This window comes from Hippocampus zosterae, chromosome 16 (genome assembly GCF_025434085.1).
Source record: "Hippocampus zosterae strain Florida chromosome 16, ASM2543408v3, whole genome shotgun sequence".
NCBI classification, from domain to species: domain Eukaryota; kingdom Metazoa; phylum Chordata; class Actinopteri; order Syngnathiformes; family Syngnathidae; genus Hippocampus; species Hippocampus zosterae.
Genome location: NC_067466.1, coordinates 4,709,288 through 4,997,645, shown reverse-complemented (window position 1 = coordinate 4,997,645; position 288,358 = coordinate 4,709,288). Strand labels below are relative to the sequence as shown.

Below are 288,358 nucleotides of genomic sequence, written 5' to 3'. Positions count from 1 at the left end.
GCGCTTACCATCTGGTCCGTATTCGTGAGGGGGACGAATGGAAAACAGCATTCAAGACCCCATTAGGGCACTTCGAATATCTGGTCATGCCATTTGGGCTAACGAACGCGTCCGCGGTATTCCAGTGTCTCATTAATGACGTATTAAGAGATTTTCTGAACCTGTTTTGTTTTGTTTATTTAGATGACATCTTAATTTTTTCTCGGACTCTAGCAGAACATCAACACCATGTCAGGCTGGTTTTGCAGCGTCTACTAGAAAACCGGTTATTCGTAAAAGCAGAAAAGTGCGAGTTTCACGTTGAGTCCATCTCTTTTCTGGGTTTTATTATCGAGAAGGGTCAGCTGAGAGCTGACGAAGCCAAAGTTAAGGCCGTAGTAGACTGGCCCACTCCGACCAATAGAAAGCAGTTGCAACGTTTCCTAGGTTTCGCTAATTTTTACCGTCGCTTCATTCGCAACTACAGCCAGAAAGCCCTGCCTCTGACCCGGTTAACCTCTGTCAAGATCCCCTTTAGGTGGGACACTGATGCTGACCACGCGTTCGCCGAATTAAAGAAAGCCTTCACGAACCCTCCAGTATTACAGCATCCTAACCCCTCCTATCCATTCGTCGTTGAGGTGGACGCGTCGGAGTCCAGCGTGGGGGCCGTCTTATCGCAGCGATCCCCAGTCAACCAAAGACTTCACCCCTGCGCCTTTTTCTCTCGTCGCCTCAGCCCAGCAGAAGCCAACTACGACGTGGGGAACCGTGAACTGCTAGCCGTCGTATTGGCATTGCAAGAATGGCGACATTGGCTCGAAGGCACTGAAGAGCCATTCATGGTGTACACTGATCACAAGAACCTTGCCTACATCCGGTCAGCCAAGAGGCTAAACTCCCGCCAAGCTCGGTGGGCGCTTCTCCTCACTCGCTTCAACTTCACGCTCACCTACTGCCCGGGCTCTAAGAACATTAGACCGGATGCACTCTCCCGCATCCATGACCCTGCGGAGAAGGACAACGAACCCCAAAGCATTGTTCCGGACCATTGTATCGTGGGGGCACTGAGGTGGGCCGTCGAACGTAAGGTCAAGGAGGCCCAGAACGGAGTTCAAGTCCCGGCTGGTTGTCCGACCGGGAGACTGTTTGTGCCCCCACCTCTGCGCGCAGAGGTGTTACAGTGGGGGCACACTTCTAAGGTGGCATGCCATCCAGGGGTGAACCGGACCTTGGACCTCGTGTCGCAGCGGTTTTGGTGGCCGGAGCTACGCAAGGATACCCAGGACTATATCAAGGCCTGTTCCACCTGCGCATGCAGTAAGGCGTCCCACCAACTGCCGGCTGGTTTGCTGCAACCGCTGCCTACCCCTTCTCGACCATGGTCCCACATTTCCCTGGATTTTGTCACCGGCCTGCCTCCTTCCCGGGGAAAATCCGTCATACTCACCATAGTTGACCGCTTCTCTAAATCTGCCCATTTTGTTGCGTTGTCCAAACTGCCCTCTGCTCAGGAAACCGCCGACCTCCTAGTGAGACACGTCTTCCGTCTTCATGGAATTCCGGTGGACATTGTGTCAGACCGGGGCCCTCAATTCATCTCCAGGGTATGGAAACGTTTCTGCCAGGCCATGGGGGCCACGGCGAGTCTGTCTTCCGGATACCACCCACAGTCCAATGGTCAAACGGAGCGCATGAACCAAGATTTGGAGGCAGCTCTGCGCTGCGTTTGCCTCGATCGCCCCTCCTCGTGGTCGGTCCACCTGCCTTGGGTGGAATACGCCCACAACACCCTCGTCTCATCAGCGACCGGTCGGTCTCCTTTCATGGCAGCATATGGTTATCAACCTCCTCTGTTTCCTTCTCAGGAGGGTCAGGTGGAACTCCCTTCCATACAGCTGCATCTACGACGGGCCCATCGCGTATGGAAGGAGACCAGAGCAGCACTCTCACGCACGGCTCAGCGGAACCGGCAGATCGCTGACCGTCGCCGACGCCCAGCACCCAGCTATCAGGTGGGACAGAAGGTGTGGCTGGCAACTAAGGATCTACGACTCGCAGGTACATCTCGCAAGTTGGGGCCCACGCTTCACTGGACCGTTCGAGGTGGACTCGGTCCTCAGCCCCGTCTCCGTCAAGCTCCGACTGCCGCCCACCATGAAGGTCCACCCCGTGTTCCATGTTTCCCTGTTGAAGCCGGTGGCCACCAGTCCCCTGGCTCCTCCGCCCACGTCGCCGCCTCCTCCACAAATCGTTGACGGTGAACCAGTGTACACCGTGCGTGAAATCTTGGACTCTCGGCGCAGGGGTAGGGGTTTTCAGTATTTGGTTGACTGGGAAGGCTACGGCCCAGAGGATCGGCAGTGGGTCCCCGGCTCCTGGATCTTAGACCCGTCCCTGCTTCGGGCATTCCATGTAGCGCACCCGTCGAAGCCGGGTGGTCCGCCAGGAGGCGTCCGTTGAAGGGGGGGTACTGTCACATTTCGGTTTTTCGGTCTGGCCAGCAGGTGGCAGGAGCGGTCTCTCTAGCTCACCTGCTGGCAATCATTAATCAATAGAGACACTATTTAAGGACTCCTACGTTCGACACCTGTTGTGGGAGTATTGTTTATGGCATTGCTTACCTCGTTGCTCATTGACTAGTGGCTTTTGACCTCGTCGTGTTTTCACGTGTAGTCTCGGTACCAAGTTTGTGTGTAAGTACCATTTTGTTTTGATGATCTGGCTTTTCTCGCGTGTACAAAGTGTTACATAGTTTTTCGTTCGTAGTTTGTGGCTTTACTTTCCTTTTCTTGCTCTTTTGTGCAAGCTCCTTTTGTTAGTCGTTTTTGATTTACCTCCTGGTCCTCATTGTGGACCAGCGCTTTATGTTCTCGCTTATTTACGATTCGATTTGGACATTAAATTGTCTTTACATCGGAGACCTTGTTTTTGTCTACGTTTTTTGGATCCCCCTCCCTAACTCGGTTTACCCGAGTTCGTAACAATATTATATTATATTATATTATATTATATTATATTATATTATATTATATTATATTATATTATATTATATTATATTATATTATATTATATTATATTATATTATATTATATTATATTATATTATATTATATTATATTATATATATTACAGAGATGTGTGCACAGCTGCTACCATTTCCTTGGTCTTCATCTTATTTATCTGCGTTGACATTACAGGTACTGTTCTGTGGTTGCGGAAAACAAAATAAGAAACAATATACATTTGTGATGTTAATCCTTGATGGATTTTAATGAAATATTTTCCCCAAACTTTGTCAACATTGACTTCCAGATGGTCTTAAGGGTCACTTAAGAAATTTCAATGTATTCCAAATATGTGACTGCTGCATTCCCTTTGGTCGGTATAGTTGCCATATTTTTACATTCGTTTTCGTAAAATAGAATGGTGTAAGCATGGGCGAGCTCTACTTTGAGTGTAGTTGAGTGAACAGATACACTGTGAGACATCTACACTGAACATGTACCTCATGCAGTTCGGTTATTTCCAAGGAACAATGTTGTTACGTCCCCCAGAGCATAGACAGATACAACACAGCTAAATTATGCACCGAATGCATCAAGCTTTCCACTTTATGTCGTTGATGGAGAGAAATAGAACTTTGCAATACACACAGACGCACATGCGCACACATGCACACACGCACACATGCACACATGCACACACGCACACACGCACACACACACACACACACACACACACTCTTGTTGTTTTTATTGTGTTCCTTGTGTCTTTTGAATTATTGAAGTGACTTGAGATGTATTGAATTCTCAGATTTACTTCCAGCACTATCATCCAAAAGCAGTTTGCCTCAGGCCTAAATTGGATTTGAAAATCTTTCTTTGCTTACCTGCTTCATTTGTAGCAATGTAGAATAACACACTATCTATCTATCTATCTATTGAAATCCATCCAAAGACGTGTGTGCGTGCATGCGTACGTCCGTGTGTGTGTGTTTGCATGTGTGTGCGTGTGTGTGTACATCCATCCATCCGTTTTCAACACCATTGATCTTGAACAGGGTCATGGAGTTCAGAAGATGGGATGTCGGGCCTATTCCAGCTGACGGAGTGCGAAAGGCGGACTACACCCTGAACCATTAGAATATTCGACATTCAATCCGAGGTATGTTGGTTGCGAGAGCATGAGCCTCGTGCACGGACCCCAATGGATGACCTCTGTTTGACCAGCCCTGTTTGACCTGGCAACACATAGATACTGAAATCTGATTGGACAAAAAAAGTAAAATACACACTGCTGGAGGGTGGGCAACCAACAGAGAAACTTTGAAATGAATATATACTTGAATATCTGAAAACAGTTTCATCTAAGTCGTACATGTAGGCCTTCTGGAAGACCACAATTTCATAGGAGAGCCACGTCATTTCACTGCTCCTCATTGTTCAAATTGTCCTCAAAAGTCCAGGAAGAAAATCTGCATCAAGTGCACACTATCATATATTGACTTCTTGAAAGACTGATAAAAGTAAGTTCCATGCCCCTTTCGTCTCCTTCCTGGAGGCACAGCTATCTTGGCATTAGGCAGAATGCAAATGGACTAAGCCAGTCGGTAGTCACCTCCTGGTCGGTTCCAGACTCCCGCAAGCAGCTGCAGCTACTCATGGTATTCATGAACCTCTACCGTGAAACATCCGCAGACTTTGTTGCATCCAGGCCAACAAAGAGGCCTTTCAGATCATCAAGTCCTGGTTTACCTCTGCTCCCATTTTTCTGGTCTTGTACCCAATCCTGGTCCAGGTTCACTTCTGCTCCCATCGTCCCTGTACCCGATCAGAGTCCTGGTTCACTTCTGCTCCCATCATCCCTGTACCCAATCCTACCTGGCAGTTTTTCATGGAGGTTCTATCACAACGTGCTGGGGCCAACCAGAAACTGCACCCTTGTGACTTCTTCTCTCAGCAACTGCAACCTGCTAAGAAAAAACTGCAACACACAGCTGCTCGTTCACAAATTGGTGCTGCAAGAGTGACTGGCTCGGGAGAACCAAGCAAGCATTTTTGGTGTAGACATATCACAAGGACCTTGAGTACATCAAGACAGCAAAGAGACTGAACACCCATCAAGACTTTTTATTCCCTATTTTACACTCAATTCAATTATTCCCTCTCCTCATGCTCTTGGACCCACCTGCATCCTGTAAAATCATCCTGACACCTTGTCCCTCCAATTCCAAAACACAGAGCAATATACGACCAGATAATCCCATTCTCCATGCCTCCTATGTGGTTGCAACGTTAACCTGGAAGTTTGAGGAGAGTGTAAGGTCAGCCACCAAGGGCTTGCCTGGCCCCGGTGCCTGCCCTCATGAAGGCGTTTTGTTTGTGACTCCTACTCTACAGCCAGATGTGCTCCAGCGGGTCCACATCTCTAAGCTTACCTGCCAACCGGGACTCCAGAGAATCTGTAATGTTCTCCTTCTCTGTTGCCTCAACCAATAGGAGGACACATGACTATTTGTTAATATATACTCATCTGCAAGCAACACAAATTGTGACACTGGGCCCATGCTGTCTTAATTTTGTTACGAGTCTTCTATTATCTGATAGCAACAAAGCTGTCCTCACGTTTCTCGACTGTTTTAGTTAGATGGCTCACTTTGTGCCCTCGGTTAAGCTCCCCTGGCCAAGACGACCCCACCGCTAGATCTTTAGCACCTCTTCTGCCCATTCATGCAGTTTCAGACGAGGTTACCCACTTCAGATTTTTCACATCAGGGACTTCTGCAGCCTTGTTGGAGTCACCCTCAATCCATCTTCTGGGTTACATCCCAATTCCAATGACCAAACTCAGTAAAAGTAAAATAAATACTTTTACTGTGTTACTCAGTAAATAAAACAGAAAATGGACAAACTGCTACTTCTTGCTAATGAGAGGTTGGTATCTTCTGGGGTATTCACTTAGGTTGTTGCCGGTGTCGGTTTTAATGGAGGGGGCAGGGCTCTCACAATGTTGCATTTCTGTTGTTTTCCTTGACTCCACCTCAGTTAGTACACAAGTAGTTTCTTTTTTCTTGAAGACATTCCAAGGACTTAGAGACGGACCATGGCGAATGCTTTTGGAATAGCTCTGATGTTTTTCCATCTTCATTCAGATTCACAATCGCTTGTTTTTCCACCCATAAACTTCTCTCTACTCCTCATGTTGGCAAACTCCAAATCTGAAAGCCAGAGAAAACATTCAGCACTATAAATTATTTGAATGAGTATTACAACACACTTACGCAACTAAACACACCTGTCAGCCACAACACAAGACGAACAATGCTTTTGCTCATATGAAAAATTGTTGAATTTCTTTATCAGCTCCAGATGTAAATTCCCGGAGAGAAAAGCTGAATTCATGATCTTGTTTTCTTATCCTGCTTTTCAGTCTCTCGCAAAAGCGATGGATTTTAACTAACTCTTCCAAGACTTTTGCAGGGGAGTGAACGCATGACCTTGAGGGGCACCCGCCACTGTAAACAATGTGAACTGTGGCACAGTGGTGTCCTCATTACAGCAAAACCAAGGCATGTGTGCCACCATGTGCACATGAGCAAAGCCTTCTGCTGCATTCTCTCCCCAGGCAAGCCATTTGTCATTCCTCACATACTGACATACATCGCTGCTTACCACATGTAACTGTTCCCACAGTAATCAACCACATTGCCTTATGGTGACTGCAACCACAACATGGATGTGAAGTTTACCAAATACCAGCAGGACCAACAGGCATTTTTGCAGGGTGAAGAAATGCCTCGTCAATTCCTCGGCTGAAGCAATTTGAATGTTCGATCATGAGGACATTCATAAAACAACAGAGCTGCACACACAGACTTTTATGACTAAGAACCAGGTATTAAAATTGATTCTCTAGACAGGCACATCAACTCAAGGTTAAAAAAAAAGTGTAATTAATGGGATTAATTTGCGCGGCACTGACAACATTTGAGCTCCGGTTTCCTTCCACATTCCAAAAATATGCATGGCAGGCTGATTGAACACTCTAAATTGTCCTTAGGTGTGAGTGTGAGTGCGAACGGTTGTTCGTTTCTGTGTGCCCTGCGATTGGCTGGCAACCGATTCAGGGTGTCCCCCGCCTACTGCCCGATGACAGCTGGGATAGGCTCCAGCACCCCCCGCGACCCTAGTGAGGATCAAGCGGTTCGGAAGATGAATGAATGAATGAATGACAACATTTGAATCAGAAAATCTATTTTAATTCAGCTGAACCGAGTTGAATGAAAGAAAATGTAGTGTTCTCATGTATCGAGATATGTATTAAATTGTCTTATATGAAAGATGCACACAATATATAAATTGGTATAATCAATTTATCAACTTGTGGCCGATGTGCTAGCCCCCCTCCCCCATCCAAAAAAAAAAGAAAAAACATTAAGTCAAACTGCCATGCACATAAAGTGAGCAAACATACTGTAGGTTGAGCATGCTAACTAACTTAATAACATGGTAAGCTGCCCACTGTCGTAACCGCTGGTTAAGTTTTGCTTGCCTTTTCCAAAAACTGAATTTTCCTGTCTTCCCCCACTACATTATCAAGATTTTCTGATGCAGTGCGTTCATTTACAACATTTCCAGGAGAGGTTTGGACGAATGATTGATCATTGTAAGCATGGAGTAAAATTTGTAGTTTAATAAATTTACCTGGACTCAATTTACATCAGTAGATAATGTGCGTGGCCATAGAAAGTAATAATTTAAGCTGTGACTGCTGACTGCAAAACCACGAGTCGACCTACATCCGGAACACGATGCATATCCCTGCAGCCAGGACCACCAAGATGCTTATTAGCCTTACGGGATGACAGAGCTGTCCAAGCAAAACAAACAGTTCCTACAGAAAGAGGCCATTTATGAGGACATTTCAAATAGAATAATGAATTTAGTCACGGCTTTGGTGCACTGCTAAAAATACATGAAAGTATGCCATGTTGACACTGATTATATTACTGATTAGCTCCCGCATCTGTCTCCCCCACTGATTTTACAAATCAGTCTTTTAATTCTGTGTTGCATGGGACAACGTCACCCCAAATAAATGTTTATTCATTCATTCATTCATTCATTCATCTTCCGAGCCGCTTGATCCTCACTAGGGTCGCGGGGGGTGCTGGAGCCTATCCCAGCTGTCTTCGGGCAGTAGGCGGGGGACACCCTGAATCGGTTGCCAGCCAATCACAGGGCTTATGTGAATGCAAAATGATGCATTGACACACGAAGGTGCATATATGGCTGTTGAATTAGGAATGAATGCAAAGTTGACATACTCACCACTTGTGCAGCATCCAAAGTTCAGAGCAGGTGCAGAATTTTAATCTATTAATTTCAAGGCTCCATATCATACTGTTTTAAGCTATCCACAGTTAACAAGAATTATATATGATTATATATTACCTGTGGCACAATGGCGATTCAATTTCTTATGAAATATGAATTTTGGTTGCTGCTTTTCTAACCCGGAAATAAGATGCCCGGCTCACAAAAACCCCGCCTCTTCCTGTGTAGCTGCCACACCGCTTTGATGACATTGTCCTAAAGCCGACTCCTGCGCACGCCACCCAAGAAAAAGTAAACAGTAATAATGATGGAAGAACATTGTTTGAGCCTTCAGTCCTAATTGCCCCAAAGGGATAAATAAAGTTTTCTGAATCTGAATATGAATTATCTCCTCCATCCAGAGTCAAGTGACAATCTTTATCCAGCGTTCATGTTCTGTTTAGCATTGATGTTCTATTCATCCATGCACATGGTATTGCGCGTGAAAATTTTTTTACGCAACAAAATACGTCTGACATACAGTGCTTGACAACTGGGCAAATGTGCATTGAAGTAAATTTTACGTCATCATTTAGCTAGCGCTTAGCTAAATTATACAACTTTCTACTGTTCTGGAATAAATCTGAAACAGCTCCTGACAACCGTAGAAAATGAATTAAACAAATTTAAAAAACTAGTTCGACAGAAATAAATTGTCACTTAACTTGAAAAATTATAGGTTAATTGTTTTTGGCACAAGACCAATCAAACACCAAGCTAAAATTATGGTAAACTCAATTGAGATAGAAGGAGCGTATGAAACTAAGTTTCTCGGATTAGTCATATACTCAAAACTATGTTGGAAGCCACTTATCGATAAAGTAAAAAGAAAACTAGCCAAAACCATAGGGATCCTCTACAAAACCAAGGATGTGCTAAATAAGAGATCTTTGTACACATTATACTCTTATTATTATTACCTTATATGACCTACTGTGTGGAAATATGGGGAAATGCCTGTAAAACAAACACACTCCACACACTATTCTAAAACTACAAAAAAAAAGCAATCCGAATTATAAATGGATCTAAATATACGGAACTCACTAATTCACTATTTATCAAATTAAACACGATGAAATTTTATGACCTGGTTGACTTTAAAATCGCTCAATTACTGTACAAAGCACACAATAACCTGCTGTGCCAAAACATTCTGACGTTTTTCGAAATTCGAGAAAGCTGCTATTATTTAAGAAGTACAGTACCAACTTATTCAAAAAACGAGAACAAACATCAAGCAAAGAAGTGTATCTGTCAGAGGTGTTAATCTGTGGAATAATTCCGAAACGGACCTGAACTTGCTAAATTCAAAAACAAATTCAAAAAAATAGTACAAACAACCTACATCAATCAGAGTTAAGGTGAAAAATTCTAAACATTAATTAAATATAATAATAAATCTGAATTAAGTTGATAATTAGAGAAAGGTACTGCAATATCCATTGTGGATACAAGAGAAAATTGACACAAGAGTGCCAGGGTGCGTATGTATAAAATCCTGATACAAACCAAAACTTGAAATAATATCACGATTAAGGGTAAAAGCGGGAGCCTTTATGGAGACTTCTTCTTTCTTTCTTTCTTTTCTGATTGATATTAAAATGATCTATTTATATATAAACACATAACACGTAGTAGGACTAGATAAGTTCTTTACTTCTTCGTACTCCCTTGAATTTATAATTGTGTTGAATGATGACTGATTTCTCTTTCCTCTTACTATTTTATTTACCTTACTTTCTGTCAATTTATTACTATATATGTTTTTATGTTCAACAAACAAACAACGCTTAACCCTTTCAGGGACAGCAGTTACTGCAGTGGACAACTTATCATGTTATCAGGTGTGTTGCTGCTGGGAGAGCTGGAAAACGGGCACAACGGCGGCCCTTGAGGACCGACTTTGGACACCCCTGCCATTCGGCATCTAACTGGCAAGTGTGTGTTGTGTGTTTTTGTCTGATTTTCATCCGACCACACTGAGAGCACTTTGATGTTAAGTTTGAATGCATGTAACTCCAAAGTCTTTGAAATAACATGAGGTGTGCCGCAGGCATCAATCTTTGGCCCAGTAAATTTGCATATGCTCCCTCTTGGTGTCATCAGGATGCATAGCATGAACTTCCAAGATTACGCAGATTATATCCTGATGCATATAACCTGTACAGTATATAACTTGTACATCTATGGCTTTTTTTATGACAACCTTCTGTTGCATGCTCTTTGAAACTCATTTTGCACTGAAAATTGTGGCTGGCAGAAAACATTCTACAGCTAAACAAAGACAAAAGGTGCAGTCATCGGTAATAGGTTCAAATAAATTACAAGCACAATCTTTAAATCTTAATCACATCGAAGTTATTTAAGACTCTCAGACAATTTTTATTCCACATAATAAATAAAATTCACAATGGGATGTTATGATCCATTAGCATTGCTTTTAAAAAAATGCAAACTCCACCCAGGGAAGGCCCAGGCTAACTAGTCACCCTACGATAAAACATTCAGAATTAAATTTGCAATTCGAGGGACCAGCATATCTGTACAACAGATAAACCATCCTATCATTGACGGAGTTATGCGAGTAACAAAAACAAACCCAATCCCACATTGGAGCTTGCGGGAAGCAGAATGGATGGAAAACATTCAGGATTGCACAATATTTTTGTAGCAAAGGTCAGAATATCCGACCATTTGGCATGATCACAAAGATAAAAGCAACCAGCTGCCCTTTCAATCATTTTGATGTGTCCATGTGTTAAAGAATGATCCTGTTCAGCCCTTCCCTTTTGTTAATGGCACTTTTAATCATGCGATTATTTTGACATTCATTTGGCTATGTTGACACTACGGGTTAATTCTGATTTTTTCTCATGCAACGTAAACCATAAAAGTATTTTTTTGTTTGTTTTTTTTCCCAAATATGACCCATACGGAAGAGGATTAGAGTTCTGACTTTAAAGTCTGAATTCTGCGAATGAAGTCAGTAATCTCATTTTAAAGTCAGAATTTTGAGAATAAATATATAGTAAATAAAAAATATATATTATATAATGTATAAAATAAATAAATATATAAATAAATAGTAAATAAAATTCACTAAAAGTGAGAATCTTGACAGTCTTGTTTTTTTCTGACTTTATTCTCAGAATTCTGACTTTAATGTCAGAATTATCATACTGAAGTCAGAGAATCTTGCCAACATTGTTTTTTTTTCGTCATTGGCCCCAAATGAACAAACACAACACATTGTTTAGTTACCTTCTGCTCCTCCAAAAGTGAAACAATGTCCTCCGACACTTCTCAGCCACACTAAAAAATTGCTAGGTGACGACATTATGTCCTCTGCTAAAACCATGTCAGATTCTGACTTTAATGTCAGAATATACACTCCACCACTGTGAGGCCGACGTGTTCACCTGGGGGTCGGCAACACGCGGCTCCAGAGCCGAATGCGGCTCTTTAGCGACATCTAGTTGCTCCCTGGAGCTTTGTAAAAAATGTTTGAAAATGCAAAAAGATTTTGATAGTAGGCGCCTATGGCTCAAATAGATATAGATACATGTTGCAGCTCTGAAAAAGGACATCTGTGGTGTTGGTTTTTCAAAACGTACACTTTATTTATGCTTTTAACAGTCTCGACAAACACAGACACTTCTACGTCCAACTCCGTGCCTTCTCTCTTCTCGTTCAACTTGAGAGGTGTTCAAAGACAGCCTCCGAAAAACAGAAATTGACGATCACTTCACTGACACTAAGAAAAATGAAAATAATGTACCAAAACAAAAAATCAAGCTAGGAAATCACAAAAATAGATTCTATGGGGGCGTTTGTAAACACACAACAAAGGAATGAATAACAAACAATTCTGAGACAGAGCGGCCCGGTAGTCCAGTGCTTAGCACGTCGGCTTCACAGTGCAGAGGTACCGGGTTCGATTCCAGCTCTGGCCTCCCTGTGTGGAGTTTGCATGTTCTCCCCGGGCCAGCGTGGGTTTTCTCCGGGTGCTCCGGTTTCCTCCCACATCATAACACATATATTTGATAACATGATAAGCTGTCCACCGGAGTAACCGCTGTCCCTGAAAGGGTTAAATGTTAAATATCTAAAATGTAAGGCATGTTTCAGTATGTTTTAATAATCTCCATGCATCACTGAGTTAAACAACATAATTATATTTAGGTTGGATTGATTTGAAATCAGTGTGCTCCACTCCTTTCTTCTTAATAAGGCCCTGGCTGGGGAATCCCTTGCTTTTCCAAATCTGTTGGCGTCATTGTTAATGCTCGCTGGTTCTGTTCTGCCATATCACTACTGTCCCTGTTTTCTTCGACTGTAAGATACCAAGATCTTAATAAATGAAAATCTCAACCGGTGTTGGCTTTACATCTCCCTATTTGTCTTTTTTTTTTTACATCAAGTGTTACATGTAAAAAGTTGTTATGTGTATACATATATAGCTAATAAATGATGATGATGATGATGACAACTGAGGTCTTTGAAAAAAGCGTGGGTTTTCTCCGGGTGCTCCGGTTTCCTCCCACATTCCAAAAACATGCGTGGCAGGCTGATTGAACACTCTAAATCGTCCCAAGGTGTGAGTGTGAGTGCGAATGGTTGTTCGTTTCTGTGTGCCCTGCGATTGGCTGGCAACCGATTCAGGGTGTCCCCCGCCTACTGCCCGAAGACAGCTGGGATAGGCTCCAGCACCCCCGCGACGCTAGTGAGGATCAAGCGGCTCGGAAGATGAATGAATGAATGAATGAATTCTGAGACAGTCCAGTCTCCTGCATACTTACAGCATGTGTTTCCTTCGTTGTAAGTTTTATAGAAAGCTTTTATTTTTTTGCGGCTCCAGACATATTTGTTTTTTGTTTTGTTTTTTTGTCCTATATGGCTCTTTCAACATTTTGGGTTGCTGACCCCTGTGTGAGCCACTGGTGCACTGGGCCACCCCCAGAAGATGAAAATTCAACAACCTCAAATTTGGTTGTAAATGTGTATGGGAGTGGTTATAATTAAAAATGCTGACTGCTGTGGTTCCTCTACTTCCTTTGTGCCCTTCTCTCCTACTTTTTAAAAATGTCATCCAAATGCAAGATGAACCACAACAACAACAACAACAACAATATGAGCCCCAAATCTAGGCCTAAACATTACTTAGCACACATTAGTACACTTTTACCAGAGTATATGACCATGTAAAAAGTGGTGATTTTCAGACATTGCAAGGCCTTAAATAATGTGGTGCCCTCATTTAATTTATTTATTAACAGGGCAGCACGGTAGGCTAGAGGTAAAAATGTGTGCCTCATCGTGGAGAGGTTTGAATCTCTACATTTCAGACCTTCCTGTGTGGACTAAACATGTTCTCTCTATACTGTAATTGCACAGCCTCAAAATATGGAAGTGACATGAACTCTGAATTGTCCATGGGTGTGAATGTGGGTGTGATTAGTTGTTTGTCTGTATGTTACCCAGGACTGACAGGCAGAGGATTGAGAGAAGGAAAGAAACATGAGTATGTAGGCAGGTTATTTACAGTATATCCCTCATGTCTCACATCTTAGAAAAGTAAACCGAACGCTTCTGCCACATGAAATTTGCCACACCAAAAGCCTTTTTTCTTGGCTCAGCCCCTCGCTTCAAACTAATAAACAAATAAATAAATAAATAAATAAATAAGATGCTAAAACCCATGTGTTAGAATTTCTATGATTTTTGTAGATTTTTGCGTATTGTCATATTTTAATCAAAGGCTAAGCATAAAAATTGTGTGATATATCTTTTACATATATAGATTGATATACTGTATATGAATTGGAAATTTCTCCATTGCGAGACTAATAAAGGTTTTCTTTTCTTATCTTATATATATGTTTTGGTCATAGCACAGTACCGCTTTTATTGTCCATATAGGGGAAAAAATACAAAGAAAAAAATAAGAACTATGTGTTTGTATAGCGCTGATGCCACTGAACATGTTGAATGGTTGAAAGTAAAATAAATATTCAAGAATAATACTTTTACAATTTTTGTAAAATTGTATGTTGCATTATATAAACCTCTTTACATCGACTGCAGCATATGGGTTAATCCTTTCATGCACCCTGTAACCTGATAACATGATAAGATGTCCATTGTAGTAACCGCTACAGTAGTAGTAGTAGTAGTGCCCTTTCTTTCTTTATTTATTATTTTATCTGTGTTTTACTATTGGTCTTGGCTGTACAGTGTCCTTGAGTGTTGTGAAAGGCGCTTACAAATGTGATGTATTATTATTATTATTATAATTTCCCTCATCAAGGCAATATTTGGATTAATCAAAAATCTAATCTTAATAACTTTGACTCAAGGCTATTATGTGGAGGATGAAGGAATCGAAAGGCAAAGGAAATAAATGCAAAATAAGGAACACGCTCAGATAAAAAAAAATAGGTCACACAGTATGTCACAAGCAATCATTTCTCAAGCTCAGAAAATTTGTCATGGAAGGATCACAAACGATGTTACTGTATTTATGTACGATTATACTATATATTCAACCATCACATCCTCAAGGCACAACACTGATGTTGAAGGGGGAAAACATTTATGGATGTGGAGTACACTGGAAAAAAAAACATGCCGGGATTAAGAGCATTTTCAAACAGGGTCAAAATCGTGTTAGAATAAGATTGCAATATTAAATAGTCTATTTAGTGTCCTTGTAAACATAAATTAGCAATTTGTAGTGACAAGAACGGGCGGCCCGGTGGGCCAGTGTTTAGCGCGTCGACCTCACAGTGCAGAGGCCCGCACTTGAGCCGGGTTCAATTCCAGCTCTGGCCTCCCTGTGTGGAGTTTGTATGTTCTCCCCGGCCCTGCGTGGGTTTTCTCCGGGTACTCCAATTTCCTCCCACATTCAAAAAACATTCATGGCAGGCTGATTGAACACTCTAAATTGTCCCTGGGTGTGAGTGTGAGCATGGATGGGTGTTTGTCTATGTGTGCCCTGCGATTGGGTGACAACCGGTTCGGGGTCTCCCCCGCCTACTGCCTGAAGACAGCTGGGATAGGCTCCAGCACCCCTCGCAACTCTTTTGAGGATAAGCGGTTCGGAAAATGGATGGATGGATGGATGGATAGCGACAAGAACAAATTAACTGACAACACATTGAGCATTATTTAAACACAACGCTTTTGGATGGTAAATTGCTCATGGCAACACAGTAGAATATGTATCACATTAAAAAAAAACAATGGAAAAGCAAACACTGCTGGTGTAACATGAGATTAACCCTTTCAGGGACAGCGATTACTACAGTGGACATCTTATCATGTGATCAGGTTACAGGGTGAATGAGAAATTGTTAAGCATGGGTATATGTGCATGAAATATTAATCGACCCACGTTTAATCCACTTTTATACTTATAAACTAGTGATAGTGGGAAGGTTGAGAATTCGAAAGGGCTGCGAAGCTCTCGAAATTAAAAGCATTGAAAGCATTCTCGTTCGACACTTGTTTACTGCCTTGATTTTTTCCATTCGGTTGAATGTTGTGTGTCAAGCAAACGTCATTCATTCATTCATTCATTCATCTTCCTCACCGCTTGATCCTCACTCGGGTCGCGGGGGGTGCTGGAGCCTATCCCAGCTGTCTCCGGGCAGTAGGCGGGGGACACCCTGAATCGGTTGCCAACCAATCGCAGGGCACACAGAGACGAACAACCATCCACGCTCACACTCACACCTAGGGACAATTCAGAGTGTTCAATCAGCCTGCCACGCATATTTTTGGAATGTGGGAGGAAACCGGAGTACCCGGAGAAAACCCACGCAGTCCCGGGGAGAACATGCAAACTCCACACAGGGAGGCCGGAGCTGGAATCGAACCCGGTACCTCTGCACTGTGAAGCCGACGTGCTAACCACTGGACTACCATATTGAGATATAAATAGAGGAGAATCTTGGTCACATTGTGTCTTGTGAAATATAAGGGACAGGTTTCGAGCAACACACACAAATCCTAAATCAGTGGTTCTTAACCTTGTTAGAGGTACCGGGCCCAACCAGTTCATGTGCACATTCACTAACATATCATTCTCAGAACATGTCATTTGTGAAAAATAAAACTCAGATTTTAAATTTTTTTTACAAATCCAAAACATAAAAAACACATTTATTAACAACGGAAAAAACCTCAATAAAATTTCAATACTTAAGTATACATTTATTAACTGCACAAAATGAACCAGCCAGTGATGGCCAAGCGGGTGTGTCATAAATAGGTGACATGTATGCCTTAACCTCCATGACAGAGGCTCTATCGAACCCCTGAGACTGATTCACCGAACATCTAGGGTTCGATCGAACCCAGGTTAAGAACCACTGCCCTAAATTGGCTGTATCTCCATCGCCTAACCTGGGAATTTATTTTTCATCTGTGGAAAAGCCTTTGTGCATTTTGATTGGCTAGAATTTTCGACCTCGCCCTATTGCTCAACTGCGATTCATATTTTGAATCACCGCTATCTTGTGGTTGAAACACTTGTGCAGTGGAGTTCCGCCGCATTTGCCCCAAACATAACTGGTTTTTGTCAGTTTCTGAAGTGACAGAGTAATCCCATATTATCAATGGGGGACTATTTATATCCATATAAAATATTCCCTAAATGCATGATTTGATTACACGGTGAACAAATATAAACACCGGTTCCACGGGCAAGGCGGCTTTTCCTATTTTAGTTTACAAATCAAAACAAACCAACAAATGAAGACAAGCGGCTGGTGAAAAATGTGCACCCTGACTCGGTGGTAGCATCAAGGTTGTGTTGTGTGATAAAAGGTGAGAATAATAAATCAGGCCACAGCTTTGTTTACATGTATAGTACGGGAGATCTGTTGTATGGTTCAGTCCACACAAAGGGGCAGGGTCTCTCTCTCTCTCTCTCTCACACACACACACGCACAAACACACATACACACACACACACACACACACACACACACACACACACACACACACACACACACACACACACACACACACACACACACACACACACACAAGTAAACTGACAAAGAGCTGTAGTCTCCTCTGAAAAGGGATGCCAGATGGCACTGCAGGAGGTGGTCAACAAGGCTGAAGAGGTTGAAGCCCCCTTGGTGTGCTTACGTCATCCATGCACCCTCTCAGACAAGTCAAGTCATTGCCACGGACAATCAAGTATCCTACAGTGACAAAATGCATTTTGGGGCAAAAGGTTGGTTTCGTGTGATTGACAGAAATGCACATTCACATTGAACCATATTGCTCAGAGTGGGTTGGAATAGACTTACTTTTGACAATGACAAACCATTGTATTCCTTTTGTTAAATGTTTACAGATTTTCCCAATCAATGTATCAATTTTGATGTTACTCTTGTTTTGTTTTCGTGTGATTGGACTCTTGTTATTTCGTTTCTATTCTCGGCGTTACTATTACCTTGCCTTGTGCAAGCGCTTTTGTTTCTGCCTCCTTCTACCTGTCTCCTTGTGACCAGCGATCTCTGTCAATCAACATTTGTTCCGGATTTTGTTTGTGCCTACGTTTGTGGTATCCAATAACCATTCAGTTCATCCACGAACGTGTCAGCTTGTCAACATGAGAGTCGGGTATGAGCTGTAGCCTATGCCAGCAGGACTGGTCGTCAGTCAACTGCAGAGCACAGGACAAACACAGACATAGACGAACTCCATCTATCCATTACTTTTCTACCGCTTATCCGGGGTCAGGTCGCGGGGTCAACAGCTTTAGCAGGAAAGCCCAGACCACACTATAGTAACCCAGCCACTTGTTTCAGCTCTTTGTGGGGGATCCCGAGGCGTTCCCAGGCCAACCGGGAGACATAGTCCGTCCAGCGTGTCCTGGGTCATCCTCGGGGCCTCCTGCCAATGGGACATGCCTGGAACACCTCACCCGGGAGGCATCCAGGAGGCATCCTAATTAAATGCCCGAGCCACCTCATCTGGCTCCTCTTGACGTAAGGGGGAGAAGCGGCTCGACTCTGAGCCCCTCCTGGATGACCAAGCTTCTCACCTTATCTCTGGAGGGAGTGACGGAAACCCTGTGGAGAAAACTCATTTCAGCCGTTTGTATCCAGGATCTTTTTCTTTTGGTGACGACCCATTTCTTTCTTTTAGTCCTCTGACATTTGTTCTCAGTGAAAATGGAAGCCTGCGAGTCTCTCTTCCTGTGGCGCATCACACTAAGAACTGAGTACCATTCTGTATTCAAGGCTGTAAATCTCGTGCTGTATCACGCTTGCTCATTGTCGAGCTATTTCAAGCTCATTTATGCTAAAAGAAGCAGCTGAACCCACAACCCCAGGGATGTGGAAAAATCGAACTCAAATCGCGTGTGTGTGTTTGAGCAGTCTCGGGCCGGGCAGAAAAGATTAACTTCAGAAAGAAGTGTGCGTAATGAAAGGGGCTGACAGAGAATGAATCTTGAAACCTCTGAGAAAATGTCCTACTTAACATAATTCCTTTATTTCCGAAGGAACGTGAACAATTAATCCAGTTGAGCTAATACATTAGTTCCTTTAAGTTGTTCATATCTTTTCTAGTTTATCACCAGTTTCATTTGAAATACACGGGAGAAAAGTCTTCCTCTTTTGTTTCCAATGCTCCAGTTTTTGATGTCCTGATACACATTTAGACGTTAGTTCAGCTTCTCACAGTTACTCTGCCAAATGAATGTATCTTAATGGAGCAAAGTTTTGTATGAATGTATAAAATTTGATATGAGTGACTGATCAGACTTTCAGCGGGGAAGGGATGGCTGATTCTCTCGGGGCCGTGGCAAGAAAATGAATAATGTGAGTCTGTGGTTCTCGTGCCCCCGAAGCACATCCATATGATGTTGGAAGCCGTTTTGGATGGAAGTGTAGCTGCAGCAATGTCACTCTGGATCTCTGAACTTGACACTCAAGGTCAGTGATCCTGACAGATAAAGACTTTGAAGTGGGAGCTCCTGTAAATTTGACTAAGGATGAAGATGAAACCACTGTAGCATGACAGATCTCATGAATTAAACAACGCTCTTATTAACTAAAGTGAACCACAGAAGTTACCTCTCTGTACTTGCGTGTGATCTGCTCGGTGCCTTCCCTTTTTATTGTATTTCTTTTTTTTTTTGTCCAACGTAAATGACTGTTTGACCACACATGCGGGTAGAAAACCTCTCCTAGTGGGACGGCATGGAAAACAGTGCGAGTGGGGGGAGGTGGTAGTCCCGCCAACAGAGTACAGCAGAAACAAAAATGCCGGCCAGATGCATCTCAATTCCAATTAGGTAATGGGAGCTGACAGCAGGCATGAGCGAGCCACACATAGACCCAGAGCCAGAGAGAGGGGGCTCAGTGGATCTTTACACACGGCATTTTGCAGGCTCGCTGACCCAACGTCTCATGGCAGGTGGTTCTACCTCAAAAATTAAGTGTTGAATTATAATTTCAGTCTGGTGGCACGTGAGGTGAGGAATGACGGTCCTAACAAGGTTTATAAAAGAAAAAAATACTTCAACAATTTTTTTCCCCCCACTGGGCCAATGCACATTAGTGTCAATGCGCCCAACTTAGCATGAATTATAGTTTTCAGCCGCAGTCCCAAGACAAGTTTCTAAAATAGCACAGTAAGACACATGAAACTTTAAAACCACGATGACAGAAATAAGAACCAAATAAGTATCCATCCAGCCATCCATTTTCCAAACCGCTTAATCCTCACTCGGGTCGCGGGGTGTGCTGGAGCCTATCCCAGCCATCTTCGGGCAGGAGGCAGGGGACACCCTGAACCGGTTGCCTGCCAATCGCAGGGAACACAGAGACGAACAACCATGCACACTCACACTCACACTCACACCTAGGGACAATTTTTAGCGTGTTCAATCAGCCTGCCATGCATGTTTTTGGAACGTGGGAGGAAACCGGAGTACCCGGAGAAAACCCACGCAGGCCCGGGGAGAACATGCAAACTCCACATAGGGAGGCCGGAGCTGGAATTGAACCCGGTACCTCTGCACTGTGAAGTCGACGTGCTACCCATGGGCTACCGGGCCGCCCTACCAAATAAGTAAGACATCTAAATTCAAAATACTGTTAAAAGTATAATATTTTGTTGTTCTACTTCTTCCTTTCATAACTTTGCTGCTGTGAATTGGGAATTTTTCCATTGTGAGACAAATAAAGGTTTTCTTATCTTATTATACATACAATACAATAACAAAATAGAACAATTAAATTAAGAATACAGTTAATATACAATATGCAAACAAAACAAGATCAAAATTAAGTGATTCTGCACATACAATAACCCCCCACTCGCCTCTCTCGGTCTGACTTCACACACACGAGCACACGCACATAGCCATGCTAATCTTTTCATTATTAAAGGCATTTAGGCTGGATGAATTTTGCACATCTGTCCTCTCTGCAACTTGCCCGATCTGTTCACTCCAATTTGATCTTCTTCTCTTTCGCAGAATCCACTCCTCAGATGTTGGTTCATAAACTGTTTAACGAGCATGCGAAGTTCCCGCCGTTCAGTTCCTTTTTTTTTTTTTTGCACACACACTTTCAGCTCTTGATCGTACCTTCAAAAAAATGTGTTTTCTCAAACCTCAGTGCCTACTGAGGGTCCAGGATGTGTATTCCAACAGCAGTTATTGCCATTTCACTTTTAAATTAGTTTCACATGACAATGGAATCTTGATTTAACAGACCTGAAAGTCTGTTCCAGACCCTAGATTCAACAGACAAGAAATTGAGTCCAATCCAATCAAAATGCTCCTGATAGAGTAGATGCTTAAGTCTGTTAGCTCCAGAATTAGTCACAATTAGCCACAAAGCCAGAAAACAGCTCCGTGGTGCCATCAAAAGACAGACTGGTCAGATATGTCCGGTTTGCATAGATAAACAGATTTACAGTAGACTAGAGCACGCTATAACAGATGTGGCGGGTACGTTGGCAATGTTCCTTTCTGAGGTCATCAAAAAGGATGACATTAGCTTAGTGTTAACATAAGCATGCAGCTCAAAAGGACAAAGTCACTACCAGCATTCTCTCCCCCAAACACCAATAAGGGAAGTTTGGATAAAAGTTTCAAATCTTTCAAAAAGTGTACAAGACTGTATTCATTTACACAATTTTTGTATTATATTCAGTGTCTTTAGGCCAATTTGATGTAAATAACAATCAACTCAATCCAACAAACCCTTCACCCTCATAGTTGTCACGATTCGGTTTAGGGACCAACAGGTGGCACTGTAGGGCTTCGCTGTCAGTTTTACACCTGTTGGTCATAGGTAATCAGGCCTATAAAAGGACCCCTGCCCGAACACTCGGTGTCGGGTCATTGTTGCTTTTGCTACTGTCATGTTTGTTTGAGTCATTTTGGTTGCTATGTTTTATCTTCAGTCATGATTTTTGTTTACTACTTTGGACTTTGTTTGCTTAGGATTTAGTTTTCTGTGTTTTATCAATACACATCTTCAAATACACCCTGCTCCTCTCTCCTGCCTGCTTTTTGTGGTCCACCACCACCATGCAACGTGACAATAGTCTGTTAAAATGAAGTTCCATGGTAAAAAATTTCTTTTGACTTTTCCACTATAAACATAATGCATAATAATAAACAAATAAATAAATAGCGGGAAAAAGGAGTACAGTTTAACAGAAAATGTTATACCTACATCGATATTGTAAATTTCCCCAGTGTGGGACAAAGGATATTTTATCCACCTCTTGATGAGAGTGGCTTTTGATTCACTTAATTAGTGATGGGTCCATGAGGCCTCATGAGGCGTGTCGACACACTGACACACTGTGTTGATACTGTGCTGATACTGTGTCACTGACCACTGCCACCTGCTGGACCTTCAAGATCCCTGCAGCCAACCCACTTAACAGACTGAACTGACTGACATTAAGTGACTTAATGTCCTTATTAAGGAAAATTACTAGGGATGGTAGGGACTCCAACAAACAATTTTTGCATCGTAGTCAATATTCATCCATTTTCGAATGTTCTTCATGAGGATTAAGGTCAAGAGGTAGGGGTGCATTCTAGACTGGTCATCAGTCAATCACAGAGCACATATGAATAAACGATCATTCAGTTGTGGTGTCTTCAATTAATCTTGCGTTCTGGATTTGTACCATATAGAAATGGGTTTTTCCTTGACCCATATACCAACCCTTCAACGTTTTGTGTGAATAGACATTCAACGAAAAACACAGTCACAAAGCACACTGACAATGGATTGATGAATCCTTGTTTCACTCTTCACCCCCCTCCTATACTAACATGCATTTTTAATCTTTGTCAGAATTTTAGGATTATCATGATAATGTCCATGTTACTCACGCATGCATTCTCTAATCAAACGGCGCCAACTCCACCTGTCCTTGATTCCCGTTGCCCTAAGACTGCCTGAATCTGTGTGCAGCTGTCACGAATCTCAACATTCTTGGCATGCATGGTACACAGAACAGCCAAGCCAACAAATTGCCTGGTTGGTTAAGTCTGAGTGAGCACTTCATAGCGACGGCATGCTCCCTTGCCACCTCCAGTGAGGCACGTAGCCAGAATTCGGTCCTCTCCAGCTGCCTGTGGGCCTTCACTTCTATGTTGTGAATGTGCAAACATCTGTGCAAAAACATGAGTCAGCTTCGGATATAAACAGCAAAATGACAAAAATGGACTGGCTCTGTGCCGGCCTTCCAGATGCTTTGCCACAGCTTTACTAGTGTCGATGTCTTCCAACAGTGTGCGCCACTGTTTCCTCTCTGCATGCCTCTGTTTACCCCTGATGAGGCGAGAATCTCACTGAACTAATGCTAAGTGCCGTAGATGAAGACTTGACTGCATTTCGTTTGATCTCATGTTTTGGCGTTTGTTAAAATGTATTTGGATCACCTAATTAACCAAGGTGGCATACGGGATCATAAATCATTTACCGGTATTTGAGAAAAATAATCTAATGTTTTTCAACCAAGTCTAGGATTATTTTCACTAACTGAAGACAGAAATGAAGATAGCAAGATCCACAAAGAAACAGCAACTGGCTGGGGGTGAAGGCCCCAGGAGGAAACTCGGCATTTGTTGACACCCATCGTCTCCAGACTTCAAGCACTTGGTCAGTGCATGGGAATATAATCTAAAAATAAGATATTGTGGTTACATTTACAATTGTGTCAAATGTCCAAACATTTGTGGGGCACTGAAGATTTACAGAGACTGATTTGTAAGATCAAGGAGGTCACCAAGAAAACCTGAATGGCATCAAAATGGTCATACAATACAATACAATACAATCATGACAAATCTTTTCTGGAGTACATAAAAGTGTGGCAGAGCTGGCTGTGAAAGTCCGTTAGACTCCAGGAGCAGTCGGAAAAGGTGTACATTGGAGTTGGCATGTTCGACCCAATGGCGGTAATTTCACAGATGCACGCAAGACAGCATATCTAAAAAAGGGAGGTTTGTGCCGTAGTGGGTGTGAACACCAATTCAATTTGGAGTCATTCAAACCAACTCCTCTCATTCCATTTAAACATCCCACCGTGGAGACATCTCTGTGTGGAGAAGGACGCAGGGATCCATGTGTGACCAGAGCAATGCTACCTCCTCGCTGTTGTGGCACTCGACAATGTAAGCAGGTACCCTAATTAAATAAATAAAATTACATGAGATGGTGATAACCAGTGGGAACTTGTCTGCAGACCTCATCTATCTATCACCTCCCCACTATAAAAATGACAATAATGATAACAATAATAATCATAATAATGTGTTTAATTAATCAGTTTGTACAATGATTCAAAGGCTTTCATGCCTACCGTTGTCATATTCATGAAAGAAATACCACAGCATCTATGCACATGTCTGTGAGGTTCAGAATCATAATACCTGTGCCCTGATCAAATTCACTAACATCGCATAAGACTACAGGACCCCTTTGTGTGGACAGATGTGCCCCCGCCCCCCCCCCCCCAAAAAAAAACACCAACAAAAAAACTGACATCAGGAGGGGAGCAAATACTTTTTCACAGCACTGTATATGTATGATCTGTTGTGAACCAGTCCTAGTTCTTTTGTGATACAACTCATATAGCCTGTTGGCCCTTGTTACCATGACAACCAGCTTGATCACAGAAACCATTTCAGAGATAGGCAAAAAATAAAGACGTACTTGGTTGTTTAATTTCACACACGATTGGTGAGCAGGCACTCCAGAGACTGAACTATTTCTATGCAAATGGCTCGTGGACATACGTTGTGTGCATATGTTTACAAGTAATTAATATTCAAGGTTCGACTGATTTTTGCTCACTCAGATGAAACATCAAAAAATAAAGGGACACGTATGAAGGACATAACAAATCCAGCCACAGTATTGTATAGTTGACAATCTGTGTCTAGCAGAACATGATTATCGCGACAGCAAAAGCACTACATCAATCATCGCCCCTATGACAGTGGAATTTATTTGAGGAAGTTAGGACCATGTGAAGCACTTCCTCAGAGCTGACATTATTTAAGTACCGTGCACATCATCTGTTGGCTGCTAAGTTTGCATTCCATTTATTTCGCCCAAAACAAACTACGTCGCACCTCAGTGAGCATGCTGGTGGCGAATGTTTTTTATGGTTGATTGTGAGCAGATTTGCTTCAGAATAACATGACTCTGTCACAGCCCTTGGTATGAGGAAAGAATGCCAACCTGTCAGAACAGTGAAACATCTCAATTAGATTGTAACAGATGCATGAGTATGCACATGGAGGCCTCATTGATGAAATATCTCAGGCATTTGAGTTTTGGGGTTCCAGTCCACTATTATAGCTAGTAGCTGCGATGCATAATTTCGGGTTCACCGGTAGAGCAGCCCTACTCCCAAACCACTTCACTTCCGAATTCTCCACCCACAGTTACTGGGGCGTACTCACCTACGGTTCGTACACGCAAATTTGTGACATTTATAGCTTTATACACCAGCGCAGTGGGCAATTGATCACCATATTCGCATGACAGTGCAGAGGTCCAGGGTTCAATTCCAGACTCCCAGCGTGGAGGTAGAGCAGCCCCACTCCCAAACCACTTCACTTCAGAATTCTCCACCCACAGTTACTGGGGCATACTCACCTACGGTTCGTACTCACATATTCGTGACATTTATAGCTTTATACACCAGCGTAGTGGACAATTGATCACTATATTCGCATGACAGTGCAGAGGTCCAGGGTTCAATTCCAGACTCACTGTGTGGAGTTTGCATGTTCTTCCCCATGAGTGCATGTGTTTTTGTTTTTTGTTTGTTTATTTATTGAACATATAAACACACAATACAACAACAAATTGACAAAAGTGAAGGCAAGCAAAAATTGTAAAAAAGGAAAAGAAAAAAACAGTCATCATCACAATTCTACAGTATGTTCAAAGGAGGAGGATGAAGTAAGAAACTTATGTAGTCCTACCCCTTGTTATGTAGCAACATATGAGTTGATCCTTTTTCAATACAAAAATAAAGGAAAAATCAACATATCATCAAATGCTTTTATCCTTATGTGAACTGTACTTATCTATCAATACAGCTCTCGGTTTGTAAATACATACTCACTCTTATATATTTTTTATATACATTTACTCATATTAATAAAAAATACTACATTTTATTAATACATTTAATAAGTTGATCAATGTAATTCTGATGTACTGTATTACTATATGTTATAGATACAGTATATCAAATTTATCATCTTAACTCTGATTTGTGTAGTTTTTTTGTACTAATCTTTTGAATTTGTTTTTGAACTCGACAAGCGATTTACTCATTTTCAGGTCCGTTTCGAAATTATTCCACATATTGACAGCAATTACTGATACACTCCTTTGCTTGATGTTTGTTCTTGTTTTGGATTTTTTTTGTATTGGTTAGGACCCCTTAAATTATAACAACTCTCTAATTTCAAACAGCTTCTGCATGTTTTGGCAAAGTGTCACGTTGTGCCCGAAGCGATAAAATGATCGCTTCGTGCACAACAAGATAATGAGGTGGATCCCCGAAATAGCAGACAAAGCAAAGGTGGTCCGAGAACAAATGGGTTTTAATACAAAACACAAAATACCCGTCCGGGAGCAACAAACAGAAAACGCTGGTCAAAATCAGGACCAGGAATAAAAGGAAGCAACAGAAAACGCTTGCGAGAAAACGGCAAGGATTATAGTTGGCAACAATAGGAATTAATAAGAGTAGATTTAACGACGCGCAATCACAGCCACAAGGCTACACAGCAATGAATAGATTAAGGCAGTAATCGAGTGAATTGGCTCGGGGTGGAATACTCCGGCAGTAAGTTAACTGCCCGAGCACAAAGATAAACCCTGTGTAATCAGTCCTTAATGGGTGACAGGTGTGTCGGCGGTAGGCAGGAAAAGTCTGCCCCCCTGCTGGCAAACACGGGACGTGACAGTACCCCCCCCTCAACGGACGCCTCCCGGCGGCCTACCCGGCTTGGTCGGATGAGCTGCGTGGAAGTCGCGCAGAAGGGACGGATCAAGGATCCAGGAGCGGGGCACCCATTGACGATCCTCAGGCCCGTAGCCCTCCCAGTCGACCAGATACTGGAATCCCTTACCCCTGCGCCGAGAGTCCAGGATGGCACGAACCGTGTACACCGGGTCACCGTCGACGACCTGCGGAGGGGGGGGCGGAGTGGTAGGCGGAGCCAAGGGACTGGAAACCACTGGTTTGAGCAGGGAAACATGGAACACGGGGTGAACCTTCATGGCGGGCGGCAGCCGGAGCCTGACCGTGACGGGGCTGACGATGGACTCGACCACGAACGGTCCAGTGAATCGGGGCCCCAGTTTCGCGGACGTGCCGGCCAGGCGGAGATCCCTCGTAGCCAACCACACCTCCTGCCCCACCACGTAAGTAGGTGCCGGGCGCCGACGACGGTCCGCGATTTGCTGGTTCCGGGTCGCCGTGCGGGCCAATGCAGCTCGGGCCTCTTTCCATACGCGGTGGGCTCGCTTGAGGTGATGCTGCACAGACGGGACCTCCACCTGTCCTTCCTGGGACGGGAACAGCGGCGGTTGATACCCGTAGGCCGACATGAAGGGGGACCTACCAGTGGCTGAAGAGACGAGGGTGTTGTGTGCGTACTCCACCCACGGTAGGTGGTCGACCCAGGAGGAGGGACTGCGCAGGCATACACAGCGGAGGGCCGCTCCCAGATCCTGGTTGGCACGCTCGGCTTGTCCGTTGGACTGGGGGTGGTATCCCGAGGTCAGACTGACCGTGGCCCCGAGGGATCGGCAGAACCGCTTCCATACGCGGGACACAAACTGGGGCCCCCGATCCGAGACGATGTCCTTCGGGATCCCATGGAGACGGAAGACGTGTTGGACTAGGAGGTCGGCGGTCTCCAGCGCAGACGGCAACTTAGACAGCGGAACAAAATGAACCGCCTTAGAGAACCGGTCCACGATGGTGAGGACGACCGACCGCCCACGGGATGGAGGGAGGCCCGTGACGAAATCCAGGGCGATGTGTGACCAAGGTCGAGGAGGGATGGGCAATGGCTGGAGCAGTCCTGCCGGAGGCCTATGTGAGACCTTGCCGCAGGCGCAGGCGGAGCAGGCATTGATATAGTCCACCACATCCCTCCGAAGCTCCGGCCACCAGAACCGCTGGGTGACGAGATGCACAGTCCGGTTCACCCCAGGATGGCAGGCCACCTTGGACCCGTGCCCCCACTGCAACACCTCCGAGCGCAGAGGTGGGGGTACAAACAACTTCCCTGCGGGGCATCCAGCCGGGACCTGGACACCATCCAGGGCTTCCTGGACCTTCTGTTCGATCTCCCATCTCAACGCCCCCACGATGCACCGGGTTGGGAGGATGGTCTCTGGTGACCGGTCCCTCTCCACGGGGTCGTGGAGACGGGAAAGGGCATCGGGCTTGGTGTTCTTTGAGCCAGGAGAGTATGTGAGGATGAAGTTAAAACGGGTTAAGAATAGTGCCCACCGGGCCTGACGGGGGTTGAGTCTTTTAGCGGAGCGGAGATATTCCAGGTTCTTGTGGTCGGTGTAGACCGTGAACGGTTCCTTAGCCCCCTCGAGCCAGTGGCGCCATTCCTGTAGGGCGACAATTACAGCTAGCAGTTCACGATTGCCCACGTCGTAGTTGGACTCTGCTGTACTGAGTCGACGAGAGAAAAAGGCGCAGGGGTGCAATTTCTGGTCGACCGGGGAACGCTGGGACAGAACGGCCCCGACCCCCGAATCCGAGGCGTCCACCTCTACGACGAACGGGAAGTCCGGGTTAGGATGTTGCAGTACCGGGGGATTTGTGAATGCGGCCTTTAGGCTGGAAAATGCCGACCCCGCAGCCGAATCCCATTTGAATGGGACTTTTGTGGACGTCAGACGGGTCAACGGGAGTACCTTTTGGCTGTAGTTGCGAATAAAACGACGGTAGAAGTTAGCGAACCCCAAGAAGCGTTGCAACTCCTTCCGGTTAGTCGGTGTTGGCCAGTTCGTCACCGCCTCCGTCTTGGTGGGGTCTGCTCTCAGCTTGCCCTGCTCAATTATAAACCCCAGAAAGGAGATGACAGGTACATGGAATTCACACTTCTCTGCCTTGACGAAGAGCTTGTTCTCTAATAAACGCTGCAATACCAGCCTGACGTGTCGCTTGTGTTCTTGAATTGATTGGGAAAAAATTAAAATATCGTCGAGATAGACGAAACAGAAAATGTTCAGCATGTCTCTCAACACGTCGTTGATGAGATTCTGAAAAACGGCGGGGGCATTTGTCAGCCCGAAGGGCATAACCAGATATTCAAAATGGCCGAGCGGGGTCTTAAAAGCAGTCTTCCACTCGTCACCTTTCCGGATGCGAACCAGGTGGTAGGCACTGCGTAAATCTAATTTTGAAAAGACTGTGGCTGACTGTAAAGGGGCGAAGGCGGAGTCTAGCAATGGTAGCGGATACTTATTTTTTACTGTGATGTCGTTCAGACCCCGATAATCCACACACGGTCGCAGGGATTTGTCCTTCTTTCCAACAAAGAAAAACCCCGCACCTAACGGCGATCGCGATGGTCTAATTAGACCTGCAGCGAGCGAGCTGTTGATGTATTCCGTCAGTGCCTCGCGCTCGGGTTTAGACACCTGATACAGCCGGGAGGTTGGCAACGGAGCGCCCGCCCGCAGGTCTATGGCGCAATCGTAGGGTCGGTGCGGGGGCAAAGAGCGTGCGCGATCCTTGCTGAACACTTGACGCAAGTCATGATAGCAGTCTGGCACTCCGTCAAGGCAGATAGTTTCGGGGATGTCGTCACCGGCGCGTTCGTGCTGCCCAACGGCTGATCCTAAACAACGTTCATAACAGTTCCGGCTCCAACTCTCTATTGCCGGACGCTCCCAGGAAATTACGGGGTTGTGAGTCCTGAGCCAGGGCAAGCCGAGAATAACCGGAGCGTTACGGCACTGCAATAAATCGAACCGTAGATGCTCAACATGGTTACCGGATAATTTTAGTTTTAGTGGTTCTGTTCTTTGCGTCACGACCCCCAGGAGGCGTCCATCGAGATCACAAACCCGCTTTTTATCGGCCAACTTCTCGACATAACAGCCCAGGTCGGCGGCGAAGTCGGTATCCATAAAACAACCATCAGCCCCCGAGTCTATCAGAGCCCTAACCCGCCGCGACCGGGGCCCCTCAAATATCTCCCCCTCGAGTTCCAGTCTCCCGGTGTGTCCCGGCCGGGAGTCAGTTCGCCGAGGCGTGGGGGACTCTGCGCGGGGTCGGGACTCACAGTTTTTGGAGGGCGAGGATGGGGAATGTTCCGGTCGGCTGGGAGCAGCATGAGGTCCTCGTTGACAGCCGTCAGACCGAGCCCGATCGTTGAATCGGCGCCGTCTCTGCTCCGGTCCAACGTTTTCGCCACCCAGCTGCATCGGCTCCTCCCCGCAGTACGTGGCACACCGGGACGGAGAACGATCACCTCCCCGCTCCCGGTTTCTCTCTCTCAGGCGGTTGTCCAATCGCAGGGAGAGCTCGATTAACTCCTCCAGGTTGGAGCTGTGGTCGCGAGTCGCCAGCTCATCCTTGAGTTCGGTGTTTAATCCACGGCGAAACAGTCCGCACAGCGCCCGGTCGCCGTAGCCACTCTGGGCGGCCAGAATCTGGAACTCGATGGAGTAGTCCGCCACCGATCGCCTCCCCTGGTGGAGTTCAAGTAGCCGGCCCTCAGCCTCTCTGCCCCGCACGGGATGGTGGAACACCCGGCGAAACGCCGCCACGAAGCCGTGGAATGAAGACCGGAGGCTCGGCTTCGCGTCGCTTGTCGCCATCGCCCATGACGCCGCCGGACCTGTCAACAGGCTCATAATATATGCCACCTTCGCGGCGTCAGTAGCATAGAGGTAAGGTTGCTGGTCGAAAACGAGCGAGCACTGGTGGAGGAAGTACCCACACTGCCCGTGCTCACCCCCGTAACGTGGGGGGTGTGGAAGCGAAGGCTCCCTCATCATTGTGGGAAATGATGCGGGTGCCTCAGGGGTGGCAGGACGAATCACGGAGGGAGGTGCTCTCCGTTCCTCCACCCGTACAAGACGGGGTTCGAAATCATCGAACCTGTGAGCCAGCATGGAAACCGCGCTGCTGATTTCCGAAATGGCTTGGCCCTGCTGACTTAACTGTTGCTCTCGGCAGGACAGAACGGAAAAAATCTTTTCTAAGTCTGCGGGATCCATGGTGGCCGGAGTATTCTGTCACGTTGTGCCCGAAGCGATAAAATGATCGCTTCGTGCACAACAAGATAATGAGGTGGATCCCCGAAATAGCAGACAAAGCAAAGGTGGTCCGAGAACAAATGGGTTTTAATACAAAACACAAAATACCCGTCCGGGAGCAACAAACAGAAAACGCTGGTCAAAATCAGGACCAGGAATAAAAGGAAGCAACAGAAAACGCTTGCGAGAAAACGGCAAGGATTATAGTTGGCAACAATAGGAATTAATAAGAGTAGATTTAACGACGCGCAATCACAGCCACAAGGCTACACAGCAATGAATAGATTAAGGCAGTAATCGAGTGAATTGGCTCGGGGTGGAATACTCCGGCAGTAAGTTAACTGCCCGAGCACAAAGATAAACCCTGTGTAATCAGTCCTTAATGGGTGACAGGTGTGTCGGCGGTAGGCAGGAAAAGTCTGCCCCCCTGCTGGCAAACACGGGACGTGACACAAAGGAGGTTATTATGAACTTTGTACATTAATTGGGCGATTTTAAAGTCAACCAGGTCATGTCTATGTGTGGCTTCCAGGATAGTTTAGTATCTATTGCTAATTCAAGAAACTTATTTTCATAAACTCGTTCTATTTCAATTGAGTTTACCTTTATTTTAACTTGGTGTTTGATTGGTTTCGTGCCAAAAACAACTAACTTAGATTTTTTCAAATTTAGTGATAATTTATTCCTGTCGAACCAGTTTTGAAATTTGTTTAATTTGTTTTCCACAGTTTTCAGGAGCTGTTTCATATTTTCTCCAGAGCAGTATAAAGTTGTATCATCAGCGAATAGGACACATTTTAATTGTTTTGAGACACCACAGATATAATTTATATATAAGATTAATAGTTTTGGTCCAAGCACAGACCTCCATGGGTAATCTTCAGTAGGTAAGATTTTTTTATTGTTGAACTGCACATACTGATATCTGTTTTCTAAATAACTTTCAATCCATTTATATGCTATGCCTCTAATACCATATCGCTCTGATTTATTCAATAATATACTATGATCTATTGCATCGAGAAAAATCCCAACAGTAATTTTTTTTCTGGGTTTTCTCTGGATATTCCACTTTCCTCCTAAAAATATGCACGTTAGGTTAACAAAACACTCTAGATTGTCCCTAGATATTGATTTTGACTGCAAATGGTGAGTTTGTGTACCATGTGACTGGCTGGGAACCAGTTCAGGGTGTCCCCCGCCAACTGCCCGAAGAATGGAACAGGCTTCATCACATCCACGACACTTGTGAGGACAAGCGGCTCGGATAATGGATGGGTGGATGGATAGCTTTAGAATACAGCCGCAGAAGTTGGCAGACATGGTCCATTAATATGATTTCGTGTTTACCTTCATGTTGTCAAAAGGGTTTGATATAATTCAGTGTCACTGTCCCGTTGGATTATATTTATCTGGAGGATTTTTATTGCACTTGTAAATATTACACAACAACACCGTCAGTGTGTTATGAATATTGAAAAAGCTCTACAAAGGATCCAAAGATGGTTAACTTTTCAAATGCACTGAATTCCATTTTATTGATTGTTTTAAACTCAGTGTGAAAATTTAATCCTCACCCCCACACCCATGCCCCCTCAAATATTTTTCTTTGAATCACCTCTTTACTCCTTTCTGTTTGTGTTCTGGGCCACAGGATCGCTTTTCTTTAGAATCAGAGGCTTTGTGTGGAAACAAAAAGCAGATGTATACTCTTTTAAAGAGCACGAACCTGAACGCGAAATGAAGTTGCAATGACAACTAGTTCATTAATTTGGCCTAATATGATGATGTGTGGAAGAAAATAAGGTGGTGAGAGTGAGTGCCTGGGTGTATTCAGATAAGTGAGGAATGCGAACAAACTAGGCCAGCTTCTGTTGTGGATCAGGATTGAGGAATTCTACAGCTCAATGCGTAGCTACACAAAATTAGCGCTGATGACTAATAACAGTTATCTATCCATTCAGCCATCCAATCCTGCCGTTCTCAAATTTACATGATACACAGCGTACTTCATTGTACTTTGATTGTGAAGCCATACTGTTTTTTTCATTGCGTTTCATTTGTACAAAGGTAATATATGCACCATTCTCATCGGTCCTTGTGTTTACATTGTGTATTTCTGATCCCTGGATTATTTGCCACGTGGTGGTACAACGCTCCAGTTTTACATTTCACCACAATACTGACATACAGACTATAGATGAAGTCATGGTGGGATGGGGTGCAGTTTTATACTGCATGAGTGTCTGATGGTGTTCAGCTAAATTTGTGTTGCTATTTCTTCCGTTCACTCCATTTTATTTCTTAACACACAACTTCGAATTGAATTGAATTTTGAATTTGACTTTTATTTCATTTTCATTGCCTGAAAGTAGACTTACCACTATTTTTGTTTCAATTAACAAACAGACACACACACAGACACACACACACACACACACACACACAAATATTTTCACTCACAGATTTAATAACTTTTACGTTGTCATCACTATTTTATTGTTTGGTCTTTTGGGTCAAAATGTTTGCATTGTTTTGCGCATGTCATTGTTAGGTGACACAATTTTATCATTTCACCCCTCAAATTTGTTTAGCTACCCCAAATATGTTTTCCCCATTAAAAAAAATAGAGTTAATTTAGTCATCATTAATTCATAATATTTTTTGTGCAATGTCACAAAACATTTAAACAAAAACAGGGATGCAGAATAAATATATTATTATAATATATATATATGATGCTTCAGCATCAGTGATCCTTGAGATGCTTGGCTATAAGAGCAACCATGGAAGCCATGAGATACGTTACCCACCATGGAAAAGATGGTTGGATGCTAAGGTCAAGGCGGCTCGGAAAGATGTGAGCCAATTGACGGAGGCCCAGAGAGGTGTGATGAAAAGGCCGATACCAGAAAGGTACATCCAGATGACCATGCCTGAAGCACTCGAAACTGACAAACAAAGGCTCCAAGCCTTGTCCAGCCACCTAAAGCGGTACACGAAAGAGAATGAGGCCAGATGAATAAACAGTCTGTTCGCAACACAACCTGCGAAAGTGTACGCTCAGTGGCAGGGTCCTAACAACAGAGCTGACCCACCAAGACTGTAAACTGAAAGGTACTGGAAAGGCATATGGGAGAAGGAGGTTGCACATAACAGTAGTGCACAATGGCTGGTGACCCTGAGAGAGGAGCACAGCAACCTCCCTGAACACAACCCAGTTACCATAACAGTGGCAGACATACAGGAAAGAGTCTCAGATATGAAGAACTGGACAGCACCAGGCATGGTCCACACCTACTGGCTAAAGAAACTCACAGCACTCCATGAGCGCCTAGCAGCACAAATGCACCAACTGCTGAGGGATGGGACTCTCCCAGGATGGCTAACCGAAGGGCGAACGATCCTGATCATGAAGGATCCCTCAAAGGGTGCAGTCCCATCCAACTATCGGCCAATAATCTGTCTCTCCACAACATGGAAGCTCATGTCAGGCATCATTGCGGCTAAGATAAGTGGACACATGGATCAATACATGAGCGAAGCACAGAAGGGCATTGGTAGAGATACCAGAGGAGCCAAACATCAGCTCCTGGTTGACAGAACAGTCGCACAAGACTGCAGGTACCGGCGTACCAACCTGTGCACAGGCTGGATTGATTACAAGAAAGCCTATGACTCGATGCCACATACATGGATCAATGAATGCCTGGAGTTGTATAAGGTGAACAGGACCCTAAGAGCCTTCGTTGCAAACTCGATGACGATGTGGAAAACCACACTTGAAGCCAATGGGAAGCCACTTGTCCATCAAATGTGGCATATACCAAGGCGATGCACTCTCCCCACTGCTGTTCTGCATAGGACTGAACCCCCTAAGCCAAGTAATCACCAAGACAGGCTATGGATTCCGCCTCAGAAATGGAGCTACGATCAGACACCTCCTCTACATGGATGACATAAAGCTGTATGCTAAGAGCGAAAGGGACATCGACTCCCTGATCCATACAACCAGGATCTACAGCAACGATATCGGGATGTCATTCGGGCTTGAGAAATGTAGTCGGATGGTGACTAAGAGAGGAAAGGTAGTCCGCACTGAAGGGCTCTCACTCCCTGAAGGAACAATAGCAGACATTGAGGACAGTTACAAGTACCTCGGTATACCACAAGTCAATGGCAACCTCGAACTGGCAACAAGGAAAGTGGCTACGGCCAAATACCACCAGCGAGTGAGGCAAGTCCTAAGAAGCCAGCTCAATGGCAAGAATAAGACCCGGGCAATAAACAGCTATGCCCTGCCAGTGATCAGATACCCTGCAGGAATAATAAGGTGGCCAAAGGAAGAGATTCAGACCAAGGACGTTAAGACCCGAAAGCTCCTAACCATGCATGGAGGGTTCCATCCCAAATCCAGCACCCTGAGAGTGTACGCAAGCCGAAAGGAAGGAGGCCGGGGACTAGTGAGCGTGAGAGCCACTGTCCAGGATGAAACATCCAAGCTCTAGCATAGTCTACCGAAACATCTGTGCGGAGTATGGACTGGAAACCCCAAGGTCAACATGAGAAACACCTCCGAAGGTGGTGGAGAATAACAGTGCGAAGATCCTGTGGGACTTCCAGATCCAGACTGATAAGATGGTAATGGCGAACCAACCAGATAGATAGATAAAGGGCAGAGGAAAGCCGTTGTAGTGGATGTAGCGGTCCCAAGTGATGGAAACATCAGAAAGAAGGAACATGAGAAACTCGAGAAATACCAAGGGCTCAGAGAGGAGATGGAGAGAGCCTGGAAGGTAAAGGTGACAGTCGTGCCTGTGGTGGTCGGAGCACTCGGCGCGGTGGCCCCCAAACGAGATGAGTGGTTGCAACAGATCCCTGGAACAACATCGGACATCTCAGCCCAGAAATGTGCAGTGCTGGGAACAGCAAGGATACTGCGCAGAAGCCTCAAGCTTCCCTTTCGTCAGCCCCGAATGTGTTCAGTCTACAGCAAAAATAAAGAAATATGCCTGCCTGTTCCAATACGTTTCGTGGGAAGTGTATATTTTCATAACAATCCTACCAGCAAGGCCATGACCTCTCTATTAATGTACTGTTTTCAGCTCCTTGCTGCCTAAATGCCAGAGAGCAAAACTGTGCTGCAACTCTTTTTTCTTTTTGCTTATGAGTGTATTCAATGGAGGACGCAATCAGATGAACCTGTGGAGGTGATTTTAGGATTTAATTTCTCTGTCTGGTCAATCAGAGCTCACAGGTTACACCTGTTTCTTGCCCACAACCAAAACCACTAGCTGTCAAATAAAACAAGGGCACCGGGGGCTGGTAAATTGGCTCTGACAGCATGAAGAATAATGGGGAAAAAAAAAAGCTAAGCCTGACTTCACTGGCCAGTTTTATATATATATCCCCGGAGACATCCTCTTGTTCTTTTTTATCCTCCTAAGTGTTATTGCCTTATCCGAGAAACCTTGATTCATTTTAAAGCTACATACTTCGGCAGGTAAATCATGTGCATCATTATCACATGGTCAGTTGCTTTGCTCATCTAAGAAGGGAAATAATGCAATGCATCATTGATTTATACAATACAATACAATACAATGCTGATTTATATAGCACTTTCACAACAGCACAAGCAGCTGTAACAAAACAACAAACAAACAAAACAAAAACAAAACAGTTAACATAAAGTAAAATAATAAACACAACACATAACATAAAACACGGACAGTCGTGCAGTCCTAACCACTTTTCCATCACACGCTTTGTTAGACTTAAATAAAGACAAACTTGGAGGGTTTTATTGATTTCTTTAAGACATCACATATTCTTTGTCTAGTTTCTGGAAGACATTTTTTCCATTGCGTGAAAAAATCTGCAGCATTTATTTAAATAAGAATTCACTCATAATTCTGTTCAAAAACTATTAGCCTGTTTATACTGGTACTGGTAGCACCCTCTTGTGGTCAGTCGATGATAAGATATAAACGATATACGTTTAAAGATATAAACTCAAGATATAAACGAACACATGTCAAATCCACGCGTAGTTACGCAATAGGTTTGCTGCCCCGTGGATTAAAATATCACTTCGGGGCACACTACTTCAAGAGTGAAAATTGGAAATACTATTTTTTTATGACCCCTGTCAGTCATGTGGTCATGTGTGTCAATCCCCCACCGCCCCTCTCTCAATATGACCAGCACGAACTTCATGACCCCGCGGGGTTCAAAGGGGTTGCGCATGGAACAGCTTATTCAAAGACGTACTCGTGCCACACTGAAAATACATGAAAAATAACAAGAATAAAATTGTCATAGAACAATTAAATATTGAGGGGAAAAAACTGACATTTTTCATTTGGATTTTGAGAAATGTATTTTTTGAGAGTCAAGTTTTAAGAACCTTTGAATTTGGTGAAATACACATCTTGAATCGTGTCATTTAAAAAAAGTTTTTCTTTTTAAAAATCCTACTTTCATACCTACGGATACCTTGCTATCATAATTTTATAAATTAAGGCAAGATGATGTCCCATTGACAGAAGGCACATCCTACTCGCCCTTTTATGTTCATTACTGTCAATTATGCACTACAGTAGTCGTGTAATATGATAATAGTGGTCAAATGACTGCAGGTAATGGACTTTGGAAGAATGAACCGCACACTGTAAATATCTGTAAATGTTGCCTATTTGCTTGGTTGACAATTTTATGTGTTCACACTTTTTATGGTGTGAATTGGACCAAAACAAGTAATACCGTTATGACTCTTTTTCAGGACTGGGGGCTTGTTGTGGAACGAATTATAATCCATTGACATTTCAATTCAATTCAATGGGGGAAATAATTGCTCGACCAGAATTTGAGAACAAATGAAACTTGTCAGTCAAGGTACTGTATCACTGTAACTAGTAATTGAAGACGGACTCGTGGGAAATCCTTCCCTTCTGAAAGTAGTTTACTACTACTTTCTCCGCGCTTCATTTTTGAAAAAAGTAGGGAAAAAAAGTGAGCAACATTGTTTTAGAAAATTTAGCTCACCGACAGCAACAATATTGTGCATATTGGCCTTTTTTTACTTAATGGTAACGCTGTAAAGTTAGCAAATTAGGCTTGCAAAACAATATTATGGAATGTCAAGATGTAGTGAAAATCGTTGTTCTCTCTTTTAATCCCATGAGAAACATCGCCCTCTCGAAGCAGCCAATGAATGACAGACAGAACGCTCACACCGAATTGGGACAGCCAAATTCTGTCAAGTCGCCTCATGTGTGGACAAAAATAAAGCAACAGCGACCTCAGGTGACAGCTCAGCACCAAAACTGACAAACGTCTGGCGAAAGCGTGATATCACAATTTAATCATTTGAATGTTCGTTGGAGGTGAATTATAAATTGCCATCTCACTTCCTTCTTGCAGAGCAGAAATATTCAATTCCCCATCCAAACATTTCTGAGACTTATTTATCCTCTTCAACGAAATCAAACATTTTGCAGAAGATCACAAACAGTAACACACTTCTGTCGTGGATTTATTTCCTAAATAAGTAAATAAATGAATGAGTCGCCATTTACAGTCACATTTTATGGACACTTTAGTCTTCAGTTAAACTAACAAGCATATTTTTGAAATGTGGGAGTTAATCCGAGTGAGTACCTAAAGAAAACACACACATGCCCGACAGCCAGGCAAATATGCTCGTGTCCATATTTCATGGGCTGCCCAGAATGCTTCTTATCTATGATGGGGCTAGAATCTAATTTCCGTTGGTAAATTTGCAAGTCTTGTCTAATTGACTTGTCATTCGAAATGTGCAAACACAATATTAATCTGCGTGTGTATGCCGCAAAGAAAACAAAGCCTCAACTACACATCGCATAATTTAATATGGATTGTTTAAACCAATTATTTGCAACAGTGAATTCATCACGACACTGCCAATAGAAATGGAATGAAATGCCGAGCGCTGGAGCAAGCTAATATAATATGAATAATCACAAGCCAGACGGCCTGCTTTAGATCTCGAAAAACAATTTGATACATTTTGATGCCAGAAACCCTGTATATATTGAAAAAGTGATTATTCACAACACAAAATGCATTTTTAACATAACACCGAGCAAGCTAAAATGTTATAAATGCAGTTGGCCTGGAGGTGGGGGCTCGTTGGCAAGCGCCTGGTGGCCGGGCCTACACCCATGGGGCCCGGCCGGGCACAGCCCGAAGAGGCAACGTGGGTCCCCCTTCCCATGGGCTCACCACCCATGAGAGGGGCCAAAGGGGTCGGGTGCAATGTGAGCTGGCCGGCAGCCAAAGGCGGGGACCCTGGCGGTCCGATCCTCAGCTGCAGAAGCTAGCTCTTGGGACATGTAATGTCACCTCTCTGGCAGGGAAGGAGCCCGAGCTGGTGTGGGAGGCAGAGAATTTCCGACTGGATATAGTTGGACTTGCCTCCACACACAGCCTGGGTTCTGGTACCAGTTCTCTCGAGAGGGGTTGGACTCTCTTCCTCTCTGGAGTTCCTCACGGTGAGAGACGCAGAGCAGGTGTGGGCATACTCATTGCCCGCCGGCTCAGTGCCTGTACATTGGGGTTCACACCGGTAGACGAGAGGGTTGCCTCCCTCCGCCTTCGGGTGGGTGGACGGGCCGTGACTGTTGTTTGTGCATACGCACCCAACAACAGTTCAGCGTACCCACCCTTTTTGGAGTCCTTGGAGGGTGTGCTGGAGAGTACTCCTGCTGGGGATTCCCTTGTTCTGCTGGGGGACTTCAACGCTCACGTGGGCAATGACAGTGAGACCTGGAGGGGCGTGATTGGGAGGAACTGCCCCCCCCGATCAGAACTCGAGTGGTGTTTTGTTATTGGACTTCTGTGCTCGCCACGGATTGTCCATAACGAACACCTTGTTCAAACATAAGGGTGTCCATATGTGCACTTGGCACCAGGACACCCTAGGCCGCAGTTCGATGATAGACTTTGTAGTTGTATCATCGGATTTGCGGCCGCATGTTCTGGACACTCGGGTGAAGAGAGGGGCGGAGCTGTCAACTGATCACCACCTGGTGGTGAGTAGGCTCCGTCCTGGCAGACCCAAACGTATCGTGAGGGTTTGTTGGGAGCGTCTGGCGGAATCCCCTGTCAGAAGGAGTTTCAACTCCCACCTCCGACAGAGCTTTTCCCATGTTCCGGGGGAGGCGGGGGACATTGAGCCAGAGTGGACCATGTTCCGTGCCTCTATTGTTGAGGCGGCCAATCTGAGTTGTGGCCGTAAGGTGGTTGGTGCCTGTCGTGGCGGCAATCCCCGTACTCGCTGGTGGACACCAGCAGTAAGGGATGCCGTCAAACTGAAGAAGGAGTCCTATCGAGCATTTATGGCCTGTGGGACCCCAGAGGCAGCTGACGGGTATCGACTGGCCAAGCGGAACGCAGCTTCGGTGGTCGCCGAGGCAAAAACCCGAGCGTGGGAAGAGTTCGGTTAGGCCATGGTAGCCGACTTCCGGACGGCTTCGAGGAAATTCTGGTCCAACATCCGACGTCTCAGGAGGGGGAAGCAGTGCACCATTAACACTGTGTACAGTAGGGATGTGAATCTCAGCACTGAGGACGATTCCATACACATCTCGATGCACTACCAGCGATGCGATACTTAAACGATACATGGAATTTTCTGGTGACACGATGCGATACGTTTCACCGTCTTCACGATGTGATACGACGCGATACACATTTAGTTCAAATCAATGCGATCCGATACGATAGTGCAATAGATAGAGTGCAATTTTTTGTGATATTGTGCAATTAAACGTGATGCAAATATGCAAAGAAAAAAAGTTAAAAAAAAAGATGGAATTCAGTATGGTATTGCAAAAAGCAGACCACTTTATTCCTTATAAACAGTAGAACGTGTAAAACAACTTATTTAAGCCCTTTCACAATTGGGTTTTGTGCAAAGAAAATGTAAACAATTTGGCACCTGAGACTCATAGCTGTTGCTGTAGTGTAAACACAAACAGACTACTCACTGAGTTTCTTATATGAAATATCCCTCTCCATAGGACAGAAAAAAATACAATTGAAACAATGTGGCAGTCACAGCCTCAAAGCTGCTGTGTGTATTGTAGCGTACACAGACCACTCTCACTGAGTGTCAAAATGAAATGTCCAAAAGAGTCATCCATATATAGTTTTTCCTTGCGCGGTCACAGTGAGCTGCAAGGGGACCCCCAATATAAGAGGCATTTTTTTCTGATCCTGACCTGGTTTGCCAAGAGTTTCTCCGGTGTCCAACGAGGAACTGGGCGGGGAGGGGGCGGGAAACTTGTCGGTGATGTGGTGCCATCGTTTTAAGTGGTCTGCATATTTGTGGTGCTGCCGTTGTATGGCTTCGTAGTGCGACATTCTTTGCAAATTATGGAGCTTTTATCAATTTTTCCGTGTTTCTTTTTGAAGCCGTAGTATTTCCAAAAAATAAGATCTGAATGTTGCGGAAGCATTAAATACAGTAGTTTCCTCGCTGCTGCTTGCGCGAACTTCCATAGTGTTTCGCTAGTTGTGTACTGGACTGTATATGACGCACGGCTACCGTCCGTATTCAACACAAAACGCAAAACAATGATGGTGCATTCATTGCGCCTAGGAAAGGGCAGATAGGTGACGTTTAACATGAATAAAACGGCACTTGAATCGGATTTTACCGATGCCCACCAATGCATCGTGATGAATCTCGATTTCACCCGTGAATCGCGTCGTACCCAGTGAATGAGCCGATGCACTCGCATAGCGCACATGCGCATCGATGTATCGATTTATATCGATTATTTTCCACACCCTTAGTGTACAGTGGGGATGGAGCGCTGCTGACTTCGACTCGGGACGTTGTGAACTGGTGGGCAGAGTACTTCGAAGACCTCCTCAACTCCACCAACACGTCTTCCTTGGTGGAAGCAGAGCCTGGGGATTCTGAGGTGGGCTCTCCTATCTCTGTGGCTGAAGTCACCGATGTGGTTAAAAAGTTCCTCGGTGGCAAGGCCCCAGGGGTGGATGAGATCCGCCCGGAGTTCCTCAAGGCTCTGGATGTTGTGGGGCTGTCCTGGTTGACATGCCTCTGCAACATCGCGTGGACAACAGGGAGAGTGCCTCTGGATTGGCAGACCGGGGTGGTAGTCCCTCTTTTTAAAAAGGGGGACCGGAGGGTGTGTTCCAACTACAGAGGGATCACACTCCTCAGCCTTCCTGGTAAGGTCTATTCAGGGGTGCTGGAGAGGAGGGTCCGTCAGGAAGTCGAGCCTCAGATTGAGGAGGAGCAGTGTGGTTTTCGTCCCGGCTGTGGAACAGTGGACCAGCTCTACACCCTTAGCAGCGTCCTCGAGGGTATGTGGGAATTCACCCAACCAGTCTACATGTGTTTTGTGGACTTGGAGAAGGCGTTTGACCTTGTCCCTCGGGGAGTTCTGTGGGGGGGGGAGGGGGGTACTTCGAGGGTATGGGGTACCGAACCCCCTGATACGGGCTGTTCGGTCACTATACCACCGATGTCAGAGTTTGGTTTGCATTGCTGGCAGTAAGTCGGAATCGTTTCCAGTGGGGGTAGGACTCCACCAAGGCTGCCCTTTGTCGCCGATTCTGTTCATAACCTTTATGGACAGAATTTCTAGGTGCAGCCGAAGCGTTGAGGGGGTCCGTTTTGGGGGCCTCAGTATTACATCCCTGCTTTTTGCAGATGATGTGGTGCTGTTGGCTCCTTCAAACAGGGCTCTCCAACTCTCACTGGAGCGTTTCGCAGCCGAGTGTGAAGCGGTTGGGATGAAGATCAGCACCTCTAAATCTGAAACCATGGTCCTCAGTCGGAAAAGGGTGGAGTGCCCCCTCCGAGTCGGGGAGGAGATCTTGCCCCAAGTGGAGAAGTTCAAGTATTTTGGGGTCTTGTTCACGAGTGGGGGCAGGAGGGAGCGGGAGATCGACAGGCGGATCGGTGCAGCGTCTGCTGTGATGCGGACGTTGTATCGGTCTGTCGTGGTGAAGAAGGAGCTGAGCCAAAGGGCGAAGCTCTCAATTTACCGGTCGATCTACGTTCCAACCCTCATCTATGGTCACGAGCTATGGGTCGTGACCGAAAGAACGAGATCCCGGATACAAGCGGCCGAACTGAATTTTCTCCGCAGGGTGTCCGGGCTCTCCCTTAGAGATAAGTTGAGAAGCTCGGTCATCCGGGAGGGGCTCAGAGTCGAGCCGCTTCTCCTCCTCATTGAGAGGAGCCAGATGAGGTGGCTTGGGCATCTGATTTGGATGCCTCCTGAGCGCCTCCGTGGTGAGGTGTTCCGGTCATGTCCCACCGGGAGGAGACCCCGAGGAAGACCCAGGACACGCTGGAGAGACTATGTCACCCAGCTGGCCTGGGAACGACTCGGGATCCCCCGGGGAGAGCTAGAAGAAGTAGCTAGGGAGAGGGAAGTCTGGGCTTCCCTGCTAAAGCTGTTGCCCCCGCGACCCGGCCCCGGATAAGCGGTAGATAATGGATGGATAATCACAAGCCAGACGGCCTGCTTTAGATCTAGAAAAACAATTTGATACATTTTGATGCCAGAAACCCTGTATATATTGAAAATGTGATTATTCACAACACAAAATGCATTTTTAACATAACACCGAGCAAGCTAAAATGTTATAAATATGCAGTTGCTCTCCCACAGTCAATCGTGTGTGTGTGTGTGTGTGTGTGTGTGTGTGTGTGTGTTAAATTGGATTGAATTCTTGTAGTTGTAGGTAGCAAATTATCTTTTGATGTGTTCCTATAACCGATTTGTGAAGATATCTCCACTGTTAGTGGACTGGATATACAGCAGTGGCGGATGCTGGTCTGTCAAGGAGGGGAAGCTCAATTTCGGCCTACATCAAAAAAAATGTGTAAGTTTATTTATACGTGAATTCTACTCTTCGTTCCTTTTCAAGAAAATGATCCGTGACCCTGTGGTGACATAAGTCAGTCTGCGAAAACAAGCAACTACAATAAAACCCACCAGAAATAAAAGATTAATTATTAGATTGTCACTAAAATGATTAGAAGTCTCCAGTTCAACTCAGAACAGAATGAGAATTGAAAAATGCCCCCACGTACGCCGACACCAAAAGATCGGGGATTGGCTCATTTTGCTGTCAGTCAAAAGAGATTCAGACTCAGACAGATCATCCGATCATCATGCAGAAAAGCTCAGCGTCCGATGGGCGGGACAAAACCAGCATTTATCCAATGACTCATCTTGTTTCAATGCATTGGGACATTGAACTCTCTGGACGTCCAGCGTCCGCATTGGAGACACTCAGCGTCCACACAGTTTCAAGCATAGTGAAGCTGCGGGAATGAATGACAACAGAGTTGTGTCGTAACCAGTAGCTCATTCGGAACAAAAGTTGAGCGCGTTGTAGTGCATATTTAGTCAATGACATGTACACACAATTGTATGTACACACATATATTTGATCACTTTTTTTGACATTTTAGGGGAAGCTGAGCTTCCCTTGCAGTCTTAGAGCAATCACCTCTGATGTACAGCAATTATGCGACGGGTTACCACAAGCTCAATGTTATGCTATGCATGAATTGTATCAGGCAGAAAAAAAGTGTCAAGTTTTTATCTGAGTTTAGGCACTTTCCTCTGTACACAATCTGCTCCTTTCTTTCTGGCTGCTCTTGTTCAGTGATTCTGCAATTGGGCCTCGAGAACTGCATATTTGATTTTGATCAAATTTTGATTTTATCATAAATTTTATGCTCAAGGGCCTCATGCATTGTTAATCTTTGACTAGATTTAAGTGAGTCGCCTCCACGTTACTTCTCGCCTAACATGAACCAAGCAGTGTTGTACAAAGGAAGTACGGACACAAAAGAATTATTTGTAATGAATCCTAGAAAATAAAAGAATCCAATACAGTAGTAATAAGAAAATGTTAATTACATGAGAAGTAATAGTGTCAAAATTAAGACATGAAAAATGTCTGATTTTAATAAAAGAAAGTGGGGAAATTAGCACAAATCGCATGAACATGAAGAGCGTTGAGTATCTTTGGTGTAACAATGTCAATTGCTTTCACATATTGACGACATCATATGACCACTTTAATGTGATGTGAAAATCCTCTTTTCGATGAGCTTTATTGAAATTGTTCAATCATTAAACTATTTATTTTGTGATTAATATGAAAAAGTTATGTAGCCTAGTGGCGGTTGGATAGTACATCCGCCTCACAGGATGCGTAGTGGATCACCCACTGAAAGAAAAAAAGAAGGACAGGTTGTCCTGTGTGACTCATTCTTTTCTTTTCCCCGCATGGGTCATGCAACATGAGCAACTGACCAGGGGTTGTTGACGACAGCAGTGACAGGCCACTTGTTTGCTTTTAGGTGCCCGTCGGTGGCTGCAGAGCTCGTGATGTCAGAGGGCTCAGCGTACAGTATTAACTCCCCTGGTGTGAAGTAGGCTGGACCAGAAAGGTCAGTAACGTTAGTCATGATTATTCATAGTTGGAGCCTACACACTGAAGATGAGTTAAGTTTCATGCTGGTTGTGAGTCAGTGCTGTTTGATGGGAACTTTGGAATATAATTTATATGTTAGGTCGTGCAAGTATAAAAGTAGCCCAGAATTCAAATTCATTATGCTTTTTCAGTAGGCTTTCTTTAATTTCTGCTAACTATTGTTTGACGACAAGCACTCAAGCAAATGAACAATCCAAGAAATTAACATTTCAAGATTTAAAATAGACTGTTAATTGAGGTGCTTGAGTTGACGAATTGATCCACGTGAGGCTGTTTTTATGCAATATTACTGGGAAAAAAAACGATTGTATTTTATCCGGTTTGGGAGAAATTTCGACATTCTCATCTTCATTATTTTATTTGCTATTTCATTTATATTTTATGTCTTTTAAGTGTCATCAAATATTAACTACATCAAAAATAAAACATTTTATTTTAGTTCCATTCTAAATTGTGTCACACATCGTGCCTGTTTTTATTTTTTATTTTTTTAACGAGCTGTGTCATTTCTGTTTACGAATGAACGTTTTACACAATCAAAACTGGAGGCATTCAGTCACGATGCCATGTTTCATTTGATGTTTTTTAAAGCACAAATATATTGCAATGATGGATACTTTTGAAGCCTATAAAGATGAGAAGATACATATTCTTCACAGGCTGCAGAGAAGATGGGTTGAATAAAGAGGGGGAAAATGAGAAAATTCAGCATTCAGATGGCAGCGGTGGATTTGAAAAAGTTATGAGCCGGTTCTGAGTTCATAAAAGCAGCCAGTCCTCACTCAACAGAATATTCTACAGTCTATTAAAAAAAAAAAGAATTCCTGGACTTTTGATGCTTTGAACAAAAAATATTGTTGTAGTATTTAAGTTATTGTCCACATCTTCGGACTTGTCTCGGGGGGAGCAAAATTTGAACCAATAAGTAGACATGACATGGAAGTTGAAGTCTTCATGTACGAAAATACAAACAACAGAGATGTAGTCTGCTGGATGTAGAAAACACAAAGAGAGCCTTGACTGGGAGAAAGCTCAATGTTCAGATGTCACAGAGTCATCCGAGTTCATATACGGGTAATGGAAGACATCAGGCCTATATGACATAATAAAGCTCACATTATAAGGGTCCACAGCAACTGCATTGCAATTGATACATCAAGGAACAACCAATTACACAAGACTGAGCAAATTCATTGTTTTAATGGGATAAAAATGTGTTTGTAAAATTACAGCTCTGAGTTATTAAAGGTAGTTAAGCATTTTGAAAACATGGTCTTGGGTGCCATTACAGAGACCAAAGTATTTGTAGACAATTATTCCAAAGTAATTCCTTCATGTGGTCGCTGATAGTGTCGGAGTATACTTGCCTGACTTGTGAGTGGGCAGTGTGGGACCGGTTCCTACTCAAGTGACAGCAGGAATGTGCATGTGGATAGCTGTTTGTTTCTGTGTGTGCCCTGCGACTGACTGGCGACCAGTTCAGGGTGTAGTCCACCTTTCGCCCAACCCTAATCAGGGCAAGCGGTGTTGAAAATGGATGGATGGATTGAATTCCTTCATGTGTTCCCTCTAACATATGAAGTACGGCAGTCAGCACCCAAAATGAGTTCAAAACCAAAATATTCCTTTTTGACAGAATCCTATATGTAGGGTTTGCTTGAACTATTAAATCTTAATTTTGGAATACCGCTATTAGCTTGACCAGGGATATTGAAATTGACCTCAAAGAACTCTTCTCCTCATCTTTGAGGTCAAGATGGTGCCCGAGTAGGCATCCATCGGCAAGTGCTCTCATGAGCCTTGCTTTTTTTGTTGTTTTTCGGGTTTTTTTTTTCTCACTTTGTGTTTGTTGTTACGTCATGTGGACCTGATGTGGGCTTTTTTCAGCATCTTTTGGCCATGACATTCATCAAGAAGGAAACTCTGCTTGGTGGTTGCGCCTTCTCGGCAGCATGGGTATACCAGCACTGTTTTTGCCTGGGAGGAATGTCGGCGCCATTTGACTGTCGTCTCTGGACAGTCCCGGGGCGCTTGTGTCTTGCGCCTGTTATGGGCAGCATTTTTCACAGCCCCACTTTGTTCAGCGCAGAGATCGGTGCTGTTGAACGGTCTGCGGCCAGATGGACGTAAGGCTTGAGGAGCCGACGATGAGAAGAGACGAGCGTTAGCGTGGAGCGCCGATGGGAGAACTGAATTCCAAGCCGAACTGGGAGCCGCGGCTTGGAATTGAAGTGGATTTACATGGGACAGGAGATGTGAGCCAACTCTTTTTTGTCAATGATCGCTACAGCTTCGTGTTTGCTTTCAAAACTTAGCTTGTAGTAGACGTGTGCACATTCCAGCATGACGTCTTTGATCCACTGGTGAAAGGGCACTTTGATCCTCTATTCTTTCATCTATAACTGCTTCAGACAGCCAAGTGTATGCAGAAAAGTGGTGAAGATTGCACGACAGTCTGTGTCCTATGTGTTGTGTTATTTTTGTTATTTTGACTTCAAAATGGCGCCGCCCGAGTGGCTGCCTTTCCAGCAGCTCCTATATTTTGTTGTTGTACTTCTTCCTTTCATAACTTTGCTGCTGTGAATCGGGAATTTCTCCATTGCGAGACTAATAAAGGTGTTCTTATCTTATCTTATTTGTTTATATTGAGGACTGTAACTGAATGAACCAATCTTCTGACCACTTTAGAATCTTTGAATTGAGCACATTTTCCGTCAGACTTGGGTGCCCATTGCAGTCTCTACTCGCTAGTGTTATCTAGGGCAGTATATTCTTCAACTGCGGTATGAGTACCACGATCTAAAATTAAATACCAATAAGGTTTAAAAAAGTAAAACATAAAATGCAATAAAACCTTCTATACCAAGGCTTATAACTGTAACGTTATGCAATAATCTGGATAGTGGCGGATAACACAAATGTAAACAATGATAAGATTTTGGCATTGAAAGGTTTAACAAAAAGACAAAGTATAACTAAAAGCGCTGGTTAAAATAACCAGGAAAAACCATAAATGCTTGTAAAAGTCAAGGACAAGATATAAACGGAAATTCCTTGCCATGACAAAACAAAAAAATAGCAAAACAATGACAGATACAAAACTGAGACTAGGTTTACGTCACAAAAATACTTACTATCAAAATGCAGAAATGATGCGAGAAACTACATGGCGTGAACAAGATAGAACATCCAGAGAATTTGAGACTTGAAGACAAAGTCATGAGCAAGGTGAAATAATCCGACTCCAACATGACAACTAGACAGTGCTTCAATACACAGTTGATTGTGAGGAATGACAGATGCGCCGCTGGAGGGAAAGCCCTCCTATGCCACCTACGGGAGACAAACAGAAACAGGATCATGAGAACTATACAACCTCTTTTCAAGTCCACTATATATTTATTTAATTGCATAACAGTTGTATTTTCATTATCGGAATGTTACTTCAAAACTGTTCCTGTATGATAAATGAAGGTTTTATGACCGTACCGTAAAATAACTACATTTTCGTATGCAACTACAACCCAATATCTTTTGAAATATGGCCATACAAGAGGAAAACCTGTCTCCTACAATTGAGGGTTCCACTGTATTCAGTTTCCGATTATGTGTGCATCAGTCTTGTGCCTTCATCACTACCAGTGTTGCAATGTTGACCTGGATATGTTCGTGATTCATTTAGGTTCCCATGTTGTGGTGGTCTAAGTGGTGGAGGCATTTCCTGGGCTGAATGCCAGCTGGACTCTAGCTCTCCTGGGGTCCATGGAAAATTTTGAATTAGGAACAAGCAGAATATGTGTTTGGGGGTGAGAGATGTGTGTGGGGGTGGGGGGGGGGGGGTGGCAGACAATCAAAATCGACCTATTTCATTACAGTGCATAATGTGTTCAGTCCTGCTTTTGGACAACGAATGTGAGTATTGAAAGCAATTAAATGTGGATTGAATTATCTGAGACATATTGTCTACCATCAGTCAAATTGAACCATGGATTAAATGCAGGTCAAAGCATTTCATCAATGTTTGTGGTTTTAACCATGACAAGAAAGAAAAATTCCCTGACCTTGGACTGCCATTCGCTGTTGACTAAAAATGACATCACGGTGCCCAAGGGCTCCTCTGACGTATGTCATATGACCAAAACCAAAACACAGATGAGGTGTGAAGGCTGTTATCTTAAATCATATTCCACAGTGATAATTTTACAGTTTACCGGCAGCGAGTCCCAGGGACTCGCTGATCAGAAAAGTATGAGTCCCATTATGCATTGAGAGAGTCCCAAATTACGAATTCTGAAAGGGTCTACTTATTCAATTGCATATTATAATAACACAAACAACAACATACACTGTACATACAGTGATAAACAAATGCTGCAAAAATTATTCAGGAGCAGGCCTGAGGATTTCGGAAATTCATGGTAACCGTTATTCGGTTCCGTCGGATTACCCAATGGGAAACCACGGTAACTAATGTTGGGTTCCGTAAACGTTCATCATGGGAACACATTTTTCTATTTTGACTGATATTCATAATCTAGAAATCTGAAACTCAAAAGTATAATGTTTCAAGGTAAATGTTTGAAAACTATGCATGAACAATGAACATTACATCAGCAGCTGTGTACTCCAGGTTTATTCCAAAAAAATAAATGGATCAAAAACCGGTGTACTCATGTGGCATCATCAGAGTATTTTTTCCAATCTCACACTGCAAAGATTAATTTACTGGTAATCATTAATACAGGTAAGTATCGATGTGGCTTGACATCCTCTTCCCAAGACGATGCATGTGTAATCTACTATCAATTTGACGAAAGAATTGAACATCATTAGTTCGACCAACAGTTAACAGTAGCATTACTACACCTTGTGACGAATGTTTTATTCATAAAGTTACCATGCTACAACCAGTAAATTATAGAATAACCAATACTGTTTCATAATATTTTTCATAGCAATTGGCCTATAGATATAACGACCAACTTGCCTCGTAATCGTGCCTCTCGTCGTATCTCGCTCTCGTGTTCTGTGCATACATCACAGGAGGTTTTTCATATGAAAAATCAGACTGGCATTCCCATCTCTTAAATATCGTAATTAGTAGACCTTTGTGAGTTTTTTTTTGCCGCCATCTCCAACTTTTGGAAAACTTTCAAAACTTTCAAACCCTTTTGAAAGTGCTTTTCATTACACTCAAAGACACTTTACAAGAGCTTAAAACACAGGATAAAAATGTGCACTTAAAACAAGCATACATAATTTACAAAAGCACATTTAGATGAACAAAAAGCAAAATGGATACTTAGGAATGCACAAAGTATACACTCAGTTTCAGATCTTGGTTTTGACACATCTTCTGGCGTATTGACATTCTTGTATTAAAACTTTATATTAGAAGTGAAACCGACATGACAGCCAGAGAGCTATCTGTTGTCATGTTCCTGTTCTTGTTTTAACCAGCAGGTGGCAGACTGGAGCCCATCCTGCTGTGTACACACCTGCAGCCAATTTTGTCATGAGGGAGCCATGTGTTTAAGGACCAACAAACTTTCAGCTGGTTGTCGAAGTATTGATGACCTGGCTACTGCTGTTGCTCAAGTGATCATTTTTCTAGACCTCTCGCTCTTATCACATCTGTTCTGGTTTTTGGAAGTATAGTCTTAGTTTCGTTATTTGTTGCTTTGTGTGAATTAGATTCTTGGCATTTCGTTTGGTAGTCTCGGGTTTATTTCTTCGTTGCCTTTTGCAAGCGCTCTACGTTAAAGTATTGTTTTTCTTTGCCTGGTCATTTTTGACCAGCGATTTCTGTTTCTACCGGTACTTTGTCAGTGCATTTTTGTGTGAGTAAATATTTTTGTTACGGAGTTTTGTCTGGCATCTGCCATTCTGGGTTCCAAAAACATTTTCTGTTCATTTTGAACGGTAACATATATGGATAGAAAAAAACTCAGCTAGGATGTAAAATCAATCAAAACCGACATAATCATTGCCCATGGATAACCTTTTGGAATGCCAAGCAAAGAAATAATCCAATGTTGTACAAATTAAGAACTGTTTAACAGGTAGAATAAGAAAAACGGCACCACTTGGTGACAGAAACATTATTGTGGGTCCTGTAAAGAAGGCGCAACATCAGCAACTGCCTCTACATTATCACAGACTCATGTTTGACTTAATGAAGAAAAGTACAGAAGCTACACTGGAGCCTTTCAACCACTCAGTAGAAGTAGAAAAGAAAGGCATGGCTGGAATTTGTCCTATCAGTTCAGAGTTTTCTCCTTACTTCAACTACAAATTGTTTACCGGTACCTCTGTGTCATGGCAGACTGATATCGAAGGAATTCAACACACCAAATTAAATTAATAGATACCAATCCAGCTTTCTTTTCTTTGCTAGATCAATGCACATGTGGATGTACAGTAATATTTAGCGAAACATAACATACCACTGGTTTTCCATGATACATGTCACAGAGATATTAACAGCATCAATGGCATTTCAAGAATATGGAGTTTCATTGTGGTGGGTGGTAAACAGAAAGGATATTGACAAGCGGTTACTAAAACGGCATTGATCTCCCTGTCCCAGACTGAGTGCTCCCAGGCACATCATGGACTTCATTTTGATGCCAGACAGCTTTCTGAATAAAACACATCAGTAGATATGTGTGGTTAATCTCCATATAAAATGTAAAAAAAACCCCTAAACAATTCATAACCTTCATTTGTTACCCGCAACCACAAAATCCGTCCAATCTCTCCGACCAGGTTCTGACTGTACCAGTGGTTCTTAACCTGGCTTCGATCGAACCCCAGGGGTACGGTGAGTCAGTCTCAGGGGTTCGACTGAGCCTCGGCCATGGAGGGTAAGACGCAATCAACATGTTAGTTATGACACACGTTATGACAATTAGTTATGACACGCCCGCTTGGCCATCACTGGCTGCAGATGATCATATGATATTGTTTGTCCAATCAGTGCTGTGGGAAATTTAGTTCGCTTAGTCGTCAATGTGTGACTGTCATGATAGTACATCATACAATTTTTAAAAAAAGTATATTTGTCTCTTGAAATTTTATTTATTTTATTCTGTTTTTAATGAATGTGTTTTTTTAATATCTTGAATTTGTCCAAAAATATAAACATTTATTTTTTACTCGTATGAAGGGTTCGGTGAATGTGCATATTAACTGGTTGGGTTCAGTACCTCTAAAAAGGTTAAGAACCACTAGACTATTTTGTCCAAACACTGGAATTTGAAATTCTTTGGCAGATCTTGGAATGTTATTATTCAACTTAACTCTTTCAGGGACAGTTGTTACTCCAATGGAAGTTTTTCCTGTCATCAGGTTGCAGGGTGCATGAAAGGGTTAAAGTTAAAGGGGAAAGTCTATAATGCACAATGTCAGAAGAACTCAATGTCTGAAAAGCGTAATTAATTGTGACCAACATGTGTGCTTATCTCTAGTCATATCCACTTTGACCACTAAAAATATTCGAACAATCGTCCCAATAATTTGGATCATTAAGACATCAAATTATTCTCAACCAATTGGCACTCACGATAGAGAAAATGCTTAAAGACACTTAATGCTTGGAATTTGCCACCAATTATGACCAAAATTCATGTGCACATCTCTACTTATGCCCACTATAACCTCTGCAAGTATTACAATGATTACTCCAATATTTGTGATTTTATGGGCATTGCATGTTTTCACTTGATACCAGTCTTCATCAAAACTTGTGCCAATTTCAACTGCTGCAAATATTAGAATGATCGACCCAATATTTTGGATTTTATAGACATTAATGTGTCCCTCTCCATCGGTGCTCACAGCAGCTTAATGTCACTTCATAAGGAAAACACTTAATGTCCATCTTCTTCTTTTCCTTTCAGCTTTTCCCTTCAGGGGTTGCCACAGCGAATCAGTTTCCTCCATCCAACCCTGTTTTGTGCATTCTCTTCTCCCACATCAGCTACCTTCATGTCCTCTTTCACTACATCCTTAAACCTCTTCTTTGGTCTTCCACTCGGCCTCCTGCTTGGCAGTTCGAGACTCAGCATCCTTCTCACAATATATTCACTCTCTCTCCCCTGGACATGTCCAAACCATCTCAGTATGGTCTCTCTGACTTTCTCTCCAAATCCTCTAACATGAGTTGTCCCTCTGATGTACTCATTCCTGATCTGATCCAACCTGGTCACTCCCGAAGAGAACCTCAACATCTTCATCTCTGCTACCTCCAGCTCTGCCTCCTGTCTTTTCTTCAGTGGCACTGTCTCCAGTCCAAACCGCATGGCTGGTCTCACCACAGTTTTATACCCCTTTCCTTTCATCTTAGCTGAAACTCTTCTATCGCACATCACACTTGACACTTTTCTCCAGCCATTCCAGCCTGCCTGTACACGCTTTCTCATCTCTTTTCCACACTCTCCATTGCTCTGGACAGTTGACCTCAAGTACTTAAAATCATCCACCTTCTTTATCTCTTCTCCCTTTAACCTCACTCTTGTACTTGGGTCTCTCTCATTCACACACACGTTCTCAGTCTTGCTGCAAATGACCTTCATTCCTCTCTATTCCAGGGCAAACCTCCACCTCTCTAGTTCCTCCTCCACCTGTTCCCTGCTCTCACGACAGATGACAATGTCATCTGTATGTCAATGTCAAAACACTTAATGTCCATAAAATACAAAATATTGAGGCGATCAATCTCATAATTTCAGAGGTTGAAGTGGGTATAGGTATAGATGTCCACATCACTTTTGATGTGGATTCATTGCAGTATGAACAGATAGCCATCCTGAAAGAAGATTTGTTGAAAAGATACAAATGCCAAACAAATCAGTCGAATAAATTGAATGTCATGTTTCAAAGACTCATAGGGGAAACAAAATAGTCCACTCTATTTATGCCTCTGTTTTTATCATTAGGGGAATTTTTATCATTCAGTTGATAGCCTTGAATAAATGAAATAAAGAGAATGGAGAGACATCTGAGTAAACAAAACAATTTTCTGCCACCTACTGACATATGTGACATTAGTTCCATGAAAGTAGGATCATGAGATGCCTGCCTTGACAACACATTTATTATCCTAATTAATTCAGGATGGCAAAACTGCTGCTCAATGTGAGCACTCTTTCTACGTCTATCTGAAAGGCTTGTTTACTGATGTGTGATTAGTTGCCAGGCAATGAAAATTAGCAGGATGAGGAAGCTTTGCTGATGCTTGAAGGTAGGAAAAGCTGTCATGCACAAGTTCACTGAACTGGTGTTTCAAATGCAATGCACATTAAGTAGCCCGATCCCAACAGGAAGGTACACAATTGTGTCGACATACATATACAGTATACAGACATGTGGTAAACTACAATGCATATTTTATGAATGTCACCTTTCGTGCACCCTGGAACCTGATAACATGATAAGCTGTCCACCGGAGTAACCGCTGTCCCTGAAAGGGTTAAATGTTAAAATCTCTAAAATATAAGGCATGTTTCAGTATGTTTTAATAATCTCCATGTATCACTGAGTTGAACAACATAATTATATTTAGGTTGGATTGATGTGAAATCAGTGTGCTCCACTCCTTTCTTCTTAAAAAGGCCATGGCTGGGGAATATCTTGCTTGGTGTCATTGTTAATGCTCTCTGGTTCTGTTCTGCCATATCACTACTGTCCCTGTTTTCTTCGACTGTAAGATACCAAGATCTTAATAAATGAAAATCTCAACCGGTGTTGGCTTTACATCTCCCTATTTGTCTATTTTTTTACATCATGTGTTACAACTGAGGTCTTTGAAAAAAGCGTGGGTTTTCTCAGGGTGCTACGGTTTCCTCCCACATTCCAAAAACATGCGTGGCATGCTGATTGAACACTCTAAATCGTCCCTAGGTGTGAGTGTGATTGCGAATGGTTGTTCGTTTCTGTGTGCCCTGCGATTGGCTGGCAACCGATTCAGGGTGTCCCCCGCCTACTGCCCGAAGACAGCTAGGATGGGCTCCGGCAACCCCTGCGACCCTAGTGAGGATCAAGCGGCTCGGAAGATGAATGAATGAATATTATTATCCACTTCCTGTGCATCCAAAGAGTAGAGCCCCTTCAGAATACCTCCACAGCAGCAGCAGGTTATGATGCATAAACATAATGTCTGATTTGAAGGGCAACGGAGTCAGTTGAATTTCAAACTGTCCATATTTAGACATATCTGGGTTACATAGCTGACGCAAAGTTTTTGAAGTGCATCAAACAGCATGAATCACAACGAATTAACATGCAAAGTCAGTGTCAGTGTCTGAGCAAAAGGGAATATTTGATGCCGAGTGAACATTTAACTAAGTAAAAACGTCAACAAATTGATTTCACCGAGCAGTGATTAACAGGCAGAGGTTTCCTCTCATATTATTGCGCAGGATGATGCTGCAGCTCTGCAAAGGCTTCGCGAGCCAACCCACCATGAAACGGCTTCCTTGGATGTTGCATTAATGTTCTCATGGAAATCCGAATCTCAACTGCAATCTGAAAGGGAAATTGTTCGTTCATGTGTAGTCTTTCTGGCGTTTTGCCAAATAGATAAAAATAACCTTTATTTTTATTTATTTATGGGAATACGTCGGTTAGCTTTGTTTTATGATGGCTACTTTGCCCATAATGTACAAGATACAAAATGTAAAATTGTGTTTTATTTGGTGATTAATAAAACGGCATACAGTACCTTAACACTCATAATGGAGGCAGTATAATCGTATTTCCAATAGGTTCACACAGTTATTGTTAGTCATTCGAACTTTAAAATGCCAAAAGATAATTTGTTTAGTTTTTGTCGTTGTTGACGTAATTTCTTCATATTGGAATACAGAAACTCCGAGTCAATATAAGACAATTAAACGCATCAAACCGGCACAGAAACTGACACTGTATCTAACCAATAAATGATTGGATTACTCCCAAATCCACCAATGGGGATATCGTAAAGGCGGGCTCGCGATGACCTAACGGTTGTTGCTCGGTCTCCAAGAGTCGTTTGCTGTAGTCCCATTGGCGCAGGTGATCCGTCTCGGGATGAGAGAGGAGAGTGGCGGCGAGGGGAAGAGAGGGGAACGCTCTGATGGGGAAGTGTCCAGGGCTAGGTTTGAATAAAAAAGAGGAGAGCAGCCACATTCAACATCCACTGGAACGCTCGGCGATGAGAGCTTCACCGAAAGGGTCACTTTGAGATATGATGAGGTTTATTTCCGGTCGGGAATAGTACTATGATTTGGTATGTGGCCACTTTGATAGCAAGTGTATTCAGCACCCGAGGAACGGCCGCTCAAGGTGAGTCGAAGCACATTCGATTTTAAGTACCGGCCACTTCTGCCCAAAGTTTAACCCTTGAATTGCTTTTAGGTTAGGACATGGATTTATTTGAAAATTTCCGCAATAATCTTTGTGTTCAAAATGACGTACTTTACAAAGCAAAGTTGGTTCATTGCTACCTGTGTTGAGTAGACCCATCCACACTAGAGATTTATTGTAACAGACGCTCTTCAAGCTGTGTGCTGCAAAAATGCTTTTTGCTGACTGCAATACACAAGTGAGCTGCGCTAATGGCTGAATGATGGGGTTGGTGGGGTTGAGGTGGAGTATTTCGCATATTGGGGGCTTTGAGAATTAGCTCTGCAAAGTGGAAGGTGAGCCAGCGGTTCCACCTCGGCTTCCCAGACTGTCAGCGTTCGGGGTAATGCGCTGGAATATGATTGCCTGGTGGGTTGCCCCAAGTCTTACCACTTTTGCCCGGCAGAGAGAGCACTAGCTGTGTGAGTGTGGATGTACGAATGTGGGCTTGACGTAATAGACCCCCCCCCCCCGCCCACCTCCCGACCACACTGCCGCTTCTTCTCAAGTTGGGGGTCACGAGAACTTATGTTGTCAAGCTTAATGTTAAAGATAAATAACAAACATGCTGATTCTGTTAGCGGTGTAATGGGATAGTTGAAACACCTTTCAATCAAGCAGTTAACCCTGACCTCTGACCTTGCGTTTCCACTGTGATTGATAAAAAAAACAATCTGCTTAAGATGAGCTGTGATGAAATGAAATGAAAGTCACACAAGTGTGGGTTGTCATTGTCATTCAGAAGCACCAGTCAGAAATATTTATCCAGCACATTTATGGGATGCCAATCAATTTAAAAATCTGGCCAGGGCAGACACCAGATGTCTCTTTTCAAAGTGCGATCCAGCCAGTCTACACCAGACACAACATTGTTTATTGTGCCACTGCACAATAGACTACCCCCTTGGGGATCAACATCGTAGTAAAATGTAGTGTGAATGAAATCGTAATTTATTTTAAGTTACATTTATTAGTGGCAGCAATACCAAGATGCTATGAGTCTTAACTGATTGCCATCCATTTTTAGGCACGTATACATTTTCTTTGGTTGAAAATGCTGTACTTTTTAGTTACATTCTTTACCTCATGTTGTTTTTTAAAGCCACTATAAAAGGCATTAGCCACAATATAGCCGTTATAAAAGTAAAAAAAAATCACGAGGGTTCATCGTGTGCTTAGGAACCTACTTTCAGAAATGATGTTGCCAACTAGTCTAAATCTTTTTATCCAAGGTTTGGCTCTCACAAAGTAAAAAGATGCAATCAAATAAGTAATACATACATTAAAAAGATGCAATCAAATAAGTAATACATACATTAAAGAGAGAATACATTCTCTCTCTCTCTCTGTCTCTCTCTCTCTCTCTCTCTCTCTGTCTCTCTCTCTCTCTCTCTCTCTCTCTCAGTATAGTGTATTGGTGATATACTGTAGCTGTTATCATGTCTAACACACAGTCCGGAAGCTCTAGTTTCAAGTCTTGACTCAGCCTTCATGTATGTATTTTGTACATTTTCTTTGCGCTTCTGTGGGTTTTATTAGAATACTCTGGTTTCCACCAACATCCATTCATCCCACCATTTTCTAATCCGCTTATCCTCACAAGGGTCGCAGGGCGTGCTGGAGCCTATCCGAGCTGTCTTCGGGCAGGAGGCGGTGTGCTTCACCAACAATTGGAAACAAAAAAAACTTGTTTGGTAAATTGAAGAATTAAAATTGCTTATGGTGTGAATGTGACAGTAAATGCTTGTTGGACTATATGCAATCTGCCTTTGGCTGGCAACCAGTCCTGGGGGTTGGATTGACTCCTGCTCACTGGTGACCCTTTGAGGACAATTGGTATATAGAAATCGTACATACACATGCACACACACTTTATTGCATGCATTGTGCATAGCAATAGCATACAGTAGTATCTTTGCAGCTACTTTCTTTCCTCTCTTTCCCACAATATTTGATGTTCTCCAGAGTGGCAAGTGGATTAAATGAATACATAAATAAATTAATTAATAAATGTTTAAATGCAATAAATACATTTATGCACTTACTAGGTGGCACGCGTGAAAAGTCTCAAGTGACATGTGAAAAGACTACCGTTGATGGAAGTGGATGACAAATTTATGGATGACATACAAAGCAGGGTCCTCGGTTTTCAGTGGTACTCTCGAAGTTACTTTATTTTTGGCATTATCATTCTCCCACAAGTACAAATCAAAGTTTTGGGGGGGAAATATATTTTAGAAAAACCAAGGCCAAGATTGGTAGAATTCAGACTTGCACCCAAAATAACAGTTCCTAATCGTGAGTTCAGAAATAACCTCAGAACGTGCACTGCTTCACTCTGACCGTTTGGGAACTCTGACTCTTGTTCAGTTATTCAAAGTACCACAACAAATGAGTGCCGGAGCCCAGTGCATTATTCAGATGGAAACAGTTCAAGCGCGAGCCGCAGATTGGTTTTTAACATAGGCTGAGTTCTGCAATTGATGGGAGAGGAGTGCACACACACACACACACACATACACACTATCAGAGTGGTGTTAGGGCGTCTGAGTGACACGAGGTATGTGGTTAGTGTTGGGCATCATTGGCATTTGGACGATTCCAGTTCTTCGATTAGATTCTGGGTTCCTAACAATTCTCGATTCAGATTCCTAATGAATAAGTACATAAATAAGGGAGCTAACCAGATTCATTTTTGGACAAATGATAGGAAGTTACAGTTTCCGTTGTTTAGTTTCATGAACTTTTTACTGTTTGTGAATTTATTATGATTTACTCAGTCTTTAACCAGTCTATCATTTTTGCACAAGAGCTTTATTTTTCAGAACCTCAGGATAATACAATCCAGTCATTATGTAAAGCATGAAACTGAAAACCGAATGATGGAATAACCTACTGTAGTCTTTCTTTTGAAAGGGGGAAAAAAGACAAACACAAAGCTACATTTGATGGGCCAACAATGAAACTGAATTGAATCTAAGCAGCGTATTTATTAACTTTTCTTTTGATAGCGGTGCGATTGGTTGTCAACCGGTTCAGGGTGTCCCTCACCTCCTGCCTGAAGACAGCTGGTATAGGCTCCAACACCCCTCACGGCCCTTGTGAATGAATGAATGAATGAATGAATGAATGAATGTGTACAGTAAAAGCTAACTACAGTCATAGTTGGGCATGTGCATTTATGTATTGACGCGGGAGATCTGCAGGATATGCCCCGGTGCAGGCGCACGGTGGAGAGCAGCGGTCAGTGGGGATGAGCTGCTCTGCACTCGCGTAGGAGATGTGGCGGCGGAGGGGGTTGCGAGCACACATTCTTTATCGGTCCACTCGAATCCCATTTGTCAATGGCCAACCCCATCTACGGCCTTTACAAAATGTTGGGGGCATGTTGAGTAGTACACAATAGGTATTTGTGAATATTTGGTCCTTAATGTTTTTTTTTTTTTTTTTGCTTTTCACTGCTTTTATTTTTATATATTAAGTAGTCTGTAAACTGTCATGTTGCGTGATGGTAGAGGACCCAAAAAGCAGGCAGGCCGGAGAAACAAGGTTGAGTGAACAAAATTTATTCACAAAAAACACTTGCATGGTTACACTGGTAAAACTAAATCAAAAACACAAAGTCCTGAAGACCACAAGAAACCAAAGTAACTAACAAACAAAAAAAACTATGATCGAACAAAAATCCATGACAGTAACACAACGATCTGACCTGAAAGTTTGGCGTGGCAGTGTTTTTGAAAGAAAAAAAACTAATGACATGATGACCAACAGGCGTGCCGCTGTAGGAGAAGCCCTCTAATGCCACCCATTGGTCACAAACAGAACAATGATGACAGATCATTTTTTTTTCATTTTTGTCTGACGTGTTGGATTGAGCAAAAAAAAAAAAGAAAAAAATAAATAACCACTCAACAGACCTGAGTCACTAACATGTCTTACAGTACATTGTGAACCAGTCAGAAAAGATCGAAGTGGGAGACGGGAGCGCTAACACTAGTGGAGTCCAAGGAATGATAATGCCATGAATACGGCAATTTAAGGCAGAGTTGTCAAAAATTGATAAAAGCAGCGTGTTCGACAGGATTTTGCACAGATGATGGGACAACGACAGCTGTTTACTAGCTTCATGGATGTATAATGGAAGCGACTGACAATGACCACTCAAATGCTGACTAAGTCAAAGAAGATGTTGGCAGGTACAACACCTGATATTTATCAGATTTGTTTCCATCCTTGATTCCCATCTGAGGACATTTTAAGTTTTTTATCCCTTGGCATTGCCATGATACAGACCGTCATCCTGTGTTGTTTTACTGGCACATTTTTTTTCCTGCTTTTTTTTCTTCCTTTTTTCCAAATACTTTTTTAAAATCTCCCACAACTTGGTAACTATACTTGGTTGGTGATTTCAGCTCCGTACTACACCCAGCTTTGGATAGACCAGATAGAAGTTTATAATCAGTGCCTGATGTGTAAACACTTGGGTCGATGTCGATTGCATAATGAATAAATAGGGCCTATTCAAGCAATGATTTGATCGTCATCGATAAAAGACTGTTTCCTATGCTGGAGTCCTGCAATCATAGTGTTGTAGTTATATGGATTATTATTTTTATTTAGGTCAATGCCAATTCCGATATTAAAATTACGAAAACCGATCAAATTGTCCGATTTAATATAAAAAAATATAACAAACTATTAGTTTGTCTTTCCAACAGATCTGCAAAAATCTTAATTATTTGAATTACATTTTTATCTTGTGTTGTCTTGGAAATACTATATTTTAAGACATTTTACTGAAGTATGGTTAAGTATACTTTGCTTGTTCTGAAAAATATACAAACAGATAATATATATAATACACTGTACTTCCATCGATCCATTTTCTGATCCACCTATCCACATAAGGGTCGCGGGGCGTGCTAGAGCCTATCCCAGCTGTCTTTGGGCAGTAGGCGCGGGACACCCTGAACAGGTTGCCAGCAAATTGCAGGGCATACTGTACATAAGACGAACAACCATCCGCGCTCACAATCACACCTCGGGACAATTGGCAGTGTTCCATTAACCTTCCGTGCATGTTTTTGAAATGTGGGAGGTCCCGGAATACCTGGCGAAAACCCACGCACGAAGGCCGGAACTGGAATCGAAACCTGCACCGTGAGACTGACACGCTAACCAGTCGACCACTGGGCCACCCTGATATTAAAGATAAATAATTAAATAAAAAAATAATTGATGAGGTATTGTGCATGGTTTTTTTTCTCTTTTTGTTGTTTTTTTTTTGTTGTGTGTAGATGTGATTGTATGGTGTGATTATTTTTCCTCCCACATGCTCACTGCTTTACTTCACATTGTTAGGAGTGCAGAGTGCAGATGATGGAGGGAAATCAGGTCATATGGTGTGCGTCAGAATCTCTGATGAGATAAGGACTTCAGGAGTGTTTGATGACTTGAAAAATGTTATCGATCTCCAATGCAGTCTTCGATGTTCAATATCAAATTTATTCTGCAATTTGTGGAACGTGGGTGAGCTTGAAAGACTATACGGCAAATGTTATATAATGTCTTCCCCAAAGAGGATAGAGTTGAACATCGTTTGCCAAAAAAAGACTTAAGAAGTCATTTATAAGCGGCTTCCCTCATCTCTTCCATGGGTGAGGAAACTGAAAGAAACAATAATCTCGATATGCACCCAGGTTTGTTTTACAGAGATAGAGCCTCAGGTATTCTGACTGGTTTTGCAGTTTGTCACGGGCCTGATCGTGTTAATGGTGCCCTCTGGTTGAGTCATCATCAGTGAGTGTGCTCACAGGCATGAGGACACCAGCCAGGCAGGGCTGCAGCATCCCTCTAGCTGATGTCTGATGTCTCAAGCTGGCAGCTGGCAAATCTGAACCCTTTTGCCAGTGATAACCCTGGACTGGAGCCATATTGCCCCACGCCTTTCTAACAGATCTGACTCAGCTCCTCGTCATCCTCCCCTTTACTTCTTGTAGACTGAGGTAAACTCACTCACCATCAGGTTAAAACTGGCCAAATATGAGAGGGAAGAAATTTCGCGGACGGGTTGCCTGGTAATTGGCTGGCAACCAGTTCAGGGTGTACCCCGACCTATTGCTCCAGCACTCCCGGGACCCATGTGAGGATAAGCAGACAAATAGACAAATAGAAACATGTTGAAATACAAATTGAAATAAGAATTTAATTAAATAAAAACAGAAATCCATCCATCCATCCATCCATCCATCTTCTACCGCTTATCCGGGGCCCGGGTCGCGGGGGCAGCAGCTTTAGCAGGGAAGCCCAGACTTCCCTCTCCCTAGCTACTTCTTCCAGCTCTCCCCGGGGGATCCCGAGGCATTCCAAGGCCAGCTGGGTGACATAGTCTCTCCAGCGTGTCCTGGGTCGTCCTCGGGGTCTCCTCCCAGTGGGACATGCCCGGAACACCTCACCAGGGAGGCGTTCAGGAGGCATCCGAATCAGATGCCTAGGCCACCTCATCTGGCTTCTCTCGATGTGCAGGAGAAGCGGCTCGACCCTGAGCCCCTCCCGGATGATCGAGCTTCTCACCTTATCTCTAAGGGAGAGCCCGGACACCCTGCGGAGAAAGTTCATTTGGGGCGTTTGAATCCGGTATCTCGTTCTTTCGGTCACGACCCATTGCTCGTGACCATAGATGATGGTTGGAACGTAGATCGACCCGTAAATTGAGAGCTTCGCCCTTTGGCTCAGCTCCTTTACCACGACAGGCGGATACAAAGTCCGCATCACAGGAGACACTGCACCGATATATATGCCTGTCGATCTCTCACTCCCTCCTGCCCTCACTCGTGAACAAGACCCCAAGATACTTAAACTCCTTGGGGCAAGATCTCCTCCCCGACCCGGAGGAGGCAGTCCACCCTTTTCCGACTGAGGACCATTTTTTTCAGATTTGGAGGTGCTGATTTTCATCCCAACCGCTTCACACTCGGCTGCGAAACGCTCCAGTGAGAGTTGGAGAGCCCTGCTTGAAGGAGTCAACAGTACCACATCATCTGCAAAAAGCAGAGATGCAATACGGAGGCCACCAAAACGGACCCCCTCAACGCTTCGGCTGCGCCTCGAAATTCTGTCCATAAAGGTTATGAACAGAATCGGCGACAAAGGGCAGCCTTGGCGGAGTCCTACCCCCGCTGGAAACGATTCCGACTTACTGCCGGCAATGCGAACCAAACTCTGACATCGGTGGTATAGTGACCAAACAGCCCGTATCAGGGGGTTCGGTACCCCATACCCTCGAAGCACCCCCCCACAGAACTCCCCGAGGGACAAGGTCAAACGCCTTCTCCAAGTCCACAAAACACATGTAGACTGGTTGGGTGAATTCCCACATACTCTCGAGGACCCTGCTAAGGGTGTAGAGCTGGTCCACTGTTCCATGGCAGGGACGAAAACCACACTGCTCCTCCTTAATCTGAGGCTGGAATTCCTGATGGACCCTCCTCTCCAGCACCCCTGAGTAGACCCTACCAGGGAGACTGAGGAGTGTGATCTGTAGATGGAACACACCCTCCGGTCCCCATTTTTAAAAAGAAGGACCACCACTCCGGTCTGCCAATCCAGAGGCACTCTTCCCGCTCACCACGCGATGTTGCAGAGGCGGATCTCATCCACCCCTGGGGCCCTGCCATGGAGTAGCTTTTTAACCACATCGGTGACTTCGACCACAGAGATAGGAGAGCCCACCTCAGAGTCCCCAGACTCTGCTTCCTCCAAGGAAGGCATGCTGTTGGAGTTGAGGAGGTCTTTGAAGTACTCCCACCACCGGCTCACAACGTCCCGAGTCGAGGTCAACAGCACCCCATCCCCACTGTACACAGTGTTAGTGGTGCACTGTTTCGCCCTCCTGAGACGTCAGATGGTGGACCAGAATTTCCTCGAAGTCGTCCGGAAGTCGGCTTCCATGGCCTCACCGAACTCCTCCCACGCCAGAGTTTTTGCCTCGGCGACGACCGAAGCTGCATTCCGCTTGGCCATTCGATATCCGTCAGCTGCCCCTGGGGTCCCACAGGCCATAAAGGCCCGATAAGACTCCTTCTTCAGATTGAAGGCATCCCTTACTGCTGGTGTCCACCAGCGAGTACGGGGGTTGCCGCCACGACAGGCACCAACCACCTTACGGCCACAACTCATATTGGCCGCCTCAACAATAGAGGCACGGAACATGGTCCACTCGAACTCAATGTCCCCCGCCTCTCCCGGAACATGGGAAAAGCTCTGTCGGAGGTGGGAGTTGAAACTCCTTCTGACAGGGGATTCCGCCAGACGCTCCCAACAAGCCCTCACAATACGTTTGGGTCTGCCAGGACGGACCGGCATCTTCCCCCACCATCGGAGCCTACTCACCACCAGGTGGAGATCAGTTGACAGCTCCGCCCCTCTCTTCACCCCAGTGTCCAAAACATGCTGCCGCAAATCCGATGATACAACCACAAAGTCAATCATCGGACCGCGGCCGAGGGTGTCCTGGTGCCAAGTGCACATATGGACACCCTTACGTTTGAACAAGGTGTTTGTTATGGACAATCCGTGACGAGCACAGAAGTCCAATAACAAAACAACACTCGAGTTCAGATCGGGGGGGCCGTTCCTCCCAATCACGCCCCTCCAGGTTTCACTGTTGTTGCCCACGTGAGCGTTGAAGTCCGCCAGCAGAACAAGGGAATCCCCAGCAGGAGTACTCTACCAGCACACCCTCCAAGGACTCCGAAAAGGGTGGGTACGCTGAACTGTTGTTGGGTGCGTATGCACAAACAACAGTCACGGCCCGTCCCCTCACCCGAAGACGGAGGGAGGCAATCCTCTCGTTTACCGGTGTGAACCCCAATGTACAGGCAATGAGTATGCCCACACCTGCTCTGCGCCTCTCACCGTGGGCAACTCCAGAGTGGAAGAGAGTCCAATCCCTCTCGAGAGAACTGGTACCAGAACCCAGGCTGTATATGGAGGTAAGTCCGACTATATCCATTCGGAACTTTTCTACCTCGCACACCAGCTCGGGCTCCTTCCCTGCAAGAGAGGTGACAATCAATGTCCCAAGAGCTAGCTTTTGCAGCCGAGGATCGGACCGCCAGGGTCCCCGCCTTTGGCTGCCGCCCAGCTCACACTGTGGCACCTCCCATGGGTGGTGAGCCCATGAGAAGAAAAACTGAAATATCAATTGAAATATGTAAGAAATAAATACTATTAAAATGACACAAATGTTATTTTACAAGAGCAAATGAGAAAATGTGGTGAAAAATGTGACAAGAACCCCATCTATATAGCCACATCCACTATCATCTGCGCCAAACACAGTCGAGCTTGTGAGGTGGGACTCAAATGCTGCGGTCGTGTTAGCTAACAACGTGAGATTGACACATGCTCATGAGCCTGGAATGTATCTTGTTGTCGCTCGGATTTAGGCTCGTTTGTGTTTTATCCAGTTATTTTCTGATCAATCTGTTTCACGCCATGCAGACTGAAGACAAGCAACTGAAACATGCTGAGGAAGAAATCTGAGCACATTACTATACGTCATTGTCGTCTCTCAACAAGTGTTTTGAGCATATGTTTGACAATAAAGGTACATTTCTGGTGAAGTCGGTGAAATTGGCCATTAATGTATGGACATTCTGAGGTGTCATTTTACTTTGCTACACATTGCTATATGCTGATAGAATCATAAAAATCGATTGGTTTTTGTCATAGAAAGTATTATTTCACTGACATTATATAATATTCAAAATATCCAAACATTTAAATGTACACAACCAAAACTGTTACCGCTACGGAACACAGATAGTTGCTCAATCCTTCGAGATGAATGTATTTTTTTTCCTTTTCTTTGTCATACCACACTGTGCTGTAAAAAAGTTTGTAATTGACCCCACCCACACCCCCAAAAAATATCTACAACGGTATGGTGATCAATGGACAGCGATGACATACATATAGTCGCTGTCCTGTGAGAAACATGTACTTTATTTTTTATTTCTTTACTTTAATAGGGTGCCCGTGTTTCCATTCATTAAACATTTTTAAAAAATGAAAAAAATGACAGAGACAATATGCTGGAATCTTGGTATTCTTTTTTTTGCGCAATATAAATAAGTCTTTCACAAAAGTCACCAAATAATGTCGTTTCTAACTCCAAGGTTTTGTGAGAGTTGGGTTTATTCTTCCTGCAAATTCTGTTCAAACAGGACCTAATGTATTGCGTTATTACTTTTTTAACGGTTATTCATCTTTGGATCATTGCCCGGATCATCAAAATGTATTTCTATGACAACTGTCTATTCCCTTGGAGGGGGGTCTTAGATTGTAAATTAACTACAGTATATCCTAATTGGAATGGTGAGGGGGTGGCAGAGGACAATTTGCCCTGGTTTACATCTCGATGCTCCTATCCCCCCGCTTTCATCATCAACAGTGAAGTCATAGCACCAAGGGCCCTGTTGGTGTGCAATCTAAGATGATGTCACCAGCAGCCAATCAACACATTGTAAAGCTTGAAATAGCCTGTGTGTATCCTCCACCACTGGGAATAGATCGCACACAGTTATTATCTGGTTCTACTGGCGAGCATGAGAGCCGCCCTATTCGCTAACTAAATATTTACTGTGTACTAAGAAGAAATGAAGTGTTTTTTTTTCTTGATTGAAAATGATTGGTTTTACATTTAAAAATGAACGACTTGGCCTTAATCTAGGTCTCTTTCTCCCTCTCCCTCTCTCTCTCTCTCTCTCTCTCGCTTTCTGTCTTAATTTTTCAAGATTACTTTTCACTTCCAAATGCGTTGTTCTCATACACTGATCTCAAACTCAAAGCCTGGGGGCCAGATCTGGCCCACCACATCATTTTATGTGGCCCGCCAAAGCAAATTATGTGCATCCACTTCATGTTTCTTGCTAAAATACTAAAATTGCAAACGGTCTTCATTTTTGCAAATGTTTAGATACTGCAAGGATTTTTGTTCCCAACTCCCCCTTGTAATAATATTTGGAACCCCCCCCCCCCCAGTTTTTATTGGCCTCTGAATTCAAAACTGTCTCTGAATTCAAAACACAACAAATTCACCAATTTGTTGTGTAGCCTACACATAATATGAGATGATTCTACATGAATTTGGGTTTGTAGTTGTAACGGCCCTCCATAGGAAACCATAACTGTGATATGGCCCGTAACAAAAATTACTTTGATACCCATTTGTCGCCTTTTTTGGAGTTCTTGGTGTGCTCGATCGTGCTTCCTCTGGAGACTCCCTCGTTCCGCTGGGGACTTGCCCTGAAAGGGTGTGATTGGGAGTTGGCCAAAAATGTTACTCATGTAAGAGAAGAATAATAGAACTTAAGTAAAAGTAAAAAGTAGTCCTCCAAATAATGGATATGAGTATTCAGGGTCATACTCAAGTATCCGTTGAGTAACTTCTGATGAGTATTTTTTTTCTTCAGAGCAAAAATTGTCCATCAATGTAACTGTAACTATAACAAAAATAAATATATTTTTCCGAGAGGCGCGAATACTGATTCGTCATATTGACGGTTAAAATGTTAGCACATCAGGCTAATGCCCTCAAAGCCAAGCTACCCCCAATTAGTGTGAGCCTTCACTGGACACCCCATCTCAATTTGATTTATTGAAGCAGTTCTATTCAACCAGAAAAACATATCCTTCAGTACTAAGCACATTCTTTTCTCATTACCTCGTCTCATCATATTTCCTACTTTGGTCGCATACATTCTTCCAAGATAAAAAATAAAATAAAAATAAAGGCCAGACAAGATGAAAAGATTCTGTCGTGATAGATCACATTCAAGTGTTGTAATCCTTCTGCCCTCAGGCGTTCAGCTTGGCTCTTTATCACTACCAGGCATATCCTGACTGAGGGAATTTAAAGTGTCTCATATGTTTTTTTTTAGCAGGTATAATCCCTCAAAGACCACAACTTTCAATATCCCAATTAGTACTGTATATCCCTGGTGGGCGGCCCGGTAGTCCAGTGGTTAGCACGTCGGCTTCACAGTGCAGAGGTACCGGGTTCGATTCCAGCTCCGGCCTCCCTGTGTAGAGTTTTCATGTTCTCCCCGGGCCTGTGTGGGTTTTCTCCGGGTGCTCCGGTTTCCTCCCACATTCCAAAAATATGCATGGCAGGCTGATTGAACACTCTAAATCCCTCTTCCTCCACGACCGGACCGCCGACCTCCTCTGTCCGGGCGACAGAGATTATATATATATATATATATATCAGAAGAAGATATAAAAGATGTGAAAGGGGGAATTGTACAAATGAAAATAATATTTTTGTTTTCATTTTTAGTATTCATTTTGGTAAAATGAATATTTTATTTGGCTTTTGTTAAAATAAGGGAAAAAAAGACAACTACTGTTTAACAAAGTTAAAGTAAAAAATGTCTTATTTCCCTAAAAGGGCTATTTCTATTATTAAGCAGGCACAACTTAACAAAATAAAAGAGTTCCTCTGCCTCAACAGAATACCTCTCATTATTTGCTGTGTACTGGCAAAATGAATAATTGTTATTTTCATGCACCCCATTATTGGTTGGTTGTGAGGAGTGTTGATTTGTATAAGCTTGGCTTGACCTTACTAAATGGGCATATAGCCCTGCTCCCCATGACCACTGTGCATGGGACCGGACCTTGGTCTTATAAAAAAAAAAAAAGTGGACCGACAGCATTTCTAGTTGAGGACCATTGCTCTAAATTGTCCCTAGGTGTGAGTGTGAGCGTGTATGGTTGTTCGTCTATGTGTGCCCTGCGATTGGCTGGCAACCGATTCAGGGTGTCCCCCGCCTACTGCCCGGAGATGGCTGGGATGGGCTCCAGCACCCCCCGCGACCCTAGTGAGGATCAAGCGGTACGGAAGATGAATGAATGAGTATATCCCTGTCCACTCGTGCCTACCGATGCTGCTTCGTTGATAAACTTGTGGAACAATTTGTCAGATTTTTGGATTGATTTAGGGCGGTGAATAGCTTTTTCAAAAGCAAGCAAGCAACTAATAGAACTTCAAACTAGGGACGTAAAAAAAACCAACAACAATTGGAATTGGAAAATGGAAAAGGATTTTGACTGAACCAAACTAAATCGAATCATTTCATTTTAGAATGTACCATTCGTTGAATTGTATTGCGCCCCATATATCGAGATACATTTCGAATTGTCTTTTATGAAAAATGCACACCAAATATCCATCGGGAAAAATATTGGTATGATGTTTCTGATGATTTGTTGTTCCTTTTTATTGTGATTTGTACTCACAATAAAGCCCTGAGTTTTGATTTTGACTTTTGTGATCTGCACAGTAAATGTTCTCAAAATTACCGAAAGAGCCCATCTATTTATTTATTTTTTTTTAAGCAATTTCTCTCAGAAGCAATATTTACATGCATCTTATTTCATTGATATCTACATTTGTGCAAGGGTGGATCAAGATACATATCGAATTGTCTTTAATTGGAGAGCTGTACACGGTCCATCCATTATCCTTACATCCATCAAACACAAACTGAAATTACTATAGGTAGAGCCAGACATGCTGTATGGTTACTTGAGGGAATTGGTAAATACCATATCTGCAATAAAGATTAATTTGGCTTGGTTTAAATGACATTGGCATGAAAGTGTTAAATGAAAAGTACAACGTTTATATGACCTTTTTGTTAGCCAGCGGTAGAGAGTGAACTGTCCTTGCTGTTGCCGCAGGTGCCCACGGAGTGCGAGAGGAGCCCCAGTTTGTGACGGCACGTGCAGGAGAGAACATCATCCTGGGTTGCGATGTGTCCCACCCTTTGAACGGCCAACCCTATGTAGTGGAGTGGTTCAAGTATGGAATGCCAATCCCTTTCTTCATCAACTTTCGGTTTTATCCTCCTCATGTGGACCCAGAGTATGCTGGTAAGATGTGTTCATTTAATGATTTTGAGTTTGAAGAAATTCAGGACATTTTCCACTGTTAATTATAAATACATACAAGACTAAAATACTCTAGTCCAGTGTTTTTCAAACTTTTTTGAGCCAAGGCACACTTCTTTCATTGAAAAAAATCTTGGAGCACACCACTAGCTGAAAATGTGACCCAACCGCTTATTTTAACAATTAACAATTAGTGTTATATTGTTACTATAACCGTTTTTAACATTGAAGAATGACATTATAACAGCTTGAATTGGAATCAAATGAACACAAAGAAAACAGTATTTTATAACAGTTTCACGGTCGTCCTGCGTTCATGCGTCACAAATTTGTTTGTCTCTCGTCGAAACACAAGGCAATTGGCTAGCTGTTGCTGTTCCCTAGCGGTATGGGAGGGTACTTTCTGGGCGAAAGACCGCACAGGCATACAAATTGGATATTTTCCCGTGGCACACCTGGCAATGTCTCGCGGCACACGGGTTGAAAAACACTACTCTAGTCTGTCTGTCTAATCTCCATAAGGCTTTGCCTTAAAGAACAATCTGAAAACAGCTTCCCTTATGAAACTAAGCAATTGTTTCAAATAGAATCTGTCTGTCTATCTGGCTAGCTGTTTGTTTGTCTGTCCGCCAGTTGTCACTGTGCTGTGAAAAACATGTATATCAATTTTTGTCATTTTCACATTTTTTTTTTACGTTAACGACATGTCCGAGCCACGTGATCGGTCTCCTCTTGATGAAGAGGTTTTTGAATTCTGTCCAATGAGTTTATGTAGAGAATCATAACAGAACAGATTGGTGTATCACACAAAACAACTGTTTGCTGTAGTTTACATGCTGAAATGGCCTTGTTTTCAACAACCCCCAAACATATTTTGTTTGCTGCGCACTGTCTCACAATGTAAGCTTGAACCGATTCCAAGTGATTGACAAACAGCTGGCTCTTGAGTAAACTAGCTCTACTTTGTTCACCTCCATATAGTCAGTGTTAACAGTGGCAAACCAGCGATCAGCGTCAACAAACACTTCAGAATAAAATCGTACTTTCCACACTATAAGGCGGTTCGGAGTATAAGGCGTATCTTCATCTTACCTCTCTGAGCTCATCCGCCCTTACACACCTGCCCGGTGCCTCAGGTCTGCGGACCAGACATTATTAGTACCAAGAATTAAACTGAGGCTCAGAGGGGATCGAGCCTTTTCTGTTGCTGGTCCCTCTGTCTGGAATGATCTCCCACTGAACATTCGGCAAGCCAACTCGCGGTCCATCTTTAAAACGCGCCTCTGTCACGCTACACACAAAGCGGGAAAGGAACCGCTTTGCACGTAACAGAAAAAACGAGAATAAGTGAATCCCTGAAATAGCAGACACTGACAAGGATTCTGTCTCAAAATAATATTTATTATGAACAAAAAACTCAGTATAATAGAAAACAGAAAATGCTGGTAAATAACGAGAACCAGGAAATAATGAAAATGCGACAACAAAAGGCGCTTGCAAAAAACGGCAAGGAAAATGACAAATACTAGATAAAGCACGCACTTTGAAAATTCCCAATGAGACGACGAAAATTTAACAATCAGCAATAGTATTCGAGTAACGTTAAATACATGGGCAACAGCAGTGGCAAGGCATGCAGTACTCTGGCAATAAGTCGACAGCAGGAGCTCCTAGATATAGCAGGTGCAATCACAGACAAATAGGCAGCAGGTGTGCAGGCAGCAGAATGAACGCCTGACACCTGCTGCCAAATACGGAACATGACAGCCTCAAAACTCACTTGCATTCTTTGGCATTTGACTCAGCATGACTCAGATTTGTTTGTCTTTGTTACCGTTTTGTTGCTTTACTGTTGTATATGTTAGTTGCTCCATGTACAGCAATTTGTATGCAGCGATGGCTGTTTGAAAGTGATTTATAAATACAGTTGAGTTGAGTTGCATGGCCTATTTTAAAACAGTTTTCATATATAGGGCGTAACGCATTATACGGCGCATGGAATAGAAACCTCAATAGTAGCTGAGGTTGCGCTATGCATGCACTAGATGAAGTTACGTGAAAGGGAATACAATACAATACATCTTTATTTATATAGCACTTTCACAGCCGCTACAGCTGTAACAAAGTGCTTTACAGAACATTTAAAATAATACATCCAAGAAATCAGAATATTGATCATATATACACCCTCTCGGATTATAAGACACACTGTCGGCTTTTGAGGAAATGGAATGTTTTTAGGTGCGCCTTCTAGTGCCGAAAATACGGTAATCTAAGAAAGGGCAAATTTATAGGTAGTACAAGCGTGAGTAGATGAACAATTACTTGCACTGTCTCAAATTGTATGGACAAAATATGAATACTTAGGGGAAGTCTGGAACCCTCAGCTTTAATGAATGTCGATTATTGTCTTGACCCACACGAATGCTGACATTTAATGATGATGTCACGGCAGTTGCTCCCCTCGGGCGTTTCAGTTTTCTCCTCCCCAGGCCTTTCCACCTCATCCGTTATTCTTGCTTGGCAAGAGAAAAAGCCTTCACACTTCTTTCGGCCAGTCCACCTCCATTTTCCTTGAGACTTGAATACTGAAAGCCTAGTTGGTTCGCTTGCTTGCAAGGCCAAAGCCTGCTCATCCAAGTTCGGCAGGCTCCTAAATGTTGTTGTGACTAATGGCTAATTGAACATTCCGTGTACATTTTTGACATTTGACAATGGTTGTGCATAATTGCCGGTTGGTCGGATCTTTGGAAGTCCTTTAAAGTCATCTGGAGCTTACTTTTCCTTAGCAGTCGTAGCAAATGTACATTAATAAAAATGAAAATGTTTGGATTTAAACAAAAACATGGAATTGGCTTGTGTATACTATATGTGCTTTGAAAGAAATGTTTTCCGAGTACAGATATCAAATCTCTTCCTTTAGCCAATAACAGTCATACAAAACACAAGCTGTCCCAAAAGGTTGTCTCCAAGTACCGTATTGGCCCGAATATAAGACGGCCCTGATTATAAGACGACCCCCTCTTTTTCAAGACTCAAGTTTGAAAAAAGACTTTTTGAACACCAAATTAATTTTTATACAGAAGATAATTACATAATTTATTATAATTTATTTTCGTGATAAGCAATGAAGATGAACAAAAAGTTGAACCAAGCAACAACACTTTTGTGGGCCGAAGGCTCACCTTACCAGCCTTCCGCAGGAACTAGCTGATGAGCCGCCCGGAGGGCGGCGAACCAGCTAGTGTAAACTAAAGCGCAATCACATTCGTAAATGAATAGCTTCTGATTTTTTAAATGTACTGTAAATTACATCAGAACTTCTCCTCAGCTGCCGGTTAACCTGGCCGATCTTCGACCCACTTTTCTCCAGATTATCGCTATGTTTGTCCATTTTCTCTTCGATTATTTTCTTCTCTTTTCTTTCTTACCGCTATTTTTTAGTTTTCTTCTTTGTGGTACTGCTATTTTTATTTTTATTCTTCGTGACAGGGGTTCACTTTGGCCTGGGGAGTCAAGTACAGCATTCGCTTCAATGATATCTGGTGCCATCTAGCATCGTGAATGGGTATAAGGTCAAGACCCTGAATATAAGACAACCCACACTTTTTCAGTCTTATTTCACCGTCTTACAGTATTTTCGGGCCAATACGGGATATAAGTTAGGGGTTTGTTTGCCAAACTGCTCTGCAGTGTACTGCCGCTCCAGGTTTGTAATTGTACAGTACATTTATACATTTTATTTCATGGGAACACGAGTGCCACCAATTTGGTGGAATGGACCATGTAAAATTAAACAGAATGAGGGATGCCTCTGCATGAGTTAATTTGATGATTCCACACAGCCATGTCGTTGGTGGGTACGTTCACGACTTCTTTCATCAATAAATGACATGATTAATTTATTACCTCGTCATATGCAATCAATGGAGAACAAGCTTTCTTTTCACCAAATTATTTACACTCATTCAACTTGTATTTGAAGTAGAGTCATTTGGGATTTCTCACAATTGATAATGTGTCCGTTGCTCTCAACTCTTCAATGTTGGCGCTCAGTGTGCAGGCTTGATATTCAGGCGAGGCAGAATTTGGTGATTTTAGAAGTATTTTTGGGTTTACTCTGTGTGTCCTGAACATTTGTGTCTGCCTGTTGCTCCAAATACAGTTTGCATTCTGCTGCGGTGTACAAGAGAGCACAGACATGCCAAAGTTTTACTAAGTCTTACTGTCACTCTGACGCCCCGCACCCCCGCCCCACACACAAAAAACAAACAAAACAAAACATAATCTAAAATTGTGTCGTCGCAACTTCAGGTAAAAGCAGAACGGCGGAGAACGGACTCTGATAGTGCCTGTAAATTGGCTTTCCCCAGCCTCACCTGCTTTGACCCGTCTGTCAGGAAGATGTGTATCCACTGGCAGATGGCAGGAGAGCCGCTGAGCTGGAGAAGCTTAGAGAAGGGGAGTTCGGGAGGATGGTGTTCAACGCAGAGTTCGAGCCCACTCCAGCAAACATCAGCTAATCCAAAACATTAATCAAACCGCAAATCATGCAAGAAACCAATGCAGAGTGATTTTGAAGCTGTTATCCAAAACAAACTGTACATTAACACCCACTGCATCACACCTGTATATACATTTTGAAGTGAATTTCATTGCAAATTTAACATCAACATACTTTCATAAAATGTATAATAGCTGTCTATCTGCAAACATGATTGTACCATGCAATACACCTGATTTATTTTGTGTTTTTCCGAGCGGATTTAGAAAGCGATGCAAAATTAGTCGGAAATATTCACTAAGTCGAAAAGATAGAGGCGAGTAAGGGGATTATTGAGGGCTAGCTTCGCTTTGATAATGCTGATGTTTTTGAGCTGGCATACATTCCCAGAAATCCTTTGTTGAACCCTTATTGCCAAAAGACCATCTGCTGTGATCTACTTACCAGCTAGCATTGAGCAAAATGCCCTTTCCGCTAACCCTGTGATCGTCCAGCCAGAATTTGATATCTGCTGGATAGGAATATCTTGCAACACGAAGTGCCGTCAGTTGCCACATTTTGGCTACTTGCCACTCATGACGGGGAAGTTAAGTCCTGCCCTTGCCACAATGCATCTTCAAAACAGTGCTGTGCTCGTGAAGAGAACATCGCAACCCCACCGAGGCTGACAGGTGTCACTTTGTATTTATGTCTCATGTCAGTTTTGCACTTTGATGTTGTGTTCCCATTGCGGTGTTGTTGAGAAATAGGTGATACACACTGATGTTGCACATCCACCCGCAGTGCACACACTTGAATCCTTGCCTATTTATATCTGAGCTATTTGAAGGTTGAGTCGCTTCTTAATATTCACTTGCCATCTTTTATCCTTCGACTTTTTAGATGTACATTACTCACCTTTACCTTCCACATGACATTAGACACCCGTCCTGCTGATCTCATCAGTTTTTTTTCCCTCCTTTTCTAGGCCGGGCCAGTCTATACGGCAAGTCCTCCCTGCGGATAGAAAATGTTCGTTCAGATGACCAAGGCTGGTATGAGTGCAAGGTGCTGATGCTGGAGCAGCAGTATGATACTTTCTACAATGGCAGTTGGGTGCATCTAACTGTCAATGGTGAGAGCAATCGGTGCTATCGATTGAAAAAATGGTGAACTCAATTATTGATCTAATTAAATAGTGGAATGAAAAAAAAATGAATACATACGTTTTAATAATGAATTTTAGACTGACAAAGACAAATTAACGCAACTATATAAAAAGACTACTTAAATGCTCTGTGCTTGCGTTAAAGAATCGAGTGGGCTCCATGTTTTGGCAAAAACCTCGACAACCAAACTGGATAGATTTTCAGTGATGGTAATTTGCAACGGTCAAATAGAAGGCAGCTGGACCTCTCTTCTCATTTCCATTTTCTTTAAATCCCAAATTTAATTTAACCCAAATTTTACTTTCTGATGGGAGTGGCACCTCATGCTATGAGTGCTTTATTCCAAAATGTATGTTTTGGAAGTGGCTTGGTTCGTGAAGTTGTTTTAATTAGCCATCTACTTTCCATGAAACCAATGAAGTTAATGACCCAACTGTTGGCGATGGGCTGAGGACGGTTAAAATCTACACCTGTTTTCGCCATCCATACATTTGCCACTTAAGCAGAGAAGCTCAGACTTTTCTCTCCCCCACCCACTTCTTCTAGCTCTCAGTAGTTCTTAACCTTGTTAAAGGTACCGAACCAAACCCTGTTCTTATGCACATTCACCGAACCCTTCATTAGTGGGGGGGAAAAAAAAGAATGCTTTTTTAATAAATTCAAGACATTAAAAAATGCATTTAGTAAAATGAGAAAACAATCAAACACCATTAGGATAATTATAAAGTTTTTTTTTTTTTTATTGTGCACAAAAGGAACCAGCCAGTGATGGCCAAGCAGGCGTGTCATAACGAATTGACATGTTCAGGTGGGCGTGTTTTAACCTTCATGGCAGAGGCTCTGTCGAACCCCCGAGACCGATTCACCGAACCCCTAGGGTTCGATCGAACCCAGGTTAAGAACCACTGTTCTTGCTCTTCTGTGGTGATAATTAGGTGTTCCTAGGACCAGCCAAGAGATATGCAGTCTCTTCAGTATGTCTTGGGATCATGTTGCTGGTGTTGGCCATTGTATCTTGTACACAATTTTTGTTATATAGGTGCCGCATGCTCAAAGTTTTTCGCATGGAGACAGCGTAACATGGAGTTGACCAAACCCATGCAGAACACACACAAAAACATAATTTAGTATAAATCGATTGTCCAAGTTACTTTCAGGGCTCTGCACTAACTTTTGCACTGGTAGCATTGGTGCGGTTAACTTTTTTTAGGTGATCGGTCCCTCTTCCAGGATGTCCAGTCTGAAATAGATGTCGCGTGTGCAACATTAAATACATAATCTGGTGCTATACAATGTTAGAAATGCAAGAGTCCATTTAATAAGATAAAACGTTGAAGGACGATGCCTTTGCAGAGGTGGGTCCTTCTCTTTGGTTGGTCAATGAAGAAATCCTCATAGCAGCTCATTCAAGGAGGCGGTCCCCCTCAGATCTTATCCCGATCCGTTGTTGCAGAATCCGTGCAGCGACATCCAATTCTGTCATCGTCATCTAGTCCCCTCTCCAAGCCGACAGGAGGGTGCAGCTGAAGAAGCGGCAGTCAAACAGGCCAATATGTAGCTAATTAACGGATGAGCTTGCCCCTAGGCATAGCAACTCGGAGCTTCTCATTGAGTAAATAAAGATTAACATGTTTTATTTTAGCCTGTCTTTGGTTTCTTTAAAGAAAGATATGGCCCAATTGATCCTCTTAAATTTTGCCCGCTTGACAAATTAGCATTGGCGCTACCATTTTGAAAACCATTAATTTAAATCAGAGGATGCAGCCTCCTGGTTCTTGTTGAGTGAAGGCACGTTTGGCACTGCCAAAAGTGGATAATTGCGCTTGTAGGGCAACTTTAAAAAAAACGTCTCTTCTCAAACTCACCCTAAAAGGTAGAAAAAAAATATTTTTTGAAGGCATTAAAAACATTTAGTAGTTTTATTTTACGTGTGGCGGATCAGACAGCCGTGGTGGCTCACACAATCTCACAGACACTTCCCCACAATGACCTACGTGCACTCCGACATACAACGGCAGCTGAAGTAACGTAAAACACTCGATTTTAACCATGCGCGGCGAAAAAGAGTGACATTTACATTACATACTTGCCTTCATGTCTCATGAGATGGAAACCTCACTGAAAGCAAACACAGCAGCATTAGCTTTGCCCTCCAATCCCTTCTACCCTCTCTCTAACAAGCAGAGTAATGGCCAGTCAAGTCACAGCCTTTACAATGAGAACATTTTGTTTTTTTCACATTACTATTATATTGCAAATGCAATGAATTATTCAGACCTCGTAATGACATGTGATTACTTGAGCAACGGAAGTTTCTCTGTGCATTCAAGACATGCAGTATGTTTCCATCCACATGAATGTCAAAAATGGCGGGGGCTACACTAACATTAAACGGAGATGTCAAGTAGCGTGCTGCAAAATATCATGCAAATTGGCTCCCGGGCCGCGAGTTTGAGACCACCAATTAACATCATACTGTATGTTTTCCATAGCTCTTAACCAAGCCTCATATCCACCCTTTGAAAAATGTAACCGGAGTATACACGGGCAGGTTGAAGGTGCAACCCTTTTTAGTTTAAAATATCTTACTTTAGCTTTGCTGTTACCTTTGCAACCTTATGGTGTTTTTTTTCTTTTTTGTCCCATTATAAATCCATTTGTCTTACCAGGCTTCCCCTAGCAAGTGCTAAGCTACATGGGGAGTCTCTCTAGGTCGGTGTCCAAGTTTGCAAACTTCCTTCATTTGTTGCTATGATGGCCTGTGAGGCCAATAGCGCAATGAGGACAAAGTCATTGATACACTGCCTAGTTGGGCTTTATTTATTTAATGCTAATTAGCTGGCTAAATATTGACATACATGCATAAACATTTCTGGATGCCCTGCTTGAAGCCAGCACATTTTCCCAAGACGCACGTGTCCTGATTTGATTCCGAAAATTCTAATTCTGTTTATTTTCAATAACCTATTCCCCATCTCATTTTAAGGCACCACTGCAGGATTTGTGCAGGAGTCCCCAACTGCCAGTCCACGGACAGGTTCCGCAGGGCAGTTGTTACCAGCTGCACAGAAACAACTTGCCTTAATTCCATTTTATTCATTTCGGAATACGAGAGATGTTTTATTTTGAAAAACTGCCGTATTCTCCGTTACATCCGTCTCTGTCACGCTTGACACACGTCAAGCCGCGCTTCTCCGTCACGTGACCGATTACATTAAAAACAAAACGCCAGAGCTCGCAAAAGGAGTAAAAAAACTGCTGGAGATTGCAAATGATGGCGGCCTTAAAAGTACGTTCGAGACAACTGGATTAAAGTTATGGCTGAATACTCTGATATCGCCACAATAGCACTGTTGCCATTTCCGACATCCTACCTGTATGAGGCAGGGTTTTTCTGCAGCAACGGTGACTAAAACTAAATTACGAAGTAGACTGGACATAAACCACACACTTGAGGTGTCATTGTCTCCTATTACACCGAGATGGGACCGTCTGGTTGCAGAAAATCAAGCTCGGGGCTGTGGTGAGTCGTCATTTTCATGCACTTTGAATTTGCGTTATCGTATTTTGAAGGCATTAAACATTACCATAGTGATCAGAGTGTTGCGGCCAGATTAGACGCTCCTTGTGTTTATTATATTTTGAAAATACCACAGTGTTCATGCAGCTCATACCATGTGTTATTTTGTTGTATTATTTTCGCCACACCTTAAATGCTGGTACCTGAAAATATTGTCTGACATAAACCGGTCCGTGGGGCAAAAAAGGTTGGGGACCCCTGTTCTAGGGGGTTAATGAGTGAGTTCCAGAGGGTGGTGGCAGAGGTGGTCAGGGCTCTGTCACCCCAGGTTTGATGCTGGATTTGGTGAAGTGGAGAGACGAACTTGGCGTCTGGGGAGCGGAGGCTGCAGGGGGGTGCGTGGTGGTGTATGAGGTCAGTTTACGTAGGAGGGGGATGATTATAGCATGCTATGTAAGTGAGAAAATGGACTTTGAACTGGATGCATTGGAGATTGGGTAGTCAGTAAAGTTCCCGATTGTTGCAGGATTCATGTCCGACAGTCAGTTGTGTCTCCCTAGAAGCATAGAAAACAGTACCATGGCTTGGTTTATATTTTCAGAAAAAAAAAATAATCCCGGTTTGCAATTGACATCCGACCTACCGGATTAGACATGTAAGCAGATCCGATTCAATACTAAGGTATTTAGAATTAGGACATTAAAATATATATTTGAAATATTTATATTATGTTTGGATAAAATCGGTATTGAATCTGTAACAGTGATATTGTCATTTGTGTATCATAGTGGGGATTGTCCTGGGTGGCCGGGCAGTCCTCCAACACAAACTTGTTATGTTACGTGTGTTTTGTCAAGAGGACATACCAACTGATGCCCTTCCGTCCTCAGAATTTAGTTGAGCTCACAGTTCGGTAATGTAAAAATACAGCACACCCCACATCATGTACACTTTGACAAACATAATAAATGTATATCGTATTTTCCATACTATAAGATTTTTGGAGAATCAGGCACACCTTCAATGAATGGCCTATTTTAAAACTGTTTTCATTTATAGGCCACTCCGTATTATAAGGTGCATATAACAGAAGCTACAATAGTGGCTGAGGTTATGTTATGCATCCACTAGCTAAAGCTACGCTAAAGGAAATACAATACCATACAGCTTTATTTATATAGTTTTCACAACCGCTCATCTGTGACAAAGTGTTTTATAGAACATTTAAGATACTATGTCCAAGGAATCAGAATATTGATCCATGTATTAGGCACATCATATTATAAGGCGCACTTGTCGGCTTTTGAGAAAATCGAATGCTTTTAGGTGTACCTTATAGTTCGGAAAATATGGAATATAAAGATTGACCATTGTAAAAGAATGGGTGATTTTGAAACTTGCGTTGGTCAGCAAGGAAATTATTTGGTCATTTTCAAATGCTTCCTGAAAGCAAACACAAAACTTTCAAAGCAACAGCAAAAAAAAAAAAAAAAAAAAAAAAAAGCCCAAGTTTGCAAATCAATTCTTGGTGGCTACCAAAAGTTTATTTTGTTTGTTGCTGAAACCTCAACCTGTACTCTGTATGAAATGTCAGACCAATTGCACCATTTGTGAATGTGTATTTTCCGAGAGTTAATGTGTGCCCATTTTAGTCTACACAACTGCTGAGCTTGTCTGCATGGAGGATATGGATGAATGTTCGCAATTACTTTTGCATTATATTTTAAGAAAATAAAAATAGGGATCAGACTATGCAGGTCTGTGACCAAACACGCATCCCCCTTCCAGTTAGTTACTCTGTTGTGAATAGGTGTTTTAATCAGGACCTAACAAAAAACATTGCACTATGCATTTAAGGAAAAAGGTTTATTCAATAATATCCCTGAACAATTTGAAGTATTGTGAATGTAATGACATGGCGTTCCAACCTGGCATGCGACCTTCTAATTTCATCAGCAGCATTGCACATAGAGAGCCTTCAAGCATCAACTTCAACAAATGCAGGCTACTGAATTGTTAAACACCCAAGGCAAAAACTTGTCGCTGTCCAGAGAAAAGTGTTTGTGTGTGAAACTCCTCTAGAACGAAACCTACATGGGCGAAAATACCCCCTTATGTGAAAAAATATTCATGCATTAACACAATTCCCATTCTCCTGCCCCCCATACGAGGAAAACCCCCTGTTGCGTTATACAAAGTCATTTTCTCTGCTCCAGCCTCACGAAGACATTCACTACAACGAAGTCTTATCCAACAGCGACCGAGACTGCTTCGTTCAAAAAAAGGCAACAGCAACCACCACACTGGTTTACATAGTGAACAATGTTTATTTCGGTCACAGCTGTGAGTTTCCTGGACTCAACATACTCATAGCTGCTCTGCCAATGGCTTACCGAGCATCATCCTGGCCTCCGATTGGCCAAGAGGGACCTCACTGTCTATGTCTGTAGACACTGAAGCTAGATCCGGAGCATCCGATTAGCTGCTCAGAGTAAATTGCTTATGGCTCAACAGACATTCAAATAAACAAATGTTTCCTCGAATGCTTTACTTGTTATCATGCTAAAAACACCCACGGGATGCTGCGTAGTCCTCGATGGCCACAGTTAGCTCTCAAGGGCTAAAAACCTTACGCTAACTGGAGCGCTTCTTTCTCATTAGCGCTCCAGTTAGCATAAGGTTTTTAGCCTTCGAGAGCTAATTTTGGCCATCGAGGACTACGAAGCGTCCCGTGGCTCAACGGACATTCAAAAAAACCAAACGTTTCCTCGAATGCTTTACTCGTTATCATGCTAAAAACAGCCATGGGGCGCTTCGTGGTCCTCGATGGCCATAGTTAGCTCTCGAAGGCTAAAATCCTTACGCTAACTGGAGCGCTAATGAGAGAGAAGTGCTCCAGTTACCGTAAGGTTCTTAGCCTTCGAGAGCTAACTATGGCTATCGAGGACTATGTAGCGTCCCGTGGCTGGCTTAAAAGTTCATTGCATGCCAGGAAGTACCGTATTTTCACGACTATAAGGCGCCATTAAAAGTCTTAAATTTTCTCCAAAATGGACAGAGTTACGCCACAATTTGCGAATGGATTGTGGCTGCTTGGACGAACGTGTCTGCTTGCACTGTTGTTCGAGTTTTTGGCAAAGCCGGCATCATTTCTGTGGAGCCACATTACAATGAGATTGATGGATTGGAGAGTTTTTAATGGATTATCGGTACTTGCACAATTGTTCAATTCTGATACAGAGGATGAGGACTTTGATGGATTTTTGGGTGATGATTGATCGAAAAACGTGAGTACATTGTACTATGGCTAAATAAAATACAACGGAACTCGGTTTTGCTTCCGTTGCCTTTTTAAAAACGTGTTTTTAGCTTGTATCTGTATGTCTTGGCATGTTACCGTATGCTTCAAGCTAACGTGTTTTTAGCATGCGCGCATGGATGCCGTATGTTTAAACTGGTGTATGTTTTACCACTTTAAAATAACACAATAATAACACAATAATACAGTGTGTTTTGTCTATTTGTCTTTGGAACACTATTGGAATCTTACTGCTTTTGGAATGTGAATCAGCTTAATTCACATAACCTTCAGGGTATCGTCTTTGGTTCTTAATATCATGGTTGTCTTGCAAAAATTGAATGAAAAGCGCAAGATAAAGCAAAAGCAATGCATTATTAATTGTTTGATGATTGCTAAATTGAAGCCGGAAGCACTGTAAAATACTAGTTCCACACTTTAATCCCAGGTCCAATGTTCTGGTTCGATAGCTGGCTCCAGCCTTCCTGTTTGTTTGCATCTTCTCCCTATGCTTTCCTGAGTTTTCTCCGGGTACCCCAGCTTCCAGGCACATTCCAAAACCATGTGCTTGTTAGGTTAATTGTACTCTCGACAAGTCATTGGCCAATATTTGATTCTGACAGTATGATCACTGATAAATATACAGGGTATTCCAAAAGTATTGGGCACCATTTAACATTGAATATCTCGGAAACTATTAAGGATATAAAAATGCAACTGGTAAATTCAGAAAGCGTGTAATCTCATTTTTTATATGTAATGTTCAAAGATGTTCAATGTGAGCACCATTGGTCACACATCAAGCCGATGGTCAAATTCTTGCCAAACGCGTCCCAGCATTGCATTATCCATGGTTGCAACCGCTTCTGTTATTCGTGCCTTCAGCTCATCCACGTCTCTTGGAATGGGGGGCACATAGACCATTCCTTTCACAAATTCCCACAAAAAGAAATTGCATGGTGTGACTGGCTTTTCTGATCGATTTATGGGGGCTCCGCTGCAAAGCAATTCAAACTTGTTCAATCACATCTTCGAAAATTGAGGGACGTCCTGTTCTTTTAGCTGGGTATAAGCACCCATCCGTTATGAATTTACCATGCCTTCTCACTATGGACTTCCTCTCTGGTGGTTCCTATCCGAATTTTCTGTGAAATGCACGTTGAACAACAGTCCATGATTCAGTTTTTGCAAATTCAAGCACACAAAACGCCTTTTCTGGTTGAGTGAACTCCAAAACCACAACAGTTTGTGGTTGAGCACAGTCTGAGTCTGAGTGTTGGACATCCGCACTATGCCATCCTTAGACCGGCAGCCTCTACACTTCCAATAAAGCCATTCCCAACGGTTGAATTTTGCTATAGATCAGGAAACTGCTAACACCAAACAGCAGCATACCTGTTATTGGAAGGCCGATAATGTAGATGTCATCCACATCCTCAACGGACAGTGTAGACAGGCAGACCATTCTCCGCTTCTTCCAAGGATCTATGGTGTACCCAGCAGCAAAAGTCCCCGAGGGGCAAGTAGGCTCCCCACAGCCTGCTCTTCTCGTCGAGAAAATTTTGTCGATGGCATCGAGAGACCAGCCAACCAATTCAATGTTTGTTTTTCGGATAAAAATACGACAGGAGGCTAGGAAAGTTAGACAAAAGATAGCACATGGACTGAGTGGCGAGCAGGGAAGGGTGGGGGGTGTGGGTGGGGGAGGGGGACAGGAGCAGAAAGCAAAAGCGTCCGCCTTCGTCGAGAGCCAAGCAAGAAGTCCTCACCAGCACCGATGAACATCCAGGGTATGGACATAGAGAGAGTAAACTCCTAGTAAACTCCTCTAAACAGCAAACCAGTCCAGTTTGTTGTTTAGAAGTACCTAGGTGTTCTTCTAAACAACAAACTGGACTGGTCGACTAACATGGACACCCTGATTAGGAAAGGACAGAGCCGACTATTCCTACTCAGGAAACTGAGGTCTTTTGGGGTTCAGGGGCCACTCCTTAAGACTTTCTATAACTCGGTGGTGGCCTCGGCCATCCATTATGGCATTGTCTGCTGGTCAGGCAGCATCTCGGCCCGGGACAGAAAGGGACTGGAGTGACTGGTCAGCAAGGCCAGTTCTGTCCTGGGTTGCTCCCTCGACACTCTGGAGGAGGTGGGCAACAGGAGGATGCTAACTAAGCTAAAAGCTATGATGGACAGTCCCTCCCACCCCCTCCAGCCCGTCCTGACAGCACTAGGTAGCTCCTTTAGCCAGAGACTGTTACACCCGCGCTGCAAAAAGGAGAGATACCGCCGCTCGTTCCTACCGACTGCTGTCAGGCTGCTGAATAAAAAAACTTAAATGATGTGAAAAACAATTGTAAATAGCACTGCGACCATATCCATATTTGTATTTATCTTGCACTTAATTGAACGGTGAATGTTTGTTTTTTTTCTTCTTTCTTCTTTCTACCCACAATCTTGCTGCTGTCGACTGTAAATTTCCCCAGTGTGGGACAAATAAAGTATATCTCTCTTCCTCCCTCCCTCCTCCTTCTCTTCTCTGTTTGATATGTATGTGTAACTTTATGTTCACTGTTTTGTTAAGCGCTTTGTAACAGCTGCTGCTGTTGTGAAAGCGCGATATAAATCAGGATGTGTTGTATTGTATTGTAACTGCTCAACCCTCCCCTTTCTGCTCAGCCGAGAAGGAGAAAATAAAGAGTGGCTGGTCTTTCATCATGAACTTCAAAGGCGTCTTGATCTTACGGTCTTCAACTCTCCAAGCAGCCAACTGCAGCATGATGTGCACTCCTTAAAAGACCCCTCCAAAAAACAAACAAACAAACAGCTCATTACTGGTTAGAGACAGTTTAGCAGTTATTCAAAATAGGACTTTTTAAAACAGTGGTAAACCGACAGACCAGTAACAAGGCCCATTCCTACTCTAGTCTCCAGATTTTCCATAGATGTAAATGCCAATTTTTTTTTCTGTATGTGCCCTACCCTGCCTCTATTTCAAAATAAGGCTCGTCCATGACCTTAATGCTTAAACGTCTAAAAAAATGATGACTGGAAAAATTGAGGTCTTGTTTGCTGTACTTGGATCTTCTGCAATCATTTAAAATGTTCCCGTTAATGTTGGCATCAGAATGATAAGTTCCGCTGTTTTATGTCATGTGCACAAAAATCCAAATTCTTTATGTGGCCCTCAATTTACATAACATACTTAGACACGGAGAATGGTGCATTCATACATATTCGGGATTTTGTAAACATTAAAAAAATATTTGTACCTTCTCTTCATCCCAACTCCCAAGCCCCTCCCTCTTTCACAGATACGCCACCTCTATATGTCGAGGCCAAGGAGGGTGGAAGCATCATTTTGACCTGCATTGCCTTTGGCAACCCCAAACCCTCGGTCAGCTGGTTGCGGGACGGCAACCTTCTGGTCACCAGTGCCAAGTATAAGGTATCGATATTGAATGTACTCACTTGAGATATTTCATGAAATGGGACATGAATTGCGTGTGTAAGTAATGCAGAAACTCATTGCACTGTGCATACTGTATTGCTCAAAACCACGCTATCTGAGACCAAGTCTAGCCTGGATCGAGGTTTTTGGGTGTCAAGACCAAATCTAGATGAAGACCAAGACAACCAAAGACAGAGAAAATCCTAATACCATTTAATAGATAAAGGGCAGAGGAAAGCCGTTGTAGTGGATGTAGCGGTCCCAAATGACGGAAACATCAGAAAGAAGGAACACGAGAAACTCGAGAAATACCAAGGGCTCAGAGAGGAGCTGGAGAGAGCCTGGAAGATAGAGGTGACAGTCGTACCTGTGGTGGTCGGAGCACTCGGGGCAGTGACCCCCAAACTAGATGAGTGGTTGCAACAGATCCCGGGAACAACATCGGACATCTCAGTCCAGAAATATGCAGTGCTGGGAACAGCAAGGATACTGCGCAGAACCCTCAAGCTTCCTGGCCTCTGGTAGAGGACCCGAGCTGAATGAGGGACGGACACCACCCGAGGGCGGGTGAGACGAGGATTTTTAAAAAAATATATATATTAGAAAGAGAACATATTATTTGCTGCTATTCCAATTATAACAAGTCCACAGGCTGACACAATAATGATTCAAAATATAAATGCTATCCTATTTACAAAGATACACAATTCTAAATTAACTTGTTTGAACATCAGACAATGTGGCTGATGACTCTGTAAAGTTACCAGCCATTGAGAATTTCCACAAGCATATTTTATTATTATTTTAAAGCTTTTATTTCATCTCCCTCACACTACCCGGGTTTGTTGCAGTCTTTTCTATTATCCACTAAGCTTTCCTGCAGACATTACATTTTTTAATAATAAATTAACCAGACATCAGTGGATCAGAATTTAATGGATCTGGACTGAATGACATCTTGGTGGATGCTAAATTATGTATTCATTGATCCATGCATGCATGCATTAATTCATTCACCCATTCATCCTGCCTCTCCCAGATGATACTGGCGAAGTGGCGGGCTCGGCAGGTAATTGAAGGGCACTCAGCTATTGTTCAAAACTGAATAACTATTGAATAAATTGAATAAATATCCTGCGATTGGCTGGCAACCAGTTCGGGACCTATCTTCTCTTCTTCTCCACCGCTTGCCCACCATTACGAATAAAGGATATCTTATCTTATTAGCTGGGATAGACTCAAGCAGACCCACTCGTGAGGATTAGCAGTACAGAGGATGGATGGTCACTTGAATAAATATGAAAATTGTAGAACATTTTCATCTGTAGAATCAGCAATAGGACACAATTCAGTGACTTTAAAAAAACACCATAAAACCTCAGCTCAAATTGCAGGTTTTTATGATAGAAGAAAAATGTGTCCAAAATAATATTATACATATTTAAATATTACTATATATTTTTAAAACTTTTTTGCACGATTAATGTCACCTATAACCTGTACAACTCAACCTAAAAAAAAAAAACATACAGTCAAAACTCGGTTTTCGAATGTCTCGGTTCTCGACCAATTCGGTTTTCGACCAAAAATTTCAATTTTTTTATGCCTCGGATGACGAACAAATTTCGGTTCTCGAACAAACTGAGCGCACATGAATGCACCACTTGACTCCTCTTGCCTTCCTTACACGAGGAAATGACGCTTCCTCGGGTAGACGGGGAAGTGACGCTTCCTCGTGTCGCTTTCCATTGTGTTCAATAAACATTTTTTTTAAAAGAGCGTGGTTTCGGGTTTCGAACAATTTCGGTTTTCGAACAGCCTTCTGGAACGGATTATGGATGAAAACCGAGGTTTGACTGTACCTGTATAATATGTGATAAAAAGGGGAAATACAAATAAGTTAGATAATGATGGTATCACAAGTGTGCACACTTTATAACTGGCGGTGTGGCCGTCTTCAGACTGAACCAAACACTCAAACACATTCAACCTTCGTCTAATGTTAGCTTTCTGTTTTGTGTGATGTTTGTGGGTCGGTAAAATTTACCACAAAAGAAATGTATAAATAAATAAAACTGAGGGGTATAAAAATACATTTCAGTGCTTTTGGATCATGTGGTTTTTCCCCAGCCTCCCCTGCTCCCATTTTGGGCATTGAGAATGAGTTTTATTTATTTATTTAAAGAATGGACTCAGCAAGGACGGGAATGGGTTTTCGTCCTTCCCCATAATCGTCTCTAACCGTACCGACACACGCCCATTTCATCGACAACTAACAGAAACACGGCCAGCCTGTCTTGCGTGTATAATCCGCCAATGCACTACTTTTGACCAAATGTGAAATATCACGACGGGTCGCTTGTCTCGTGCGCTCACTGTGTTTGTATGCGGGAGGGAGTGACTTCACTTCCGCGTGATATTGCATTGGGAACGGGAGGCATGGGTAGTCTTAGCTATTAAATGCATTCCAAAGTTCCGCTGCTATGGAGAGGGTTTTGTTTTCAACAGCTCGCAACATCCTCCAACTAAAGAGGACCGCCCTGGCCAGTGCCAGCTTTGTCAAGCTGGTCTTCCAAAAGGTTGTACCCCACCTATAAGTGGCAATAAGGAGAAGCAGTAGGGGGCCGAACATAGCTAATGAGCTTTAAATAATGTTTAGGAATTATGACACTTTGCCGTTATCCTCTGTCCCACGGTGTCATGCACGGACGCTTTTTTCCCCTTGGGCAGGGTGACGGACTGGTGACTTGCCAGTACGGTCGCTCTTTAAAAGGATAAGGACGAACAGGGACGAGGGATGATGGAAGGGTGCCCAGGTTGCAGATGAAGGACGGAGGACGGACCGGTAAAATAGGGTCAAGTGCCCATCTCCGTCTGTCACAAACCGACATGAAATAACTTCATTGAAGGAGGCAAAAGGAAAAAGGCTTGACATTTACACCTACATGCCAAAGGGACAAAAATGACACTCTCAATCAGGGAACTAAATAGGACACTCTTAACTGCTACGAATGGTCTTAACAGCGACCCATTGTATGTTCAGGTATTTGATGGAAGTTTGACAGTGCTGTCCATCACCCGAGAGGATCGTGGTGCCTATACATGTCGAGCCTTTAGCCCCCAGGGAGAGGCCATTCACACAACACGGCTACTCGTTCAAGGTGGGTCGCTCCTTTCTTTTCATCAAGTCAAGTACTTTATTGTCAAATGTCCTGTATGTGCAACATATGCTCATGCTCATGTTATGCATTCATTTATTCCAGTGGTTCTCAATTATTTTCTGTCATGCCCCCCCCCAGGAAGAGGAAAACATCTCGCCCCCCCCCCCCATGCGCATGAGTATAAATAGTATCATTTGTCTATAAAATTGTCAAAGCACACCTTTGCACAACGCTGTGTCCTTATTAACGAATAACAGAATAAAAAAAAGAAATATGGACCAACTTACAACACAGAATAGCTTTAGTAACTGGAACAGAAAATATTTAAAGTGCATCTGAAATTCAAAAATTACATTGAATTCTTAATTTAACTATAAATATGTTTTGACTTACCATGTCAAACCATATGACACTGAAAAATAAAATTACATAAAATCAATAACTAATAATGTATTCAAACTAATCACCAACATTATCTCAACGAGCACAATATTGAAAAAAAAACTTTAACCAGCAAAATAAAAATATATAAAATGATTTGTGCTTTAAAAAAAAATCAAAGATGATGAGCACGTTTTGCAATGTACAGCTTTTCGAAGAGAGGTTTGAAGCTAGACACAGCAACTCTCGGCACCTACTCAATGTGTAGCCGGGACCTGTATGTCAGTTTACTGAAGTAGCAGTCACAAAGCGGCATGATTGTTTGCAATATTCGGCACGTTTTCGCTGAAAACAAAAAAAAAAACTCTAGCAGCTTATCAGCGTAATTGGGGTGTAATGTCTTTAAGTGGCCCTTTAATTCATTTAGCTTCATGCTCTGCGCAACTAACATTTTTAGACACAGTAAACCAGGCATGTCCAAAGTCCGGCCCGCGGGCCAAATCCGGCCCGCGGTCGAATTTCATCCGGCCCTCGGCCCCTGTCATAAAATCAGTGCCGTCTGGCCCGCAGGTTGGGCGCAATGGAACACGTGTTGCATTGACTGAGGTCTCGTAGACTGGTGAGTGATGTTTCATAGAGTACTGCTTCCCTCTAGTGGCTAAATGAGTAATAGCATTCACTAAATGAGTAATAGCATTTAGACACTAGAGGGCATCACTCACGAGTTAACAAGACATCACTCCGTGTTTATATTGACTGATATGTCATATTTCAAATGATCCTTGCAGTTGTGGATATGTGTATTGCTGGTTCATTTCCCTGTTGTTCGAGTCAAAGGTTTTGTGACTATTGAAAAGTCATGGTGATACATTTTATGTTTCAAATCAATCAATTTGCACTCAGGAGACTTCTGTTTAAGAAAAAGTCAAGTGAATAAGCAGTTGCATGTGATATACCCGTTTCAAATGAACCAAAAGAAATTCTTAAGATTGTTGAAATTAAAATAAAAATGGAAATGTGAAACAGACTGTCTTACTAAAATTTGTTGAACAATATTGTTGTTCAATGTAAAGAATGTCAGCCAAGGTCGGCCCCCCGACATTTTACCACATAAAATCTGGCCCCCTTGGCAAAAAGTTTGGACACCCCTGCAGTAAACTCACCGATCTTTCCTCGTCTGCAATTGTTGTCACAGTGAAGTCAAGTGCTACATACGCCTCGTCTTATTTCCTCCCTTAGAATGCTCCCTGCGCAAACTCTGCCACTGAGAGCGCCACTGTCCCCTAATGTAGTTGAGGTGCAACTGCACGTTATTTTAGGACAGTAAAAAAATAAAAAAGCATGTTCCCGAGGTCAAACGCGGCCCTCTTGACAGAGCCTCGTGCCCCCCAGGGGGGTGTGCCCCACTATTTGAGAAACACTGATTTATTCCAAGGGGAAGAGGCTGCTTGTTTTTTTAGCAAGGATCCTTCACTCTCCGTAAAAAAAACCCAAAATGAGTGAGGTGGCAGCATTTTGTAATCGAACATTCGCTGCTTGTTGTATACACAGGGCTTCAGTAGCTGCAGTGACTTTATTATCCTAGAGCAGTGTTTCTCAAATTGTGCCCCCCCCCCTGTTTTCCAAGGTTCGACCTTGGGGAACATGCTTTTTTATTTAGATTTTTTTACACAAATTATTTTATATGCTTTTGTTTTGCAGGTTCAAGTTTTTTTTTTAAATATTGTGCTCTGAGATAATGTTGGTGGTTAGTTTGAATGCTTTATCAGTTATTGATGATATGTAATTTTATTTTTTAATATCATATGGTTTGACATGGTCAGTCAAAAACTATTTGTAGTTAAATTAAGGATTGAATTTAATTTTTGAATTTCAGATGCACTTTAAATCTTTTGTTACAGTTACTAAAGCTATTCTTTGTTGTAAATTGGTCCATATTTCTTTCCTTTTTATTCTCTGATACATTAATAAGTATACAATGTTATGTAAAGGTGTACTTATAACAATTTTATAGACAAATGATACTATTTATAGTCATGCGGGGGGGGGGGGGGGGGTTCTTCTTCCTAGGGGGGCATGACAGAAAATAATTGAGAACCACTGCCCTAGAGGCATGTATGCCCAGAGACCATTAACGAAGTATGAGTCTTTAGACCAAGGGTTGACCCAAGATCAGGGGTCACCAACCTTTTTGAAGCTGGGAGCGACTCTTTTGAGTACTGAGTCATGCAAAACACTCCAAGTTTGATTCACACTTTTGAAATAACAAATTTGCTCAACATCAACATCAAAAAGTCAACATCAAATTTTACCAAATCTTTACCAAAAGAGGTGGTGTGCAAATATCCCACCTCATTTAAGTTTTATATTAGAGCACCTAATGCACAGACTTGCCTAAACCAAAACTGAACGCTGCAAAGTATAGGGCTGTTCACATAGCAAGATTGGGTCCGGTGCTGCGCCGGGGCTGCCCCAGTAGAGCGTTCACACGTACAAATTAGCTCCGGCGTAGCCCCGGAAAAGAGCTTATACCGGACCAAATTTGACCCACAATCAGTGTCATGATTTCATCCCTGTAAACGTTGCTTTTGACTTAAGACAAAAATCAAGGCAGCAATTGAAGATTCTGACCCTATTTACAATTATGTAATGTATCTCGAACCAATATTCGTGACCCTGAAGATATGTTTTCTTTTCGGGCTAGGAAGGCAAAGCCTAAGAAAAGCCTCTATGTTCAGATGACCAGCTGTGTAGTTTATAGCAGTGATGGATTAATAGAGGTCCTCCTGGAAAGCCACTGAGCTGCAGATCAACTAAGAGTGTACAGTGCCAGCAAATCTGCAGCTCTCAGCTGGTTCCAAATAGGGCAGGTTGGCACACAGGCACACACACACATGCATGCACTGCTTGTCTGGCTAAGGGGTGGCAGATGGAAATACTCTGCCTGTTAAAAGATCAGAATGTGGACCACAGATCAAAACTAACATATGGGACTAGCAATCTGTGTGCGTGTGCGTGTGTGTGTGTGTGGAGGGGGGTATTGTTGCAGTAATATTAATGAATGAATTCAATGATCCAATGTTTGCAAGTTGCTTTGACCAAGTCAAGTTTCACAATATCTTTAAAGTCACAACATCAAGTTGCTTTTTTCTACCCAAGACACTTAAAAATGTTGTGCAAAGAGGATCATCCATCTGGCATAGCAAGGATCACTTGATAAATTGTCATAATCCTTTTTTTTTAATGTAGAATAATTGTGAAGGCACTGAAGGGAAACCGTGCATGTGTTGGTGTTAATCTCTTTGTGTCCAAAAAGAAGGAACAAAAATGTCTATACTGCTGTTGTATTGCTTTATATTACCACACATTAACATTAAAACTATGGACATAGTTTTAATGTCAAAGCAAGGTTGTTAAAAATGGAAATAAAGTGTGTGTACCGTATTTTCCGGATAATAAATTGCTCCGGAGTATAACTCGCACCAGCCATAAAACGCATAATAAAGAAGAAATAAACATATATATGAGTCGCACTGGAATATAAATCGCAAATTTGAGGGGAAATATATTTGATAAAATCCAACACCAAGAATAGACATGTCATCTTGAAAGGCAATTTAAAATAAAAATTAAAATAGAGAACAATAGGCTGAATAAGTGTACAATATGATAACGTTATATGACACATAAACAATGAACTGAGAATGTGCCTTGGATGTTCACGTAACATATTAAGAGTTATTCCGATAACTATAGCATAAATAACATACTAATAAGTTTACCAAACCACCAATGTCGTTCCAAATCACTAAATCAAATGAAATCTTCATCCTCTGTGTCACTTTTAATAAACTTAGCCAACTCCATATGTAAAAGATGTGGTGCTTCCTCTTCTACGTCACTTATGTCAGACTCATCAACACAGGCTTAGAGCACCTTCTTGCGGTTTAAGGTGAAAGTAACGTGAAATGATACATTAATGAGCTAATAATTTGTCACATAAGTCGTTCCAAAGTATAAATCGCAACCCCGGCCAAACGATGAAAAATAACCTGTGATTTATAGTCCGGAAAATACGATACTAGGTTATGGGTTTGGGCAATTCAGTTTGAGTGATACAGTCCTGCTTATTCCTTCTCCTGTTTCTTGTGTGTGTTCTCCACTAGGCCCTCCATTCATTGTCTCACCGCCAGACAACATTACAGTCAACATCTCGCAGGACGCCTTCTTCACCTGCCAGGCGGAGGCCTACCCTCGGAACTTAACCTACTCCTGGTTCTGGGAGGAAGAAAATGTCTTTTTCAACAAGTAAAGTTCTGATGGGATTTATTCTTGTTCATCGCATCACACTCAAGTGTGTGCCTTCTGTTTAGCCTCCTTGTCATTCGTCTCCGTATTCTTTCTTTTACAGTTTGAAAGACTGCATTGGAGGCATTATTATAGTGCTTGTGTCAATTCCTGTCATATCAAATCTGCAGAATTATGTTCTTTTTTGGAGCATTCATTTTCAACGAAAGACTTCTTCGAAACGCTCAGTTGTAATCATAGAAGCCCTCCTTCCAACTCGCGCAGTTCGAGCATAGTGCAAAGATGAAAACAAACAAAAAAAATGTTTATGCACTGCTCTCATGGCTGAACATTGATTTGCTGAGCGCTTTAATACTTTTTATTTCGGTTTCTATCACATAATATGGACTGCATGATATTCAGGAGTGACGAGCATAAAGTGACTTTTTTTCTTTTGAATGCGGTCGTTGGAAACAAGATAAGTGCAAGAATATAAATTAAACGCACGGCAGAGAGCAAAGTGTTAGTGGAAAGTCTAAAATTTCAAATTCCATTAGAATTAATACTCTTTGATTTCTGTGCTCCGCATAAAAGTAGCTCCCAAATATTTTGTCTGGTTTTGGTTGGCTTAGGAAAGGAGACATTTCAACATGAAGATGCCTCGACACAACTTGGATTGTTTTGGCAAATATTTCTGGACCATAGTTTGTTTTTGTGTCTGTTAACTAATTCTTTGTTGAAATGAATGTCGGGCAGCTCCACCTTGCGATGGGTAGACACAGCGAAAGTCCAATTGTGCCAATATTCTCTGCTCATTAAAATTTCACAGCCAAAAGGCTGAGGCATAACGCAGTTGTGGAACGTGTAAAGTAAACTGATCTGCTGTAAAAAGATTGCTTGGTAATTCGGACACAAGTCCACTTAGATTACTCAACATGAAACATCACGCCAAATAATCTGAGATTCGATGAAAAGTAATAAAACAGAAGAGCTTCTCACCAAATAGTCAGGCTAGTCACATTATGAATCTTATTGTAAAATGAGAGGTTAATAAACTCATGTGATTTTATTTTCCCCTGACTTTTCAGTGACCTAAAACGGAGAGTCAGTGTTCTGATTGACGGTTCCCTGATCATTGTCCAAGTCAAGCCAGAGGATGCTGGGAAATACACCTGTGCTCCTAGCAACAGCCTTGGCCTACCACCGACTGCCTCTGCTTACCTGACTGTGCAATGTGAGTGAGTTACTCAGCAAAGGCAGTCCCCATCTTATCCTTTTCTACTTTTGTGTGCCCTCCATTTTCTTATGAACTCATGGCATGAATATCCATTCATCCATTTTCTTTACCACTTGTCATTAGAATCACAGGTGAATTGTATTATTCTACCCCAGCTGATTAAAGGGGAAAGAGGGGTACACACTGACCTGGGATATTCATAGCAGACAAAATAAAGACATTATTCACATTCACCCGCCCCCCCCCCCCCCCATAAAATTCTGCAAAGACAGAGTGAACATGGAGAGAAAACATTCAAAATAGTAATACAGCGTGCTGCACAGCATAAAGATATTGCATGCAAATTAGGTGCTTGAAAGATGTACTGTATTTTACGCATAATAAGGTGCACCTAAAAGCATTAAATTTCCTCAAAAGGCGACCGTGCGCCCAATAATTTGATGCGCCTAATATAAAGAGACTGTAATTCTCTTTATATTCCCCACTGAGTTGTTTCCTGTTAGTGTTAGTCTGCCATCTAGTGGGGATTATTAGCAGGAACCAATTGGAACCGAAAAGAGTTCTGCCCTACACTAATTGACATGTGCTTTTGACAACACACATTCAAGCAGACAACTACTTTCTGAGTTCTGCACAGCCATGATGAAACCAAGATAATCCCAAAAGCATAGTTAACTACTGACAAAACGAAGGAATGAGACAAGCAAGACCTCTAAGGATATTTGGCCGCTTATGGATGTGAGTCCACGAGGTTTGTGTGCCTTTCTGATGAATCAATTGTCGTTACACCTTTTGTCTTTCATTTATTGTTTGTAATGCCATTTGTATTTATATGGTTGATGTCGGTTTTTGTGACCATGGCTTTGTTACAACTGCAGCGGTTGTGAAGGCTCTAGTAGATAAAGCTGTATTGTATTGTATTCCTTTAAACGTAACACCATCTAGTGGATGCATAGCGCAACCACAGCCCCTACCGTAGCCTCTATTCTCTGCCCCTTATAATGCAACAAAAACAGTTCTAAAAATAGGCCCTTCATTGAAGGTGCGTTTTATCATCCGAAGCGCCTTATAGTGCAGAAAATATGGTACAGAAAGTAACTGTGTGCTCACGACAACTTTATTCATCATCCAACAAACTCAACACAGCAGTATGTCGTTACGGTCATAACTAGTTGGAAGATGCCAAACAGCCATGACTTGTTGAAGCCTAGCTCGTGGTGAGCAATATGTCTCATCATTTGTTTTCATTTGGTCGTTGAAAAATGTTCTCATGGCGAGTGTCACTCCAGTTTGGGGACGGCTGCTTATTTTATCAATAAATTATGCGTGGATGTTTGTGTGTGGATAATGTGCATAGTTCGAACTTCAATGCCAAGATAATATTAACAAAGTCTTGTGATTGATATATTCTTTAAAACATTAATGTATTAATTTGTAATTGTACTAATCATTTAGTGATAGAGGTATAAAACAAATGCAAGAACAAAGATATCTATATATCCATCCTTGTGCACAGTCCCACTCTAATGTTCCTGACGGAAAATGTGAAAATTAAGAAGAATTGTTCAGGAAGTGAATTTCTATGGTTTGGCAGGGCTGGTACATCAGTGTTTGTTTGCCACAATAAAGACTAGTAACCATGGCAACAGCTCTAAAGATTCCACAGATGGTGTTTAGTTAAACATCGCTATTGTACAGTATTTAAAAGATGAAACATCTTGCCACCAGGGCTTTTGAAATCATGCAAATGAATTGCTAAACAAGCCATTTTTTAAGAGTGAGGCATTTCTGTTGCATAAAATAGAATCGCCCAATTCAAGGAAACTCCAGAGCTACCTTATCATTTGTGCGAAATATGTAGACCAGACCACCTAAAATTATGCCTATCCGTGTTCTCCCCACTTAACACAATGCATGACTCGTCACTCATCGCAAGTAACTACTAGAACACATTTACACGGTTTTGACAGTTGGACGTGGAGCAGAATGGCAATGCTATACTGACACTGGCAGTCGTCAAGGCAACAGATGTTTTGCATTCCCTCACTGGCCCGCCTCTTCAGATTATTCTACATCAACGTGTGCTGTGTGTGACAAACAGAAGCAGGCAACACCAGTCTTGGGGAAAGAGGGAGGGAGGGTGAGGAACGGGATTACATCATTGCTGTTAAAGCAGGTGTGTTTCTCGGTTCAACTGCAGAGGGCTCTCTCTCTCTCTCTCTCTCTCTCTCTCTCTCTCTCTCTCTCTCTCTCTCTCTCTCTCTCTCTCTCTCTCTCTCTCTCTCTCTCTCTCTCTCTCTCTCTCTCTCTCTCTCTCTCTCTCTCTCTTTCTCACACACAGACACACTCTCTTTCCCTCGTGATAGTATTATTGTCCATCATTAATGCCCATTTCATCTGCTCTGCGGCTTACACTATAATGTGAATTCCACATTTGCTCTCAATTATTATTTTGATTTAAAAAAAATAGTCATACTCTGTTAAAATCTTGCTCCCACAATTCTCGATCGTGTCTATGGCAGCCTCTCTCCCGAGGTACTTTCCAGCGAATAACTGCATCTTGCAGTGGGAACCAGCGGGTCATGAGCAATAGCGCTGTCTACAAGCAATGGCTGTGTCTGTGAGCTATTTTTAGAAACTTGGCTGATATTCTTGCCTCTGGTCGTGGTAGCAACTCTCCTCTGGGCTTTTTATGGCAAAGTGCTGCCAAGCTGGTGGTTTGGACTTTGGAGGTTGCAAATTTTAATTCGTCAATATCACAATCATTTCTTGATTCACTCAGTTCCACCCTAAAACAACCCCCCGCTCCCCTGCCCCCCTGCCCCCCATCTCCACTCTTTTGCAATATCAGATGTCATTATCACAGTCACAGCACCTCCAACACTCCTACCTCCTCTGCTGGTTTCTCTCTACCTTACGTCATCTGTAACATCTCTCTCTCTCTCTCTCTCTCTCCCTCTCTCTCTCTCTCTCATTCTCTCTCTCTCTCGCTTTCGTTCTCATGCTCTGCCTTGCTGGTCCTTTACTCTGTCATGCCAATAATTTTCACTCAAACTCCTTCTCTGACTTCCACCGCCTTCATTTTATTATTTTGATGATACCTAATTTAGGTTGCATTATTAGCTTTCTTACTAATTGTGTATCGTTTTCTTTATCTTCATAATTTTACGACCATCTTCTTATTCCGTTTTAGACCCTCTTTACTTTCAATAAAAACTATTAGGGCCATATATACCACGTCCTGTACGAAAACATTCAAACTATATGAGTGCATGGATGGCATCCTCTTTAATGGTTTACAACTAACAATGCTGCCGATGTAATGTGTGGAGTGGCCGACAACGCAATAGAACTACCATCGCAATGACAATGTAGGACACCAACCTACTATGACTTGTGCTTTGAGTGCTAGCGGTAATACATGGACCAAATATGTATTCCCATTGTTGGCAATTTACAGCGCGGCACAGCATCACATTGCAACCAATACCGCTAGCCTAAAACCTGCAATCTACCGTATTTTTCGGATTATACGTCACTCCCGATTATAAATCGCATCAGCCAAAAAATGCATAATTAAGGACAAAACATATAAGTCATATAAGTCGCACTGAAATATAAGTCACATTTTAACGGGAAATTTATTTGATAAAATCCAGCACCAAAAACATACATGTCATCTTGAAAGGCAATTTAAAATAAAAATAAAATAGAGAGCAACAGGCTGAATAAGTGTACGGTATACTAACGTTACATGACAGACAAGCCTGGTAATGTCAGTTACGACATAACATATTTAGAGTTATTCAGATAACTCTAGCACAGGGGTGCCCAAACCTTTTGGAAAGAAGATCTACTTTTCAATCAACTAACCTCCCGGGATCTGCTCTTACCGGCGCGCGCATGCGCACGCGCACACACACACACACGCACGCACACACACACACACACACACACACACACACACACACGCACACACACACACACACACACACACACACACACACACACACACACACACACACACACACGCGCGCGCGCACGCCATGATGAGAAACAGCCTGAAACGGAGGCATGCAACGCACTTTTGCAGCCTATCGTAGCTCACACGTACCGTTTTAAAGTTCTTTTTCTATTCTTTGCTCGTGCCCTCGGTGAATTGTACACGAAGCAAACTCTGAATGAGAATCATGACGATAAAAGATAGAGCGCAACAGCTCTGATCACAAGCTGCAATTGCAAACGGCTGAGGGATAACAACTTCCGGTGACGCAATCACGCGCCACCGTAAATTTAAGATTTTCCTGCTTTATTTAATTTTTAAATTTTTTTGTGTGAAAATAAGACTGATAAGATGATAAGTGTGCAGTGTATATTAACACAAAAAATATATTACTAACATGTACAAAGACACACAAATGGTTGTTTGTTTTTTTTCTTCTCGACACTCCTCGGATCTACTTGGGACCTGTCTCAGATCTACCGGTAGATCAGGATCTACCTAATGGGCACCGCTGCTCTAGCGTAAAGAACATGCTAACAAGTTTACCAAACTATCAGTTTCACTCCAAATCACTAAATTCAATGAGATCTTCATCCTCTCTGTCACTTTTAAACAACTCCCCCAACTCGGGAGGGAGACGATGCGCCGCTTCCTCTTCAACGTCACTTACGTCAGACTCTTCGTTGATTTATCAGCACAGGCCGAGAGCTCCCGCTTGTGATTTAAAGTGAAAATAACATGTGAAATGACATAATCACGTGTTAAGAATTTCACACATAAGTCGCTCCAGAGTATAAATCGCACCCCGGGCCAAACTATGAAAAAAAACTGTGACTTATAATCCGGAAAATACGGTATATAGTTTACCGTTCTTCAAATCCAGATGGGTTTCATCTCCACTCCATGTCCGACCATTCGGGCACAACATTTTCCTCATTCTGAGCATCAGGCTCTTACATGTGTAAGAGCGTACGTACATCAGCGTCCATCGACCCAAAAACCTACTCTCCCTCCAACTTTTCAAATGCCATGATCCCGTCAGAAAAGTTAGAAAAAATGCTTTTCGAATCGATTTCTCACTTGCTTTGTACACATTCCATAGTGAGCCATGCTATTCTTGTCTTGAAGTGACGTCACATTTGCAGGTTTGTCACTCATCATGTCCCTTTGGGAAAACGGTTACTTTGTCAAATTTATGCAAGAGAAATATCTTTTCATTCTTTATTTAATGTATTTTGCTTAATTACTCGTGACATTAAAATATTTATAATAAAAATACTTTATCTGGGATTGTTTAGAATTACTTCACACTTGACTTTAAAGCATCGCTTCATTCAATCTATCCACAGCAATCACCTTACCCTTATTACAAAGACACCGCCGCTGTCCTTTCTTGTGATGTCTTTTTGAGTAGATCCTGCTCGTGTTGTAAACATGCCATCTGTACTCTATGTGGCCATTGGTCTGCCGGGGTTCATCCGATGTCCTGTAGATGCCAACCCGCCTGTAACATTAGTTAAGTGGAAGAAAGATGGTCTCCCCCTCCGGATAGAGAAGGTAGGAAGAAGCACTAATGCATCTTATTCATTTTACACTCCAGAGTGTAAATATATCATCTCACACACACACACACACACACGCACACACACACACACACACACACACACACACACACACACACACACACACACGCATATACTGTATATATAAATGATGGATGTACATTCATTAATAATTGGGATTAAAAATTGGGAATTGCTTCCCTCTTCAGTATCCTGGTTGGAGCCAAATGGACGATGGGAGCATCCGCGTGGCAGAGGTGACAGAGGACTCTCTCGGCACCTATACCTGCATGCCTTACAATGCCCTTGGTTCCATGGGATGGTCCCCTCCTGCTCCCCTGGTGCTAAAGGTACATGTGCTGTTTCTTCTTATTTTTAAAATTTTAAAGCCGGTCAAATTATTCTTATGTAGCATTGTCATTCTGAAATTTGATTATTTGATTGACGGAATGACGTTCGTCATTCAGACCAGAAATATTTGTCAAAGGTTACATATTCTAAGAGTAGAATCTCATGGGTATGCAAACAAAATTGCAAATCTGTTCCGCTCACCTAATCTGACTTTGAACCTGTGCAGGACCCTCCCAAATTCTCAGTGGTCCCTGGAGGGAAGTACAGACAGGAGGCTGGGAGAGAACTGGTTATCCCATGCGAGGCAGAAGGAGACCCCTTTCCCAATATAACATGGAGGAAGGTATGTATTGTCTGAATTCACACTTTTGTCATCATATTCGGTGATCATATACTGGCTGACTTTCAGTTTTAACGTTAAATTGATTCTTTTTGTAATTTTTTCTTTTTTTTCTTTTTTTTCTTTCTTTTTTGCTTAATTGTCACAATGTAATTGTATGGAACCGGTTGACATACTGAGCAATGTTTTTGTTTTGTTTTTTTAATCTTTGCTTGAGAAATATTAAATTATGAACAATTTCGTTACAAGTACAGAAATACAGCTAGCTGGCAAAGAATATTAAGTAAGGAAACAACCAGCATTCATTAAATTCATGACTCTTTATTCTTTCTGAAGAATTTTGTCACTCGAATGATATCCGCATTTACAAAACATTTTGGACACTGTGTTTTTTTCATGAAAGTCTGTCTTGAATATTACTTTGGTCATATTATTGCAAGTGTGTACAAAAGAGGCTGAGAATTAAAAAAAAAAAGGATTCTACAGTATTTAATCGTCCTTATTTGTCCAATGTTTTGTGATCTGCAGGTCGGAAAGCCCAATAAGAGCAAGCACAATGTTCTGCCACGAGGCAGCTTACAGTTCAAGTCACTTACAAAGGAGGACCATGGGGAATGGGAGTGTGTTGCCACCAACGTTGCTACAAGCATCACTGCCAGCACGCATGTCCAAGTCTTAGGTAATGCATATACAGTGCATTGCACACATTTAAACAGAAAACAGCAGTCACTGCAGGGCAACAATACAACTTCTACATACATTTTGTTTTTAGATTATGCATCTGTTTGACAAACCAGGCTACAAAATAAACAGACCAATACAAACCATATACAATCGATCCTCTTGAGCCTGATTTTAGTTACAGGTTCCCTTGGAGGACCGTTATGACTGAAATCATTTAAAGAAGACAAGAATAACGGTTAACTCACCTATTGTTTAAGGGACTGTAATGAGGGGCTTGGTAAGAAGAAAATGTTTACAGTATCACTCTTATATATTACAAATGAGAATTTTAAATTTTGGTCGAGATTTTAGCAAGACTCATAAAAGTTTACATCTTTGATTTGCTTTCACAGGCCACATGAAATGATGTGGCAGGCCAGATCTGGCCCGAGGGCCTTGAGTTTAACACTATGGCCTACACCTTTATAACATAAACTTCATTATAACAACCAGATTTTTCCCACAAAATAGTTTAAATGAACCATGGGAAGCGAACTGCCGCTGCGACCTTCCTTGTAAACAAAGTGTACAGTGCAGGATTCCCCCCCGTTACTTAGCAACGCGACTGATCGACTCATACATTGTTGTACTTCTGGCGGCACGGTGCGGTCCTGGGCACATAGTCTGAAAACATGTTTGGTAAACAGAAACCAATCTCGCTGTATCATTGTCTCTGAAGGCTGAAATTCTCACTTTCGAAAGAGAGTCTCCCATACGTAGTCTCTCAGCTACGTTTTGGAAAAGTCAACAATTGCGACAATTATCCGTAATGGCAACAAAATCATGGCAGATTTTTGTGGCCAATGGATTGACAGATGACCGGAAACGGGGTGAGGCACATGCTGAACTGGACAAGGCAATTTTCAATTGCTGACAGAATGTTTTCAAAGATGAAGTAGCTACCATTGTTTGTTGCATGTCTTATTAAATCATTTTTTCTTCATACTGTATACACGGATGTTTATACATGTTCATGTTTTTACACTTATAAATGTTCATACTGTATATTATACATCATCGTTGGCGGCCGTTTTGTTGAAAATGGTTACCGCGATTTCTCTGATGCCTTTAATAACCTTTGCGTAACCTCGTCTAACACAGAGGAACTCACCTCTTGGTTCGACTCGTCATGCCGTGCCATCCTGGATTTGGTGGCTCCTTCAAAAACTATGCTCCCAAAGCCTAAACCCGAGCCATGGTTTAAGGACATTACCCGCGCAGCTAGGCAGGGGTGTCGCAAAGCTGAACGCAAGTGGAAAAAAGACAAATTTCATGTCTCTTATTAAATTTGGAAAGACTGCTGGCGTAACTACCAGAGGCCAAAAGAGGCCAAAAGAGAATATCTGTCGGACCTTATTCTAGCTAACCGTCACAACCCATGCGCACTATTCAAAACGATAGATTCTGTACTCAAACCCCCTCTGCCTACTTGCTCGGATTCTCCACCCGAGATGTGCAACAGATTCCTTCAGTTTTTCATTGATAAGGTCTCTACAGCTAGGACTCCGGTCTCAAATACCGCATCTGACTCCTTTGTCCATGTTCCATGTTCAGCTGTACTAAATTCTTTTGAAACTGTGTCCTTGGCGCTTTTGGAGGATGTAGTTCGCCAGACGAAGCCATCTGGCTCCCCTTGCGACTCTCTTCCCCCACACTTCTTTCAGGAGGTTCTCCCGAGTGTTGGTGCATCGGTCTTGGATATCATCAACAGCAGCCTTTCTTCTGGTGTAGTTCCCCAACAGTTTAAACATGCTGTGGTCCAACCTTTGATCAAGAAACCTGGTCTTGATCCAGATGTGCTGTCAAGGTTCAGGCCCATTTCCAAACTGCCTTTCATTTCCAAAATTCTGGAAAAAGTGGTGCACATGCAGTTGAAACTTTTCTTGGATGAACATAACATCTTGGAGGTCTTCCAGTCAGGTTTCAAGACGATGCATAGCCCGGAGTCAGCCCTGTTACGCGTTTCTAATGACATCCGTCTGGCAAATGACTCTGGGGACCATGTGTGTCTGGTTTTATTGGACTTAACTGCAGCATTTGATACAGTGGATCACAGTATTCTGCTGACTCGTTTGCAGCACTTGGTGGGCGTTGGCGGCAGTGCTCTTGAGTGGTTTAGGTCCTATCTAGCTGACAGGACCTTTTGTGTCAGCCTTGGCTGCTCTGAGTCACGCGCTGCTCCCCTGTCATGTGGTGTTCCACAGAGCTCAATTCTGGGGCCTCTGCTGTTCTCGCTGTATCTGCTCCCATTGGGTTCCATTTTAAGGAAACATGGTATTCCCTTCCACTGCTATGCATATGACTGCCAGATCTATGTCCCAATGAGCAAGAAAGATGCCTTCTCATTAAGGCCACTCCTATCCTGTCTGAAAGAAATCAAAACCTGGATGGCACAAAATGTATTGAAATTCAACAAAAAGAAGACAGAGGTGATATTGTTTGGTCCCAGTGGCCCTTGTACATTCCATCCTGTAGACTTGGGCCCCCTGTCTCCTTATCTGAAATCAACGGTCTCAAACTTGGGCCTTAAACTGGACAGTGATTTCAAAGACGATCGGCAAATTGGTGCCGTTGTTAAATCCAGCTTCTTTCACCTTAGACTGCTGGCCAAAATAAAACCTCTCTGAATAACTGAGTGAGCACCCGCAGTCGTACTACTGAAACTGTCAGGAAAGTGGGAATGGTGGAGTGTCCTGTTTGTAGATTCAACTGGTGTTGAAATGAAGGAATGTGTGTTGAAATGTAATGTCCGCAGTGCCCACGACCGTCACCAGGTGATAGCAGTGCGCACTTGTTCACGTGTGCAGCTTCGAGGCAACATTGGTTGGAGCTATTTGATATTTCGATGAAATGGTTGTGAGGATGATCAGTGAGGTCACTCAACAAATATTTGGCTACATAAAGGCTGCAGGAGACACTCAGTGACTGTGGACGGTGCGGCTGTGTCCCACGGGCCATATTTTGCAAAGGTGTTTAAGTCTCTGAAATTCATCCATAAAGTTGGTGGGTTGGGAAAAATACACATGACAAGAACATTTGGTGCTCCAAAACGGTTAGCTGCGTTCTTCATTATTGAACGGTTTTCCACAAAATGGATGCTTTTACTCTTCTATCGAAGGCATGGTAAAAAAGTTGTGTGTTTCCGGTAACATGAAATTTCAGCACAGGGGTCGGAAGGTCCGACAAAGTTTTTTTTTTTTAATCTTTTTTTTTTTCCATCAAAAATGTAAACAAAATAACCATGAAACATAAAACAAGAAGACATTGAACACGCCGCTCCGCGGCCGGCGCCGCGGCCGGCGCCGCGGCCGGCGCCGCCGCCACCTATTTAGTTTTCTCCCCACTCCGGACTCAGGGGGCCAACGTCCTTCTCCACCGTCGGTGTTTACTCGGCTGATTTCTTTCGATACATCAATGGATGCTACTTTCTTAACATTACGGTGCGAGCATGCAACTGTAACACAGAAATCGCGGTTTAAACTGTCGTCGCAGATCGCGGCCGCCGCCATGTATCAATGTTGTTGACAGACGACAGGGCAAACAACGCACGCGCTCAACTTGAATATCGCGAGAGTTTGCACCGACGTAAACCCTGTACAAAAAAATGTAGAGGGTTGTTTGAAAAAAAATGCCGGCCGTAATTTTTTTTTTCGACGTAGAAATTCTCGTTCGGTCGGGTGTCGGGTTACTTAAAGAGACTTTATTGTGACAAATATGATTTGTTTGAGTGGCTTATTATGTTGTATGTTGTGAACCTAACAGAGACAGTTACGATGACTCACATGCAGTTTTATCAAAAAGTCCCACTGCTTGTCCTGCCTGCAGGCACAAGCCCCCATGCACCCACCAGCGTCCACGTGGTGGCATCCTCCACCTGGGCCAATGTGTCATGGGAGGTGGGCTACGATGGAGGCTTCCAGCAGACATTCTCAGTCTGGTACGGCCATGTGTGAGTCATCCCAACCTGCTTCGCTTCATGCTTTTCCTTCTCGTCATATTTATTTCTGAAACTATTTTCTTCTGCGGTATATTCAGAACAGTTTTTTTTTTCAAATAAAATATTAAGATGGTATTTCTCAAATTTGTACCCCGAGATTAGGAATGACCTCCTTGACCTCTGCTGCTGCTGTTGCTGCTTTGCTCTGCTTAACTGTAGTTCATATTCTCCTTGTGTTTCGATAACCTTACAATGTTAACCATTTCTCTCACTGTATAAGCTCTGTCGTAATAAATGAATAATGATCTGCGCAAATTCATTATAGACAAAATATTACCTTTGTACTGCTGAAAATGGCAAAATATCTTTAGTATGCCTTTTAAGTATGTCTTTATGACCTTAAAAATACAGTCCATATTTTTTCATTGTATTTATAAGAAAGATTTGTAATGATTGTTTTGACAAGATTGTTGCATGTGCATCTTTTGCTAATCATATCAGCTCTTGATTGTATGGCCTGGGCAAACGATAAAAATGCAAAGCTAACTGCAGCATGGGCTTCCCATCAAGTGAAAGTGCAATTGATTATGTCATCAGTTTGTACTGTGAGTGACTGGTATAAAGGGAAATCAGGTCATTTTGGATAAAGGTTGACTGAATGTTCTTTTTACATATATTGCAAAATGTTGAAGAATGTTGGCTAGGATATTGTACACATACATAAATAAATGATAGAAATAATAACAAAATTGCATGGGCATTGAATTATATCCTACAAAGTCAGATGAAATATAGATGTAACTGTCCCAGTCTCTGCCTGTCCAGCTCACTTCTCACCCTGACTCATGTGCAGGCTAAAAAGGGAGCGTTTGGGTCCACACGACTGGCTCTCTGTACCCGTGCCAGGAGGCCAAGAGTGGATGGTGGTGCCTGGCTTGGAGCCCGAGACAACATACCAGTGCAGCGTCCTAGCCCAAAACAAGCTTGGCACAGGACCCTTCAGCGAGGTTGTCACTGTGAACACATTAGGTGAGCATATTTGGTGCCTCTTGCCGAAGACAATGGGATGATCGTATAAAAGTTTGTGTACTACTTTCACTCTGACATCTCTGCTTTGCATGCCTGCATTTGTGTGATCTGGTTCTCTGTGTGGTGTGCAATCATAGATTGTGAAGAGAATGTACTTGTCTCCTTCCTTTGTTTGGTCAGTAGTTAACTATGCTTTTGGTATTACCTTGGCTTCATCATGGCTGCGCAGAGCTCAGGAAGTAGTTGTCAATTAGTGTCGGGCAGAACACTTTTAGTTTCCAATTTTGAATTGAATTGAATTGAATACAACTTTATTGTCAAATAGGTGTATGTGTGACATACATCACAGTTGATATTTCTTCCCTCTCAACATAAAACAAGAGGAGCCGCTGCGGGTGTCCGCGCCGCCATCAAAAGAAAAGTTAACAAAAAAATGACAAAATAATACAAGACAACACATGAGACACAGACAATTGCTTCCTGCTCATAATCACCACGAGAAGGCATGGGGACATGAACAGGGAAACAACTCAATGGGGAATATAAAGACACTGTGTAACACCATACATAAGGTGCATCAGATTACAGGACTCACTGTCGGGAACTTTTGGGAAAGTTTAGTCCTTTTAGGTGCCCCTTATAGTGCGGAAAATACAGTAAATACCTTGGAGAAAATGACTTTACAATAGTCAAGGGTTGCGTTCATGCAATGGTTTTCAAAGTATGACTGAAGTTAGATGATGGGAATGGTTTCAGAGGAGATACATGTCAAATAAAAGTTTTATTGCCCTGAGTCACTTTCATCATTAATTTAGCTGTCAGATCTCAAGAAGAACTGGCTCGTGTTTCACTGTTGCTGCTACAAATTCTTACATAACATTCATTTCATGTGTTAACCATGGAATTTTAAATGTCTTATTTCAGTATTTCCTATAAGTACCCCTGAACCATTGGTGCTGCTTACCCCACCACGGTGCCTCACAGCCAATCGCACGCAGCAGGGAGTCCTTCTTACCTGGATCCCGCCCGCCAATCACACAGCACCGATCCAGCATTATGTAATGGAGTTTCGTTTAGGGGAACGTTGGGAGGTTCTGGATGACGGCATCCCCTCAGGCGAGACAGAGATGCTCGCTCGTGACCTCATCCAGGTAAACACAGAAGACTGAGTTTCCTTGGTTCACCGTGCATGTAACACTCTTCCAAACCGAAAGGTTTGTTGTTAATGTGCTCCCACACCTACATTATTTGACGGGGTAACAGTTTGCAAATAAAACAGAGGAATAGTTGTGTCATGGAAGGATTTTGACTACCCCCTCGTGCTGAAAGAATCCACAACAGACGCTCTTTTTAAGCAGTGTGTTTCCTGCAGTGAGTTGCGCCCACACTGCAGGCAAAATAAATCAATATAAATAATGAAAATCATTTTCAGAAGTCTCCTTCAAATATACTGTGCGTGTGAGGTAAATAAAATCAACATATTTTAATGACTAAAGTTCTGACGCTGACGTTCTTGACGTCACATTGATTTCTGTTCAACTGCTTGCAGAACTGATTCTGCTATAATACACGTTTGAGCTTCTGTCTGATGCTGCCTCTTTTATCTCTGCTTGCATCAAACTGAAAACACCCACTCAGATTTCTTCTCCACGCTTGCACAACACACACATGCTTGAACCTTTTTTACGACTAGTTGCTTATTTCACTCAGATGATCTCAACTTTTTTAGATACAGTGGTAGCTCTACTTACGAACGTCTTTTCATACGAAATTATAGAGGTTATGAAACGCCTCAACAGGAAAGTATTGCCTCTAGTTATGAAAGAAATTTCAAGATACGAAAGGTAAAAATACAGTATGGTCTACTACTCGCAGCTCAGAGTTTCTCTAACGCAACATACTTATAGCTACTCTGCCATTGACTATTACCGAGCATTATCTGCCGCTGTTGTGAAAGCGCTATATAAATCAGGATGTATTGTATTGTATTGTATTATCCTGGCATCCCATTGGCTAAGAGGGACCTCTACTGTGTGTGTCCACGTGTATAGATATACAAATAGATATTGTCTATGCAGCGTCCTCGTCAATCGGCCTCGGGCCAAGAGGAGTTTCGATAGTTTTACGTAAATGTGAATCCGCAGAAAAAGTGTTCACCAGTCAGGCGATCACTCACTGTGCTGATGTTTGCCTTGGACATTCTCAAAGGATTGTTAAAAGGGCGGCGGCCCGGTAGTCCAGTGGTTGGCACGTCGGCTTCACAGTGCAGAGGTATCGGGTTCGATTCCAGCTCCGGCCTCCCTGTGTGGAGTTTGCATGTTCTCCCCGGGCCTGCGTTGGTTTTCTCCGGCTGCTCCGGTTTCCTCCCACATTCCAAAAATATGCATGGCAGGCTGATTGAACACTCTGAATTGTCCCTAGGTGTGAGTGTGAGCGTGGATGGTTGTTCGTCTCTGTGTGCCCTGTGATTGGCTGGCAACCGATTCAGGGTGTCCCCCGCCTACTGCCCGAAGACAGCTGGGATAGGCTCCAGCACCCCCCGCGACCCTAGTGAGGATCAAGCGGTACGGAAGATGAATGAATGAATGTTAAAAGGATGACAAAAGCAAACATCCTTTGATCAGTTCTTTACAAAACGCCAGGCAAAAACCACCTCTGAGAGAGAACATGGACAAAAGAGGCCAAAAAACGATGAGGACACTGTTAAAAGTTAAATGACGATCATTTTTATTCTTTGTTTTTTGCATTATGCACAACTCTTTATTGTACAATAATCCAATTGTAACATGTATTTGTTACATATTTTGATGCTTTTTTATTCTTTCGAAAACATTTATGTCTGAATTTTGGGGAGCTTGCAATGGATTCGGACATTTACATGGAAAATGCGTCTACTTACAAAATTTTCGAGTTAAGAAATTTCGAATTAATTTCGTAGGGAGAGGTACCACTGTATGGTTATGTTATTAAAGTAAAGTGTGATGTTTGCAGGCTGTTTTTTTTTCATTGCTTTTGAATTGGCAATGTGAAAGCATTGGGACTGACCAGGATAATTACCAGTAATTCAATTACATTAACATTAAATTTAATTTTATTCTTGGCCATTTTTTATATATATTATATTCAACAGTTCAAGTGTAGAACAATATCAAATACCACTACTTAACTACCAAAAATGGACAATAAATTCTTATTTTTTTCACATATCCATACTATTAGGCAGCCCCCATGTCTGGGTGTTGTTTTTACAAATTATTGACCAATCTAAAGTGTTGAAAATGGCTTGCTGTCTTTGATGATGCAATGTTTTTGGGGTCTCCTGAAAAGTGATGATTTTGGAGGTTAAAGCAAAATATTTGCTTTGGTTTGTTTAATCACACTGGTAGAACGTTAATGATGGTTGTTCCTTGACATTCTTGTTCTTCTTCTCTTAAGGAGGCCTGGTATGAGTTCCGTGTCATGGCCGTCATGGATGACACGATCAGTGAGCCGAGCAACATAGTCGGAGTGTCCAGTACAGGTAAGGGGAATGCTGTGGAATGCTGATTTAGATACTTAGAAACAAAACAGTCCTGACTGAGATGAAATGCAATATTAGCTCAACTTTCTTGAAAACTTCGACAATACATGCTGTGAATTTATTTGATTGGACCGAATTTGGAAAGGCAGAAACCTGTCTATGTGAGAGCCTGTGGTCAAGAAGAGCATTTCAAGGGACAACCTGACCATGAAGTCAGAGGAATTGTATGAAAATCTCTGCTGCTTTGATGGTCCGTATGAGCACATTTGTATCTGTAAATAGGATCTCTCACAATAAGGTGCTTCGGATTATAAGGTGCACCTTCAATGAATGGCCTGTTTTAAAACTGTTTTCAGAGATAGAGTGCACCACATTGGTGCACATATGGCGCATAGATAGAAGTTACAATAGTGGCTGTGGTTGCGTTATGCATCTACTGATGGAGCGACGCTAAAGGAATACAATACAATACAGTTTCATTTATATAGAGCTTTCAAAGCCACTGCAGCTGTAACAAAGCGCTTTACAGAACATTTCAAATACTATGTCCAAGAATTCAGAATATTGATCCATATATCAATCGCATCGGATTATAAAGCGCACTGTTGGCTTTTGAGAAAATGTCATGCTTCTAGGTGTGCCATATAGTGCGGAAAATACAGTACATTGACTTACATTGTCAGCTGGTCATCTACACCCTTGAAGCATCTCAAATAGTCCTTGTTCAAAAATCATTACATTGTTCCAAATTAATGTGAAGCATCCTTGGATTATGTGAGCAAACATAGCAAGCTGCCAGAGTCAGCTTTTCACATAAATACCCGTGTCATGCTTTGAAAACACAAATGAGTAATTTAATAATTTACTTTATTTGGTGATTATAAAACTTTTATTGACTCGAATGCCACTGAGGAATTGAAGGGGGGGGGTGAGACAGAAGTGGCAAAAATACTTAATATAGATTGTTCCGCTTTTTTTCCAGTCAAAATGGACCTTTTTTATATTGTTCCAAATCCGCTGAGAAAATTTTAAGGGGCGGGGGGTGTCTGGTGTTATTTCTGGGCTGCAGGACTTACTTGTCTTCGGCAGACTCAGGACTCGTAATGTTTACAAATAAAGTTTGCAAGCATCCATTTTCCTCGCAAAACGTTAGTTTGTTGTTACTTCGTATATGGGCTAAAAGCAATGTCTTATTTGTTGTGATTGGTTGCTATATCGGCAAATGCAGAATCACAACCAATCCGTGTTCGCCTTCCTAAACCCCTTTTCCGCGAATTCTGAATGGTTTTGCACGAGGGAAATAGTGTATTGAAATTACTCATGTATGTAGTCTATATTAAACAAATGCCGAATGTTATCGAGACTCGTGACGAAGCTAACGTGCGTCAGATAGATGCAGATCTGAAAAACAAGTTTCGATGGGACTGGGTGGATAGAAAGCTGATGGTGTCCCCAGTAGGAACCAGTAAAGAGGAACCATTGTCTGTCCTTGAGTCGGATTTTGTGAAAAACCTCGATGTTGCTGGTAAAGCTCTGTGTACAGTGTGTGACGATGTCATTCTATACGGAAAATGCAATCATAACCCATATATAGTGAACAGTTTGGGACTTCACTATCACTGTTTGAGGTAAGAATTAGAATTTTTTTCATCACTAGCCACTCTCATCCCTGTTAATATTGTAAGATTTAAATGAAATTGCAGAAATGAAGGATACAATCACAGTGAAGAAAACAACAAAACTGACGATCAAAAAATGCTGAATCACTTCCTTGCACAAAAAAACGACAAAAGTGAAGACCTCACTGTTGATGTTTCGAATGATACCCTGCAGCATTGTCATGTTGCCGTCCAGTCAATGAAGACTGACAGAGGGTGCAATGTTGCCCGCCTGATAGCTTTCATCAACTGGCGCATAGAAATACCAAACAGCGTTTCAGAAAATGGATGGATGGACAGATAGATGGACAGATTTCGTAATCAGGCTGTAACATGACAAAATGTAGATTAATAGAATAATAAAAAATGAATACTTTCCAAATGCACTATTTATGTTGACATGCAGTATAACATGTCAGGTGTATGTACTACATACTGACAAATGTTACACCGCCTCACTTTGCACACTCAGCGCATCATTCTTCACCATGATATCATCCCACAACCTCAGTAAGTAGCCCCCCCGACTGCTTCCATCCTGCTAGAAGCTTATTCGTGGGCCCATAACTGTTCGTCACTGTCAGCCTCTTCATACTGCACTTAGTACAGTGTAGTGCTCCTTCATCCAAGCCATGGCGCAACCGAGCAGCCCCACCCACTGTGAAAACCATGTGTTGTCTGGTTGGAGCAGCTTGTGTCTCCATGCCAACGATACTCAGCTTGGGACTGGGTCACTCAGTTCACTACTTCCCGTGCACTTTTGTTTTAGGAGCAGATAGCATATTGTTGACAGTGAAATTTGGCAATTCAAACAAGAATGGACTGAAATTTTGAAATTAATTTACCCCCTTTCTGCTTCATATGCCAGGAGACAACGAGTATAACTGTGATAAAGATTGCCAATTTGAAACATCATTATGAGATGAAGCATAGGAATTTTGAAGAGGGATAGAGTTTGTGTGAGCAAAAGAAACAATTCTCAGATGCTGAAATAAAAGAGTGATTATTTCATTTGATTTTAGCGTGTGTTAGTGTTGCAATTCCTGAGCTTTTTTTTTTGGTGACATTAAAAACGAAAAATGCTCTTAACCCCCTTGTGATATATTTGCATTCATGAGAGTGATCATGTTTTGCTATTTGTTTTACTGAATGTGAAAATTAATTTAGCTCATATCTTTTGGTTGTTTTGACTGTTACAGTATTATCGAATGTCGCTTGGCCAACCCCAATAAATGGACTTTTGAAAAACTAAACATTTTTTGTGGCCCTTTCAGATTTGAAATTGAGTATCTCTGCTTTAGAACATGGTTGTATGCTTATTGTCAGAATTCAAAGACACATTCTGCAACCATTTATAGTTGCAGTATGCCAGCTTTCATCTAAATTTAAACCTCTCAAAAACTTGATGTATGAAGCAAGTACATAATAGTTACTCAAAGCAGCAAACAGTCAGGAGAGTTTCTGACTGGCTGAAGTTCTCTGCTGCCCCCAACCATTATATTATACAGTTCTTTGCTGGGTAGCTACACAGAAGGCCATTTTCTGACTTAGTTGACTTCGGCCGAGGAGCTGGATCAATCATAGTACTGATCCATAGTGAGAGACAACCGTTCATGCTCACATTCACACGTTCAAACATTTTAAGGTCCTGTTCTTCGGGACTCATAGTGCCCAACGGGACCCCACACGAACACAAGGACGGATAACTACCAGCACTTGCGTAACTAACCACCATCATCATAGACTTGTTTTTTCTTATGCATTTTCTTTCTTATCTTATTGCTTATCTTTTTCTTTCTATTCATGCCATGACAATTCATATTCTTACTTCGCAGACTTCTTTCCTCCTCCAGAGCTGGTTGAGGAATCAGGGTTGGCGCGACCAGTTGTGGCTGGCATCGTAGCCACCATCTGCTTCTTGGCTGCAGCCATCCTTTTCAGTACAATGGCAGCCTGCTTTGTCAATAAGCAGCGGCGGCGGAAGCTAAAAAAGAAAAAAGGTAAGGGAGAAGGTCACCGGTATTTTTGTACCTAATACTGTGGATCTGTTCGACAGGGTCCACCATCCTTTTTAAAATTGGGGTACAGAAAATTGGGAATGACTATTAGTTGCATACACATCACTGGAAGAACAAATTCACTCAAATTACATTAAAAAATGGTCATTCCTAATTTGTATTCCTTGATGGGAAGAGATTGATCATGTTACTGATTTCTCACAATAATTACCTAGGAATACAACACAAATACATCCTGATTGATATCATGTATTTTATTTTTTGCTAATTTTTAGCCTGAACTTTACAGTATTTCTACAGTCTAAATAAATGTAAATATTCTGAGATGATTGATTTAAGCGTCTGTGAGCGGCTATGATGGTAGCGAATGTTGATTTTTCTTCTGGTTTGTCCAAGGTCACGAACATTCGAAAAGATGTTTGCCATGCATTTGCAAAATGTTTTAAAGGTTGCAAAAAGGTTTTCTCATCGCCAAGAAATTTTGAATACGTTCACTTCAAACCTTTGCCGCTTGGTGTGATACAGATTTTAGATTAATTTTTACATCTTAAAGACAGACCAGCATCAAAATTAGTGTGCTTTATTCCATGATTTCTTCTTCAGTGATTAATTCGTTAAAAGTCATGACATTTGAACCAGTGAAATTTGCCAAATTTGTTTTCTTTCAGATCCGCCTCTTTCCATTACCCACTTAAGAAAAAGTATGGCCACGCCGTAAGTACACAGAACTCTATTGAAAAAATAATTGTTGACTACCCTAATCTTACCATAATTTTAAAACGTGTTTTTACTGTACAAACACGGAATGGGGTTTTGGAGGTTTTTGTTTCAACTATCAGGCCCATCAGAGTAGAAAGCATAGCAAACCATTGATCAGTGGTAGCAGAGGTTCTTAAGACAAATCACAGTCATCCTACATCTCATTTCACCACCCATAAAACCTAAATCTGGATATTTAAAGTGAATTGCAATCAGATCATACAGGGATGATTAAAAAAAAACAAAGATCACTCTCTTTACTTCCAAATGGGAATCAATGTGAAATAAAGTGGCATTAAGTAACTAGGACAATACATCTAATCGTCTTCCACTAGGATTTGAATAGTGAGGTCAAATCCTTTATTTTTACTGGAGACTGAAAACTGGAGGCGGCCCGGTGATCGACTTGTTAGCGCGTTGACCTCATAGTGCAGAGGCCATGGGTTCGATCCCAGCTCTGGCCTCCCTGCGTGGAGTTTGCATGTACTCCCCGTGCCTGCGTGGGTTTTCTTGGGTTTCCTTGAACACTCCAAATTGTCCTGAGGTGTGAACATGGATGGTTGTTCGTCTCTGTGTGCCCTGCGATTTGCTGGTAACCGGTTCATAGTGTCCCCCGCCTACTGCCTGAAGACAGCTGGGATCGGCTCCAGCACCCCCCGCGACCCTTGTGAGGATAAAACCAGCACCCCCCGCGACACTTGTAAGGATAAAGGGATTGGAAAATGGATGGACTGAAAACTCTGGATTGGACACAGAACTTGGAAAACAGCATTCAGGGCTCGACTAGGGCATGAAATCAGCCCCGCTTGAAGTTTTTGGCTTGGACGTGCCCTTTAGCAGAGTACATTCATTCATTCATTCATCTTCCTAACCGCTTGATCCTCACTAGGGTCGCGGGGGGTGCTGGAGCCTATCCCAGCTGTCTCCGGGCAGTAGGCGGGGGACACCCTGAATCAGTTGCCAGCCAATCGCAGGGCACACAGAGACGAACAACCATTCGCACTCACACTCACACCTAGGGACAATTTAGAGTGTTCAATCAGCCTGCCATGCATATTTTTGGAATGTGGGAGGAAACCGGAGCACCCGGAGAAAACCCACGCAGGCCCGGGGAGAACATGCAAACTCCACACAGGGAGGCCGTAGCTGGAATCGAACCCGGTACCTCTGCACTGTGAAGCCGACGTGCTAACCACTGGACTACCGGGCCGCCCTAGCAGAGTACAATGAATCAGTAATTTATTTGTCCCCCATATGAAGTTAGTTTACTCTTATTGCAAACCCAAAAGGTTTGTAATAGGGAGAGATTATTTCAATTCATGATGTGGGAAATTCAACATTTACCATCATTAAAAAAAGACATTACAAAATATAATAAATGTGAGTATTTTGACCAACCTGGAAAAACTGCAATAAACACGACAATATGGAACTATCCCACCAATGCTTGGAATGCTTCCATCTCCGTTCTTTGAGTTCTAGCTATTCAGTTTCATTCAGTACCTTAAGGTTACATTTTTTGAGATAATAAACATACCACCTCCCAAGATAACCAAAAAGAATGGGCTGAACTGGCTTCAGTCATGCTTTAACTGAATTAAATGATGGCAGCATACTTAAAATGCATGGACAAGCTGAGGCACTCCAATATAGAGGAGATTATTGTGCAAGCGTTTCGCCTCAGTCTTCATCAGGACTTTTGAGGCATCACAAGAGTGCAGCACATTTAAATTAAAAAGCAGTCATGTCACAGAATCATGTGATCGATGCCACCCTGAGGGAAAAAAATGCATGCATTGCACATTACACTACATACACAAAGAGATAACTGGAGAAAAGATCCAATGAACAAGTCAAGTCAGTTTTATTGTCAAATACGTGCAACATACAGCACAGATTACTTTCCTCTCTCAACCACAGTGCAAACATATAGTTCATTGAAACATACACAGCTAAAAATAATGTCAGTAACCTAAACTGCATAAAATACATAAAGACATAAATATACAAATGTGAACAAATAAACATTAAATAGCAACAACAGAAAACTAAGGGCACAAAAAAATACACAGCTTCGTCAAACAGTGTGGAATGTCATCAGTGATAAATTTGTTGAAGAACAATGGCTATCAGCTGCCATAGTGGAGGTAGATTTTATGAAATAATATATTGAGATGTCAGTTATGGACAGACCAAGTAAAATATGAACTATCTGCTGTGTATAATGTTATTTGGGGGAAAACAGCAGCATATAAACACAAAATATGGCACATAACTTTTTTAGTGCCATGGTTATTGAAGTTATTCCATAGCAAACATTTACAACTTATCCGCAGGGAGACCTTTTGGATTGGCCATTGAAAGGTCATGACCCACCTGGGTCTTAGTGAGGAGATTGACGTCTTCCTTTATCACTATGAATGGGTTCTGCAGCGTAATTCCAGATTTACCAGAGTCCACTCTGCATTTCGTGTCTTGTTTTTCATGCCTCCTTCATGGTGGAAAAAAGTTTTGGTTTTACCTGAGAGCAGTGACTTCACAGACTGTATTTTGAGTTTATATGCTGCCATAACTTTTTGTACATTTTTATTAGTGGAAAATTTTCGGTCAATCATTATTTTAGATGTGTGTCAAAATTATAACCAATACAACCTTTTGGTAAACCCGGGAAGGGAAAATAGCAGCAGGTATTGAAAGAAACCTTTTGATAGCTTTAAAGAAAGCAATGAACTCGCGGAACATGACCAAAAGGAGAGAAGAGGCAACCCATCTGTCAGCAAGAAGAATAGCTAGGTCAGGAAGACTGCAATTTACAGAAATGGGCGTAAAATTTCTGGGATTAAAAAAAAGAAAAATTATGAACTGTTGGACTGCAAATGAACTCAAAGGTCTCCAGAAACATTTGGATGGAGATGGGGGGGGAAATGCCACTAAAATGATGATTTAAAAAAAAACAACAACAACAACAACGGCGTACATGAGGGACAAGAAATGGAATGTTTTAGACTGGCCAAGATAAGTGACTTGAACTTTAGCTGGCTTACTGAAGTAAGTCATCCTCAAATAGAAAAAATAATTGAAAGGTCAGACAATGAAAAAGCACATTTAAAGAAATTAATGCAAACTTTTTGTTACTAACATAGACAGGTCACTGGCAGCGGCCATAATATTGTATATATTGCTCAGGATAACTCAATATTAAGTTTCCTGCTAGCTAAGCATCTGATGCAGATGTAAACACCTGGGAATAAAACCTGCAGAGTTGATATGTCTAATAGTCGTCTTTTGAGAAACCAAATGTTTTCAGTTTACAGTCGAAAGATAGAAATTGACATCACTGTTCCAGTACTTTTGGAGGGGTAGTATTGTTGTCGTTTTTTTGTTTTGTTTTTTGTCACATATTAAACATCCACGGTAATTTATACGTGATGGTCCAACAATTACTTTCGCTTTTATCCTCAAGTTCCAGTTCCCCTAATATTAAAGGACCTTTGTTACTCTCCATTCTCTGTGATTTGACATTTCTGCATCCCATTAAGCATTTCCTAACTCCTGTATATACCAGTACCAGGTTGCTGTATTTTCCAAGCATTCCTTTTCACCCTTATTCCGACTTACTCTCTGATCTCCCCCAATTTTACAGGAGTCCAATTAGCCTCATTCCCAGTACTGAGCATTATTGGGAGGGGCTGGATGCAAGTTGGTACAAACCCAAATTTTCCCGTGCAGAGTGAGTGCCAAACAGTCCAGTCTCCCATAAAAATTGCACACTCTGTTCACCTTGGCACCTTTGTTTGATTCCCAGTTCAAATATTTGACCCAGCTGCATGTTCTGAGTCGAATACACCCACAAGGCAACAACAATACTGTTTGTGGTTTTTCCTGAGTTCAACATAGAAAATATTTATTCTTGATGAAAATATCCCGCACTGCAACTATTATTTGTCTGTTTATCTAGAGTCAAGTGGAAAAAAATGACAAAATTGTTTTGTCTCAAGAAATCATCCCAAATCATCTTGTTATTATAATATCTTAAAGTCATACTCATGGAATTGGGGAAACAAATGACAAAGTGCAGCCATGGTAGAGTCCAGCTCTCACTGGAAATGAATTTAACTTATTGCCAGTAATCCGGACCAAACACTGACATAAGTCATACATAGCCTGAACCGCCTCAGGAGACTGATATTGATACTCATACACTGGTTAGGTGAACTCCCACGGACTGCTGACTCTGCTGAGGGCGTAAACGGTTCCACTGTTCTACGGCCAGAACTAAAACCTCACTGCTCCGCTTGAATCTGAGATTCAACTTCCTGATGGACCCTATTCTCCAGAACCCCTGATTAGACGTTACCAGGGAAGATGAGAAGTGAGAGCGCCCTCTAGTTTTAATCCACCCTCCAGTTCCTCTTCTTAAAAAGGTGGACCACCAATCCGGTGGTCCAATATTGAGGCACCTGTCCCCAAAGTCCACAAGATGTTGAAGAGGTGTGTCAATCAGGACAACCCCACAACATCCAGAGCCTTGAGGCTGATCTCCTCCCCCTCTGGGGCTTTGCCATCGAGGAGCTTTTTAACCACATCGGTGACTTTAACCACAGAGATAGGAGAACCCATCTCAGAGTCCCCAGAATCTGCTTCCTCTAAGGAAGGCATGTCGGTGGAATTAAGGGAGTCTTCAAAGTATTCTCCCCACAAACTCACAATGTCCCGAGTTGATGTCTTGACTATACTCAATATTAATGGTGCACTCCTTCACCCTCCAGAATTTCCTTGAAGCCCTCCAGAAGTCGTTTTCCTTGGCCTCACCAAATTCCTCCTATTCCTTTTACCTCAGTGACCGTCAAAGCCGTTTTCTAATTGGTCAGCCGATTGCTGTCAGCTGCCTCCATAGTCCGGGAGGCCAAAGTGGCCCAATAGGCCCACTTCTTATGCTTGACAGCTGGTATTTCATGCTTCCGTCTAAAGTGAAACCAGCGCAAGAAACACAGAGACTTAATGTCGGAGAAGTAGATGAAAACAGTGGAGCTGAACCAAAAAAAAAACGTTTGCTCGTGGAAATTGTCCGGTAACTTCCTCACGTTGGCTGGTGATCAAAAAGTTAATTTAACACCCAAGATATTGTCACCTTCGAATATTTTTAGAAACAATTATTCCATCATATATTCCCTTGATTTATCAAATAATCTGAAATGGTTTATTTCATATTAAAGTGTGTTATGAAATAATTTTTATCCTATTACTGTCTGTCAATCAATTGTTGTTATTTGGTGATTGAAAAAACAACCATTAAACAACTAAGCAATGGACTGATGTACCCATCAAACTTTTCGAAGCTGATTCAGTTCCTGATTTAGTCATTGTTGTCCAAAGTAAAAGCAGATATTTGCAAATGACATTTCTGCTTAGAGGTAAAACTTTTCATCAGGCTCATCATGGTGGAGGGGAATACCCAGGGATGCGATTGAATGCTGCAACTCCCTGTCTTGATCCAGATGAAAGATGTAGTTGGACTTGCTGCCGTATATTCCATTAAATAGAAGTTGAAAAAGATTTGCAAATCATTTTATTCTCTTTTTCTTTACGTTTTACGCAACATCTCAACTTCATTGGAATTGGGGCTTATACTGCGAAGTATTTAAGCTTTCTTTACTTAAATGACAGTGCTATGACAAACGCATATCTTTAGTTTTAGGTTGTAAAAGCAATATGTAGCAGGATAAATCATGTTACTATCAAGGTAGCATTTTCATCAAATCCATATTGACATTTAACAGTGAAATATGCAGAGCGACATTTTCATGAACAACTTCATTAACAACCCGATTTCGCCTTGTTTGCATCAATCAGACATGATTCAGAGGAGTTTTTTTCAATTTGGCAAATCTGCTCAAAAATTGATTTTCTCAGGCTGCCGACACTTCGGTTCATTACAAGAAACAACTTCCTTGAGCGTATGGTGAGCTGTTACGCTTCATACGAACAGTTGTGGTATGGTAGCGAGATTCTCGTTACAAACACAGCATTGTAAAATATGATAATTATAATACTTTATTTAGTTGCATACTTTTACAACAGAACATCTATGTGCACACAAGAATGGTTATGTAAGAAAGGCAATCATTATAAAGTGGAGATATGACATTAAACACAGTCACGATATATCAAAACATAATTTCTTTCAGATAGTTAACATTTTTCCATGATTGGAAACATGCATTATTTATTTATTTATTTTAACATTTTGGACAGTAACAGAGTCTTGGTCTCCGATAATGAATTTGAGAAAAGGGTATTTCCTTGTATTAATGCTAACAGACAAATTTGTTGTTGTCATTTTATGCATTAATTGTATATCCGTGAGCGATTGTACCCTTCAGGAATCCGTCACAGAAAAAAAAATAAAAAAGATAGTACCGTAACTCTCTGACAAGAAGTAAATGAGCAAATATCTGATAAACTTCCCATATAAACTATGTTCCTCTTAAACTTGGTTTTACCAGTGGGCCGATTGTGTATTTTTGGGGAGCTGGTTCTAAATTTTCCAGCCGAATTGGACAGATGACTGCACTACATTTTTACATGTATTATATTCTTCTTCAGGCAATCTTCAGGAAAGGCGAGTCCAGAAAGCATTCGCTCAAAGACATCCCTATCAGAATCATCTGAGGATAGTCATGAACAACATGGGAAGAAACCACCCTCAAGTCCAGGAAAGAAGGAGGAGTTGTCTCTGTATAAGAAGACCAAAAGAGCAATAACAAGCAAGAGATACACCATCTCTAAGCAAGAGACTGAAGCAACAACACCTATTGAACTCATCAGTCGCGGCCCAGATGGGCGCTTTGTCATCGATCCCACTGATGCGGAGTTTTCTGTCAAGCCCCGACGAATTGAGGGTTTTCCTTTCGTGGAAGAATCGGATCTCTATCCTGAATTTCGGCAGTCGGATGAAGAGAATGACGATCTTAGGCCTCTTCCACCGGTTATGGCCCCCCTACGGCCTCATCAGATTTCACCCATCTCCAGTCATGAATCCTTCCTCCAGCCTCCAGCATACAGCCCCCGTTTCCAGAAGCCCTTTGAAGGTATGACTATCATGGAGAGCAGTCGACTCCAGGCCACGGGGCAGATTCGAGGCTCTCTCCATCACAGGGCTTTCTATGGCTACTTGGGCTCGCATAGGGATCATGATCCCCCTCCTCCTTTTTACAGGACCGATACTAGTCCGCTGAGCTCTGTCATGTCCTCCCCTCCATACGTGACTGAAAGTCACTTTGGTTATCCCATGATTCCAGAAGAAATGGGGGAGGGTGATTTCACACAATATGCTGTCTCTGGCTTCCCTTATCCTCTGACACTAGGGTCTTCCTCTCATTCACCAGAATTTTGGCGGGGAATGGATTTTACATTTTCAACCGTGGAGGGGCCCCAATTCATTTTTCCATCTCACCACTCTTTGCATCTCCGCCATGATTCTCCCTATCCACCCCCACCACCTGTTCTTCCCCTTAGTGCTTTCCAGACCTCCTCTCTCCCAATGCCCACCTATCCATCTGTATTGCCACTCGAAGCACCACAGTGCTACTCAAGCAAGTCTCCCAGCAAAGCCAGGCCTTATGGCTCTCCAGCCAGGCATTTAGCTATGCAAGAGGCTCAAATAGGGCAGCTAAGACGTACAAGCCACGGTATGGGTGTTCCAGTTATGCCTTACACTGATCCATTGGCCCATATCAGACCTAGTACCCTCAGTAGCCTGGATACCCGATGGTTTGAATCGACCCCCCATTTCAGTCCAAGACAAGCTCGTAGGATGGATTCTGGTGTGCATCAGGTGGTTCTCCAGCCCTCTCGACTTTCCCCTCTCACCCAAAGTCCCTTTAGTTCTCATGAGGGATCCCCTGAGATTGTTGTACGTCCCTGGCCACGTCCAAACCTTATTCAAACTCCCGTACCCCCAGAGATGTCTGAGATTAACCTCCTACCTCCATCCACAGTCACCTTCTCAAGGAGATCTTCCCCTTCTTCCTCACCTTCACTAGGCCAGGGTAGCAGAAGGTCCAGTCCTAGCTATCGTTCCCACATGGCCTTTGCTTCATCTGCAACCAGCTATCCAGCTTCCCAGTCCCCATCGCCACCCATGGAAAGCAGGAACATATTTGGGCACGTGCCATCGCACAGGCGGACCGAGGAGGAGATCCTTCCATCCGAGCCTTCTCCATCCCAGTTGTCAGCTTCAGGGTAGGTGCATCAGCCATGTAGGTAGGGATTGAGTCATCCGCCCAACCCATAAGCTTTTAGTGTGACTTCACTTAAATATTTTGCTTCCTAATGTAGCGTGCAACAGTTGAAATTTGAATTTGAAAACAACAAAACATCCTCTTAGAATAATACCTACCTATTCTACACATTATGTACATAATAAGCTGTACATACAATGTATGTATATTATATATGTTGCTCACCAACTCTAAAACTTCTTTCGATGAATGCTGCCTTGGTATTCTATCAAAATATTTTGTCACAGCAGTATTAAGGAGCAGTCAAACATGCTCAATGCATTGAAACTTTAAGTGAACGTAATTTAAAACAATCAACTATACTCTGTATTGCTCCACAGTTTACATCTGACCTTAATGAACTTCAATCTATCATTGATGACAAGCGATATTTTTTTATGTCCAGTGGAGTGACTTTTATTTTATTTTTTTTCCACACTCCCATTAAATTCTGTTGATCGGCAGACATCAGCTCAGATCATACATTATCTTGCTTCCACCGAACAGGAGGAATTCCCTAATATTCATCAAATTGAATCCCTAGATAAATATCCATTGTTATGTCTAGATCCAAGCGTTTGAGGATGCCTGTGTCATGCAGAGGGATGCTTTACGAAGAGTTCATCTTGGCAGGCCCTGCGGCCCATCCTCGGCCTGAGTAACCTGTTTTCACTACCAATACTCCCCCTCCGCCTTTTCAGATGCTTTCCCAATCTAACTTTCCCTTCTGTTTCTGTAACCCTTTTCTCAATGATTCCTTTAATTGCCTCACGACAACCTCATTCCCAAGGGCAGGTTGTTGGGCCAAGTGTGTCACAGGGCCTGTCCGCTTCTCATGTTCCGCAATGTTTTCATCATTATGAATTAGGGACAGTATGGTAAGTTGATTTTAATAGCTCCTGGAGTCTTACGTGCTTTGTTTTTGATTGATCTCAGCTATCTGGGCAGCGTTGTTGTGACCAAGTCCTCTACACTGCAATAGGTAAGGGTTGGATCCATGTCTGAAAGGGGAGGGGTTAGCAGGTGGGGCTTTTTTGATCACCTCGTCCTTTAAAGGGGAATACAAGAGATGAGTCTTTGCTCAATTTTTGCTTCCCTCAGTCAACTGTAGCTCATTTCAGTGATTTTTTTTCTTATGTTTTCGCAAATTAAGCATTGGTATTCGTACTAGGTCCCACAGTCGGAAGACATTGAATATCAAGACAAATGTATCACCAACATATTTATATGGCCCGTTGGTTTAATAAGAATAAGAAAACCTTTATTTGTCTCTTCGCAATCTACAGCAGCAAAATTGGAGGAAGAAGTAGAAAAAGAAAACATAAAACATTTGCATGCACAAAATAAATGTTTAAAAAATGAACTGTACACAGTACAGAATGCAATATAAAATATAAAATAAATGATATAAGCATATATGCAACTGCATATATGCTGCATAAGGTGGCTGTGCTATTTACAATGGTGGGTGAGTTCAGGTTTTCACGTATTAATTCAGCACCCTGACAGCAACGAGCGGCGCTACCTCTCCCTCTTGCAGTGTGGGTGTAACAGTCTCTGGCTCAAGGAGCTGCCCAGTGCTGTCAGGGAGCCGGAAGGGCCTCGGAGGGTCTGTCTATCATAGCTGTTAGCTTAGCTAGAATCCTCCTGTTGCCTACTGCCTCCAGTGTCCAGGGAGCAGCCCAGGACATAACTGGCCCTCCTGACCAGTCGGCCCAGTCTCTCTCTGTCCCTGGCTGAGATGCTGCCTGACCAGCAGACTATGCCAGAATGGATGGCTGAAGCCACCACGAGTCATAGAAGGTCTTAAGGAGTGACCCCTGAACCCCAAAATACCTCAGTTTCCTGAGTAGGAAGAGCTGGCTCTGTACCTTCCTGATCAGGGTGTCCGTGTTGGGGGATCAGTCTAGTTTATTGTTGAGAAGAACACCCAAGTACTTGTAGGAAGGTCACCCTCTCGATGTCCGTACGCTGGATGTTCATCGGTGCAGGTGAGGACTGTTTACTGCAGAAATCCTCAACCAACTCCTAAGTTTTCCCGGGGTTGATCTGGAGGTGATTCTGCAGGCATCATTCCACGAAGTCCTCTGTCAGTCCCCTGTACTTCCGATCATATTTTTCTGTACTGAGGCAGACAATTGTGGAGTCAGAGAACTTATGAAGGTGGCAGGTTGCAGTGATGTACAGTAGCTGAACTCAGAGGTGGAGAGAGTGAACAGGAATGTAGCCAGGACAGTCCTCTGCGGCGCCCCAGTACTGCAGAAATGCCTGTCCGACTCAAAGCTCTGTGCCCTCACGTACTGTGGCCGGTTTGTGAGCTAATGTCTAATCCATGATATGAGATGGTGGTCCACTTAGGCGTGCTGCAGTTTGTCCCCAGTGGGTTGGGCTGTATGGCGTTGAAGGCACTGGACAATTGATATCATTAACTGGAAGTGTAAAAATACTTTCAGTAGTGTCAAACTATTAAAATGACACAGCCGATGAACAGAATAAAGAACGACTTGATTGTCCCTTGACTGACATTGCCTTCGCATCCTGGGAAAAACATTTAGGCATCAGGATACCATGACTGACTGAGACTCATCCATCCATCTTCTACTGCTTATGCAGAGGTGCAACATCTTTAGCAGTGAAGCCCAGAGGTGTCCTGGGTCGTCCCCGGGGCCTCCTGCCGATGGGACAGGCCCGGAACACCTCACCAGGGAGGCATTCAGGAGGCATCCCAATCAGATGGCCAAGCCGCCTTATCTGGCTCCTCTCGACATGAAGTCAAGTCAAGTCAACAGTATTTATAGAGCACTTTCAAACAGCCATAGCTGCATACAAAGTGCTGTACATGGAGCGATTTAACGTACACAATAAACAGTAAGACGAATCGGTAATAAAGGCGGTAGAAAGCACCAAGCAGTAAAATCAAGAACAAATCTAAGTCATGCTGAGTCGAACGCCAAGGAATACAAGTGAGTTTTGAGGAGGGCTTTAAAGATGGGCAGCGAGGAGGCTTGCCGAATGTTCAGTGGGAGGTCATTCCAGAGAGAGGGACCAGCAACAGATAAGGCTCAATCCCCTCTGAGCCTCAGTTTAGTTCTTGGTACTTCTAACAAAGACTGGTCCACAGACCTGAGGCGCCGGGCAGGTGTGTAGGGGCGGATGAGCTCAGAGAGGTAAGGTGGCGCGAGATTATTCAGAGATTTGAAAACAAAGAGGAGGATTTTTAAAATAACTCTAAAATGAATGGGGAGCCAGTGAAGGGATGCCAAAGTAGGAGTTATATGCTCCCTCTTACGAGTACCAGTCAAGAGGCGAGCAGCGGCATTCTGGACCAGCTGAAGGCGCTTAATGGAGGACTGGCTGACTCCAAAGTACAGGGCATTGCAGTAATCCAGCCGGGATGTGACAAAAGCATGAATTACTGTCTCAAAGTGTTCATGTGAGAGGAGAGGTTTTATTTTGGCCAGCTGTCTCAGGTGAAAGAAGCTGGATTTAACAACGAAGGAATGAAGGAGAAGCAGTACGACTTTGAGCCCCTCCCGGATGACCGAGCTTCTCACCTTATCTCCAAGGGAGAGCCCGGACACCCTGCGGAGAAAACCCATCTCGGCCGCTTGTATCCGGGACCTCGTTCTTTCGGTCACGACTCATAGCTTGTGACCATAGGTGAGGGTTGGAACGTAGATCGACCAGTAAATTGAGCTTTTGGCTCATCTCCTTCTTTACCACGACAGACCGATACAAAGTCTGCATCACAGCAGACACTGCACTGATCTGCCTGTCGATCTCCCGCTCCTTTCTGCCCTCGCTCGTGTCACGTTGGGCCCGAGGCGATGAGAAATCGCCTCATGCACAACAGAAAAAACGAGGTGGATCCCAGGAAAAGCAGACACGAAAAGATCTTTGTAAGAAACAAAAGGGTTTTAATAATGAACAAAAAGCGCCCGAACAGGGAAAACGGTAACAGAAAACGCTGGTCAAATAAGGACCAGGAAAATAAGGAAGACAACCGAAAACGCTCGCGAAACAATAAAGGGCGAGGAAGTACCGAAATCGGAAAACTGTAGAATTAACAATTTGGTCACAACGCGAAATAAACGATGGTAATGGCCGTAAGGCAATAGGGCAGCGAGAATTATCAAACGACGAGATTGCGAGAGAGAGCAATGGCACGGTAAGGAATTCTCCGGCAGTGAGAGGACTGCCGGAGTCTCTTAATATAGAAGGGTAATCAGTCCGAGATTGCGAACAGGTGTGCCGAACAGGCGGAGGGAAAAACCCGCCACCTGCTGGCGAGCACGCGACGTGACAGTACCCCCCCCTCAATGGACGCCTCCCGGCGGACTACCCGGTTTGGACGGATGAGCAGTGTGGAAGTCGCGCAGAAGGGACGGGTCAAGGATCCAGGAGCGAGGCACCCATTGCCGCTCCTCCGGCCCGTAGCCCTCCCAATCGACCAGGTACTGGAAGCCCTTGCCCCTGCGCTGAGAGTCCAGGATGGCACGAACCGTGTACACTGGGTCCCCGTCGACCACCCGCGGGGGCGGCGGCGGAGCGGGAGGGGGCGCCAAGGCGCTGGAAGACACAGGCTTGAGCAGGGAGACGTGGAACACGGGGTGGACCTTCATGGAGGCCGGTAGCCGGAGCCTGACCGCGACGGGGCTGATGACGGTCTCGACCTCGAATGGGCCAGTGAATCGGGGCCCCAGTTTGGCAGACGAGCCGGCCAGGCGAAGATCCCTCGTTGCCAGCCACACCTTCTCTCCCACCACATATGAGGGCGCCGGGCGCTGACGACGATCTGCGATCTGCCGGTTCCGGGATGCAGTGCGGGACAACGCAGCCCGGGCCTCCTTCCACATGTGATGGGCCCGCTTAAGGTGGTGCTGCACGGAAGGGACCTCCACCTGCCCCTCCTGGGACGGAAACAACGGTGGCTGGTACCCGTAGGCCGTCATGAACGGCGATCTGCCTGTAGCGGAGGAGACGAGAGCGTTGTGGGCATATTCCACCCAGGGCAAGTGGTCGACCCAGGATGCTGGACGGTGGAGACAAACACAGCGGAGGGCCGCCCCCAGATCCTGGTTGGCGCGCTCAGCCTGTCCATTGGACTGGGGGTGGTATCCCGAGGTCAGGCTGGCCGCAGCTCCGAGGGACCGGCAGAACCGCTTCCAGACGCGAGACACAAACTGGGGCCCCCGATCCGACACAATGTCCGCCGGAATGCCGTGGAGACGGAAGACGTGCCTGATGAGGAGGTTGGCGGTCTCCAGCGCCGACGGCAACCTGGACAAAGGCACAAAGTGAGCGGCCTTGGAGAAACGGTCCACGATCGTGAGCACGACCGTCCGACCCCGGGAAGGCGGTAGGCCCGTGACGAAGTCCAGAGCGATGTGGGACCACGGGCGAGGAGGAATGGGCAGCGGCTGGAGCAGTCCCGCCGGAGGTTGATGGGACGACTTGCCGCAGGCGCAGGAGGTGCAGGCCTTGACGAACTCCGTCACGTCGCGGCGGAGCTCCGGCCACCAGAAACGCTGGGCGACGAGTTGCACAGTCCGGTTCACCCCCGGATGACACGCCACCTTGGATCCGTGTCCCCACTGCAGGACCGCTGAACGAAGGGCAGGAGGCACGAACAGCCTCCCCGCTGGGCACCCCGCCGGCACCTGCACCCCCACCAGGGCGGACTGGATCCGCTGCTCAACCTCCCACTGGACGGCCCCCACGATGCACTGGGTCGGGAGGATGGTCTCCGGGGAACGGTCCCTCCCCGCAGGCTCGTGGAGCCGGGAAAGGGCGTCAGGCTTAGTGTTCTTAGACCCGGGGGAGTAGGTGAGGACGAAGTCGAACCTGGTGAGGAAGAGGGCCCACCGGGGCTGACGGGCGTTTAGTCTCTTTGCGGAGCGGAGATAGGCAAGGTTTTTATGATCCGTGTAAACAGTAAGAGGCTCCTTTGCCCCCTCGAGCCAGTGCCGCCACTCCTGTAAGGCGGTCACCACAGCCAACAGTTCCCGGTTGCCCACGTCGTAGTTGGACTCGGCGGCACTGAGTCGACGGGAGAAGAAGGCGCAGGGGTGCAGCTTCTGGTCGACTGGGGAGCGTTGGGACAGCACCGCACCCACCCCTGAATCCGAGGCGTCCACCTCTACGATGAAAGGGTGGTCAGGGTCAGGATGTTGCAGTACGGGGGGACTAGTAAACGCCGCCTTAAGATTAGCAAACGCCGCATCCGCGGCAGGGTCCCACTTAAAAGGGATCTTGACCGAAGTAAGGCGGGTTAGGGGAAGCGCCATCTGGCTGTAACCGCGGATAAAACGTCTATAGAAGTTGGCGAACCCCAAGAAGCGCTGCAGTTCCTTGCGGTTGGACGGGACCGGCCAGTTAGTGACCGCACGCGTCTTAATGGGGTCCGCTCGTAGCCTGCCCTGTTCTATAATGAACCCCAGGAAGGAGATGACGGGAACATGGAACTCACACTTTTCTGCCTTGACGAAGAGCCGGTTCTCTAGTAAACGTAGCACCAGCCGAACATGTTGCCGGTGCTCATGTAATGAACGGGAAAAAATCAAAATGTCGTCAAGATAAACGAAACAGAAAAGGTTAATCATGTCCCGTAACACATCGTTAATAAGATTCTGGAATACGGCAGGGGCGTTTGTGAGTCCAAAAGGCATAACTAAATATTCGAAATGGCCCAGGGGGGTCTTAAACGCGGTTTTCCATTCGTCGCCCTCTCGGATGCGAACCAAATGGTAGGCGCTGCGCAAGTCAAGCTTTGAAAAGACCGTGGCAGATTGCAGTGGGGCGAAGGCGGAGTCTATCAAGGATAAGGGGTATTTGTTTTTGATAGTGATCCCGTTCAATCCCCGATAGTCCACGCAGGGTCGTAGGGTCTTATCCTTTTTCCCCACGAAGAAAAAACCCGCCCTAACGGTGAGCGTGATGGTCTGATGATGGTCCTCGCTAAATACCTTCCTAAGATCCCGATAGCACTCCGGCACTCCGTCAAGGCAGATCTCCTCGGGGGGCGTGACGCGTTCGTGCCTCCCGACGGCTGACTGTAGGCAGTGCTGGTAGCAATATTGGCTCCAGCTATCGATAGCGGGGCGCGCCCACGAAATCACAGGGTTATGCGTCTGAAGCCAGGGTAATCCGAGGATGATCGGGGCGTTGCGGGACCGCATAACATAAAAACGGCGATTCTCAATATGATTACCGGATAGCAGAAGCTTTAGCGGCTCCGTTCGATGCGTTACTACCGCCAGGAGACGCCCATCCAGATCACGCACCCGCTTCGCAACAACCAACTCCTCTAAGAAGCAACCCAGTTCGGACGCGAGATTAGTGTCCATCAAACAGTCATCTGCTCCTGAATCTACCAGGGCCCGAACCCGTCTTGACCGGGACCCGCCGAATACCTCCCCCTCGAGCTCAAGTCTGTTGGGGTGTCCTGGTCGCTTGTCGACTCGCCTAGACTCGGGGGGGTGACGCGCGAGGTCGTGACTCACAGTAATCGGGAGGAGCGTGGAAAGACGATCCCGGATAGCTGGTTGCGGCGCGGGAGGGTGGTTGGGCGCCGTCTGTCGTAGCATGGTCGCGGCGACGGCGCCTTCCTTCCTCCGCACCACCGTCCTTGCCGCCCAGCTGCATCGGTTCCTCCGTGGATGCTGTCTCCCGGCCCCGGGAGTGCTCACCGAACCCACGATATTCCTCACGGTGCAGGAAACGTCGAGGCGGATACCGATCACCTCCACGCTCCCGGCCTCGCTCCCTCAGGCGATTGTCCATTAGGAGGGAGAGGTCGATCAGCTCCTCCAAGTCGGTGCTGTGGTCGCGAGTCGCCAGCTCGTCCTTGAGCTGTGAGTTTAGGCCCCGGCGAAACAGTCCACACAGGGCCCGATCGTCGTATCCACTCTGTGCGGCCAGGATCCGGAACTCAATGGAGTAGTCAGCAACCGACCGCCTTCCCTGCTGCAGGGCGAGCAGCCGACCCTCCGCCTCTCTGCCCCGCACGGGATGGTGGAACACCCGGCGGAAGGCTGCCACGAAGTCAGGAAATGAGGTGCGGAGATTCGGCTTAGCGTCACTGGTCGCAATCGCCCACGACGCCGCCGGACCTGTTAAGAGACTCATGACATAAGCCACCTTGGCGGCGTCAGTAGCGTAGGCGGACGGCTGTTGGTCAAATATGAGAGAGCAATGGTGTAGGAAGTGTCCACACTGCCCGTGCTCACCCCCGTAACGAGGGGGATGTGGAAGCGAGGGCTCCCTCGACATAGTGGGGTACGAGGAGGGCGCCTCCGGGGTGGTAGGACGAAGCCCGGAAGGTGGTCTTCGTTCCTCCACCCGAATTAAGCGAGGTTCGAAATCATCGAACCGATGAGCCAGCATGGAGACCGGGCCGCGGTGTTCCGTAAGGGCTTGGCTGTGCTGACTCATTTGTTGCTCTTGTCGAGAAAGAGCGGACAAGATCTTTTTGACGTCTGCGGGATCCATGCTGGCCGGAGAATTCTGTCACGTTGGGCCCGAGGCGATGAGAAATCGCCTCGTGCACAACAGAAAAAACGAGGTGGATCCCAGGAAAAGCAGACACGAAAAGATCTTTGTAAGAAACAAAAGGGTTTTAATAATGAACAAAAAGCGCCCGAACAGGGAAAACGGTAACAGAAAACGCTGGTCAAATAAGGACCAGGAAAATAAGGAAGACAACCGAAAACGCTCGCGTAACAATGAAGGGCGAGGAAGTACCGAAATCGGAAAACTGTAGAATTAACAATTTGGTCACAACGCGAAATAAACGATGGTAATGGCCGTAAGGCAATAGGGCAGCGAGAATTATCAAACGACGAGATTGCGAGAGAGAGAGCAATGGCACGGTAAGGAATTCTCCGGCAGTGAGAGGACTGCCGGAGTCTCTTAATATAGAAGGGTAATCAGTCCGAGATTGCGAACAGGTGTGCCGAACAGGCGGAGGGAAAAACCCGCCACCTGCTGGCGAGCACGCGACGTGACAGCTCGTGAATAAGACTCAGAGATACTTGAACTCCTCCACTTGGGGCAAGATCTCCTCCCCGACCCGGAGAGGGCACTCCACCCTTTTCCAACTGAGGACCATTGTTTCAGATTTGGAGGTGCCAATTTTCATCCCAACCGCTTCATCACCAGCTTCATCCCGAACACCTTCTCCAAGTCCACAAAGGACATGTAGACTTGCTGGGCGAGGTCCCACGTACCCTCAAAGACCCTGCTAAGGGTGTGGAGCTGGTCCAATGTTCTGGACCAAAACCACACTGCTCCTCCTGAATCTGAGGCTTAACTTCCTGATGGACCCTCCTCTCCAGCACACCTCAATAGGCCTTACGGGGGAGGCTGAGGAGTGTCATCCCTCTGTAGTCGGAACACACCCTCCAGTCCCTCTTTTTAAAAGAGGGACCACCACCCTGGTCTGCCAATCCAGATGCACTTTCCTCGACCACACAATGTTGCAGAGGCGTGTCAACCAGGACAGACCCACAACATCCAGAGCCTTGAGGAACTCTGGACTGATCTCATCCACCCCTGGGGCTTTGCCATCAAGGAGTTTTTTTTACCACAGAGATAGGAGAGCCCACCTCAGAGTCCCCAGAATCTGCTTCCTCTAAGGAAGGCATGTTGGTGGAGTTGAGGAGGTCTTCAAAGTACTCTGCCCACGACTTACAACGTCCCGAGTTGAGGTCAGCAGCGCTCCATCCCCACTGGACACAGTGTGAATGGTGCACTGCTTCCTCCTCCTGAGACGTTGGATGGTGGACCAAAATTTCCACGAAGCCATCCGGAAATCGGCTTCCATGGCCTCACTGAACTCTTCCCACACCCGAGTTTTTGCCTCGGCGACCGCTGACGCTGCATCAGGCTGGCCGCCTCAACAATAGAGGCACGGAACATGGTGCACTCAAATTCATTGCCCTCCCATAGATGGTGAGCCCATGGGAAAGGGGACCTACGTTGCCTTTTCAGGCTAAGCCCGGTGGGGCCCTGTGGATGTAGCCCCACCTCCAGGCCTGGCTCTAGAGGAGGGGCTGCGGTGTCCCGCGTCTGAGCAAGGGAAACTCAAGTCCATATATTATATTCATCATAAGGGATCTTTTGAGCTGTGCTTCGTCTGATCCCTTACCTAGGACCTGTTTGCCATGGGTGACCCTGCCAGGGGCATTAAGCCGCAGACAACTTAGCCCTTAGGATCATTGGGACACACAAACCGCTCCACCACGGTAAGGTGACGGCTCACGGAGGGGTGACTGAGACTGCTTCTGCTTAGATCATGTCAGGTCCGAAACAAACCGAATAATGTTTAGGATCACAGAAACATAGACACCATACAAAACTCTGTGACATAACTATTTATTTACAAGAACAAAGGTGTGCCGACAAAGTCTACACAGAAATCACTGGTCACAACAAGAACCAGGAAAAACAATACATTAATAAAAGGTGCTTGCAAAAGGCAATAAAATAGTCAGAAGAAAATAGACCGAGAATACCAAATGAAATGACAAGAGTCCTATTCACACGAACAAACAAAAGCAAGGTAAAATGACTACACAAAGTTTAAACTTACAAAAACCTGGAACTAAGGGATTAACTACTATGATGAGAGCAAGAGATCTAGAAAACAATCACTTGAGCAAGAGCAGCAACAGGGTCAAAACAATCTGACAAACTGCAGGCAGGTTGTCAGTCCTTAAATAAATGGCTAATAATAATAAGCAGCACGTGGGCACACTGAAGGAATGGCTCTAGTCTTCCATTTGCTGGAAACACACAAAAACATGATCATGAAAAATCACTTTACTTAATAAACAAAAACAGTAATAATGCAGTGTTATTTCTAAATATCAAGCACTGTACAGTGGCCTATCACTTTTTACAGGTGATACGTTCCAAGTCCGCAATTGGTGAATTTCTCCAAAGTAGAAGTTGATTTTTCTTTAAGACATGTCTATTAAGACTTCCCCACCCACACATACACAGTTCCCACGCTTCTAAACACGTGTTATACTGAATAAATGTAACTTTTTGAAATACAAATTGTAGAACAGGGGTGTCAAACTCAACAAACTGATGCATTACGCTCAGTCAAGTAAACTATAATAGCTTGTTCAAGTGTGTGTGAACAGCGGAACAAAATTATTGCAAAATCTGAAGATAATTTATTTCACGTAATGATTTGACATTTTGGAACATATTTTAGCAAGGTTCATGAAAGTGGGCACCCATGATTTACTTTGGCGGGCCAGATCTCGCCCCTGGGCCTTGAGTTTGACACCTATGTTGTCGAATAAATACCCAGCTGCTGATTATAGGCAACGAGCTGTGTAATGTTCATGCTGTTGGTTTTTGCAAAACCAATTTCCCTTCCAAAAAAAATAAAAAATTTAATTGGTCCAATATAAAGGGAAGACAAATAGCTGCTAAACCCACAAAATAGCAAGGTAAAACATACACGACATACATGAACTTATGGACACAAATCCACAATAGAGAGAATCCACAATAACTGAACTACAAAATAGCGAGGAAACACGGTAACTCCTTTGCCACATTTTCAAAATAAAATTAGCTTCCATAGTGGTTATTGCAAGGTCACCAATTACCAATTGCCAATTACCGGTACTCATATGTGCTTTTTTTGTTTGTATGATTCCAAAGAAAATATTTTTAATCCAGTAAATGTGTTGTAACATTCAGCTGTGTTACCACTGGAAGCCACAATTCACAGATTTCTGATCTTCAACAAGCATCCATTTAAGATTGACAGTTTTGGGAACTCTAGCTCTCATAATTGAAAAGCATCTTCTATCCATCCGTTTTCTTCCACTTCGCCGGGGTCGGATGGCAGGGTCAGGAGCTTTACCGGGAATCCAAGACTTCCCTTTCCCCAGCCACTTCGTCCATCTCTTCCTGGAGAATCCTAAGGCGTTCCCAGTAGGGAAATATAGTCTCTCCGTCGTGTCCTGGGTGGTCCCCGGGGCCTCCTCCAAGTGGGACGCGCCTGGCACATCTCAACAGGGAGGCGCCCAGGAGGGATTTCAATGAAAAAGCAAACTGATCAACAAGTACATTACAAATATAACGCTTTTCACATTTTGTATTTTTGATAATCCCATTTGCGTACATTCCCTTAAAACTTGTAAAGCATCTGTATGGAGAATCAAAGCTTTTGAATGTATTCCCCTTTAAAGTTCTGTTCCATGTGCAAACTGCCATGCATGCCATTGCTAAATCCTCCTCCGTTTCCAAAAAAAAAAAAAACCCCAACAACAAACAATTCTATTGATTAATTCTTGTTACATTTCTTGTCCTAGTGCTTCGCTTTTCTTTGGCTTATTTTTCATGATGTGACTGTTCCCGCGTAGTCATTTCCCCTCCAGCCATCTCTCCCCCTGTCAGCATGGTGAAGCCCATTGTAGACAGTTTCCATGTCTATGAATACATATCGAAAATGCTTTGTTGCTCAGCTGTGGTTTTCCTTCCTGTTCTAATGATCCTCGGTTTCTCTCTGCAGCCACTGTGGAAAGATGCCCATCTCCCCCACTCCTCCCTGTAAATGCTAATTGTTTTCTGTGCTTCAAGACGTAGAAATAGGCTGCCGATGTGTGATTGGCAGAAATCTTTGGGCTACCAAGTCATAAGTGCCTTCACAAAGAGAGAGCGAGCGATACATTTTGATACAAGCAACAGCCGTTGACAAGCCACAACAAAGGAACATTTGCATCTATATTTTTTTTTTCAGAGGAGGAAATATTCACCTAAAAGGCATAGACATTCAGTTTGTGATTGTAGTGCTCATCAAATGTCAGATTCATTTAAATGTTACATTTATCACTTAGTGTACATGCCCTAAAATGAAAAATATCACTTTTATATGAAGATTTCATTGGATCAAATCATCAAAATATGTATTTATCGAATGAGTCCCATTTTTATTCCTAACAATGTTTAAGGCTGTTAAAAATTTCTCAAATAATGTAGCGCATGGAATAAAAAAAAAAGATTCAGAAGACAGCACCTTGAAGTGTCCCATGTTGATCCTTGAACATTGTGTTCCACCTCTTGCATGGATCAAGCAGGACTGACTTAGAGTTAGTATTCAATTTTATTTCCTTTAAAATATTTGGCATGGAGTTACCCCTTTTCCCTCTTTGTTCTCTTTATTTAGAAAACGTCGAGGTGCACCGAGTGTTCGTTCGGGGTCTGAGAGGATTGATGCTCTGAGATATCAACGTATTAGAAAGGCTAAGAAGATGACAATGAATAACAATAATTCCAAGACTAGGAGGAAAGCAGGTATGTTGGCATATTTTGAACATGATTTATTACCCTTCAAAATGAAGAGCATACAGTGGGCCCTCAAGGGATAAAATGTGAAGCTGAAATGTGAATTTACAAAAAACTGGAGAACTGGCAAATTAAAAACAAAGAGCGAGGGAAACACGGCATAAAGAAAACAAAACAAAAAACGCTTGCAAAAGCCAAGGTAAAAATTACACCCAAAAATACTAGAAATGAAAGACTAAAGGGCTGTTCACACGGCAAGATTTGGTCCGGTGCGACGCCGGGGCTACCCCAGTAGAGCGTTCACACGTGCAAATTAGCTCCGGCGTAGCCCCGGAAAAAGGCTTACACCGGACCAAATTTGATCCACCTCAGGGAGGTGGTTTAAAAATTTGCTCCGGAGCAAATGCTCGTTTGCGAAGCAGCACCGATGTAAATTTTCACGTGTGAACACAACTGGGTTAAATTTGCTCCAGAGCAAATGCTTGTGAAGAGTACGTATGTCGAGAATGCGTTGCTTTCGTGCTCTGTGGGACTTCGGTAATGTGTTTGTTTAATAACGACACAAGACTTGGCTGGTAACATCTTTCCTTTTGTAGGAGACTGGACTGTCTCAGAGTTGTTTGTTGCTTTGTTGTTTGTTCACAACCCCCCCACCCCCTATATAATTTATTTTGTGATTTCCTCTCTTAATTTTCTGTTTGGCGCATTAGTGTTTGCTTTTCTGAGTGTCATTGAAGTCATCGTTGATTTACATTTTCGGGGGCGGTCACTCTCGAGCAGAAGGCACGGAGACCGAGAAGGAGAAGGACGTGCCGGTCCAGTAGTCGCTTGAGTTGTGTATATACAGTACGTTTTAAAAAGAACCAACACGACAGCTCGTTTGTTTTCTGTCGTTTTGCTCCGCTGCAGAAACTGCCGTGTGAACGCAAGTGGGGATGCGCCGACGCTGTGCCGATGCTGCCACGCTCAGCGGCTTTGGACGTGTGAACCCTCCACACAATTTGCTGCGGTGCAAAATATATCGCAACAAAATACATCGGTGCAGCGCCGCAGCAAATATGTGCCGTGTGAACAGCCCTTAAGAGAATTCACTCACGCAAAAACAAAACTGAGATGAAATAATCACAAAGCTGAAAATACAAAGCGAGATCAATATGGACAAGAGCGAACTATGAGCATGGACAAGAGGTCTAGAAAAACAACACTTGAGGCATAACAAGCGAACGAGGTTAATAATCTGACGCAGCACAGCTATAGTCAGATTCTTTTTATATCCCAGTGATTGTAACGAGAGACAGGTGTGCCGCTGGCGGGATCACCCTCCACTCTAGCCAGAACTGAAACAAAAAATAAAACACAGGCCAAAGCATGACAGAATGCAGGTATGAAACTGACCTGCCGGCAGTCCAGGACTATCTCTCAGTCTTTCTGGCAAAAATAGTTCAACTGAGAATGTGGAGTCTTCTGAACATCGCCTTTAATATAGCGATCATAAACCCTTTCATGCGCCCTGTAACCTGACAACATGATAAACTGTCCAATGTAGTAAGCGCTGTCCCTGAAAGGGTTAAAGACCAAAGATACACTTGTGCATGTAAAAGAAGCAGTACTGTGGTGACTTCAGCTGCAGGAAAATGCTGTCATGCAAATTTGAACATTTTCTTCCCTACTATGAGGCTTTTGTTCAAGATAACGAAACCCTTGTTGGAGCCTGCCATTTTATTCCCTTAAATGTTGGCAATGAGCTTGATCACAAACCTGTATTGATCTTCCAAGGTTAATAAAGCAAACCCAATTTTGGGAGGTTATATAAAACATATCAATTGCTGTCTTCCTGCAAACCTACCCTTAATATCGTTTATTGACCATGTCATTTACAATTGACATCATCATGGCGTGCACAACTATCGAAATGGACAAACGATAAACTCCCTGTTAACTTGCTACAAATTTACAAAATAAGAGAGACGAGAAGAGAGCCTACCGATAAGACACTCCACTTGACGAGGCATGTGCATTTCCACTGATAAAAATCATATCAAAAGCAAAAGTCACGCAATCTTAAATGAATCATGTATTGTTATGGTGTGGTGTATATTACTCTAAGTCAGTGGTGCCTCTACTTACGAACGTCTCTTTATACGAAATTTTCAAGTGACGAAACACCTATCATATCTATTACCTAGCATCTTCCTGACATCCCATTGGCTAAAATGTATGAGTCTATGTGTGTAGAAGATCTGTGTCTATGCAGCGTCCTCGTCACTCCCTTCCTAGGCCATGAGGCGTTCCGATAGATTTACGTAAATGTGAATCACCAAGAAAAAGTGTTCACCAGTCAGGCGATCGCTCACTATGCTGATATTTGCCTTGGACATTTTCGAAGAATTGTTAAAAGCCGACAAAAGCAAATGTCCTTGGATCAGTTCTTTCCAAAACGGCAGGCAAAAACCCCTTCTGAGAGAGAGAACATGAACTAACGAGGGCAAAAAAACTAGGACGGAGTCAAAAGTTAAATTACCATCATTTTTATTCTTTGTTTTTTACATTCTGCTCAACTCTCATTTATTGTAATAATGTAATTGTAACATGTATGTTTTAGAAAACCTGTTTGAGGGGGGGGGGGCAGATTAGGGCATTTACATGGAAAATGCGTCTCTACTTACAACATTTTCTAGTTAAGAAATTTCTTCCAGAACCAATTAATTTCATAGAGGTACGCCTGTATTATGAATGCCTCATATATAGGACTACACTGCATGTATTCATTGTATTGTAGGGGTACATTAAGCGTGAATATCTATGTGGGTATACGTGGGTGTATATGACCTGGACATACACCAACCGTACAGCTTCATGTGAGTATAAGATGACAAAAAACAAACACCGTAACAGCGAACACAACCGAACTGTATGAGCTTGGAAAACAGTTTCTTGCATCACACGTTGTGGGTGTAAACCATTGAATATGTTTCCTCTTCCAGGTGTGTCCACCTCTCAGACCCGGCAGGCCCACATCACTCAGGTACTTCAGCCCGAAGAAGCACTCTATCTCCACAGGAAAAAGAAACGGCTCCTACTCCATGATCCCTACACTCGCTTCTCTGCTCTGCTGTACCGCCGGCCCCTTCGAGAAGACCAGAAGGCTATTTTGGCTTGTATGGACAACGTGGAACTAGACCATGCCACCTTCCTCTGAAAAAAATCCACACAAATGAAGGTCAAAATAGATTTTATGTTGACACGTTTTAAAACAATAATTGCGTGGATCATCTGCTGGGATGGGGAGAACTGCATTTTAGTATTTCGATGTGGTGCACCCTGTTCAACCAATGGGCAATTCAACCATTTATGATGGGTTTTCTACATTTTCTAATGACGATGAATGAAGATCAAACCCTTCAATATTCATTTCAATCTCGACGACAATCCATCCAAAATCCGTATTTCTAAATGTTGGCCTCTGGAATGAATGCGCTAATCGCCATGTTTCTTTGGATGGTCCCATTTAGTATTCTCGTCAATGTGTTTACGTTTTCAGCAAATCAAATCAGAATGATACCTGCCGTAGTTTGACAACGATTTTCTCCAGTGCAAAAAGTTATTTGAAATCCAAGATTTCCTTTATGTCGTGTTAGCTAATTGAAATGCATGTCAGGCTTGCATTTATTTCAGTTTTTACACCCTCGTCTCCATTTCTTCTACTGCAGGAAGTACAGAGGGCTCAAAATCCTACTCAGAATAAATTAGCTATCCAAAACCAATATAGCTGAGGAAAAAAGTAACTATACAGGATTTTGTGCCATAGTACTGGATTTGCCAACGTAGAAAATACAACTGACATGAATGTATGTTTGGTTGCCTGCCTCATGCATCCGTCAATTTACTTTCATCTGGGAGTTGGAGCCTATACGAGCTGATCTGATCTTTGGGCAAAAGGCAGACTAGGGCTAGGACTGGTCACCAGTCAATCACAGGACACGTATAAAGACTGACAACCGTTGACACTCACATTTACATCACCACTTAGGGGGAACGGACCCCATGCTGCCTGCGCTGAAGTCGGGCAAGTGAACCACGACCTGCTGCTTGATTCACTTCACTTCAAATCCGAACGTCATTTCTACTGAGCCGTTTTGCTTCACAGTATGAATGTAATGTTCCATTTTGTTCGATTTTGTAAGCATGCTGTAAGTGAAAGAATAATCACCTATGAAGGAATAGGATTGGCAATTAGAGGCAGCTACATTTTTCAGCGACACTTTTTTGTCCGTTTTTCTTGACCTATTCATTTCATTTTGGAACTTGTTGAGATATTAAAATCTGCTCTTTGACAGTCCAGGGAGTGAACACTATTGGAATAAAACAAAGAACAGGAGTTGTCATAACGTCACGGGCTTAGATTACTCTGTTTCACGTTACTGAGTTACAGTTGGAATGACTTGAGGATTGCTGAAGCACTGTCAAAGCTAAGGTACCGTATTTTCTGCACTATAAGGATCTTCGGATTATAAATCGCACCTTTAATGAATGGCCATTTGAGTTCATCTGCAAGTCAAGGCTGGTGAGCGAATAATTTCATCATTATTTAATGATTTGGATAAAGTGAGAGGTGGATGGATAGACAGACAGACAATTAGGGCTGCACAATAAATCATCATCGCGATAATGGCATGTGTAATATGCGTATTGCAAAGACGTGCAATAAGTTTCATCTGGAATTGTATGCGTTCGTCTGAAGTTGACCAGTCGGATGCAACCTTAAATGGACATCACCATCAGGTGAACTGTATCTAGAATCATTACAAACACTAGATTATATACGATACAATACAATACATGCTGATTTATATAGCGCTTTCACAACAGCGGCAGCTGTAACAAAGCGCTTTACAAAACAGTTAACATAAAGTAAAATAATAAACACAACACATAACATAAAACACGGACAGTCATGCAGTTCTAACCACTTTTCCATCACACGCTTTGTTGTTTGAAGCAGTTCGAGATGAAAGAGGAGAGAATCAAAGTGTCCTTTAACCAGTGGAACAGATTTTGATTGAAGATTTCATCAGCTGCAAGACCAACAGTCTTTTGAAATACGCTACAATTACGATAATTACATTTTGTTTTTGTTTTCTAGCTTTTTCCATAGCCAATATCGTAAAAGCTTTTGAAAAGACTCCACTTCATCTATAATTTTCCCTTTATTCACAAAACAACTGACATGCTAAGGGTAAAAATGCATTACTGAGATATACACTACTCACAAAGAGTGAAGGAAACCAAATGATGACTGCCACCCAACTCCAGTCATGTTTAAAGGAGGTGAGAGGCACCCAAGTGTCACGCCAGACCTTTGGAAAACGTTTACATCAGCATAGTCTCCATGTGAGATGCCCTGCAAGGGTACCCGACTACATCACCGGGCACCATGTTAGAGACGACAACAAGAGCGCTATGCCTCAGCCACTGTTGTCACCAGACGATTTTTGGGTGGTGGCGGTGTTACAGTGTGGGCTTGTGTGTCCAGTCGGTACAGAACTGCCCTACACTTGGTGACAAGCCCAAACTACCTGAATAACATGAATCCAGTGATTGAACAACACGGGCCTAATTTCGTCTTGAAGGACGACGATCCCTCAGTCGCAAAGGGCTGTTAACAAGTAATGTACGGAATGGCCTGTACTGCTCCTGAATCCTATTGAAAACCTTTGGCATCAGCTGACTCATCGTTCAGAGGCTCGAAACTCTGCACTGAAGAACCTTAAAAACCTGAGGTTTGCCGTTTAAGAAGAGTAGGATGCCATGACTCGGCAGACAATAAGTCCACTTGTGAACAGCATGAGATGTTGTCAAGCTGTCAGTGATGCTCAAGGGCACACATTGACATTTTTTTTTGTGTACCCACCATTCTTGTTAACTTTTGTCCTACTTTCATAATATGATAGCATTGTAGCGTGAACTTTTTACATCTTGCATAGATTTCACCTGGAGGCCAAATATCCCTAACTCTTTGCGAGGAGTGTCTATTTGTAAATCGATCCTTTCACATTTCAAAAGTGAAGTGCCTTTTTTTGAAGATTACCAGTCATATTTTCATTTGTCAAAAAAATGAGAATATGGACCCTCAATTGATCATGCCTCAAAATGATAACCTCATTTCAAATGTACATTTATGGTACCATTTAGATTTGACGTCATTGTTGCTGAGCAATCCTTGAGCAGTACCGTACTCGTTATGCTATTGCCAGTTCCGTAACTGGCTACATTTCTGCCTGCATATTCAAAGAAAAAAAAAAAACAATCACTCATCAACAAATCACGACAGAACGTGTAGTATGTCTAAAAGGCATGAGATGTCCTTTGCTGGTATTGTTACTTGATTTTGAATCACATCGAGAGAGACAGAAAGAAGTTTGCAATAACGGAAGCCGACTCTCTAAGCACTTCCTGGTCGAACAAGTTAAATATGTGGCTGGGCTGTCTCTCTGACTTTCCCCCAAATGTTTTCTGATGTCTTTCAAGGCATGAAGGAGATTTGAGCGAACGTTGCATCACCAGCCTGACAGATGATTAACTCGGATATTGCTTTACAAATCGGCGGTCAGTGAACAGTAAGAAAATAATAGACACACTTAGACATGCATACCGACCTGCAGAAATTCTAAATATTTTTCACATACATTTTCATTGAGAATATATATCAAATCTGTTAATAACGGAGATTAGACTAAAGTTCCCTTCCAAAATAGTTGAGTTAAAAGTCAATTTAGTGCTCTCTCTCCTGCTGTCTGAGTAAAACTAGAGAGTCGTTGAATCGCTGTGAACTTTTTTGAATACCATCATAAGAGCCACTCTGCGTAGAAATCACATATTTTTCAGGCTTTCTGGTCCCCAAAAAGTAAAAAAAAATGTTTTGGAAAGGCGGCATAATCAACGGCGTTGTTTGAAAGTTGTGGTTTTTCTATGTCTGTCTGTTCGACTTCTTTCCGCTTCCATTTCAGTCACGCGACTTGAAAATAAATCTTGGTACTGTATCACTTGGGAATTTATCTGAGGCGGTGTGAAGAGACTGCCTTGAGTGTCATCTGACTCGGGCTTTTCACCTGTATCGAGTCTCGACAAACTTTTTTAAGGTCACTTTTATGTCGCACATGCTTGACAGGCTTTGGCCATGTGCTCAAGTAGACAACCTGGTGCTAACCGACACTGCACAAGGAAAAAAACTCTCTCTTACATACTCATATATGTCATGTTGTAAACTGCATTTTCTCTTTAATCAAAGTACACTACCTAGAAATAGAATGCAATGTCATTGCCGGTTAGTCCATACCTTTTATCAACCTTCTTCGAGCAGAAGCGGGGGTGGGGGTGGGGGTCAATGATGGCTACTCCATGAACAGCAAATACTATCACAATGTGTTCCAGACTTTGGCTCGGAACAGCAGAGATCCGAATCTTACCCTGGCTGACAAAACGCGGACTCACAAGGGGGGAAAGTATTGATCAGATTAAGTATCACTTTTTGTTTCAATGTACAGAGCCCGGAAAAAAAAAATCCCTACTTTCCTTCACAGTTTGTATATAATGTCTTGAATAAGCATAGCTTGTCTAATTTATTAATTTATTTGGTAGAACAGATTAATAATGCACATTTGAAGACTCGAGTGGGGATCGGAGTAGTGTAGGTTCAAGTGACATGTTTACCATAATGTAACAGACCAACATCAAAATGTGAGTAAAAGATATCCTCCAAGAATAGAAATTAGGTGATTTGTAATAGATCCAGGAAATATAAACAATCTCTATATAAATATAATATACCAATGTACATGTGGGGCCCCCCGAATGGCCCGTCTCTAATATATCTCATTTGAGGACAGTTAACGTTTTAAAAGAATGTACAAGTCTCTATTTATTTTTATATTCATCTGTGCTTATATTGTAGCAGTGCAGTAGGTATAAGAAACAAAATATTTCACAGAATGGTGCATTCTAATGGATTTCACTGTACTGTATACAAACACAGCAACCTATTTTTATAGCAACGTTTGCTTGCCATTGAATAGCAAATATCAATTTGACTGTGGGCCATTATGTTTAGTTCATCATTTGGAGATATGAATATATTGTATTCGCATTTGAAGCTTATAAGAATGACGGCGCTCTTACCTTTACTACGGTCCTCCATAGCTTCGTTGGGTTCAAACCGGAAATGGTTTGACATGCATGTATTCACCATATGAAACATATTTGATTCGCGATGGCTGCTTTATCAACTGACTTTCGGACTTACAAATGTGTTTTGTTTTTCTGCTGAAGCACGAGGATGTGTTTGGTCATGTCATGTTTTCTTAACTCAATTTGGTTTGAGCATTTTAGCAGCTTCTTAAGGTACTCAGCACACTTGATGTCATTCAAGCCAGTGCTGCACATTGCCAAAAGACAAACACATCATATACCTGGACATTCTGAAAACTGGTGCTATTTCCAAACAGCTGTGGTGCTTTTTTTTTTCAAGTTCATTGTATTTCTTTGCCTCAGACCAAATGTAGCTACACACTATTTGCGTGTTACAGAGTTGGCCGTGTGCAGTCTCTGCTGTTGTTTCTGGGACATGACAAGAGTTACAAAATGTCAGATGTTCGAGCAAGGCCATTTTTGTTTTGAATGCATCCTCATGACCATTTGCCTTTGGAATTTCTTTGTGATATTGTTCATTTTCTTGTCAACACGGTGCTTTGATTGCATATGAGTAATTCAGAAATTCGGATATGCTCCCCGTAACCTTGATGACAGCTATTTGATCAGGTCAATAAAAACGAATCGGTCATCGGAATCGCTGCATCTTCAAAACTCACCACTAGGTGGAGACAGCTCTCTATGAAAAGTAAAGCATTGTTCACTAAATTACCCGGAATAAACCTGATATTTAAGTACCATTACACAGGTGTCTTTCAATGAATGATTATCGTTGAAAATAGAAATAGAAATGTACTTGTAGATCAAAAAAGTCAAACTCAAAACTGTTTCTTACACAGAGTCATTAAAACAGAAAAATACTTTTCCCCACGATATTCAAATTTATTGAAATGCACCTGTTCTTACTGTACGTACCTGCTTAATGCTATTAAAATATGCTGAATTAAACAGCAGTATTTGCGCTGCAGTGACAGGAAAAGAAGAAAATGTATTTTAAAATTCTGGAAATAAAGAGATTTTAGGAGATTTTAGAATTCGAAAATCAGTCAGTCTGAGATCTATAATATGGTTTTTGTTTCTCTTGAAAAGTTGTTTTTCTTTTCAGTGCATCCCGAATACTGCTTTCAGAATTTGTCGTTGTAGTTCATTATGGAGCTAATATAGCTGCATATGCTGTACACTCATGTTGTTTGAGGCAGTGCATATATATATATATATATATATATATATATATATATATATATATAAATTTTTCAAACTGAAAACCGATTTCTGTAAACGCTATTCGAATGCTCAATTGTGGAGCCCCTATCCAAAAGTTTAAAAATAATTTTCATGAAGCCGATTTATTTACTCCAGAAACCAAATGCAATATCGTGGGAGAAGGACAAACTGAACTCATCACCATAGTTTGGGCTTCCATTTTGAGTTTTGTCACTGTCAAATATTTTGAGCGCGCTCACGTTAACTCAAACAACTCAGTACCTCAAAATGTCTCTTTGTGCAAATGTTTTCATCCAGGAATGTTGCCTCCAGTCTGTTCACTGGCTAGGAGAAATAGTTTCATGTTCTTTTATTTTTTTGTCCAGACACACAATGGATATTATTTATAATCCCTGTTCACCCCAACACTGAAAAACTGAAGGATCGCACACAAATAAACTGTCAGTTGTTTTATTTGTATTTTCAAATGTCTTGGTATGCTTGTACTGTAGTTGTACATTCATAATGGTGTATATTACATCAGTTTTTATTTATTAAAAATGTTTCAATTTTCCAAGACGTCTGTTATTGTACAAATCCAAAACGCAACCTGATACTGTATATCAAAGTGTGAATCTCGAGTATTATTTATTTTGACATTTTTTCGAGTTAGTCAGGAGGGGGGATATGACGTTTGTCCCAAATCAATAGAAACAGGAAGAAAAATGATTTACTCTTATATCTTTTGGCGTCAAATGAAACAATTTGATCTTTGCAAGTGGAAGAGTTTGGACAGATAGACAGGCACAACAAAATCGAATATCAAGGCAATCACAAATATTTACAACAAGGAAAAACAAACGCCTATCTTTAGCAAAAACGCCAGAAATCTCTCATGATGTCATCGGCTCTTATCTTGGTCATATTTATGAGGAGCACGTATGACATGATGCATCACATTTGATGTTTACGGGCATGCAGACTTACGTCACGCCACACAAATGATATACATTTCTTTATCACAATTCATTTTGTCTTCCGCTTCCAAATTCATTGCGCATAAATATTCTGACTGCATCGTAGGCTATTTTCTCAGGCCAGCTAAATTGCTTTTTTTTCGTCCCCAAAGAATCCGGTCATTACTTGGCCAATTAGTAATACGACAGTCTACCTCTACAAATATATATCCCATCCCCAACGTAACCACGCTACAACGTGGAGGATTTCGCCGAACGGCGCACTCAACGGAGTTACGTCAGTCATTTGAAACTGGTGTGACGTCAGTGTCACTGACTTCCTGGTCACCAGCGAACCCCACTTTTTCTCGCGAGATTAACCGTTGTCTGGCAACCAACATAAACTGCAGCCAACAACAGCCTTCCAAAATACGCTGTTATTTTCGGCAGTTCAGTCATAAAGACCGGTAGGTCTTCGAGAGTTTAAATAGTTTAATTGACAATTACCACACGAGCAGCATTTTCAAATATACTATTCTTATTTGTAAAATTGAATAAGGGACAAAAAACAGTTTTAATTTAAAACATTTCAGACATTAAAACTTTTAATATCTGTTTACGTTAAGGAAAATACTAACAAGCCATATCTTAATGTTATTTGATTTAAATGTTGGTTTGTCATTTACAGGAGGGAAAAGGTCCAACAAGAGAAGACATGGCTGAGTCATTGGAGGAGTTCCAGATGGTCCTCAGTGAGCTCACTGAGGACCAAGAGGAGCCAAACATGGGCAAGATTCGTGAAGAATATGAAAAACTCCTGAATGCGCTGACTAAGTCCTACAACAACGAGAAAAGGCTCATGACCAAATGCAAGGAACTTAGTGCAGAGATGGCATCAGCCTCAACCAAATTTGAAGCTGCACGCAAGATGTCTCAAGATGATGAGGCAACAATGACTTCACTCAAGACGGTATAGATTACGCAGTTTTGATAACACAAGTATAACATAAATATACAACTGAAATTATGTGTGTGAAATCAGCTAACCCAAAGCACTTATGCAGGAATTAGATAAAGCTTGGAAAATGGTTGATGCTGCCTACAATAAAGAGCAAGCCAATATGGAGACGATCAAAAATTTACAAGAGGAGGTTGCCACCCTAACACAGCTAGCAGAACAACAAAGTATGGCCTCTGCTAACCAAGATCAGAGGTGGGTCCGGCCAATCACCTGCAAAACCGCTTGGATATGCTACTGTGTGTTTATTACATAATTTAGTAAGTACGCTGAGTCCCAAATGTGTTTTCAGTGAGTTGTTGAAAATGATTGAAGACTTAACGAACGAGCGTGATCAGCTTCTGACAACAGTGGAGAGTCTCAGAGAACAGCTGAGCATTGCCAGCGCAAGTAAGCAGAAAGCAGAGACACAAAGGGAGGAGGCCTTGAACAATATTTCTCAGGTACATGGGGGTAAAGATATCATGCCGTCTACGAAACCTTTGAGCTTGATATCTGTATTCTGGAAATGAAGTTTCAAGTTTCTCTGCCAAATTGTTGCTCTCTCTCACTCGCTCTATCCCACCACGCAGCTCCAACATGAGATTCAGTTACAACAGAATGAGATTTCCCGTGAGCAGAGGTTAAAAGAGAAACTGGAAAAAGAGGTGAATGAAATGGCCACTGACTTGGAGACAAAGGTTCGAGAGATCCAAACGGTGAAGAAGGATCTCCAAACCTCCAAAGATGAGCAGCTGAGATTAGCGCAACAACTGAAATCACTGAAGGTATTTATGACCCGCCTTTTCTCTGACACATGTCGCTCAGACACCTCCCTGTTGGGGTGTCCCGGGCATCTCCCAGCGGCAGGAGGCCCCTGGGATGAACCGGGTCATGCCGGAGAGATGATGTCTCCCAATTTGATTTCAGTGGCAGCGTAACTGAATGCTGTTTTCTTTTCCAACAGATTGGCTTTGAGAAACTCACCAAGGATCTGGAGCTGTTGCAAAATAAAACCAACAAGCTGCAGCGAGACCGAGATCAACTCGTATCGCTCAGGGAGCACCACTTTTGGGAGAATCAGAAGAATTTAAATGAGATTAAGGTACAGAGTGCGAATCAAATACATAAATCACACACATAACTGTAGCTGATGCCTATGAGTAAGTCAACTAGCATACAACAACCCACCAAACAAAATAAAGTTTATGATTCGATTCAAATAGCCTCCTCGCTGCCCATCTTCAAAGTCCTCTACAAAACTCACTTGTATTCTTTGGCATTCGACTCAGCATGACTTAGAGATGTTCTTGGTTTTACTGTTTGGTGCTTTCTACCGCCTTTATTACCGATTTGTCTTACTGTTTATTGTGCATGTTAAATTGCTCCATGTACAGCACTTTGTATGAACGATGGCTGTTTGAAAGTGCTCTATAAATACTGTTGACTTGACTTGACTTGAAATATAAACCTGATTCCGAACAAGAGAACTTGAAGCGTCACAAATGTCTCACAAACTACCCAAAATAACATATGTCATGTTTTTGTCACTACAATAGTTGTCCATAAAATGTGCTCCCCTGCCATTTTTGTCAGCTGAAAGAAGATGCAATAAATCAGATGCGTCATGAGATTTCCAAAGAAAGAAAGATGAAAGAAGCTATCCAAAAAAAGTTCCGTTTAGTGGAAGAACAGAAAGCCGACGTGGAAGTGCAGAGAGGGATTCTAAAAGCTAGGATCACCGGTCTCGAGAAAGGTATGCAAGCTTCTCTTGTGCATCCAAACACACAGACAGACTTTTAGACTGATGGAAACTTTGTGACGATGGTGTTCGGTGTTGGCCTCATGCTTAAGTGTCCATTACGCTATGCCAATGACCTGAACTGAAACATGAAACGTAATCTCCCAACCAATCTGAAACCAATCCTGGCTCTGGTCTATGTGACCAAATGAACAAACTATGGATGAAAAACAAATCTCCACTTCTCCTACTTGTCCATCGACAGAGTTTGAAGGTGCAAAAAAGCAAGTCGAAGCTGACAAGAAAGTAATCTCTGACCTAACCAGGGAACGAGACCTCTTGACAAAGGTTATTCTCGCTTCACACTCTTTACGTTTACAGTTAATGATGCCCCCTTTTTTTTGGACACGTTTACAGTTAATCATGCCTCTTTTTTTCTCTCTTTTTTTTTACATGTTTCGGTGATCGCAATCAAAAGACAGTGGCCAAAGCCACAGAGTCAGTGGAGGTACAGCAATGTCTTGTGATGGAGCTTGAGAATGACAAAAGGGTACTCCAACAAGAGATTACTGGCATTTGTGTGGAGGGACAGAAGCTGCGCAAATTCATCCAGGATCTGGAAAAGGACCGTGACCGCTACATCAACGACAACAACAACCTTTTGCAAAAGGTCGGTCATGTATGACAACGGTTGACTGTAAGAGGTTCCGTGTTATCAGTGGCCGTGAACAAGGATAAGTGGTGGAAAATGAATGAATTGACTTGAAAATAGGCACGGTTACTTCAGTTACTACCTAATTTTCCAGATTATAAATCGCTACGGGGTGTAAATTGCACCAGCCATAAAATGCACAATAAAGAAGAAAAAAAGAAAAATAAAGTCACACTGCAGTAAAAGTTGCATTTTGGGGGGAGGAAATTTATTTGATGAAATCCGACACCAAGAATGGACATGTAATCTTGAAAGACAATTTAAAATGAAAATTGAGAACAACAGACTGTGTAAATGTAAGTTATGCTAACATTATATGTTGCATAAAAACATGAATTGAGAATGTGCCTGCTATGTTCACGTAAAATATCCTGATAATATTCAGATAACTATCGCATCAAGAATGTGCTCACAAGTTTACCAAACCATCAGTGTCACTGCAAATCACGAAATCCAATGAAATCTTCATCCTCCGTGTCACTTTTAAACAACTCTGGAGATAGCTTCCACTTCTACGTCGCTTAAGGCACAGTCATCGTAGATTTATCAACACAGGCCTTGAGCGCCCTCTTGCTGTTTAATGTGAAAATAACATTTCAAATGAGACATTCATTCATCTTTCGAACCGCTCGATTCTCACCAGGATCGAGCGGAGGTAGGTAGGTAGGTAGGTAGGTAAAAAAATAGAAGTTAGTGTGACTCCCTCGCCACACAGATGCACTGTGCTGCACACTGTCATTCTTTTTTCTCTGCCATGCACAGCAGTGCTGTTTGCACCTTCTGATTAAAGCAGTATTATATGAGTGCGTACAAATGTCTTGAATTCATTGCACAGGGTCTAACAACCCAAAGCACATGATTAAAAATAAAAATATTTAAATGCAAAGTTGAGACAATAACATGGAGCGAAACTGTGAGGCCCCAGCAGTTCCATATTTCTCCCTGCATTTTGCAATCACCTATTTTCAAGGGAAACCCACAAATTTGAAATCATATCTGTGACTGAAGATGACCCAAGTGACCAGTTGAGAGGGGTTGAAAGCTCATAATGTATTGTTACAGTACATGCAGGGTCAGTAATTCCTTGGTATGGATCACACACTGTTTTCAATGGCACTTTTCTATTTTAATGTTGTGTTAAGTTTGAAATGACTTGATGTTTGTTTTGTTTTGGGGTTTTTTTGCTTAAAAAGATGCAACAAAAAATTAATGAACTTGAAACAAGTGAGATGGCAGTCCATAACTGGAGAAAGCGAGTCACGGAGGAAGAGTGCAAGCTGGAAAGGAAAGAGGAGCTATTGGATTCTGTGATATCTGAAAGGAACCACTACAGCAAAAACCTTGTTGATGCTCAGGTATCAATGAGACATCTTTTTGCTTCAATGCCAAGTACTTCCTTTGTCGTTTTTCCTGCTGTTGTTTAATCTAAAAGATGGTTCTACCCCACCCAGGATGGCATTGCAAAGTTGAAGATCAAGATGAGGGCGATGAACAACCAGAATACTCAGTTGAAGGATGAAATAGAAGCAAAGGAGTTGGTCATTCACAAAGAACAGCAGCACCACAAACGCTTAGTGCGAGATAATGACAATCTCAAGGTACCACAGCTCGACCTGTTCTTCATTGTTTATAAATTGGGGCTCTGTGTGTGTATATCATGTTTGTTCATGCTGTGCTCCCATTGTATGGAATTCCAGGGACAACTGAAGTTGGTAACTCAGCAACTGGAGGAAGAAATTCGACGTGTTGAGCAGCAGAAAACAGAACAAGAAAGACTTCAGAAAATTATTACTGACAGAGAAACTGAACTCATGCAGCTGAAAAAACAACTGGATCAAGTAAGGAATAGATAATGTGTATGCCATAAATTGTCCGTGTACTCGCTCCACACCCCCGCACCCCCCCCAACCCCCTTCACTGCAGCAAATAACCAGAGCAACTTCAATGTGAAACTGTCGATAGGTCAAATTACTAGACTGACGTGAGCTGCCATTTTGCTTTTATGATTCAGGCACCTCATTGGCCGAGTGACACAAAACACGGAAATGTAGCGGCTTCCAAGTGACATGCTGAACAAAATTACATTTTAAGAAGAACAGTTCATTATTTTCATCTGAAACAAGACCACGATGATCTTGAGGCACTTTTAATCCATCAATATTGTGGCATCCCTCATAATCATGTTTTTTATTTTGGGTTTGTTTTGTTTTGTTTTTAACCATAAATGGCATCTGCCAGTCCAGATAGATTCGGCATCACCCGCTGATCTAAATGAACACACAATCCACCTGGAATTTCCAATTTTCTTTTTTAATTTCATGGTGGAATATATCTTCCTTCTAAGAACCATATTAAGTATCCTTCACAAAAAAATATGTTTTTAAAAGCAAAAAATATTTGGTTTTTGTTTTGTTTTTCAAGGGTGCAGCCAGAGCATCTTGAAAATGACAGAGTAAGCTGCTCCCCTGAAGAAAAATATTTTCTTTGAACAAAAAATAATAATAATTTCAGTATACAAGAGTACCCAGTAAACACAATTGGAATGTAATTCAATCACAAAAGCCTGAAACTTCACTTCCATTAACCCATACGTAAAATCTCGAAAAGGAGCATTTTAACCCACAGACCATGAAAATTTCCAGAAAGGAATTCAACAAGGTTGAAAGATCAGGTTATTATTTGATTTTTGTCAGAAAAGACTCCTGAATTATAATAATATACATATAATAATATACCACAATCAATTTAAAATGCACAAAGACAACTCAACTTCCACTTCACTTTTTTGGTGAAATTTCAAGGTGACCAGGGAACGAGACAACTTGGGAAAGCAGCTGCTACGGCGCAACGAAGAACGAGTTCTGTTGTATGAGAAGGTCAAGATCCAGCAATCCATCATATGTAAGAGGGACTTTCACCACAACCAGAAGATGGAAGACATCCGCCTCCTCAAATTGGAAATCAAGAGAATCAGGCGTGAAAAGAATATCTTGGACAAGGCTGTACCCAACGCAGATGATCTGAAGTAAGAAAGTCAAAAATAATCGTAAGAATACATGAAAGAACAACACTGAACGTCTTAGCGACTCTGGTAGTCTTACAAACCCAATTCCAAGAAGTTGGGGCATTGTGTTCAACATGAATAAAAATGGAATGCAATGATTTGAAAAATCATAACCAACCTACAGGTATATTTGATTTGAACAGACAGCAAAGACACAATATTTAACTCTTTCATGCACCCTGTAGCCTGATATCATGACAAGCCTCCACTGTAGTAACCACTGTCCCTCAAAGGGTTTAAGTTCAAACTACTGATTATCAATTTGAACATTGAACATTTTTTGTTTGCTTGCAATGTAACTACAGCTCTCTATAGGGGTGTTCACACGGCAACTTTTACTCCGGTGCAACACCCGGGCTGCCCCTTGTAGAGCCTTCACACATACAAAGTTACACCGGTGTAGCCCCTGAAAACAGCTCAAACCGGAGCAAATTTTACCCTGCTCAAGGAGATGGTTTAAAAATTTGCTCCGGAGCAAATGCTCGTTTGCAGGGGCGGGGTGGGAAGTCGCCTCGCTACGCATGTGAAGAGTTGATTACACACGGCTGAAATGTGTTGCTTTCGTGCTCTGTTGTACTTCTGTCATCTTTCCTTTTGGAGGAGACTGGACTGTTGTTGTCGGAGTTGTTTGTGTAGTTTGTTCCTGTGTTGTGTGTTCACCCCCCCCCCCCCCCCCCCCCAAATAGAATTTACTTTGTGATTTCCTCTCTTGATTTTCTGTTTGGCACATGTTTGCTTTTCTGAGTGTCACTGAAGTCATCGTTGATTTATGTTTTCGGGGCCGGTCATTGAACGCCTCTCGAGCAGAAGGCACGGAGACCGAGAAGGATAAGAACGTGCCTATAGTTGCTTGAGTTCAACAAATTATTAAAGTGCGTATGTTTTAAAAAGAACCAACACGACAGCTCTTTGTTTTATTTCCGTATTGCATTGCACGGCTGCAGAAGCTGCCGTGTGACTGCAAGTGGGGCTGCACGGGAGTTAACATGCTTCTCTTTGGTCAGCAGCTTTTTGCGTGTGAACGCTCCACAAAATTTACACCGGTGTAAGATATATCGCAACAAAATACAGTACGTCAGTGCAGCACCGATGCAAATGTGTGCCGTGTAAACACCCCTTATGAAATAATAACTTCATATTAGAAAACCAGGTCTCGAAATAAATGCATATGCATTGTGCCGTATGTGATTAAAAATGTATAGTTTGTGCTTCATTAAAACAAATTGAATAGCAACCCCCCCCGATAATTGAATCACTGGGACAATCCAAAACAGCTTTGCTGGGCTGGATGCACTCATGTCATATCACACGTCCCAACTTAACACACCTAACGCAAAGAGCGTTAGGTGGCTAGCTTGTGCAGCTAAAAACGTTGCGGTCGCTCTCAGTTTAACTCAGGAATCAAGAAGGATGATGACGAAAGACAGAGAAGTAATGGTAGTTGCTAAACTAAGTTAAGAAAAATAGAGTGGGGCCAGGGCATTTTTAAAAAACATTTTGGCATTTAGCCACATTTGCGTCAAGGTACTAACACCAATCCCCATGCACGTGACGAATAAAGGTTATCTGTTTCATGTGTTGTAGACGAGAGCTGTTTGCCCTGCAAAGGGAACTGGCTCGAGAAAGGACGAGGAACGGTGTTCTTGAGGAACAGCTAAACCCCATAAATATTCACAGATGGAGGCGACTGGAGGTCAGTGTACTGTAGCTAACTTGTGCATCGTATGGTCGTCCTGGACAGGGAGATTTCCCCATCTGCGTCCCCATCTCAAGGTTTCTCATCTTTCCACAGATGGGTTTCAAATGTTTTTTTTCTTGCCCTTCCAGGGGTTTAGGATCAGGGGATGTTATGAATATTTTTCAACTGTAGGAATGTGAAGCTCTTTGTCAACTTTTTGTGATATTGGAGTACAGTGATCCCTCGCTCTAACGCGGTTCACTTTCCGCGGCTTCGCTGTTTCACTGATTCTTTTAGTGCAGTTTTTTAAATACTTTTAAACAGTGAATTGCATTCTGCATCCTGATTGGCTAAGGCACTGACCGACGTAAACAGTCTCCGCACCTCGTCTCTGTACAGCTTGCCAAATTTACCTTTGCAAATTTTTGGTCTTTGGTTTCATTATATCAGTGGCGGATGCTGGTCTGTCAAGGAGGGGAAGCTCTATTTCGGCCTACATCATAAAATGTGTCCGTTTATTTATACGTGAATTCTACTCTCCGTTCCTTTTCATAAAAAAATGAAAAGGTTGCCTTCACCCTAAGATCGGTGATTGGCTCATTTCGCTGTCAATCAAAAAGAGATTCAGTCTCAGACAGAAAACAGTCAGTGCTGTATGAGAAACATAGAGCACATTTGAAATTTCGTCCCACTCACATATTTTTGCTTTTTTTTTTAAAAAATAAATCCTACTTCACGGATTTCACTTATCACTGATTCTTTTTGGAACGCAAACCCGCACAATAAATGAGGGATTACTGTATATACATAAATTTGACTTGGCATAGACTGAAAATATTACATTGGTCATCACTGGGTTCCAAATTGTTTAGAATTTCAGGGGTGCCACTGTATTGTCTTCATGACGGTGTTGATTTTACCTCGAGTAGAAAATATCACCACATGTGAACATTATCACTTGATCCTAAAACTTCAACAAACCATTAACACATTTGAAATGGTTGTCAATGACAGGGCAGCGACCCCTGCAAGTATGAACTGATCCAGAAGGTTCACACTTTACAGAGAAGACTCATCAACAAGACCGAAGACTTTGAAGAACAAGAATTCTTGTTACAGGTGACATTTTTGTTTAGTTTCATTGAAGTGCTTGAATTGTTTCATCTTGTGTGGCCAGCATGGACCCTAAAATAATTTATCCTTGTTTTTATTCTTCTTATTACATGTATGAGTATTTTTGGCAATTCAAATAAAAACGTTTTTTCTTTCCTCTTAAATATAGGAAAAAGAGAAGCTGTATGTCGAGCTGCAGCAAATTTTGGCTCGACAGCCTGGTGCTGAGGCACTTGAGCAGCTTCAGCATTGCCAATGGACATTGAGGGAAAGGACCAAAAAGCTAATGGTATCCAAGTGTAATAATACTTGCCTTTCCTCACCTGCAGCTGTATCATAGACCGCAATTTTTGATTTCAGATAAAATATGGTCACGGTTTTGACAAATGTGTTTTGACTGCACAGGCACTGACTGCAGAGGTGAGAGTACTGGACTCAAAGATGAATGAGTACAAAAGCGAGAATCAAAAGTTGATCACTGAGCTGGCAGACCTCAAGAAGAAGTATTTCACTCAGAAAAAGCTACAAAGGTAGGCTTCGTAAATTGGCTTGAGTTAAATTTGAATGGCAAGGAGAATAACTGGAATTTAAAAAGGGGCATAAACAGTCCAGTGGTTCCTTGGCTTATGATCCAGACATTCAACATTTCGAGGATACAAACAACGCGCAATGAACGACTTTGCAAAGCGGCTTCGGAATCTGTCGTCAGGCAGTGCAAGACAGCATGCTGAGTCACGGCTGTAATCGCGTTTTTTGAATTGATATCAGTTTTATATCAATTCATTTTCTGAGGCGCTTATCCTCACACAGGTTGCGGGGCGTGCTAGAGCCGATGCTAATATTATATTCATTGCCGAAATGTTTACTCTGTACTTACTATGAATATGACGTTAAGTGAAGGTTAGAGGTGGAGTATAGCACGTTACGACAAATTAAATTCATGTTGCCGCTGTGGAACTGGACCCCCATCATAAACCGAGGACCCCCATTTCCAAAACTGGCATTGATATAAATAAACATTTGAAGTACTGTATTTATAATGACATTAATATTTGTGTGTAATCCCCAATTGATTAGCAGTGAGGACCAGATATCAGTAGGGATTTGACAAATGATACATTCTCCCTGAAAGACGAAATATATTTGGTTCATGGTCCAATGCCAGTTTTATTTATTGTCATTTAAAAAAATATCTAATGCCATTAATTTATTATTTTTTTAAATAATATATGATGTCTGTTTATCAGGTTTGCAAGATCATTTGGGTTGAAAAATCACAGACCAATTTTCATTTGGTCAAAATTACCTGACAGATTGACAGTGTCACGTCGCGTGCCCGCCAGCAGGTGGCGGGATTTTCCTCCGCCTGTTCTGCACACCTGTTCGTAATTTCGGGCTGATTACCCTCCTTTATTAAGAGACTCCGGCAGTCCTCTCACTGCCGGAGAATTCCTTACCGTGCCATTGCTCTCTCTCGCTATTTCATCGTTCGAATTTACTCGCTGCCTTTTTGCCTTACGGCCACTACTATTGTTATTCGCGTTTCATCCAAATTGTTATTGCTCTAGATTACTGATCTCAATACTTCCTCGCTCTTTGTTTTTTCGCGAGCGTTTTCGGTTGTTTTTCTTTATTTCCTGGTCCTTATTTGACCAGCGTTTTCTGTTACCGTTTTCCCTGTCGGGCTCTTTCTGTTCGTATTAAAACCCTTTGTTTTTCATACAAGATCTTTTCGTGTCTGCTTTTTCCTGGGATCCACCTCGTTATTTTTGTTGTGCACGAGGCGAATTTTCATCGCCTCGGGCGCAACGTGACAGAATTCTCCGGCCACCATGGATCCCGCAGACATCGAAAAGATATTTTCCGCTCTTTCCCGACAAGAGCAACAAATGAGTCAGCACGGCCAAGCCATTACGGAACTCCGCGGCGCGGTCTCCATGCTGGCTCATCGGTTCGATGAATTCGAACCTCGCTTAGTTCGGGTGGAGGAACGGAGACCACCACCTCCCGGGGTTCGTCCTACCACCCTGGAAGCGCCCTCCTCATATCCCTCTATGTCGAGGGAGCCCTCGCTTCCACACCCCCCTCGTTACGGGGGTGAGCACGGGCAGTGTGGACACTTCCTACACCAGTGCTCTCTCGTATTTGACCAACAGCCGTCTGCCTACGCTAATGACAACGCCAAGGTGGCTTATGTCATGAGTCTGTTAACAGGTCCCGCGGCGTCGTGGGCGATTGCGACCAGTGACGCTAAGCCGAATCTCCGTTCATCACTCCCTGACTTCGTGGCAGCCTTTCGTCGGGTGTTCCACCATCCCGTGCGGGGCAGAGAGGCGGAGGGTCGGCTACTCGCCCTTCACCAGGGAAGGCGGTCGGTCGCGGACTACTCCATTGAGTTCCGGATCCTGGCCGCACAGAGTGGATACGGCGATCGAGCCCTGTGTGGACTGTTTCGCCGTGGCCTAAACTCGCTACTCAAGGACGAGCTGGCGACCCGCGACCACAGCACCGATTTGGAGGAGCTGATCGACCTCTCCCTCCTCATGGACAATCGCCTGAGGGAGCGAGGCCGGGAGCGTGGAAGTGATCGGTATCCGTCTCGACGCACCACGTCCCGTGAGGAACATCGTGGGTTCGGTGAGCACTCCCGGGGCCGGGAGACAGCAACCACGGAGGAACCGATGCAGCTGGGCGGCAAGGACGTTGGTGCGGAGGAAGGAAGGCGCCGTCTCCGTGACCGTGCTACAACAGACAGCGCCCAACCACCTCCTCACGCCGCAACCAGCTATCCGGGGTCGTCTTTCCATGCCCACCCCGAGTACTGTGAGTTACGACCTCGCTCGTCACCCCCCGAGCCTAGGCGAGTCGACAAGCGACCGGGACACCCCAACAGACTTGAGCTCGAGGGGGAGGTATTCGGTGGGTCCCGGTCAAGGCGGGTTCGGGCCCTGGTAGATTCAGGAGCGGATGACTGTTTGATGGACACCAGTCTCGCGTCCGAGCTGGGTTGCTTTTTAGAGGAATTGATTGAAGAGAAGCGGGTGCGTGATCTTGATGGGCTTCTCCTGGCGGTAGTAACGCATCGAACGGAGCCGCTAAAGCTTCTACTATCCGGCAATCATATTGAGCATCGCCGTTTTTACGTAATGCTGTCCCGCAACGCTCCGATCATCCTCGGATTACCCTGGCTTCAGACGCATAACCCCGTGATTTCGTGGGCGCGCCCAGCAATCGATAGCTGGAGCCAATACTGTTATCAGCACTGCTTACAATCAGCCGTCGGGAAGCACGAACGCGTCGCGCCCCCCGAGGAGATCTGCCTTGACGGAGTGCCGGAGTACTATCGGGATCTTAGGGAAGTATTTAGCGAGGATCGCGCGCGCTCCTTGCCCCCACACCGCCCCCACGATTGCGCTATAGACCTGCAGGCGGGCGCCCCGTTGCTGACCTCGCTGCAGGTCTCATCAGACCATCACGCTCACCGTTAGGGGCGGGTTTTTTCTTCGTGGGGAAGAAGGATAAGACCCTGCGACCCTGCGTAGACTATCGGGGATTGAACGAGATCACGATCAAGAATAAATACCCCTTACCCTTGATAGACTCCGCCTTCGCCCCACTGCAATCTGCCACGGTCTTCTCGAAACTAGACTTGTGCAGCGCTTACCATTTGGTTCGCATCCGGGAGGGTGACGAATGGAAAACCGCGTTTAAGACCCCCCTGGGCCATTTTGAATATTTAGTTATGCCTTTTGGACTCACAAACGCCCCTGCCGTATTCCAGAATCTTATTAACGATGTGTTACGGGACATGATTAACCTTTTCTGTTTCGTTTATCTTGACGACATTTTGATTTTTTCCCGTTCATTACATGAGCACCGGCAACATGTTAGGCTGGTGCTACAACGTTTACTGGAGAACCGGCTCTTCGTCAAGGCAGAAAAGTGTGAGTTACATGTCCCCGTCATCTCCTTCCTTAGGTTCATTATAGAACAGGGCAGGCTACGAGCGGACCCCATTAAGACGCGTGCGGTCACTAACTGGCCGGTTCCTACCAGCCGCAAGGAACTGCAGCGCTTCTTGGGGTTCGCCAACTTCTACAGACGTTTTATCCGCGGATACAGTCAGATGGCGCTTCCCTTAACCCGCCTTACTTCTGTTAAGATCCCATTTAAGTGGGATCCTACCGCGGATGTGGCGTTTGCTAACCTGAAGGCGGCGTTTACTAGTCCCCCTGTACTTCAACATCCAGATCCTGACTATCCTTTCATCGTAAAGGTGGACGCCTCGGATTCAGGGGTGGGTGCGGTGCTGTCCCAACGCTCTCCAGTCGACCAGAAGCTGCATCCCTGCGCCTTCTTCTCCCGTCGACTCAGTGCCGCCGAGTCCAACTACGACGTGGGCAACCGGGAACTGTTGGCAGTTGTGACCGCCTTGCAGGAGTGGCGGCACTGGCTCGAGGGGGCAAAGGAGCCTTTTACCGTTTACACTGATCATAAAAACCTCGCTTATCTCCGCTCCGCCAAAAGACTAAACGCCCGTCAGGCCCGGTGGGCTCTCTTCCTCACCAGGTTCGACTTCGTCCTCACCTACTCTCCCGGGTCTAAGAACACTAAGCCTGACGCCCTTTCCCGTCTCCACGAACCTGCGGGGAGGGACCGATCCCCGGAGACCATCCTCCCGACCCAGTGCATCGTGGGGGCCGTCCAGTGGGATATTGAGCAGCGGATCCAGGCAGCCCTGGAGGGGGTTCAGGTGCCGGCGGGGTGCCCAGCGGGGAGGCTGTTCGTACCTCCTTCCCTCCGATCGGAGGTCCTGCAGTGGGGACATGGGTCCAAGGTGGCGTGTCATCCCGGGGTGAACCGGACTGTGCAACTCGTCGCCCAGCGTTTCTGGTGGCCGGAGCTCCGTAGCGACGTGACGGAGTACATCAAGGCCTGCACCTCCTGCGCCTGCGGCAAGTCGTCCCATCAACCTCCGGCGGGACTGCTCCAGCCGTTGCCCATTCCTCCTCGCCCGTGGTCCCACATCGCCCTGGACTTCGTCACGGGCCTCCCGCCTTCCCGGGGTTGAACGGTCGTGCTCACGATCGTGGACCGCTTCTCCAAGGCTGCTCATTTTGTGCCTTTGTCCAGGTTGCCGTCGGCGCTGGAGACCGCCAACCTCCTCATCAGACACGTCTTTCGTCTCCACGGCATTCCGGCGGACATTGTGTCGGATCAGGGGCCCCAGTTTGTGTGTCGCGTCTGGAAGCGGTTCTGCCGGTCCCTCGGAGCTACGGCCAGCCTGACCTCGGGATACCACCCCCAGTCCAATGGACAGGCTGAGCGCGCCAATCAGGATCTGGGGGCGGCCCTCCGCTGTGTGTGCCTCCACCGTCCCGCATCCTGGGTCGACCACTTACCCTGGGTAGAATATGCCCACAACACCCTCGTCTCCTCCGCCACAGGCAGATCACCGTTCATGACGGCTTACGGGTACCAGCCACCGTTGTTTCCGTCCCAGGAGGGGCAGGTGGAGGTCCCCTTTGTACAGCACCACCTTAAGCGGGCCCATCACGTGTGGAAGGAGGCCCGGGCTGCGTTGTCCCGCACTGCGTCCCGGAACCGGCAGATCGCAGATCGTCGTCGGCGCCCGGCGCCCTCATATGTGGTGGGACAGAAGGTGTGGCTGGCAACGAGGGATCTTCGCCTGGCCGGCACGTCTGCAAAACTGGGACCCCGATTCACTGGACCATTCGAGGTCGAGGCCGTCATCAGCCCCGTCGCGGTCAGGCTCCGGCTACCGGCCTCCATGAAAGTTCACCCCGTGTTCCACGTCTCCCTGCTCAAGCCTGTGTCTTCCAGCGCCTTGGCGCCTCCTCCCGCTCCGCCGCCGCCTCCGCGGGTGGTCGATGGTGGTCCGGTGTACGCGGTGCGTGCCATCCTGGACTCTCGGCGCAGGGGCAGGGGTTTCCAGTACCTGGTCGACTGGGAGGGCTACGGGCCGGAGGAGCGGCAATGGGTGCCACGCTCCTGGATCCTTGATCCGTCCCTTTTGCGCGACTTCCACACTGCTCATCCATCCAAACCGGGTAGTCCGCCGGGAGGCGTCCATTGAGGGGGGGGTACTGTCACGTCGCGTGTCCGCCAGCAGGTGGCGGGTTTTTTCCTCCGCCTGTTCTGCACACCTGTTCGTAATTTCGGGCTGATTACCCTCCTTTATTAAGAGACTCCGGCAGTCCTCTCACTGCCGGAGAATTCCTTACCGTGCCATTGCTCTCTCTCGCTATTTCATCGTTCGAATTTACTCGCTGCCTTTTTGCCTTACGGCCACTACTATTGTTATTCGTGTTTCATCCAAATTGTTATTGCTCTAGATTACTGATCTCAATACTTCCTCGCTCTTTGTTTTTTCGCGAGCGTTTTCGGTTGTTTTTCCTTATTTCCTGGTCCTTATTTGACCAGCGTTTTCTGTTACCGTTTTCCCTGTCGGGCTCTTTCTGTTCGTATTAAAACCCTTTGTTTTTCATACAAGATCTTTTCGTGTCTGCTTTTTCCTGGGATCCACCTCGTTATTTTTGTTGTGCATGAGGCGAATTTTCATCGCCTCGGGCGCAACGTGACAGACAGGTGTTGGCTTATCATTAATATTCAAGGTCTCATGCCATTAAAAATCCAATATTTGCACTTTTTTATGCATAAAAAAGTAAGTTACTTTCCTGAATACCTAGTAACATAGTTACTTTACTGATTACTTGACTTTAAAAGTAACTTGTCAAAATGAAGCAATGTTTGGTACAATTCCCAACATAGTTAAAGTACTGTACCACCGACTATGATGTTAAAACTTATATTTTGGAAGATGAAGACAGCTAAACAAAAAAAAAATTAGAATTTTGATGCAAAGGGACCTTTCGAGATTGTGATCTTTGCTCACCTAACTGACATCATTTGGTTCAAACATCCGAACCTCAATGCCTTGACCAACCAAGCAAACGTTAATCTTTGTGTTTGGTTTTGTATTCTGGGGACAATCGTCAATCTTCCCTTGATTCCCTGAGAAGATAGAAGACCATTGCAGAACCTGCTGGAAAAGAGTTGATAATTATGTAATTGAAATGATCTTTGTCTACACGGACGCCTAAAGTTACATCCATGCAATGTAATTCAATGTATTTTCTTCTGTCTCATCTCAGCGACAAGTCCAAAACCAAAGGGGAACACTTGGTGCTACCTCAGCTCCTCAACAAGCCGCATTATGCTGGCGGAGGCTTCAAGTTTGATGAACTTTTCCGATGACGAGTGAGCATTTTTTTCAAAACACCCTGTGATAATTTAACCCTTTTATGCACCCTGTAACCGGATAACATGGTAAGATGTCCACTGTAGCTGTCCCTGAAAGGCTTCATGTTGGTGAATGTCACTCATCAAATTTGCCTCAGGAACGTACCACTCGATCCTCAGGTGCCTTCAAAGAGAACGTTGCATCCGGAAAGCATTGAATGTGTGAAAATACATGGATAAATTATGTATCCCTATTATGGTTGAAAGTTGAAACACACATAGCATAGGCACAGTGGAAGAGAAATCTTGACTGCATTATTATCAGAATATTTTTATACTATATTTTGTACAGGTCTTAGTATGAATAATTTCACATTTCTTGATGTGTTTTCAATTACAAAACTGTTCGAAATTCTCAGGATGTGTGTAATCATGGGATACATTTTGTGTGTTTTGATTAAAAGCGCACACATATCGATGAGAACATTTGTTTTGTTTGTGTTTTGACAGCATTTCCAGATTAGCATTTTGTGCATTGGGTTAATTTCAGTGGCAAATGCACCAAAAGCAGAAATTGAATGGCAGTAACTTTGGTAATTAATTTAAATTTGTAACTTTGGAGGAGGAAAAAAAATCACAACAAAGCTTTTCCATATATAATCAGTGGAAACAACCCTGCTATTTTTCAGCTCCGCAAACAAACACACGAGACAGGAGTGTTTCCGTCAGTCATCAGCAAAACGGGTGTCTGTCAGCGACGGACTGAGAGGTCCGTCGGTACTTGACCTGGTTAGTGACGACTACACTGGCGGACGAAAACTCGCATCCATCAGTTCTTGATCCGCCCTTTTTATTTATTTTTTTTAAGTTGGCCATCATTAGTCATCAAAATGTTTGTCAGTCAATACAGACGGAAGGTCTGTCAGTACTGGCGAATTACCCACCTCGGGTTTAATCTATAAACGCCTTGTGGTAAGAGCAGTAATCCAACCATGGAGACACCTCATCTATTAGGTGCAGCAATGGTGTGACCTCATCTCTCATAGACATTGACATTCATTCATCTTCCGAAACGCTTTATCCTCACTAGGGTCACGGGGGGGCCGGAGCCTATCCCAGCTGTCTTCGGGCAGTAGGCGGGGGACACCCCGAATTGGTTGCCAGCCAATCGCAGGGCACACAGAGACAAACAACCATGCACGGCCACACTCACACCTAGGGACAATTTAGAGTGTTCAATCAGCCTGCCACGAATGTTTTTGGAATGTGGGAGGAAACTGGAGTACCCGGAGAAAACCCACGCAGGCCCGGGGAGAACATGCAAACTCCACACAGGGAGGCTGGAGCTGGAGTTGAACCTCTGCACTGCGAAGTGGACGTGCTCACCACTGGACTACCAGGCCGCCCGACATTGACATTAAATGAGGAGATCGCGGATCGTTGCCCCATCCTCAAAATATTTCTATCTCCTCCTGCCGCGCTACACTGGTGATATGAAATGAGCCCCTTGAGGCCGACATTGCATGTCGCATTACAGACACGACAACGAGTACATAAAAAGATCAGATTTAACAAAAACATGCAAATTGGGCGTCCTGGAATGTGAACGTAGCCATAGATTAGCTTTTGGGCTCACCTCTGCACTATGGCAGCGCAGAACGACCCAACGGTTGTTTTTGCTGTAATGTCATATTTTGCGGCTCTGATCAATGACACCATTGATAGATTGCGCAAATTATGACACGACAGTTGATCAGCTATTTTGTATAAAATGCACATCACATTGGTGTGAATTCTCTAAGAATCATCTGCTTTCTTGTGATTTCCGTCATTCTTCTGAGCCCTTTCAAATGATCACACTCAGTCATGAAAAAAAATATTGAATAATGATGCCTGATGATATTTGCTGGTATTGGTATGATCAGTCATATTATGGACAGCTTGTTTTTACTTTTTAGAGCTGATTATTTGTGCTTTGAAAAATCTCCAAGTGAAATTTCAATATAAGATATGGTACGATACAAAAGGACAACTCCAGGAAAAAGTATAGATTTGAAAGATTAGAAATGTATGTTAATATGTTTAATCTTATTCTCCATGCGTGGCACCGTGCTACACTAACACACACTGGTTCATGAGAATGAAGAACGGATGAAGGTAAGTGACATCATAAAACAGTAAAAATATCTGAATTTTTATGTTTCACTCCTTCACATGCACCCTGTAAACTGATCACATGATCAACTGTCCGCAGTCGTAACCACCGTCCCCGAAAGGGTTAAGGTTGACAGTTAGATGGACGGCGTGTTCCCTTGCAGAAACATCCCCTTCCCCCAAAGCCTCCCATCCCTCCTTCTCATTAATATTTGGGCACGAAAGCTTGCATTGAGGAGGTGACAAAGGGAGAGATGCAGGGAAGGAAAGAGCGGCGGGAGGGGCTGAGCTGTTGTCGTCGGAGGCTCTTTGGTGCGCAGGCGCTGCGTGAGCTGGGCTGACCGCCTATTGATGGGAAAACAAGCGACTGGAGGAGGACAGATCAGGGCGGCTGTGGGCAAACGTGTGAGGGAAGGGATACGGACGGAGCTTCAAGACATCTCGATTGCCCTTACTTTTTTCAAGATTGCCTCTTATTCACTGTGGTTTTGAATGTAGCATCTGATCCTCGGTGAGATTAGCACCAGAGCAAGGCTGAGACAGCGCCTATTCTTGCCTGAGAAGGTCCTGCCAACAAACAGGAACATCACATCCTCCATTGCAGGTAATCATTCGTCTGTTATTCATTTCACCATCAGCGGGCCGTGATTTTGTGATTCTTGTCCAAAATCACCATCTGTCCATCGGGGGCCTTGCACCCATCATTCCCTCCATCTCTTATTCCTCCGTTATTGCCCCCCCCTACTTGTTTTCTCTCCCTGATGAGCTCATGACATACACTTGCGTGTCATCCATTACTACCTCCAAGTGACACCGTCATCCAAACACTGATTCAAAGCGGAATTCATCTTAGATGTTAGATATGTACTGTACATATTAAAATAAATAAATAAATAAGTAAAACATCGGAATGATTTGACCAGTATTTCCAATGTAATATTTTGCAAAAAAATATCACTGAGTTATGGCTTTAAATGAAAAGAGTTCACCATTATAATGATTCTCCAAGTAAAACAGGAGCTGTCATTTAAATTCAAAAATCTGTCAAAAGTCGTGGCGAGGACCTTTTAATTGGAAACGGAAATGGGATGAGTGCTTTTCCACTTCTACATCACTGGATCGGATCCGCTTCTCTCTTTGTAAAGGCTCGATAGAAATCTACTGGCAAGCATTCTAGTCACACACTTGGAGGCATGATATCTCAGACACGTGCATCATTTGCTACATTTTCACCACTTATGGACTGCATGTATCAGTTTGATCGGTTTCACATTGACCTGCGGGGATCGTCAGAATGGCAACAATGTGACTGGAACCAAACAAGCCCAATTTATCCAAATTGTGTTGCATTTCTCCCCCGCACATTGGATTCCTCACTTCCGCAAACGCTCATTGCTCACGTACCGTAATAATGGAGAGCGATTGAGGCCACACCCCTTACATTCACTCCGCATTCCTCCATTACAAAAAAAAAAAATCCTGTGCTTTTGGACATAGCAATAAATGAGGCCACACATTTGCACATCCTTTACAACAGCGGTGTCAAACTTTTTTGTCGTGGGCCACATTGTAGTTACGATTTGCCTTGGAGGGCCGTTATGAAATTTGGGAAACCATATACAGTAAATGTTTAATCACCTCCACATATTACATACGCAGCACACAATCAATTGATGAATAACTAGTTTTAAAATCAGAAGTCAAAAATTATGATTTCTAATGTATATTACATATTGTATGACAATTTGAAATTTTGGTTCAGACTTTAGCAAGCATCATGGAACTTGACATGCCTGATTTGCTTTCGGGGACCACATAAAATGATGTGGTGGGCCAGATCTGACCCCCGGGCCTTGGCTTTGACACCTGTGCTGTACAGTATATTTCATCTACTCCAGGGGTGTCCAAACTTTTTGCCAAGGGGGCCAGATTTTATGTGGTAAAATGTTGGGGGGCCGACCTTGGCTGACATTCTTTACATTGAACAACAATATTGTTCAACAAATTTTAGTAAGCCAGTCTGTTTCACATTTCCATTTTTATTTTAATTTCAACAATCTTAAGAATTTCTTTTGGTTCATCAGGTATATCACATGCAACTGCTTATTCACTTGACTTTTTCTTAAACAGAAGTCTCCTGAGTGCAAATTGATTGATTTGAAACATAAAATGTATCACCATAACTTTTCAATAGTCACAAAACCTTTGACTCGAACAACAGGGAAATGAACAAGCAATACACATATCCACAACTGCAAGGATCATTTGAACTATGACATATCAGTCAATATAAACACGGAGTGATGTCTTGTTAACTCGTGAGTGATGCCCTCTAGTGTCTAAATGCTATTACTCATTTAGTGAATGCTATTACTCATTTAGCCACTAGAGGGAAGCAGTACTCTATGAAACATCACTCACCAGTCTACGAGACCTCAGTCAATGCAACACGTGTTCCATTGCGCCCAACCTGCGGGCCAGACGGCACTGATTTTATGACAGGGGCCGAGGGCCGGATGAAATTCGACCGCGGGCCGGATTTGGCCCGCGGGCCGGACTTTGGACATGCTTGATCTACTCCATCCATCCATTTTTTGATACACTTTATCCTCACAAGGGTCGCGGTGATGCTGGAGCATATCTCAGCCGTCTTCGGACAGTAGGACACCCTGAACTGGTTGCCAACCAATCGCAGGGCACACATTGATGAACAACCATCCACGCTCACACTCACACCTAGGAACAATTTAGAGTGTTAGCACGCGAGTGGTCAATGCGCTAACCACTAGATCACTGAGCCGCCTGGTAAAACAATTAATCAACGAATTGAGAACTTATTGATTCTCAAAATACTCATCAACTATTTTGAGGATGAATTAAATGTTTTCAGAGATCGTTGAAGCTAAAAGTGTCCAAATTCTTAAAATTTCAGTCTCCCTCCATTGAATATTCTCTGATTACTGCGGTTCTCCATTAAATCACAGTAAGACATTTACAAACATCGGCTTTTACTTTGGAAAATAGCATTCAACATTATTGTGTATTTCATGACAAGTTACGTACTAAAGCAGGAACTAAATCATGATTTAAAAAAAAAAGATGTGGTATTTTTTCATTCTACTATTGAACAGAAACAGGGTACACAAACATTGGAGAGGTTAGGAGCATGTATGTTATACGCCCTCACAAATAAAATACTAATTTATTAATAAATCTAACATGCAAACTCCACACAGGGAGGCCGGAGCTGGAATCGAACCCGGTACCTCTGCACTGTGAAGCCGACGCGCTAACCACTGGACTACCGGGCCGCCCGTGTTAATTCATTTTTATTATTATTATTTTTATTATTTTTGTTTGGCCGTACGGAAGAAGGAAGGTCAAACTGTCATTTGGGAATTGTAGATTACTTTACCTGATTGCACAAAACTGAGTGACCGTTTTTTTTTTTATTTCATCTTGCACCTGACAAATACACCATAAATATATATATATATATATATATATATATATATATATATATATATAAACTCATTACTAAAAGGAAGCATTGGCAAAAACAAACTCAACGAAATAAAAACTAACTATAATGAACCATCCAAAATGATTATCACCCTGGTATGGTATGTATATGAATATTTACGTACATTTACAACAACACTGTAACATTTACCAGTACCGTTAAATGTAAATAGATGAAAATCCTTTTGTTGAAGATGTATTTTGACAAATAATGTGTTCATGTTTCATAAACGCATCAGTGAAAATTCAAGTCTAGGTACTTCATTATCTGCGGTTTAGCACAAAAGGCAATTAATTGGACTCCCTTTGGGACAAGGTCCCCTTCTGGTAGATCCACTTCCATTACCTCTTTGTCTAGACAACCGCACACTGTGCCATTCCTCATTAGGTTTGGAAAGACATCATTTAGGAGACATACACTAAAACCTCATTGCATATCAGTCAGTTGAGCAGATGGGGACTGCTGACACAATTATGGTCTGATTTGGTGTTGTGGCACATCAAAGTAAAACTGAATATCCTTGAAAAAAAAAAAAAAAAAGAAATTGTTGCATTTTACTTTGAACGTCGCTCTGTCCGTCCTGGTCTAACTCTAAGGTGTACATCCTGGACAATAATGGACCCTCACTCTTACTGTATTTTACAGTAAAAAATGGTCATTATAACAGTAAAGCTAGTGCTGCTCTAAGACATTTGTATACTTGTGCATATCCTGCAGGGCTCAGAAACTGACTCACCAGGGGATACCATGGAAGCCCCTCTTGTTTGTTTGGATGAGGAGTTTGAAGACCTCCGGCCTTGCCGTATCGAGGAGTTTGACCACCCGGCACTCAACCACCCCTCTTACACCACCAGCACCGTCCCGTTGGTTTCCATCACCCGAGAGGATTTCTCCGAGCTGGAGAACTTTTCTGAGATGATGAGCTTCAAGTCGATGGAGGACCTGGTCAATGAGTTTGATGAGAAGCTCAACGTCTGCTTCCACAATTACAACACCAAGACCGAGGGCCTGGCGCCGATACGCAACCAGACACAAAACCAAGAGGATGAGGAGCGGCTGCAGGATGAAGAGTAAGTGACCGTTGTGGATAAAACGGTTTGTGACGCACAGACCTTGTCCTATTCTGTTCAGTTTGGTTGTCAAGAGCTCTATGGTACATTTTACAAAGTTCAGACTTTCATCACCACTATGACACTGTTCAATTTTCCAAAAAAAGACAGCGATGCCAAATTATGTGGATTTTGAAAGTTTTAGGATGGAATTGATTGAAATCATCTTTTTCATAGCACATGATGCAAGTTGAGATTAATAAAATCAATTTCACAGTTTCAACACGTCCAAACCAAACATGAAAAAGATGATACTTAAAGCAGAGAGACAGCAACGGGAATCTGATCGATTTATTATAAAAAAAATTGAAAAATACGCAGGGTGAGACGGGGGGTGGGGGGGGGGGGTGGGAAAGCAACTCCCAAACTGTGCTCCCATGGGTGGTACAGTGTGGTGTCTGGGAAAAAAATACCTCAGCAGTGACAGAAAAACAAAATAACAGCTCTCGAAGACGGAATTTTAGTCGAAGTTACATTTGATGGGAGAAATGCAGAATTTCGCAAATTAAATGGAAGGTTAGGCTCAATAGGAGAATTTCATGTTTTTGGGAAGGTGGGGGGCAGCCCCAGGGGTCATGAGTTCGGTGCCGGCTCGGACGTCCCTGTGTGGAATTTGCATGTTCTCCCCAGGCCTGCGTGGGTTTTCTCCGGGTAATCCGGTTTCCTCCTACATTCCCAAAACATGCATGGCAGGCTGATTGAACACTCAAAATTGTCCCAAGGTGTGAGTGTGGAAGGTGGTTCGTCTCTCTGTGCCCTGCGATTGTCTGCGACTGTCCAGTTCAGGGCACCGCCTACTGCCCGAAGACGGCTGGGATAGGCTCCAGCACCCCTAGTGAGCCCTATGAGGATAAAGCGGTTCAGAAAATGGATGGATGGATGGATGGATGGATGGATGGATGGATGGATGGATGGGAAGGTGAGTCGGGACGTACTAACCAAAATTCATTCAACCTCTTGGCTGTGAGGCGGACCACCAGCTCACCACCAGACCATGGTCCCGCTCGTAATAAGATTAACCATTGCCAAGGCATGTTTTGGCTGCCGCTGCTCAGCCCGTATTGTTTTGTGTTTTTTGTTATTGTAAAGTGTCCTTGGGTGTCTTGAAAGGCGCTCATAAATAAAATGTATTATTATTATTATTATTATTATTAAAGGACCAGTACAGTAATCCCTCGCTATTTCGCGGTTCGTTTATCGCGGCTTCAGTGCATCGAGGATTTTTTCAAACATATTCATAAAAAAAAATATATATATATATTTATTTAAAAAAAAATATATATATTTTTTTAAAATATATATATTAGAGCTGTCAAGCGATTAAAATATTTAATCAAATTAAAAATGCAACTGTCATAGTTAACTCAAATGAACTAAAAAATTAATCGTGATTACTCACACATTTTTATCGTTTATGAATTTCCTTTTACATTTGTTGTCCTATTTTGTCCCCGTTTTAATGCTCTCATCAACATGGAATCATGAATCAGTTTTCTATGTGCCAAATGCAAATATTTACTGAAATAACAATTTCGATTTTCAACTTTACGTGAACAATTTTTCACTTGGTGCAGTTATTCACACATAATCTCTCACACAATATTACTGTCCATCAATAACGGTGAAAAAAATATTTTGTCACACAACAGGTGTTCTAACAGCTTTTTTATGAAATCAAAACAGAGCAATATAACATTATAAAGTGCACATCTAAGGTACACTAGTACTCAGCCTATAGTGGATTTAAACCATGGTTGCATACTTCGTTTTTCTTAAGTTTGCTTTCATCACAGCAGTCTGTTTCTGTATGTTTGTTGAAGAATAACGAGACACCGTACACCAGTGTTTATTATGTGCCCTGTATTCGAAACTGCCGGCCGTGCAAAGAAGCACACGCACTTCCCCCGTGCAAACCATTCTGGAAGGTGGGGGGGGGGGGGGGTGGTTCACTCCCCCTAACACAGTCAGGCTATGTTGATTTGTGTTGGTCCTTCTTGCGCGGAAGTCTCTCTACGGTTTTGTGTAGAATGACTACACTTGGTTCGATGACAACACAGGAGACATTTTACTTTCGCTAGGTCGCTACCACCGTAGCGCACTGTCGCTGTCAGAAGAACACAGAGAAGCTCCACCCGCTCTATTTATATGGACACAAACCACTGTAACCTTCCACACAAAATAGTTCCAAACAAGTAACAATCGTCAGTGGCATACATCGTATACCTGTATGATACAGAGAGAGAGAGAAGAACAGATAACTTTGGTCTTGTCACTGGAGCAATATGGCAACTATTTAAAAGTAAACTTTCCATTCATAAACTCTAAGTATCCCTTTTCGGTGTCTCGCGCTGCCGTGGCTGGCAAAAGAGACATGGGTGTGGACTTCTACAGCGCGCTTGTTGTTTTGTTTCTGGTGTATTTATAGAGCAACGTAACATCCGCTTGTGACGTGTGCCGCGTTAATCTCGCGAGAAAAAATTTAATCCCGTTAAAATTCATTTAAATTAATGCCAATAAAAACGCGCTAAACTGACAGCTCTAATATATATATACATGGAGTACAGTAGCTCTATGTGACTCGCTGTTGATTTGCAGCTTCTCGCTATAATGCGAGAATCTTTTGAATTCTCATATTACTCTTATATTATTCTCTCATATAATTGTAATGTGATGTTTGTGGACATTTTGCGGACTTAAAAAAAATATATGCAGTATATACAGTATATATTTTTTTTTTATCTGCACCGTATTTTCCGCACTATCGGGTGCACCAAAAAGTCTTCCATTTTCTTAAAAGCTCACCGAGTGCCTTAAAATCTGGTGCGTCTTTTGTATGGTCATTACGGTAATACGTCGACTCCAAGATGGCTCCTTCCTGGAGACATGCTTCCAATGTTATAACATGCTGTTGGTTCAGTTAACTGTGTCGCTGCTTTATTAAATAAGTTTTTGTTGCAGCTTCGAAAAAAGGAGAGCTGTGGTGTTAATTTGTTAAAACAGTCTCAACAAATACAGGTATGTCTTTGTCTGTCTCCGTTCCTTCTTCCGTTCAACTCGAGAGGCGTTCAAGACCGCCTCCGAAAAACGTAAACTAATTCAATGAAACTACTAAAATTGAAAATAATACATCAAAACTGAAAAGCTTCTTTCTCTCAAAACTTTGCTGCTGTTAAGTGGGAATTTCTCTATTGTGAGACTATTAAAGGTTTTCTTATCTTATCTGATCGTACTCTTGGAGCTACGATAAAGGAAATGCCAATGTGTTTTTCAAAGGTGGTCATGAACGCCTCTCGAGTTGACCGGAAGAAAAGAAGTCTGTTCAACTTGAGAGGCATTCATTACCGACTCCGAAAAACGTAAATTAATTATTACTTCAATGAAACCACGAAGAAAAGCAAGCGAGGAAATCACAAAATAAATTCTGTAAGGTAGATATAGAATTTATTTTGTGATTCCCTCACTTGATTTTCTGTTATGATGCATTATTTTCAATTTTCGTAGTTTCATTTAAGTACAGTAATAGCTCATTTCCATTTTTCAGAATCGGTCATGAACACCTCTCAAATTGTGCGGACGCCTCTCGAGTTGAATGGAAGGAGCGTAGGCATTCGAGATTGCACCTTTTGATGCGAAGCGTCTAACATATGAACATTTTTTACAAAATAGCCATTCATTGAAGGTGCACCTCATAATCCAGTGCGTCTTTTTGTGTGGAAAATACGGTGTATGTTTATTGGTCGCTACTTTGCAGATTTTTGTTTATCGCGGGTGGTTTTGGTCCCCATTAACCGCGATAAACGAGGGATTACTGTATTACATTATTTACTTTTCTGCCACCCAGCAACTGCAGTTTACAGTGGACAGAACCACTCAAAAACTTCAGGCACACTTGCTCATGCAAGAAATGAAAAAAGTGTCCAAACCTGGATGGATATTTTATCTGCCAACCCGGAGATCCAGTGTTGGTCTATAAATGCTGATAAACATGCAAATGTAAAAATTGATCAACCTGCGTCAGGTATCAATCATTTGACCTTCGGGTCCTCGGCCAAGACCTTGCAGCTTTAATTTTGAACACCTTTTACATTTCATTTATACAATGACAGTCGAACTATGATGACCAAATCAACTAATATCAGAAAGGGACTCTGTATGATGTAATGGTGGGTCCATTCCTGCCCTCATCAAGTCCTAACAAGCTTGCCATTTACACAATTAAACTTTTGAAAAATTCCAATGAGTCAGAAGTGGCAACCCCACCCCCTCTCTACTTCCCCCTTAAGACTCCATGTTCAAATATTCACTGTGGAGTGTTGTGTGCTTTCCTTGTCTTTGGCTTGATCTGTCTGTCCATGTCACATCCTCCCCCCTTGCCGCAAGCATGAATCGTCACACTCTGAGTGAGTGGGCAAATCGGGTTAAAAATAGCCTTGTTGTGGGCGCAAGGAGAACAAAAAAAAGTGCTGTGATATTTTTAAATGATAGTCGCTTATTATTGGGTTATCAAGCAGAGCGCAGATTAGAGCTGGGCAGTTTCATTTAGTTTATGGTCAAAGCATACACACACACACACCTATCTAGCTATTCATCTATCGATATATATCGAGATATATTTATAATTTTATTATTATTGAATTATTTCTATCTATCTAGCCAGCTATCACAAATTGCCATCGAGTTCATGAGACCGATATTTATTTATTTATTTTTTAAGTAAAATCATGTTATGTATCCATTCCCTGCTGTGAATGGACTCGAAAGAGGGAAGATGCACTGGAATAGTCAAGTTAAATCAGCTGTCGGGTTGAAAAGTCAGAGATGTGGATTTTGGCATTAATCCTTTCAGATGCCCGATTAGAAACACAGATGAGTGTGCATGATAAGCAGGCCAGAATATTAAACAGAACAACTTTTTTTCAGTGGCAGCAGGCCAGCAAACACAGCAGGGCAGCTTTGTCACGTGACATTCCGCTTCCTACTGTCCGAATGACCCCAACTTACCCTGCATGCAACCTGCTGTACGGGTGTTGTTGCGAACGATGATCCCTAACACGTCAGATGTCTTATTTTACTGACTATTTGGAAACACAGGAGCAAATAATTTTTATCTCTCTCGTTGATGTTGGTAATCAGGATAATTTTGTTGAGATTTGTATAACTTTCATGCCTTTCACATGTTGAGTGAATGTTCATTGAAATGTTTGCAGTTGTGCTGATTTGAGTTCTGATTAAAGGGAATTCACACCAGTAACGTCATTTTAGAGTTATTTTCAAGATCCTCCTCTCTGTTTTCAAATCTCTGAATAATCTCGCGCCACCTTACCTCTCTGAGCTCATCCGCCCCTACACACCTGCCCGGCGCCTCAGGTCTGTGGACCAGACTTACCAAGAACTAAACTGAGGCTTAGAGGGGATCGAGCCTTTTCTATTGCTGGTCTCTCTCTCGCAAGACTCCTTGCTGCCCATCTTTAAAGCCCTCCTCAAAACTCACTTGTATTCTTTGGCGTTCGACTCAGCATGACTTAGATTTGTTCTTGATTTTACTGCTTGTTGCTTTCTACCGCCTTTATTACCGATTCGTCTTACTGTTTATTGTGTATGTTAAATCGCTCCACGTACAGCACTTTGTACGCAGCGATGGCTGTTTGAAAGTGCTCTGTAAATACTGTTGACTTGACTTGACTTGACTTGAGTAAGCACTCCTCCAGTGCAATTTTATAGATCACTATTGTGAGTGTTTTTGTTTTTTTTCCTGAATGAATTGTTTGGAAATTGACCCAAGCATTGATGGGTAGGCTGCTGTAACTGCACACTGCCAATTATTGATTGATAAGTTTTTGCTGCTGTTTCGTCAACCAGCCCTGAAAACTGACATGACATCGTGGAATAGCTGGTGCTACTCAAATGTAAAAGAGTCTGTGTCAATGTTGTTTTTGTTTATTTTGTGCACAGTATATAGGCACTTAAAAATCCTAATGCTAACAGATCATGGAGAACACCATTGTTGGGCCGACAATGAGTATCGAGAGCTACAGTGTTTATAACCTTTATTGCAACTGACATTTGAACAAAAACAGCGCCACAACACATGTAAACAGATAATGTCACAATACTCACAGGCATCCTGTGTAGTTTATCCTCTGCAAAGAGCAACTATTATTACAGCACACTCACTGAGCCACAGTGGTTGTGAAACTATTCTTGAGTTGCGTCTACATGACTATATCATATGCCTCTTGCTGGTCAAGGCGTACATCATAAGCATCACAATTGAAGAATGAAATTGAGATTTACAAACATTTGAATTCTTTACATTCTAATGAATTGTGTTATTAATCCTCCATTACAGGGATTAAGTACTAGCCCCACAATACGTGAGATCCACAATATAGAAATACCCAAATTAAAAATACTCCCATGGCACTGCATTTTTCTAAGATCAGCAAACTCATTTTTTTAATGCAAAAGTAATGCAAACAAATATAAAGAATTACAATATATTGAGAGAGCAACGGATAACTAAAAAATATTGTAACACTGGAGTGATCCCTAAATGTGTTTACACTTAACTTCTGTAGGCGTAAAAAGTGGGGTTACACCAAATAATAATTTTCAACAAACTCTGGCTGTAGTTCATGTTTTTGTTCTTCTTTCAAATGTGCACTGTGCCAAATTAAATAAGTGTCGCCATCTAGTGGTTGAAAGTGCAATCACACCTAATGTTCAGGGGGCGGGGAGTGCCTCCGAAATTGTTGCTGTACAATAATAATGTAATAATAATAATCATGACAAGGCACCATACACTGCGCTAAAAAAACAGTGCAACCTCTTTATGAGGTGGGTGCATGCCACCATGCTGACAGACTCTGTCGTGAGTTGAATAACGTCCACTGTGTGCCCGAGCCGAGCGTGGGTAGCGCCAAGCTGGTCCAAAGACAGCCTCTCAGTGGAGGAAGGGGGTGAAGAAAAAAAAGGGATAGCTCTGAAACAAAGGATGTTTCTCTCCCAGTTGATGTCATTCCTCCTCCAACAGATGCTTTACACTGGTGCTGCAGCAACCACCGGCAGTGTTTTATGTGAGCGACATTGGGTACATTTCTCCTCCGCATTCCATCTCTAACAGTTTTGCAATGTTCATTTTACTCGTGTGCTTTGTTCATTTGCAGCCCACAGCTCTGCTCAAATGAAAATGCAAATGTTAATATGTTAAATGTTGACCATTGAGTGAGCGTGCGGCAAGATCAAGAGCTAAATATACAGACTTGAACCGAGCAGAAAGCATCACGCTCAACTCTCATCTAATCCTGTTACGTAACGCTCCAGTTTAATCATGTGTTGACAAAGTGGCTTGAAATAGCCGCTTGAGAGTTCAAACTTGTAACTGTTCAGTAAGTTTTCTGCTGCCTGAAAGGAGCTTTTTCATGTGAATATTTCTGTTTACATTACAGTGTGTGGGACGCTCTAACTGACAATTACATAGCTGCATGGGACGGTGCCGACTCTGAGGGATTCAACGGAAATCTTTCTGACAAAGAGGTAGGTGCCTGTCACTGACAATCACATTTACACTAAGCGGTCACTGAAACCATTCACACGTTTGTGATATGTTCTTTCTTTTCTTGATTTGAGTGACTTTGATTACTTTCTGCTTTTTGATTTGCTATATCAGGTCGACTTTTCTCTTTGGTTACGCCAGGGTTTCTCAATTCTTTTCTGTCATGCCAACCTCCCCCCCACCCCCCCAGGAAGAATAAAACATCTCGCTCCCCGCCCTCCCCGCGCGACTATAAATAATATAATTTGTCGAAACATTTTTTAGAAGTGCACCTCTGCATAACACTGTATTCTTATTAACCTATAATATAATAACTTACACAAAGAATAGCTTTATTAACTGTAACAGAAAAGATTTAAAGTGCATCTGAAATAAATGAAAATTAAATTAAATCTTTAATTAAACTGTAAACATTTTTGACTGACCATGTCAAACCATACAATACTGAAAACTAAATTACATAAAATCAATAAATAATAATGCATTCAAACTGATCACCAACATTAACTCATGAGCACAATGTAAAAAAAAACTTACCCTGCAAAACAAAAATATATAAAATAATTTGTACTTTTTTTTGTTTTGTTTAATCAAAGATGATGTCTGGATTAACGGCTACAATGAGCACGTTTTGCAATGCACGGCTTTTCGAAGCGAGGTTTGAAGCAGGACACAACAACTCTCGGCTCCTGCTCAATGTGTATCCGGGATCTGTATTTTAGTTTACTGAAGTAGCAGTCACAAAGCGGCATGATTGTTTACAATATTCAGCACGTTTTTACTGAAAAAACTGAAGCGGCTTATTGGCGTAATTGGGGTGTAATGTCTTTAAGTGACACCTTAATTTATTTGGCTTTATGCTTTCCGCTGTCAACATTTTTAGACACGGTAAGCACACCAATCTTTTCTCATCTGTCACCGTAGTCACAGTGAAGCCCAAGCGCTACATACGCCTCGTCATATTTCCTCCCTTCGAATGCTCCCTTGTGCAAACTCTGCCAATAAGAGCGCCACTGCCCCCTAACGAAGTGGAGGTGCAACTGCACTTTATTCTAGGACAGTAAAAAAATTAAACATAAAAATAAAAAAGCATGTTCCCCGAGGTCAAACGCGCCCACCCTGATGGAGCCTCACACCCCCCCTCCCCAGCGCCCCGCTATTTTAGAAACACTGGGTTACGCCAATAGCGGGGATATTGTATTAATACGACTTACAATCCGATGCACCTCATAAAATAAGATAAGAAAACCTTTATTGTCTCACAATGGCAAAATTTGCAAGGTACAGCAGTAAAGTTCAGAGGGATGAAGTAGAAATAGTAGAAAAACAAGTATTTGCATGCGCAAAATAAGTTTTAAAAAATTAACTGTACACAGTACAGAATGCAATACAAAATATAAGATATAAGCATTTATGCAACTGTGTATGTGTTGCATCAGGTGGCTGTGCTATTTAAAATGTGTGAGTGGGAGAGAGTCCAGGTTTTCAGGTGCATTTATTCAGTAGCCTGACAGCAGTGGGCAGGAATGAGTGGCGGTACCTCTCCTTCTTGCAGCGCGGATATATCAGTCTTTGGTGCGAAGGTGCTGCCCAGTGCTGTCAGGGTGGCCTGGAGGGGGTGAGAGGATCTTTCAATCATAGCGGTTAGCTCTGCTTGGCTCTCGACGAAGGCGGATGCGTTTTTGCTCTGCTCCTGCCCTCCCCTCACCCTTCCCTGCTCGCCACTCAGTCTATGTGCTGTCCTTGTCTGACTTTCTTACTCTCCTGCCCCACTTTTATCCTAAAACAAACCATGAAATTAGTTGTCTCTCGATGCCATCTACAAAATTTTCTCGACGAGAAGAGCAGGCAGTGGGGAACCTACTTGCCCCTCGGGTACCCCTCTCGGGTACATTTGCTGCTGGGTACACCCTAGATCCCTGGAGGAAGTGGAGAATGGTGTGCCTGTCAATACTGTCCGTTGAGGATGTGGAAGACATCTACATTATCGGCCTTCTGATAACAGGTATGCTGCTGTTTGGTGTTAGCAGTTTCCTGATCTATCGCAAAATTCACCCGACGGGAGCGGCTTTATTGGAAGTGAAGAAGCTGCCGGTCTTTATGGATGGCATTGCGCGGATGTCCAACACTCAGACTCAAGCGTTGACTGAGCTCAACTGCAAAATGGATGCAGTTTTGGAGCGTCATTGCAAGATGGAGAACAACTTGGAGAAGTTGGGATCCGTGCTCAGAAAAGAAATCACGGATTTGGCTGATCGACGCCACTGAAGAGACAAAGGCCACGGACTCAAGGCTGTCTGGAATTGTTGGCAGCCGTTTCCAAAACATCTGCTATCTTGACCTTTCCTCTGGACGAACGTACGCATGGAAGCTAGTGCCCTACCATCACCCCCTCCTTCTCGGCCATTGACTGATAAGCCAGTACCGTCTCCATGAGAAGACCTTGACGAAGCAGTTGCGGCCTGACACGCACACACAACCAGACAATCACATGCGCATACACACCCTTGTCATCACCGCCTTCATCGTTCCTGGTTTTTCCCTGCGACGTGAACTGATCTGCTGAGAGCCCGAATGGCCCGGGCAGCTCACCAGTCGGTCAGTCTCTCTCTGTCCCGAGCTGAGATGCTGCCTGACCAGCATACTTAAGCCATAATGGATGGCTGAAGCCACCACATAGTCATAGAAGGGATAAATATATATAAAGTCATTTGTGGATCAATATTATGATTTCCCGGACGTAGTATTTTAAATGTTCTATCAAGCCCTTTGTTACAGCTGCAGCCAGTTGTGAAAATTCTCTCTCCCTCGATATATAAAGCTGCATTGTTTTGTATTCTATTCCCTTTAGTGTAGCTCCATCAAGTGGATGCATAATGCAACCGCAGCCACTATTGCAGCTGCTATTCTATTTGCCTTATAATGCGGTGCACGTGAAATTTTTTTTTAAATAGGCAATTCATTGAAGGTGTGCCTTATACTCGGAAACCCCTTATACCGCGGAAAATATGGTATTTATTTTTATGTATGACTTAATGGACCAGTGATAATTTCATGACAGGGTGAGATCAGTTGCTGGCTGGTCCATTCTTTGGAGAGGAACAGAATGATGCTGACATTTAATTTTCTCAACCAATCATTATCAGTCGACAATTCAGCTGAAACCCTGTCTCCTTCCTCAATAGGATGTCACCTGGATGTTCGGATGGTGATGGAAAGATTGGATTGTAGCAGTTTCAGGCAGCTTGTTGGATAGAATTTCAAGCATTGAACAAATATATATCTAAGCAGGTATATGCATCAAACAGTTGTTTGGGACTGAGCAGAAAATGAAGAATTAATTTAAAAAAAAAAATATATATATATTGCGCGTCATCCCGCACGCGGTCTGTCCTTCCGTCTGTCCCTTTTCAAAACGTACCTACTTCACCGCGCCGCTGCGCGCCGCCACTGCGCGCCGCCACTGCGCGCCGCCACTGCGCGCCGCCACTGCGGCGCCACTGCGCCGCTCAGGCAGTGGCTCACTACGATCGCGCGGGCATCTTAGCGAAAAAATGTTGTGTACCCACAAGCATTGCAATGAAATTGTTAGTTATTTAGTAGAGCTAAACATCTCTTTTAGCTCTTTTTCGCGATAAGCAATGAAGATGAACAAAAAGTTGAACCAAGCAACAACACTTTTGTGGGGCGAAGGCCCACCTTACCAGCCTTCCGCAGGAACTAGCTTATGAGCCGCAGGGAGGGCAGCGAACCACCACCTTACCAGCCTTCCACAGGAACTACCTGATGAGCCGCCCGGAGGGCGGCGAACCAGCTAGTATATATATATATATATATACATGTATATATATATATATATATATATATATATATATATATATATATATATATGTATAATACACATTTTAGAAATGTCTCAGATGATCTTATTTTGTGCACCCATTGAACAAAAATCAAATTGAGCAAATTCAACACAGCATTTTTTTCAGTGTAGAAATCATTTTTCTGATCTCATATTTTATATTTAGCCTGTTCGATATTTTCAATTATGAATGATCTCATGAAATAATTGTTTGATGGGCTACATACTAATAAAATACAATACATAAACATTGACTGTGTTTTCATTTCATTTTAATAATTATGATTTTTTAAATTTAATGTTTATAATTTAAATGCATTAGGAATAACCTAAAACATTTTACTTTATTGAATTCGTTTATTAACTTTTTGATGCATTGCCAATGTACAATGACACAAATTACTTATGTAATTATAATTGAAAAATAGTGAGCGAATGTATACCATTTAAAATGGGAAATAATTCAAATTTTACTGTTAAATAGACCGACCAATGCCAAGTCTGACTTTATAACCCTAAAACAGAGCTCATGTCAACCCAATTCACTCTTTCCACAACAGCTTCTCCTATTTCCTCTCTTATTCTCCAGATCCATGAAAAGGAGGAGGAAGAAATGAATGAAAAGAACGACAATGCCAACTGTTTGAACGAAGAGCCTCTCATCACAGCAGATCAGGTGCGTGTTTACGTTTGCTTCATCAATGCATCACAGTCCAAAGGTGGAAAAGGGAAAATGAGTGACACACAAACCTCCCGAAACAAACCCCATTATGGTCACAGAAATAACCTGAGTCTGCCAAAAGTAATTATTTCTACGTCTATACGTATGTTTATGTTAAGTGGAGTCGTCTGCATCTGCTGAACAAAACGAATGATAATCCATCCATCCATTTTCCGATCTGCTTTATCCTCACAAGAGTCGTGGGGGGTGCTGGAGCCTATCCCAGCCGTCTTTGGTCAGTAGGCGGGGGACACCCTGAACCGGTTGCCAGCCAATCACAGGGCACACATAGACGAACAACCATCTGCGCTCACACTCACACTTTGGGACAATTTAGAGTGTTGAATTCGCCTGCCAAGCATGTTTTTGGAATGTGGGAGGAAACCCTGAGAAAATCCACACAGGCACGGGGAGAGCATACAAACTCCACAAAGGGATGGAACCCATGAACCCTGCACTGTAAAGTTGGCGCGCTAACCACTGGACACCGGGCCACCCATGAATAATAATGTAAAAAATAATCAAATGCTGTGGCTTTTGAAATGAAGTCATCAGAAAGTAACTTTGTAACCTTGGCAACAGCCACAGACCGGAGATGGATGACTCAAGTATCCTCTCATTTCATCCAGTTTTTGTGTCTTCTGTTTTTTTTTCTGCAAGGTCATTGAGGAGATAGCGGAGATGATGGAAAACTCCCCAGACCCTGGCGAAACCGAAGAAGAGGATGAAGAGGAGAGCAGCGTTTGCTCCTCTAGGACTCGCCCGTCCCTGCTGGAGGAGATACGACAACTGTCCCAGGCCTCCAACAACAACTGCTCTTATGAAGGTGTAACCAACATTAACATTACTAGTCCTTACAACAGTGCATTAGGGTTGTAATAGTTTTCGATTTTTCATGTAGTTACTTTTATAATTTAATTTCAATTGGTTTCAAATGCTTTTTAGTGTAGGTTTGTTATTTTTAACAAATTTAAAAATGCTTATTAGTTGTCGTGCTAGTTTTAGTTTTTTTTTTTAAATATATATTTTGTGTTTGTCAAGTGTATGATAAAAAAAAAAGTCACTTAGTATTGTTCCATAAAGGTAAACTCCAATTTCCAAAGGACCGTTTGACCTTTTCCTTTTCCATACAGACACACCAATACCAAAATTCAAAACGAACCCGGACAGCTCCTGTGTGGTTTGAACTGACAAGGATGAAAACAACGGACATTTTCTCTATAATTATAGTTAGCTTTAGTTAGTTTTATAAACATAGTATGGTGTATCAGCTAGTTTACCTTGTATTTTTATTTTCTTTTGTGAACAGTTTTATCCATCCATCCATTTTCTGATCTGCTTTATCATCATGAGGCAGTAGGCCGGGGCACCATCAACTGGTGGCCAGCCAATTGCAGGGCGTACACAGACGAACAACCTTCCACACTCACACTCACACGTTGGGACGATTCCATGGACCTGCCATTTTTGAAATGTGGGAGGAAACCGGAGTACCCGGAGAAAACCCACGCAGGCACAGGGAGAACATGCAAACTCCACACAGGAAGGCCTGAGCCAGGATCCATACCTGTCAACTCATACGGTTTAGCCATAGTTCATACAGATTTTGTGGTGAATCTTACGTATTTGACCGTATCGCACAAATCATACGGATTCTGAAAATTTCATTATTGTTTTTTTCACCAACTCCAAACGATTTGGAGTTGGTGAAAAAAGTAATGCAGGAATACAACTCTGAACACAGTAATGCCACTAAGTAGAATGATGATTAGACATTAACCAGACATTGTATTATGGAGATCTACAATAAATATCATTGAAAATTTCGTGGGTTTTTTTTCTGCCGTTATTTTGACATAAAAAATGCTTTGGTATGTTATAAGGATTTTTTGCTCTTTATAAGGATTTTTTTGGTAGCTTATACAGGTTGGCGCTCCGAAAAGTTGACAGGTATGAGAATCGAACCCTGCACCTCTACACTGTGAGGCTGACACGCTAACCAACTGAAGACCATGCCGCCCACTATGCAGTTTTAGTTTGACTCATTTTGTTTTTGTTCACTATAATAATGATGCAGGCGACCCGGTAGTCCAGTGGTTAGCTCGTCGGCTTCACAGTGCAGAGGTACCGGGTTCAATTCCAGCTCCGGCCTCCCTGTGTGGAGTTTTCATGTTCTCCACGGGCCTGCGTGGGTTTTCTCTGGGTGCTCCGGTTTCCTCCCACGTTCCAAAAACATGCATGGCAGGCTGATTGAACACTCTAAATTGTCCCCAGGTGTGAGTGTGAGCGTGCATGGTTGTTCGTCTGTGTGTGCCCTGCGATTGGCTGGCAACTGGTTCAGGGTGTCCCCCGTCCAGCACCCCCCGCGATCCGAGTGAGGGTTAAGCGGTTCGGAAAATGGATAATAATGATGCAGTGGGATTCACTATAAAGTGAATGCTGTCTTTCTTGAACTCCCCCCCCACCTGAACTTGAGCCCTGGCTTTACAAATATCATCATATCACATAAGGGAGTCAAGGTACAGTGGAGGCAAAAGGCAGTTGGACAAAAAGCACAGAGAAACGGGCAAGGCAAGAAAGAGTGCAGGGTGTTCATTTAAAAAAATGAAGGTAACAGAGTACACGATTATGTAACTTCAATTTATACATCCAAAAACGGATGGGGTCAGGTGACAATTGATGACTCCTCAGCCAATGTTTATTGGCTTTGACACCAGCAGCAGAATTGACGAGAGAAGGACATACTAAGCAGAAATGAATTGAAATAAATGAAAAGAAGGCATGAATAGGAAGATGTGATCGAAACCCCAAACTAAAAGATAAACAAAAACACAAACAACGACAGCCGTTCTTGTTGTTGTGAGGGAATGTGTAGGTCACTTGTCATATGATGCTTAGCTGTTGCCCTCAGTGCTATGGTCAGCCAGGAAAACACAAGTGCAGAGTCATTGGTCAGAAAGTATCACACTTGATAAATTTTCCTTTGCTTGAAGGTGTTTCTGTTGTGAAAAAAAATCCTACTTTCCTTCCACATCACCTGTTCCATTCTGCAGGCTTAAGTTTGATGCCCAGTTCCGCGTTGGTTGAGCTGTTGCACCGCGTGGAAGCCGCAATCCGAGAGTACTCCGAGGAACTGGTCAGTCAGCTGGCGAGGCGCGACGAGCTGGAATTTGAAAAAGAGGTGAAGAACACGTTCATCACCGCCCTGATCGAGGTGCAGAACAGGGTGAAGGAGCAGCGAGACAGTAGCAAACGCCGACGCCGGGATAAAGCTTTGAGCCTGCAGGGAGGAGTGAGTGCGGTGTCTGTGAACGCTGGCAATACTAGCACTGCTGCTCGCGTGGAGAAAACGGCAAGCATGCCTGTCAAGGTAAAGCGAAGAATGCGTTTGTAGCTTACATTTCTATGTGGATGCATTTGTGTTTCACAACTTCAGTCCTTTAAAAATTGTTGCCTACTCTTTGTACATAACATCTTTGTGTGAAGGCTGAAAGTGATTCCTATTTTTCTTCTACCCAGTTTTTGAACAACTCCTTCCACATAATTCATCCGATTGTCATCATTTCAACCAGTTCCAATAATTAATACCTTGCAGGCCATTGCTTTTCACATCTGCGATATTTCCCACAAATTCAACACATTTTTAAATTTAAAATTCATTCTCAACGGGACATTCAACAAAACGGATCATTTTCGTTCCATTTGAAATTCAAAAGATTCAGCTCATTCAATTCAGCTTGGTCACAGTGTTCAACTAGACAAAAAAACACATACATGCCCACACGAAAAAATGTATACAGTAGATAGATAGATAGATAGATAGATAGATAGATAGATAGATAGATAGATAGATAGATAGATAGATAGATAGATAGATAGATAGATAGATAGATAGATAGATAGATAGATAGATTTCCAATCATATATTCAACCTAACAGATTCACATTGTTAAAAACATTCACACATTCAGTTCACCTTAGGTAACAACATGCCAAATATGTCCACATTTGACCCCCCCGCCCGCTCCAAAAAAATTATTCCCCTCATTCTACGTCACTTAATGTCATTCAACATCATTCCATATCTTTAAACCATATACCACATGCAATCTATATATTTTTTTTTCCTTAAGCATTTCAGCAATCACATACAAGTTCCTTTTCTCTAGAAATTGCAAATGTCTAGTTTATCTTAAATTTGCAATAATGTTTATTTCCTCCACTTGCAAGTGTGTTAATGTGAACCAACATATTCTGATTGCATGCTTACATTCGAGAAAGGTGAAACCCGACTGCCTGTGAGTTCTGGTCTGATAATGGATCTCAGGCCCATTAGCCTCTAAAGCATCTTCCTGGAATAATCGTTATGTGTAGGAGACGTTTCTGAAGACAGTAACAACCCAGTCTGTCTACGCTTGTCCAGAAAGAGGGAAAACAAGCTAATGGGTTTTCCTGCTGTGCAAAGCAAAACATCTCAGCTAACTGTCTCGGATACCATTACGGATGTCTTTAGAGTATCGATGGCTTCCACAAAAATTCTGTAAATCTTAGTATGCATCAGATTGTACTCCAAGACACTTGCCTACCCCTCAGATTCTTCGAGCAAATAAAATACCTTCAATATTTTGTCGACAGTTAATATGTATACCACTGTAATAGTCTGTGATTTGTGTGCATTGGTTTGGACATGCAGCGCTTCAGTATGGAAGGACTGTCCAACATCCTGCAGACGGGCATCAGGCAGACTTTTGGGAGCACAGGGAATGAGAAACAGGTAGTGTGTCCATGATGCAATTATGAAAAGTCTTTACAACTCACATTGTTGATACAGTGAAACCAAACATTACATACCATGATGCATTGGAAACTATGTGTTGAGCAATAGACGAGCGAAAAAAAATATATACTGTATATATTTAAATCTCTTAGACTTGAGTCTTCTTTTAAAATCATCATCACTTTCTTCATCTTGGTTATATTGTATCATTACTTCTGTATTTTCCGCACTGTAAGTCACATCTAAAAGCATTACATTTTCTCAAAAGCCGACATTGCACTTTATAATCCGATGCGCCTTATATATGAATCAATATTCTGATTTCTTGGACCTAGTATTTTAAATGTTCTGTAAAGCGCTTTGTTACAGCTGCACTGGTTGTGAAAGCGCGATACAAATAAAGCTGTGTTGTCTTGTATTCCCTTCAGCGTCGCTCCATCTAGTGGATGCATAGCGCAACCTCAGCCACTATTGTAGCTTTTATTCTATGCGCTTGATAACGCGGTGCACACTATATATGAAAACACTTGTAAAATAGGCCTTTCTTTGAAAGTGCACATTATACTCTGAACTACCTTAGAGTCTGAAAAATACGGGAATTAAACTTGAAAATCACCACCAAATTGACCAAATTATTCAGATCTTAACCCTTCACACTGTTTCTAGTATCTGAACACTGTCATCCCTTACGAGAAGAAAGGCAGCCCACCATCTGTTGATGACCTGCAGATGCTCACAAAAAGTAAGTTTCAAGTCAAATGATAATTGTGTTCCGTATTTACTTCAAACATGGAATAACGGTTTTTGTCATGCAGTTCTTTTCGCCATAAAAGAAGACAGCGAGAAGGTGCCTACCCTGCTAACTGACTACATATTAAAAGGTAACGATACCCAGCCCTGGCGACCAGTTCGCGGTGTAGTTTGCCTTCCACCTGAGGTCAGCTGGGATTGACCCTCTTTAGGATAAGCAGTGTTGAAAATGGATGGATTGATGGATGGATATTTTTAGAATCTTATGTTGTAAACAATCTTTGGTGACTAAATTGAGTATCCATTGGTTTCTCCAGTCTTGTGTCCTACCTAAAAGCATCGTCCCAGCCTGGGGGGCCACAGTGTGACAGGGACCTCCTCCTTTTGCCGCTGGCCCGAGCAGCATGACCCTTGACCCACCTCCTCATTGGCCATTATCCCACAGCATCGACATCATTGTATTCACTTCAACTATGACGACTGCCTCTTGCTGAGCTCATCCTTCTCCCTCCTTGCACTTAATCATGCTTTCGCCAGCCACTGAAATATTCAATGTGGGACAGCCAGACCCCTCTTTCAAAGGACTTCACAAATGGAGCATGACTTGCTGCATTTTAATCCCGTTTTCGTTAATATTTATTCTCATCATAATTCACGAGAGGAACACTGCATTCATAAACGAAAACCCTCCCTGTATTGTTTCAATTAAAAGGAATTGATTTGAATACACAGGCCAAGCACTGTTTTCTGACCACTGTCGCGGAATGAGAGAACAACAACAATTCAGGTGCAGTGCATTATTCTTGTTTCCTGTTCCTTTATTTCACTGCGAAATCGCAGTATTTTGTAATCTCTTTTCATTTGTATCAAACCTTTGATAGAAAGTGATTTTTCTACTTTCGTTTAAGTGTCACCAGAGTGACGGGCTGCCGTGTATTCCGTATGAATCCGTTCAAATGGACACGTTCCACATTTAACCTCGGATGTGGACCCTAGAGGTCGACTCGTCCAAGAAAAGTGCAAACATTCGCATATTGAGATGTGTAAATGAATCATACATTGCTGAAGTGCAACTTCTAATAAACACGCTACCCTCAATGACGTGGTGCTGTTTTTATGCTAGGTCAATTAATTATTCAAAGTTGCTCAACCTAAATTCATGGTATCGATGAGCACTTTTGAAGCTCTTCAACAGCAACATTTCGACCTCAGTTTCCTCAACAAAGGTAGAATACACAAGTGAGTGTGCACTTATCGCTTTTATATTTCTTTTACAAATTCTAATCCCTTAATGCAGCGGTCTCCAACCTTTTTTGCCCCACAGACCGGTTTAATGTCAGACAATATTTTCAGGGACCAGCCTGTAAGGTGTGACCTTCCCTCCTGTGTTTGTGTTTCAATTGTGTGCACATAATTTCGAATTATGGACCATCGCCAAGAGAGAACCGGACGTTTTTACTTCCAAAAAAAAAATGCTTTCGTTAATACTGTATTGTTTATGCACACAGCAGGCAAACTAGCAATACTCACAGGTCACTATTTTCCTAATCCCCGCAAACAACATATGAATATGAATGAACAAAACCGAAGAATGCCCTCTACCGGATTCAATACTGTACTTCCAATTGGTATTTAACAGGTAACATAGTAACATTCCCCCACCCCCCAAACATGCACTGTTTGGGGTGGGGGGAATGCTTCAGAGTGTCACAAGGTGTTGTCTAATGGGAAATGGACCTAAATGTAAGGAAAGCAGCCAAATTTAGAAAGCAAGTGGAAAAAAACAAAAACACCCCCCCGCACCCAAATATTCTACCAGAAGATGATGATACCATCGTAAGATACTCGACTCTGAACAGATCCATTCAAAACAAATCTAACTCTGGACACAAAACACAGTCAGGGTGCATTATCAGCCTCGATAGGCTGCGGGCTCATCAAGTAAATACACTAATGCCATTTAGTGGATGCCTCTCATATCATTTTTAATTGAAAATATGATACAAAGCATTTATATAAACGTTGATTATGGAGGATACAAGTACACATCTGTCGGACACTGAGACCACTAGTAGAAATAAATGCATTTGGCCACTTTTTTTTGTCCCCAGTAGTCCTTCTTAGTTCATAGCACTTTCAATTAAAAAAATAAAACAAACATAAAAACATTGAGTGTTCATACATGGTGCACATTATAATGAATTATATATTGAAAAAATACTTTGAGATATTTTAAATAAATTCTCTTGTTCATAATGCACAGTTCAGAATTTCAAACATTGACCTTGAAATGTAGCGGTATCAATAATCAAATTGTTCTCATCAAACATAATGAGGCAATGATGAAACTTTTTTTTTTCTTTTCATTTTTGCACAACACTACATGTTGGAGATCCAACTTTTCACTTTCGGAAGGGTTTGTAAAATGCCCCTTTTTGTTCTCATTGTAAATTCATCATGTCTTGGCTTTTCTTGATCTTCAAACCAACAGTAGCAGAACAATAACGATTTGCTCCAGTGTGATGACGATACATACATGATGATCGTTTTACATAATACTGTACATATTTAATACATTTTTTTTCACCAGATCAAAATGTAATTATTTTATATCAATCTGAACAAGTTCAAAGAATGAAAAGTATGCACACTGTTTTTCTTTGGTTCAATATCCAGTGTTCAAGGCAGAAAATTAACACGTAATCCGAGTTTATACCTGCAAACTATTGCCAATATCACGCTTTGCTCACTGTAATAATAACAAAAAGAAAAAGAAATACATATACCGTATTTACATTTCTTGTGCTGCCTGCAACCTCAATCAATTCAACTTAACATTGTGTAGTATTTTTTTAAACTTAAAATAATTTCGAAATCATGTTGAGGGTGATCTGAATTTTTTTTTAACAACTTTGTTGCAATGGAAATAATCAAACATTTTAATGCCGAAAGGATTTATCGGTGCTAGCCCCCCCCCCCCCCCCCCCTCCTCCATGTCTTTTTTTTCCATGAACAAATGCACATCTACCACTGTTGATTTGTATTCACAAATGTGCCTTATTGGGAAAGCAACACTTCACAATTGCAGGTGGCACTTCCAAAGCAAAAACGCGAATGAAACACAAAGTTGTCCAAGCGTCAAGTTACATTGACCCTGAATAGTGCTGTTTATAAGTAGCTAAATAAATGTGCAAGTCAAAGAGTATATGTTGACCAGAAAAAGGCCGAAAAAAACATAGGATAGCAAAAAAAAATGCAACCAATAAAAGCTGTTGAAATTGAATGACATACAATTAAAAAAAAGAAGCAAAAATTGTAAGGTAGAAAAGATTAAACAATGTCACTCAAGATTGTGTAAAAGAATATAAAAAAAATCATATGTGTGTATATATATATATATACACACACACACACACACACACCTAAAGCAAGGAGTGAGTCCCAGAATATTGAAAAGTTTAACTAATTGAATTCTGAAGTACTCAGTGAAAAGCTTCGGGGACCCCTTCCAGGAATATAAAGGGAACCTTTTTCCCCCCACAGTTAACAGCATATCTTCGTACGTCATGGCTATTGTTAGACAAGTGATCCAGCCTGGTTCTGCGCGGGCACCATAATGGGCACCCCACCCATGCGGGCGATGTTGGAGCCGGTGAGTGTGGAGTAGGGAAGTGGTGGAGGGGGTGGAGTGGCCTGAAGCTGTAACTGAGGGTGACTATAGGTCTGTGGGAGCATCTGGGCCTGCGGCAGCTGTGTGGAACGCTCTGGTTTGGGTTGTGAGCCCCCGTTGGCTTCCGAAGAGGCAAGCTGGTCACGCGCGAGGGTGGTGGTGGTGTTGTAGCTGAAGTGGGTCGGGGTGGTGGCTCCTTGATGGCACGACGGACGGTAGCCGGCTGTGCTGCCAGTGGCTGTGATGATGGAGGCCGTATCGGATGGAGCGCGCTGAGGGTACTGCTGCAAGTGGTGGTGGTGGTTTTGTTGGTGTGAGGGCTCTCTGTGTTGCGGGCTGGAGGCGATGGAGGACAAGGTGCCGTTTTTGGAGATGATGTCGGAACCCATTCCGCTTTTAGCCCATGACACACGTTTGGGAGCCTGAGCGTCCTCTCTGAATGGTGGGATAAGACGTACAGGTAGGTTTGTGAAGGAAAGTTTGGTTGAATCTTCCAGTTGTGTAGTTGGCACTGAATCAGAGCAATGATTATTTTATATTTGCAAAAAACAAACAGTATTACAGGTATGATTCAAGCACGGTTCATTTGAAAGTTTTTATTTAGATGAGATTTTTGTGGGATGATTCGATTTTGGTTGGATTAAATGGGAATAAGATTTGATTCAATATGGTATTGCTCTGTTCGACCGGGTAGGATGCCGTGAATTTCTTGTTGATTTTACAAACTGAACTGAACATGATTTGCAAATAAAATGTATCCAACGTCCAATTTTCACTGGAATGGGACGGAACATTTATATATATACAGTATGTGTGTGTGTGTGTTCAGTTTATCATGTTATCAGGTTACAGGGTGCATGAAAGGGTTAAATATAGTAATGACAACTGCGTACACCGAAGCCTTTGAGTCTTTGTGGGAAAACAGTTCATCTAACACATTATTATTGTCAGCTACAGCACAGCTATGAGAGGACTCGGATTGTCGGGTCATGCAGGGAAACATGAAGATCTACTTAAGTTCCTTATAAAGGTCCTTTGTGCGCTCCGACCTCCCGCTTAGACTTCAGCTACTCAGTTGACTGCGCCTCTCACGTGCCATTTTGAAAATGAATGAAGAGGAGATTGGCGCACTGAGAGTTCAATGTTTTTCTTAAAGATCCTGCGACATGATCATGGGAAGAGAGGTTCGACCACCTTTGGGTTGAGAGACAACCACGCGAGGCAGCACTCCGCTGCTCCTATGAATACTGGTTTCAGTCAAACTAACCGACTCGGAATCTTTTGTGAGAGAGGTACAGTCATCCAACTCACTTGATTTCATTTGCCATGTCATCTTCGTTGTCCCGTTGCCTCTTCTTAAGGAAAAACACGCAAATTAGTATAAGGCAGAGGACGCCCACCACCGTGCCCACCGTGGCGCCGACAATCACTCCAACTCTATTGGCTGCAGAGAAAATCATAGCACAGAACAATTACATGGTATCAACACCAAATAATTCAATAGCAAGGTATAGAATGCATGTTTTGGGCGTATTACACAAATAAAATAAAATACACTTTTAAAAACAGATTAGAAGGGGTTTGGCATTTATTTTACTACTTTAATCAACAATTTGTTCTCCTCCATGTCACTCTCTGTTAGATTGGGTGGAGCGGCCGAAAGCTGTAACTGAGAATGTACTACTATTCGGAAAACATTGTTGTCTGTTGAAGAGGAAGGAAATTTCATCTGTGCTGTATGTTGCGATACAGCACATTTGACAATAAAGTTGTACTTGATACTTGATGTTTAAAAAGCCATTAGTTGGAGACAGAAAAAGAGGTTGGAGAACCAAAACCTGGTTGTTGTGAGACCTCAAAAAGGGTAGGCTGGTGTACACGTAGTGGATGTGGGAGTTCACTTGCCAGGTGGGCAAAGGCTGACAAGTGTCTGATGAATTGTACAAGTGGTTGAAAAACAAAGGGAGGAGAAATTTGATTGTACGGATGAGTGAGGCAATGGGATCGAGCTTGGAAGGTGTTTGCAGCAGGTTGGAGTGATTGCAGACAGGAAATGTTCTGAATAGGTCCAAAATGGTGCTGAGTAAATGAAAGGAGTCATAATATAGAAAAAGAAATAGAAAGAACAACAGATGTAAAGTGCACAAACAGGAGCTAAGCCAGACTAGACAGGATGAGGTGGCGAGCCTTGAATACGTTCAAGTCTAAAGGTACCGTATTTTCAGCACTATAAGGCGCTCCAGAGTTTTAGGCACACCTGTTTTCAGAAATAGGACGCACTGCATTATAAGGCAGATAAATTAGAAGCTACAATATTGGCTGTGGTTGTGTTATGCATCCACTAGATGGAGTTACGCTAACAGGAATACCATACAAGACAGCATTGATTTATATCGAGCCTTCACAACCGCTGCAGCTGTAACAAAGCGCTTTACAGAACATTTAAAATACTACATCCAAGAAATCAGAATATTGATACATATAGAAACTGCATCGAATTATCACGCGCACTGTGGCCTTTTGAAAATTTTGAATTCTTTTAGGTATATAGTGTGGAAAATTCGGTAAATGGGAAGAATGGTAAAAGTCAAGTCACGTATTGCCCCTTTAATACAGTAGTGGTTCCAGAGGATAGCAACTGTTTGTATTTGACTGTATTTTTTCTCTCTCTGATATTAGTGATGATGTTGATTATAATGATGATGAGGGTAATAGTTTTGTTGTACATACAGGTGGAAATCTCCAGGTTGATGAAACAGCTTTCAGATCCGACTATATTGCTGGCGATGCACACATACTTCCCTGACATGTTACTGCTCAGGTTATTCAGCTTCAGAGTGCCTGTCTTCTCATCTAAAATGGCATTTAACCAAGAAAGAGGGCAACAGTCAGGCATGCATTTATTCACATGATGCAATATACAGTATATTGAATGAAGGCACACTAATAAATCATACCAAAACAGATTGCAAGTGTGGAGAACAGACCAACGCTAACTGTTCAAGTTACCATAAACATCTGGAATTGGATGTCATTGAAAATGAGTTCCGGTTTTGTTTTCTTTGTTTGTTTTTTTAAAGAATAACAATTAGTAGGTTGAAAGTTGAAGAGGAGTGAAATATTCGAACTGACAGGAGATTTTTATATCCACAGCGGTATGCGACAGATTCCTTCCATTTGTAGGCATGTCAATAAACCAGACACTGCTTTTATTTCGAATGAGTTTGCTGAATCACTTGGTGATCTCAATCATGTCGGCCAGTTGTGTGGGCTTCACTCACTGAGCATGGGTGAGAAGAAGACCTCAGAGGAGGGACTGGCTCGCTTCCACTTATACAATGGAATCGGCTTCCCACTGCTGGACTTGCAGCTCAGAGTCACATTTCCTTTCAGCACTGGTTTCCCTGATAAAGTACACTTAGGGACAGATGGGGGCACTGAGAGGAGAAGGGGAGGGATCATTAGATTCTTTATTGAGTAAAACATGAAACTACGAAGTAGTTCTTACCTCTGACATCCAGGCTGAGCTCACCAGTGAGGCCAGGATTATCCGGGATGATGACTTGGCAGAGGTAAAGTCCAGAATCGGACTCTTGTGTGTTGTTGATGTACAGAGACACGTCACTAGAGGGCATGCGAGAGGTGAACCCAACTCTGTCCTTAAAAAGGGAACTCCCCACACTGATAGAGCCTTTCGTGTAAGAGATGATCTAAACAAGAATAGAGAGCCAAAGGTAGTTATAGAGTACTATTGTACAGTGAAACTCCTCTAGAACGTTTTGTAACCTACATGGGCGAAAATACCCCCTTCTGTGAAAAAATCTTCATGCATTAACACAATTCCCATTCTCCTGCCCCCCAAACGACGAAAACCCCCCTGTTGTGTTATACGAAATCATTTTCTCTGCTCCAGCCTCGCGAAGACATTCACTACAACGAAATCTTATCCAACAGCGACCTCTACTGCTTCGTTCGAAAAAAGGCAACAGCAACCACCACAATGTTTACATAGTGAACGATGTTTATTTCGGTCACAGCTGCTAGGTTCCTGGACTCAACATACTCATAGCTGCTCTGCCATTGGCTTAACGAGCATCATTCTGGCCTCCGATTGGCCAAGAGGGACCTCACTGTTGTCGGTGTACGACGCCTCATCAAGCGATGAAATAAAAGAAAAACGTTAAAAGTGGCTTCAAGTCCTGGGACAAATTCTTAATTCGACCACTAGAAGGTGGCATAGTGAAACCCGAGGACAAATTCTTAATTTGACCACTAGAGATTGACATAGTGACGCCCTGGGACAAATCCCCAATTCGACCACTAGAGGGCGAAATAGTGAACCAAAATAAAAATCAGAAAAGCCAGCTCTGCAAAATCCTATATTAAATAGATTTTATGTAAAAACACATACCAAAGTCAATGCCTGGTGATCAGCCTTACAAATTAATACATCATTGGAGCTCTCAAAGAGTTATAGAGGAAAGACATGTCATGATGACTAAAGACATGTTAAAATTTCTTCTTTTTGTGGATTTTGGATGGAAGAAAGGTGCACATTTCTTTCCATTCAAAACGGTTGTACTTAATGCACTTTGTAGAATGGTAATTATTTCAGATGAGGTAATTGCAACCACCTGGGAAGGGCCAATTGTTGCTTGGACCTGATTGGCCTGAAGCTCAAGTGAACTCCTTTTATAAGAGGAATGAGGAAGTCACTGGGGGCCGGACAACTTGGAGAGCAGTGCGAAACGTGGGCTGCTCAAAACTGGTCAACAATCACTCCTGAAAATAGAAGAAAACTGGAAAATCTCCTTCCTGAATCCTGGCTGAATTGCCTTATTTTTTCACCTGGCCTGCTGTTTCGCCACATAACACATATTCATTTTTCTTCTAATTTTTCCCTCCTATATATATCCATCCATCCATCCATTTTCCGAACCGCTTGATCCTCATACCCTTCTTTATATATTAAGAGCTTCATAGAAGAAAAATAAGATATTAACCAAATGGTAGTATGCTTTTGAAACCGCTTTGAGTGATGTCATATGATGTGCAACTGAGATAAGTTACGTCTATTGTCCACGGGAGATAAACATAAGCAATATGTTAATGTATATACATAATATTCAAATTGCATGGATGGACTGTCTGTCATTGGAAAGATGAATTAATGTTCAGAAGGTAGGGAGGCCAGTGGTTAGCACGTCGGCTTCACAGTGCAGAGGTACCGGGTTCGATTCCAGCTCCTGTCGCCCTTTTTGGAGTTTGCATGTTCTCCCCGGGCCTGCGTGTGTTTTCTCCGGGTGCTCCGGTTTCCTCCCACATTCCAAAAACATGCGTGGCAGGCTGATTGAACACTCGAAGTTGTCCCTAGGTATGAGTGTGAGCGTGGATGGTTGTTTGTCTCTATGTGCCCTGTGATTGGCTGGCAACCGATTCAGGGTGTCCCACGCCTACTGCCCGGAGACAGCTGGAATAGGCTCCAGCAACCTTTGCGACCCTAGTGAGGATCAAGCGATTCAGGAGGATGAATGAATGAAGATGAATGTTCATAAGGTGTCCCTGCTTGACCTACTCTGACGCAGCTGAACTGACACTCGAGATGTCCCTGCATCACCTGCCCGGACAGAGCTGGCTCAAACCAGTTTGTGCAATCAAACCAGTTAGATTGCACAAGGTGTCCCAACTCAACCTTGCCCCAGATCACGAGGCCCTTCAACCGGCTCAAACCGGAGGAGATTGCTCAACAGGATCGTGGCCGACCTTGCTTGAACCCCAAGATTGTCGTGGCCCACCAATCATGGGCCGTAGAAGGAAAAGAACATTCGAACACTGGACTTATGTGGTCAAAAGTGGGCCCCTACTGGAGGGGCCAGAGATGATAAAAACGGGAAGGTTGCGTAATCGTAAAGCAGTCGTTGGAGGAACTTTCCCCTTTCAACATCGGTTCCCGGGGGAGGCTCTCTCTACCTACTTCTCCATTTGTTCTTCCCTTTTATTTTCTCTGAAAAATTCTTTTATTTTAGCCATTTTGGCGGCTTCGGTGGTCGCCGAGGCAAAAACCCGAGCGTGGGAAGAGTTTGGTGAGGCCATGGAAGCCGACTTCCGGACGGCTTCGAGGAAATTCTGGTCCACCATCCGACGTCTCAGGAGGGGGAAGCAGTGCACCACTAACACTGTGTACAGTGGGGATGGGGCGCTGCTGACTTCGACTCGGGACGTTGTGAACCGGTGGGCAGAGTACTTCGAAGACCTCCTCAACTCCACCAACACGCCTTCCTTAGAGGAAGCAGAGCCTGGGGACTCTGAGGTGGGCTCTCCTATCTCTGTGGCTGAAGTCACCGATGTGGTTAAAAAGCTCCTCGGTGGCAAGGCCCCAGGGGTGGATGAGATCCGCCCGGAGTTCCTCAAGGCTCTGGATGTTGTGGGGCTGTCCTGGTTGACACGCCTCTGCAACATCGCGTGGTCAACAGGGAAAGGGGTGGTAGTCCCTCTTTTTAAAAAGGGGGACCGGAGGGTTCCAACTACAGAGGGATCACACTCCTCAGCCTCCCTGGTAAGGTCTATTCAGGGGTGCTGGAGAGGAGGGTCCGTCAGGAAGTCGAGCCTCAGATTGAGGAGGAGCAGTGTGGTTTTCGTCCCGGCCGTGGAACAGTGGACCAGCTCTACACCCTTAGCAGGGTCCTCGAGGGTATGTGGAAATTCGCCCAACCAGTCTACATGTGTTTTGTTGACTTGGAGAAGGCGTTTGACCGTGTCCCTCGGGGAGTTCTGTGGGGGGTGCTTCGAGGGTATGGGGTACCGAACCCCCTGATACGGGCTGTTTGGTCACTATACCACCGATGTCAGAGTTTGGTTCGGATTGCCGGCAGTAAGTCGGAATCGTTTCCAGCGGGGGTAGGTCTCCGCCAAGGCTGCCCTTTGTCGCCGATTCTGTTCATAACTTTTATGGACAGAATTTCTAGGCGCAGCCGAAGCGTTGAGGGGGTCCGTTTTGGGGGCCTCAGTATTGCATCCCTGCTTTTTGCAGATGATGTGGTGCTGTTGGCTCCTTCAAACGGGGCTCTGCAACTCTTACTGGAGCGTTTCGCAGCCGAGTGTGAAGCGGTTGAGATGAAAATCAGCACCTCCAAATCTGAAACCATGTTCGTCAGTCGGAAAAGGGTGGAGTGCCCCCTCCGGGTCGCGGAGGAGATCTTGCCCCAAGTGGAGGAGTTCAAGTATCTTGGGGTCTTGTTCACGAGTGGGGGCAGGAGGGAGCGGGAGATCGACAGGCGGATCGGTGCAGCGTCTGCTGTGATGCGGACGTTGTATCGGTCTGTCGTGGTGAAGAAGGAGCTGAGCCAAAGGGCGAAGCTCTCAATTTACCGGTCGATCTACGTCCCAACCCTCATCTATGGTCACGAGCTATGGGTCGTGACCGAAAGAACGAGATCCCGGATACAAGCGGCCGAAATGAGTTTTCTCCGCAGGGTGTCCGGGCTCTCCCTTAGAGATAAGGTGAGAAGCTCGGTCATCCGGGAGGGGCTCAGAGTCGAGCCGCTTCTCCTCCACATCAAGAGGAGCCAGATGAGGTGGCTTGGGCATCTGATTCGGATGCCTCCTGAGCGCCTCCCTGGTGAGGTGTTCCGGGCATGTCCCACCGGGAGGAGACCCCGGGGAAGAACCAGGACACGCTGGAGAGACTATGTCGCCCAGCTGGCCTGGGAACGTCTCGGGATCCCCCGGGGAGAGCTGGAAGAAGTAGCTAGGGAGAGGGAAGTCTGGGCTTCCCTGCTAAAGCTGTTGCCCCCGCGACCCGGCCCCGGATAAGCGGTAGATGATGGATGGATGGATGGATGGATGGATTTTGGAGGAATTCTCCCTTTTTGATTTTTTCTTAAATTTGGATATTCCAAGACGACCCCCAGAATTGGATTCTTACGGAGATTTTACCTGATACATATGATTTTTCAGCAAGGTGGAGATCTATTTTTGTGGAGTTGTGTAAATGAACCTTACAAAAAGGGTGTTCACATGGCACACATTTGCTCCGGTGCTGCACCGATGTATTTTGTTGCGATATATTTTACACCGCAGCAAATTTTGTGGAGCGTTCACACGTACAAAGCCGCTGAGCGTGTCAGCATCGGCAGAGCGTCGGTGCAGCCCCACTTGCGTTCACACGGCAGTTTCTGCAGCGGAGCAAAACGAGCAAAAAGCTGTCGTGTTGGTTCTTTTTACACGTATACACAACTCAAGCGACTACTGGACAGGCACGTCCTTCTCCTTCTTGGTCTCCGTGCCTTCTGCTCGAGTGTGACCGCCCCCGAAAACGTAAATCAACGATGACTTCAATGACACTCAGAAAAGCAAACACGTAATGCGCCAAACAGAAAATCAAGGGAGGAAATCACAAAATAAATTATATGGGGGTGGGGGGTTGTGAACACACAACAAAGGAACAAACTCCACAAACAACTCAGAGAGAGTACAGTCTCCTACAAACAGTCTCCTTGTGTCTTTATTAAACAAACACATGACGGAAGTCCGACAGAGCACGAAAGCAACGCATTCTCGCCGTACGTAATCAACTCTTCACAAGCATTTGCTCTGGAGCAAATTTAACCCAGTTGCACTCACACGTGTAAATTTACACCGGTGCTGCTTCGCAAACGAGCATTTGCTCTGGAGCAAATTTTTAAACCACCTGCCTGAGGTGGATCAAATTTGCTCCGGTGTAAGCTGTTTTCTGGGGCTACACCGGAGCTAATTTGCATGTGTGAACAAATCTTGCCATGTGAACACCCCTATTGATGACCTTAAACGAAGCCGTCTCATATTGGTAAGGACGCATGACCCACTTGGTCATAGTATATTCCCGATTTGCAAGATAAATTATCTGATGAGGATAAATTCCCAGATTGAGACATAAAAATCGTAACTTTTAATTAAATTGGGCAAGATGAGCCTCGGGAGCGTTTCTAAGACTCAATCAATCTGCGGAAGGCACACCGATGATAGACAAAGCAAGATTATTATAATCGCAATAGCTTGCTAAATCAGATGCTTTTTTTCATTCATTCATTCATCTTCCGTACCGCTTGATCCTCACTAGGGTCGCGGGGGGTGCTGGAGCCCATCCCAGCCGTCTCCGGGCAGCAGGCGGGGGACACCCTGAATCGGTTGCCAGCCAATTGCAGGGCACACATAGACGAACAACCATCCACGCTCACACTCACACCTAGGGACAATTTAGTGTTCAATCAGCCTGCCACGCATATTTTTGGAATGTGGGAGGAAACCGGAGCACCCGGAGAAAACCCACGCAGGCCCGGGGAGAACATGCAAACTCCACACAGGGAGGCCGGAGCTGGAATCGAACCCGGTACCTCTGCACTGTGAAGCCGACGTGCTAACCACTGGACTACCGGGCCGCCAGATGCTTTTTTATTATTATTATTTCTCTTATAATTATTTGTCCCTTTTTTATTCCCGGTTCGATTCCCGTCGTTGAACACCATCTGTGTGTAGATACTGAAACTAGATCCGTAGCATCCGATTAGCTGCTCAGAGTAAATTGCTGATGGCTCGACGGACATTCAAATAAACGAACGTTTCCTCGAATGCTTTACTTGTTATCATGCTAAAAACAGCCACGTGACGCTTCGTAGTCCTCGATGGCCATAGTTAGCCCTCGAAGGCTAAAAACCTTATGCTAACTGGAGCGCTAATGAGAGAGAAGCGCTCCAGTTAATATAAGGTTTTTAGCCTTCAAGAGCTAACTATGGCCATCAAGGCCTACGAAGCGCCCCGTGGCTGGCTTAAACGTTCATTGCATGCCAGGATGTATTTGTTATTGTTAGATTCCGACGATGATGGACGTTGTATTGCTAAAATGGCTTCAAAATGGACCATTGGATGTCAAGCAGCTAAGACAAGAAGAGCTCTGATGCTGGAAGAGAGGGTAAAAGTGATCAAAATGAAAGCCGGAGCAAGCAAAATAAAAGACATTATCCAAGAAATTGATTGAAGCGAAACTGAATGCTGATCGTAAATTTCGCAATTTCTTTCCCTTTTTTCTTTCTACACTGACAATATGAATTGTCAAATAAGTGTGTGCTCATATTTATGCACTATTGGAATAAAAATAGAGTACACATACGTTTGTGTGTGTGTGAGTGTGTGTGTGTGTGTGTGTGTGTGTGTGTGTGTGTGTGTGTGTGTGTGTGTGTGTGTGTGCTTACATCTGAGATCAAATTTGCTACAGTGAAAAACCCCTGTTGTGAAAAAATTCTTGCTGCAAATGATTTCGTTGTAGAGGAGTTTCACTGTATTTCAAAATGCTTTGGTCAAAGTGAGGAACGTTCTCTGATGTCATCCAAAAATGTCATGAAGTACTTCGGTAACTCTGCTATATAATCGAGCAAGCTGATTCAAGCAAACACATACTTATTGCATACACTTTCATATACATTTGCAAAAATATCAAATTCCAAGACAATTATTGAGTTGAGAAATATTTCTAATTTTCAACAGAAATACTGCAATGATTAATATACTCACAATAATAATGCCAGAAAAAATATTTCCAACAGTTTTGACTATTTTAATTTAAAAAACAAAAGGAAAAATAATAACCAACTGCTTCCAAAGACAAAAACATTGTTCTTTTTCAGTCAACTAACAAAGGTTTGCTGTGAAAATACTGATTTTTATTTCGTCAACTGGTTGCATAGAAATAAAATCTGAATCCATAGACTTTTTTTATGTAGAACAGACCTTACAATGGCTTAAAAATGTCTCTGGATTCAGATGACATTTTGTACACCCGTTTGATGACATGTACGTAACACTCTGAATTGTCCCTCGGTGTGAGTATGAGCGCGAATGGTTGTTCGTCTATGTGTGCCCTGCGATTGGCTGGCAATCAGTTCAGGGTGTACCCTATCTACTGCCCAAAGACAGCTGGGATAGGCTTTAGAAAATGGATGAATGGTTAACTGTCTACATACCGAATTGAATATCATAATGACATTCACTGAAATCACAAATTTACATACCATACTGTCTTGCCGGAATAATAACACCTGTTGAATAGACGTAGCAAGTCAGCGCTTCTTTTTTCGTCGCACAAAAAGTCAGGCACTGGGCTGCCTGCCTACATTGGCTAAAAGCCCCTTTGAAAGAGAGCTGTAATGAGCTCTCTCTTGACCATGTTCCTCGATTGTATGTCATTTTAAATTCCTCTCTGGTCAATGCGATAATGTTATGGTGACGGATAAACAAAGCTAAGGTCAGATTCTCAAGATAATGTGTTGCACTAAAAGGTTATTGAACTAAGTAAAGGTGTGTTATTTTGCTCAGCTATAAAAACTCATTTTCCCTAGATAACGGCATGATAATATCATCCTGTATTTAAAAAAAATTATGAACATTACCATGCGCAAACCAAATTACTGTATTTTTCGGATTATACATCGCTCTGGATTATAAATCGCAGCAGCCAAAAAATGCATAATTAAGAAGGAAAAAACATACATAAATCACACTGGAGTATAAGTCACATTTTTTGGGGAAATTTACTTGATAAAATCCAACACCAAAAACATACATGTCATCTTGAAAGGCAATTTAAAATAAAAATAAAACTAGACAACTACAGGCTGAATAAGTGGACGATATGCTAACGTTAAATGATGCTTAAACAACGAACTGTGAATGTGACTGGTATGTTCACGTAACATATTTTGAGTTATTTACACAACTACAGCACAAAGACCATGCTAACAAATTTACCAAACCATCAGCGTCACTCCATATCACGAAATCCAATTAAATCTTCATGCTCGGTGTCACTTTTAAACAACTCCGCCAACTCCAGAGGGAGAAGATGCAGCGCTTCCTCTTCTACATCGCTTACTTCAGAATCATCGTCAGTTGTTTTTCTCAGTTACCGCCAACGTGGAAAGGTCAGAAATAGAGCTGTCAGTTTAGCGCGTTTTTATTGGCATTAATTTAAATGAATTTTAACGGGATTAAATTTTTTCTCGCGAGATTAACGCGGCTCACGTCACAAGCGGATGTTACTTGTTTGGAACTATTTTGTGTGGAAGGTTACAGTGTTCTGCGTCCATATAAATAGAGCGGGTGGAGCTTCTCTGTGTTTGTCTGACAGTGGTAGCGACCTAGCAAAAATAAAACGTCTCCAGTGTTGTCATTCGAAATGAGGTCTATACAAAAACCGTAGAGAGACTTCCGCACAAGAAGGACCAACACAATCAACATAGCCTGACTGTGTTAGGAGGAGTGACCCCCCCACCCCCTTTCAGAATGGTTTGCCCCAGCAGCACGGGAGAAGTGCGTGCGCTTTTTTGTACGGCGGGCAGTTTTGAATACAGCGGCACATAATGAACACTGGTGTCCGGTGTCTCGTTATTCTTCAACAAACATACAGGCTGAGTACTAGTTTACCTTAGATGTGCACTTTATAATGTTATATTGCTCTGTTTTGATTTTATTAAAAAAAGCTGTTAAAGCAGCTGTTGTGTGACAAAATATTGTTTTCACGCTTGTTGATGGACAGTAATATTGTGTGAGAGATTATGTGTGAATAACTGCTCCAAGTGAAAAATGTTCATGTAAAATTGAAAATCTAAATTGTTATTTCAGTAAATATTTGGCACATAGAAAACTGATTCATGATTCCATGTTGAATGGGTGAAAAATGGGTGAAAAATAGGACAAAAAATGTAAAAGGAAATTCACAAACGATAAAAAATGTGTGAGTAATCACGATTAATTTTTTAGTCCATTTGAGTTAATTATGACAATTGCATTTTTAATTAGATTAAATATTTTAATCGTTTGACAGCTCTAGTCAGAAGTCATCTCAGTTTTTCTCAGTTACCACCAACATGGAAAGTATCAACACAGGCCGAGAGCACCCTCTTGCGGTTTAATGTCAAAATAACATGTGACATGTCCAATGTGTCAACCATTTCACACATAAGTTGCTCCAGGGCAAACATGAAAAAAACTGCGATTTATAATCCGGAAAATACGTTTGTAAAAACAAACTTAACCGTATCATGCACCCTGTAACCTGGCTACATGATAAGCTGTCCACTCGAGTAACCGCTGTCCCTGAAAGTGTTAATTATACAGTGGGTCCTTAGAGCAATGTTTTCCAACCTCTATTGAAGCAAGGCCCATATTTCACATTGGGGAAAAAAACTCGCAGCATGCCACTTTTTTGTACTTCTGTCATCCATTGGAAGAGCATTTAATCTTTCTGCCTGTTAGTGAGTTGGTTCCCTACCTCTACTCTATGTCGTTGGCAAATGAAAATATATTTTTGGTGGTAAATAATGTGACATTGGACAAATTCCCGCGACACACCTTATGACTTCCCACGGCACACTCATGTGCTACGGCACACTGGTTGGGAATCACTGCCTTAGGGTATGACGTAGTACTATATTTTGGCAAGGAAAACATTCGTAACTACCATACAAATATAAATAAGGTGATATCAGAACCAAATACCAATAATACTCTGTTTCATGGCAATTCCTGCATTTCACGTTTAAAAACATTGTTTGCCACTTTAGCGGTTCATACCACAAAGTGAATAAATAGCAATTCGATCAGGAGCTGCGCTTGATAAAAAGTTAACCCCTATCATTATAGGTGCATGAAAGGGTTAAATAATTTGCATGAAAGGGTTAAATAATTTGCATGAAAGGGTTAAATAATTTGAAGCCAAGACTGTAATAAATGCTTTTTGGGTTATCTGACTAACACTATAGGCTGAGCATATGTATGGTCCAAATTCATGACCAGTTTATTTCTTACCAGCTGAGTGTTGTTCGATACAAGGTTCCAGATGATGGTGTTTGTGCTCAGGTCGGTCCCAGGCACCGTGTTGTATGAAGCCTGAAGGATCACCATCTGACCCTTCAGCACATCCAAATGGGTTTGGGGCATCAGGATCTTTGCCCAAATGCCTGCATGCACAGGGATGGAAAAAGAGACAAATGAGTGAAGAGAAGTCCTCTCTTCATTAGCCTTCACTCATACTGACTGACTCTATATTCCTCTTTTCCCCCATGAGAATACATTTACATAAAAAAGCTAAATAAAATATTACATTGACACACTGACAAATATGAGTTGCAATCATTGACCTTCGTTTGGCAGAGTATTTATGAGCATAGGATTCATTCATTCATTTTCCGAACCACTTCATCCTCACCAGGGTCACGGGGGGTGCTGGAGCCTATCCCAGCTTTTCTAGGGGCAGTAGGCGGGGGACACCCTCAATAGGTTGCCAGCCAATCGCAGGGCAACACAGAGACGGACAACCATCCACGCCCACACTCACACCTAGGGGACAATTTAGAGTGTTCAATCAGCCTGCCAGGCATGTTTTTGGAATGTGGGAGGAAATCGGAGTACCCGGAGAAAACCCACGCAGGCCCGGGGAGAACATGCGAACTCCACACAGGGAGGCCAGAGCTGGATGTACCTCTGCATTGTGAAGTAAACATACTAACCACTGGACTACCGGGCCGCCTGAGCACAGGATACCACATGAAATACGATGAAGAAAACAATCCATCAATCCGTTTTTAATACCGCTTGTGCTCATTGGGGTTGCGAGTCATTGGAGGCTGTCTGAGATGATACCCTGGATTGGTCTCCAGTCATTTGCTAGGCACATGTAAACAATCAAGCATCCACACAGACATACTGGACACACTTAAGAACAGTTTTTGGTCTTTAATTAACCTGAGGGAATTGGGAGCCTGAGAGGACACAGGGGTACCCCCAGAAAAACTGTGACAAGGTCATTTGACCCATTTCACGCGTTCATGTACTACATTGTACTGTGAAGCGGTGGCCAGAGAGGGGCAGCAGAGCGCTTCAATACAGTTGGTCCTCACTCAACTGATAACTGTAATCAAAGAAATATGAAATGCACATCACATTTTTGATAGGAACTGCATTTGCTACCTGTGCAGCAGCACGTACCTTAACCCTTTCAGGGACAGCGGATACTGCAGTGGACAGTTGATCATGTTATCATCATGTTACAGGGTGCGTAACAGGGTTCATGAAGATTTTGGCGTCTGTCCCTAACTTTTCAGGGATTTTGATTGTGGTTGGTTCTTTGCTAATTGAAAATATATACTTCTGATCACTGCTATATAAATCTATTTTAGCAGTGACAAAAACAAAATACAATTCACAGGAATGGTTTGGAGAGCATACAAGACAGCCAATAGTACTAATGGTATGACGGCATGAGTGTCCATAGGTGGGAGTTGTCATGCATTTATCATTATGACTGACAAGTTGTGGTTACTTATGCAATAGATGGGAGTCTTGCTAATTAATGACATCAACCATCCTACACTGCTCTGCAAAAAAAAAATAGTAAAACTTCATCATCTTCATGAACGAACATGCACCATGCATACATTATTAGCCTGTATCAATGCAAAGAGGCAAAAGTGCAGACGTTTTTTGATGCTAGAAAATGTTGCAATCCTCTGTAATTGCGAAACCAAATTGAAAAGTGTCTTATTTTGTAGTAAAAGCCTCACGAGTAGCTCAACAAAAATCATGCTTCTGTGACAAGCTCAAGTCATCAGTAACTTGAACAGTTGCAACTGATGTTGAAGCCGCCATCTCATACGATGATCAAACCCATTTTGTTGTGATTGTTACGATCGAAATTGTTCTGTGTCATGAAGGTAAAATTGCGTGTAATCGATAGGCCAGTCAGTTTCTGCCTTTTATGGCTTGATGATGGCCAATTGAATACAACTGCATCAATGCCCCATGGAAAGAAATCTGAAGTGAGTCGGTGTAGCTATCAGTTTCCTTGCCACTCTGGAGATAAATGAAGCAGATCGGTGTCAGCTTAGAGTGAATATGTAGCCTAACTCCAGAGAGTATTGCATTAATTAAGTGCTATGCTGCTTTCGACAATATAGAGCAGGAATGTCAAACTGTGTGTGTCGTAGGCCATATTTCATTTACTGTTTCCTTTGGAGGGCCGTTATGACTGAAACCATATAAAGAAGTCAAGAATAATGGTCTACTCTACTTTTTGTTTAAATTACTGTCATGACGGGTTTGGTTACAAGAAAATGCCTAAAATATTTTTATTTTAGGCATTTAGATGGGTAATTTACAATTTGGTACAGATTTTAGCTAGCATCATGAAAGTTGAAATATTTGATTTGCTTTTGCGGGCCACATAAAATGGTGTCAGGCCGGATCTGGCCCCCCCGGGCCTTGAGTTTGACACCACTGATATAAAGCACGCAGAACGAAAGTTTTTTTCAGAAGGGGTAATGTAGTGGTTAGCCGCTTCACAATGAGGGGATCCAGGGTTGAATCTCTGTGGAGTATGCATGCTCCCTCCATTCTTTCCTTCCGCCACAAACCAAAACATGTATTTCAATTTAAGGAACTCTTCATATTGATTATCCTTATTGGTGACTGGCGACACGTCCAAGGTGTAACCCTCCTTTCCACCAAATTTAGCTGGGATCGGTTTGAGTTACCTGACAGTAATATTGACAAATGGCACTGAAAAATGGATGGCCTGGCTCGATGTCTTGCCGGGAATTATGCGCAAACAGAACAGAGGCTGGAAAAGAGGGATGCATGTGTTGACTGTGTGTGTTTAGACTCTTGGAAGAATTGCTTCCGGAATAATGACCTTGGTGATGAATGACACAGAGAAAGTTTGATCTTTAAACTAGTGGACATGTAAAGCTGACAAAAAGAGGCTTAATCATAAATAGCATGAGTGGCAGTGGACGGGTTATCAAAACGACTGCAGTGAGATTGAAAATGACTTCCCAGGGGGGCTACTATACATCGCCACAAGTGAGAGTGGATACATGAAGGATTCAGTGACATGAATGATAACCTCCGACTTTCAACCATTACACCACAAGATGTAGTGAATGAATGTAAAGAGAACAGTATTAACCCTTTCAGGGACTGCGGATCCTACAGTGGACAGATTATCATGTTATCAGGTTACAGAGTGCATGAAAGGGTTAAAGACCACGTAAAGCATAAATGTATCTTGCAAATTTGACACACCACAGTGAAGAGTTGTGTTAGCAACCCCGTTAAATTTTAATGACTAAAAAATTACCACCAAGAATATAATATGAGGCTTTAAACTGGGAAGAAATGAAGCCATTGTTACTGTCAAACGTTGTGGACATGTCCTTTCAATATTCTTAAAAAGTTCAAATGTCAAATACCACTACAGTAAGCAGCAGTGCACATCCGCTTCACAATGCAGAGGTGCAGGTTTTGATTCCAGCTACGGCCTTCCTCTGTTGACTTTGCATGTTCTCCTCGTGCCTGTGTGGGTTTTCTCCGGGTACTCCGGTTTCCTCCTACATTCCAAAAACATGCATGGGAGGCTGATTGAGTACTCTAAATTGTCCCTACGTGTGAGTGTGGGCGTGGATGGTTGTTCGTCTCTGTGTGCCCTGCGATTGGCTGGCAACCGATTCAGGGTGTCCCCCGCCTACTGCCCCTAGACAAGCTGGGATAGGCTCCAGCACCTCGCTGCAGGACAGAGATACTTTTAATTTACTGTATTTTCCACACTATAAGGTGCTTCTGAGCCATGCATATTTTTGGAATGTGGGAGGAAACCGGCGTACCCGGAGAAAACCCACACAGGCATTGGGATAACATGCAAACTCCACACAGGAAGGTCGGAACTGGAATCAAACCCTGCATCTCTGCACTGTAAGGCCGGTGTACGAACTAGTCGACCACCATGCCACCCTGTGCACATCAACGTGCAATTTCATTTTAATGGCAGGAATTACCAAGTATGTGTCCAAGATGGGATGATTTTTAGGATTAAATTAAGGAGGTTGATATAATCAGAGAAAAATACGGCATCTTATCTCAGCAGTTAAGTTAAAAAAAAAAAGTGAAATATGAATGAATTCGTCAAGTAATTGCTGTCCTCGTAAAGATAATGTGAGGTGCTAGAACGGCGTCACTGATGAAGGCAAGCTCTTAAAATCCAAGCTTAATCGGATTTCTTTAAGGTGAGATGTACGTATACACACTAATCCAGAACATCTCAAACATGGTTAATGGATGACATATCCGGCGAGTATGCTTGGCGTGAAAGAAGTGGGATGTTTTCAGTTTCCAGGAATTGTGTACAGATATCCTTGCATCATTACTTCGCTGTAACATGAGGTGATGACTTATGGATGACTGGCACAACATTGGGCCTCATGATGTCATTTATTTCAAGGGATATTAACAATTTATATTTCGATCACACAAAATACGACACATCATACAATATAATTAAAATGATGTTTTTGTCAAAATGTCCAAGCATTTCGAGCTACGAGTTTTTGGCAACTCAAAAATGTGTTGGGTTTTTTTGTCCCCCTGAACGCATTCTAGAGTGACTTTTAAAGTGAAATTGTACTAAACTCTTGTTAGAACATCTGGTTCGAGAATCTGTTGGACACAAACATTGGTGCCATCTGAAAAGAATACATAAAAAGTAAATAGCAAGCACTGACATAGACATGAGCGACGAACTGTTTTTGGTGTAATGCAATAAATTATAACTGACAATGGTTGTTTCGCAGCGGGAGGTAGAGTACTGAATCATAAAAGAGTCATGAGCTCAAATTAAATCACTTCTTTGAACATTCAGGAAATATACAATGCGTTTTAAAACTTGCCTTGAAACACCACTAGTCTAATTTTTCATGTTTTATATAAATTGCGTTGCTGCCTGAGCCATCACCTTTTTGTGGTGAAGGGTTTTCTGTGTCTCAGTGATCTGAGGAGCTCAGTTGTCTGGGGCTTGTATACTGCATACCAAACATGTGCAGGATTAACACAAATACATTCTGTTTACTTACATGTCTGTCAATTCATGTTTGCAATATTGTCTAAACCCCCTTGGTGGAAAAAAATAAGACAACAGATGCGAGTCTCAAATGAACGACTGCAATGGTCGGTAAATTGAATGTACTTTGTGTTGGTAATGAGGACAGTCCAGTTGTTGGGAAAGGACACGAAGCGGCACATCAATGCTGAGAATGGGATTAAACTGTCATCGCATTCCTCAGTTGAGAGAATTGGCGTCAGAGTCAAGTGTGTATTGTACACATGAGTTGCCCTGTGCTCTTTTGTGCAGCAATGGAGGCACAACATCAAGTGTTATTTCTCTTGATGAAAGTCTTTCCTGGGTGTGCACATGTGTTAATGCGCAAAGCTCATGATTACAAGAACCACTTCCGATTGAGTTTGTTTACATTTTAGAGACCTTACTGATAAGGCATTATTTGAAGGGGTTTGATGGTACCAATTTCTGGTAAATTTTTCTGGGTGGAGTGGGTTAGACATTTCCTCTTCAGAGTGTTATCAACCACTTTGTAGTCAAGAGTTGAACAGTGATTCGCCTTATATGATAGACAAGGTTCCATGAGGACCCATCAAAAAGCAACATTTGTATTTCTCAACTCAGTAAAATGCAATGTATCTAAAGTTCATGACCACCAAAGACATAATAGTCGGTCAGGGTAAACCTGCATGCACACAGACCACATAGTTAAATGACAGTCTGATGATAATAAGTCAGAAAAAAAGACTTAAAATGGCTTTAAAACATAATAAAGATTTAAAATAGTATAATAATATATATAATGCACAAGTGTATACCGCTTACACTCAATTAGGGTCATGAGTGAGCCTATTCCAGCTTACTTTGGGCAAGAAGTGTGTTACACCCTGGACTTTGTCAGCAGCCAAGCACAAGGCACATATAGAGAAAAAAAAATCGTACTTATGTTCATACCTATCGAAAATAAAGTCTGCAGTCAACCTAACATGCTTTTGGAACATAGCGAAAACAGTGACAGTTGTCCAGATGGTTCCGTTGCAACACTTGCAATTGCTGCAATCAGTATAGAACCACCCGATTCCCCTTGCACATGCTTATTTTAATGTGAAAAAAAGCACTGGAGTGTCAAAGTAACCTGAAAAAAATGTGAGGGGAAAACAATTTTGAGCTAAGAATTTTTTTTTGTTGCTCATATTTTTTTTATTAGTCTGCTCTGTCATCAAACTCATCAAAATCATTGAGCTGTGTGTTCATTGGCACGGTGATCGACTGGCTAGCACATCGGCCTCAGAGTGCAGAGGTGCAGGTTTCGATTGTGGCTCTGGCCTTCCTGTGTGTAGTTTGCATGTTCTCCCCGTGTGCTGCGTGGGTTTACTCCAGGTACTCCGGTTTCCTCCCATGTTCCAAAAACATGCATGGCAGGTTAAGTGAGCACTCTAAATTGTCCCTAGGTGTGAAGATAAGCGCGAATGGTTGTATGCCTATGTCGGCCCTGCAATTGGGTGTACCGAAGTCAGCTGAGATAGGCTCCAGCACGCCCATGACCCTTTTGAGGATAAGCAGATTCGAAAATGGAGGGATTGATGTTTCTGACATAATTTGTGGAAATGTTTTCACAAGTTTCTTGAAGCCAAGCTCGCTCATGACTAATGCAATCAAGGACAGTTTTAACAGACTTGACTGGGGTAGTTGAAATATTTATAAAACTATAAACATTTGACTTGTGTCATGATATTTGAGGAAGATGAGTTTACATCTGCACTAGTAGCTGATCAAATAACCAAGCCTGTGCTCCAAGCCTCTGTCCTAGCTCCCAACCGAGCTTCTATTCTACTGTGCTTCTACTCATTCAAATTACAAAACTAGTATGAACTATAGTGCTGTTAGCCCTGACTTGAAGCTGCTTAGTTCTTTTTTTTTTCAAATGCATCTTTAACAACACATTTAAACACAGTCAGAACAAAGGTATTTCATCATAAGGCACCACTTGAGGGTGTTGAGCAATCCCGTCCCAATTGTATTTTACATCATGCGAAGGAGCTGGCAATGATGCAGCTTTTAGAACTAATGTAACACGTTGAGTATTTTAATTAAACTCGGGCCATTTTCTAGATCTTCCCACTCAAGCCCCTTGGAGCTAAAAGGAGCTCGGTCCCTTGTTCGTGACCTAACTTTTCCAAACAATCACACTGCTGTTCCCTCACATCCAGCGGCATGATGCAAAATGTATCTCATTATAGTGACTGTGATCACTACAGATGATTTTCAAAATTGTATTATTCTTTTGTTGGGCATCACGACCAATGCGAGGACTGCACGATCACACAAACGCACTCACGCACACAAACCCGATTGCATGGCCGGAAACCACGGCAGAACTCATCATCTGATAACCATGTGAGTGTATTCCTGCGATTGACATTAAAGTGGAGGCAGAGCAGCAGTCCACTGAGAGAGGGAGAGAAAACTAAGATAGTGGGGGGTTAAGTGGCGCAGGTGTGGGGAAAAAATTAGAGTGTGTGTGCGCATGTGTGTGTGTGGGTGTGTGTGTGTGTGTGTGTGCGCGCGCGTGCTTGTGGTTTTGGATGCAGATAAGTGTTTGATAATGTGTTTATGTTTATGCATAAGCTTTTCCTGGTTTTACCTGGTGATACATATCACTGGTGGAATGTTTAAACATCCCGCTCCCCTCGCTGGATTTGGAGATTGGGATTTATGCCGCACGATCGACATCCACTCTGCACACTGACTCTAAATGCAAAGTAAAATATAGATTTTTACTGTCCTTTTGTCCTTGTACATAGTGTGATAGTATCTGCAGTTTATCTTGATTCTATACACACAAATTTGCAAACATGACTTAAAGTTTGGATGAGTAATGTACATCTAATGCGGTAAGACATGTATTTGGAAAGAAGATGTCTTTACAATGTAAACAGTTGTGGTTCGCGCAGGTTCATTCAGAGAACATGAACATGAGAATTGTATATTTTATTCAATCAAAAGTATTCTAAATGATATCCATCCTTCTATTATCTGAAATGCTGATCCTCACGACCATTGCGAGCATGCTGGAGCCTGTCCAATTGACACTTATTTATAATAATTGTTTATTTTTAAATTAATACAAATAATCATGAATTGTAGTTGTTTTGGTATGAAATATTATTCAGCAGTTTATATATAGATGTTCTAAGGCACATGTGTCAACTCGAGGGCCATATTCGGCCCGCCACAACATTTTATGTGGCCTGTGAAGCCAAATCATGTGTGTCAACTTCCATGTCCCTTGCTAAAATCTGTACTGAAATTTCAAATTGTCATGTATAATAAATAAGGTTGAGATTTTGCAATGATGTTGTTACTCAATTTATACTCACTTGAACAATAATTTAACAGACAACAAATAGTTGCCTTGACTGATTTCAAAACTAGCAAGCCATCAATTTCTTGTGCACAAGTACTGGTAATAATATGATAAACATTTTCATATTGTAAAAATGTATTTCATTTCACTGTCGTAAAGACGTAACTCTGAAGTGGCCCGCAACAAAAATGTGTTTGACATCCCTGTTCTAAGGTTTTGCCATCGCTTTTATACCAGTATCAAGGTACATTCTTCAGGTATGTTGTTGAAAGCAAAATTTTGATCGTGTGACGACAGCACTGCACACACTGTGTACATAACAAAGCGGGCAATAACACCTCATTCCTGGCAAAGCTGCCATCTGGAACATTAAGTGATAAATATGCAACCTTGGTCTGACCTGTCTGTAGCTTGCACTGCTCCATGGGTTAATCTGAACCATTCTGAAAAAGGCACAACCAGGCGGCATGCACAGCATTTATTTGAAATCATATCATTTCTGTCATCCTTACACGTACAGACTCACGTGATAAAATCTACATATACATGTGAGTTTGTGTATGTCTGGGTGAGAGACGGAGTGGTTGTGTGCTCAATGTGTATCGCGATGAAGATGCAAGTCGCTGTGGAAAGTAACTAACCAGCCCTTTCTCACACCGATCTTCGGCCTAAGGAATGCTAAGATCTTCTGTGTTTTGCTTGAGGCTTTTTCAGAAGTGCGAGTCTCAGGAGGAGTATGGGATTAGAGCAGCAGAGTTGTTTGCTGGACAGCCAATCTGCCACCTGAGCCATGTAATCCCTATGGCACTACTGCCATGTAAACAGTGTGATGAGTGAGATATATGATTCTCTTTATCGCATTATAATACTATATATTCAAAATTGGCCTCAGAAAAAATACAAGCACATTTCAAGTAAGAACTATTTTTGTTTACTTTTAAGTGACACCTCAGCAGTAGTATTGACGCAATGCAATTCACTACATCTTTATTTATGCAGCATTTTTACAACAGCTGCAGATGTAACAAACCACACAGTTAACATGAAATAAAAAACACGCTCATGTATTAAATACAACACAAAAAAAAACAGTTCCCCCGGGCTGTCGGGCGGCGACATAGTACCAACATTCCCCCCATCAAAATCAGTGCTCGTATACGCGTGAAAAGCTTTCGCAAACAGCTGCCAACTACAGCGCCATCTTGACGTGTGACACATACGTCTCGACGTTAACATCTCGAAATTCACGTTTCATGTTGCCTCAAAATCCACGCGATCCGGAGGGAACATTCATTTGCTCTTCAGTTGTGAAGCTGTGTTGTACTGAGCTCTCACTTAGGATATAATAAAGTCACTTTCTCACAGAAAATGACACGATGGGTTTCAGCTGGCTTCTGGAAGAATAGAAATGTACTGTTCCTTGTCTATTCATTTTCTTTTCGAAGTCGACTTTACAAACTTCAGAACGGCAGAAGTGTCTTCAACCTCGCAAACTCTTACTGTAAATAAACAATTTGACTTGCTCATTATGGCCAGGTGATCACAATAAGGGGCTTCTGTAATACTGACTCTACAATGTCTGTCACAGTGGTGCATGAGAGGAAAAAAATCCACCCATGACGATTCATAGTCTGACATTTTAAGATAGTCCTTGAATAGAAATTAAGGCCTATTTAGAAAAAAAACTGCCTGGAATGGACTGGCCAGTCATAAACTATCCTGAATTTCCAAATTACAACTCCACCCTTGATCTTTACTACTGATCAATAATCACATGGGTCAGTTATTTTTTTCAACAATCTGAGATCTTGAAAATTACTTCCTTTCGTTGAGCAAGTCATTGAACAAAATGTTGTTTTGAGGTTTCCTAAAAGGTGTTGGGGTTTTTTTGGTGATTGAAAAGATTCCACCCAACACCACCAATATGTGCGCTTGATCTAGAATGCCATCATATGCCAGCTAAAGGCTTGCGTTCACTCGAGAGGTTCCAAGTATTTTATTTGTAATAGTACCAGTAACCATTGGGTGTTTCTATTAACAATACACTTTTTTCAAACAAATGTAATACCAGAATTAAACTTACTTGGGGAACAGTAAGCAGCAGTAAGGAACACATACTAATGATACAGGAGAAGACCTACGGTTTGTTCTATGAGGGGAGATGAAAGCACCTCATTTGGCAATGAAAGAGTCGACCGAGCTATAATGACACGCAGTGACCCTCCCACTGAGCAATGCACATCTTGAATAAGGGCCACCTCTTTTTGCTGAGGACAGCACAGATGCAGGCACAGATGCTGATATTTTGATCGCTGCATCTGTGTTACTGTGACTTGTCTCATTAGCAGGGGTGTAATATAATGTTCATCTATATGAAAACTATACTACGCATCTTCATTCGATATTCATTCAAGTTGAACAATTTCCCAAGAGCAAGATTTTATTTTATTTTTTAAAGATTCAGTGAGTTATTATTTTTTTGAAGCATGGTCACGAGCATGGTCTCAATAGAAATAAATGAAGTGGAGGGGTGGGACGATGGTGGGCAATCCAAACATCGCTTCAAATCCCGACTTCATATAGTGTTATTTCTATTGGCACGCAGCTGTATCTATGGTGGCAGTGCATTCAGTGGTAAGAGGGTTCAAACCAATTTTAATATCACACCGAGACTGCCCATCCATTCATCCATCCATTTTCCGATCCGCTTTATCGTACGAACAAGGGCCGTGGGGGGTGCTGGAGCCCATCCCAGCCGTCTTCGATCAGTATGCGGGGGACATCCTGAACCGGTTGCCAGACAATCTCAATGAGACCATCCAAGGAAATACAAAAAGGAGTTTCTAAATACCAATTTAATCTATTAATGGACAAAAAAAAAAAATCACAAAATACATGTCCCTATGTGAAAAAGTAATTGCTGCTCCTTGTTAAATCACAAAGTAATCATGGTTAAAAACAGTTTTGGGTAATTTCATACGCAACACCCCAGCACCACATTTGTTGAATCAATAAATCATGGAAATAGAATCTGTCAGACAAAGTGATGAAAACGATGATGGTTTGTGCACCGGCATACCCAAGACAGGCGCAACACGCCCCCAAACACACTGGACTTGACTTGCACTGGCACAAAACTAAAGCTACGCCCTTTTTTACCCTCAACCGTCGACCAAAATAGGGCCCGAGGGTTCTACAGAGAGCAAAGCCAAATCATCTTGATTGGAACGAACTGTTTTTAACATACTTTTGGGGCAACTTGAATCTGTTGTGTAGTGATGCCAATTGAAATGTCATGCAACTTAATATAAAAAAAATACAGTAAAAACAAACCCAGTTTGACCATAAATTACTCCAGTGGACACAGTATGATTAATGAGAAATGAGCTTCACAAAAGATACATTGTGTGGGGGCTTTGGACATGATAAAATTAGAAAAATATGAACCAGACCTCCACTACCAGTCAAGCCTTTTGAAACACTTCTTTCTTATATGATCGAATGAGAAAGTGCATCTAAACTTTGGACTGCAGCAGGAGTAACCATAACACACAGTTACTAAAAATGGATTCATGACCAATGTTCAAGATGATTACAGTACGGGGGAATTTTGGGGTATAAACACTAAGTCTGCACTCGTGATTTGATTTATGGAGCAGAACAGTGAAGGTCAACATGAAATGTATGTATCAACACAACAGCTGCCTCAAAGCATTATTGGGAATTACCTATTTTACTTGTTTCCATAATAAATCGCCGGACACTTCGACATGCTCGAATACAGACGCTGAGATTCTATTCAAAGGATCTGCTTTGTCAAAGTAATGGTCATGGGAAATTTTTATTAAGTGAATGTAACTTGAATCAATATTGTCTGCTCTTTTTTGTTTTTAAGAAAAGGGCTTTAAAAAATCCTGTTTTTATCGTCGGCGTGACTTCAGACATTTGACACTTAGCTAGAGTGGAGTGAAAACAGGATGATCTCAACAGCAGGAATAACTGAGAAACTGTTTGCACACTAGACAATCTTGCTTTAGAGCAGTGTTTCTCAGATAGTGGGGCGTACCCCGGGGCGCGGTTGACCTCGGGGAACATGCTTTTTTATTTTTGTTACTGTCGTAAAATAACGTGCAGTTGCACCTCCACTACGTTAGGGGACAGTGGCGCTCTCACTGGCAGAGTTTGCGCAGGGAGCATTCTCAGGGAGGAAATATGACGAGGCGTATGTAGCGCTTGGCTTCAATGTGACTGCGGTGGCAGACGAGGAAAGACCGATGTGCTTACTGTGTCTAAAAATGTTGGTTGCGGACAGCATGAAGCTAAATAAATTAAGGCACCACTTAAAAACATTACACCCCAATCACATTGATAAGCTGCTTGAGTTTCTTTCAGCGAAAATGTGACGAATATTGCCAACAATCATGCCGCTTTGTGACTGCTACTTCAGTAAACTAAAATACAGGTGCCAGCTACACATTGAGCAGGAGCCGAGAGTTGATGTGTTCTGCTTCAAACCTCGCTTAAAAAAGCTGTGCATTGGAAAACTTGCTCATTGTAGCCATTAATCCAGACATCATCTTTGATTAAACAAAAGAAAAAAAAGTACAAATTATTTAATATATTTTTGTTTTGCTCGTTAATTTTTTTAAATATTGTGCTCCTGAGATAATGTTGTTTAGTTTGAATGTATTATTAATTTTACGTAATTTTATTTTTCAGAATTGTATGGTTTGACATGGTCAGTCACAAATATTTGTTAAATTAAGGATTTAATGTAATTTTTGAATTTCAGATGCACTTTAATAAGTCTTTTCTGTTCCAGTTACTAAAGCTATTCTTTATTGTAAGTTGGTCCATAAAGTTGGTCCATATTTCTTTTTTTTCTTCTCTTATACGTTAATAAGGATACAGTGTTATGGAAATGTGTACTTATAACAATTTTACAGACAAATGATAGTATTTATAGTCGTGCGGGGGGTGGGGGGGGGGGGGTTGAGCTGTTTTCCTCTTCCTTGGGGGGGTCATGACAGAAAATAATAGAGAACCACTGCTTTAGAGCAACTCTTTGTTTAAATGTCACAAATATGATCTGAAGCTTTTCATCTGGAGGACAAGGCTGGCACACGCTTTTTAGATGGGATCATTTTGGCAATGATGTCGCATATATGTGAAACATAGAAAAATACCTGTATATTAGCATAACTATATACTTTATACAGTATGTGTCATATACCAATTAGCATTCACATAACCCCAGATGGGAATATATGGGGATAAGCAATCAACAGCACATGAAATCTATCTGGCCAGGAAGAGACAAGCAAAGTTCACTGTCAGAACAGGAAAAAGTTTTGCATGTCATGACAAGCTGCCAAAGGGTCACTTGTGGGGTGGATTATTCAAAGGGACATCCATCACTGATAACAAAAAATATCTCATTCAGAAATTGTTTATGGAGAGCAGATTTGGTCAGTATAAGCTCTCTACTGGCAGAAGGACAGGAAAGGCCTCTTGGTACAAAGCAGCAGCAGAATGAAGGCCTTGATTTAAAGAATCAACATGTAAAATCCAGAGTGGACGATCATTTATTATTACCTACAGCATGAGCATTATTCCTGAAATGCATTTTCAGTTCAATGTGAGAATCTTTAAAAAAAACAACCATTATGCTGCGTGCTGAGCCTTAAGATAAAGAGTGAAATCGACACTATGTTTTAATTTAGAATTGATTTTGAATTTTTGCATCCTTTTCCGCAAATCAATTTCAGACAGGTTTGAGAAGTACTTTTCCAGGTGTGCTTAGTTCAAGGAAAATCAAGAAAGGATTTTTCCACCTTCTCAGTTTTTATGCGTAAGAGAGAAAACAAAGGATTTTTCTGCTGATGAAAAAGGTGTGGCATAATTCAGTGCCTTGGGAAAAGAATGAAACGAATGGTGCTATTATTATATCTACTTGTAGGTAAATGCATCATAAAAAATGCAGCAGTAAAAAGGACATTGATGAACAGGAGGCAAATACTACATGTAATAACATTGGGGCTTCCACTGCTATAGCCATATTTGAATATATTATTTGATTTGGTTACTAATTTAGCTTCTGGTTGTCCTGTCAAGTTACAGTTAACATTGAATTTTGGTCGGTGAATACAAGTTTTAAAATCAATGAGTAGTTGTGTTTCTTAGCCCTTTCAGGGACAGCTACAGTGAACAGTTTACCATGTTATCAGGTTACAGGGTGCATGAAAGGGTAAATCGTGATTTTCCATATGAATCAAAAGAATAAGAGTGACTTATAGAGGACCATAAAGTATATGAGGGTGCTCATAGCTCATAAAATAATAATAATAATAATAATAACAATAATCATATAATTACCGGTATATGGTTCTATGTCGCGTCTACAACATATAGTTATGAGCTAGTGGGGGATCAGGTTCAGCTATTATGAGCGCCTCTGAATACATTGTGGAATGAATCCTCACCCCGGGGAAACAAAGCAGCACAACCAATTCCTGTTATTCAGACTCTCATTATCTTACTGCAGCCTCCATTGCTGGAATAAGGAAGGATATTGCCGCACAAATGACTGTGTGGATTTTAATAGCACAGATGACGATATAGCCTTAATATTTCTATTCTCTGACATTGAAGTAGACCAGGGATCAAGAACCTGTCCCGCATGTTTTACTGGAGACGTTTCTCTCCTCCAACACACTTGACTGTTATGATCCGGATCGTTATCAAGGTTTTGTAGAGTTTGCTGATGATCTTATCATTTGAATCAGGTGTGTTGGTGGAGGTAAACATAAAAAATGCAGGAGAGGGGCCCTCAAGGACCAAGTTGGTAACCCCTGATATATACTATAGTTATCAAGGATTTTGACAACACGCAGTTAGGTCCACAACAAGTACATTTACTCCAGTACAATTCCCTCAACATTCATAACTCATTATACAAAATAACAGTGAAATGGTGCATGTATAATACATAGTGTGTGTGTGTGTGTGTCACATAATGACGGTGAGAGTTTTTTTCCACCCACCCATCTCACCGTAGGGGTTTTGTCCTGAAGTAAATGTAACAAATTACCTTTTTTTCCCCACAATATAAGGCGTGCCTAAAATAATTACATTTTCTCAAAAGCCGATACGCCTTGTATATGGATCAATATTCTGATATCTTGGCCATCTTATTCTACATGTTCGGTAAAGTGCTTTGTTCCAGCTGAATTCTATATAAATAAAGCTGTATTGTATTGTATTCCCTTTAGCATAGTGGATGTAGTTCCCCAACAGTTTAAACATGCTGTGGTCCAACCCTTGATCAAGAAACCTGGTCTTGATCCAGATGAGCTGTCAAGTTACAGACCCATTTCCAAACTGCCTTTCATTTCCAAAATTCTGGAAAAAGTGGTGCACATGCAGTTGAAACTTTTCTTGGATGAACATAACATCTTGGAGGTCTTCCAGTCAGGTTTCAAGACGATGCATAGCACGGAGTCAGCCCTGTTACGCGTTTCTAATGACATCCTCCTGGCAAATGACTCTGGAGACCACGTGTGTCTGGTTTTATTGGACTTAACTGCAGCATTTGATACAGTGGATCACAGTATTCTGCTGACTCGTTTGCAGCACTTGGTGGGCATTGGCGGGAGTGCTCTTGATTGGTTTAGGTCCTATCTAGCTGACAGGACCTTTTGTGTCAGCCTTGGCTGCTCTGAATCACGCACTGCTCCCCTGTCATGTGGTGTTCCACAGGGCTCAATTCTGGGGCCTCAGCTGTTCTCGCTGTATCTGCTCCCATTGGGTTCCATCTTAAGGAAACATGGTATTCCTTTCCACTGCTATGCAGATGACTGCCAGATCTATGTCCCACTGAGCAAGAAAGACACCTTCTCATTAAGGCCACTCCTATCCTGTCTGGAAGAAATCAAAACCTGGATGGCACAAAATTTCTTGAATTTCAACGAAAAGAAGACAGAGGTGATATTGTTTGGCCCCAGTGGACCTTGTACATTCCATCCTGTAGACTTGGGCCCCCTATCTCCTTATCTGAAATCAACGGTCTCAAACTTGGGACTTAAACTGGACAGTGATTTCAAACTCGATCGGGAAATTGGTGCCGTTGTTAAATCCAGCTTCTTTCACCTTAGACAGCTGGCCAAAATAAAACCTTTCCTCTCACATGAACACTTTGAGACAGTAATTCATGCCTTTGTCACATCCCGGCTCGATTACTGCAACGCCCTGTACTTTGGAGTCAGCCAGTCTTCCATCAAGCGCCTTCAGCTGGTACAGAATGCCGCTGCTCGCCTCTTGACTGGTACTCGTAAGAGGGAGCATATAACTCCTACTTTAGCATCCCTTCACTGGCTCCCCATTCATTTTAGAATTATTTTTAAGATCCTCCTCTTTGTTTTCAAATCTCTGAATAATCTCGCGCCACCTTACCTCTCTGAGCTCATACGCCCCTACACCCCTGCCCGGCGCCTCAGGTCTGTGGACCAGTCTTTGCTAGACGTACCAAGAACTAAACTGAGGCTCAGAGGGGATCGAGCCTTTTCTGTTGCTGGTCCATCTCTCTGGAATGACCTCCCACTGAACATTCGGCAAGCCTCCTCGCTGCCCATCTTTAAAGCCCTCCTCAAAACTCACCTGTATTCTTTGGCGTTTGACTCAGCATGACTTAGATTTGCTCTTGATTTTACTGCTTGGTGCTTTCTACCGCCTTATTACTTATTACTTATTACTGATTTGTCTTACTGTTTATTGTATATGTTAAATCGCTCCATGTACAGCACTTTGTATGCAGCGATGGCTGTTTGAAAGTGCTCTATAAATACTGTTGACTTGACTTGACTTGACTTGACAAAGACAGCCATTATTGTAGCTTCTATTTAATACGCCTTAAAATGCGGTGTGTCCTACATATGAAAACCGGTTTGAAATAGGCCATTCATTGAAGGTGCACATTATACTCCGAAGCACCTTATAGTGTAGAAAATACAGTAAATTAAAAGTATCTCTGTCCTGCAGGGGGGTGCTGGAGCCTATCCCAGCTTGTCTAGGGGCAGTAGGCGGGGGACACCCCGAATCGGTTGCCAGCCAATTGCAGGGCACACAGAGACAAACAACCATCCACGCTCACACTCACACCTAGGGACAATTTAGAGTGTTCAATCAGCCTGCCACGCATGTTTTTGGAATGTGGGAGGAAACCGGAGTACCCGGAGAAAAACCCACGCAGGCCCGGGGAGAACATGCAAACTGCACACATGGAAGCCGGAGCTGGAATTAAACCGTGTACCTCTGCACTGCGAAGTCGACGTGCTAACCACTGGACTACTGGGCCACATAATAATAACAATAATCATAATAGTATTATAAAAAAGAGTTGTGAGCAGCTATAAAGGGCCACCTTGGAGTATTGGCACGCTGGGATACTGGCATATATGAACTGCAATTTTTGGTACCGAAAAAACATACAATTAAAAAACTACTGGCAGCTGAAAAAAATATAAGCTCTATAGAAGGTCTAAGATGAAGCAAAATGCGAAAGGGCGTTAAAAATGGTGGATTTGGTTCAGAGTTTCCTGTTTTACTCTAAAATAAACAAATACTCTATTGACATTTTAATCATTTGCAACCGAATATCAAGTCCTTTTTTTCAGTGTATAAAGACATCCAGTTGGAAAATTGGTACAAATCACAAATTATGCCTCGAAATTTACCTCTGAATGGTGAACAATGGCTGTCATGTGACAACTGTTACATTCAAGGATCACATAGACACTACAGCGTTTGTAAGATTATAGTTGCTACAAGAGATTCTGTATCAGTCTGGAGTGCTGAGCAAATACCTTTGAATTTTTTGATGGGATGATGCAATTTTATTGTTCATAGTCACAGTATCTGTCAGAAAAATTGCAATTCAATCTTCTCCTGAAATCGTTCAGCCCGACTGCATTGATGCAGTGATGTGATTGGGCAGAGGAAATAGGGTCAGGGGTATTTCCCCAGATGCTTCCTGGAAAGGATATTTATATATTCTTGTACGGCTTGTGCGGGGAACATATGTCTATATGAACCATTCAGAATCCCACCAGTTGGCAATGAGTACTCGGATGACTTGTTTGCCAGGCACAAGTGATTGAACCAGGAGAAAACACACACACAAAATGGGGAGAACATGCAACCTCCACATGGCAGGTCAAGATTCATCAAAGATCAGTAACCTCGAAGTGTTCAGTGAGGGCTGACTCAGTCATCAAGATATGAGTAGTAAAGCAGTCGAAATGGTGCACTGTATTAAATGTTGAATGCAGCAATGTTCTTATGCAATTAAAGTAAAAGCATTGAGGTGATTTACTTATTAAATAATAATCCTCAAGACTGGTTTTATGAAGCTCAGGGAAAAACTAAATTTTATAGTAAAACAACCCTGTCATTTTTTTTGGGCGGGGGGGGGGGGCTGGTTTCATTTGCAGTGGGTTTCAAACTTCTTGAGGACAGCACTAGCTTGCCAAACTTGAAGGTGAAATGTTTCGAACCCAATTATCATGATAAACACAAACTTTGACACAAAAACAGCAATCTGTGTTTTGCATATTACTAACAAATCTCGGAGGCAGACACAGCAATAAATAACTGGAGAGGAGAAAATTCTAACTGATACTGTATATTTACTATACAGTATATGGGTATTTTTCTTTTTTATGTCTGTATTGTTTTAAGTGTTCAGAGAATCGTGCACAACAAGCTTACTTTATGTGATTACTCTACATAATACGAGAGAGTGTTGGCACGGCAGCTTTAGCTCTCATCTCTGCTTGCACTCAGACTTGATTGGGTCGGATGGCGAAGCTGCGAAGACTTTGGTATAAGCCTCGACACTACTAATCCTATCAGCATTCGATGGCAGTGCTCAAGGTATGGCTCCCCAAGGAAACAATCACATCTGCTGTTGGGGTTGAGAGATGGTACAACCAGAAGGACCGGGAGTCACGTCCCGCAACATGGAAGAACAACTTGACTTTCTCACACAAGTGATGTAAATTCACTTCCAGCAGTAAAAGTAACTTATTAATGGAAAATGGAAATCCCAAACTAAAAATGAGAAAATCCAAGAAATGAAAAACAGTACTTGCAAATATAGTCGAGATATATTAACCCTTTCAGGGACAGCGGTTACTATAGTGGACACCTTATCAGGTTATCAGGTTACAGGGTGCATGAAAGAGTGAAAGCGAACAGGGGCATTATGTTTGGTTTGCGTAGACATAAGGCCCTATTTCCATGCCCAGCCCAAGTCTAGCGCAAATTGGAGTCTAAAGGGGTGTTCACACGGCAAGATTTGGTCCACCTCAGGGAGGTGATTTAAAAATTTGCTCTGGAGCAGATGCTCGTTTGCGAAGCAGCACCGATGTAAATTTTCACGTGTGAACGCAACTGGGTTAAAGTTGCTCCAGAGCAAATGCTTGTGAAGAGTACGTACGGCGAGAATGCGTTGCTTTCGTGCTCTGTCAGACTTTCGTCATGTGTTTGTTTAATAACGACACAAGACTTGGCGGGTAACATTTTTCCTTTTGTAGGAGACTGGACTGTCTCAGAGTTGTTTGTGTAGTTTGTTCCTTTGTTGTGTGTTCACAACCCCCCCGCCCTCCATATAATTTATTTTGTGATTTCCTCTCTTGATCTTCTGTTTGGCGCATTACGTGTTTGCTTTTCTGAGTGTCATTGAAGTCATCGTTGATTTGTGTTTTCGGGGGCGGTCACTCTAGACCAGAAGGCACGGAGACCGAGAAGGAGAAGGACGTGCCTGTCCAATAGTCGCTTGGGTTCTGTATACGTTTTAAAAAGAACTAACACGACAGCTCATTTGTTCTGTCGTTTTGCTCCGCTGCAGAAGCTGCCGTGTGAACGCAAGTGGGCCTGCACCGACGCTGTGCCGGTGCTTAGCGGCTTTGTACGTGTGAACGCTCCACACAATTTGCTGCGGTGGAAAATATATAGCAACAAAATACATCGGTGCAGCGCCGGAGCAAATGTGTGCCGTGTGAACACCTCTAAACTGAGTGCATGTGTGGAGGTTACTTTCTTTTGGTATTTTTGTAGATGGGTGCAGTTCAAAAGGGGTGTTTGTGCCATTGTGGGACTGAACACAGCTGACTTGAATCCCGGCCAGACTTGAATCATCATCTATGATTAAAAAATAAATTAAAAAAAGGACAAATTCTTTTATACTGGTTAAAGGTTTTTTTTATATTGTTCCTGAGATAACGTTGGTGATTAGTTTGAATGCATTATTAGCTATTGATTTTATCTAATTTTATTTTTCACTATCGTATGGTTTTACATGGTCAGTCAAAAAATATTTGTCAAAGTAAGTATTTAATATTATTTTTGAATTTCAGATGCACTTTAAGTCTTTTCTGTGTCAGTTACTTAAGCTATTCTTTGTTGTAAGTTGGTCCATAAAGTTGGTCGATATTTTTTTTATTCTCTTATACATCAAGAAGGATACAGTGTTATGCAAAGATGTTTTCCTCTTCTTTGGGGGGGCATGACAGAAGATAATCGAGAACCACTGATTTTAACACAGGAGATGAGCGCAGTTCACATGGCGGAAGAATAACGGACTCACTTGAGTCTGTGCAGGAGATTGGATGCAGGAAACTGTTTATGAGGAACTGAAAGAAAATCTCCAGTGGTGAATGATGTGAAAGTTGGCCGCTGTGTAGAGGGCACTTGGGGACCACCTTCCACACACCTCTTGATCGTGTGGCTGTATGACAACCCCACTGATTTCAGTAGTCTACTTTCCATCACCATATTGTCAGACAGGCGTCTAAACCCGTATTGTTTTGTGTTTTTTGTTATTGTAAAGTGTCCTTGGGTGTCTTGAAAGGTGCTTATAAATAAAATATATTATTATTATTATTATATATTAAAAGGGGGTCTGCTGGAGGTCCCAGTCAGGGGCAGCATGGTCTGCCAAATTCTTAGTTAACTAGAGAATAAAGATGTTTTTTATGCCAATCCCACCTGAGCCGAAGAATTGTGCCCATATTGGTAATATTGAATGATGCCTATATAAAAGTTTGGAGGACTTTTACGATTGTCATTGCAAAAATGTTTCCTATCCTTATGTTCATTTGTGTGCCTAAAGAAAATCAAACAAGTCTTGTGTAGTTAGTTTTCAGCTCCTTACCAGTGGACCTGTAACATGGGTGTCTTCCTCCAATCAAGCAATGAGACCATTTGAGACAAACACTTTCGTCAGTGCATACAACAAGTCACACTACATTAGCTTGCTTGTGGTATTGTACCTCAGAGACCTCATAGGTGGTGATTGCTTAAGTTAATGTGGACAAGACTCCCATTTTAATTCATGGCAAATATATTTTATCTATTCATCCATCCATTTTCTGAACTACTTATCCTCACTAGGATGTGTGCTGTGTGCTGGAGTCAATCCTGGGAACTGCTCACTTTTCTGAAATGATGTTCTTCTAAGATTTCTAGTCTAAACCACCAGATTACCCTCACATAGGGCACCCGCAAGCCAACCATGACCACAACACAGTTTGTGATAAATGTTGGAAATGCTATAGAGTCAAGGCAGAAGCAAGCACGGGCAAACACATCCATCCCCTTATTGGATTTGTTATCTCATACAAGAAGGAACCCAATGGATGATTGAAAAGGCCATCATGAAAGAAGTCAACAATTATTTCGTATCCAGGCCTCCCTGTGTTTTATAAATCCAGTCACTATATACTGTTTACCTGAATACCTTGTTTGTTTGTTTATTGAACGTAAAACATATACAGTAATAATTTGACAGAAAATAAGGTACCGGTAGATAAAAAAGTAAAAAGAAAGAAATCAGTCTTCATTCAACACAGTTATTATGTTCAAGGGAGTAGGATGAAGTAAAAAACGTATCTAGTCCGACCCCGTTATGTGTTTATATCTACTAAATCATTTTTATATCAATCAGAAAAGAAAAAGTAAGAAGAAGTCTCCATTAAGGCTCACACTTTACCCTTAACCGTGATATTTTTACAACTTTTGGTTTCTCCCTGTGTTTTCTAAATCCAGTCACTGTATACTGTTTACCTGAATACCTGAATCCCTGTGGACATTTGAACAATGTGGCCACACTCCTGTTACCAAGCTGTATGACCCTGAAGAGGACAAGAAACAGGAGACAAGTTCCAAGTCAACAAGCACCCTCTTTATGAGTTCAGACCCCTCCTTTGTCACATCAGCAAGTATACTGTGGGGATCTAGTTGCAGGAAGGATGGGTGGGGTTCCGGCTATATGCATGCCTCAGTTGACAATCACAAACACTAAATTTGAGTTGAGTTTATGTTCACTTTAACACGCTTCGAGTACCTTCATCTTTCCCTCACCTGCAAAAGGTTACAAAATATTGACCTGTGCTTGCTGAGCAGCTAGGACTAGCCACTTCAAAATGGTCATTACCCATGACCCAATCAACTCTTCCTGGCACTTTTCTCTCTTATGATTAAGTTTGGGATTCAAACATTGCCTTTACATTGAGATGTACACAGAGCGCAATGCATTTATTTTGTGTGAAAACAGTTATTAGGGGGATTGAGTGCCTTTGGTGTTTGCATGGAGGCGAGAGAATCAGCAGGAAGAAGGAATGTTCTGGAAGGCCTTATCTGTGCCCACCAGGCTGCTGTGATGGGAAGTGGAATGTCAGGAGGGAAAGAGGAAGTAGGCTGGGATGTTACATGCATTTGCACACAAAAGCTGGCATGCATGAATAGAGCCATCTGAGCAGGTACACAACAGCACATAGCCTCTTTTCCCTTATCTGAAATATGAGTTGAGTTATAGATCACATCTTCCTCGTGCCTGAGTGATTTTACTTTTCTCTTGTCCCGGTGCCTGTTTTTCATGACATACTTTATTCTTATTCAATTTTGTCTGCATCATCAAGTTCTACACCCAAAAGACGGAATGGGTGGCAATAATGAAATTGCTGCTTTACCCTGCCAAAGGTCTACAGAGAATATCAAACTTGAAAGCTATTTTGTTGAAAGCATCAGCGAGTGCGGTATGCTGATGTACAGTACAGGCCCTCATTTCTACAAAAGTATATCACTCCAATGGAGTACCCAGAGAAAACCCACGCAGGCACGGGGAGAACATGCAAACATTATATATATATATATATATATATATATGTATATATATGATGATGATGAAACATCCAAGCTCCATGAATACATCAAGGAGAAGGCTCCGACGGATGACTTACTCAGAGAATGTCTCAGACAATGGGGAACAGAAGATGAGGCGCTGGAAGAGGGACCATCATGGGAGGACAAGCCCCTACACGGGATGTACCACCGGACCATAACTGAAGTGGCCGATCTCAAGAAGTCCTATCAGTGGCTAGAGAGGGCTGGCCTGAAGGACAGCACAGAGGCACTCATCTTGGCTGCTCAGGAGCAGGCCGTGAGCACCAGAGCCATTGAGGCCCAGATATACCACACCAGACAAGACCCAAGGTGTAGGTTGTGCAAAGAGGCACCTGAGACGATCCAACACATAACTGCAGGGTGTAAGATGCTGGGAGGGAAAGCCTACATGGAACGCCATAACCAGGTGGCTGGCATAGTCTACCGAAACATCTGTGTGGAGTATGGACTGGAAACCCCAAGGTCAACATGGGAAACACCTCCGAAGGTGGTGGAGAATAACAGAGCGAAGATCCCGTGGGACTTCCAAATCCAGAATGACAAGATGGTAATGGCGAACCAACAAGATATCGTGATCATAGATAAAGGGCAGAGGAAAGCCGTTGTAGTGGATGTAGCGGTCCCAAGTGATGGAAACATCAGAAAGAAGGAACACGAGAAACTCGAGAAATACCAAGGGCTCAGAGAGGAGCTGGAGAGAGCCTGGAAGGTAAAGGTGACAGTCGTGCCTGTGGTGGTCGGAGCACTTGGGGCAGTGACCCCCAAACTAGATGAGTGGTTGCAACAGATCCCAGGAACAACATCGGACATCTCAGTCCAGAAATGTGCAGTGCTGTGAACAGCAAGGATACTGCGCAGAACCCTCAAGCTTCCTGGCCTCTGGTAGAGGACCTGAGCTGAATGAGGGACGGACACCACCCGAGGGGGGGGTGAGACGAGGATTTTATATATATATATATATATATATATATATATATATATATATATGGTTTGCCATTACCATCTTGTCAGTCTGTATCTGGAAGTCCCACAGGATCTTCGCTTGGTCATTCACCGCCTTCAGAGGTGTTTCCCATTTTGACCTTGGGGTTTCCAGTCCATACTCCACACAGATGTTTTCGTCTACGAAAACGAAACGAAAACATCTGTGTGGAGTATGGACTGGACTGGAAACCCCAAGGTCAAAATGGGAAACACCTCTGAAGGCGGTGAATGACCAAGCGAAGATCCTGTGGGACTTCCAGATACAGACTGACAAGATGGTAATGGCAAACCAACAGGATATTGTGATCATAGATAAAGGGTTTCCTCCCACATTCCAAAAACATGTATGGCAAGTGAATGGAACCCTGTAAATTGTCCCTTAGTGTGAGTGTGAGTGTGACTTGTATGTCGACTTGTGCCATGCGATTGGCTGGCAACCAGTTCAGGGTGTACCCAGCCAAATGCCAGAAGAGACCTGGAAAAGGCTCCAGCACGCCTGCGACCGTCGTGAGGAGATTAGAAAATGGATGGAAGGATGGATACACACACACACATACACACACACACACACACACACACACACACACACACACACTGCTAAGCATTGCAAAATGGGCAACATGGAACCTCATTTTTGAAAACCGACTTGATTTCATCCAGACAACCACAAAGCGCTTAACATATTTTGAATGACTACACGAAATCCTGTTCTGTGCAAATCTGAGTCATTTAGCTAAAAAGAACACCTTTGTGCTTTCCCAACACGGTGGCATAAAGTCGAAAACCACAACCACATACATCCACCTCGCTGACACCGCAGCGTCTGTTGGCCTTTGTGTCTGTGTGCTGACCTGTCACATGTAGTGTGAAATAATGCATGGACTCCTGAGTAGGGCCACTTTCTCACTCTCATTTTCTTGAGTGGACTAATGGTAAGCGGCAACAAGAACCAGCACAATTTAAAGTCACCAACTGAAAAGAATCTATATTACTTTGGAGACTCTTCCATCTAATGGAATCCAGTGGATCTTCTCAGTCCATTTCAGGGGGGATAAAGTATAAAGTGGAGGCGGCTTTAGCGTCAATAGGTTTAAGGTTTGAGCAGACACCGAAACAGCAATCTGTGAACACATGGCAATATATGCTGACAGGACAGGAACTACAAATGACGCCTGAGCTCCCCTGTGATGAAAATAACAACCGCCATACATAATGCAGGACTCTCTCCTTCCACTGAACTTGGCAATCGGGTCCTTCTAAGACATTACTGTCCCTCCCTCCCCAATAGCGGCTTTACTGTTTGCTTCTTGCCCCTTCAGACTTGTAAGCAGCCAAATAGCAGTGTATATCCCTTGAGAGAGTTGTGTGAACAAACCTATGAGAGCCAATGATGACAGTGATATCCTGTTCTAGTCTCACGAGCGTTCTTTTGCACTTGATCTGCCCTGTGATCCAGAGGGATAGGATAAATTACCCTGTTAAATTGAAGAGGCATTAAACAAACAACTAAGTGATGCAGATGTAGAGATTTAAAATCACAGACAGGAGAGAGAATTAGAAAAGGACCCAAGAAGAATTTTATTTGTCGCACAATAAAATATTGGAGATGATGTGACTATTTGACAAATTTGTGAACATTTGTTTCGGTTAGTTTGCTTTGCTTATCTACATTTACGGCAGAACAAACAACAATACCCCCGCCCCCATTTTCTTGACTTTTATCTTCATAAAGGTATACCGTGTCTTATACGTATGTTAATTGCTTTTTAGTATAAGTACTTGAACTAGCTGAACTTTTTAGTTCAGAAAAGTTGCACTCATAGAGTATAATGAGGTCCAATCCAATAGCTGCATCTACATGTTGTCTTGACAAGGATAGTAATAATTAAGTTTTGACTGACTGCCAGAATAGTAGGTGAGAGGTCACAGGAACCGTTCATCCAGATGTGACACTATCACTTGGCTTTGAGCTCATCATACAATTTTTTATAACGGCAAGATTTTGTTATTATATGTATATTTTCTAATTGCTATCAAAATAGAAATAGGAAAGGACACAGAGTTGGGAGCAGAAAGCAATAGTACACTGATGGAGGTGAAACATCTCAATTTAAATCATAAAAATGTCACAACAGCAGATTGTATCAACAGCAGAATATCTGAGCTTCTCTGCCAAATCCATATGGCTGGGCTCAGGTTTTCTTGCTTCAGTTCTCCATTACGCTGGCGTTGTATTGCTCAAATGCTACGACTAAAGGCTCTGGAAAAAAAATGTTGGGATGAAATAGTTTTTGTTGAAGCTCAAGACAATTCTACCAACAAAGCAACGTGCATTCTTATTTTTGTGTGTCTTGATCTATGGCCAAAACTCACTAGGGGGCACAGTCAAATTAGACATACGGTACAATGATGGGGAAGAAAGACTGAGTATTTGGTAAATGTAGTGCTAATTCAAGTTCAATCATTTCAAAATTACTACATCAGGGGTGCTCAACCTTTTCTGCATAAAAGATCTACAGTACTTTTCAATCAACCAACCGCACACGATCCACCCGTTCCCGCACATGCACGCATACGCACGCATTTACACATGCATGCCCTACTGAGCAATAGCCATAACGGCCACTAAGATGAACAAAACAGAAAAACAACTTTTTAAATACTTTTTGTGTACGTTTGAGACTGATAGGATGCTAAGGGTGCAGTGTGCACTAAAACAAAAATATATCATCTTAATAACACGCACACCACCACAAGTTTTTTTCGCCTTTATTCACACTAAAATGACCTTATGTAATGCACTGACAATGTAATACAGTGCACTCCGCTTAATAGAACACCATTGGGCCGAAGCGCTTCTGTTCTACTAAGCGGAGTTTCTATTAACCGGAGACACTTTATTAGGTACACCTTCAGACATGTCGACGACCAAGTTATGCACGCAGAAAAACCCCTGCTGACGAGTTAGAAGAGATTTTTCGACTGTGGACGTCCATATCTTTAATCAAACAACAAAACAACAACTTTAATCAACTTCAGTCAAACATCTCAAATCACGAGAAAAATTTCGTTACTTTTGTCTGGAAACAGGAGTCCGTAATTTTGCGGTTGACTTCCCTCTCAATGCGATGGATAAGAGGGAAGTCCTGGAAACCGCGGGCGTACCTTCTGAGAATCCGGCAATGCATCGTATCGTCTGAGTATGTCCTTCTTATCCGCAGGTGATAGCCCTCGTCTCTTGAATGAAGTTGAAGCCATTGTGACGTGCGTGTGTCTATGTGTGGAGTGACGCGTGCTACCTGTTACTGTATACGGCTAGAACTACCGCGTTTTCTCGCGATAGTGGTACAGTATCGCGATAGCTACACTTCGAAAACCACTAGTTTACAATGTTCATTGCTTACGGCCTGTTCTATTAAGCGGAGATCTGTTCTACTAAGCGGAGTATCTTTATAGGAAATTGCATTAGGCAAATCGGTTCCAGGGCCTTTTGCTCTATTAAGCGGATTACTCTATTAACCGGTGTTCTATTAAGCGGAGTGCACTGTTCCTTGGTTCTGAATACAGTGGAAAAATGGATGGGAGAATGGGAAGAAATACAGCCATATATTTTGCCACGCTCAGTTAGTGACTGTATTTCGTGTCCTTGTTGGCTAAATAACACAAATGAAAGGCAGCCTATTCTGGATAGTTGTCGTCACAGAGCTGTAACGTCGCATCTTCAGCCGAAAGGACATGAAACAAAGAGGCTGTGATATTTTTGTAACTTTACCAAACTTTTTTTTTTCTGTCTTCTAGCTCAAAACACACAATGAAAATGGGTTAGAGGAGCAACAAATAAACACTGTTGTTTGTCTAGTGGTAAATAAGTCGCACCGGCACAGCTTCGACAAACACGATCCCTTTGGTAAAGTGTGTGTGTGTTGGACCGCGCGCTAATATGAGAGGATATCACCATTCTGTTAGTGAGGCCTGCCGAGCGCTGAGGTAGGAAGCGTGCTCTTTGTGCGTGTCCCGTGATTCAAGGGGACACAGGGCGACTTGAGGGGCTGTGAGTGAATCGACTTAAAGCAACGCAGCAGGGATAAAAGTCCACAGTGCCACAACTGGCTGGAAATGAGCTCTTATATAAGCAACCTGTCCTTTATGATAACCATCCACCATCGCCATACACACCCACAAGTACACAACGATAACACTCCAATCCACGCGTTGGAGACATTAATAAGGCATAACTCTTGATGTTTTCCCGCCGCACCGACAATGAAGTGCCGAGTCAGTCAGACAGAGAAAAGCTTCCCAAATTTTCACCACCAGTAAGCCTGCTCTAATTGACTGATTGTGTGAATGTGCGTCTGTGTGACGTGAAAACATAACATCAACTCGTGTTGACTGTAAACGTCAGGTGTAACTATGGAAGCGTAAGCACACGCGTGTGTACCATGTCATTGTGGGTTACGGTACGTATCGGAGGACTGGAATGCTTCCCGCTGACACAATTGCCTGACCTACCAGCTCCGATCAGGTTTTATTTGGGCCGCACCACTCACAAGACTGCAAGCACTCATTTCTTTTTAGGTCTTTAGGAAATGGTAATTCTTTCTCTCCCAAGATATTTGCAGATTTGTAACCAACTTTGTAAGCCATTTTTTAGGAGTGTGTTTGAAAGGAACATTGACTACAGCAAGTTCATTCAGCAGCTTCAAAGTAACATGCTTCCAAAGACTGACAAGTGTGCCATGAGAGTCAAAGTACAGTTTGGGTAGTACTCAACTTATGAAAATAATGAGTTCCGAGAGGGTGTTTGTAAATCAAGACACATTACATTTTTTTTCAATTTTATTAAAATAGAAAATAAGAGGGCAAGTGGTTAGGGCGTCAACCTCACAGTACAGAGGTACCGGGTTCGATGCCAGCTGCAGCCTTCCTGTGTGGAGTTTGCATGTTCTCTGCGGGCCTGCGTGGGATTTCTATGGGTACTCGGGTTTCCACCCACATTCCAAAGACATGCATGGCAGGCTGATTGAACACTCCAAATTGTTCCTAGGTGTGAGTGTGAGCGCGGATGGTTGTTCGTCTCTTTGTGCCCTGCGATTGGCTGGCAACTGGTTCAGGTTGTCCCCCGATACTGCCCGAACAAAGCTTGGATAGGCTCCAGCAAGCCTCGCGAAGCTTGTGAGGGTAAAGCGGATCACAAAATGGGTGGCATGGATAGAAAATAGGAATTCAAATAAATACATTGAATGCTGTCTATACATGAATTACATTTGAAAGCTTAAATTCTATTTTTTATATGGTGCAGTACACCAAAATAAAAAGAAATAACTAGTAATCCAATGCATAGAAGGTTGATGATTGTGTGATGGAACACTCACACTCACTTTTTTTCGCAGGCAGCGTGGGACCGGTTCCCACTCGGTGATGGTGTGAATATGGGTGTGAATGGTCGTTTGTCTCTGTATGTGCCCTGCGACTGGTTGGCGACCAGTTCAGAGTGTTGTGTGCCTTCCGCCCAAAGTCAGCTGGGATAGGCTCCAGCAACTCCCTGCTTCCGGGTAAGTGGTGTTGAAAATGGATGGATGGATGGATGGATTTTAGACATAGATAGAAGAGCAGGAAGAAGAGGTGGATGGACAAGTTCAGGTAAAGTTGCTGAAGGTATTGACCACTGACTCATAAGATAGCCCACATGTGTAACATTAATAATTTTCTCACCACTGTCCAACTTTTGAGAAAGGCAACCTTTATTTCCATGGACATTGCCTGTCGTTTCTGACCACAAGTGACTCGCTTGTCTTGCACTTTTTGCCACCACCACAACGAGCCTGTGTTTTATCAGCCACGCTGAATTAAGTTTACTTGCATGGCAACGTGTAAATTATAAAAGGACCTGTACGCCCTAAAATGCTCACAGAGACAAGTGCCAGAACAAAGTAGGTGCAGGGGCGAGAGAACGGGAAAGATAAACACACAGTGAATAAGAGAATAAGACAGAGAGAGATGAAGTGCACGTACTGTATAGAGCGGTGCTGCTCAGCAGGGAGATAGACAGAAAGGGGAACTAGAGTACTGTAATGTATGATGTGGTGCACACTTGAATGTATGAACTTGTCGACGCAAAATGGCATTTTATGACATTTATGGACATCTATCTGTCAACATTTGCTTGTTTCTACAAATGTTCGCAAGTCAAATGTGTGCATGAGTGGAATTTTCTTTCATTTGGCAGCCATCTCGTTACCTCTGCGTCCCGCGTCCTAGACGCATAATTTTCCCATGGGACGCACAGTTCCAAATAATGTGTGTTTTTGGGAAGCAAGGAAATTTCTCAGTCAAAAAAAAAACCTACGGCAAGCCTGAGGATGTCATGGTAACAATCGTTACCGGTAGCGTGTCGTTTCCGTGGCGTCATTTTAACGGTACCGAAAAATAGTTTAACCATAAAAGTCACCGCACACGGGTTGACTGTGTGATCAACGCGATTTCACTGTGCCTGTATGTGTGTTTGTAGTGTGGTGTGGTGTGTGAGTGTCTTCTCATTTACTTACTTTTTGTCTTGTTTTCAGTGATGGGGGGGAACGCAACAGATAACGTTATGTGTGCACGCGGGTTGCTATTTTAGTCCGCAAACTGAGGAATCGCGCGGTTGAAAGTTTGTGATGGCGGCGAAAAAAACTCAAAGGTCTACTAATTACGACATTTAAGAAATGGGAATGCCAGTCTGATTTTTCGTATGAATCGTCCAAAGTGCGTATCACTAAACTAAACTCACCTGGGATGTATGCACAGAACACGAGAGCGAGATACGACGAGAGGCACGATTACGAGGCAAGTTGGTCATGAGATTTGTAGGCTAATCGCTATGAAAAATATTATGAAACAGTATTGGTTATTCTATAATTTACTGGTTATAGCATGGTAACTTTATGAATAAAACATTCGTCACAAGTTGTAGTAATGCTAATGTTAACTGTTGGTCGAAAGAATGATGACCTGTGTTAAAATATTTAGTCAAATTGATAGTCGATTACACATGCATCGTCTTGGGCAGAGGATGTCAAGCCACATCAATACTTACCTGGATTAATGATTACAAGTAAATTAATCTTTGCAGTGTGAGATTGGAAAAAATACTCTGATGATGCCATATGAGTACACCAGTTTTTGATCCATTTATTTTTTGGATTAAATCTGGAGTACACAGCTGCTGATGTAATGTTCATTGTTAATGCATAGGTTTCAAACATTTAACCTTGAAACATACTTTTGAGTTTCAGAATTCTTGATTATGAATATCAGTCAAAATAGAAAAATGCGTTCCTATGATGAACGTTTACGGAACCCAACATTAGTTACCGTGGTTTCCCATTGGGTAATCCGATGGAACCAAAAAATGGTGACCATGAATTTCCGAAATCCTCAGGCATGCTCCTGAATTATTTACATTTTTGCAGCATTTGTTTATAATTATATGTATATGTTGTTGTTTGTGTTATTATCATATGCAATTGAATAAGTAGACCGTTTCAGAATTCGAAATTTGGGACTCTCTCTCAATGCATAATGGGACTCATACTTTTCTGATCAGCGAGTCCCTGGGACTCGACGGGGGGAAACTGTAAAATTATCACTGTTTGGTATTTCTGTTGAGGGTTGTAGTTTGAAAGGAGCATTGCGCCATTGTGGGAGTAAACATATCTGACTTACTTGCTGGCCAATGAAAGGCACATACACGGTCTTTGAAATTGCAGAAGCAGAAATAGACTCGCTAGAGTCCATGCAAAAGATTAAAAGTGTGAAAAGTACGTTTGTAAGGAAATGATGACAAACGATCACAGATCATAACTGAAGTGGGCACTTGGAGACCACCTTCCAACACAACTCAATTGTATTTATAGAGCACTTGAAAACAGCCACCACGGTATATAAGGGGCTGTACACGGAGCAAAGATCATATACACAACAACAAACAATAAATTAATAAGACAGTCGAAAGCACAAATTAACGAAAGTAAAAGCCAAAGAATACTAGTTTCGAGACGATGGGTAGTGACGGGACCAGTGGACCAGCTCTACACCCTTAGCAGGGTCCTTGAGGGTATGTGGGAATTCGCCCAACCAGTCTACATGTTTTGTGGACTTGGAGAAGGCGTTTGACCATGTCCCTCGGGGAGTTCTGTGGGGGGTGCTTCGTGGGTATGGGGTCCTCAGTCGGAAAAGGGTGGAGTGCCCCCTCCGGGTCGGGGAGGAGATCTTACCCCAAGTGGAGGAGTTCAAGTATCTTGGGGTCTTGTTCACGAGTGGGGGTAGGAGGGAGCGGGAGATCGACAGGCGGATCGGTGCAGCGTCTGCTGTGATGCGGACGTTGTATCGGTCTGTCGTGGTGAAGAAGGAGCTGAGCCAAAGGGCGAAGCTCTCAATTTACCTGTCGATCTACGTCCCAACCCTCACCTATGGTCACGAGCTATGGGTCGTGACCGAAAGAACGAGATCCCGGATACAAGCGGCTGAAATGAGTTTTCTTCGCAGGGTGTCCGGGCTCTCCCTTAGAGATAAGGTGAGAAGCTCAGTCATCCGGGAGGGGCTCAGAGTCGAGCCGCTTCTCCTCCACATCGAGAGGAGCCAGATGAGGTGGCTTGGGCATCTGATTCGGATGCCTCCTGAGCGCCTGAGTCTGGTGTGTCTTAACCTCCATGGCAGAAACTCTGTCGAACCCCTGGGACTGATTCAACGAACCCCTCGGGTTCGATCAAACCCAGATTAAGAACCACTGGATTAGAGTATGAAGAAGGAACTTCTCAAAATCCAAAGCATACCACCTTACATACTATCACGGTGTATATTTTTATTAGTAAATATTTATGGACTGGACTGTGGGTGGGTTGGTGGGCAAGTTGGATGAATGGATGGCTGGGTGACTTATGAGGCATTTCCATTCTACACCACTGTAAACTATCCATCCATCCAGTTTTTAATCCGCTTGTCCTCATAAGGGTTACGGGCATGCTGAAGCCTGTACCAGATGTTTTAAGGCAGTAGGTTGGGTACACCCCGAACTGGTTGCCAGCCAATCACAGGGCACACAGAGACGAACAACCATGTGACCGTGTGAAATTTGTGCTCACAATCACACCTAGGGACAATTTGTAGGGGTTACATTAACCTGCTATGCATGCTGTATATATGCACGAAGAAAATAAAGGCAGACGTATACAGAATTGAGAGGATGACCTTTGCAAAATATTTCCGACTTGGATACACAGCCTTAGAGAAAACATAAATAACTAAGACAATACAGTATGGTACATCAATTGCCTTGACCCATGAACTCCAATGAAGTAATAACATCGATTTATCACCCGACTAGAAGGCTATATGATAAAAATAACTATTCTCATCTATATATCATCTCATTACATCTGTGCAACAACACACAGACGCATGTATTCACATACACTCGCTCACGCCCGCAGGCACGTATGCGCGCACACACACACACGCACACACGTTCCTGTCTGGTCAAGTACTTAGGCTTCGTCCGCATTTCAGATTAAAACTACTCGGCTAATTTGCTACAATATCACAACTCCTCATAATCCTGCTCTAATCCTCACCGACTCGATTAAAGAGTCAAATCTCCAGTTCAGTATCTGATGCACTCATCATTTAACTTACTTCTTGTCCTCCTTTTCTCTCGCTCACGACTCTCACCACAATCCTTGACTCTGCATAATTTATTTGCTTTGTCTTGATTATTTCCTTTCATTTGCAGAGTCGCTCTCTATTTTCACCATCTTATTTCTTTGGATTTTTCTTGCCTATATGAAAACAGTGGCCAACATTTTCCAAAGTACATCAAATTTTTAGTTGAACCTTGCTCCAATTGTGGCACTGAAATGTTCCACTCCAATAAATGTTGTAAACTGTAGAAGATATAGTCATTTCTATCATTCACATTGTCCTCTAAATTTCACTGACATCTAAATGATTTTTTAAAAAATCAACTCAAAAGGTGAACCATTCAACCATTCATGCAGGACTACACCCAAAAAACAAGCAGTAAAAACATTGCCCCAAATCCCTTTGACTTTGACAAGGCCTAAAAAGATGTAGGTCCCCTATTTTCGTGTCGAAAGCGCAGTCTGTGTTCATGGGTGTACTTTTCTTTCAATTTGTATTTTGCTAGTCTATGCACATGCTGATTTGGACGTAACGGGGCATTTGCACTTTTGTGTGAAAGTAGCCTTTTCCCAGCCAATCCTAGCTGCATCCCTTATTTGTATCAAAATCAGAGTGGCCAGCACCGCAGTACGTCCCGAGTACACCGTGCTTGACAGAGCAAAAACATAGACTAGTTACAGTCCGTGCATGACATTGGCAGGTAAACTGCAAGATCTCCTCTTGCAGATGATGTAGTCAGCTGTGCATGTGACATGGGCAACTGGAGACTGCCTTGCACACCTGATCATGCATCCCAGTTCGTTCAGACTACACAGACAAAAGAAAAATACTTGGCTATTGGCTATTCGACAAGGGAAACAATTGCCGTTGCCGAATACTCAATTTTGTTTCGGATCTTGGCCGCCCAGAGTGGTTACGGTGACCGCGCTCTTTGTGGCTTGTTTCGTCGCAGACTAAGTATTTCTTTGAAGGATGAACTGGCAACCCGTGATGACAGCACCACTTTAGAGGACCTTATGAGCCTGGCTCTTGTTTTGGACAATTGTTTGCGGGAACGCGAGCGGGAACGCGGAGACATATGGGAATACGCCTGTTCCCAGCCCCGTCGTGCGGGTAGTCGGCCGGCTTCCCGCGAGTCATGGCGAGCATCCAGACCAGAGCAGCGCTCCAGTACCCGCACTACTCATACCGATGAGGAGCCCATGCAGCTGGGAGGTGGACGTTTGGGGCTAGAGGAGAGATGGCGCCAGATTCGGGAACAGGCCTGCTTCTACTGCGGCCAACAAGGACATAAAGTGGCCGACTGTTCCGTTACCACAACCCTCCTTGCGACGCGCTCTGACAAATCTGAGTTTACATCCAGCACCGTCTCACTGGAGCCAAGCAGGGAGAAGTCCGTTTGGGAACTTCATAAGAGACTGGAACTAGATGGAACTATTTACGGTCCTTCACGGGCTCTTTCGATTCGGGCACTGGTGAACTCCGGGCGGATGATTTTTTTTTTTTAGACCCTATGTTGGCAAACAAACTGGGTTGTCAGGTGGAAGAGTTAAATTACATAAAAAGGGTTTACGATTTGGATGGACGACTCCTGGCAGAGGTGAAAAGGATCACCTTCCCATTAACGTTAAAGGTATCAGGCAACCACATTGAATACAGGAAATTTTACCTAATGAGGTCCCGTTCCGTACAGTTAGTTTTGGGGTAGCCGTGGTTAAAGACCCATAATCCCGTCATCTCCTGGGAACATCCCGCTATTGAGAATTGGAGTCCATTTCGTTATGCTCACTGTTTGCAGTCGGCAGCAGAGACCAGAAGGCCGGCATGTAATAATCCATTTGAAGCTATATGTTTCGATAATGTCCCGAGTATATACCATGATTTGCGTCAAGTGTTTAGCAAAGACTGCACTCAGTCCTTGCCGCCGCACCGACCGTATGATTGTACCATCGAATTAATTAACAACGCTCCTCTTCCGAGTTCACGTGTTTATCAGGTTTCTCACGTGGAACGAGAAGCGTTAAGGGAGTACATTGGCAGCTCACTCGGGGCTGGCCTTCTCGATCCCCTTTGAGGGCGGGGTTTTTCTTCATAGAAAAGAAAGACAAGTTGTTACGCCCTTGTGTCGACTATCGGGGATTGAATGAGATTACCATCAAAAATAAATATCCCCTCCCATTGTTACATTCGGCGTTCGCCCCTCTCCAATCTGCCACTATAGTCTCCAAATTAGATCTGCGCAGTGCTTACCATCTGGTCCATATTCGGGAGACGCGTGAATGGAAGACGGCATTCAAGACACCTTTGGGGCATTTTGAAGACTTGGTCATGCCATTCGGGTTAACAAACGCGCCGGCCGTATTCCAGAGTCTCATTAATGATGTGTTGACAGATTTTTTGAATGTATTTTGTTTGGTCTATTTGGACGAAATTTTGATCTTTTCACCTCCTCTTCAAGAGCACCAACACCATGTCCGACTTGTTCTACAGCGACTGTTGGAAAACCGGCTATTCGTCAAGGCTGAGAAATGCGAGTTTCATGTCGAGTCCTTTTCATTCCTGGGTTTCGTTATTGAGAAGGGGCAGCTGAGAGCTGACTCTGCCAAAGTCAGCCCAACATTTCTTGGGTTTGGCTCATTTTTACCGCTGGTTTATCCGGAATTACAGCCAGAGAGCCCAACCTCTGACCCGGTTGACCTCAGTCAAGGTTCCATTTAGATGGGACGCCGACAATGCGTTTTTGGAACTTAAGAAGGCCTTCACTAACCCCCCCCCCCCCCCCCCCCACCCCCGGTTTTGCAACATCCTAACCCATCGTTTCCTTTTGTTGTAGAGGTGGACACTTCGGATTCAGGGATGGAGGCGGTACTGTCTCAGCAATCCCCAGTTGAGCAGAGACTCCACCCTTGCGCCTTCTTCTCCCGTCGTCTCAGTCCAGCCGAAGCCAACTATAACGTGGGGAATCGGTAACTGCTAGATGTTGTTATGGCTCTGCAGGAATGGCAACACTGGCTCGAAGGGACTGAGGAACTGTTTACCGTGTACACCGACCACAACAACCTCGCATACATTCGCTCGGCCAAAAGACTCAACTCACGTCAAGCCCGGTGGGCGCTTCTTCTGACACAGTTCAACTTCACTCTTACTGTCCTGGTTCCAAGAACATACGACCTGATGCACTCTCCCGGATCCATGACCCCGCGGAGAGAAGCAGCGAACCACAGAACATTCATCCCGCCCATCGTATTTTGGGGGCCCTACAATGGGAGATCCAACAAAGGGTCCAGGAAGCCCAGAGCTTAACCCCAGTCCCGGCTGGCTGTCCCACAGGGCAACTTTTTGTACCCCCACCTCTACACTCTGACGTATTGCAGTGGGGGCACTCATCTAAGGTTGCGTGCCATCCTGGGTAGAACCGGAGCTTACAACTCGTCTCCCAGCGGTTTTGGCCGTTATACTCATCGTTGTGGATAGATTCTCTAAATCAGCCCATTTTGTCCGCCGACATCCTCATCAATCACGTCTTCTGTCTTCATGGGATCCCGGTGGACATTGTGTCGACCAGGGCCCTCAGTTCGTCTCCCGGATATGGAAGCGGCTCAGTTCATCTCCCGGATATGGAAGCGGCTCTGACGGGCCTTCGGGGCCACTGCGAGCTTGTCTTCTGGATACACAAGCAGTCCAACGGACAAACAGAACGCGCTAATCAGGACTTGGAAGCAGCGCTGCGCTGCGTGTGTCTCCGTCGCCCCTCATCTTGGTCGACTCACCTGCCGTGGGTGGAAAACGCCGACAACACCCTCATCTCGTCTGCTACCGGTCGGTCTCCGTTTATGTCGGCTTATGGTTATCAGCCTTCACCAGGGTCAGGTGGAACTCCCGTCCATACAGCTCCACCTGAAACGGGCCCATCGTGTGTGGAGAGAGACCTGGGCTGCGCTGTCGCGCACGGCCAAGAGGAATCGGCAGATTGCGGACCGCCGCAGGTGGGGCTGAAAGTGTGGCTGTCGACGAAGGATTTGCGACTGACAGGGACATCACGCAAGTTGGGGCCTCGCTTCTCAGGACCGTTCGAGGTGGAGTCGATCAACAGCCCCGTCTCCGTCAGGCTCCGGCTGTCACTCTCCATCAAGGTTCACATCGTCTTCCGTCACCCCGCAAACGTGACAGAAGGGATAAGCCAAGATTTGAAACGCATGCTAACTTCAGGCTCACCTTGCTGCACATTGATGAATATTAATGACCAGAAATACAGAAAAAAAGTTCTGCAAGGATGACTCGGTATTGGCTTGCTATGACCGTGAAAATCAAGGACTCAAAAATGTCTACCACTTGACTTTATTTTTAGAGCAAGGAAAAGGTAAGGGTGAGCGACAAGTTGGGGCTTTAGGAAAGTTGCTGTTCCTGCAGTCTGATGGAGACTGTCACCAACAGGCAGTGCCAGGAGGAGAACAAGACCGAAACCAGTATTATGTGATTTCACTGACGATGAGCATTCATTCAAGTGAATCTGCATTTGTTATTTTCCTGATGGGGAATGACTTGTGAGAGCCATTACGGCTGAGACAAGACTTGACTTTCTTCCTCCCAGAGGGGATCTATGTGAAAATGAGGGTATGGGTGAGCGTGTGGGCTTGTGCACCAAGTATACAAGCCTATTCACTCAGACCATAAAGCCATTATTTTATTTATTTATTTTTGTTGTATTTTTTCTTATCTTATTTGATGTAGTTTTTAACATTGTACTCGTGATTTTAACTGCTTGTTGTAAGGTGTCCTTGAGTTTCTAGAAAGGCGCCCACAAATAAAATGTATGGAAACGGTAAAGGAGTGTACGTAAAGCAGAGTAAGAGACAATGGAGTGACTGCAACGCAGACTACTCAAACACAACCCGAAAACATGTTGCATTGAAATGAGGATTTTCATTCCAGATGACAGCGTGATGGAGATACTTAATGGGGCTTTTGTGTGCACGTGTGTATGTGCATAAGCACACGTGAGTGTGTCCTACGCCCCCCGACCCCCATCACTTGCCTATGACAGCCACCTCGTGCTTTGCCTATTTGATGCTTTTCTTCGTCTGAGTCACACCTACTAGATGTTTCAGCAAATGGTAATGAGGATTTCTACATAGTACAGGAAGAGAGGACTAAATGGTCAATTGCCTGGCGAATGTAGCACCAAGTGCCATCAGTGATCCAAGCATAGTGTACATTTTCCAAAACAATCCACAGCGTAGAAATAATAGTTTTTAAAAACAATACACAGTGGGGAAATAACGGCACATGGGAGCACTAATCAAATTTAGCGTCTGAGGTTAATGGACCCCATGAGTGGAAGGGGAAAAAAAGAAATCAGTAAATGAGATGACCTATCACTAATGAATGTTAAAAAGTTCAATGTTGCTGCTGGACTGAGAGGAAAACAAAATCGCCCCTCATTTGGGCAAAATGATTCCACTCAAAATAAATGCTCCGAAACATATACAAATTGAATCTTTTTTTTCCATCAAAATTGGGTTTGTAATTGGTTGAAGGCAGTGTGGTTTATGATTATCAAGCTACACCCTGAACTGGTTGCAAGCCAATCGCAGTGCACACAAAAACAATCATAAACACTGACAATAAGAAAAACCTTTATTAGTCTCGCAATGGAGAAATTCCCAATTCACAGCAGCAAAGTTATGAAAGGAAGTAGAACAACAAAATCACACCTATGGACAATTTAGAGCAGGAGTGCCCAACCGGTTGATCACGGTTGACCAGAAGTCCTGTTGAGGAGTATTTATTTATTTATTTATTTATGAATAAAGTCAGATGACATCCACCACACACATCCAGAGAGTGCCTTAGTTATCTGCTTTGCGCCTCAATTAAATACACCAAAAACGGGTTGCACCATATAAGACGCACAATAGTACTCCTCTTAGATCATAGGTGTCAAAGTCACGGGCGGGGGGCCAGATCTGGCCTGCTCCATCATTTTGTGCGGCCCGCAAAAGCAAATCAAGCATGTCAACTTCCATGATGCTTGCTAAAGTCTGAACCAAAATTTCAAATTGTCATATGTAATTCATAATAATAATGTTTGGGCAAGCCATTATGCTTGACTTATAATGTCAAAACTAGTTAACCCACAATTTGTTGTTTGCAGCATATATAATATGTGGAGGTGGTTAAACATTTATATGGTTTCACAAAATTCATAACGGCCCTCCAAGGGAAACCGTAACTCCAATTTGACTACCAAATTCACAAAACACGCTGAACTAGACCATTTCCCGGCACAAAATAATGATGATCCTGTTTTTATCCCAAGCTCATTGGTGCCAGTCTAGCAAAATATATGAAGTACGGGAGGACCAAGGTGTTGTATAAAATATGTAATGCATCCTCATTATGATATGGTTTTACTTTATTTAAAATTGAGAGGCTGTTTAAGATTTTTGTTGTTGTGTTTGACATAAGCTTTCCGAGACAATTTGGTATGTTTTTTGTTTGTTTGTTTGTTTGTTTTCATTCAGACTTTCGACTTCAGCACCATCTATGGTTATTGCTAACCCTGAAGGTGCTCAAGTCAAAATATATTATTTGAACATTTCATGTTACATATAACATGGCATATTTCAAAATGATGCAAAATGTGGTTATATGATTTGTGTTTTTGGAAGCCTGTCTGTTGGTGTCACAGGTGAGGCTCCACTGTTTTAATTGTGTCCAGCAACATTGCCTAATTCTGACACCAAAAAAGAGTGGCTCCCTGATATGAGCATGCTCCCTTGATGAGATGACCATGTTTTCCATTCAGAAAATCTTGACGAACAGTGGGTGAAAAATTTATCATAAAACGGATTTATAACATTTGCTTTGACTTCAACAATTATTTTATTTTTTCAGTTCCAATTCACCCGCATAAAAACACACCAAATTGCTGAATGTATCATGATCATTTCAACTGGAGTATTCAATCTTCTTACTTACTTACAGAATTTACGTAGGTTCAACAATGGTAGTGAGGAAAACAAAGCAGCATCTGCAATTTGTGCATTCTAAATGTGGAATATATATCGATCCATAAAATGGTAAAATGGTATCTAATTAACGAATGAAACCAGACATCTGCTTCAAACATCTCACTGACTAAATTTTCATGTCAGTGCCTCAGCAGCAATAAACCTCACGACATGTCATTGATGTACAGTAGACAGAGTGTCTGTTCCTGCAGAAGCAGACAATTTTCTCTGGCAGCAGAGCTTCCAGAAATGCTGACGAAATCCGTAATTTTGAGCTTCAGGTGGCAAGCCTTATTCCAAATTCTCAAATCTGTAACAGTCAGCAAGCTACTCGAGTTCAAACCGAAATGTAATCCTGATAGATCCTGATTAGCATTCAGTTGAGAGACTTCCGTCTCTTCAAACATGCACAAGGAAAAGATGAGAAGGGCTTTCTGTGCCTCTGTACTTCACAGTGGATGTCTAGTGGTTCTGCATTCATATACAGTACAAGAACGACAGTAGTTTTTTTTCCTGTTGCACTGAAAAACACAGTAGAGGTGACGTCAGCACAGGATAAACAATTCTATTTTGGTCATTATTTCCTGTGTTGGAGGCTTTCGTGCCATGCAGTTACACCAGTGCATGTTCAATTGTTACGGACGCGTTTTCAAATGTACAGTAGTTGAGAGATTCACAGATTCAGGGGAACTGATCTCATTGTTAAGCAGGCAACACCACTATGTGTTTCCCAATATACAGTAGCTGAATAAAAGAGAACATTGACAATAACCTTGTGAAGGGATTTAACTGCATGCCCCTACTTTGTGATAGACTGCTGCAAACTCAAGGACGGCCACAAGGGACTTTGGGCCTGTAAAGAAAATCTGACTATTGGTCCCTCATTTCATTGTCGCGAATTGAAAATACAAGTTTCTAATGTCGCTATCAAGCGCGGGCCCTTGGAATTGGAAAAAGCGCCACTCAACCCACACCCACTCCAGAATGGCACCCTGTTTGTAATAGCTCACGTAAACATTGTTTTTGCAAAAGGTGTGGTCACTTGGACCGAGGAAGCTCAATTCCAGTTATAACCAGAAAGGAGCATAATAGTAGGACATTGCAACATATCTGCGGTAATGTGTGTGGGAAAGAGAAAGAAAGAATACAGAAGACGAAAGAAAGAATGGGGGGGGGGGGGTGATGTGAGATATTTTTAATCAACAGAATTTTTACTGCATGAGTTAATGGTGACACTGGGAGATCTGCACCTCTGAGCCATTATTGACGAGAATGACATCAACTGAGCTCTCTCCTTAGAGTGTAATTGTGTGTGACTGAAAAATAGCTAAGAGTTTCTAATTACATACTGTGAGGACAGGACCTTTGACGAGAGGAGGAATGGAGGCGGGGGTAAGTGGAGGTTAACTGAAAATAATGAAAGGCAAAAACAGAGAGTCATTTAGATACCCAACTAAAATATTGCATATGTCATACACTTGCACTCAAAACAACATATCCAGTGCACCACAATTACCAATGATTACAGAAAGATGCTCATTGGAAGGTGGAGGAAAAAAATAATAATGAAAACACTGCGACGCTAGTGCACCAAAGACCCTTGTGCTCGAGCCCTCACGGCTGACCTGAGACACTGATGCTGATGAGATGCTGGAGCTGGAGCCCTCAGGAGAGATTGGATGGAGATGAGCACGAGTAGGAGGAGAAGCTGCCAAGAAAAAAAGGAAAAGAGCAGCACACGGAGGGACAGGAGGGGGGGAAAGGTAATCATACTGATAAAAGACAAAGACACGAGTGTATGTGTTCGTGTGTGTGTGTAGAGATATAAAAGGTTGGTGGCGAGGAGTAAGAATAATAATTTAAAATATAAGTGCTATGGTTGCTGCAGTATGAGTAGAGTCAAATGTCAGGTTTGAACAGGAAAAACTCTAGTCCATGTATATTTTCTCTCGTTTATAAAAAAAAAAAAAATTGACCACAAGAGTTAAAATCAGCTTTCTCTCATTGTGGCGCAACAAACATTGCCGCTTTTTTTTTGGTTTGTTTTGGGGGGGTTTTGTGTGCCTTGAGGTAACTTGTGTAGTTCTCCTTGCAAGAAATTCTCATGCATGTCCTTTGTTTAAAAGGAAGGGCCTGAAAATAAATTGAATATTTTGAACAAAACAAAACTGACAAAATCTCACACTGCACACTACTCACAAAAAGTGAGTGATATTTGGCTTTTTGGGTGAAATTTCAGGACAAGCCAAAAATACATTCAAACCTTTATAGGTGGACTTGATGTAGCGTTCTCTAAGTTTTTGAATGCACATTATTTTCAAGATCCTCTTATTTGTTTTCAAATCTCGAAATAATCTCACGCCACCTTACCTCTCTGAGCTCATCCGCCCCTAGACCCCCGCCTCAGGTCTGCGGACCAGACATTATTAGAAGTACCAAGAACTAAACTGAGGCTCAGGGGGGCTCGAGCCTTTTCTGTTGCTGGTCCCTCTCTCTGGAATGACATCCCACTGAACATTCGGCAAGCCTCCTCGCTGCCCATCTTCAAAACCCTCCTCAAAACTCACTTGTATTCTTTGGCATTTGACTCAGCATGACTTAGATTTGTTCTTGGTTTTACTGTTTGGTGCTTTCTACCATCTTTATTACCGATTTGTCTTAATGTTTATTGTGCATGTTATATTGCTCCATGTACAGCACTTTGTATGCAGCGATGGCTGTTTGAAAGTGCTCTATAAATACAGTTGACTTGACTTGACATGACTTTTTGCACAAGTTGCTGTTCTCTAACGAGGAGCTTAATGACAAAATTCAGCGGTTGCTCTTTGAATCGAAGAAAAAATGTCCTGGTTCAATTGGAGCTGGTGTTTAAACAGTCGTACTCATGATGCTGTTCACATTTTGACATCATGAGACCAAGACGACAACGAACAATGCATCAACAGTAACTTGCCATTGTGATGCTTCAAACAGGACATTCTCGGACAAACGTGGCCACTGAGCTTAGAGTATGACAGTGTCATCAGCAGGTTGCAACAGAGATACCGAGAGACTGGAAGAGTAACAGAAAGATTTAGAAGTAGACGTCCTTTAGTCACATCCCATGCTGATGACACCTACATTGTGAAAAACGCCCTGTGGAACCGGATGATGAATTCCACCCAACTGCAGGCACATTGAAGGGAGGTGAGAGGAACTCAACTGTCACGTCAGACCATTCGAAACATTTACTGTATATTAGTGTGGTTTGCGTGCTAGGCGAACTGCCAGGGTACCTGACCACACCACCAGGCACAGGTGTCATTGACTTACGTGGGCCAGGGAGCATTTATGTTGGACAAGGGACCAGAGGGCCTCAGTGCAGTTCTCTGATGAAAATTGATCAGAAATGATGGCCGCCAAGCATGTTGGAGATGTCAAGAAGAGCGTGATGCATCTGCCATTGTTCTCACGAAACAATCTTTTGACGGTAGCAGTGTGAACAGTGTCAGCAGCAGGTGTGTCCAGTCGTTACAGAGCTGCCCTACACTGTGTGACAAACCCAAACTACCTGAATAACATGAATCCGGTGATTGTGCCTGTCATAAACTCAGTGCCGTCTGGCCCGCAGGTTGGGCGCAATGGAACACGTGTTGCATTGACTGAGGTCTCGTAGACTGGTGAGTGATGTTTCATAGAGTACTGCTTCCCTCTAGTGGCTAAATGAGTAATAGCATTCACTAAATGAGTAATAGCATTTAGACACTAGAGGGCATCACTCACGAGTTAACAAGACATCACTCCGTGTTTATATTGACTGATATGTCATATTTCAAATGATCCTTGCAGTTGTGGATATGTGAATTGCTTGTTCATTTCCCTGTTGTTCGAGTCAAAGGTTTTGTGACTATTGAAAAGTCACGGTGATACATTTTATGTTTCAAATCAATCAATTTGCACTCAGGAGACTTCTGTTTAAGAAAAAGTCAAGTGAATAAGCAGTTGCATGTGATATACCTGTTTCAAATGAACCAAAAGAAATTCTTAAGATTGTTGAAATTAAAATAAAAATGGAAATGTGAAACAGACTGGCTTACTAAAATTTGTTGAACAATATTGTTGTTCAATGTAAAGAATGTCAGCCAAGGTCGGCCCCCCGACATTTTACCACATAAAATCTGGCCCCCTTAGCAAAAAGTTTGGACACCCCAGCCCTACATGAATAACTCGGGCCTAATTTCATCTTAAACGACGACAATGCTCCACCTCATCGAAGTTGCAAACGGCTGTTAACAACGACTGTACGGAATGGCCTGCACTGCTCCTGAATCCGAATGAAAACTTTGGCATCAGCTGACTCGTCGTGCAGAGGCTCGAAACTCTGCACCGGAGAACCTCAATAACCTGAGGGCTGCCCTTTAAGAAGAGTGGGATGCCATGTCTCAGCAGACACTAAGTCCATTTGTGAACAGCATGAAACATTGTCAAGTTGTCATTGATGCTCAAGGGCACATGACGAGTTACTGAGAAATTGAATTTTTTTGTTGTGGTGTACCCTTCATTGTTGTTAACTTATGTTTTAATGAATTGTTTGAGATGAGGAAATCACCAGTGAATCCTTCTACTTCAATGTTCTACTTTCATGATATATCACTATAGCGTGAACTTTTTTCCATATATTCCACCTGAAAGCCAAATATCCCTAACGTTTAATGAGTAGACACACAGACAGACAAGGATGGATTGATGGATGGATGGATGGATGGTGTATAAAATATTCAGTTGTGCAATGACTACTAATATTGCATGTTCTTTTTCTCATTCAAGGCCAATGTGTTTGACGTCGAAATTCTCTGATGGGAAGAACGAGGCAGTGCCTCTAAAAGACTTCCTCTCAAGGGAACATGGATGTCCTTGTGCAACATGGGCTAAAGAGAGTCATTCCCAAATCTGAGAGCATCTCCATATAAATAAATTACAATATGATGTTCCTGCTTTATACTTAGTGAATACTTTTATCTGCTGCTTCAACACTCAATTATCCTTTATCGTATGCCCTGTGCAGGTAAATAAATGCTCACATTTTCTGTAAATTCGCTGAGGGTACCGCTTTCGACACAGACAATAAGGATTGCTAAAAGTATTAATGTTGCCACAAGTGGTCTGATTGAATAATTTGTTAATTGCACACTAAGTTTTTTATTTATTTATTTATTTATTTTTTACAAATCCAGGAAACACACCTAGAATTAATAAAATGGTGTGTTGAATTTACTCAATTTTGTTTCATTAACATGGTTGCACGAAATAAAATTGTCTTGATCCAGATACATTTTTTAAGTAGACTATACTTCGACTTCAAAAATGATAGAAATCCCGTTAATTCTATTCTGATGAATCCAAATGATTAAAAAAAAAACATTGAGTAACTTAATTATTTATTTCAGTGTATTGCATGTCTTAAGAGTGATTTTCAGTATGGAAAGAATTCAATATTTATTCCTCTTTCCCACATTTATCCTTTCATGCAGCCTGTAACCGGTAACATGTAACCTGTAACATGATAAACTGTCCACTGCAGTAACCGCTGTCCCTTAAAGGGTTAATTTCTCTCCCAATGAAGCATGTGAAAAGTTGTGAGAATAAAGGCATATGTTAGGATGAAAAATGTAAAAAGTATTACAATTATTATATAGTAGCTGGTTCGCCGCCCTCCGGGCGGCTCATCAGCTCGTTCCTGCGGAAGGCTGGTAAGGTGGTGGTTTGACGCCCTCCGGGCGGCTCATCAGCTAGTTCCTGCGGAAGGCTGGTAAGGTGGGCCTTCGGCCCACAAAAGTGTTGTTGCTTGGTTCAACTTTTTGTTCATCTTCATTGCTTATCGCGAAAATAAAGAGATGTTTAGCTCTACTAAATAACTAACAATTTTATTGCAATGCTTGTGGGTAGACAACATTTTTTCGCAAAGATGCCCGCGCGATCGTAGTGAGCCACTGCCTGAGCGGCGCTTTTCTAGTTCTGCCTCAGTGAGATCACCAGGACGGCTCAAATGCCCCAAAGGCCTTAGTTTAATAGCCAGGCTATAATGACTTTTTCCACATTGTTGCCTGCTGCCGGCATCACTTCACAGACACACACGCACGCACACGCACACGCACACGCGCACACACACACAGTCTGGATTGTACTAGGCCACTTAATTATACTTCTATATGCTGCTAATGTTGATTTGATGTCTGTGCTACATATATTAATGTAGCTGCTGGGAAAAGTATAGACTAATACGTGTGTGTCCACAAGTACCGTTTCGATGACAGGGCAAGCCTGATTAATAGCAACAGTTAATTTTGCTCTAAAAAAGGGTCTCTTCATGATAACATGGGTATGTGCAAAGACAGATGTCACCCAAATGGATTTTTAAAAGGTTATTATGTTAAAACACGATAACCTTTTTTTTCCTCCAACAATGATGTCAGATACATCAAGACTGTTGGAAATGTATTGGTGGCCTTAAACTTTTGGAAAAAAGTTTGATGCTGGCTTTCCATAGATTGTATTCATTTAAAATTGGATTCAAATATTAAATATCCTGGGACCTGTGCGTCCACTTGTGTGGACATGACGTCATTGGCTTTCAAGACTAAAATGTCAAATTTTGTAAGGGCCACATACGAGGACGTTTCATCAAGTAAAAAGATAATTCTTTGTTTTCTTTGTCAAATAATATGACAATTTAATTGAGGTTCTAATTTAGGGAAGCACGGTGAAGTGACTTCTACTGTGCTCTTCTAGGTATTGCTATGCAGAGCATTTCACAATTTTAACTCATTCGCTGAATGTACGTGGACAGTACAGTCATGCAAGAGTTCGGGGTCCAAAGAGGTTAAGAATTATTTCGCATAGTGATGCAACAACATACCCAAAGCAATTAAATGTGTGGAGAGTTAAAGAATGAACACTCTGAAATTAATGGCAAATATAATTTCAGATTGATATTGCTCATTATACAATAAAGGGCAACAGAAAATGATGACACACCATAGGATGAAAAAGATCCTTCGGTATTTTGCAGACATCCATTCCAATGTGCTTTGTTCACGCAAGATTAAACAGAAAGTCAGGCGAAGGATAACTAACCAGTGGAGACACTCATTTACTTTGAAATCTTCCATTTTCATCACAATATTTACACAAAAATATTAATTGAACATACCAGATAGAGACCAGAATGCACCAACAAGGTTAAACTTTAAAATTAGATTGAATCATGGTTAAAATTTAACCTAGTTTAAAATAAACCAGATAACATTTAAACCTCTATTTAATTAAATCTGTTTAATTTGTAGTCTTAAACCAAGGTTACATTTAATCGTCATCAAAGGAGGAAAAGTTTCAGCTCGTTTGCCAAGCCATTCTAACGTCAAACAAAAAAAAAAGTTAGGCTAACATTTTTGTGAGCTAGCAACAATGTAAACCCGTATCTCTCTGAGACGCTAAAGTCATGTGTGCGTACACGCGGCAAACGGTGCACACCCATCAAGAAAAACTAAGTTACTGGCAAACATCTTTGCTAACAGAGCTGTTTAATTTGAAAAACTGATCAGCTCATTTTAATTAAACTTGGTTTTACTAATCTCTCATACAGAGCTAATCTTAAGATTAAATCAAACCATGTTGGCGCAACACAGCCTGAAAGTTATTTACAAACAATATTTTATTCTTTAATCTATATTTTTGTTATGTGCAAGAACACCAATTACACAAGCATTCATCTTCTTGATTTATGGTTATTTTAATGTATCAATGATGTGGCTTGCATATCACAATCACTTTAAATATCACAATATTATCACATCATTGGGTACTGTGTGACTCCCACCCCTAATTTACACAATGCTTGCCTGCCTTGCGACACGACCTGGAAAGTACTTTTCAAGTAGGAATCCAGGATTATGTCAATGTGCCGGTTGTCATAAGTGCATCAGCTTCTCAGCCCATCCCCCAAATAAATACCTCAAGTAAGAGTAATTGAACACAGCCTATCTTGTCTAAGCCCGTGCCCTCAATTCCCGTCTGTCATGGGCTTTATTAACGTTTTTTTTTTTGATGGACAGGTCAAAGGGATGTTAGGAGGCAGTTGTTGTTGACTCATGGTTGCAACATCTGTCCAAGGCACAGGCATCTTGGATCATTTGCTCACTCGACCACTTCTGTGTGCATGTCTTATTTAATAATGCAACAGTTCTACGATTAGAGGGAAACAGTCAAATATGTTTTTAGCTTTTGCCGTTTTGGATTTTACTTTTTTTAATTGGGCACGAAACATTCTGGTATCCTAGCTAGATAGCAACGTACCTTTCAATTTTTCAACCAACCTCCTTGTCTAACACATCCGTGCATAATAACAAGAACATATCTTGGTGCAATTTGCTCATGGCAGGTCTTGAACCTCTTGTTCACTTATTAAGAGATCAAATGAATCCCATATGAGTATGCACTTGGCATCACAGGACAGTGAAAAAGAAATACTCTAAGGAGGTGTAACATGTCAAGAGGAATACGAAGAGATTCGAGGCCCCATTTTCATGTTCAGTGCAGGTCTACCATAAAGCACACCAACTATGTGCATGGGTGGAGTTTTCTTTCCTTTGATATTTGGTATCGTAGACTCGCACCGCTGGAAGAGGGCATTTGCACCATTTTGCGCTGTTGTGGGATGGAACGCTATGTATTCCCAGCCAACCGAAGCAGCTCCACACTTTCCGTGTGGAGTTTGCATGCTCTCCCAGTGCCTGCGTGGGTTTTCTCCAGGTACTCCGGTTTCCTCCCACATTCCAAGAATATACACGACAAGTTCATGGAGCACTCAAAATTGTCCCTCGGTATGATTGTGAGTGCGAATGGTTGCTCGTTTATCTGTGCCCTTCGATTGGCTGGCAACCGGTTCAGGGTGTACACCGCCTACTGCCCGAAGTCAGCGGGGATGGGCTCCAGCACGCCCACGACCCTCGTGAGGATAAGCGAATCAGATAATTGATGGATGATGGATTGGGTCCATGCATTTATACAGAACAAGCTCTCCCTTTGCGGATGATGTAATTGGCTGTGCATGTAACGCAAGCAATTGGGAGACAGCCTTTCACCCAGTATCGCGCGTCTGTGTGGCAAGACGTCTAACACCCAGAACAGCAAACAGGAGAGTAGGAATTACACTATAAATCATCCCCGGCCATTCACTTTATTGAAGAGGAGTGATTTAAGTGTGCTCTTATACAGTCTTATATGTCGGCCTTTCTGACCAAATCTGGAAAACGGCACCATCGGACAAGAAGCTTGATAATTGGAAGACCTAAGTTCCGTTCTCTTTTTGCATATTCTAGGAACCACAAGCAGATGGGAGTTTAGGGGGTGTAGTTTTCTTGTAGATTGTTCATGTTACTTGAGAAAGAGTTTGGATTTCGAGTCTAAATTTCATATGAAGCTAGTGAAATGACACTAGCATGTGACTTCTACTTGGGCTTCAGAATTTTAGACCAGTTTGGAAGGTCGTTAACCACTTGCTGGAACAGACTTTTAAGAGAGTTACAGTTAACCAGCCTGGAGTCGCATGTGCACTCGGTATTCAACATTGGCCTCATGGCAAGAAATGTCTTGCTATTTTTATGTTACACACATGAAAGTCTGCTGTCCTTGACACTTTGTATATATGAGTTGAGTGATAAAGCCTGGTCATAGATGATACCAAGGTTCCTCACTGTGCCGCTTCTGTCTCAAGCACTAATTATTTCAGAGCATCTACGTCACTCAAGACTTTGTCTCTAAGTTCACAGGAGCATTATTTTATTTTTTATCCAAGTTTAGTAGTAAGATGTACAACTAATTGATTTGGATATCTCTGGTCAAAGCAGACATGACAGAATACCATCTGTACTTTCACCTTTACAGAAGGGCAATTGGAAAATTTGCTGATGGCCGACATAAGGATTTGAGGTTCTTCTTCACTTAGTGTTAGCAGATGCATTATTGTATTTGAAGAAAGACTGGCATATTTTACAATTGATTGTGCTACCGATATCTTTTGTAAAACATCCAGCAGCTCCTATATTTTGTTCTTCTACTTCTTCCTTTCATAACTTTGCTGCTGTGAATTGGGAATTTCTCCATTGCGAGACTAATAAAGGATTCCTTATCTTATCTTATTTACACACACTTGAGGCACTGCTGCTAGTTTGCTGTGTGAACCCACAACATGTTGTCTTCAAGGTATAACCATCAATGTGGTAAGGTGGACACCAGACTAGTTGGTTCAATCCCTAAATGTGGGGAATGGAGTCCTCAATATTTGTGTGGTAGGGGGTGACAGCAAGCAGGAGGGATCTTGAGGGTGTACCGCAACTGGGTGCAAGGTTGCCCATTCCTGCAAGGTTGATTTTGGGTGAGGAGAGGAGATAAGTAGAGAATCAGAATGGACACTTTATGCTCTCCCCATAATTAAGGGACCAGCTCTGAAGTGTTGTCAGTAACACAGGAGACTCCTGTTTTTCTTGTGGAATGGAACAATTTCTGTGTTCTGCTGACCTCAAATCTGGATACCTGGGTTGCCAGAGGAGAAGTGACATGACTTGATTCTGGAAGAGGAATGGGTGAACAGGGTTTGAGGGAGGACAGGAGAGTTGGTTGTGGAAAAGTTATGTACTAGCCAGTACTGAAAGACAGCAACTCTCGAATACACGGTGTTTATGACTTTTGAACGAATGTAACAATGACAAAAACGATGGATGTTGATGGGGGGTGTCCTTGAGTCGAACGAAAGAGGGAGCAAGAGTTCAAAAGATCACATAATCAATGGTTGAGCAGAACAAAAACTGATATAGGGTGCTCTCCACTGAAATATTTCTTGCCATCGTCCAAGTGTTAAAGTTGGTTCCATAATGGAAGTGGATTTTTTTAAATATAAAAGCTCTTCTCTCTTAAATATTTAAATTGTGCTGCACTAAAAAGTGCTGTCAAGACAAGCTACATGAATTTATGGTGTAAAATGAACTTAGTCTCACTTTATTATACCGAGAAGTAAAATATTTACTTAAAATCTGATATTTGTGGCCTGTTATGCCGTGGTCATTTCAAAGGCTGGCAGGATATGTTTTGTGAAAGCAACCTGGCAATCTGAGGTTTCTTATGCTGTAAATATTTATGAGCTAAAGTATAGTCAAAGTACTGCCACACCCAACTGTGTATGAGGCTAATTTCACACTGCAGCTCAATTCCAATTTTTAGCCCATATACGACATGTATAAGATTTTTTTCATGCTTTGTGAACAGTACAATTTTTTCAAATCCAAACTGGGTGTCTTCCAAATGTGTATATAAATCGGGTATGAATGCCATGTGCCTGCAGTGTAAACGCTCTTCCATACACATCTGACCTACCTGTATATTTCAGTCAAATATGTGCGTTGCGCAAGTGGAAAAAAAGTGCTTAGCTCAGGAGACTACACTGACAATTATCTGTGAATCTGCTAAATTGTTTTGCATATTTGTTGTCTTTATATTGGATTTTAATTTAATCCAATTTGAAACATGAAGCATAAATTTGACTGATTGGTGATAGTAATTCAGCCATGCAGACTGGTTCGTTTCTTATGCGCGGCAATGACGTGATGTCATCTTTAGTAGATGTCTCCATGAAATGACACCAGCCACCTCATTTCCCCAAAATATTTCTAAATCATCCCGTCTCACTACTCTGGAGATATGTGATGATGAATGATCCCTTTCACAAGGGTCCATATTAACTTTCGTAAACAATGTGCCGCGTGACGTTGTCTTTTTGGACACGTCAGTCAATTTCATACTTTGTGCGCAGACATGTCACATCATGGATGCCTTGCGTTCACATTAGATGTTGCATTTCTTTAGAATAAAAAAGATCGAATTTAACAAACTATCCGACTTGGGCATCACACCATGCAGTGTGAATGTAGCGTTCGTCTAGTATGTGTATGCAATTCAGCAGCAGATCAGTCTTAAAACTTTGACTGAAAATGTATTTTCTGTTAAACAATGTGAATTGCATTTATTTTGGATTGCGACATAATCCTGATGAACTGAACTATTCCTAAAATGGTAAAGGAGAACACGGTGCCGGAAATAATTCGCACCAAATTTGTAGGTATCATAATATCAGCAAAAAAAAAAAAGAAAAAAGAAGAAAGGAAGTGTGTGTGTGTCTTGAAGAGAGTGCCTAGGCCAGAGCCCAACGATGGGAAAGTCAAGCAGTAACTTTCTCATGACCCCTAAGAGGAGGCCATTTTCCTTCTGGCTCCATGGATGGAGATGGGATGTCCCAGCCAAGGGACAGTCATCAGCAACTCCCCCATCCCATTCAAAATGTGCGCGCATGCGCATATGTACACGCACACGAAACACACACACACAATGGCTGTATACTGAAAGTGTCCCGTTCGCAGACTATGCAGTACACCTGCCAGTACAATTTTAATTGCCCCTAATTTGTCAACAATGATTCACAAAATTGTTTTTTAATCATTGACAAACAAGTGACACATGCAACAATTTGTGCACCACCTCCCATGATAGATAGGTTTGTATGGCAATTGTATATTTATTTTTATTTAACATTTATTTATCTCGGTAAGGCAATTGATAACAGATCCGCTGTGACGTTTTGCGTGACGGTAGGTAGAGGACCCCAAAAAGCAGGCAGGCAGGAGGAGGCATGGTGGACTGAGCAAAATGTATTTAACAAAAATACAAACAGGAGTACACTGGAAAAAAACTAACTGAAGTACTCAAGCAAAGTCCTGAAAACCACAGTCAACCAAAGTAGCCAAAAAAAAAAAACATACGACAGATAGAAAACATAACAGGCGCACACAGACACACACAGAATCCAACCAAGACTGAGAGAACCCAGGGAACTAAATACAAGCAAAGTGACGAGACAATGAGAAACACCTGGATGAGACACAAAGGGTTGAGGGACCTGATTGGCTAACACAAGGGACCGGATGACGACAATAGGTGAAGACAAAAAGGGCACGAAGGAACAAAACCAAATGTAATCTAAACAAAAACATAACATTCTCTTTTGCAATGGTGACCTGTCTACAGACAGCTGAGTTGAAAAATGTCTGTTCTGGAGCCAAGTAACTATTTATCAAGTCAGAAAATTATACATTTTCAACACAATTTTTGGGGGGGGGGTTTTGCATAGTGCCCATAGATATAATTGTTTCACTTATATAAATTCAAGTAGTACCGGTAGTTTCTCTGGTTTAATTTGGTTTGTTGTATTTGTGCTAGCTTTGAAACTAAATGTACTAACTAACCAACTAAATACATAAATAGCCTAGCTTTTTAATGGCTGACTAGCATCGGGGAGGGTTGTCAATGTTCTTAAAAAGTGATCATTTAAGTACTTGATAATACCGTGATGCAATTTCATAACCAGCGGCCAATGGAAGTGTGGATCGGATGTCAAAATGGTAATTTATAGATCAATGAAGCCTGCACCTCAGGCAAGGACCAAAACATCAAATTAAATATGTATTCTGCCTTAGGCGGTTTGCTTATAAAATGTCTTTGCACCTTAAAAACACATTGCTCAGTGTTTTTTTTAATTGTTCAGTAGACAGCTTGACTCTTCAAGTGTCTTTTAATAGCCTACTTACCAAGTACTAATCACTGTTCACAATAAGCGTTGTTCATTGCAGGTTGTAACGAATGTATTTTACATTCATTTACATCATCTGTGGTGTTGCAGTCGAAGTCCATGTGTATGTCATTTATAGCAGGAAAGAATCACTGAATTACACTTGCTGAAAACAAAAAGTGTTATGATCATTCCTGGTCTCCCCTACACAAAATATAAAACAATAACAGCATTATCATAATTAGCTAGTCAACATCTTCTCCAATCAAAATACACTACAGCGCAACAACTAGCACGAGACATAGCTTGTTAGATAAGCCTCTTTTGTCCAGTCTGAGGGCAAGGTAAGGCCAATACAGTCGTCTCATATGGACAGTTCTGTTGAGGCAATTACATACCAAGAGTATTTTTAATCCTTGATTTAATCGTTGATCTGAAAATGATTTTTTTGTTAGGTTAAAAAAAAAAGGAAACTCATACGTAGGAAGATTCTGCTAATACTCCCATGTTACGCATTTATTATAATTACATAATTAATCCGGTAAATGTAACTTTAATTGAGGTGATAAAAGTAGAGTAAGGTGTTTAAGACCAAGATAATTGCAAAAAAACGCAATGTAAAAAAACGATTTAGAAATATTTTGAACGAGTGACGAATGTGACTGCGAGGATGAACCTGCGTTAATCTCCATGCAGGTTCTTGTTCTCCTTGGCCTTATGCACAGTGCTGATGAGTATAAATACAAAGGATTACAAATGCGGCTGGCACGTGAATTCATTTTTCAACAGTCAACTGGCCCACAGGGGGAGGAAGAAGTGCACTGTTGTATTTCCGTGTCATTACGTATGTAACAATAAATCCCCACAATCCTTTCTCAAATCAAAATTGCACCAGTTGCTGGGGACACACATGAGGACTGCAGGCTTCAAACAGCCATAATCCCGGTTCAAAGTGGAAATGGGCTTTGTGACATATCCATTGAGTAATATTCTAAGAAATAGGCAATTAGAGATAAGGTCATCGGTGCACGTTGGACAAACTCTATTCCATGGCCTTTCCTGTTGCAGCCTTGAGGGCCACAGAATCGAATTTAACGATTACGGAGAAATGTGCGACCAGATGTTTTCAACTTGTCAGAGAATATAAAGGCATGAGAAGTAGGCGTTTTAAGTTATAATGGGTGAGGGATCAGTGTCCTACAAGTGTGTTTAGAATCATACATAAAAGCTTAAAATAACTTGCAACCCCCTCACCCTTACTACTAAATCACTGACTGCTTCCACAGAAAATCTGCAGTGAAAACAGAGCTTTGCCCTCCTCATCCCAATGAAGCCTTTGAAGCTTGTGTGGATTGACCTTGTTAAATAAGTAAAATCCATTGTGGGAGGCACCTGGGAAAAAAATGAAATGATCCTTTGCTTGATTGTGTGACCAGAATAGAATCATAATAGTACAATAGTTGATCAGCAGGTAAATCATGGATTATACATAAAGGAATCAGATGTACTACGAGAAGATATGTCTCACTGCAACCTCAGGTGCAGAGGTGCCAAAGTCTGGTCCTCGAGAGCACCTTTGCAGCCTGTTTTGGATGTCTCCCTTCTCCAACCATTACCAGGCTTCTCAGAGTTTGGTGATGAGCTGATGATTTGAAACGGTTGTGCCGAAGGAGAGAGACATCCCAAAAGACTGGATCGGTGCCTTTGAGGACCGGACTTGGGCTCCCCTGCTCTAAATGTTTACTGGCTTCTTCTGCAAATTGCGCCAATGGAGCTCAGAACTGCCAAACGGGGGTGGGGCCACAGTACTCTCTGCGCTCCAGCATCCAGTTTTCGGGCCATAAGAGTAACTGAATATGTCACACACATTCATTCTGTATTCACATTTATAAGCATTATGTAGATTACATCTGAAAATTATAAATGGAAGAAAATTATATTTTAAACCTGCAGTATCATATTTGATACAGATGATTTAATGTAATATAAAGAATGAGTTACATAATGATCCTACAATGCCATTTGTATCAAATATGATACAAATGGCATTGTAGGTTGCCGACTGGTCCTTTTTGTGCTTTTGCCGATTTATGTTTTCAGACTTATTCAAATAAACACTGATCATGATCTTTTGAGCACATTGAATGATATTTTGATTTATCTTATCAAATGAAATATGAACTTAGTTGGAAGGAATGGTAATATATTTTATATTGATACACGAAGAAGAGTAAAATTGTGTATCTTCTAGAGCTGTCAAATGATTAAAATACTTAATCGAATATAAAATGCAACTGTCATAATTAACTCAAATTAACAAAAAAATGAATCGTGATTACTCACACGTTTTTTATTGTTTCTGAATTTCATTTTATATTTTTTTGTCCTATTTTTCCTCATTTTAATGCTCTTATCAACATGGAATCATGAATCAGTTTTCTTTGTGCAAAATGCAAATATTTACTAAAATAAGAATTTTGATTTTAAATTTTACATGAACATTTTTCACTTGGAGCAGTTATTCACACATAATCTCTCACGCAATATTACTTTCCATCAACAACAGTGAAAAAAAAACATTTTGTCTGCTTTAACAGCTCTTTTTATGGGATCAAAACAGAGCAATATAACATTATAAAGTGCACATCTAAGGTAAACTAGTACTCTGCCTATAGTGGATTTAAGCCATGGTTGCATACTTCCTTTTTCTAAAGTTTGCCTTGAAGGAGGTAGTCTCTCCACGGTTTTGTGTAGACATCATTTCGGATGACTACACTTGGTTAGATGACAACACTTGAGATGTTTTATTTTCAGTGTGTTCGCTAGGTCGCTACCACTGCACCGCTGAACTCTCGACATGCTTCAGCGCACCATCGCTGTCAGACGAACAAAGAGAAGCTCCACCCGCTTTATTTATATGGCCACGGAACACTGTAACCTTCCACACAAAATAGTTCCAAACAAGTAACAATCGCGTCAGAGGCTCATCAACCGTGTCTTATTTCTCTCCCGAAACAGTGTCTTCTCCCGCTTGTCCAAGATGGCGCCCGAGTAGGCAGCCGTCAGCAAGTGCTCTCATGAGCCTTGCTTTTTTAAATTGTTTTTGTGTTTGTTTTGTCACTTTGTGTTTGTTGTTACGTTGTGTGGACCTGATGTGGACTTTTTTCAGCATTTTTTTGGCCACGACATTCATCAAGGAGGAGACTGTGCTTCGTGGTTGCGCCTTCTCGGCAGCATGGGTATCCCAGCAATGTTTTTGACTGGGAGGAATGTCGGCGCCATTTGACTGTCGTTGCTGGACAGTCTCGGGGCGCTTGTGTCTTGCGCCTGTAATGGGCAGCATTTTTCACAGCCCCGCTTTGTTCAGCGGAGAGATCGGTGCTGTTGGACGGTCTGCAGCTGGATGGATGCAAGGCTTGAGGAGCCGACGATGAGAAGAAAGGAGCGTTAGCGCGGAGCGTTAGCGCGGAGCGCCGATGCGGATGTCGAACTGGGAGTCGCGGCTTGGAGTTTGAAGCAGATTACATGGGACAGGAGAAGTGAACTAATATCTCTTTTCGTCAATGGATGCTACAGCTTCGTGTTTGCTTTCAAAACTTAGCTTGTAGCAGACGTGTGCACATTTTCAGCATGACGTTTGATCCACTGGTGAAAGGACACTTTGATCCTCTTCTCTTTCATCTATAACTGCTTCTGACAACATAAGGGGTGTTCACACGGCACACATTTGCTCCGGCGCTGCACCGATGTATTTTGTTGCGATATATTTTATATATCGATATATTTACAGCAAATTGTGTGGAGCGTTCACACGTACAAAGCCGCTTAGCATGTCAGCACCGGAGCAGCGTCGTGTGGTTAAGTGGTATTTCAGACTCGACGTGCTATGATGATAGCTCAGTTTATGACTGCAAAACATACAGGTAACTTTGGTTTTGCCAGTGGAACAATCTGGCAACTTTTTAATTGTAAACTTTCCTCTTCATAAACTCTTTAAGTATCCGTTTTCAGTGTCTCGGTGCTGCCGTGGCTGGCAAAACAGACATGGGTGAGGACTTCTGCAGCATGCTTGTTGTTTTGTTTCCGGTTTATTTACAGCGTGACGTAAAATCCGCTGTGACGTGTGCCGTGTTAATCTTGCGAGAAAAAATGTAATCCCGTTAAAATTCATTTAAATTAATGTCGATAAAAACACGCTAAACTGACAGCTCTAGTATCTTCATTAAAATGTGTACTAAAGTGGCACGGTCTGAGAACTGAACCTCCGGGGCTGAAAACGAGTCCCAATCTGGCCTTGCCTACAACCTTAATGACAACAGTTTTCCACAAATGGATGGATGGGCCTGCATGGGTTTTCTCCGGGTGCTCCGGTTTCCTCCCACGTTCCAAAAACATGCATGGCAGGCTGATTGTACACACTAAGTTGTCCCTAGGTGTGAGTGCACATGGTTGTTCATCTCTGTGTGCCCTGCGATTGGCTGGCAACCCGTTCGGGGTGCCCCCCGCTTACTGCCTGAAGACGGCTGTAGGCAGCACCCCCGCGACCCTAGTGAGGATTAAGCGGTTCGGGAAATGGATGAATGGATGGATGGATGGATGGGTAGATGAATCGATGGATGAATTCTAACTTTCCCCAATGTTTTGTAGACTCCAAATTTTAACAGTAAACTTTGAAGAATATTAACCACAGATGGTACCAGTAAAAGACACAAAGAAATGAGGACCATAGAAAGGAAAATAGAGATTATTGCCACGTAATGACAGCATTGTGACAAAATGGTACAAATGCTATTTAAAAAAAATACCTGGCTTTGGAACTAGTTCAAGCGGTGCTAGTAAATACAGCAGTTGTTGAACAGATATTAGCCTGCATTCTGGCTACTGTTTAGGTGCCCTTGAGCAAGGCACTGGATGCCCCTAAAACTCAATGAGTCACAATGTGTCCCATCACACTGGTCACCACTCTTTTGACTTCGTTTGCATGTTCTGCTTCTCTTTATGGTGTGCAACACAAATCTGTAGCTGGGTGGAAACTACAGTTGCCAATGGGGGATCACAATCAGAAAGCAAGAAAAAATTTAAAAAACAAAACAAAATAAAAGACATACTGGGCGGCCCGGTAGTCCACTGGTTAGCACGTCGGCTTCACAGTGCAAAGGTGCCGGGTTCGATTCCAGCTCTGGCCTCCCTGTGTGGAGTTTGCATGTTCTCCCCGGGCCTGCGTGGGTTTTCTCCGGGTACTCCGGTTTCCTCCCACATTCCAAAAACATGCGTGGCAGGCTGATTGAACACTCTAAATTGTCCCTAGGTGTGAGTGTGAGCGTGGATGGTTGTTCGTCTTTGTGTGCCCTGCGATTGGCTGGCAACCGATTCAGGGTGTCCCCCGCCTACTGCCCGGAGACAGCTGGGATAGGCTCCAGCACCCCCCGCGACCCTAGTGAGGATCAAGCGGCTGGGAAGATAAATAAGACATACTGTACATGGCAAAGTCACCTTTGTTTAGTTGATTTGGAAGGAATCTTCTAGGTTTCATGGAGCTTTTATAATGACACCAGTTTCACCATGGACTTTCCATTATCTCCCATGTATTTTTTAATGATTAAACAAACAAAGAAGTGTAGATTTACCAGCATTTTGCCACAAACAAAATTCTAGTAATGTCTTGCAAGTGTGAGAAAGAAGCCACAAATAGAAGTCATGTTCAATATTGTGTCGTATTCTCCATTCACCAGCATAACAATTTTGAGAATTCTGACAGAAACACAGATTGATGTCTTATCTTGTTTGTTGCAGGACGTTTGCTCACTTCCTGCTGTAATACACATGTCAACACCAAGGACTTAAGGAGCACAGAGTCTTCCTGTGACTAAATGCCGCTATTCATAACCATTTCCTCCATGGATCCTGGCCACTGACTCTGTTCAGGACACACCTGGAGGACAACTAATTGTCAATGTCAGCAACTGTGACTCCAATGTCCTGTCGTGCTATGACACTAAATCACGACCTGCTGGTAAATAGCTAACATTAATCCCCCTCAGTACATTGTACCTGCAAATAGCCCAGAGGTGATTTATCTAATGGAATCATTATGGTCGGAATAGTTGTCAGGTAGCATTATCAGGTGACACGCTTTCCTCGATCAAGGAGGGAGAGGCAAGCCAGCCTGAGATTGCCGATGTCAGCTCATGAGATTGTTTTGGCAACAGAGTGTATAAATGGACATAGTGGCTACACGTAGCTGAGAGAAAATTCAAGGAAAATGTGATGTGCCCCATAGCTTTTATGTCTCACGAGCAACATGAGAGCCACCAGCTTGTCTCTTGAAAGTTGAAACTAATACGCGCTCAAGCACGAGTGTCCTAGTTATCCCACATGAGAATCGGATGGTTTTGTAAGACAAGTTTATTCGAAAAGCATTCAGAAATGATGTCAATGCCCCCCTCCCCACTGCAAAAAAAAAGATACATTTTTATAACTGTGTGATTATGAGCACAAACCAACACCTTGCATGGGATTTTTAGTGTTGCTGTTAAAACAGCACTAGGATCTTTGAAATGACCTTGAATGCAGTCTCTCGAGAAAAACAATACAACTTGTACAGTTATAATACTGCAGCCATGGAAATTCACTCGAGAAAGAAAAAATGTCAGCGACACCTCGTGACAAACGATTTCCTATATTGCGTAAATGATCATTTTCTCAGACAGCGCTCTTCAGATTTTGACCAAAATTAATAATTGATGGCTTGTCGTTCCATAAAACATTTGAAATAAGCTCAAGCATTTGTACCATGTCCCATTTTTTCCGAATCGTAAAGATGACAGGGGAAAAGTAGGCTGCGTGTAGTTTAGTTATTAGAGAAAGTAGGAGTTTTAATACGTTGCTCGAGAGTGGTGGATGAGCCAACGTTGCAGAAGCTATAAAGGGATTATTCAACCCTGGAAGACATAATCATGTATAACACACTTTTTTTTACTGAATCCTGATAAATAAAAACAGGCGAGTTTTTCTAAAATAAACCTCTTCACCCTCATCCATTCACAGCAAAATTACACCTTGTATTGTGTTATTCAGTTGTTGTTTTTTTGTTGCTGTTGTTTACCATATTTTGATTATGATGAATACCTTTATTTGAATATTAGTTACAGGATGAAGAAATAAGAATGAATATGCATATATCTTCATTGGTGTAGAACAATTATATTTTTCTCAGGACTGTATGGAATTATGTTTGACTGAATGGTATCCTGGCACCTGTAATTTCATACATTTTAAACCAATGTAGCCAATATATTTGGCACTGTATATTACATGTGAAAATAATAATTTCGCTTACCTGACAACCCCCACAAGCAGGTCAATAACAGCACAGTAAGTTTCCACGAAGTACCATCGACCTCCATGTTTCAGGTAGCCACAGTTTCAACTAGTGAGTTTGGCTCAGTCCTCCAAGCAGTCTCTCTCACTCTCGCTTTTTTTTCTTCCCCACTTGGCGACGGGCACAGCACTCCAGGTGCTTCTCTCCCTCTCCCAGCACGGGTGTTGGCTGGCTTCAGGCCAAAGGACACTTCAGGTGACGAAATATGGAAGCCACCTGAGCCACCAGGAATTATTGTCCCCGACTGTAAGATAAGTGGAAAAAGAGTTGAGTAAAGAAAAGTCGAGAAGCAGCTTCACCGCTCGGGGTGTCCGCCTAAAATGTGACTGGCCGTGTCGTGCGAGAGACCGTCTCACGGATGTGGGCACGAGAAACTCGGCAACTTGTCCTCGGCGTGTTCTTTACAGACAGACAGACAGACAGACAGACAGACAGAGAGAGAGAAAGAGAGAGAGAGAGAGAGAGAGAGAGAGAGAGAGAGAGAGAGAGAGAGAGAGAGAGAGAGAGAGAGAGAGAGAGAGAGAGAGAGAGAGAGAGAGACTTTCAACGCTCAACGATCCTGTGTTAAGTGTGTGCTGCAAAATTTCGTAACACTTCCGTTTTCAAAATAAACTATCTCTCTTAAATTAATCTTTGGGCAGCCTTTATACTGAAACCTTTGTTGACAGCACATTTGTCATTCCACTATAAACGTTAAGAGTGAGTGAGTGAGTGAGTGAGTGAGTGAGTGAGTGAGTGAGTGAGTGAGTGAGTGAGTGAGTGAGTGAGTGAGTGAGGACATGTATATCGGCATAAAAAAATCTAAATAAACAATGCATTTGCAAGACCCTCAAAATAAAGAAATAAATACACAGATGAATAATAACAATTATGATAATGTTATAATCAACGCTCAAAACTGTCCCTAGGTGTGAGTGTGAGCGTGGATGGTTGTTAGTCTCTGTGTGACCTGGTTTCCATAGGACAAAAGGTTTCCATAGGACAGTGTTTTTCAACCCGTGTGCCGAGAGACATTGTGTTGTGAACAGACAAATATGCTCTCAATTATTGCCTGTTTTACTTTGAAGGGTCTGTTCCAACGTCCGGTTTGTCCATTATATATACTGTGTGTTATACTTGACTACTGACCAATTCTAATAAAGCAAGATACTGTCACGTAGCCGCAAACTTTTCCTCCGTTTATCCAGCCGCCTTGAGGGGGAACACGCGGGTACACTGCATAAGTAAGCCGCTGACAACACATTGTCAGGTGTGCCGCGGGAAAATATCCCATTTGAATGCCTGTGCTGTCTTTCGCCCAGAAAGTAATCATGTAGGACCCTCCCATACCGCTAGGGATTAGCAACAGCTAGCCAATTGCCTTGTGTTTCGACGAGAGACAAGCGAATTTGTTACACACGAATGCAGGATGACGGTGAAACAATAAGGCGGGAGAGTAACCCGACCCACCGAGAATTTCGACGTCGAAAAAAAAACTTTACGGTCGGCATTTTTTTCAAACAACCCTCTACATTTTTGTGTAGAGCAGGCATGTCCAAAGTCCGGCCCGGGGGCCAAATCCGGCCCGCGGTCGAATTTCATCCGGCCCTCGGCCCCTGTCATAAAATCAGTGCCGTCTGGCCCGCAGGTTGGGCGCAATGGAATACGTGTTGCATTGACTGAGGTCTCGTAGACTGGTGAGTGATGTTTTATAGAGTACTGCTTCCCTCTAGTGGCTAAATGAGTACAGTGCAACCCCGCTATGCGACCACCTCATTTAAACGACCACCTTAAAAATACGACTGGTTTTGTACAGTCCCAAATAGAACGCCTATGTATTGTATTGTATTGAAACCCTAGAAATGAGACCACCCCGGAATTCAGAATTGCGACCGCGATATCCGGTCCCGAGGAAGCTATCGCCTCATAATTACGAGCAGGAGTGAAAATGGCAGCAAGCAAGAAGAGAGTTGATTTGACCCTACAACAGAAAATAGAAGTTATTCGAGCCAGTGAGCAGCCAGGATCGAGCCAGCGAACATTAGCTGAGCGGTTTGGAGTTGGAAAAACTCAAATCCAAACCATTTTGAAAAAGAAACGGGAGCTCCTCGACGCATACCAAGCGAACGCTAGCTCTTTGAGAAAGCGCCTGTGCTACCGAAGCGACTACGACGACGTGGACGAGCTAACTTGGCGATGGTTTCAAAAAGCGCGCAGCCAGAATATCCCTATCAGCGGACAGATGATCCAGGAACAGGCACGAGAATACGCAAAGGAGCTTGAAAAGGACGAAGACTTTAAAGCGTCCAACGGTTGGCTGGATCGTTTCAAACGAAGGCACAACATTGGAGGCGCTAAGCTAACAGGAGAGCGAGCCAGCGTAGATCCTGAGACAGTCCATGCTTGGAAACAGCGGCTACCTCAACTCACAAGAGGGTATGATCCCTGTGACATCTATAATATGGATGAAACAGGCCTTTTCTATCGAGCTCTACCTGATAAATCACTTGTTATCAAGGGTAGTGATTGTGCTGGTGGAAAGAAAGCTAAAGAGCGCTTAACCGTGGTTATGTGTGTAAGTGCCACAGGAGAGATTGAGAAGCCATTAGTTATTGGCAAGAGTCTGAAGCCTCGCTGTTTCAGAAATGTCAACATCAAAAATCTGCCTGTGTTGTGGACAGCAAATCGCAAAGCATGGATGACGAGTGAAATTTTTCACGAATGGCTGACAGCGTTCAATGCAAAGATGCAGAAAAAGAAGAGACGCGTGTTGTTGTTGCTGGACAATGCACCCTGTCACCCAGCTGCTTCGGAATTCTCTAATGTCACGCTGCAGTTTTTACCAGCAAACACTACATCAGTGTTGCAACCACTAGATCTGGGCATCATCCAGAACATGAAGTGCCACTATCGTACGTCTCTCCTTCGTGCTGTACTGTGCCAAATTAAAAAGGGCTCTGCATCAGAAATTTCAAAGGGCATCAACGTTTTAGATGCATGCCATTGGATTCACACTGCAGTCCAGAATGTGAAGGCACACACCATAAAGCGTTGCTTTGAAAAAGCTGGTGTTATTTCAGAAGAGGGCAGCATCTGCAGTGACACTCCCGACGAAGGTGACAGTCTCACACAGCTTGGTGAGCTCTTGCAAGACACAGTGGACCATCTGCATCTGGAGAGCTCCTTATCCCTCAACGAGTACACCACAGTAGATGAAGAGGCACCAGCTATTGAAGATCTCCAACAGGGATGGGAGAAAGACTTAGTAGAGGAGTATAAAACAACCAAAACTTCAGCCACCAGAGGAGAAACCGTGCAGTCAGACGATGAGGAGCCAGATGAGCCATGTCCAGCAGAACCGTTGATCAAAAGCTACACGGAAGCAATGAAATGGGCCGGGGAATTGAAGCAGTTTGCTATTGCCAACAGTCTAGACTCCATCCTTTGCAACATTATGTCTGTAGAGTCTGGACTGCAAGAGGCTGCTTTGAAACACGATAGCAAGAAACGACAATCTACTTTGGATAGTTACTTCCTCTAAGAACCATAGTTTGCCTCCGCCGCCCTCGGTTTTTACTCGGCCCGTGGTGTTCATCAAATAGTTCGCTGAATTTTATCGATACATCAATGGATGCTATTTTCTTAACATTACGGTGCGAGCGTGCGACTGAAACACAGAAAACGCGGTTTAAACTGTCGTCGGAGATCGCGGCCGCCGCCATGATTCAATGTTGTTGACAGACGACAGGACAAACGACACACGCACTCAACGTTAATATCACGATAGTTTGCACCAATGTAAACCCTCTACACCCGGGGTGTCCAAACTTTTTGCCAAGGGGGCCATGATTTTATGTGGTAAAATGTCGGGGGCCGACCTTGGCTGACATTCTTTACATTGAACAACAATATTGTTCAAGAAATTTTAGTAAGCCAGTCTGTTTCACATTTCCATTTTTATTTTAATTTCAACAATCTTAAGAATTTCTTTTGGTTCATTTGAAACAGGTATATCACATGCAACTGCTTATTCACTTGACTTTTTCTTAAACAGAAGTCTCCTGAGTGCAAATTGATTTGAAACATAAAATGTATCACCATGACTTTTCAATAGTCACAAAACCTTTGACTCGAACAACAGGGAAACGAACAAGCAATACACATATCCACAACTGCAAGGATCATTTGAAATATGACATATCAGTCAATATAAACACGGAGTGATGTCTTGTTAACTCGTGAGTGATGCCCTCTAGTGTCTAAATGCTATTACTCATTTAGTGAATGCTATTACTCATTTAGCCACTAGAGGGAAGCAGTACTCTATGAAACATCACTCACCAGTCTACAAGACCTCAGTCAATGCAACACGTGTTCCATTGCGCCCAACCTGCAGGCCAGACGGCACTGATTTTCTAACAGGGGCCGAGGGCCGGATGAAATTCGACCGCGGGCCGGATTTGGCCCCCGGGCCGGACTTTGGACATGGCTGCATTAAAGTCTTTAATCTGACAATAAAGTCAGAATTCTAAGCGATAATTCTGAGACTAAAGAATTGTGTGAGTAAAGTCAGAATTCTCACTTTAAAGTCAGAATTCTTAGATTAAAGTGAGAATCTTGCCAACCTTGATTTTTTTTTCTTTATTGGCCCTAATCCTCTTTCGTAGTTTTCCACCTGACCATCTATCATGGAAAAAGTGTGGGTTGAAAAGAAGAGATTTAAATTGGGCTGCGCTCTGCTTGACATGAATTCCCAGGTGAGGCCCCTACCCCGAGCCAGAGCCAATGAAAAATATGAGCAGACCTGTGGTCGCAGAAGTGGTCAGATTGCTTTTATTTCATTTTTTAAAGGTTACCCAGTTGCCTTGGCAACAGAGGTGACACTAATGCGGGAGGATTGCTCAATTATGAAAGGTGAATCAGGGTTATTTTTGTGAAAAGATCCAAGGAAACAGGATTCAGTCTGTTTGTAGCTCATATTAAATTTATTTTGATACTATAAATGGCAATTGGACCTCCAAAGTGTCAAATATTTTAACTAATGTATTTGTTGGATGGATATTATTTGAAACCCTTTTTTATATATGTGCCTTGGTTTCTATCATGTGTTGATTACGTGTCTCGTCCTTGCACAAACGGCTCTAAATTGTTGGTTGTCACCTGACCTGATTATTTATTATATTTTATTATATTATAATTTTGCTTTCTGTGGACAATTGCTAGTTGTAACCAAGAGGACTATACATTTATATATTTTTGCTCAAGGTCTCGTCCAAACAACAATAGGAAGCTTTAGGGCAGTGTAGTCAAATTAATTGTTTGTGTTACGAAATAACCAGACATCAAAAGATTAAAGAGACAGCATATCCTGGGAGCTAATTACCAGGGACATAAAAACATGATTACTAGAACTGTTTTCACTAGTTGGTCACTCCTAGAGCCTGAAAAGACAAAGGGTAATAATTATTATGTAAAGGTATTTGAAACAGGGCTGTACGGTGCACTACTGGTTAGCATGTCCGCCTCACAGTGCAGAGGTGCAGGGTTCGATTCCCGCTCTGGGCCTCCCTGTGTGGAGTTTCCATATTCGCCCCGTGCCCGCATGGGTTTTCTCCAGGTGCTCTGGTTTCCTTCCACATTCCAAAAACGTGCATGGCAGGTTAATGGAAAACTAAGTTGTTTCTCGATGTGAGTGTGCGCAAATGGTTGTTCGTCTAGGTGTGCCCTGCGATTGGCTGGCAACCAGTTCAGGCCTGAAGACAGTTGGGAGGGGCTCCAGCACCCCCACGATCCTGGTGAGGATTAGAAAATGGATGGATGGTATTTGAAACAGATCTATCATCGCAACGTTTTCGAAAATTACTATTGGATGTTGAGAATGTGTGTCCCTTCCTTCCCACAGCAGTGGTGCCCAACCTTTTTTTGACTCAAGATCTACTTTTCAAACAGTCAACCTCCCGTGATCAACCTATTATTTCGAGAAAACGCACAGATATGCACGCGCACACATTTTAGTCCAACTTTTTAAATCCTGTTTTGATCAGAGCACATATTCTTGTGTGCGTTGTGTGCACTAATTTGGTTACGTGTCGTTGTTTGATATATTAGTGCAATACTATTAATATACTTTTTTCATAGATTGACTGAAAAAAAATACTAAGTTGGTTTATAAAAGTATTGTATTTGATTTGTTGGCTGTAGTTTTGATTTAAAATGATGAATAACATGAATATGTGTGCTGATCTGTTTGTCAGTGTTGAAAATTGAGTGGTATATCTCGGTTAGGTTTGCGAAGAGGGGCCTATCTTTGATGTTTGGCCTCCTGGGCCTATGAGTAGGTAATGGCGGCCTTGGGTAGGGAGGGCGTCTCCATATAACAGAGGAAAAAGAGGCAAGCTCGTTTCATTTTCCCTAATCAAAAAATACATTAAATGTTTTTTGTGTGGATGACAAATGGGCCTTGCTGGCTTGTTACGGTGACATATACGTGCCCCTGACATTAAATTGCACAGGTCAGTGTTAAATACAATGAACAGGAACTATAAGGTTCAGTATACACGATACAAACATGCAACATTTGATTATTTATTGTTCACAAAATCGTCATTGAAAAAAAAATATTTTCAAAACTGACTGTTTTAAATTATTCAATTTAAATTGTATTATTAAGTTTGGACAGAGTCATAACATAATCTCAACTGATCAATAGTCCTCTTCATATTTGATTTCTTTTTATCAGAAGATGAATCACTATGCCACAGAAGGGGCAGGATTGCTGTTCATTGTTTTTTTTTTTTTTTTGATGAGACCCAACAAGCTCAAGTAATATAAATAACATGAATGCATCTTAGGGTTACTTTGAAGTCATTTTAAATTGAAAACTGATTCAGAATCGAGTTTCTGCCTCCCACCCATACTTAAATTAAGTATTGCATGTTGTTACTAGTCAGTTTTCTACTTTGGTAAAAATCCTTGATCAGTAACATGATCAGTATCTTCAAATAATGTACAGGACTATTCTTAATTGTTAATGTAACAAATAATGGTAACTTGCGCTAAATTGTTTTTTTCCCCTTTATTTTCCAGAAGTGTGCATCAACTGTGAAGCTTTTGCATTAGTACTGAAGAATTAGCCCTTCCTTTCAAAAAAAGTAAAGTGAATGTATGAATGGAAAAGATTAATTACTCTAGGTATGATTGCATTATGTGGTCATGTTTCTGAGACGGTCAACATTGAGAACATTTTTATACTGTGTATGTTTCACACATATTGCATGTTGACAGTACAAAGCTATCTACCTACCTATGTTGGGTAGTGGAAGGCGCGCAGTAGTAGTGACAAGTCCAACTACTTCCAGCCAGGAAGTCACACAACTTGACTGCGTCGTCTGTCAATGTGGAACAAGTAAGAACTTTCTTACAAAGCAACAAAGATCAAAGAAACACTGACACGTGACTTCATGCAACACGGTAGCAACACCGTGTAACGACTTGAGAGCACATACAGTATCTTAATACCTTCATTTATATTGACGACATAAAACACATTTGGAACAACTTTTCATTGAAACATTGTGTATATGAAAGAATGTTCCTCCAAACGTGAAGTTGGTAAACGTACAAAGGGAACTTAAATGTTGTCGCCGGTTTTGTTGAAACCTCTGCAGCATGTGGTCTGTTGGCAGTCCTGCAGTAAAAGACTGCGGTCAATTGAATTTGTGCTGATTTTTTTTTAAAGGACAAAATTGCAAATTTCAGCGGCATTTTACTTTGAAATGCAAGATCATATCCTAGTGAAAGTACTCTGGTTGGATACCTGGTGTGGCTTAGTGTGCTCTAGTCCTCGTCTGGTTGTGGGATAATGAAAATAGATTTTTAAAATTAATTAAATAATTAGCTGAAAACCCACACAGGTGCGGGGAAAACATGCAAACTCACACAGGAAGGCCGGAGCCGGAATCGAACGCTGCACTTCTGCACTGTGAGGCCTACGTGTCACCCATAATTTATAATTACTTAATTTACGGTATTTGAAGGACAGCAACAGTGTGCAAACTGTGACATCTCTCCAAAACTGTGAATACACAGCATCAACCTAAATCTGCTATCTTTGATATCTTTGGGAACATATTATATGCTCATACCTGTTCGCAGAAAGCTCAATTTAGGCTCTCTGACAGGGGGTAACCTTCCTACTGTGCCATATTTCCTTGAACATGTCCCAAAATGTTGACAAAGATATTTTAATGTGATTGATAAAATAATAAAGTAAAATTTGATATCCATCCATTTTCCGAACCGCTTAATCCTTACTAGGGTCGCAAGGGCCTATCCCAGCTGTCTTCGGGCAGTAGGCCGGGGACACCCTGAACCGGTTGCCAGGCAATCGCAGGGCACACAGAGACGAACAACCATGCACACACACACAAACCTAGGGACAATTTGGTGTGTTCAATCAGCCTGCCATGCATGTTTTTGGAACGTGGGAGGAAACCGGAGTACCCAGAGAAAACCCACACACGTCATTTTTTTTTTGTTTATTGATTTATTATGTCGCAAATGTCTCATTGAAACTGAAAATATGCTTTGGCTCCATGATAAAAAACGACGACCCTCGCCCCAGAAAGGTAATTAAAAGTAAATTAATAAAAGTACACGTAATATTTTGTGGTGATCCTATAAAGAACACCTCGGACCGTCCAAGTTACCTATAGCTAAGAATGAACCTTACCTGGCAGTGGGACAAAATGATAACAATTCAATACTTACTTACCTTCGACAAGTCATCTTTGGTAATACTGGACTGTTTAGAAAGTCGTTTCTCTACCCATGGAGGCATTTCTGGGCCCAGTTCCTTTTTCAATGATAGCTCTTGTCTACCACAGTGTGGTCGTACGACTAAACTACAACCTCCAGGGTGAGGAAATAAAACTTTTTCTCTCCCTTCTTTTTTCTTTTCGCACCCTCCCCGTCAAGTTCTCTACGTCGAATTCTTCTCAATGTCAGGTCACCATTTTCATCGCTTGACGATGGGCGCCCTGAGTTACATGTCTTGGAAACTATTGTGCCGCTTTCTCCTCATAATTTAATTTCAATAATGTAATTTGATGTCATATGATGTAATGTTAGGAAGAATCCCAACTACAATGCTGGACATTTTGTGATTAATCAAGTTCACCGTAATGGCAGGTGTGTACTGACTACTATTTATCATTAATTTGAAATTTGGTCAACAACCTAAAAAAATATGATACGTAAATATCCAGACCTTTTGTACAATGCTTTGCGGATGCCCCCTTGGCAGATATTACAGACTCAAGTCTTTTCAGTAGGATGCCACAAGCCTGTCACACCGACCTTTGACAGTTTTACCCATTCCTCTGTGCAGTACCCCCAAAGCACCACCAGGTTGGGTCGGCAGCAACGATGCACAACCACTTTCCGATCGCTGCCGAAAATTGAATTTAAGTCTGTGCTCTGGTTGGGCCACCAAAGTACAGTTCCAAGTTGTCCCGAAGCCGCTCCTTTTATATCTTGGATGTGTGATTTGACAAGCCTACTCAATTCTCAAATGTTTATTGAGTGTTGTTAAAAGAAAAGGTGCTGAAACACAGTCGTAAACAGGACCTTGTCCGAGCTTTTTTTTTTTTTGGGACAAGTTGCAGCCATAAAAATCTAATCGAATGATTATTTAGTAAAAACGATCAAGTCTATCAGTTGTATAATTAAATATCTTGTCTTTGGAGTGTATTCAATTAAAGGGACGGTGTGTTGACTTTTCAATTCCTTTTTTACTCCTTTCAAAAACATGCAAAGCAATGTTATATCACATCAACGTAATTTATTTTATGTAATTGTAGAAGTATGACGTAGTACGCGCCTCCCCGACACGAAGCTGCCATTGTTTCACCCCCGTCCTTCAGCCATGGATACCTGAAGGAGACAAACTTAGCGACAGTCAACATCATCCCAACAACAGCAGGTGTAACATTTGCGATGTACCAACTTCGTCACCTGAGGGGAATACTAGAAGTCGTTTGTGATGACATTTGCATTGCACCTTGGCTGAAAGAATTTGTTAAGACTTGCGAATTATGGTCTCTCTGAGGCACTGTAGTTCACCTCTAGACTGTACACACTGTGCCCTTAAAAACAGGTTGGACATGATTAATAAATTATTGAACCGTATTCTGTTTTTATTTACGTTTAACACAACGTGCCAATTTCATTGGAATTGGGTTTCTACGACAAGTGGACTCATTTTCCAATGTACTGAATACCTACTGTAGGTACAGACGCCAATCAAGGCTACTGTTTTCACAATTATGCACATTGTATGGCAAATGAATGTCAGTGCCTCATTTATTGTTTTTAACAATGACAGCGACCTTCACATGACAACAATAAAGAACAAGGCATTAGCCAGAAAATTAAAAACATTGTTGACTGGTACTGAAGACCAAAACAGTTAAAGTTTTCAAAAGCTGGAGTGCATATATATTGAATATATATTTCTATAAATTAATTTCAATATCAGATAGATTTCATATCGACACTCTATATACAGTAGATTTATTTGTACGCAGATAAAGCAAAGAGAATAAACGTCCCCCCCCTTCTTTGAATCTACTCTGCACAGACTCGCTGGCACATTGCACATAAATTCAGTAATTATTTACGCAAGGGCTATATGGGCTAAAGTTGAATTTTCAGGTTTTGTAGTCACCCACTACGAAAACAGCTTACATTGCATGACATCCATTTATTTTTTTCGTGCCTATTCCGATCAGGGTCATTGATGAGCTGAATGGGAAGCGGGGTCCAGCCAGACTAGCCTATGCAGTGATCTCCAACCACAGGTCCACAGACCAGTATGGTACTATGCCGTACAGATATTTTTAATTTAAAATATTTGTTTTGAGAGGGTGGGGGGGCGGGGGGATTAGCGGTTGATTAGAACCCCACATCCCCTAACCCAACTGCAAACCCCCACCCAACCCCGTCGGCCTTCAAGGGATGGTTGCAAGTCTGTGAAATATTAGTTGATATTAGTTAGCTCATGAACTAGTCTGTGGCGGAAAATATGTTGGAAACCACCACCCTAGCCCCCAACCTTTTTGTTCTTTTCTTACTGACGAATAGCCTATGGCCAAGGCTATTCATCAGTCACTTTCACAGCAAACAAATTAACCACTGTTCACACACAAGTAAAAATATTCAATTCACCAAGCTTGCATGTTTTTTTTTTGAATGTGGGAGGATACCGGACTACCACAAGAATACTATGCAACCTTAAGAATCCCACACTAACTCCACAGATTGGCCGCAGCCAAGATTTGAACCTGGAACATCTGAGACATACAGCACTACATTGTATAGATCTTAATATAATGCAGTGCAGCACATTACCATTGTATACTGTATGTCTATATAGATGGATACACACACACCCACACACACAAGCACACACACAATTGGGGAGATTTGGCTTTCAGGTGAAATTTATGTGACCTTCTCTGAGCTTTTGAATGCACATCCAACTCCTAAATGTTTTTTGTATAAGTTGTTTTTCTCTCATGAGGAGCTTAACTGCAAAATTCACAACAGGTGGTTGATCCTTGAATCAACCAATAAATGTCCTGGTTCAGCGCTGATGTTTAAACAGTTGTCCTCATGATGCTGTTCACATTTTGACATCATGAGACCAAGACGACACCTAATAATTGATCAAAAGTACTTTGCCATTGTGATGCTTGAAACAGGACGCTCTCAGAGAGAAGTGGCCACTGAGCTTAGACTGTCACAGAACGTCATTGCAACAGAGACACAGAGAGACTGGAAGAGAGCTTATGGTGGCGGCGGTTTTATAGTGTGGCCAGGTGTGTCCAGTCGGTACAGAACTACCCTATATTTTGTGATTGATTCAGTGACAAGCCCATACTACTTGAATAAAATTTTTCATCCAGTGATTGTGTGACCTGAACAACACGGGCCGAATTTCATCTTCATGAAAAACAATGCTCCAGCTCATTGAGGTGATATCATTAGCGAACGGATGTTGGAGACTGGTTTTCCTCAAATGGAATCCTATTGAAAATGTGTGAGATCAGCTGAGTCGCTGTGTAGAGGCTCAAAACTCTGCTCCCAAGAACCTCAATGACCTGAGGGCTGCCCTTCAAGAGTGGGATGCCATGCCTCAGCAGACAATAACTCGACTTGTGAACAGCATGCGACGTCGTCAAGCTGTAATTGATGCTAAAGGGCACATGGTAAGTCATTGAGACATTGGCATTTTTTTGTTTAGTGTACCCACCATTGTTATTAACTTTTGTTTAAAAGAATTGAATGAGGAAATCTGTCCGACTTTCCTGAAGTGATATCACTGTAGCGTCAATGTTTTACATTTACCGTCAATTTCACCTGAAAGCCAAATATCCCAAACGTTTAGTGAGTAGTCTCACACACACACACACGCACACACCATTATATGCATCTATTGAGCACTCAAAGTTGCTGCCTGCATCCATGTTGTGGTTTCAATATGGTTTTAATTAAGGCCCCATAGTTCATTAGTCCGTCTTAAGGTAGCTTTAGCAATAGTCTTCTGTCATCTGCTATGGTCCCCGTTTTACCTCACTGCTAATTCTACTGAGGTAGACGGATGCAAATTTAAGAAGCCATCTTCCTAAACCCCCACCCCACACATTAAGGAACAACAAGGAACACACCTTCTGAAAAAGAAATAAATAAGAGCCGCAGATTTTTAAATGCTCAAATTTCAAAAGACAAAACATTTAAGCACAGAGTGTGGATTATCAAATTTAGTTTTAAGGCCCAATCACAACCGAACGAGTCATCTTTGCTTGGTGCAGCATCCACTCATTTCTCAACAAACGTGTCCAAAAGGCGGGAGATTAAAATGGTCCATTGCTGTTGTACTTCAAAGAATAACCAACAGCAGTTTCCAGGCACTCCACTAAGGAACCGGCAGAAAGGAAGTCCAGATCCACCTCTATAAATTTGATGTAAATGGGTAAACACCGAACTAAGCCTCGACCGCCCACATCATCATTTAAGACGCAATTGCGGCAGTTCTGTTGCAAAAAATGAGTCACCGGGGAGGGCTCACTTTGGAAGTAGTGTTTTGCGGAAATCTGAAAATTCTGTAAAAGACACTGTTGAATTGTCCTATCTTCAGCAATACCAAGGTAGCAGTAAGTGACTTTAGTCCCAGTGATGTCACTATTCCCTGCCCCGTCTCCATCAATCTGACTTGGTGCCCAATTGTCTGACTCACAGTGAGCTAAGCTACAGTTCTGAATATCACTTTGGGGAGACGTCCGACCTGATGCCGCCTCCTCATAACCGATAGCGTAGAGTCCATATGTCTTGGGGATATCCCCAGGTAGGAGGTAGTGGGATGTGGACATGCTCGACCCTGCTTCCCTCAACAGAGAAACCGGGAGCCAGTCCACCTCCATGTGCAGCTCGAGGCAGCGCGCCTCACTGATGGTAATGTCCAGAAACTTGTAGTAGACATTTTTCCAGTTCATCTTCTGAACCTTGGTCATAATGGTTTTGCCCTCAGGCTTCTCTGGATTGAAGAATTCACGAAGCCTCTTTCCCAGTGGTACCTGTGAACTTATCTCGGCATAATGGTAACGTACATCTTCTCGCCAACGAGTGTCATAGCCAACACCGAAGATGGCGAGCTTGTTCGAGAGGTGCAGGCGTGAAAACTCGGTCCAAGTCTGAAAGTGTTCCCATTTGAGCTGCACTGACTCTAGGATACGGATCAGCGTCTGCATCATATCCTTTTTTCTGCAAAAAAGAAAAAAAAAAATCCAAGCTGAGACCTGTGGCCATTGTCATTTCCATGTTTGTCTTAATAATCACCAAATGGTCAAGATGGTCTGTTAATGTAAATATTGCATATATTTGTAATTCCGGACCAGAGGCTCAATGGAGAGATTTTTTTTTCTCGAAATCATAGCATCTAAAATAAAAGACAACTGTTTTGAATCAATTCAATCTTTATCTTTTTTTTTCTTCTTCATTTAAAATACAAATTAGCAAACCATTATTTTAAGTTCAGTTCATCATAATCTTTTGTTCTACACGGAGGCAAAGATCTGAGGTGACTTAAACAAACGAATGGAAATAATAAAGAAGCACATCAGACTCTTATTGGAGTGTGACAGAGTTTGTTCGATTTGAGCTGCCGTTTTGTTAAACGGCGAAGAAAAATCAACCTCCGCTGGAAGTAAGGACATAGTCATGGCAACTTGCCTCTGTTTACCTTCCGTTCAATGTTAGTGAAGCCACCTCTCTGTCCATTATTAAAAAAAGGGGCCACATCATCATTCATTCTTGATACCTTTGGCACCACCTAGCGGCATGATACAGATAGATTGGGTCAAAAACCACGACCAGGCAGTATGGGTTCGATGTACTGTAACTGACCATTACACCTGTATTATTTCTGTTGATTAGATTTTTACACATGTCGACAAAATTGTTGCAACTTCTGTGTTACAAAAAGAAAAATAATATTAAAAGAAATAATAAATATAAATGTCACAAAAAATTAAGCAATGAAAATCAGATATTGATGTGGATCAACAAAATTATTAAAACAAACAACAAAAACCCTCCCAGAACAGGCCTGGGAAAAATTGTTGGTACCCCTATGAAAAGATTGAGAATAATTGGCCCAAAGGGTGCCTTCTAATTAGCATCACATGTGTCTTCAAAAGTCAGTCGGCTACACTGAACATGGACCATAGAATTCGAAGGAGGGAGTTGTCCCAGAAGATTAGAAAGAAAGGCTACAAGGCCACGTTCAAGCAGGTCAATGTTCCTGTGACGACAGTTGCACATATTATTCAGCAATTTGAGATCCATGGGACTGTAATCAACCTCCCTGGATGTGGCTGCTGGAGGAAAATTGAAGAGAAATTAAAGGTCACCTTCAAGGTCAAGGTACATTCAGTGTCAGATCGCACCATCTGTCATTATTTGAGCCAAAATGGACTTCACGGGAGATGGCCAAGGGTGACCACTTTTTGAAATAAATCCTAAAAGAAATTGCCGTACTGCATGTTCATTAGCCGAAAAGCTTCTGGGAGAATGTCCTATGGACTGATGAGACAAAACTTGAACTTTTTGGCAAGACACATCAACTCTATGTTAACTGACACAAAAATGAAGAACTGCAAGAAAAAAAAGAACACTCTCCCTACTATGAAACATGGAGGAGGCTCTGTTATATTCTGGAGCTGCTTTCTTGCATCTGCTACAGGGTGTCTCAACTCTACAGGATTCAATGAATTCTCAACACTAGAAAGGTATTCAAGAGAGAAATGTGCTGTGTCGTGTCAGATTGGCCTTAGTCACAGATTTTGCAAGTAATGATCCAAGGCACAGCAAAAACACTCAAGAATGGCAAAGATCTAAGCATCGGACAAGTATAGCCTGATCTGAACCCTGATCTAAATCCTATTGTACATCTGTGAAATAAGCTGAAACACGCGACCTTCAAATCTGAGACAATTGAAACAGTTTCTTCATGAAAAGTGGGCGAAAATATCTACCGAGAGACACAGAAGGCTTCTTGAACGTTATAATAATGGTTTGAATGCAGTATTTGCCTCAGAGGGTTATGAAACAAAATATTAAGTGAAGGGTGCACATCAATTTTGCCCTCTGTAATTTAAAAAAATAATAATTGTGATGAACCACAATCAAAAGCAAAATCTGAATTTCAACAGTTAATTTTCATTAAAGAGTTTCATTACTGTTATTATTACTGTTATTTGTATGATTCCTTCTTTTATTATTATGATTATTTTTATTTCATTACCTGAGGGGGACCAACAATTTTATCCACATACTGTATGTATCAGCAGTTTTTGTGCATTATTTTCTCCTCTCGCTAATCTACATCTCACAGCAACCGGTTGAGGTTCTGTTTCATGCTTCTTCCAGTTTGAGGGTGGTTGTTGTTGTTTTTTTTTTGTAACTTGTCAAGTCAAGTCAAGTCACCTGTATTTATAGAGCACTTTCAAACAGCCTTCATATTATTTAAGTGCTTGCTCATGATTGGTTCAGTTATTTTTCTTTAGATAAAGTGGGGTTGTGAACCTCTTCCATATGAAAAGGGTAACTGGAATTGACATACAAATTCTCTTGCTGCCATCATACGCTCCTGGAGACTGAAAAATCATAACGCATTTGCATACCTACATCAAACAATTCGTTCATTGTCAATTTAGTTCCAGTTTTAGCTAGAACCAATCAATCAGCTATTAGTTCCTTGCGTTGATATGTTTTGGGATTTTCGATTATAGCTGAGTGAAATAAAATAAATTGAAAACTAACAATTAAAAAACTAACTAAAAATAACTTGTTCATTGCAAACTGATTTGTTGAGACCAACTTCTGGTTGTGTCAGGCAGACATTCTGGGTTTTGATTGATTAAGTCCATGTAACTTTGGTACGTTCCTCATGCTTCACATAAGATGAGCACAACAGCCCTGCACTTCTCTTTGTTGTTCTCTTTGTTTAATGTAGCTTCACTTCCAGCCAGGCTTTATTACTCCGTGGGCTACACCCGTAGAGCGTTCATACGTACAAAGTTACACCGGTGTAGACTCTGAAAACAGTTTAAACTGTCGCAAATTTAACCCTACTCAAGGAGGTGGTTTAAAATTTTACGGGGCAGCACCAATATAAAATTGGACGTGTGAACACTACGGGGGTAGACTCGCTACGACGTGTGAGAAGAGTTGATTATATACGGGTATTGAATGCATTACTTTCGTGCTCTGTTGTACTTCCGTCTATCTTTCCTTTCTCTCTCTCATCCTTTTATGGTGTCTGATAGACTGCACCGTTGATTTGTCTGGAGAAGTATAAACGATGGTTTTTCGATATGTCACAAACAAGGCGGAGAATAGGGAGTGCACTTTACGCATGTGCATGTTTTATTTCTGTGTTATTATATAAATCGTATTGCACGGCCGCAGAAACTGCCGTGTGAACGCAAGTGGGGCTGCACCTCCAGGTTAACGCGCTTCTCTTTAGTAAGCGGCTTTTCACGTGTGAACGCTCCACAAAATTAAGAACCGGTGTAAGATATATTGCAACAAAACACGTCGGTGCAGCACTGATGCAAATGTGTACCATGTGAACACCCCTCATTTTGAATCCACTTATCCTCACAAGGAGCCTATTCCAGCTGTCTTCGGGCAGTAGGTGGGTTTAACCTTGAACTGGTTGCCAGTCAATTTCAGGGCACAAAAAGAGGAACAACCATTCGTGCTCACGGTCACACCTAGGGACAATTTAGAGTACATGTTTTTGGAGTGTGGGAGGAAACCGGAGCACCCGGAGAAAAGCCACACAGGCACAGGGAGAACATGTAAACTCCACACCGGAAGGCCGGAGCCGGAATTTAACCCTGCACCTCTGCACTGTGATGCGGATGTGCTAACCAGTCGACCACCCTGCCACCCAAAGAACATCTTATTGTAAAGAATATGTTTGCCTTGACTTCCCCCTTCAAACAGTCCTGATATATTTTCCAAAGTCACAGAGAACACTGCAGAAGGATCACAGACACGGCTTTGGAGCTGTGGGTTTTCCCTGTCCTACATCATTCACAACAACAACAAAAAAAAAACACTGAAATCAATTTGCCTTACTGGATTTGCTCTGAGAGCTCTGCTTGAATCTGAAGAGCTCTGCTTTTCGGCATATGTATTTCTTCTGCAGAAAAAAACAAAATACACCCAAGTTGAAATTCATTATTATTCCATTCTCATGACCCAACCTGGCCAAATACCTACCAGTGTCCATGTCTCCCTCCTGGAAGGCTGAATCAAGTACCTGGTTGCACCAGTCCTCCTGGGAGAAGTCTTCCAAGGTACTGCCATCAGACTCCATCTCCTGGTAAAGCCCACTGCTGTTGATCAGCACTGGCGCACAGGTCTGGGAATCCCAGCCTCCCTGACCAAACACCTTCTCCAGTTGCTCAATAGTGTAGCTGCTCTTCCTCTTGCCAATGCCATGCTCCTTCACACGGCTGTAGCAACGGCGAAGTGTCTGTATGAGGTAGGAGAAATCTTTTATTTAGTAGAGTACGGTAATCCCTTAGAGATTGGGAACGTGCCCTGGCATAAATATCGGGAAACATGTCAGGAACTATCAAACTGATTTTTCTGAAGTAGTCAATCACGAATAAACAGAAAAACACTTCAAATTAATTTGTCACATTGATATCCTGTACACCAGGCACGGGTTTGCCTGTGAACATCATTTATACCGTATATTCCACACTCTAATGCGCTTCGAAGTATAAGGCGCACCTTCAATGAATGGCCAATTTTAAAACTGTTTTCGTATACGGCGGCCCGGTAGTCGAGTGGTTAGCACGTCGGCTTCACAGTGCAGAGGTACCGGGTTCGATTCCAGCTTTGGCCTCCCTGTGTGGAGTTTGCATGTTCTCCCCGGGCCTGCGTGGGTTTTCTCCGGGTGCTCCGGTTTCCTCCCACATTCCAAAAACATGCATGGCAGGCTGATTGGACGCTCTAAATTGTCCCTAGGTGTGAGTGTGGGCGTGGATGGTTGTTCGTCTCTGTCTGCCCTGCGATTGGCTGGCAACCGATTCAGGGTGTCCCCCGCCTACTGCCCGAAGACGGCTGGGATAGGCTCCAGCACCCCCCGCGACCCTAGTGAGGATCAAGCGGTTCGGAAAATGGATGGATGGATTGATGGATGTTTTCGTATACAGTATATAGGCGCTACAATGGTGGCTGTGGTTGCATTATGCATCCACCAGATGGAGCTACATTTAATATACTACATCAGGGGTCACCAAACTTTTTGAGAGTGAGAGCTACTTCATGTGTCCTGATTGTGTGAAGGGCTACCAAATTGATACACGTCTGAAATAACATTTGTACAAATTACATTTAATAATATTAGAACATTAGCTAGCTAGATATATACTGTAGCTAGCTAGTTAGATAGCTAAATAGGTAGCTATAGAATCTATAATACTGCCCATGTTTGCATTTTTAAATCATAATTTCTATGAGCAAATCACAATCCTAGCACTGGCGGGCTACTGGTGTGGTCCTCACGGGCTACCTGGTGCTCGCGGGCACCACGTTGGAGACCCCTGTACTACATCCAAGAAACCAGAATATCGATCCATTTATCAGATGCAATGGATTATAAGGCACACTTTCGGCTTTTGAGAGAATAACGCTTTTAGGTGTGGCTTAAAGTGCGGAAAATACAGTAATTTAGACATGACCACAGGCAACTGAATAGTATGATTGTTACTGATGGACAGGTAAGTATTCTCTTGTAAGGGATCATATTTGCATTGTCCAATCTATCCTTATAACAGAATATCCTTATGTGGGAAACTACTATGAAACACGTCCTTTATGAACATGCACGTATGTTCACAAAACACATGTAATAACACAAGCAATAAAATGCTAAAATATATGGTCCAAAATCTGTTTA

The 288,358-nt window shown here is 42.7% G+C and overlaps 5 protein-coding genes and 2 long non-coding RNA genes across 17 annotated transcripts in view; 5 read left to right on the top strand and 2 right to left on the bottom strand.

Moving 5' to 3' along the window:
- Nucleotides 1–56,768: 56,768 nt before the first annotated feature.
- LOC127587772 (protein turtle homolog B-like) lies at nucleotides 56,769–146,416 on the top strand. Of its 7 annotated transcripts, XR_007958849.1 has the most exons (21): nucleotides 56,769–57,057; nucleotides 70,870–71,061; nucleotides 76,551–76,697; nucleotides 86,843–86,994; nucleotides 90,041–90,158; nucleotides 94,706–94,847; nucleotides 95,915–96,060; nucleotides 101,481–101,623; nucleotides 101,838–101,978; nucleotides 102,206–102,322; nucleotides 102,848–102,998; nucleotides 106,868–106,991; nucleotides 107,833–108,008; nucleotides 108,933–109,159; nucleotides 111,444–111,528; nucleotides 115,022–115,186; nucleotides 115,873–115,918; nucleotides 122,570–124,207; nucleotides 125,182–125,227; nucleotides 137,438–137,565; nucleotides 140,541–140,555. XR_007958849.1 is itself a non-coding variant. In XM_052046214.1 (20 exons), the coding sequence occupies exons 1-20, from the start codon at nucleotides 56,994–56,996 to the stop codon at nucleotides 140,753–140,755; spliced, it is 4,305 nt and encodes a 1,434-aa protein (XP_051902174.1). In that variant the 5' UTR covers nucleotides 56,769–56,993; the 3' UTR covers nucleotides 140,756–146,416. The 7 variants fall into 7 exon arrangements, 6 of the variants coding, with proteins under 6 accessions (XP_051902174.1, XP_051902173.1, XP_051902176.1 ...); XM_052046214.1 differs by lacking the exon at nucleotides 125,182–125,227 and having other exon boundaries at nucleotides 106,868–106,979; nucleotides 140,541–146,416; XM_052046213.1 differs by lacking the exon at nucleotides 125,182–125,227 and having other exon boundaries at nucleotides 140,541–146,416.
- A 1,862-nt stretch (nucleotides 146,417–148,278) lies between these two features.
- cfap58 (cilia and flagella associated protein 58) lies at nucleotides 148,279–165,230 on the top strand. 2 transcript variants are annotated; one of them, XM_052046242.1, is made up of 19 exons: nucleotides 148,279–148,387; nucleotides 148,609–148,890; nucleotides 148,985–149,133; nucleotides 149,231–149,381; nucleotides 149,511–149,705; nucleotides 149,885–150,022; nucleotides 150,514–150,673; nucleotides 150,924–151,006; nucleotides 151,137–151,328; nucleotides 152,564–152,725; nucleotides 152,822–152,968; nucleotides 153,068–153,208; nucleotides 154,172–154,395; nucleotides 156,019–156,127; nucleotides 157,127–157,231; nucleotides 157,395–157,514; nucleotides 157,631–157,755; nucleotides 164,269–164,313; nucleotides 164,401–164,511. In XM_052046242.1, the coding sequence occupies exons 2-18, from the start codon at nucleotides 148,636–148,638 to the stop codon at nucleotides 164,270–164,272; spliced, it is 2,460 nt and encodes an 819-aa protein (XP_051902202.1). In that variant the 5' UTR covers nucleotides 148,279–148,387; nucleotides 148,609–148,635; the 3' UTR covers nucleotides 164,273–164,313; nucleotides 164,401–164,511. The 2 variants fall into 2 exon arrangements, with proteins under 2 accessions (XP_051902202.1, XP_051902201.1); XM_052046241.1 differs by lacking the exon at nucleotides 164,269–164,313 and having other exon boundaries at nucleotides 164,401–165,230.
- Nucleotides 165,231–166,951: 1,721 nt separating this feature from the next.
- Nucleotides 166,952–190,037, top strand: fez1 (fasciculation and elongation protein zeta 1 (zygin I)). 3 transcript variants are annotated; one of them, XM_052046273.1, is made up of 10 exons: nucleotides 166,959–167,246; nucleotides 170,883–171,235; nucleotides 178,723–178,810; nucleotides 183,281–183,367; nucleotides 184,073–184,238; nucleotides 186,466–186,782; nucleotides 188,106–188,186; nucleotides 188,856–188,931; nucleotides 189,005–189,070; nucleotides 189,257–190,037. In XM_052046273.1, exons 2-10 carry the CDS (start codon nucleotides 170,913–170,915, stop codon nucleotides 189,271–189,273), a joined length of 1,221 nt encoding a protein of 406 aa, XP_051902233.1. In that variant the 5' UTR covers nucleotides 166,959–167,246; nucleotides 170,883–170,912; the 3' UTR covers nucleotides 189,274–190,037. The 3 variants fall into 3 exon arrangements, with proteins under 3 accessions (XP_051902234.1, XP_051902235.1, XP_051902233.1); XM_052046274.1 differs by lacking the exons at nucleotides 188,106–188,186; nucleotides 188,856–188,931; nucleotides 189,005–189,070; nucleotides 189,257–190,037 and adding an exon at nucleotides 187,690–188,066 and having other exon boundaries at nucleotides 166,952–167,246; XM_052046275.1 differs by lacking the exons at nucleotides 188,106–188,186; nucleotides 188,856–188,931; nucleotides 189,005–189,070; nucleotides 189,257–190,037 and adding an exon at nucleotides 187,694–188,065 and having other exon boundaries at nucleotides 166,954–167,246.
- An 856-nt stretch (nucleotides 190,038–190,893) lies between these two features.
- esama (endothelial cell adhesion molecule a) lies at nucleotides 190,894–269,284 on the bottom strand. The gene is made up of 7 exons (XM_052046267.1): nucleotides 268,798–269,284; nucleotides 206,446–206,597; nucleotides 196,118–196,319; nucleotides 195,891–196,046; nucleotides 195,340–195,462; nucleotides 193,921–194,053; nucleotides 190,894–193,044 (listed from the first exon to the last, which is right to left on the bottom strand). Exons 1-7 carry the CDS (start codon nucleotides 268,862–268,864, stop codon nucleotides 192,516–192,518), a joined length of 1,362 nt encoding a protein of 453 aa, XP_051902227.1. The 5' UTR covers nucleotides 268,865–269,284; the 3' UTR covers nucleotides 190,894–192,515.
- On the top strand, nucleotides 200,462–201,013 carry LOC127587844 (uncharacterized). The gene is made up of 2 exons (XR_007958880.1): nucleotides 200,462–200,696; nucleotides 200,728–201,013. It is a non-coding gene; the product is annotated as an uncharacterized LOC127587844 (long non-coding RNA).
- LOC127587848 (uncharacterized) lies at nucleotides 203,495–205,795 on the top strand. The gene is made up of 2 exons (XR_007958883.1): nucleotides 203,495–204,560; nucleotides 205,514–205,795. It is a non-coding gene; the product is annotated as an uncharacterized LOC127587848 (long non-coding RNA).
- A 10,462-nt stretch (nucleotides 269,285–279,746) lies between the features above and the next one.
- Nucleotides 279,747–288,358, bottom strand: part of LOC127587795 (myb/SANT-like DNA-binding domain-containing protein 2) — an 11,108-nt gene continuing 2,496 nt past the window's right edge. For both annotated transcript variants that reach the window (XM_052046257.1, XM_052046258.1), the window contains exons 2-4: nucleotides 286,669–286,924; nucleotides 286,525–286,588; nucleotides 279,747–282,639 (exon numbers count right to left, since the gene is read on the bottom strand). In XM_052046257.1, coding sequence (XP_051902217.1) covers nucleotides 281,733–282,639; nucleotides 286,525–286,588; nucleotides 286,669–286,924 — 1,227 coding nt within the window. In that variant the 3' untranslated portion in view covers nucleotides 279,747–281,732. The remainder of the gene's footprint in view (nucleotides 282,640–286,524; nucleotides 286,589–286,668; nucleotides 286,925–288,358) is intronic.

Bases quoted from the DNA above. Each gene is read 5' to 3' on its own strand.
- esama (XM_052046267.1), bottom strand. From the start codon at position 268,864: ATGGAGGTCGATGGTACTTCGTGGAAACTTACTGTGCTGTTATTGACC. The intron at 206,598-268,797 runs GTAAGCGAAATT...CTGTGCATGCAG, and splicing joins CTGCTTGTGGGGGTTGTCAG to GCATTTGGGCAAAGATCCTG. The intron at 194,054-195,339 runs GTATGTACAACA...TTTTCTCTGCAG, and splicing joins CAACCTGGAGATTTCCACCT to CCAATAGAGTTGGAGTGATT.
- LOC127587772 (XM_052046213.1), top strand. From the start codon at position 56,994: ATGATTTGGTATGTGGCCACTTTGATAGCAAGTGTATTCAGCACCCGA. The intron at 71,062-76,550 runs GTAAGATGTGTT...CTCCTTTTCTAG, and splicing joins TGTGGACCCAGAGTATGCTG to GCCGGGCCAGTCTATACGGC. The intron at 106,992-107,832 runs GTGAGTCATCCC...ACTCATGTGCAG, and splicing joins TCAGTCTGGTACGGCCATGT to GCTAAAAAGGGAGCGTTTGG.
- cfap58 (XM_052046241.1), top strand. From the start codon at position 148,636: ATGGCTGAGTCATTGGAGGAGTTCCAGATGGTCCTCAGTGAGCTCACT. The intron at 150,674-150,923 runs GTATGCAAGCTT...GTCCATCGACAG, and splicing joins GATCACCGGTCTCGAGAAAG to AGTTTGAAGGTGCAAAAAAG. The intron at 153,209-154,171 runs GTAAGGAATAGA...TGAAATTTCAAG, and splicing joins TGAAAAAACAACTGGATCAA to GTGACCAGGGAACGAGACAA.
- fez1 (XM_052046273.1), top strand. From the start codon at position 170,913: ATGGAAGCCCCTCTTGTTTGTTTGGATGAGGAGTTTGAAGACCTCCGG. The intron at 171,236-178,722 runs GTAAGTGACCGT...TTTACATTACAG, and splicing joins GAGCGGCTGCAGGATGAAGA to TGTGTGGGACGCTCTAACTG. The intron at 186,783-188,105 runs GTAAAGCGAAGA...TTGGACATGCAG, and splicing joins CGGCAAGCATGCCTGTCAAG to CGCTTCAGTATGGAAGGACT.